Source organism: Solanum dulcamara, chromosome 8, assembly GCF_947179165.1.
Source record: "Solanum dulcamara chromosome 8, daSolDulc1.2, whole genome shotgun sequence".
Taxonomy (NCBI): Eukaryota; Viridiplantae; Streptophyta; class Magnoliopsida; order Solanales; family Solanaceae; genus Solanum; species Solanum dulcamara.
In genome coordinates, this window is record NC_077244.1 from 76,145,621 (window position 1) to 76,417,977 (window position 272,357).

Consider the following 272,357-nt stretch of genomic DNA (forward strand, 5'->3'; position numbering starts at 1 on the left):
AACAAAACATATTTCACTAAAATTCCTTTTTACTCACGATCTTTAAAAGAAGGGTGAAATAGATGTCCAACAAGTTTGTTCAAGTGGCAATTTAACAGATATGTTTACCAAGGCATTGCCGACTTCAACCTTTGAGAAAATGAGATACAAAATTAGAATGCGTTGTTTTTGAGATATTAAGTGATGTTTTCATCGAGATTTTTTCTTAGCCAAAGTTTTTTTAATGAGGCAGCACTCAAGACATATTACCAGATGTGTGTACTCTTTTTTCTTCACTAGAATTTTTCCCACTGAGTTTTTTTTGTAAGGTTTTAACGAGGCACAACATCTATGGGTGTTCAGAATAAATAAATATATATATATATATATATATATTATTTCTTGTAAATTTCTTTTAATGAGGCATGCTACACGTGAACATCCAAGAGGGAGTATTGTGTATTGGATGTAATTTTCTAAGTGGACCCCACTTGGTATTTTCTCTTTTTCTTGATATTTGCTCTTCTTCTTGTGCCTATATATATATATGCAAGATGGTGCAACGAAAATCCTCTTTTACTGTCTCTATTTTCTGCTACTTTCTTTTTCTTCTTAAATTTTCAATTTAATTTATTTTATAACAGGGGCTAAATTATTTGTATTTTAGCACGAACCAACTGGTGAGGGTAAAATCGGACAAGAGATATTATTACGCCAATCAGTCCTACGTGTCCCCATCCCAATGGCTAAGTGGTGAGACTTCGGGGCAAACAGCATTTTTTTTGGGCTTTTAGAGTTTCGGGCCTTTTAATTCACTTTTTCCTGCTTTTCAATCTTTATCCCTCCACTCTCATCAACATCAAAGATCACCTACACAAATCTTTCTCACAGATCTCTGCTTATTTTTCGCTCTTTCTGTACTCTGGTAATAGCTCTCTCTCTTTCTCTTCGTTAACGCCATTTCTTTCTCTTCCAGCTTTATCTGTTTTTTTTCTTCTTCAATTCATATATACAGCTCTCGATTTTGTATGTCGATTTATGGTTTAGAGAAATGTTAGGGTTTGAATTTGGTTGTAACTTCTATCTAATGTATTTACTTGCTTGTATGATTTTCCCTATTTTTTTTTTTGTGGAAGACTGGTAATTCTTGTGTTTCTTTTAGTTTCTTTGATTGCTGTGGATGTGTTTCATGGTTTTAATTTAATTGGAGCAGATAATTAATCTGAAGTTTTTTCTTTTCACCTGTAATAATTTGAATCAAAATTACTATATAAATAAAAGTTCATCTTGTAATAGAACGGATTGAATATGGATTTGAAGTGTGTTTAAAGCGGTCAAGTGCTCACCGGAAACAATTCACATGTTGCACTCGTACTGCTTTGGAGTCCCTGTGTAGTAGAATGTGTTATTGTGCTTTGTTGCACAACATATAAATGTGAATGGTCTGAGAATTTAATTTATATTAATGTGAGCTTTTTTACATTGCTCATAATTCTATTTGTATGCCATTACCAAAATATACTACTTTTCCTCTTATACTTGAGCCAACAGAGAGGGAAATCGTCATACTCAGTGTTTTAAAACTTTATGAGTTGCACCTTTTTAAACGACTTTCCTTTTTGTTTCTCTTTCTCTTTGCTAAAAAAATTAATGAAATTGAGCTCGTGTAATTGTGTTTGATATATCAATTGTTCTAGAGTTTTGTTATAAGGACGAACTATTTTAGGGTAGAGACGGTGCTCCACTGCTCTTATAAAATGACTAACGTGTTCCTCTCTTGTATGAAATGAAAAGATCTTCAAGATGAAATTGAGCTCTTGTAAATTGTGTTTGATATATCAGTTGTTGTAGAGTTCTATTATAAGGATGAACTATTTTAAGGCAGAGATGATACTCCACTGTTCTTTTGTGCCTATGTTTTCTTTCTCTTGTATGGAATGCAAAGATCTAAGATGGCTAAACAAAAATTCTTGAAATTGAAAAGGAGTTTGAGCTAACCAAAGTTCTGATGGAAATCCAGTAGAATGTGTGAGTAAAATAGAATCTAAGTTCCACTTTAGCTATTTATTGTAAATTATGTATAAAACACTAGCATTTCTTCTTACACCTATATAAAATCAGTCAAACCCGTTTTGACCAGAACAATTAATTACAGTTTTTGACCTGCATTAAATATGAGTGGTTAGGAATCGTAACTGCACATTTGTTTCTTAAAAGAATATAGGTGGGTTAGATCGTATACACTCTCAACCTGGCCTAATAAACCCAACCTGTCCAAAAAAACCCAACCTGTCCTTTTGCTACCACTAGTTTGCACCATATGTTCAATAATTTGCATGATTAAGAGTACATATTTATGTGCTTGGTGGATTCTCAGCTTGTCACAAGGTTTTTAGTTTCCCCCCCTTTTAATACGTTACTATGTTCGCTGCTTTTGATAAATTTGATGGTAAAGATTTTAGTATTTTTTGACTGCCTATTCCATTCACATTGCTTTACAGATAATCGATAATTACACGTTGGAAAGGCTTCAAAAATTAGTCTCCCAAAACCTTTCTGAAGAAAAAGGAAAGGAAGCTTCTGTACGACAAGGAAAATATTCTGCATGACCTCTTGACATTTCTACAATGTCAGGGTTACTCAATGTATTCATCTTTCTATACAGAGTTTATTTTATTTTGATACTCGTGTTCCGTTCTTGTATTTGTGCTTTTTCATTTAGGTTCTTTTTATCTCTTTCCTCTTTTTGGAAGAACATATTGCCCATGTCTGTCTACCTTATCTCTTGGGTGTTCAAAACTATTTCTATGTCACTGTTAGGGTGAAGATCTTACATTGGTAGGAGTCAGGTCTGCGTACACTCTACCCTCCCCAGACCCCACGATGTGGGATTTCACTGGGTTGTTGTTGTTGTTGTTGTTGTTGTTGTTAGGGTGAAGATTTTGTTTGTGATATTGTTTGTTTTGTTAAGATTTTATCTGTGATGCAAATTTTATTTTGATTTTTAGTTGGTTAACTTGCACTCTGTGTTCATTACTTTAATGATGCATTGTTAATGGTGCTTGATTGTTCCTTTTTTACAAAACAACTATATTATGCTTCAATCTTACACTAGTTGAGGTTATACTTTAAAAGTTAATCCTCGTAATTTATGTTTGTCAATTGATCAAAATTGTATCTCTTGATCTCACTATCTCATTGGGAATTTTTTTGAATACATTTAACCTTGTCCAAGTTTTTATCCGTTCTCTCTCGGTCGTGTTAACTTATATTCTAAGTTCTTACCTATAGATTCACTAATAACCATATTGGCTACTTTACCTTCTAAAAGAAAACATATTAGTTTTTTTTAAAGTTTTTTTTTATAATTGTAGTGTCCGAACCCGCATGTGCTCACCTCAATTAATTCCACAGGTACCTTTCACCACCCTCTAGCAACAAGTACCACCTCCCCCTAGAAATCGGTAGCAGGTACTTTGTCCACCAAGGCTAGGACACATGAAAATAAATCACCTTGTTGTTTTTGTCTTGGTTGGGATTTGAACCTAAAACCTCATGGTTCTCAACCTATTTCATTTTCCAATAGGCCACATCCTTGGGTGCAACCATATTAGCTTCTTTGTTAACTCTCTTATGTTCTTTATTTAAAGAATTCTTTTGTTGTTGGTAAGTTCCTATAGTCCTGTTGTGCTTTTATAGTTCTTTGGTATCTCCTCATTCTACCACCAAGATTTTTATGGTCATGATGCAGCCTTTACACATCTAGAACTTCACTTGTTACTTTCTCAATTCAAGTTGTCATTTCCTTCCAATGGATCAGCGTTTAGTCACGTATTCGCTCCTTCAATTGCTTGTCCGTAAATGCCAGTTTTTTTGTTTTTTAGTGTCCACTATTGAATTTTCGGTTGCATACAATTCTTTTCCTTTTTGTTTCTCGCTCACTCTTTCTCTTCACATCCAGGTATTCTAGTTCGTGTTGGGTGGCTAGGGCATCTTTTGTTATATCATTGCAGCCCTTACATTTGGCCATGTCATTTCTTCTGATAAGGATGAAATTTATTTATAGTTACCTCACATTTAAATGTTCTCACGTTTACCTTATCACAAAAGAAAATGTTATCACGTGTGAATGTGATTCCCTCTCGTTACACTTGGTGTTAACTAAAACTAAGTTACTAGGTGATACAAACTCTGGATTAGTCTTTCTTTCATTCCTGGCATGATAATCATATTCTAATATGCTCGGTTGGATCTGTCACTATATCTACCCATATGTCCATTTAGGCCTCCCCCAGTAAACATCAGTAAATATAGGTGGTCATTCTGGATCCTTCAAACCAAGTTACTCGTATTTTCTATGAATTTAATTTTAGTTATCGTATTTAATCTTATTTGGCGAGGAGCATAACCTTTTTCATCCAAAATAATTTTTTGAGGAAATCCAACATTTTTGCAAAAATACAAGGTAAGGATGCTTATCCAATATGGTTTGACCCTTTTATCAATTTTGGATGGAAACTCTGATGTAGAACAAAAATATAAGTATCTTTGCGGAGGTAAACTAACATTAACTATTTGTACAGAATAGAGTGTCATGTTATTTTCTTCTAGTTTGCTTTGGAACAAAGTATACATATCTTTCCATAGTCTAGGCTTAGTTACCTCCTTTAGTCATATTCGTGGAGTACAGAAACTAAACATTAAATTCTTTCATCTAAAATGAATTTGTAAGGGAGACTTTGCTATGGAACAAAATGCAGATTGTAAGTATCACTCTGGAGACAACTGACATTGATTGTTTGGTAAAGGAACAGTTTGAAGGGTCATGTTATTTTCCCCGAGGTTCACCAGAATAGGCTGAGGTGCAGAGCTAGTCATTGGAATTTCCAAATTGTGTACCTTTTTTTACCGTGTTACTGTCAAAACATGAGATCTGGTTTTGATGGATCCCCTGGCATTTTTTTTTATGTTAAGTCAATAATGCAGTTCCTCTGGTCCCTTACCATTATTATTATTATGCTAGCATTATCTTATTTCTTCAATTTGATTACTACTATTGTTACTTTTACTTCGGTTATTTTTACTATTTTTGCTGCCAATATATTTCTTTCTTTAACATTTTTACCATAGTTTATTTACTTTTTTTTTGAAATTTGTACTGAAAAAATGATTTTTCTTGAGCTGAGGGTCTAGCGAAATAACCTCTCTACCCCACAAAGGTTGGGGTAAGGTGTACGTACACTCCACCCTCCCAGATTCTACTTGTGGGACCACACTGGGTATGTCGTTGTAAGTAATGTTGTTCCAATGTACACTTTGATTAAAGTAATATATATGACCAAAGGCCAATTTAGACGGCTCTTGTTTTCATAGAATATCTTGCCTACCACTACACGAAACCTATATGTTGCACCAGAGGAGTACTCAAAACTCTACATATTAGACATGGTCAGAGTTTGACATTTTTAAGCATGTGGTTGCATAATGGAACTCTTACTCTATGTATGATTTGTTTCCTTTTGATTGATGATTTAGATATTCTTGTTGCATCAGTTTTATATGTCTCGTTGATGCATGGATGGGCATTGCTCACTACTTTAATATTTAGTGGTCCACACTCAATTTTTTTCCAATTTGGTTGTAGTCATCTCTGAACGGGTCAGCTTCAAATCTTCCTGACAACACCGGACGCTCATTTCCTTCATCTTTCTCTCCTCAATCGGGTGGAGCCTCCCCTCTTTATCATCACTCTGGTGAGTTGTTTTCTGTATTGTCATTACTTTCTGATTTTTGAAGCAGATGTACTAGAATGCTTCTTCCTCACAGGAAATATTCAGGGCCTTCATAACGTTCATGGAAGTTTCAATGTTCCTAACATGCCGGGTACACTTGGTTCAAGAAACACAGCAATAAATAATGTCCCTTCAAGTGGAGTCCAACAATCTGGGAATAGCCTCTCTGGTGGTCGTTTTGCATCAAATAATATTCCGGTAGCCCTTTCACAGGTTTGTGTATTTCTATTTCATTTTGTTTAGTAGCTTACCTAAATAATGGAGAAAAAACAGCAATAAATAACGTCTCTTTTAAGTTGGGTCCAACAATCAGGTAGTAACCTCTCTGGTGGTCATTTTGCATCAAATAGTATTTCGCTATCCCTTTCACGGGGTTGTGTTTGTTTAGTAGATTACCTAAATAATGGAAAAATAACAAATAAGTCCCTCTAAGATGATGATTTTGATAATTTCTTGGTTTGGCTCTCTCCTACACTTGGTGATTGGTGAAAACATAGTTTGAGATGGTGGAGCAAATGCTTTTTTGAAAAATGGGAAAGAAGATTTGATTTTGGAAATGGAGATTTTAGAAAAGCTTCTGAGAGACATGCTACTAACATTTGTTTAAGCCATTTCAAGCATAGATTAGAATTAGTTTCACAACTTTTTCTGCATCTGTTTTTTTTCCTCTCTTATGTTTTATTCACACGCGCATTTATAATCTCTAGAACTCAACCATCATTGCGTTGTCTATCTTTGTTGCAGATATCCCAGGGAAGTTCTCATGGTCATTCTGCCATGACAAGTAGAGGTGGTATGAGTGTTGTCGGTAATCCGGGATATAGTAGTAACAATAATGGGGTTGGGGGTTCTATTCCTGGGATTCTTCCAACCTCTGCAGCAATTGGTAACCGAAGTTCTGTTCAAGGCCTTGGAATGTCCACAATTTTGGGAAATGCAGGTCCAAGGATGTCAAATTCAGTTGGAAATATAGTTGGTGGAGGCAACATTGGGAGAAACATCAGCTCTGGTGCTGGATTGTCTGTGCCTGGTCTTGGTTCTCGACTAAATTTGACTGCAAACACTGGTTCTGGAAATTTAAATGTTCAAGGATCTAATAGACTAATGGGTGGCGTTCTGCAGCAAGGTAAATTAACCTGAAATGTTGGCAGTCTCTCTTCTTCTAGTTCTGCTAGTTCCCTTCATCTTGTGGTCTGTTCGCGGTTTTATTATCCAAAACTTTCTCTGACATTATTTTCATACTTGACAGAGGCTTAACTAGTTTCCTTCTTTCTTGGATGCGGATATAGACACTTATTTAATAATCTTCTTTTGATCTATTTCTTAAAATATATAAACTCAAACTTTTATGTAGCTTTAAGTTGAAAAAAGAAGAGGATATTCTTTGCTGGGTAGTTGGTTATAGATCGATGTTTTTTCAACATGAAAAGTCTGCTATTCCCTTTTTTGAGGGGGGGTCAAATACAAATCATTTCCCTTAGCTTTGAGTTTGTGGTACATAACCTTCTTGGCCTTTCAAAATATATACATAACTACCTCATTATGAACTAAAGTGAAACTGTTTGTACATTATTCCACCTTTCGAGAGTGAGATTGGTTCTAAGCTTACTCTTCATGAAAAATACAACAGCGAAAATGACCCTTCCCAGTTCAAACTATGAAAAAGAAAAGAAAAGTTTTTAAGATTATTAAAAAAGAAGAAAGGTTGAACAAAAATAAAATAAGAGTTATTCTCTCATTTCCCCCTTTTTCACCTTTATTGCTTAGCACTTATTGGGAGGAGGAAGGAAAGAAGTGGGGGATAACGGAAGAGTAGATATGGGTGTATTTTTATGTTCATATGCTAATTATGTACATATGGATTGTAAATCTACACTTTCACTTTATTTCCATAACATTCAGGAGGTTATGTTTATATTTATAGTGGTTGGGTGGTTTATGCACCTCAAGCGAAAAACTGCAGAGGATAATCCCTTCATTTGGATTAAAAAAAGGGTAATTACATCCCAATATCTCCACAACTATTCTAGTTTGCCAATTTTGGCTCAATTATTACTTTATTACCCGGTTTAGGCAAGTTCTGTAAAGCCCTACCCTCCACTTGCTTACAGTTCCTTTTCTCTACCCTTATGCTGCGGTTGAGAATTGTCGTTGCCGCTGCATACCACCACACAAGCACCATCTACCTCCCTATCTCTGCCAGTTGGAAATCGCCTCTGCCTTTTGGCAACCTCTGTTCACCTTCAAGAATCAAACAGTCTCCTTCTCTTCTTCCAAGATCCATAACTCAAAACCTTCAAAACTCACCCCATCCTTATGAATTTCAGAACATCCGAGATCTCTAATTTCATCCTTCTCAAGTTCGTGAGGCTAGACTTATCTTCGGGAACACGGTACGCTGTTCACCTTCCGTGTGACCATTCCCATACGCTTCTTCATTGTTCGCTATACAATTGGTCAGTTAATTTCATTGCGCAACTTCATATCATGTGCTTATTAGAAATGAGCAAACTAATTGAAGAGCAGTGAATGATAGTATATGTACGAGAAGGACCCCCATTTACAGCATCCTCCACTTTGCAATCCATTGTATAATTGTTATGTCATTGCTTGTAACTTGAAGTAACAACCTTCTCTGATATCGATCGATGGCTTCTCCTTCTGACTAGTACTCAAATAAAGAATTTGAGTTGCTTGATTGGCTTACACCACAGCCTGGTCTCCTTACTATTATGTGAATTTCTTCTCCTTGATGTCTTTCCGAGGTTTCGAAGAGTGTGGATTCACATACAAAAAATAGTGTGGTTGGATACATGGGTTATACAATGTTTATACAAAGCAAATACATTTATTTATACTTATATATATATATTCGATATGTAATGTATAATAGTGTTTATATACTTCTATACAACATGTTATACAGATTTTAAAACTGAAAAATAAAAAAAATAAAGAGGGTTCTGTGGTAGCTTGTGGTAGAAGTTAAAAAAATAACATTAAAATAGATTTAGCTTGATGAAATTCAATGTAAACATATGTTGGCTTTTAGATGTAAAAATTTATTGGGCTATACTCATTGCAAACTGTTTGTTTGGGCTGTACATATGGGTAAGTATCCCTTAAAGAGTTGAGGGAGTCCATATTCAATTGTATGTTTACAGAGGTTGGGTGGTGTATGTGCCACTAACTAAATTTTGAGGGAGATGGTCCTATTTAACTTTTTCTTTTTGTCTTTTTTTAATAGCCCTAAAAAGAGTAGTTACAAGTAAATCTGATTTTTGCATTAAGCTAATTTTTAATTCTTATCATTTCTACTTCGTTCTTCATTGACCTCCTTATAAAGCTATTGGCTATTTGAGCTTTTAGTTGGTTTTGTTCTCCTCATTTGATGAGTTCATTATCCTCACCATAGACCTCAAGTTGAAAACATTTCTAGGACTTCATCAGTGCTTATGAGACGTAGTATCATTTGATTCTGTTTAATTTGAGTATGTGAACACACTTTGATGAAACTTACTTTTGTCATTTGGTTCTGTTTAATTTGAGTATGTAAATACTAGCTTCTTTGCCATTAATTGTGTATAAAGTTGGTATTTGTAGATATTAAGGTGATTCAGGCACCTATGTTATGTATTTTGTGGTAAGGTCGATCCGTCTTCTGTGCTAATGGTACCATCTGGATTCAGCCTCTCCGCAGGCGATGTCTATGTTTGGTAATTCATATCCTACTGTTGGTGGTCAGCTATCTCAGAATCATGTTCAAGCGATCGGCAACCTTAATTCCATGGGAATGCTGAATGATGTGAATTCAAATGATGGATCTCCATTTGATACCAATGATTTCCCTCAGCTAAGCAGCCGACCTAGTTCTGCTGGAGGGCCGCAAGGACAATTGGGTAATCAAAGTGCCTTTCCTTCCTGATATTCTGCAGAAATGATTTTATTTAATTATTCATTCAAAATACTGAGGAAGGAATGATCTCAGGTTCACTGCGAAAACAAATTGCTCAACAAAATCAGGAATTCAGCATTCAAAATGAAGATTTTCCGGCCTTGCCAGGATTTAAAGGTGATTATATGCATGCACAATGTTCTTCTCATGCTTGTTTTGGTTAGTTGATAAACCACTTCTCCCGTAAAACTTTGGTCTGGCAATTTGTTCGGCGTGGTTAGAATAAGGAAAGGTGGGTGGAGGGATGTAGAGGAATATGAGTTATTTCCTAATTTTGTTAGGAAACAACCTAGGGGAACTGTATGTACAAGTTTGCATACCTCTCTCTAAGTTTTTTCATCTTCGTTTATTTTTTTCACTGCAAAGGAGTGATTTAATTTTCATCGCAAAGAAATCCTATTTTGTTCCATTGCAAAGGATCTGTTTTTTTTTTAAACATAGTGTTGGTGGATACGCATTCCCAATTCCTAGTATGTTGTTGTGATGTACCCCCACAAGCTAAACTTGCTTCCCAGTCCTGAATTTTATATGGGATATAGCTCTCTTTTTCTCCTGGGAGGGCTAGGAATTATGGTTTGGGCATGCTTATGGGGCTTTATTCTTTAGTTGTTTCCAGGTCTGAGTTTGGTTGTTTGTTTCTTACCTTTCTTTATGTATAGCTAGAGAGGAGACCAGAAAGGGAAAGGGAAGGGACAATGTAAGATGGTTCCTAGTTGCTTTTGCATGTTAGGAGTCTACTAAATGGAATTGCTCTCATGTTTGCTTAGGTGGAAATGCTGATTATGCTATGGATCTACACCAGAAAGAACAACTTCATGATAATACTATTTCTATGATGCAGCAGCAGCACTTCTCTGTAAACACAAATTTCTGAAATACTGGATTCTTAATTTAATGTTGTGATTACTGATTAATAGTGAATGTTTTAGCCTCGTGACTCTGCCCCCTATCTCTCATTATCTAAGGCACAGATGGGCAGATCTGGTGGTTTTAACTTGGGAGGGACATACTCATCACTTCGCTCACAGCAGCAGCAGCAACATGCCTCATCGGTGAGTAATAGTGGTCTCTCTTTTTCAAATGCAAACAACCAGGATCCACTACATTTACATGGTTCAGATGTCTTCCCGTCATCACACTCGAGTTATCACCAACAGGTGCATTACCTTTATAATTTTTTTTCTCGCTATTCTTCATTTTAATTTTTATATGTTTGTCCCTCTTTATATTTGGGCTGGTGGTGGTGTGGAGTGTGGGGGTACAGAGGTGAGATATGGGTCACATTCACTTCGCATAAAGAGTTGATTGATGCCCTCCTTTGCTGGCTACTTCCTAATAAAATTTTGAAGATATGTTTCCCCTTCCTCTGTTTCTATTTGGAGTTGTTTTTCTTTTAACTTGTTCTTGTTTGGGTAGGGTTGGGGGGAGTGTTGAAATTGGTATACATTTGTTGCTGAGTACTTGTGGACACTGGCTGATTCCAAAAACAGTAATTTGATTTTACCAGAAGAGCCATTTGCTTTTGAAGCATGACTGAGTTGAGTTATATCATGGAAAGCTAACGGTTTTTGTTAGTATTATGGTGAAGAAGCCTTTTCCATGCATAATTTGTAGTGGCGAAAAGGTCCGTATTCATACAGCTTTAGGTGACACTTTACTCACTTTTCACTCTATTTGTTTCAGTCTGGTGGACCTCCTGGTATTGGGTTACGGCCTCTTAATTCTCCAAGTACTGTTTCTGGTATTGGCTCATACGATCAGCTTATTCAGCAGTATCAGCAGCAGACTCAATCCCCATACCGCCTGCCGCATATGTCTGCTTTAGGTCAGCCATACAGGGATCAGGGCATGAAATCCATGCAGGCTCAAGCTGCTCCTGACCCTTTTGGTATGCTTGGCTTGCTAAGTGTAATAAGAATGAGCGATCCGGATCTGACTTCTCTTGCACTTGGAATCGATCTAACGACTCTTGGATTGAACTTGAACTCTGCCGAAAATTTACACAAAACATTTGGTTCCCCGTGGTCCGATGAGCCTGCCAAGGGTGATCCAGAATTTACAGTACCACAATGTTATTATGCCAAGCAACCACCTCCTCTAAATGTGAGTGACCTCTATATTCTTGTTTATCTTCATCTGTTTTACGTTTTTTTTTTTAAATCTACTGATACGTTTTGAATTGGCTGCAGCAAGGATACTTTTCCAAGTTTCAGTTAGACACTTTGTTTTACATTTTCTACAGGCAAGTCTCTCTCTAAGCAAGTCTAGTGGTTCTTGGCCATAAAATTTGAATGTAAAAGTAACTCGGATCTGTTGTTCTTTGCAGCATGCCAAAGGATGAAGCACAATTATATGCTGCCAATGAATTGTATGTTCTTTCTTTTGTACGAAAATTGGTTTTATAGGGAGATCATTTGTTCTACTGTAGCTCCTGATAGCAATCTAGCTTTCTATTGCTTCTTGGGATACCACATACTACATAATTAACCTATTTGGCTTGCTTTTGTTCTTTTTTGAATCTATTTGACAACATTTTCGCATCATTTCATCCAGGTATAACCGGGGTTGGTTTTACCACAGAGAACATCGATTGTGGTTTATGAGGGTTGCCAACTTGGAGCCTCTTGTCAAGACCAATGCCTATGAGAGAGGATCTTATATTTGTTTTGATCCAAACACATGGGAGACAATCCGCAAGGTATGGATTTCATTTTACATTTTTTAATTTATGTTAATTGTAGGAACTGAGGTTCTAGTTTTCTGATTTCTCTGCAATTCCAATGCAGGATAATTTCGTACTCCACTATGAAATGTTGGAAAAAAGACCTGTTCTACCTCAGCACTAACGAGATTATGTTCAGTTTACAGTGTACATTCAGAATCCTTCTAGGACCCAGCTAGTTCTCACCTGTAGTTTTCAGCTCTATTGGGCTTTTTGGCAGCCTGCCGTTGTTACTGTAGTGTTTTCTCAGTTAATTTATTTACCCCTTGTATTTTAAGATGCTCCAAGTCGAAAAAAAAGTTCCAGTACAGTTCTCTCATTTTCCCTGTCAGCTAAACTTTTGCTAACGGGAATTACATTTTTGAGATGATTTTATAGAAATATAAGTGACTTGTTGAAAGTTTTATTGTCTCATAGCTTGTTTGGCCAAGCTTCTGGGAAGTTGAAAGTACTTTTTTATTTTTTCAAAGGTACTTATTTTAGAAAGTTGAGGTGTGTGGCAAACTTTTACGAAAATGGTTTTGGAACATTGGCCAAAATATGTGAAAACGTAGCTTATTCTCCATTCTTCAACCATCCAACTTCATCTTGTCCATTCCTGCAGAAGAGAAGTTAATAGGATAACGTACTTTTGTCCCCACTCAGATCCCACACAAGCCCTATAAGCTTTATTGTTAACCAGTTATGAAGGAATAAGGCCATGTTATTCATAATGCCGCTTTAAAGAATTGTAAGTAAATCTTCTTGTAATTTCTCTGCCTCAAACTGAACATTTGCTTCTCCAAGGTAAGACGCGAGGGGCGAGCAAAAATTGGAAATTGAAGTGAGAGTACATATTTCTACCTTTGATTCAAGAGTATGCACATGATGGTAAAGCCAATGATCTATTACAATTTGGGGTAGGATTTACAGAGTTGCTAATTTTTTTATTTTTTTTTTATATAGCATACATCTTCTTGTATTCATTGTTTAGAACATCTGAATCAGAGATAACTGACGCTGACCAGGACAAGGACCTACTGGCCAGAGAGTTCTTTCGAATGTTGGAGGACTCTATCCGATGCATTATGACCCAATAACACATAGTCCCTAGTGTTGTAACTAATATAACTGTTCCTATAATAGTCACTACAATAGCCAGCCACTTCTCATTTTTGCCAACCACAACATAAGACAGTGCCAAGAATGCCACTGAAATTAGCACACATGCTAACCACATAAGCTTGTTTATGATTGCCATCATCTGCTTCTTTGCTTTGCTTTCGATTACCACGATCGATGTCTGAACAACCACAACTGCCAGAGAGATAAAAAGGGCAAAAGAGTCGAAGACGAAGAATATCAGAAATGAGGGACTTGGAGCTATATTTGCTTCTCCAAGGGAATGGCCTTGCGGGACATCTTCTGGATACTCAATGTATTGGCCTGGAACAGAGAAAATTGCTGCAAAGGCAACTGTGGCGATTAGTACAGCTACGACTGTGGTAGAATTGATGGCGTTGTTAAGGCCTTCAGTGTGCATTTTATCTATACGTTTGGCAATGCCATGTATACGTTTTCTTGTCTGTCGCGTATGTTCCATTTGATAGTGTACTTCGTGTTTTATGTCACTAACTGTTTGTTTCAACTCTCTTGCTGGATTTAAAGTCTGAGGCTTGATGGCTCGGACGCTTTGTACACCAGCTTCCTGTAGGATGACTGCAATATTTGCCTGTCCCATTTTCTCTGCAGTGTCAAGAGCTGTTTCCTTTGATCTATTGACAGCTCTGGTATCCGTTTCGTTTTGACCAAGTAGAAACTTAACAATCTACATATGTAGAAGGAAAGAGTTAGTGACAGGTAACTTATTATAGCAGGTTACCTGCCTTATTTTTCGGTTTACTAGTCTCACTTTTTGTGTACGGTACTTGATAGTGTAGAAGAACTTTTCAAAGTCGATAAACAAACTCCAAGACTCTAAACATCAAGAAAACCTACATAAATGTAAGAAAACAGCATACCTGAGCCCTTCCTTTCCGGGATGCAATATGCAATGCTGTATTGCCCTTTGTGTCAACGATATTTGTCAACTTAGCATCTGCTCTAATCAGCTCCTCCACAACTTCAAGGTTTTTTCCTTTGACAGCCATGTGAAGTGCAGTCTGCCCCTTTTTATCCATCCGGCTCGCTATCCTTGGCTCCTTATTCAATAGGGCCTTCACCACTTGCACATGTCCATTTCTTGCAGCAGAATGTAGGGCTGTTTTTCCATTACTTTTAGCAATAGTGGCCAAACTACTCTCTGCATCCAATAAATAATTCACCATCTGAATATGCCCTTGGTTTGCTGCACTATGCACAACTGTTGTATTTGCAACATCAACAGTCATTGAGAGCTCGGGATGTACCATCATTAGTACCTTCACCACATCTGCAACATTAGCAAACGAAAAAGTTCATCGGAAGTCCACTAGAAAACTTGATTCGAAGAATAGAGAATCATAATTGAGATGTTATACTACCATTAACATACCCAAATCTCCTTGTTTAGCAGCAATATGCAACGCATCAAATCCGTTCCTTGCTTTGATTCCAGCAGCAGCAAGATCATAGTACTTGATCATCTCCTTAACTAAATCACAATAACCATATTCTGCTGCAACATATAAAGAGGTCTCTCCAGCTGAATTTTGATTTACCAAAAGCTCTTTCAATTCTTCCTCCCTCGTGTTATCTATAATCCCTCTTATTTCAACAAGATTTCCAGCTCTAGCCAATCTATGCAAGACACTGTCCCCACGTTTCCCCGTTAGTTGTTTCTTCATCCTTTTTTGGGGCATGGATGCCTCCATCCTGTTCAAATTGCTCAATAATCCACCCTTTGGCCTAATGCTAATCCTTAGCCAAAATCCTCTTCTTCTTTCCCTCAAACACCCAAATCAGCAACAACATTTTTCAATACCAAGAAAGATTCAGAAACCAAAAAGAGTAACTTTTTTCTACCTGAAGCATCATATACTGCTGGATTCTTCAAAAAGACATAAACTTGAACTTCATTTCCACCTCCCACTTCAGGTCTTAGTAGAGATCAATGCCCTGCTAACAACAAATGACTTCAATTCCTTATTTCGAATACTACTTGTAGATAGTTTTCCAAGAAAGTCAGGCGAATGGTGCCTACTTGAAAGCATCAATACATTAGGGAAAATCATAAGAAATTCAACATTTTTACAGTAGCGCCGAGAAGGAAAGGAAAAGCATGGATTAGTCCCCCCAAAAAAAAACTTAACTATGTTTTTTCTATACAAAGAACATAATCCATTTGTTTTGCACTATATAGCTAATTGTCTTATCTTTTCTCTTTAATGCATTACAACCAAAAAGATTGCCATTTATATAAAGCAAAAGACAGTAAAATTTACCTGGATATGAATAAACTTGCATGTCTTTGCTCTAACTTGTCATTAAATATCCAGGGAGCCACTAGTATACAGAGCATGTATATGTGATGAAAACAACCTGTTTATTGGTTTTTAGAGATGGAAGAAAAGCTCTCAAGTTTTATTTGAACAACTTGAGAAAAAAGGTAGAAGAAGGTTAAGAGGAGAGGAACACTAAAGGCACATGTATGCAAATGCAACACACAAACTTGTGAGATACACATGTATATGTAAATATAATATATGGACAGAGCTCTTAAACATAAAAAAAGAACCAAAAAGATTCCACTTTTGTAAAGTTGATGATAATGAATGTGATGGTGATGGTTTGGAGTTTGAATATTGACTATTAACAAGAGTCAAAACAAAAAATGTGTTTATTGATGTGAATCCCCTTATTATAAGTTACTGTTTCAAAATAAATGTCACTTTAGTAATGAAAAATTATCCTAAAATAAGTGTCACCTTAAATATTTAAGACAATTTTAGAGTATTTTTTAACTATACTCTTACATATCATGTTCTTAATAGTGTTCAGTTCTCAAGAAAAATTAATTAAATAAAAGTAATTTAATAAACTACACATTGAATTTTACATTTCTTAATGAATTTGACCAAGGGAGTTCAATTTTCTACCTCACGTATTTTTTCCCTTTATTTAATGCTTAAGTATGTTGTATACTGTGCACTGTTAAGGAATATGACCCCTCATTATTGATAGAAGCCTCGAATTTGATATGTGAATGGAGAAAATCATCGTAGAAGATATTTTTTCCTTTAACGGGCCTTATTCAGTGCAAATCTAATTTAATCGAGACTCAATACAAATACGAATACTGGGTAAAATTACAAAAAATGTTGTATAATGTGCAGCCTTGGCGATTCCAAAAAAATAACAGAAACTAGAAAAAAACATGAGTTCTTTTACTTATTATTTTTATGTTGTCTTATTTACAGATATTAATCTTGGCAAAAGGAATCAATTTTTTGATATTTTAATAACGGCTAAAATATTAGAACTTCTTCGTGAGGGACTGAGGGTAATGCAAGGTTATGAGCTTCATTAAAAAAAATTCTCGAATAATTCAGTTATCATTTTTGAATGGTATCCACAAATTAACAATACGATTTTCATCATCCTAATTATGTCCAAAAGCATATGTTTGGATGTTTATTTATTAGTTTATATTAAAATGTCTATTTCTCTATCTAATGGACGTCATGCAGAGAAACATCCTGAATTATGTTTACCAACCTAACATATCCATTTTCAAATCTCATTAATTTGTTTATTATCGACGCACGACTCAACATTTATTTATTTTTTTAAAAAAAAGAAGACAAAAGAAATAAAAGAATTACTTGCTATATATGAAATGTTGAAATCAACACATAATAATTTTGGGGACATGAAAAGGAAGAAAATGTTTTGTTTTGCTTAGTGATGAAGCCTTGCTTGGGTTTAGGCCAAATTATAGTGGGATGCAAAAAATAGGAATACCCCACAGAATCAAACTTTAAAGTTGATGAGCATGTGGGCATTCTGTAATTCCACCCCTTTTCATTTTTCAATTACACAAAAGTGGGGGTCAAGAATTCATATCCCATCAACTAAATATATTATTCATTAAATGAAATAAAAAGATTCTTATATCTATGATTTCAGATTTATTAGTATAAAGACAATTCTCCGAAATCTCCTTAAGTTCATCTAGAAACCTACGCACGGGAACGTGTATTATCAATGATTTAATTAAGCTTAATTTTTGCATAAGTAATACTGTAATAGTATTATTTAAGGGAGCTAAAATTTTCACTAACTTTTTTTTTTTTACTATAAACGTAGTAATTTTTCAGCGAAAGAAATTTATCTAACGAAGGGGATTAAGATGTATACTTGCGCGCCAAGGGGGTAAATATTTATTTAAAATTATTTTTAAAACTGTAGACATAATGGCTAATGCATATATACATTTTTTTAAAAAAAAAAAACGAAGATAAGAAGGATGAGCATCATTTTTCGCAATAAGTAACATGATTAACAGAGGAATTAGAATAAATCACCCGACAATTACTGAAAACCTTAAAATAAAAGAATAGATAATTTTATAAGCGTCCGATTCCTCTTTATCCTAAACAAACATATATAGTACAACAAAGGAATTAATATAAAAGAGGTATGGTTTTATTTCGTTCTGATCAAACCGCTGAAACTAACAAGTAACAACCATGACCCATATTAATAATAATAATAAATCCATTTACCAGACAAATAATTTTAGAATCTTAATAATTTATATGTTTACAAAATTACAATAATATTAACATGTAATATTGTGTGTAGCTGCTGACTCAGATATTAGATGCTTATTGACCTTATGCCTTACATGTATAAACAAGTAAGTCCAACAAAAAAATCTACAACATAAGACATCCAAAAAAACAAACACATAAAAGTATAAAAATAAGCAAGGTTTCTAAATTAAAAGTAGTAGCAAAAATATGAACTTTGGGTTAAATGAATGTGGGCATATTTGGATAGTCCTATAACTTCACGAGGGAAAATCATTTATACTAAACTTTATAAATCAAAATTTATCTCCAACAATTGATATACTAGTTATTCATTATTCATAAATTGACTCATAATCTATATGTTTTACTTATATGAAATTATAGAATGATAATCGAATATTGTACTTGATGTGCTGCTCCCTTCATCTCAAATTATATATAGAACCAAATATTTTAATTTTCAAGTAATGGACGAGTGTGTATTGCGAGTCTTAACAGTGATAGTCCTGGACTGGGTCGAGCCCAATTCAAGATGCCATACCTCTGTCGGTCCGTTAACGCCTTATTTTTTTAAGGAAAATTTACATAAATGTACTACATTAAGAAAATATTTACCATTTATAGCAATAATATTTTTTTTTACTGAACACTTATAATACAATTTTAATACATATTGGCGAGAATAATTTATAAAACTCATATAATACAAGTTTTATTCATGGATAATATATTTACCACATACTTTAATACACTTATAATACATTGTGTCAATTTCTTACCAAACAAGTATAATATATTTTAAAACACTTATAATACATCTATAATGCATGCATAATTCACTTTTAATACATAGTAAATATATCATAATATTCCTATATATTGCTATAAATGGTAATAAATAAAAAGTATCGCTAAAATCAATAATTATTTATTAAAAGGTGTTTTTCCTAATAATTTTTCCTTTTTTTAATTATAAGCTACAGCCTACTTCAACGTTTGCAGTTTCTCATAGAGGAACTAATCCATCTGAATGTCCAACTCCAAGCCCAAGCAAACTATGAGCTCGTGAATCGTGATGATAAACTTGGAATGCAGACCCAGAATTGTCCGGTCCTGGGCTCAGCCCAATTCGAGAAGCCATACCTCTATTCATGAAGTATTGAATTGAAAAGATTGCTGTCATGCACCACCAAAACACTTCATATTCTCATAAAATAGTCGAGTAATTCTATTGGCTTTAATATAAATATTTAGTACTGTAAAAATAAATTTAGTAAACAAATTCATATAACTTATCTTACTTGATTAGCTTGAGATGTCGTTTAATGATGGTAGGTGTATCAAATGGGAGGTTAGACTAATTTTGCATAAGTCAAAATGAGTTCGAATCAATAAATGACTAAGTTATTAAGCCGTTCAAAAATTATTTGAGCTGAAATTGACTAGGTCAATATAGGCTAAATAATGGGTCATACTCCAATTCCTTTAACTCTTCCCAAATTTATGATTAATTTGTTTGGTCTCCTATAATATGTTTAATTACTTAATAAAACATGCGTTGTAAAACAAGTGGATGTCCATGGACCCACTTTCACGGTAAATAAATAGTATTTTCACTATAGCTCACACGTTTTGTTTTAAAGATGATCGTTTTTTTCAATAACTTTTGCCTATAAAACGGCAACGTATCTTCAATATGAAATACACTGAAAAAGGATTACTACTCTACTTTCTCGTTCTATTATTTCTCTCTCTTTCTTTCTCTTTCTTTATTATACTTTCTTTTCTTTGCTATCTATATATTATTATTATTATTATTTCATAATACGTTATAAGCACGAAACTCTAATTTTCTCCGGATAAGTTAACTTCTATCTCAGATATTGAAGAGATTTAATTTTAGTTGTTTTGTTATTTCCAAATTAATTTCTATCTCGGTTTTCATCATGTCAAATTTATCAAAGCTTGAATTTGTGGCACTTGACGTTACTATTTGTCATGGATCCTTGATACTGAAATTCAGCTTGATACTAATGGTCTTGGTGATACTATTAAACAAGGAAATAAAGCATCAAGCCAAGATAAAGCAAAGATCATGATTTTTCTCCGTCATCATCTTTATAAAGGATTAAAAATTGAATATTTAACTGTAAAAGACCCTCTTGAATTATGGACTAATTTGAAGGATCGATATGACCACCAAAAAACTTACGGTGTTACCAAAAGCTCGATATGAATAGTTACACCTTCGATTTCAAGATTTTAAAACTGTATCTGAGTATAATTCTATTATTCACAAAGTAAGTTCCATATTAAAATTATGTGGAGAAACTATCAATGATGATGATTTACTTGAGAATTTTTTCCCCACTTTTCACGCTTCAAATGTGTTGCTACAACAACAATATCATGAAAAATGGTTTAAGAAATATTTTGAATTAATTACATGCCTATTTGTGGCTGAGCAAAATAATACTTTGCTGATAAAAAAATTATGAAGCCCGTCCTATTGAGTCTTCTCCATTCCCTGAGGCGAATGTTGTAGCAGTACATAATCAATCTGAATCAAGATAAAATAATTATCGTGAACGCGGTCATGGCTGTGGTCGTGAACGTGGTAAATGATGAAACAGTTATCCTCATCATGGTGAAAATAAACATGAGAAAAATAAAATTACTCAAAATAATTCTTTTAGAGATAAATTCAAATTGGGCACGTGATTGTCATACGCCCGATCATTTTGTGAGACTCTATCAATCCTTTCTCAAAAGAAAGTATAATAATGTGGAGGTACACTTGAATTTTTGAAATGATAATAATGAAGCAACTTCCTCAAATAAATATGAAGATATTGAGACAAATCTTGCTTATAAAAATGATGATTTTGAAAGCTTTCCAAATATTACTCATTTGGAAGCTGAAGACTTCTATGAAAATATTGACCGAAGAACTGATCAACTAACTGGGATAAAAATTTGTCTTCCAATTACATTTCCTATTATGTTGTTCTTCTTAAATGTTTTTCATAAGGCATTATGTCTTATTAATTTCTACATTTTTAGTGCATTTTCTGAAGATTTCTTATAGCTTTTCAAGTTCTTATAATGTATCTTTTTTTTAATGAAGAATATAAAAAAATTCCAGTCATCAGTTGGATCTAAAATCAATTATGATAATATGTGTCATATCGATAGCGTCACAACACACACTATTTTAAGAGATAAGAAATATTTCTCTTATTTGATTATGAAAGAAGCTAATGTTAATACAATATCTAGTAGTACAAGATTAATTGAAGGATCCGAAAAGACTAAAGTCGTACTTATTGGAGAAACAAATTTGATAATTAATAAAGCATTATATTGTAGTAAGTCTCAAAAAAAATTATTAAGTTTCAAAGACATTCGTGAAAATGGCTATCATATTGAGACTAGAAATGATGAAAAAATAAATATTTTTATATTAATACAATGATGTCGTGCAAGAAATTTATATTTGAAAGTTACCCGCACTTTCATTCAATTTATACTTCACAAGTATTAGCATGGTTGAAACGCGTGTCATATTAAACCAAAGGTTTACTAACTCAAATGATTTTATTATTTGGCATGACCGGTTGGGTCATCCCGATTCTAATATGATGCGCAAAATAATTGAGAGTTCATATGGACACTTTTTGAAGAACCAAAAAAATTTTCAATTTAAAGAATTCTCTTATATTGCATGTTCTAAAGACAAATTGATTACTAAACCATCAGTAATATGGTATTTGCGAGATTACTTGCTCAAATAATTAAGTTAAGAGCACAATTTTCAGATCATGCAATAAAGACAATTCATCTTGATAATGCTGGTGAGTTCACATCTCAGATATTTAATGCTTATTCTTTGTCCATTGGAATAAAAATTGAACATCTGATTGCTCATGTTCATATTCAAAATGGTCTGGCAGAATCATTGATTAAACGTTTTTAATTAATTGCTAGACCAATGTTTATGAGAACAAAACTTTCTATTTTATTATGGGGTCATGCTATTTTGCATGCAACAAATTTTGTGTGGATCAGACCCACAAGTTATCAAAAAGTCTCTTCATTAGAATTGACTTTTGGTCAGGAGCCAAATATTTTTCATCTTAAAATATTTGAATATGCGGTATATATTCCAATTGCTCCACCTCAACGTACAAAGATGGGTCCTTAAAGAAGGTTGGAGATATATGTTCGATATGAGTCTCCTTCTATCATAAAATATTTGGAACCTATTATTGGAGATTTATTTACTGCAAGATTTGTTGATTGTCATTTTGATGAATCAGTATATTCAGCATTAAGTGGAGAAAATAAGCAGCAGAAAGAGGAAATAAAGTGGAATGCATTATCACTATCTCATTTAGATCCTCGTACAAATAAATGTGAACTGAAAGTTCAAAAAATAATTCATTTATAAAATATTGCAAATCAACTGCCAGATGCATTCACTGACCTATCAAGAGTTACTAAATCTTATATTCCAGCTGCTAATGCTCCAATTTGAGTTGATGTCCCAGTAGGGCAATTAATTAATATAAATGAGTCTAAACCACGCTTAAAACGTGGCAGATCGATCAATTCCAAAGATAAAAATCCTCAAAAAAGAAAAGAAACAAACAACAAAGATGGTCATAATATGGAAGAACCTACTTAAGAAGAGCGAGGAGACATAACAATTAAAATCTTAGAAGGGGTTAAGGCGCCTGAGAATAATGAAGAAATTTTAATAAATCATGTCTCATCAGAAAAAATATGAAACTGAAATAATGTAATTGTCGACAATAGTTTTGCTTATAATGTTACTGTTGAAATAATGCAACAAAATGAGGATCTTGAATTAAAATCTGTCGAGAAATGTAGACAGAAGAATGATTGGTCAAAATGAAAAGATATAATTCAAGTTTAATTAGCTTTACTTGAAAAACGCGAAGTTTTTGAACCGATAGTTCGAATACCTGAAGGTATAAATTCAGTGGGATACAAATGAGTCTTTATGTGAAAACAAAATGAGAAAAATGAAGTCGTAAGATATAAAACATGACTTGTGGCACAAGGATTTTCACAAACACCTGGAATTGATTACATGAAAACATATTCTCCTGTGGTGGATGCAATCACTTTTAGGTATATTATAAATCTGGCATACATATGATGGATGTCGTTACAATCTATTTAAATGGCTCTCTAGACAATGATATTGTTATGAAAATCCTGAAGAATTTAAAATGGCTGAAATATATAAAGATTCTCAGGAAATTTGTTCAATAAAACTTCAAAAATTCTTATACGGGTTGAAACAATCATGACAAATGTAGTACAACCGTCTTATCAAATATTTGTTAAAAGAAGAATTTAAAAATGATCCAATTTGCCCTTGTGTCTTTATTAAAAGGTATGGATCTAAATTTGTCATAATAGCTGTATATGTTGATAATTTAAATATTATCGGAACTCCTAAAGAACTTTCAAAGGCAGTAAAATGTCTAGAAAAAAATTTAAAATGAAAGACCTCGAAAAGACAAAATTTTATCTTGGTCTACAAATTGAATATTTTGCAAATGAGATATTTGTCCAACAATCAACATATACTGAAAACATTTTAAAAAGATTTTACATGGATAAAACACATTCACTAAGTACCCCAATAGTTGTGAGATCTCTTGATATTAATAAAGATCCATTCCGACCTCATGAAAATGATGAAGAACTTATTGGTGCTGAAATATCGTATCTTAGTGCAATTGGTGGATTAATATATCTTACCAATAATTCTAGACCAGATATAGCTTTTTCTGTAAACTTGTTAGAAAGATTTAGTTCTTTTCCAACACGAAGACACTAGAATGACATTATCATATATTCAGATACCTCCAAGGGACTATCGATATGGGATTATTTTTACTCAAATGAATCTACGTCACAATTGATTGGTTATGCAGATGAAGGATATTTGTCTGATCCCATAAAGGTCAATCGCAGACAGACTACTTATTTATATGTGGTGGTACAACTATATAATGACATTCAACAAAGCAAACTATGGTTGCAACTTCCTCAAATTATGCAGAGATAATAGTCATTCATGAAGCAAGTCGAGAATGTGTTTAGTTAAAATCAATAACTCAATACATTTAAGATACACGTGGTCTTTCTTTGAAAAGATATGTTCCAATAATATTGTATGAAGACAGTATTGCATGTATAACTCAATTGAAGGGAGGATACATCAAAGGAGACAGAACAAAACATATTTCACCAAAATTCTTCTGTACTAGGGTTTTATCCACTAGATTTTTCTGGTAAATTTTTTAATGAGGAAGCAACCAATGCGTATTACAAATAATTATGTACATATTTTTTCTTTTGTACATGAACATTCGAGGGAGACTGTTGTAAAACAAGTGGATACATAATAATATTTTTACTATAGATAAATAGTATTTTCACTGCAGCTCACACGTTTTGTACTATAGATGATCGTTTTTTTTCCAACAATTTTTGCCTATAAAAAGGCAACGTATCTTCAATATGAAATACACTGAAAAAGGATTACTATTCTACTTTTTCGTTCTATTATTTTTCTTTCTCTCTTTCTCTTCGTTTATTATATTTTCTTTTCTTTGCTATTATTATTATTATTATTATTATTATTATTATTATTATTATTATAGTCCACACGCGTTCCAACCTTATGAATGACTAGTTATTGAGGATGACAACTATTTTCCTAAAGTCTCAATCCGAGGTGAAAAGCCAATTGAAAGTTTACTCATATAGGGACGGATATAAAGCCAAATGTGACTAGTATACTATACTTTCTTATTATTGCTGTAGATTTTGAATGGTTTAACAAACGACATATGTTATTCTTGTCGTAACGTACCAAGTTGCCTACCATTATTGTGGGCACCAAGTTTGTGACTTTTTTCAATCAAATTATGGGTAGACAAAATAATAACCACCAGAGAGCATTCAAATCAAACTTAAGTAGACAATAAAGTACCGTTGGCTCAAAGAATCATAATTTGAATAATAGTTTGACTTTAATTCCTCCTTGGAGGCTTAGATAAAAAAAAAATAGATTAATTATGATGAAATAAGTTATATTAAAATTATTTATTATTGAGTGTTCGATTTGTTGTATTCAAAATAATATGTATTGAATAAATTTTAAGAATATGTTGTTTGTTTATAAAAATAACATTCACTTTATTTAGTTTTTTATATATTTTTTTCAATCTTTAGTTATTCAATATTCATTCTTAAAATAAAACTTTTATTTTCTTTAGCGTAAATATTTTCATGTATGCATTTTCATGATATCTGTATGTATTTAAAAATAAAACTTTCTTCTAATTTAATTTTAAAATATAATTTCCATTTTAACTCTGTTAAAATAAAAAATGATTTATGAGAAATCAAAATATAAATAAACACAAGAATTATTCAAATAAATTTATAAATACAAATTATCTTATATACTGTAATTTTTTAATAGAAAAAATATTAAGAATTATTATAAAAATAAGAAGTGAAGATTTTGAATGTTGTTATATATGATATTAAAAATAATATATTTGTCATTTACCTATTTTATTCTGAGATTAGTATACCACTCAAGAGGAGAGATAACTTGTCCCAGTACTAATTATTAATCTCGGAGTATATTATCCCAAAGTCACCAACTAAACAACAAATTAAATATCACTATAACTTAATCTAAAAATTATTTGGTGTTATTTTTCACGCCAAACTACCCTAAGAGCCTGTTCTAGCAGTTGATTCTGGATTGCAAACACAAATGAACCTTCTAAAATCAGCACTGCTGATAATTTAAACATAGAACTAGCACATATTATTTCTAATTTCAATAAAGCTACTCAAAATAAAGAAATAAAAATATAGAAAAGGCATCATTAACATTTCTGAGTAATAAGCAAAATGAAGAATGTACAACTTTTGTTTCTTTTACACAATTGAAAGAATACTTCATTCAATCTAATACTGTACGGATAAAACATATCATGTAAGCTAAAACGATAAACTGAAACAGAGGAAGTACTATTATTTATCAACGGCCTCGTGGTGGCGATGACCACGTTGAATTCGACAGTGAAGATGACCCGTGCGACGACGACGTACTGGAGTTTTCTGAAGAACCGGTTCCGTAAAAAAAATCGGATAAGTAATTTTGCACATTGTCAGGGGCAAATCTGACAATTGACTCAACTCCGCCACCACTCCCCATCCATGCCACCTTTTCACAGTGCTTCTCGTAAAATGGTCGATAAGCCGAAAGGATCTTCTTCGCCAGTGATATTTTGACTTCATCGCGGAGTTTCGGGTCGGGTATAACCCATGATCTTTGCTTCCAGTATGTCTCTTCGAAACACGAACTGAATTTACAGAAGCATTCCTTGGCTTCCGCCAGAGAAATATCAGCCGTTGGATTCTCCGGCAGTGACATCATCACCTTGCTCCAACCCATTCTCTTGTAATTTGCCATGTATTGTTCTACCTTAGCTTCGTGGTTTGAAATCCAATCGGGTCCTAATAGGAGCTTCAGGCTGGATTCTCGAACTTTCGAAACGACGTAGTTTAGGTTGTTTGCTAAGAACAAGTAGGATAACGGAACGTCCCCGTAAAACCCTGCTTTGCCGTCGAGTTTGCAGAGGAGAACGAGGATAAGCCATGCGAGCCGTACGGAAATGGTACAAGACGGTGAGTTCCCGTCGTCGTCGGTGGCGATTGGACTCAAAAGGTAAGATTCCGGCAGCGGTGACTTTGCCACTGCCGGCCAATCGGCGATAATATCGGTGATGGGTCCACTGTAATCACCGAGGAAAATAAGGTAGTTCATAACATAGCGTGTTAGAGGGTGGATTCCGCCACCAGCCACCACTTTGGATGAATCTTTCTTAATCGCCGATTCGAACTCCGACAGCATGGCTCGAGCAGCATCTCGGAGCTTGGCCATGGAGGTCATCGCCTGAGATTTAACAACCGCCAGAGAATCGAACCCGAAAATCAATTCGATTTCACTCCAGAGTTCAGAAATAGAGTCGTAGAGGTCGAGAATACGGAACATTTTCTCAAGAGATAGCTTCTTGTATTTCGCCACCATCTCCGGGAAAGTGAACAGCCTTAGAGCACTGTCTTTAGCAATCTCTGTGAAACAAGACTCTCTGATGTTATCGGAGATGGAGAATACTTGGTCACAGAGAATCCTCTCGCCGTAAAACAGAGTACTAACAGCAACCTTAACAGCATTCAACCAGATCTTGATTTTCTTCTCCAAATCTTTCCAATCCATTTTCTGAACCGTTGAATAGTAAAAAATTTCAATACCCAAGTAATACAATGTCTCATCGATGACTGATTTTCGATTAAGTTCGTAAATCTTGGCGCATTCTTTTCCATACCCAGCTTCAATCATACAATCAGCAATGGCTTTCAGATCCACAGCTACGGAAACCTTTTCTCCTTCATCAGCAATTGAAATCTCAGCAAAACGAGCTTCAATCTCGGCATTATCATCTTCAGAAGCTTGATCTTCATCAGAACCACTAGACCGGGTGGATTCTCTTGACACAGATTCAGACTCTAGAAAGTACCGATTTCCTGACAAAATGGTGTAGAACTCTTTCTGAAGTCTCTTAACAGCGATTTGCATGAGATTTTGAGCTCGAACAAGCAATTGCGAGCTGGAACTTTCTTTTACAACAAATTGCATAGCATGTTGTAAATCAATTACAGCGTCCAGAAACTGCTTAGCCTCTGCCCTGCTATCTTGGAAGAGATTATTAGAGCTGGACTTATCAAGATCCCATCTTTTAATAATTTCTTCAGAGTTCTTTAATGTATCCTCCATTAAAGTGTCACTGAATTTATGATGTGTGGATGGTGGAGAAGAATGTTGAGGGGATGAATGTTTGGATGAAGAGAAAAACCCAGTCATTTCTTTTCGTGCAGAACTGGAAAAAAAAACTCAGGAAGCAGTGATTCAAGTGAACAAGGAAGTTCTTTTATTTTAGTTTGTTAGGTTGAAAGGAAGATAGAGACTTGGGGAATGAAGAAAATTGAATTTGATGGGGATATACGTGAAAAAGAAGAGTATTTATACAAGTAAGGCTGAGAAGTTTGACCTAAAAGGACGACTGAGATGGAAGATACACGGAAATAGGTATAAACTATGGTCCAGGCTATAGTGATGTCGTTATTTAAATATTTTATTTTATTTATTATTAAATAATTATATTTTATCATTTATCTTATCTTTTTATAATAATTTTATTCCATTCATTAATATTTTTTATACTAATAACCATTCAAACAAAGTGTAAATATTAAAAGGAAATAGAGAGAAGTAGCCCTATAATTTTTTAAAAAGCTTAAATAGCCCGTGTTGAACAAACTTTTAAAATATATATTTTATTACTTTTTGACTTAATTTCTGCACTAATTCGAACCTCAATTAAATTCAGCTGTGCTATATTTATTAGTTATTGAGAGAAAATAAATATTTTAAAAAATACACTTTATTAAATATCTTAACTCTGTAGAATAAATATTTTTCGCTCTTTTAAAAACTCTCAAACAGGCTAAAAAGTTTTGGGCATACAAGGAAAACTAGAAAGCAAGTTGATAAGATCCATTACTCGTTTGATATTTGATGTTTTGACAGAAAGTGATTTATATCTGTAAGAAAAGGAAATTAGGTCGAATTTGTTAAAGAGCAAGTGGAACAAGTGGATGTTGCAATTATTTTTTAATATAAGTGGGCCCCATTGACTATTATTTTTCTTTACTTTTTGGCTATAAATATAACCTTTGCAATGTAAGATAGAGATGTAAAAAAATACATACACGACTTTCTCTTCTGTTCTCCTTTTTATTTTCTTCCTTTTATTTTATCAAATTAATTTATTCTATAACTAAATTTTCCTTTTCAACAAACTAACTTTAAATTGGAGTGGATGAAAAATCACTGCCACCTGTTAATTTCTTGATGGGTTAATATGTACTCAAAAAGTTAAAGACTCATTGAATTGTTTTTAGCAAATTGGTAAGCAGTTCATCGTTTTGATGCCCATCAAAAAAGTGTGTGAAATGACTATTCTATATTTTTTTTGCTGGTAGAAATAATAAATTAGTAGTTTGTAAATTATTATATAAAAAAGGATAAATATTAAGCGTTGTTTAAAAGCATGCAGAGAAAAATCAATAGTACAAGTACACCCTTCGATTCAAAATAGGAAAAAGACATAAATTCTCATCTAAAGTTATATCAAAAAATTAGTTATACATTTAAATTATTATAACGATCTATTGCAGACATAAACTATCTAAAAGTTAAATTATTATCCCCCTACAACTGACATGGCAAAAAAAAAAAGAACAGTACGTCAGAAATTCTATAAAGTAAAAAAAAAACTTAAAAAACAAAATCACCCTATTCCCACATCCTTTCTTCTTCACACCCACCTAACCTCCTCTTCTTCATACCCACCTCCATTTACTCTCATTTTGAATCTTGATTTTTTTTCTTTCAAAATCCATTAAAGTAAAAAAATTAAAAAAAAAAAATCACCTCATCCCCACGTCATTTCTTCTTCACACCCACCTACCCTCTTCTTCTTTATACCCACCTCCATTTACTCTCATTTTGAATCTTGATTTTTCTTCTTTCAAAATTCATTAAAGTAAAAAAATTTAAAAAATAAAATCACCTCACCCCCACGTCCTATCTTCTTCACACCCACCTACCCTCTTCTTCTTCTTCTTTATACCCGCCTCTATTTACTCCCTATTTTAAATCTTGATTTTTTTTCTTTCAAAATTCATTAAGAAGAAGAATAATTCTTCTCCCCATTTTGGTGGAGAAGACGATTGGGGTTTGGGGGTGGATCGAATGGGTGGTTAATAATTAATTAAGAGTTAATTAGTGTAAAATATAGTTAATAAAAGAAAAGTTAATTAAAAAAGAAAAGAAAAGAATGTAAAAAATCAGATGGGTAGTTAATAATTAATTAAGAGTTAATTAATATAAAATGTAGTTAATAAAAGAAAAGTTAATTAATAATAATAAAAAAAAGAAATATAAAAAATCGGATGGTGGTTAATAATTAATTAGAAGCTAATTAGTATAAAATATAGTTAATAAAATAAAATTTAATTAATAAAGAAAAGAAAAGAAATATAAAAATCGGATGGATAATTAATAATTAATTAGGAGTTAATTAATATAAAATATAGTTAATAAAAGAAAAGCTAATTAGTAAAGAAAAGAAAAGAAAAAAATATAAAAATTATAATTTTTGATGTAGCAATGACATGGAGCTAACGTGACACTGACATAGCCCCACGTGACAGCGATTGTAATACACTACATACTATGAGAGTGGTGTTATGCGTTCAGGGGGTAATAAATTCACTTTTAAGTGGTTTAATAGATCGCCGTGATAATTTAACTGTATAACTGACTTTTTGAAATAACTTCAGAGGAGAATTTATGCCTTTTCCAAATACTTTGTTTTAGACTTTTAACCAAACTGATGTATTGGATAATTTCAATATTCTGTCTATGAAAGGATTGACTAAGGTGATCTTAGTCGAAGTCGTGATCAAATATGAAATTTGTTTGATGAACTTAGTTAAAAACTAATTAATAATATAACCACCCCCAAGGAAGAAAAAGATTCTGATAGACCCTGGTGGATACTAGACACAAGTGGAGCTTTTAGTACTAAATCAACTTGGGAGTTTATTAGGCTAAGGGGACCTCAAATGAGCAAATACAATTTCATTTGGATTAAGGGTTTGCCTTTTAAAATTTCATTCTTTTTGTGGAGATGCTGGAAATATAAAATCCCTACTGATGATGTCCTAAAAAAGATGAACTTTAATATAGCATCCAAGTGTTGGTGTTGTATAAATCCTAAGGAGGAGACTATACATCATGTGTTCCTAACATCAGAAACTGCTAAAAGGACTTGGTCCTATTTCTGCAAGGCTGCAGGAATAAACATGGAGGGAGTGCAGCTGCAGCAACTAATTGGGAAATGGTTGAATGCCTCAGTAACTGCTAGATTGAAACAGATATACGCTGCAGTGCCATCAATTATAATTTGGAAATTGTGGAAGAGAAGAAATGGTATCAAACATGGACATAGGGAGATCAGTAGCTCAGTTATATATATAGTACTAAACTCTATCCAAAGACTAGTACTACACAGAAATCCCTCAATTAGAACTATCCCTACCGGTTGGAAAAATCTGGTACATATGATGGAGGAAGGCAAGGCAAGATTGAAAGTAACACAAGTTAAATGGAAATTTCCTCCACTCGGTTGGTGTGCTTGCAACACAGATGGAGCTTCTAGAGGTAACCCAGGGAGGAGTGCTTATGATTTTTGTGTGAGAAATGCACAAGGAAACCTAATATATGCTCAAGCAGATGAAATTGGAGATGCCACTAATATAGAAGCAGAGGTGGTGGCTCTACTGGAAGCCCTAAAATATTGTAAAAAGCAAGGACTTAATAATATCATCTTCGAGACAGACTCTCAAACCATTCAAAAATTTTTAACTGAAGACTGGAAACCCCCATGGAACATAGCAGGCTGGATTGAGGAAGTGGAGGAATACAAAAGAGATATGGATGTCATCTTCAAGCATACCCTAAGAGAAGCAAATAAACTAGCTGATGCTCTAGCAAATTATGCGCTAGATGAAGGGCCAATGCACTGCTACTTGTTTAAGGATTTGACCACAAAAATGAGAAGTATCCTAAATAGTGATAAAAGTCAAATTCCCTATTTAAGAATCAAGAAATTCTGAGAAGATGGAGGAAAAAGGAAAAGAAGCAGGAAGAAAGACGAAACCAGAAGGAGGAAAATGATTCCTCATATAACAGTTTGTTTATTTTGCAGGTACATACAAAAGGACTAAACAAAACAAAGAATAGGACAACAATACACTTAAACAACAACGAATCGACTCCAGAAGACAGGTCAGACACACCAGCAACTACAATGACGGAAAACAAACTGAGAGGAATAGGCACACATACTAGACAACCTTTATCACTAAGACACAACAGATTCATCAAAGAGGAAGGGTGCACATCAGAAAGACCACACTTTTTAGCACTTTCATCATCAGCACACCTCAAACAGAGGACCAGCTTAAACAACAAAAGTGGAAAACAACAAGGGATCAAAGCAACAAACACATACACAGGGCTAAAATACACAAGATTCAGGTAAATCAGACACAAATCAGAAGAGAGTTAGCCCCTTCATCACTTTCATGAAAAACGATTCGGCAAAGAGGAAGGGTGCACATCAGAAAGACCAAAACACAACACCTTTTGGCACCTTCATCATCAACACACCTTATGGAAAGACGACAAGGAGAAGGACCCTCTCCTAATCAAAGCAGCAAACACACATGCAGGGCTACAATACACAAGATCCAGGTAAATCAGACACAAATCAGAAGAGTTTTAACCCTTTCATCACGTTCATGAAAAACGAGTCAACACACCGACATGCAAGGCTAAAAAACACAACAAGCAGCTAGATCAAGAGCATATCAGAAAGGAACCATCATCAATTTGGTCCCTTCATCATCACAAACAGAGGAAACGAAGATGAAGATAGAAGAAGACGAGGAGACACAAGGAAGACAATTGGGAAAGTGGATACAGTGTATTCAAAACATTGACAAGTTTTGATAATAATAAGAAGCCCAAAGGGCGTATTTCATTTAAAAAAAAAAAAGTCATAATTTTCGCATAATGATAAATCCTGACTTAATAATTAATTTTGCTCAAGTCAAAATACACATTTATTTATAGTACAATATAATATTATTTATATTTCTTAAACTTTCTCCAAATGAAATCATTACTCAATCTCATTTATCTTGAACTAGAGAACTTGTCATTGTCTCATTATTCTACTCTCATAGGGGGTGTATATAATATTAGGATATTGTTGAGTAGACCATTTTAATAATGTTAGACTTTGCAGTTACTAGTAATGTTTTTAATATAATATTGTGAGACTTGTACTCCTCAAATCTAGATAGCTCCAAATTTATGGAGTGATTGTATTATTTTAATCATTTTTGGCTTTAAACCATTTCTAGTGGTCAATGTTGTGACCAACCTGTCACTCGAAAAATAATAATTCAAACATCAAATATTTAGGTTAATTTAATAAATAGTAATATAATTAATTAAAAATTCAACAGTTAATTACTTGTTTTTTAAGCAAGCAGAATTAAAGATTTATTGATCTGCTTACTAAATTCCGATGTCCACTGTTAATTTATATCTTGAAATAATTTGTCTTTTGCGCAAGTTATAAACGAGCCCATTATTATATTATGTAAAGAAAATCGGTTGGATAATTTAATATGTGAAAATTGAAACATAAATAATTTCTATTCATTTTAATTAGCGGATATTGAAGAATTTTAAAGTTGGTGTTAATAAATACAGTAAGATCGTCGTTCATGAACATGGCAAAGGCTAGAAAAACATATAATATAATATTTTTGTCTCCAGGTAAATACTTTGTCTTGATTCTACCAAATTACTAAAACAAAGATTTAAAGCCCCAAGGGCTTCACCTTTTCCTAAAAAATTCTTTTTAAATTTAGTAGTACATAGGATTTGAGATTTTTTCCAGAGAAAGTACAATAATTTTTACTTTTTAATGAGACGATTATTGTAATATATAGTTGAGAAATAAAATAATTTTTAGATAGTTATGGTACTTTTTTTTTTCACTATCTATTATTATTTATATGTATCTACCTTTTCATTTTCCATTTTGCTATTCTAATTTTTTATTATTATTAAATATTGTGAATATCTCTAAAATGATCGAATCTTCTGCAAAATCTATTGTTATTTATTTGCTTATAAAAATATTTGTTTTTTTGTGTCTTCTTTAGATTTTTTCATTACAACAAGTAATTATTATATTGAAATATCACAACACGATTTTAATATTATTATATTAATTTATCAAATTCTAAAATCACATTTTATCATTTTAATTTTATATTATATTTTTTTATTAAAAAATTATATATATGACTATTATTTTTTTTAAAAAAGAAAGTGTTAATCTACCCTCTAGCTAGGGATTAAACAATTAATTTACCAACTACCGACGAACAGGATCTAAACTCATGTTAGTTAAAATTGATGTCGAAAACAATTCGATGAATATAAAAATATAAGAATATATAGTACTACTCAATGCGTTTCAAAAAGACCAACTTTTCTTCTTAATCTATTTTTAAGAAATGATCTTTTTTTTTGGTTAGTTTTTTACGGGGCATGTTTAAGGTCACAAGATTAAATAAAATTTTGGTATATTTGACTTTATTTTAATTTAGAATTTTTTTTTCCTTAAAATTCTTGTCAAATCAAATCATTCTTTTTGAAATGGAGTAGTGTTATTTACCTTCTTTCTTATAAACCTCCCAATGAGGAGTAAGTGTCGGAACAAGCAATAATTTTCTTTTTCTTTTCTTTTTTGCAAGGAAATATAGTTTTATTTTATTTTGCTAATCTTGCAGACCCTCTATAACTTGCATATTATGTGGATCTGGTGCCTACTTCTCATTCCACTAAAATGGATTATCAATATTTCAAAATCGCTAATTTTCGACGAAAATTTTAATTTATTTGGTTCTGTTAGTATCATTTTAGATGGGTTTTCTATTAGAAAAAACCTATCAACAGTCAAATTCTGACTTTACATATGTCGAAGATTAGCTATTTTCTAGTTGTGTACCAACGAATGAAATAATATGAAATGCATTGAGGCGCACAAAAGATTTGAACTTTATAGATTTCTATAACAACTTTAAATCAACATATATACATAAAAAGTGAAATTCACAATATATATACATTACTGTGTTCATGTGTACAACATACTGGATCCGCCCATAGAAAGTGGGGATCCCATCTTATTTGAAATTAATAAGTAATAATGTATTGTTATTGTTATAACAAATGAATAGTCCCCACCTCACACCAAATAAAAAAATAGAAAGAAGGAAAAGAAGAAAGAAACACGATAACTCATCAACTTGAGATTGACCAATGTGAAGAAATCTTTGACATTAAGTAACCAAATTAACTTGTGAAATTCCAATTGAGATTCACGTTCCAATTAAATTGACTAATTAAAACCCATAAGAAATAGGAGGCCATCTAGAAAAGGAACAAACACGTGGATTTTGTAATTTTGTATTACGCAAAAGTTGGATAAAGCCACTTAATTAAGCTCATTTACATTTAACAATGCTATATATACTTCCAACTACCTAGTTATCTTATTGCAAGCTGACTCGTTCAACAATTTATGAAAGCACAAAAAAATAAATTAATTAATGACCATTATTTGATCAAGCATCTTCCTTAAATATTGCTAATTTGTTATCTAACTAGGCATTTGATCATAAAATTTGAAAGCATGATTTCAAGATTTGATTTTAAATCAGTGTTAGTCGACATGTTTATAAAATTTCAATTTCAAATTCTTCAAAAAAAGAATAGTATTTGAAATTACAAACTACGACTTCAAGCTTTTTAAAATATAAAACTTGATCTATAAGTTTATATTTTACACAAAAATTATATTCATAATTTTAAATTTTGCAAAAAAGAATCATGCTCGACGTGAGAAAATTGTACATATAAATCATGTGGAAGGATTGTATCAAAGAATAGTTTGTTTTACTATAATTGAATTATTGGACTAGCAAGTTTTTATAAAATTATGTGTATTTGAAAGTTTAATTTGTAATAACATATAATCACAAAACTTATTTATGAAAAATATGTGAAGACATATGATAAATTAATTCAGTGTCTTACAATATTTCGATACTTTATTTTTAAATTATTATTTGCCTATTTATTAAAATTATATAATTTTTTTTGGATAGTATTCATAGATCATTGTAAGGTTTTGGTATGTCTTAATAATTAGTTTTCATTAAACCTGCCCGTCGTATTGGACCTGCAGGCTGCATCATATTCCATCTTTAAATAAACAATGAGTAACAATACTATATATATCTTGGTCAAATTTTAGGACCAAAGAACCTATAACAATACTTTTTCTTATATTAAAGATTGTGATAGCGTCATGATAAGTATCGTTCCATCTTGGTAAAGAAAATTCTGATTCCCCGTTTCCGATCAAAAAGAGCGTGCGAGACTTCGAAGGGACATTCACACTTTGATTCGTGAGCAACTTCACGAAAATATTGACTCTCGTGAATAAAATTATTTTTGATAAAAAATATTTTCTTTCTTAAATAAAATTGCTTTACGTGAATCTATATTATTTAAGTCTCAAAAGGAGGTATTGAACCTCATATGAAAAATAAAATTAGAAAATAATAATATTATTTTCTGCAATTCATTTCATTATTTTATCATCCTTTTTTAAATGCAAAATATTGTTTATTATTCCCTAGCTCTAGCTATAACGTAGAGAGGTTAAGTGATAATTCATTAATTTGCAAAATAGTAGATTAGAATTTTAGTGCATCTCTTTATAATTTCCTTACAACACAAGTGCACACAACAAAAGAACTCTTTTAATTTCCCTCCATCTCTGGCATATTAAGTGGATCTGTGCCTTGGATCCTGTTATATGTGTGTATTATTATTATTATCGAGCAAAATATATGAGCTATTAATAATACAGCGAGACTTAAACATTTTCCTATTTTTTAATTTGATATAATAAAGATAATTCAACCATCCCCATACCCAACAAAAAAAATAATTAAGAAACGGGCAAGAAAAGAAAAACAAAAGAGTGGGATCGACTCATAAATCAATAACATTTCTAATTTAATCTAATAAGTAGAGTCTGAGAGGGTAAAGTGTACACATATCTTACTTTTATTTTTTGGAGACATAGAAATTGTTTTCAAAAGACATCTCAAGTAACTCATATCAAATCAACCAATAAATCATAAACTTCAAATGGACTCACGCGAATAAATCTTTGGTCTTACTCCCTCTGTTCACTTTTACTTGTCTAATAGTTCTAAAATAGATTTTGATTTATTAAAAGGTTAGTTTCTGAGATGGGTCGATATATCTGATAGATTGGATGATAATAATATATATTGATGAAATAATTATTTAGTTGATGAAATCCATGTCTCAATATAGAGATTGACACCTTTTTATGAGAAGCTTCTAAGTTTTCATGTGCAAACCCGGCCGGTAGATTTCTGAATCTGGCACATGAAATAAGTTAAGTATTGCTTTAAAGGAAATTAATCATTAAATTAAATTCATCATTAATTTAATTTATTGATTAGTTTTTGTAATCTTAACATGGGGAATTACATAAGTGTTAAATGAGGAATTTCGATATATAAATAGAGGAGTGCAATTACGAATTTCTAGTGGAATGATTTGTAATTTATTATGGTAAGAGTAATTCAAATTAATTTTTAGAATTATTTTCATAATAAGAAGCCTCAGTAATTAATTTTGTGCTCTCTACAGTGCCCATATTTAACTAGAATTCAAAATTCTATTTTCTAGGAAAAAAGGAAGAGGAAAGTATGTTTTATTCCTTGAAGGAAAAGGAGCGTGGTTTTCCTCTCCTTTTTGGACCGGAAAGAAATCTCTATTTAGAAAGACAATTAGTTTTGTATACAATATTTGCCCACCAAGTATTCTGACTTGCTTCAAGATATTTGTTCACGCTTCAAAAGGTATTTCTTGAGTTAATTTTCAACATACTTTGTATGTAATATGTATTTGTTATTGTTATCTATAATTCATTTAAGCAATAAGATTCTGAAATACTTTTTCGCTGTGTGTTATTTTCCAAACAGATGGGGAAGGGGGTTCGAAATAATATTGTGGAAAGTTTAATTGATTGTATTTTGAAATAGTCGATTAGAACTTCAGAGTTTCACAGAAACATATTTTTTGAATTTTGCACGTGAGAATTGCTAAAAGAGGAAAGAGCTGCGTCAAATTCAGAGGCTTTTAAAATTTTGCACGTGAGAAATGATGAAACAGGAAAGACAGCGTCAAATTATTGAAAGGAATCCTTACCACTAATAAATTAAAGGAGGAAAAATAATATAGGAGTGCCGTACATTGGAAAATACTCCATTGGTTTCTTTTTATTTGTTAAATTTTAACTTGAAATATTTATTAAGGAAAATAATGATTGTTATAGTTAGTTTATCATTTTACTCTTATTAATTGATAGAGTTTTAAATATATTTACTCACTATATTTTTTCAACGACATTAACTCAATGTTAATAAATTGAAAGTATAATAGAAAGAAAAAAATTGTCCTTTCCTGACAAGTGAAAAGGAAAATAAATTAGAAAATATTTGACAATTAAATAGAAACGGAGGAAGTAAGAAAGAAAATCAATATAGAAACTCACACACATTCTCCCTCTCTTTAAATTTGTTCTATCTTACTTTCATTTTTAATTATATGATAATTCTTTAATTCTAACTTTTTCATACGATAGGCCACAAACTTGAAAAACATTTTGATACATTTTACATATATTTAATTTAAAACCACAAAATTTAAAATTCTTTTTTACTTTCTTAAAATTCGGTTCAATTCATTTGGTATGTGATTTTCTATCACAAACAAAATGAGAAAAACATGAAAGCAATTGTTCATTTTTTGACCAATTTTTTTCAACAAGTAATAAAAGCCAATCTTTTCAAAAGTTTAATTAATTACAGCAAATTTTCAGCAATGACTTATCAAAACACAGCAGAAGTAGAAAGAAATCACAAATTAAACACACTAATAAGCAAGATAGACAGTAATATGCAGAAGAGTCTCCACACCATCTGTTTCCTGCAGCTGATTAGTAGCCGGAAAAGTCTTAACAGTAGCAAATCCCTTAGCATTAACATATTTTCCGGTGCCAGCCATAACCGCAAGATGTGATTCCGAAACTCCCATTCTGTGAACACCAAAAAAACTCAAACTATCAGCATAACTTCCACTCTTAAACATCACATTAAACGCCATCGTTTGACTCAATCCGTCTTCCGAACTAGCAACGTAAAATCCCTGAGCTTTCCCGATTAAACCCGAGTTAAGCTCGTGTCCTTCGGTCAATTCATCGTCGAATACGGTCAACGTACCGAACATGAGCTTCTGGAAACTAATTCCTGATCCCAATTGCTGCAAATTGATAGCTGGCAAACCGTTACCGCCTCCGATTATGCTGTTTCCATTAATAAAATTAGACGTTGTTCCGCTAAGGCCAGTAAGGAAAGGGATGTTGTTATTGCTGATGATTCCGCTGTTGGCGTTGTTAGTGGGGACGCCGTTGTCAACTGCTAAAACGGCACCGTTTGGTTTCGCGAATGGGACTTGACCGCTCACTGCGGGGTTTGTTACGATTCCGGTAACGGCTATAGCTGAAGGATTTGATCCTCCAAGGATATCATGCATGAAGAAGGAAAATGTATGATCGTCATAAGCACCAGCACCAGTACCCACTCCACCGGCTACAGCAGCACCAGCTGCAGGTGTTGCACCTGTTATGTAATATAAGGCGTGAGAACTACTTTCCTTAGCCCGTATTGAAGAAATACAAGCAAATGTCGTGATGGCATATCATTGCAAATTTGCTTAGTAACTTCTTAAAGAAAGGCATGAATTTATGTAAGCTAAAATATGGCTCAATAATACTTTAAGTTTTTAGATGAGATGGTTAAGCAATTCAATACCTGCAGCTCCAACAACTGCATCAGCCGTAGTTGCCCCTGAAGTAGGGGTGGCCACTTCCTCGTCAAGGATTCGACCTGCTGTAGCAAATGTTATTGTGAGAGATAAAATGAGTAGGTATGAGAAAATGGCTTTGGGTTGAAAAGAGTTGGAATTTTGAATTGCCATTTTTAGTTGAAGAAATTGATCGAATAATAGAGAGAGAGAGAGTTTGAGAAATGTTTTTCTGGAATGAAGTTGATGGATAATCGAGAACATTGATGATATATATATATATATACGTGATTAAAATGGAGAGAAATTGAATACTTCATTTGGTAAATGAGAGGAGTTGATGAGATGGATTAGGTATAAACCTTTCCACCCTAAAAAGTGTATTAGTTGAACCTGAATGGTTGCAAAATACTACTACTATATATCATGTACAAATAACAACTATAAAACCAAATACCGACCAAAAAGAATGGAAAAAAATTGATAATATGTTGCATCTCTTTGCAGTGTTGAGCACCCAGCTTTGGGTCAACTACTTGATAAGGATATTCATGCTGGGAAAAAAAAGCACCAACTGATTCCCTTTCTTTTCTGACCGCTCCATCAAATTGTTACAACTATATAATAAAATACTATATCATATATTTATTACATCTTGGTATTTGACATTATTTGTGATTACACACAAAAAAAAGCAGCATTCTTCTTTTCTTCACCGATGTGGTACAACACATTTGTTGACCTTTTCTTCTTTACAAAACAAATATCAACAATTCATTCATAAAGTTGGATTGGGGCAAATATTTGGTCCAAATAATCTGTTAATTGGACCAAAAGTTATGCATTTACTTGAATTTTGATTAAGGAGCAGCACGCTTTATGCCTGATTGCTCCCATCAATATTACAGTATTTCATCATCATATATATATATATATATATATATATATATATATATAATAAATGCATGTCACTTTTACCTGTTCAGATAACATATGTAAACTTATTTAAAATTAATATTTTAAACATATCTAACCGTTGACCAAGCATATGTGACAACTAGGTGATTGAACTAGCCAAAGTATGTGTATTTTTACACATATAATGAACGTGATCAATACAAGGATTTAACCAATAAATGATTAAAACAAAAAAATAAAAATAAAGAGTTAAGGTAAGGTAAATTGAAAAAGGAAAAAAAATAAAGAATTTTCTTTCTCCCATCCCTTTTCCTTAATTTTTACATAGAGATATTTATTTTTAAACATAAAGAGATATGGAAAATAACCAAATTTAATTACTAAATGTTGTATTATCCATCACATACGAATAATCTCAAATTCATCTTAATTCAATACAGTAAGCAAACTTGTAGCATTAAAAGAAATTACTTTTATTTCCTTGATGCTGCAACAGATACAACAGCAATTGGTAAGGTTGAAGGGACCGAAAAAAAATAGGCTCTAGTATAATTAACATATATACGTGCGCTAGATTGGAATTCATCTTTGATCTATATACTTATATTTTCGTTATTACTCACATAACTAATGAATCATCATTAAAAGTTTCATCGATGTCTATGTTAAAGTAATGATTCCTAGAAGATCTTCAAATTCTAAGTTCACATCTAATTTATTGAAGTAAGTAATATCAAATTAAAAGTAAAAAAGTTGTAAGAAAAATAACTTCCACCTACAAGTGAGGTAAGTTTATCAAATGTCACATTTAAAAATAAATAAATAATAAAGATAAAAGATAGTTTAGATATGCACCAAATAAAGGGTGCTAACTGCCAAGTTTAGAGGATCCCGAAATATTGTGCTAAACTTTAAAGAGAACAAAATTAGAGGGTTAAAAATGAAAATGAGCCCTCAAATTTCCTCCTAATTTCTACTCAATTGTTGGCGTCTCCTCTTATCAACGGATACCTTATATTTAACGGCTAGTTTGTTCTCAATAGACCGCTTTCTCTCTCTCTCTCTCCGGCGAGAAAAAGTAGCTTTCTTTTTTCCTCTTTTCCCAATTTTAATACCACTTTCTTGGTGATCAAGTTTCAGTAGAAAAAGAATTGATCACTCCATCTGTTTTACTAAAAGAAAGTGTCTTCAAGAATTCACAATCCAATTGTGAAATTCAAATTCATCCTTAATATTGTTATTTTGAATCAGGATTTTACATTTTCTTGCAATTTGCCATAAAGGGTTTATCGTAAGAATCAATGTGGAGGAATAACGAGAGTGTTCATATGTCTTTCTTGACCCCACCGCCGAAATGGAGGTCGCCGGCGTCGGACAAGAACCAGAGGTGGCCAACGAGTGCTAAAGCTGATCTTTTTCATGTCATTCACAAAGTTCCTTCTGGTGATTCTCCTTATGTCAGGGCCAAACATGTTCAAGTTAGTGCCTTTTCTACTTTCTTTTTTTTCTTGACTCTGCATTGGTTTTCAATTCTGTTTTTAATGATAATTTCTTGTTGTGAGTCTTAATTTATCTTCAATTTCGTGTGGTTTTAAATTAGTACTACTATACTACTGTTGGATTGTAGGATCACATTGTGGAAGATTGTTGAATATATATTAATGAAGATTTTATGGGCAATTGCCTGGAATTAAGTGCTTAACAAGAAATGTGATCATTTCTGTTTTTGATTAAATAAGTTGTTACTAATCCATAAATGACAGTTAATTGATAAGGATCCAAGCAAGGCAATTTCTCTGTTCTGGGCAGCAATTAATTCCGGTGATCGAGTTGACAGTGCTCTGAAAGACATGGCAGTGGTGATGAAACAGTTGGATCGTTCAGATGAGGCAATCGAAGCAATAAAGTCATTTCGAAATCTTTGTCCCTCCGAGTCTCAGGAGTCCATTGACAACATCTTGATTGAACTCTACAAGGTAAGAGCTTATCATCTTAAATCTGATATATACCTCTATCGTATAGTTTACATTGTTTTGTGTTTGAATGTTGCTTAATGACATGTATATCTTGCTAATCTCTGCCTACACCTTTTGCTAGATTATATTCGCTAGTATAGTTCTGTCAGGTTATTGTAAAGAATATTAGTTATCTGTCCTCCTGTTTAAGGCCTAATTCTGTCCAATTTCGACCAACACTTTTCCTGACCATTTCCTAGTACCCATTGGCTAACATAGTGTTGTGACTGTTATTGTAAAGAATAGTGGTTATCTGTCCTTCATTGAAGGCTCAATCCATCCGACAATGAACTACACGTTTTTCTTGACCATTTCCTAGTACCCATTGGCTAACATAGTGTTGTGACTGTTATTGTAAAGAATAGTGGTTATCTGTCCTTCGTTGAAGGCTCAATCCATCCAACAATGAACTACACGTTTTTCTTGACCATTTCCTAGTACCCATTGGCTAACATAGTGTTATAAATGTTATTGTAAAGAATAGTGGTTATCTGTCCTTCATTGAAGGCTCAATCCATCCGACAATGAACTACACGTTTTTCTTGACCATTTCCTAGTACCCATTGGCTAACATAGTGTTATGACTGTTATTGTAAAGAATAGTGGTTATCTGTCCTTCATTGAAGGCTCAATCCATCCGACAATGAACTACACGTTTTTCTTGACCATTTCCTAGTACCCATTGGCTAACATAGTGTTGTGACTGTTATTGTAAAGAATAGAGTTATCTGTCCTCCTATTTAAGGCCTAAATCCGTCCAATTTCTACCAACACTTTTCCTGACCATTTCTTAGTAACCATTGGCTAACATAGTGTTGTGACTGTTATTGTAAAGAATAGTAGTTGTCTGTCCTCCGGTTGAAGGCTTAATCCATCCGACAACGAACTACACTTTTTTCTTGACCATTTCCTGGTACCCATTGGCTAACATAGTGTTGTGACTGTTATTGTAAAGAATAGTAGTTATCTGTCCTCCCATTTAAGACTTAATCCATCCGACTTCGAACTACACATTTTTCCTGCTTTATACAAAAGTGAATTAGATGTTAGTCACTGCAAACAGTCATCTATAACAATAGATGTAATGGCATCTGTTTGTACACTAATCAAGAGTCAATATTTGGTATGGACACACTAAAATTTGTGGAAACTGTATCAATAGGAACAGTTTTGTCTTAAAAAATATGAACAGGTAATTCGAAAGAAATGCTGAAAATTACACTACTTATATAGTGGTTTCAAACTTTTTCTAGGTCTTGCTCTCTCCGTCGACTGATCATAAAAAGATTTCTATGAAGTGGAGTTGTTATGAAAGTCTAGCAAACCTATGTTTTCTACAATATGAGGATGCTGCTCTAATGATTGTATGAATCCTAGACTATTCTTGTTTCTTTATTTGCTTATATTTGTATTTCTGCAGAGGTCTGGTAGGCTCCAAGAAGAGATTGAATTACTTGAACTGAAATTGAAGAACGTTGAAGAAGGCATAGCGTTTGGTGGGAAGAGGACTAAGATTGCTAGATCTCAAGGAAAAAAGGTCCAAATCACAATTGAAAAGGAGTACTCGAGGTTGTACCTTGCAATGATTTGTCTTCAACTTCAGCATTATTTCTTGCTTGTCTAACATAATCAAATCCTTGTAATTTTCAAAATAAGTGCAGATTGTTGGGGAACTTGGCATGGTCACACATGCAACTGAATAACTTCAAATTGGCAGAGGAGTACTATAGGTAATAATCACCAACTAATACAAATTGAGCACTTAGCCACTTAGAGGTGTGGCTTTCTTTGGAGAAAAATTGCTCACATGTGGAAATTGTTTTAATGCAGAAAAGCACTCTCTCTCGAATCAGATAAGAACAAGCAAAGCAATCTGGCAATCTGTTTGATGCACATGAACAAGATTGCAGAAGCTGGGTTTCTGCTTCAAAGCATAAAAACCTCAGATAGAAGGCAGATGGATGAGTCATGCACCAAGTCCTTCGAGCGTGCCACTCAAATGCTAGCTGAGTTAGAATCTTATGGCACTCAAAACTCTAAGGGACAGGAGGAAGAGATTCGCGAGGTAAGGATAGGATCGTCCACATCAGATGGACATAATCGCAGGGGACACGAGAGGCCACATCCACCTCCATTTTCTGCTTCTGAACCTCCAAAGCCTTTTTTTACTCAACCAAGAAGATATTCATGTTCACTCAATGATGGCGATTGGTTCACTAAGGACTCTGTTAGTGCCTGCAGTCGAAGATTGTTATTTGAGCAAACATCAAATAATGAGAATGTGCAGTTAGTTGTGAATCATAATTTCAACAAGCTCAGTTCTGCCGATGAGATGAGCAAAGGAGCGTCCCTTGTACAGGGAGAGGTCTTCTCTAGGTCATGGGGAAATGGCGCTAACGTGGAAAGTGAATGTGATTTGCAGCCACTTTACTGCAAATGGAAAAACAACTCTTCCGGAAATGATGGATCAGATAAAACTTCTCTAGAGTTGTCTAAGTCTCCGACAGAATCATTTGCTGATATTACAAATGCAAGAAAATATTCAGAAGATGGGGGTAAAGATTGTTGGAGTTCCACTTTGACTTACAGAGATGTGGTGACATTAGCGGATACCACCGAACACTTGGAGAGCACAAACTTGAAACCTTTAGACTTGGCTGCATGTACAAGCAAGAAAAGTTGGGCTGATATGGTGGAAGAGGACGAGATAGGTTTGCAATTCCATGAAAATCCAAGCAAATATGCAGATGAAAATGAGAATATCGATTCAAATATTATTAATCTTAGCCAAAGCATTGATACATTGTGTCTGAGTGAAGGATATCATACACAACCTGGACGAGAAGTGAGGCGTTCCTTGTGCTTTGATCAGAATGACAGACAAGAAAATTGTTCATCTAAATCAAAGGGGAAGGAGCTCAAGTCTGGAAGCTTGAACTCCTTGCCCCCTATAGGAGACATTGCTTATCAAACTCCAGTCACATTGATGCGGAGGAACAGATTGCAAGTATTCAGAGATATAACTCCTGAAAGTCCTAAACCTTGAACTATTTTCATGTACAGAAATAACTAGTCACACCAAATGGTTTTGCATGATGCCTGTAGTGTACTTATTGGCTGATCTTATGATCATTTAAATACTGCAAGACCTTTCATGCTAGCCTAGCCTTGAGAAACATATGTTTGGTAAGTGTGTAAATTTTTTCTAAACTGACTTCGCTTAAGTGAATGGATTTACTTCTTCAAATTACTGTATTTGGTGCCTTTCTTTCCTCTTACTAAAATTATTTGTCTTTTATCATCGAATGTTTGTGATTTAGAACTCGCACTGCTTAGCTTTCTATGCATATCAGATCCTGCCTCCTGAAGTCCTCTCTCTGTCAAGAAAGACTACAGAGCTGACTCTGTTTCTCTATCAAGTGACAGGAGATCTTTAAGTTGATGCGTAGGAGATTGGTAATATAAAACACGAGATTTTTGTAAGATCATATTCTTCTATTTAAATTGTAACGGAACAGCATTGATCCAGTACTTTCATCTGACTGGTGTTGTTTCATCACAATAGTATCTCATACCTTCACATATTTTCCCCAGAAAAAAAATACTTGTGAAGATGAATTTGTGTTTTTTGGCCAAAAGATAATTAAAAAGGCAGTTTAGAAGTCATCATATAATTTGAAAACATATATGGAGCAACATTACTTACATATAGGGCGACATTTTCTCCAAAAAAAAAATAAGTTTCTCAAAGATGAGAAAAATGATTTTCCTAGTGAAAGTAAGAGAACAAATTCTACAAGTAGTATACATTGATTGTCTTCTGTCCACCCTAACACAGCTCATCTTCACCTCACCCCTGTAGCCTCCATCCCCACCTAGATGGGTGTTTGTTTAGATTATATACAAACACTTTTAGGATAATATATTTTGCTTATCAAACACAAGAAAAAACAAACCCACTTATTTTTCTGAAAACATTTTTCACTCCTACCGAACACACCTATAATCTCTACACAACCTGCTCTTCATTAGCTCGTCTTGTCAAAACTGAAAAAAAATCATAGATTGACATAGAGATTTAATTAAGTTTTTTTTAAAATGTTAATATTTCTTTTAGAATGTCCAAACAAAGGAGGCCAAGCATTTCTTGAACAAATTAAGCAAAGTTGTTAGCATAGCCGCCCAAAATAATTTAATTAGCAGAAGATAACATAGAAATAATAAGAAGGTCCAAAACTTAATTACTTCTATAGTATAATTATCAGAAAATGTGATAATGTTTTAAAAATGGTGCATTTGGTTTATTAAATAAAAGGCTAATTTTTCTTTTATCAAGTGGTAAAGCACCAAGTCCACTATTACGCACCAAACTCAATACTATTATTGCACTTAACAGCTCATTGGCTCTCAGTTTTTAATTAATCCAAATTGAAAAGCATTTTAGACTATTCATACTTTTTTTTTCTTTTTAAAAAAAGATCAGAAATGATCAAGACAACAAAATTACTTTGATTATCACATCATAATTACAACCAACTGCTCTCCTTTTAAACAAAATAAACTTGTGGTAGTCCCTTCTTGGTCGGATTTTTTCCGTTTTAAATTATCTGTCATGTTTATTTTTTACACGCTTTTTAAAGAAACATTAACTAAAAGAATTTTTTTTGACTATTTTATCTTAATTTATATCTTAAGATATAATTTTTTTCACTAAATATTTATTTTATTAAGGTGTTTGTAGTCTTCAAGAATAATTACTAATAAAATAAAATGAGAAAAATAATAATTAGCCTTGTCTTAAACTTCTTATATGACAAATAGTTTGAGATATCTATTTTTAAAAAATCAACACTAATAATTTGAGATGGGAGAAGTAATAATTAATTCAATATATTCTTTTACTTTTATTTTTCAAAATATTCGGTCTGACTTTGAATGTTGGCCATTAATCTCATTTTGCAATTAATGATGAAAAACTGTTTTTTCTTAATTACAAAAAAGAGATGAGTACTAGGACCTTATAGAAGAAAATGTTAGAGTTGCCTCATGTTGATGTCACTCCGTTGATCTGAAGTCATATTTGGTTTAATCAGATCGATTTTAAAAGCTTAGTAATCAAGATTTCACAAACTAATTATCTAGGTTCAACCTACAATCCAGCCATAGTTGGACCCCGGGTTAAAAGCTCTAACACTCGGTTAATTAATAGACACAAGTTGAGTGCATGAGCCTCTAGGGTGACTAGCTGAGTGTCACGCGAATTTATAAGTAAAATATGGAACGAGCCTTATTTAATAAAGCAGAGCGACCAATAAAAAAGATCATATAACATGATAATATCCTTAAATTGACAAATTAATCTCTATTAATCACAAATAATATGTTGATTAAGTGATGGTGCCAACAATTAACAATTAATCCATATAGCTGACTATGGTTGTCTACATCATAGATTCCACCGTCGGCAAAATAGTCGGTTCGACCAACAATCATTTTGATAATGGACCCCCAATTATCACTTTCCTTATTTTTGGTCGGTTGTACATCCTAATTAAATTTACTTTTCCTAATCGTCCTTTAGTATAATTTTGTTGCACTAATTGTAATTTTACCATGTTAAAATGACTTACAATAATAAATAACTTTTCATCTATAATTAACTTTTTTTTTTTACACCCTTAGCATATACTACTCTATAGTATTCCTAAATTTTAACTCCATTTTCTTTAAAAACGGCTAGAATCCAATTATAATGCCACGTGTCAGCACCCAAATAAATTGGAGGCACGCCTACTAGACAATGGCAGGTGGCTTCCAATCCAAAGGGTGTCCTCTTATTAGTCCACTATATATATAAGTAGCACTAACTTGCTAGGAAATAAACAACACAAATAGACTCCCTCTAATTATTAAGGACAAAAAAAATAGGAGTAAGAAACGATAATGCCGATTTCAAGAATTTCCCTGGGAAATTTAGCAGAGGCTACCAAGCCTGATGCTCTCAAGGCTGCAACAGCTGAGTTCATTTCCATGCTCATTTTTGTTTTTGCTGGCTCAGGCTCTGGCATGGCCTTCAGTGAGTATAGTTTATTAAATTTATAACCGCGCTCATAGTATAAAGAATATTTTACATCGAGAATAATATTGATACTTTTTACAGGTAAGCTAACAAATGGTGGAGCAGCGACGCCAGCTGGACTTATTTCGGCATCCATAGCACATGCCTTTGCCCTTTTTGTGGCAGTTTCAGTCGGAGCAAATATTTCTGGAGGTCACGTAAATCCTGCTGTTACATTTGGTGCTTTTGTAGGAGGTCACATTACACTTTTCAGAAGTGTCTTGTACTGGATTGCACAATTGCTTGGATCCGTCGTGGCTTGTGTTCTCCTAAAATTTTCTACTGGAGGATTGGTAAAGCCATTTTCCTCTTCATCGTGGAATTTTTCTAGAATGAAAATATTTTAACTTTTAGTAATTAATCAATTTTTTTTGCAGGAAACATCAGCATTCGCGCTGTCAAGTGGAGTGACACCATGGAACGCAGTAGTTTTCGAGATAGTAATGACATTTGGGCTTGTTTACACTGTTTACGCAACTGCAGTGGATCCCAAGAAGGGAGATTTGGGAGTCATTGCCCCTATTGCAATTGGTTTCATTGTGGGTGCTAATATCTTGGCTGGTGGTGCCTTTGATGGTGCATCAATGAACCCAGCAGTGTCTTTTGGTCCAGCTGTGGTTAGCTGGACCTGGAACAACCACTGGATCTACTGGCTCGGCCCATTTGGAGGTGCGGCTATTGCTGCTCTAGTATATGAAATCATCTTCATTGGCCAGAATACTCATGAGCAACTCCCCTGCACCGATGATTTCTAAGGATCCATGAATTTAATTTCGATAAATCCAAATGCCGCATAATTAATGTTTCAAGGTTGTCGTTGTTTTAATTCCTGTTCATTTTGTTGTCTCTTAAAGCTTGGGAAAGTTTCTTCGCTTTTCCTAATTTTAAAATTGTTGGGAAAAAGAAGAAGAAAGAGATGCAAGTGTGGTGTTGACTTTCTTTAATTTGATGCTTGCGTGGATTAACTATAACTGTTATTTGTTAATTGTGCGCAAACTAACGTTAACAACTTGCTAAATCATCAGGAAGGAGTGCCAATATGCTCTTTGCAATTAACTATAATTTTTACGGATATAAGTTACGTAGAACGCTAGTGATAAATAGGTTGGTAAAACTTAATTAACTTGATTGTATAAATATTTTCACACAAGTTTGTAAGGGTGACAGTAACATTTAATTCATTTTGACATGTTCAATTCAGGTTATTTTGATCTTCTTAAACTTGGCTCAAACCACCAATTTGACAATCTCTCTATGTATATTTAGTGGTTAGATTATATGTTGAGCTAAAGGCTATAACCAAACCTCTGGAGGTATAGTAGAAGTTTGTCAATTATAGTTCGAAAAGCCGGAGTTCTTTATTTGGTATAAAGTCTTCTCCATATTGATTTCTATTTAGAGTCCGTTTGATCAACTTAAAGCCCCTTTTTAGCTTTTAGACGTGTTTGTCTAATGTTAACTTTAAGCCATAAAATTCTTAAAGTCAGTCAAAAATGAAAAGTTAGGATTCGTAACTTTTTTTTTAAGTGCTTAAAGTCATTTTCTTTGACCATAGAAGTTACTTTTATATCCCTTATATTTTAACTAAATTCTCAAACTACCATTTTATGCTTTTAACCCTAAAATTCACATCATTTTCCTCATTTAAGCACTTTTATCCAAACACTCAACTGCTTATTTATAAAAATAACTTTCAGCACTTTAAAGTTCTAAAAGCACTTCATATATAAAAATTACTTTTTTTAAGCTCATCCAAACGGGCTCTTATACATCTCTAGGAGTAGGTAATTAACACTCTTGCTAATATTGACACTCTTCATTAAACCTCCTCTTCAGTCGAGTTTCGCGATAGCAAATTGGGCGGTTTGGTTAGTTTGGACGAGTCAAAATGGATTGAATCAATAAATAGATCATTGTACAAATTATGTTCAAAAGTTAATTAGGGTAGACCAAGATGGACTAAACAATGAATCATATCTCAACCCCAACTCTTGCCAAATTTTATTTTCTTATATTTTGTTTAATACATAGATCTATGTAGTTGCCTCGACCAACCTTATTCTTACTATGACTGAATTGCAGAGATCAAAATAAGTTAAATTAACAAATGAGCAGATCACTTATCTAACTGTTTGGGTTGATCATGTTTTCACTGGCTTGTTTAGCCATCTCTAATATCTCCGCCTCTAATATCAAATATGATACGATAACCTGAAAAATAGAGTAATACTAATATTTTACGAGGGTTAATTTGCAGCCTTGATTATACGTAGCCCTTTTTTTCCAAGTTCATTGTCCAAAGACTCGAGTAAGAGATACCAGTGATAAATTGACCCTGCAGCACCCATTAATATTTAGTTAGGGCCATATTTTCCCACTTGTTAATTGTTTGATGTGGTTCATTTCTTATTGCCTTTTAGCAAATATACATTTATCTGGTCATTCTAACTCTACTTCTTTTTCTCATATGTCAGTCAAAGCAATGATTACAATCGAACTATTTTTGTCTTCCCCTTTAGTGGTGGATAAAAGGTAAGTTTGATGTACGATGAAAATCAACTTCAGTGTTGTTCCAATTGGGCAAGTCTTATAAGGCCCAACATTTGGCTAGAAGGATCCTACTTTAATATTAGGTTAAATTAGATTTTAGGCCTAACTCATACTTAAAAGCTAGCTCAAAGGGAGGAGGATTGTCCAAATCTTATAAGGAGTCCACCATCTCATTAATCACAAACTTTTGTCATTCTTCAACACTTTCCCTTTTAGTAGTAGGTGACTTTTTTTTCTTTTAGATTCATAAATAAATTCATTGATGATTCTAAACCATAAATAATTAAGAAAAAAAAAAGACATAAATAATTAGAGACAAGCAGTCACAGTGTGCATAGTTGTCGTCGGTTTTCACTTTTTTAAATGAACTAAACTAGGCTGAATTTTCATCAGTTAAGTCGATAATTGATTCAATTGAATTAGCCATTTATTTGGTAAAGAAATTTGTAGAACAATACAAAAAATTGTTAGGGAGATTACAAATTAACAAACAAAGAAGTTCATGCAGGCCACATCCTCATTACATTACAATAAAACAAAATCCACTTCATCCCTCCACCATTTTTCTTACATCTAGATTTTTATTTTTTAGTAATCACTTTTAAAAATCGACGAGTGCTAGAAAGTTTTGTCCATCCACTAAATAAAAATATAGTATATATAACTTTACCTTAATTATATGATATAAATATTTGTGTAATAAAGTCATGAAGGAGAGCTTGGTTGCCCTACTTTTGGAACCTGTAAAAATATGTAGCAAGAAAATTTTGGGTACATTTATTTTGCTTAGACTATATGTTCATTATTGGAGATCTAAGGGCTACCCGTTGCATCCTTATGAAATATCCTAAAGCAAAAGAAAATTATAAGAAAATGACTAATTGCTTGATAACTTGATAGAGTACTTGAAACATTTAATATTATTTATATGATAAGAAGGACCTCAAAGGTAATGTTTTACAAAATCTTAAATTTGCAAATGAATTTCCACGCAATTCAAAATGGCCAATCGTCAGATGTGAAGTAATACAGTTCAAATAAACATTAAACTTATCGGTTGAAAAGCCAACAATATGTTTAATCATTTAAGTGATAATGATCTTTGACAAACAAAGAGAGAATTTTACAATTATATCTTCATAAACATACTATTAACCAATAATAGTACAAATATTGATATATCACAAAATAAATACTAAGAGCCCATTTGCATTGATTGATTGAAAATAGTTGATACACATTAGGTGCAAAATAAATTATCTTTTGGTGTTGAAATTGTTTTTCTCATTAGATTTGTGTTTGTATTAAAGTATTGAAACTGATAATGATAAGGTATTGACAATTTTTTTTATAAAGGGAATAACAAAGAACGAAAATGGAATGTAGATTAAGCTAGAAGTCCAATTGGCCCTTTGGGAAGAGTATTTTGAAAATTAGAAAAAATTAGGAATAAAATAGTAAAAATTATTAATTTTGACACATTTTAATTTATATATAAATAGTTTGAGTGTTTATCAAATGCATAAATAAAATAAATAAAAATTATTCATAATCTATTTTGATCAACTTATAAACTGAATCAAACTTGATCGAATCCAAGTTTTACACACCGGTTCTGCCAGGCTGCAACGTAACGTAGCAGCAATTGTCCACAATTATAGGTGTGGGGCATATTAATGTAACGTTGTGATTCGTGCAGATAGGCTCCTGCTTTTTTCTTTTTTTATTTATTCTTTGCTCTGTAAATTGTAATATTCTATACTATATTAAAAGCAGAAAGATTGTTTGAATTTTTTGCCCTTCATTAAAAGATTGCGTTTTAGACAAAATCGTATTTTTCTATTTTTCCTTATTATTATTACTTTTTTTATTAAATTTAATTATATAGCCAAATGCAAGGTAAGACTACGTACAATAGACTCTTGTGGTCGGGCCTTTCCTCGAATCCTGCGCATAACAGGAGCTTTAGTGCACCGAACAACCCTAACCACATAATAAGGAGAACAAATCCTAAAATAATTAGATACTAAAATTGTCTATGTTAAGGAGAAAGAATTCTCAAATAATTAGGATAGAACTGAAAAAAGTTAGCATTCCAAATTATTTGAAAAAGTTAGTTAATAAGGAGGATTAGGCACTAAGGTTGTCTATATTAGGATTAAATTGAAAAAGTTAGCGTCTTTTAAAAAAATTATATATGGACAATATTGCATGTCTAAACCTGCAGATTTATTTTAAATTTATATATGAAAAACATTACATGTCTATAACTAAACTTCATAAAATATTAATGAATATCCTTTTTGATTTATTACTCCTCTACTTGTATAAAATGATATATATATGATTCCAATAACGTATTCATATCCGTTGCTTTTTATCGTTAATTGATATAATTTCAATAACTTATTTATCATTGTAGCTTTTGTCATCAATTGACACCTTCTTCTCAATTTTGTCGCATCATTCAGCTTTCTATCGACGTTTTGTTCTCAATTTTATCACAATTTTGATTCAATTTCAGATTTTCATTATCTTAAAATCTCTCTTTTTCCTTTTTGTTTCATATATATTGTCGCAACTTTGTAAAGTAATCTTCTGATCTCATAAAATTACTTTTGTTATAAAATTATATATTAATATTACTAAAATAATTATGAACGATTTATTTTAGATAATTTTGCAGTGGATTCTGAAAAGGATTTGATCAGCGAAATTGTGCCAATTAACATCTTAAGAAGATCCTACTCTTATTGAATAATGAAAGTCTTAGTTATTGAAAGTACAACAATAGAGGAGCAAATGAAGATACATTAGTTGATCAAGAGGTAATAATTATTTTTTATTCATATTATATTTTATATTTTTATCTATTGCATATATATTTTAACCATTACAATTTAATTTTCTTTCATAGGGCACAAAAGTTAATTCTATACTTTCCAAAAATCATGTTGTAAATTGGAAAAAATCTTTAGAACAAGCCAAGATTTGTTACTTCATAAAGAGACGAATTAATGGTTCTAATCCTAATTTTCTATAGATAAATAAGGAGATTGAAGTTGGATTTCATTTAAATAGATATAATATTTATTTTAACGACAATTGTTATCTTTCAATAATTTTATTTTTCATGTATATAATTTAATTGATTGACGTGATACGTGCAAAACATGTACGCTAAATTAGTTAGTGATAAATATAGTGCGTGACCGGTATGTTTTTTTCTTCAATGGCTTGTATTATTTTTTGTCTGATTCTAAATTTAGGCAACAACTTTACTTCTATCAAACTTCAAATATCCCTAAAGCTAGCTTAGAAAACAAAAAGAAAGACATGTGAATGTAGCAAAAAATAAATATATTAGTGGAAAGACTTTTTCGGAAAGAGTCCTGGTCAGCTTGTACACACATAAAATATTTTATCGAATACCTATTATATTGCATCATGCACCCACACCACACAGATATCAAATAACTTTATCTATGGGTCTTAGTCAAGCACATGAAAAAGAATCAGATAGCACTATTGACATGATCAAAAAGAAAAACAGAAGGTTCAAGTAGTTGTAGTTTACATGGAATTAGGGGAAATTAAAGATCTTCATTAGATATGACATGTTGAGTAGCCACACATGAGATATATATACTCAAGTAATACAACTAATTAAGCCTCGTAAACACTAATAATTATTTAAATAGATCAGAGCAGAGCGCCTTCTGATCATGATTTTCTATATACAAAGAGTGATTGCTAAATATTAGTACTACTTATCTCACAAACCTAATCCAACTCTACAAGAAACAAATATTTTTAATTTCCTCCACGAGATAGTTGCATACACTCTACCTTTCTCAAATCTCTTGTGCATGGAATTACACTGAATATGTTGTTATTGTTCCAAATTAGGCAGTAAAAAATGAGAAATCTTGATGATTGTCAAAGTAATAATGATCATGAGTCATCCATAGTGAATCTGGGCAATAATTCCATGTGTTTGATGGTAAATCATTCCTAGTTTCAATTTCTTCAGATGATTCGACTTCTTTCCAGATTTCATCCATGGAGTATACCATCATGTTCTGATCATCCCCTTCATATATTTTATTTTCTCCAGCAACTTGCAACAACTCGACGCAATCGTTTCTTTCAGTACTGGAATCCACAGCAGGACTGTTGGCAGAAGAAGAGGAGCAATTGGAGAAATTGGATGAAGATGGAGAAATTGAGGCCTTATTAGTATTATTCTTCCTCTGATCTTGAGCTTGCTTTCTCATGTGTGTTCTCCAGTAGTTCTTGATTTCATTGTCAGTTCGTCCTGGTAATTTTCCAGCTATTTTTGACCATCTGCACTTGAAGTAGCCGTGTCAAATCTCAAATGGCTAATACTAATATCATACTAAGTTTTCGTGAGCTACTTTCAATTATATGAAACTTTGAAAGAATATTGTACTAATAAGAATTAATTGTTGATATGAGAAAATTAAAAAGTTGAAAATATATAGACAAACCTATTTCCATATTTGGAGTGGAGTTGAAGAACAAGACGTTCTTCTTGAGGGGTCATCTTGCCCCGTTTGAGAGATGGATTCAAGTAATTAACCCATCGTAATCTGCAACTCTTTCCACTTCTTTTCAAACCTATAAATAAATTAATAACAAGAAATGGAATGCAGAAGAAGGGGTTATTAAACTTGCTCCCTTTATTCACTAAACTATATATATTTGTCCAAATTAAATCTAAGCCTATGTATATACCTATTCTATTTTTCTCTCCCGCCTACCAACCTTCAAACCTGAAACTTTCGCCAGAAAATCCCAGCGACGATCACCAAACATCTTCACATAAAATACTAGCTGAAGATCTTCTTGTTCTGTCCATGGACCTTTTCTCATCTCTTCTTGCACCATTTTTTAAATTTTTTTCTAAAAATATTCTTTCACTAGATAGAATATTGCTTTTTCTTGTTGTTGGTGATTGATACTAGTGAACACGAGTGATATTTATACTGGGAATAATTGGCCTGTTGTTCTAATTTTCATGGTGTTATTATATTTTGGAATGTGTCTACTAACAAGTGGTATAGGAGTGGTCATTTTAATTTAGTGGCAGAAAAAAAAAACCAATGTTGGCATATGATGTAAGCCATTAACAGGGAGGACCCAAATGATGATGATAAATCTAGATAAGAGGTTGATATGTTGATGTGATGTAACTTTATTAATTCTTTCATAAGTTGCTGGCAATTTCAGATTTATTATTAAATTCTTTTGCGATTTTTTCTTATTTTATTATCTCCAATAATAACAAAACAAAAACATCAACAAATTCAATATAATCTTCTTTTCAAGTTAATTCAATATGAACAAGAGGGAGTTGCTCGTGGTAAGTACTCTCCACTTTCAACTCGAAGATTGTGAGTTCAAGTCATTAAAGGAGCAAAAAGGACGGGAGCTCTTAGGAAGGGGTAAAATAAAATAAAAATTAATTCAACACGAAAAGTTACATGATTTTCTAGAAAACATATAAAAAGAGATCAAATAAACTATCACTCTTGATGTGGGAACTCATTGCATACCCATGATTGAATAAATGAAGCGATTGAATAAATGAAGCTTGGAGAATATATAATTAAGATCATCCCAGCATCGGATAAATCAAAAATTAAAATGGACTTTGCTTTGCAGATACCATGATATGTAAAAGAAATGGATACTAAATCTAACTGAACTTGCTACTCCTGTTTTTGTGCCTAGAAGTGTCAAGTCAGTAACTCCCGGACAAGATTTGTCATCTTCATCAATAGATGTTGCTGCAATTTTAAGTAATCATTTGGTGAGTTCTAATATTGATTTGCTAACCTAGATGATGAGGACATCTTTGAGGGAGGTGAGGAAAATTAAAGGATCTTTTGAGTTATTGTTTTGCAAATGCAGCTAGGAATGCAGATATTTCTCATAGGCAACAATGTAACAATGAAAAGAAGCATGGAAGAAAGAATAGTTGGGAGGGTAAGGTAACTAAAGAGTTTGTTCCAAGGCACCTATTGATGCGATTGATAAAGCAAATCATATAACAATTTCAACAATTTCAACAAGATCCAATAAATCCAAGAATTGATGAGCTATCAATATAACAGTTTCAACAATTTCAACAAGATCCAATAAATCCAAGAATTGATGAGCTATCAAGTGTTATTGGACAGATTTGAAGAAGAAGATAAGAGAATCACACTTCAGGTTAATTCCTTTAGAAGGCTAAATCTATCTTTTTTAGTTCATACATTTGTAAAACGAAGTTTGAGGTTGATAATTCAACTTTCTTCTTGGTCTTTATAATTTTGCATTACTTAAGAATCCTCATCTGTAATATCATCATACAGTGTATTATAAATTTTTTGGTGATCATAGAGTACCTAATTCTCTCTAACTCGTATTTTCTTCATAATTGTTAATTAGTAGAGATTCGGATACCTCATTAGGATGTTAAGGTAAGATCTAGCCTCCTTGCTTGTACTTATTCCTATTGAGGATTTTATTTCTATCATTAATAAAAAAACTCGAGACACACTTTCTGATGGTTTAAATTTGCCCCCCAAAAAAACCAAAAAGCTATTCATGATGTATAAATTGCCCAAGATCATAAAAAAAGATCAAATATTCCATCATATCTATTCATGTGTGAAAATTCAAGAAGGATAACAAGTGAATATAATGTTTAAGTTAAATTAGTAGTAATACGCGTGTTTTGTAATTTAAGGAGCAATTAAATTAATATTTTATTAGAGTCTATATATTCATAAAAGCTCTTATCGCGCTACCGGTTAGTAAGAGGAATTGCATGATCTTCAACATTATTACAAAGCCGGCCCTTATAGAAACTCGATACCTCTCATGTGTTTAGTGTCCCTTGACTACAGCAAAGGCCATATATATTTGAATAATAATAATAACAACATGCGTTACACAGTTTACATTGAGCCTCCAGCATTACAAGAGTGAGAGTGAGACACACTGCCAGTTGTTAATTAGCCTTTAGCTCCTGCTACAGTTACTCTCAATAATTAATTAACGACTAATTTGAGTTATAAATAATTATGTGTCGCTTAGAAAGACTCTTTCTTCTGTACCATTCTATATTATTTTTTTTAGAAAATATTGGCATAATTATTTTTTCATGGAAACAATATCTATTAAAAGAAGTCGGCATTGGTTGAGTGACTTTGTATCTAAGAAATGATAATAGTTGACTAACGTAGTGAGATAATTACCATTAGGTAGTGACTTTTGTGTAACAAAAAAAGTTGAGTGAGTTTGGAAGATAAAAATTATTAATTGAGTGATTACACTTTTTGTAGCTTGATTTGTAAAAAAAGGCCTAGTTTGCAATATAACTATAAAAAGAATATTGTGCTCGGGTTCTTGGCGTTTTAGTTTATGATCATGAGAGCCACTCTTCTCTTCATGATTACTTACCACTTCTCCATTGTTTCCTTGTTTTGTAAAAGTGAATTGCAAGGAGGTAATTAACACTAACAAGAAAATTGCTAATTTCTGATGGAAATTGATAATGAAATTCGTTGGGAGACTCTTTAGTAATTTTTTTGAAGTCTTATGAGTGGAAAGTAATACTAACAAAAGAATTGTTAATTTCTAATGGAAATTGACGATGAAATTTGTTGGGAGGCTCTTCGGTAATTTTTCTGACGTCCTATGAGAAGTAATTAACACTAACAAAAAAATTGCAAATTTCTAATGAAAATTGACAATGAAATTCGTTGGAAGGCTCTTCAGTAATTTTTCTGACATCTTATGAGTAAAATTTCGACAGAATGCCCTTCATAAATGTTGTTTGGACATATGTTCCAAAGTATTGGGGAAATTCCTATGAAATGTAGCAACAATTATCTTGTCCTAACAATATTAAGAACATTATTTAATCGAGATAAGTAAATAATGCAAGTCCTTTTCATCTTCTACGCGTCAAAATTTCATTACTTGTGGACTTTTTAGCAGCCTTTACTTATTTAACAAACTGTTATACGGAGACCAAACATGGTTACGTAAGACATATATATTAAACAAGTCCACTAACAACGATATGTAAATACATTAGTATTTAAAATTAGATTTACCATCATTTATGGCTTATGGGTACTTTACAAAAATAACTTTGTAACAGTCGATTTAAACTTTTGATTCCACTTTACTAATACTTCAAATTTAACATCATGCTTCGAAAAGTTCAAAATCATCAATTCAAAGTCATTAAATGTAATTTCTTATTAGGTAGGGTGTTAAATGGGTAGGTCATTAACTCATCCAACGACAATTATTTAAGATAATATATATTGAACTAAACAATGGTCATAGCTCAATCCATCAAATTCATTATCGTATATATATATATTAGTGATGACGTGGATGTCACTATTTTTGTGGTCAGACCACTGAAAATTTTATCCTTTCCATCTTTTGCACAAGCTTATCATAAGGGGCATTATATGTATGCATGTTTTCTGCCAAGGCCCACCTCCATTCTCAATCAATATGAGATACTACTTATTACAATTGCCTCTAAATATGATTATTTTTATTTATTTCTAAAGAGGTTTTATATTTTCAGAGGCAGTTTGATTCAATTTATATTTTGAGATTGAATTTCTCTCACGTTTTGTTAGAGGTGTTAATTAAAATAAGAATTAAAGTCAGGACTTTAGTCTGAATAAGTTATTCTAAGATGAAATAAGTTATAGAAGTTATAATTCTGATTTTAGTCTCAAAAATTATAATTTTGAAATATCCTGATTTTTAATCACACAACCCCTTATTGGTGAAATATCTTGTCAAGGCTACAACAGGAAGTTCCTAATTCCTAGGTTAGTGGGGTGTACTTCAATTAGTTTTTAATGATTGGTGATTAAGGTTAATTATGGGACGTAAGAGAATTTGGTTAATGTGTTTTCTTCTTCTTTTCTTTTTTTCTTTCCTTTTTGCTGGGAAGTAAACTCTAAATAGCGTACTGTACAAGAATTTTTACACATAAAACTTACATAACTTAATATAGCTGTTCATAGTTCAACTAATTATTTAAAAGATAAAGTAATAATACACTACGTTTCCTTCTAACATGCTATTTATTACTTTTTCTATTTCAATTAATGTGATTTATTTAGTTCATTCCAAAAAAAAAATGTCACTTTTCTAATCAGAAAGAATTTAACTTTAAAATTTTTATTTCTTTTTAATAAAATGATTTATAAGCACATAAATATTTAAGCCTTGTTTTAGATCAAAAATTTTAAAGTTTTCTTTTCATTCTTAAACTTTGTGTCAAGTCAAAATATATCATATAAATTGAAATAGTTAAATTGTACTCTCTCCGTTCATTATTACTTGCCTATTATACGAAAATTTGAACTTTTATTTATCTACTTTAGCATATCATCAAGAGACATATTTTTTTAACTTCTCATTCCAAATCATATTTCAAATTTATTAAAAACTATACCAATCAATATGAGTCTCACGATAAATAAACACTTCATTTATGATTCATTAAGGAGTCATTTGATAGAGTGCATTAGAAAAAATAATAAATATATTAACTTGTATATTAAAGATACATACGTCCCTCGAAACTTTTTTCACATACTTTTCATCATATTTGTGGAGAATATTTTTATAAATAATTATTATTATTTTTAAAAAGTATGTAATTTATGTTATTTTTAATATATTTAAAAAAATATAAACATTGCATAAGAAATAATCAATATAAACAATATAAATATTACTAATGTCAATATTATTAAAACATCACATTAAATATTATTTTTATACATCATATCAAATAATCCCTAAAAGATGTGCACATTCACTCTGACAAATTAAAAATGAACGGAGGAGGAATATATAGTTATAAAGCTGCCATAACAGATTAATGAATGTTGGCCACTCTTTGTTTTTTTGGTCGGCATTTTAAATACAGCCTCTCAATATGGACAACATCTCGATATGTAATTTTCACGACGGTAGCTAGTTCCCTTTAATTATTCGTAATTAAAAAAAGGAATAAGATGTGGAGGGTCCAAGCTAAATAAATGATTTCATTTTTTAAATTTGCTAAAAGTAGACTTATCAGATTGTGAAAGCAAAGGCCATTAATTTTACGAATCTAGAAGATATATATATTTAGTGCTAGAATTTAGGAGAAAAAAATCCTTATGACGTCAAACAATTTGGACCATTTTTAAAACTAGCCGAATATGAATTTTGTCATTATTTTTTAAAACTAGAGGTATCTTTTTTCTCTAGTTTTTTTTTTTTTTTTTTTTACCAACTAGAGGTAATAAACTAGCTTGTGGTTGTTACTCCCTCTATCCAACAATAATTATCCACTATTGACTAGGCATAGAGATTAAGAAGTAGTAAATGATAGGAAATTTATCAAATCACCCTTATTAAATACAAGTCATCTAAATATTGAAAAATGAATAGTATTTAATAGTAAGGGTAAAATAGACATATCATGATAGATTATGCATTGATTTTATAAACTGAATAAGTATTGTTAGACATCCCAAAATGAAATAGTGTACAAGTAAAGATGGACGGAGGAAGTAATTGTTACTAAGTAGTTATAGAACTTGAGTCCGGAGCTAAAGAACAATTTTTTCAAAAAATAAATTAAAACAATTGTGAAAATTTCTTGAAATCGAAAGGGGTTTGTATCCAGCCCCCATATGACATGTTAGATTTGGATATTATTATTGGAGATAATGAAGCAGTTAGTTAGTTAGCATAGATGAATAGCTCACAATCAAGTTGCTAGGATTGATGAGCTGTCATCTCAGCATGTGCAAAGTTAGTTAGAAATGTTCACGTGTATAGTGTGTGAGTGAGTATAATCTGTATGTGTTCGAGTGTGTATAAAACCTGTATTAAGGCCACATTTTCAGATTAATCAAATCATCATCTTCCCAAGTTCTCTCTTCTATTCTTACTAGTTTAGTTTCTGAGTATTATACAGAATTCTTCATGGTATCAAAGCAGTGATCTTTACTTTAGATCGTCTTCCGCAGAGCTAAGTCTTCATAGCTCGTCTTAGAGTCCATCAATGGAGGAATTGACAGTTACTACTCTCGAGCACCATCATCCACTATATCTGTAGTCTTCAGACACACCTGGCATAGCTCTACATACGATTAAACTCACAAGACCAGAAAACTATGGCATCTAGAGTCGATCGATGAGGTTAGCATTGCTCATGAAGAATAAGCTTGGTTTCGTAAATGGAACCTGCCAGAAGGTCACATACAAAGAAGAATTAGCTGCTCAATAAGAGAGATGCAATACCGTAGTCCTGTCATGGATAAGCAATACAGTAGCCCCTAATTTGCTAACCTTGATCATGTATGCATCGAATGCTAGACGAGTATGAGAAGATTTCAAAGAGAGAATTGACAAATTTAATCTCGCAAGAGTGTATCAATTATGGACAGAAGTTGCCAATCTGAAGCAAGGTAATGACTCTGTCACTGATTACTTGTGACACCCCGGAAATTTTTTCGCAAAGACTCGAACATTTCTTCACGTGTGGGTAGACTCGGACCGGAGGACTTGTAATTTTACACATGAGTTAGGATTAATTCCTAAGTATTTGAAGTGTGTTAGATGTGTTTAAGAGTCATAAGGGATCTCTAACACCAAGTCGAGTCCAAAGAACTCCAATCGATTAAGTTTTCGGACGAGTTAGTATAAGGGTCAACTTCAAATGACCATATCTCCTAGGATATAAAGAACTGGGTAGCCCACGACCTACCAAATTAAAGGTCTTTGAGTCTTATTTCCAACGCCACCAAGATTGCAATTTTTGGAGTTCGGAGTCAAAAGTTATGACCATTTTACTACAGACTAGTACTGCAGGAATTTAAGGCCTGGGCGAAATTTAGGCTTGGCGCTCCAGTGGCGCCCCACGCCACTATAGCGCCAGAAAACAACCTCAGTAGTTTGGGACTTGGCGCGATGCGCCACTATTAGATGTGCAACATTTTAAGCCTATTTTGGCTTGGTGCTGCAGTGGCGCGACGCGCCACTATAGCGCCAGCAAGGTTTTTGCCCAATTTTTCAGATTTTTGAAGAGGGGTAACTTGGACTTTTTTCTTATTATATATACACCATCCTTGGACGTTTTTGGACCATTTTTCAGTCCTCCATCTCTCTCTAAAAAGCCCTAATATTTTCCCTCTCTCTCTTCTTCTTCTTCTTCAAATCCTTCTCCAACAAAGGGTGCCTTCAAGAGTTTCAAGGATTCAAGTCTCCCATTAAAGGCCCAACATCAAGGTCTCTTCAAAGTCTTCAAACAAGGTATGTAAGGCTAACCTAAAATATGGATTGAGTTCTTCCATATGCCCATAGATGTGTTGGTTAGGAGTTGTGAAAGAGTTGCACCTTCTAGAAAAGTTTCCTTGAAAGTTTTTCCTAAACTATGAAATGTTTTTAGATACTAACGGTTGATTGATGATTTTAATGACTTGAGTTACTAAATAGTTATTTTTCATATTATTGACTACAAATGTATTCTTGGTATATAGGTTTATAGGTATTGACGATATTCTTGAGTTGAGTTTGTTGAGAGTATGGATTCATGTTTTGTTCACATGAACCCGAGATGAGATTTCTTTGGTCATAATTTGTCTTGAGTTGAGATGGATGATTTTGTGTATATGTGTATTGATTGGAATGAAAAGAATGAATTGGATAGTTAAGAATGTCCTTTTGCTTCCATAAATTGAACATAAGAATAAAATAAGGATTTTGGAGTAGATGTTTGACGATTGATGTGATGATTATATTTAACAATGATGTGATGATAATGTTTGATGATGATGATGATGTGATGATGATGTTTGATGACGATGTGAATAATGATATTTGACGATGATGTGAATGGTGAGGTTATGTTGATGAGGATGTTGTGTGATGAAGTGGATTGGAGTCTAATGCGATTTTGTGGTATGTGATGTGCATAATTTGAGTTGATTGGAGTCTTAGGAATATTTTGAAAATAAATGATCTTTTGAGGAGGAGCTTTAAATAAATTATTTGTGAACCTTTTTGCATAAACTATTTACACACTATTTTGAGTCTAAAGAATTATTAGTTTTATCAATGATTTAAAAAGAGTTTAATCATGAGTTGAGTTTGAAAAGTCTTTTAATTATTTTGAACATGAGTATTTTGAGTATAAATGAGTTGAACATTTTTACATAAAAATGTCTATTTTGAGGTAGAGTTGAAGAGTTGGAATTATATTTTAAATGCATATAATATTTTCTACATCCATTGAGTTGAGATGGTATCAATTTAAAGAGAAGAGTTTGATGATTTGAGATGAGCCGATTTGAAAGAAGGTCCAATGAGGCCAGATTTGATTTGAGTTTTGAAAAGAATCCAATGAGACTAAATGAGTTGATTTGAAAGAGTCCAATGAGACTAAATGAGTATTTTGAGTATTTTACTCACTTGATAGATATGAGCATATTGAGTCTTGGGAGGAGTATCGAGCACCGAATTGGGTAAAAGTATAGTCCATACTTGAACCAATAAACTACGTCGTCAAACGTAGGAGGGGATGGAACCGTTAAATTCGGATGCTTCCCATTTTATTATCCTGATATTATAGGACTTGGTTGGATTGGATCCATGATTGGTTGATTCGTTCATACCCTGGCAAGGTATGAATGGACGTGGCAACAACGTCGGCTTGTTGTACTATCACTCGCTCATATGGTGATGGTTGTCGGTTAGAGAAACTCCCAATTGAATGGATTGTGCTTGATATGATTGGTTTGAATATGATTGTAGATAATTGAGTTGAATTGTAAAATATTGCACATTCTAATTTGCATAGCTATTGAGTTGAGTCCTTTGAGTTGATTGTTGAGTTGATTTTATATGATCGGATTAGGTGATGTGTGATGGATTGGATTATATGATATGTGATTGGATAAGTGTACGATGAAAGGGTATATGATTGGATTGGATCGGATCGTATATGACCGAATTGAACCGATTGGGTTGAATCGGATGATATACGATTTGATTGAACTGTATTGTGTATGATTGGATTGGATTGTATGATGTGTGATTGGCCTTTGTCTAAAAATGTATTCTTACTTTAGACTTATGACGCCTTATTGGAGTCTCTCTTATTTTTCTGATTTGAGATATTTGGACCCGATGTTATTCTTTCTTGAGGTATGTTTCATTCTGCCATATTACATACTCGTACATTCCATGTACTGATGTCCATTTGGACCTGCATCATTTCATGATGCAGAGACAGGTTTAAGAGATCGTCAATAGGAGCATCATTGGGGATATATTCGCATTCAGCGTATTGGTGAGTCCTCTCCTACATTCGGAGGACACCGCTTATGTTATTCTTGCGTCGAGTTAGCCCTTTTCATTTGATTTGAGATAGACATGAACATGTCATTGGCACCAATTAGATAGAGGTTTCATAGACTAGATAGTGATGGATCGATTGAGTACTTCTATCCTTGAGTTATTCTTGTCAAACTATTTTTAATGACAAATATTTTAGTTGATCTGTTGGCCCATGGCCTTTATTCTTTGAGTTGGATGGGTGATTTGAGTTGCCCGCTAAATTATTCTTTATTTTTAAACTTTCCGCTGAATGAATGAATGAACGGATGTGTGATCAGGCTATGTGGTTCGCTCGAAAGCCAGAAATGGTTTCTGAGTGCCGGTTACGTCTAGGGTACCCTCCCGGAGCGTGACATTACTATTCTAAGATGAGAGATTTGTAGGATGATTCAATGTACTAGTGTCTTTTCCTGCATGTGAATGTGTTGAGGCTAAATCCTACATAGATCATCTTCACCAACAAAGGTTGTTGATGTTCTTAATAGGATTGAATGAAATATTTAGTCATGTGAGAAGTGACATACTTCTTAAAGCTATAGCACCTAGTGTTAATCAGGCATACTCTACTGTTATGTAAAAGGAAATTCAAAGAGTATTAGGTGTAATTGAATCAAACAGAGAACCACTCACAATGATGGCAGGGAGAGGACAGAGCTACAAAGGGAAGAAACCACTACTAGGCACTCTATGTGAAATTTTTGGCTATAAAAATCATCTTACAGCTGATTGTTATAGACTAGTGGGATATCCACCAGATTTTAAGAGCAAAAGAAAACCTCTAGGCTCTCAGGTTCTTATCAGACTGGAATTGGAAATTCTAGGACATGAACTTCTAATCACACAGGAACTGAAAACTTCAAGCCTTATGCCAATAATATAGCAGTTGATAAATAGGAACAGGATCACACTGAGATAAGTAATTAGAAGTTAGATCAAGTGAGGAATATGTTGCATAACAAAGGGCCAAAGGAATGCAAAGCCAATTTGACAGGTAATGTTTCTTTATCAAACAAGTCCTCTAAATTTGAATGGATCATTGACTCAGGAGCTACTCATCATGTCACATCATGTAAAACCATTTTACATGACCTAAAGCATTTGGAGGGATCAAATACAGTGCAATTACCCATAGGGAAGAAAGCAGGAATAATGAGCATTGGTAGTTCTAATATTCTAGGAGATGACTTTGAAAAATATTTTATATGTGCCTGACTTCAAGTTCAACCTACTCTCAATTGCCAGACTCACTAAGAACCTCCTTATAATGTCAGTTTTTTCCTTAACTTCTGTGTATTGCAGGATCTCTACAGTTGCAGGGTGATTGGGATTGGTAGAGAAGATAGTGGCTTATATTTGTTAAAATATGAAATAAATGGAATAATTGATGCAATAATAATGGATAACAATAAAACTGATTTGTGGCATATCAGACTTAGTCATCCTTCTTTCAAGGTTATTCAGCATATCTCAGGTCTCAAGGATCATATAAATATTAGAAAACAAAGTTGTTGTCACACTTGTCCTATAGCTAAACAAAGTAGACTACCTTTTCCTGATAGCCATATCATATCAGATCATTGTTTTCAGCTTATACATGTAGATGTGTGGGGACCTTATAAGACACCTATCTATGACAAAAAATAATACTTTGTTACTGTTGTTGACGATTACAGCAGATTTACTTGGGTCTGTCTCATTCAATGTAAGCAAGAAGTTTATTTCATTTTAAAGAATTTTCTGATCATTAATACATAATTTGGTGTCAAAGTACAGACTCTTAGATTAGATAATGGTACAAAGTTTTTCAGTCAAAAATGCAACATTTTGTTTTCTTCTCTTGACATTGTGTATTAAAGCTCTTGTGCATATACTCCACAACAGAATGGAGTGGTAGAAAGAAAGCATAGACACATAATGAACACTGCTAGGGCCTTGAGATTTTAAAGTGAAGTACCTATTAGATACTGGGGACATTGTGTTAAAACAGCTGTATATTTGATCAATGAACTACATAGTTATGTGTTACAAAGAAAGTCTTCTCATAAAGTGTTGTATGGGAAGGAACCTTTCTTAACTCACTTAAGAGTATTTGGTTGCCTATGTTTTGCTTCAATCCTACCCAAGTTAGACAAATTTGCTCCCAGGGCCAAGAAAGCAGTCTTAATGGGATACTTAGAAACTTAAAAGGGATATAGGTTGTTGGATTTAGAATATAATCAATTTTTTGATAGTCGAGATGTAACTTTTATGCAACATGTCTTTCCTTTCAATGATAACAAGGTTTTCCCCTTAGACATGATGATCCCAGATCATAATGAAACTGATATATTAATTCATTCATCTGATCCTAAGAACACCTCTAAGAACCAGGTTGATCATGACATAACTAATATACATATTAATGAACCTGTTGTATCCATAGTTGAAGATATTCCCGCTGATGAAGCAATATCAGCTGATATATTTCCTATTGCAACTTTAGATCCTGGAGAAGGTGCTACTATAGCTCATAATTTAGATATTGTCCCTACTGAAGTTATAGAGTCTACCGAAGTTGCTAAGTCTGTAGCACAACCTGAGGACACTAGAAGGCCTAGAAGACATCCTAGATCACTTTTATGGCACAAAGATTATGTGGTGCCTCACAAAGCCAATTCTACTTGCTTATATCCTATAGAGAATTTCTTATCCTATTTTAATTTGAGTGATACTTATCAGTCATATGTAAGTGTTTACTCTGTTGTTGTGGAGCCTTCTTCCTTCAAAGAAGACTCTACTTTACAGCAGTGGATAGATGCTATGCAAGCTGAGGTAGATGCTTTGGAAAAAAGTCAGACTTGGATCATAGTAGACTTACCTGTTGGAAAACAAGTTATTGGATCAAAATGGTTTTATAAGATTAAACACAAAGCTATGCTGAAGTGGAAAGATATAAGGCAAGGTAAGTAGATAAAGGTTACAATCAACAAGAAGGTCTAGATTATTATGAGACTTTCTCCCCAATGGCCAAAATGGCCACTGTAAGGACTGTCATTGAAGTTGCAGCATCCCATAATTGGCCTTTATTTTAGATGGATGTTCATAATGCTTTTTTGCAAGGTGACTTGTCTGGGAAAGTTTATATGGAGTTTCTTAAGGAATTTCAGAGGCAGGAAAAACACTAAGTATGCAAACTTCTTAAATCCTTGTATGGGTTAAAGCAAGCCTCTAGACAATAGAACCTCAAGCTGACTGAGGCTCTAATTGAGGCAGGATATACACAGAGTCCCTATGATAACTCACTATTCACTAAGAAGAATGAGGCTGATATAGTAGTAATCTTGATATATGTGGATGACATTCTAATCACACGCAATTGCAATAAGTTGATTCAAGAATTGAAAGATACATTGTATAGTAACTTCAGCATGAAGGATCTTGGGGGTCTTAAATATTTTTTGAGGATTGAAGTGTTGAGATCTAAGACAGGTATACTGCTTAATCAAAGGAAATATGCTTTGGAATTAATATCAAAATCAGGACTAAGTGATGCTAAACCAGTAGCTACACCCTTAGAACCTAACAAAAAATTCACCACAGTTGAGTATGATGAACTAACTGAAAAAACAGATGATCAATTATTTAAAGACATTACAGCTTATCAAAGACTCATTGGGAGACTATTGTATCTAACTACAACAAGACCTGACATAAGTTTTGCAGTACAAGTGCTTTCACAGTTCATGCAAAAGCCAAAACATTCTCATTGGGAAGCAGGTTTGAGGTTGGTGAGATATATTAAAGGTGTCCAGGACAAGGAATACTATTAAGTAATATTCTAAGTACACAACTGGAGGGATTTTGTGACTCAGACTACGCATCTTGTTCTAACACTAGGAGGTCAATTACTGGTTATGTGGTGAAACTAGGAAGCTCACTCATTTCATGAAAGTCAAAGAAACAACACACTGTGAGCAGGAGCTCAGTAGAAACTGAGTATAGAAGTATGACAGTTGCAGTCTCAAAAATTATCTAGCTAGTAGGTGTCTTAAAGGAGCTAAATGTGACCATTGATACTCCTGTAAAGCTACATTGTGACAGTAAGGCAGCCATCCAGATTAGTGTCAATCCTATATTCCATGAGCGTACTAAACACATAGAAATTGCTTGTCATTTTATAAGAAAACATATCAAGAATGGACTAATTCAGACAGAGTACATCAACATCAAAGAGCAGTTGGAAGATGTACTCACAAAGGGCTTAGGAGCAGCGCAACATCATCTACTATTAAGCAAGCTTGGAGTGTTTGATGTATACACAAGATCCAGCTTGAGGAGGAGTACTGGAGATAATGAGGCAGTTAGCCAATTAGCATAAATGAACAGATCACAGTCAAGTTGTTAAGATTGCTGAGCTGTCATCTCAACATATGCAAAATTAGTTAGAGAAGTTCACGTGTATAGTGTGTGTGTATAATTTGTATGTGTTCAAGTGTGTATTTTTTTTTTTTTTTTTTAAAAATTTTTTATTTGTTTTATTAAAATTGCATTTCTGGAATAGACCCTACACGAGGCTCCCACCTCTCGTGCGCGGCCAGGGGTTAAGCCGCTCACCCCCAAGCTGTATTATACATAAAACAGAAAAAATACAAAGAGGGGGCATAAACCTAACCTCCAATCCTATGGTGGTTCATAAGTCGGCCATCCTACTAAGGTCAGCCAACTCATTCCCGATACATGCACATGAAAAGAAAACCTAGAAACTATGCACCTAAAGGAGAGGACTCCTCTCGACACAAAGAAACTAGGAAAGCATAAATAAGGGGGGAACACTGTAATTGGGTGCTCAATTCAAGAGTGCAAAATGAAATAGTAAATCATGGAGGCTTTTTAATCCGTTTGGTCTTCCTCCGTCTGAAGCTGGGCAGGCCGACTCTATCTAGCATGTAGTATCCTCGAGTACCAGGAGGTAGCTGCTGGAGGGTGGTGTAGTGGCCTGGAGTGGTAAGAATGTGACTGTGCTTGGAAAGAGCATCCGCAGTGAAGTTTGCCTCCCTGTATACATGCCTGCAAGAAAAGAAAGCAAATAATTTGGAAATAACAACAAGGTCATGAGTTACCTGGTGAAGGCTCCACGGAGGTTTCGTTTGATGATTGATCCATTTAGTGAGCAACTCCGAGTCAACTTCTAGGATAACGTGCTGAAAGCCTTTTTGAATGCACCATTTAAGCCCATAAACTGCCGCCTCTAGTTCGGCTTGATTGTTGGTTCCCTCCCCTAACGGTATGGCATAGGCGAAGATGAATTTACCCATGTGATCTCTTAAGATTCCACCCCCCCCCAGTTGGCCCCGGATTACCCAACGCACTGCCGTCAGTGTTCAGCTTGACGAAACCTAGTTGTGGCTTAATCCACGAGACTTGGGTGATCTTAATCTCATGAGTACACTTATCTATACAGGAGATGGTGTGGATCCAGTTCGAGGGCCAATGGATATAGGGGTACGCGACTCTAAGGAGATTTGAGATGTCCTTGAAAATTGCAAATTTCACTCTCGCCAAACTAGAACTCTTCCCCCCGTATTTGCTCGCGCACCTATTCTTCCACAAATTCCAACATATAAATATTGGGGTGGAGTGAAGGATAAGTTTGTGGGCTTCTGTGCGGTAATTGCGAAGCCACCAACTCATAACAAGAGGTTTGAGGGGTGTGGCTTCATGCCTTATGCCTAGGGAATCTGAGAAATAGCGCCAAATATTCCTAGCGAATTGGCCAGTGCTGAAAATGTGCTCTATGGTATCCGGACCTGGAATATGGCAGCAACAACATGGAGTGGAATCATAGCCGAATGCAGTTAGCTTTTCCTCCGTTGGCAGCTTGCCTCTAAAAGCCCTCCACAACAAAAAAGAGCATTTAAAGGGGATGTTTTTGTGCCAAGTGTAATAGTCGGAAAATGTCTTGGTCCGGTGTTCCCTGACAACCTGCCATGCCGAGGAACATGTGAAGTTCCCATTGGTGTTAGGCTTCCAAATGGCCTGATCGGGTGTGTTTCCTTGCATCTGAAATGTGGAAGAAGTAATGAGAGGGACGAGTTGCACTGGTGCCAACTGATTTAGCATATCGATGTTCCATTGCCCATTTATAAGAAAATCAGCCACCCTCGCGTTGCTTGCGTTTCCCAATTCCTGCCTATAGTTGGTTAAGGGGCCAATACCTAGCCAATCGTCCCACCAAAAATAACACGAACCCGAGTGAAGCCTCCATTGAATGTGAGGTTCAGCAATGTGTTTGTTGTGCATCATGTGTTTCCATACAAGCGACTGGCCAGAATGGAATTTTTTTCTGATGGGGTTGGCTCTCTGACAGTATTTGGCTCTAAGGAACTCACCCCACAACGTTGGTTTAGCTCTAAAGATCCACCATTGCTTGAGCTGGAGAGATTTACACACATCTGTAGTTCTCCTCAACCCAATACCTCCTTCGTCATATGGATAACAAAGTTTTTTCCATGAAGCCCAATGGTATTTTTTCTTGTTATCCTTCCACCCCCAAAAAAAATCAGCGGTGACTCTCTCAATCTGTTTGAGAGTAGTACGGGGGGGAGTAATGGCCGAAAGAAGGTGAATGGGGAGCGACTGAAGTACGTATTTCACGAGTGTAGCTCTACCACCGTAGCTGAGGATTTTGGAGTGCCACCCTCTAATTCTGTTGACAACCTTAGAGACCATGTTCGTGTAGTACATGACTCTTTGCCTGCCAATGTACAGAGGACAACCTAAGTAGGTGATGGGACTATGCTTCTGAGTGAAACCCATAACCTGTTTCACCGTTTCCACATTGTCTTGGAGTGCATTGGGATGCATCATGAAGTGGCTCTTATTTTTGTTTATAAGCTGCCCCGATGTCTTTTCATACAGAGTCAAGGTCTTCATGATAATTTGAAGAATTTCCCTCCTTCCGGAGGAAAAGATGATAACATCATCCGCAAAACTCAAATGGTTAATTTGTGGGCCTCTTTTCTTCATATAAAAACCATGATAGAAGTGGTAATTATGAAGACTATTCAGCATTCTGGAAAGCACCTCTGCTCCCAAAATGAATAGAGCGGGAGCAAGAGGATCACCCTGTTTGAGCCCTCTGGTGGAATGGAAAAAACCATGTCTAGATCCATTAATAATAACAGAGTACCAATTGTTAGACATGATTCGCCAAATCATATCAATAAAGGTCTCACCGAAGCCCATCCTTCTCAGTACCAGACAAGTATAAGACCAGGAGACTCTATCATATGCTTTGGCCATGTCTAACTTGATAACCACGTTGTCACCAATAACGGGCTTTCTGATATCGTGGATAATCTCCTGTGCTAGCATGATATTTTCGGAGATGCTTCTTCCTTTTACAAATCCAGATTGATTGGGAGAAATAAGAACGGGGAGAATCGGTGCAAGCCTGAGGCTAATGAGTTTTGATATGATCTTATTGGTGAAGTTACTGAGACTAATGGGTCTATAGTCAGAGAGTGTGTTGGGGTGATCTACCTTAGGGAGCAAGACCAAACAAGCATGAGAAAAGAATTTAGGCATAGCATACCCTCCGAAGAAAGAAGTAATGACTGCTAGTAGGTCCTCCGAAATAATCTCCCAGCAAGTTTGGAAGAATTTTCCATTCATACCATCTGGACCAGCTGCAGAGTTAGGATTCATGGAGAAGACCACATGTTTCAATTCTTCAATGGTAGGCGTGGCTTGAAGGATTTCATTTTGAGCATCTGTGATTATTTTAGGAATGTAATTCAAGATGTTCTCCGGAATCGGAGATTGATCACCTGTGAATATTTGCTGAAAATGATCGCAAGCTGCTCTAGCAATGTGCTCGTCGCCCTGAATCCAATCCCCTTCTTCGTTAGTAACCTTGTGAATGAATAGTCGCCTTCTCCTACCACGGATTAAAGCATGGAAATACTTAGTGTTAGCATCTCCATCCTTGAACCAATGTAGCTGAGTTTTTTGTTTGAGAATGTTTTCTTCAATTTTAAGAAATCTGATGTATTCGGAGTTGAGAGCATGCAATTGCATCCTATTCTCTTCATTATTGGATACTATCAGATTTTCTTCGGCGATTTTCACTAGTTCTTCATATTCCCTAACCTTGGCAAAAATGTCGCCGAATTCCACTCGCGACCATTTGCTAAGTGTGGAGGAAAGCCTTTTCATTTTTTGGTGAAAGGACCACATTGGGTTCCCTGTCATGGGTCTGTCCCAACAGGACTCTACAGTTTTGAGAAAAGTAGGGTTATCCACCCAATAGTTCAAGAATTTAAAATATTTAATAGTGGAATCCTGTCTTTCATTCATTTCTATAAGTAGAGGGTTATGGTCAGAACCAGTAGAGGGGAGATGGGTGACTGAAGTGTGAGGCATAGCGGCTAACCAGTTATCGGACACCATAGCTCTATCGAGTCGCTTCCATATTCTTTTATGCATATCTCGTTGATTACACCAAGTGTAGTCTGAGCCATGATACCCCAAATCTGTTAGGCCACATGCTTCAATAACGCTAATGAATTCAAAGCTTTTGTTCATGTTGTAAGGGATTCCACCTAGTTTCTCATTCGTGGAGGTGATGACATTGAAGTCCCCAACTGTGCACCATGGAAGGTTAGTGGAAGCGTGATGCATAAGCCTATCCCAAAGCGGTCTTCTAAGAGTATCTTTGCATTTTCCATAAACAAATGTCATGAGAAATGCACTTTGATGCTCTACATGTTTCATCTCGCAAGTTATCTGTTGGTCGTCAACGTCGATAACTTTACAATCAACATCCTGTGTCCAGAAGATCCAAATCCTCCATTTCTACTGTAGCAAATACGCCCTCAAAATATAGCCGTTACAAACAACAACAACTCTGTCGGAATGGCATCATCGCCGCCGACAGAACTTCTCAAGCCACCGGATCAGTCCAGAGAACTATCCAATCTTCGACTAAGCAAAACTCTTCAAGAATCGTCTCAATCGGACATCCAAAGCCCCGGGAATATTGAAAAACCAGACGCGATCACTGAACGAGAAATCGATTCTAGCTCCAATTCTGTGAATTGTTTTGATAAACCACCAATTGAGAATGTTAGAACAACATCTCAGCTACAGCATATCCGAAAATCAAGCAATTTCAGCGAGGCAATCGAGAGAAATGAAGCCGCGACTGTCCAGCGAAACTCCGGCGAGTCGCCGGCCAATCGGGATGTCTTTTGTACGCCCGCCGATGGTATTCAAGTTGGCGCACCACCTGGGGTTGGTTTCCCACCTCAGTGCACCCCTCATAGTAAAAGCCCAGCCCCAATAGATGACGGAGTCGCCGGCACTCTACTGTTGAACCTCGACGCCGGAGTTCCGGTGACATTCGAACTTCAAGACCAATGCCAAAGTGTAGAGGAGCTCAACACGAATACAACCATACAAAAATCTCCATCAAATTCATTACCAATCTTGTCAAATATCAGTTCAAAGGATTCAGGCGGCTGCAAGAATTCCGGCGGCGGCGGCGGCACTGCGAATGTCGACGAAAATATAAATTTTCCAATGGGTTTTGACCGCGATGCAACGAAGAACACAGAAATCCCAAAAGACCCATTGAATTCACTCTCTAACGATTCGAATTTGGGAATTAGGGTTACGCTTCCACTGGCCGGAGGCGGCGAAGCGGTGGGGATCCGATTCAGAAATTGGCAATGCCAAATTGTTCAGAATGATGACAGGAATCCAACCATCCAAAAAGCCCCATCTGGTAAGGTCTCGAACCCGTCGAATTTCAATTCTGAGGTTTCCAATTTGACAATACATGCTGACAGTGGTTGCGCCGGAGCTCCGGTGACCGAAAAAAATCCTTTTCAATTCAATGGTACTCCCCAGCATCCAAATACACCTCAGGAACAAAATTCTAAGGAAAACGACCATCCCACCATTTCAAACGTTACTGCTAGTGTTAGAATTCCTCAAAGAATCACCGGAATCACCACTCCGTTGAACGCCCAAAGCAATTCTATAAACCAGAACGATCCTCATACCAATACGAACATTTTAAACCAAAAAACACAATTTTTAGATACCCCGAACTCAAATTCCAAAATTGCAACTCCTACCAATAGACACGAAAACAGTGAATTAAGGTCCGACACTGTATTAGTTAATCATGCCACTAATTCGGACACTCCTTGTACCTCCAATGGTCTCAAAACTACCAAACACCCCACAGTCTCAAACTTTCCTACCATTTCATCCAATTTTGAAAAATTCGACCCTAAAATCACTAAAGTACCTATAGTTTCCCTAACCCCCAGTGCTATACCTCCAACAACTAAACCTCCCAACAATAAACCCACCACTACTAACCACCCCCCTCCGCCCATCATAATGCAATCCTTAGCCACAAGACTTAGGATTAGACAAGTCGGTACCGAAACTAAAATAGACCTATCACCTCCGAAAAGAGCTACAAAACAGGGATGTCCGGCCATCATGTTTAAGAGAGATGATTACATGATTAAGATGGCTGAATCCTGTAAGTATACACTCATAGGCAAGTTTTACAGCCCTATGCCCAAGATGGAGATTATTAGAAAGAAATTTATTACCCAAACTGAACTAAGGGGCAAGGTCAAGATTACCCACTTCAACTCTAGACACATATACATTGACCTTGATAATGAACATGATAGAGCCACCATTTTAGATAGCAAGCGTATGTACATTGACGGTGTCTTTATGCGGTTTCAAGTTTGGACCCCTACTTTCGATCCAAATTATGAAACCCCCATTCTTCCCGTTTGGGTCATACTTCCGGAGCTCCCATGGCATTGCTTCCATAAAGAATTTGTTACGCTCTTGCTTGCGGACGTGGGACAAGTGTTGCACTTGGACATGGCCTTTATGCAAAAGACAAGGGGGAGCGTAGCAAAAGCAAAAGTCCAAATGGACATCACAAAGCCTAGAATCCAAAGTGTTTGGATTGGATTCGATGAAAATGATGATCCAAATGGAGAAGGTAGATGGCAGGACATCGAATATGAAGATGTCCCCCTTTATTGTGCCTATTGCAAACACCAAGGCCATACTCCTCTTGCATGCCCCATCAACAGAAGAGATGCAGAACGCAACAAGACCAAAGACAAGGAAGAAGAGCTAAGCAAAGATGCGTTGACAAAACACACAGGTATGATCTCTACTCCTATTGTCTTAACTAATGCTGTAAGTTTCAGGAAACAGGTACCACCAGAAATATCTACCACCACATCTCAGGAAGAAAGAGGCAAGGCTAAGGAACAATCAACCAATACAAACAAGAATCAAATTTCAAATGAACAATGGGAAACCCAAAAGAAAAGAAACTTCAAAGGTAAGACCCAAACTATGCAGAACACCCAGAAGGTACAAGGAAACACTCATCAGGTATATAAACCCACCCAAACCAAGAATACAGGTACTGATGCAATTCATGGACATCGCGAGCGACAATCAGGTATTGACTCAATGCTCCCAATCCCCCATGGCTCCCCGAACATTACTTTTAATGTATTGGCTGATTCTGAAGTTGATGGAGGAGAGGATGGTATTCAGGAGAAACCAACTAACCTGCAGGATGGGGTGTCCAGTGGGGGGGATTTGTCTCATGTTTTGCATGAGAACCCTATGGTTGACCCTATGAATGACCTTAGAGCCCCTGCTACCACTTCAAATATTCAACACTTTTCTTCCAAGCGAGTGGACAAAATGGACTTTGTCAATGCACAAAAGTTAGGGTTCTCAGTTACTCCTAATCCCCCGCAGGAAAATCACAAGAATGATGCCCCTATTCAGTCCCAAAACCTGCAGTTACTGGGACAGGGTGTTGCTGTCTCTGTAAAAGAAAATTTACAGGTCTTGGGTGCTATTTCACTCTCTAACTTGAAAGAAAAAAAGGTGCAAGCCCTAGCCCCTAATCCCATACCATTCCAGCACCACAGACATGGTGAGAGTCACATTAAAAATGCTCAAAAATACCAACACCATGCCTATAACTTCAGCACATTCTCAAGTGATCCAACCCCTAGTCCTAGTCCCAACCAAGTGCAAGGACCTGCACCTGTAATTGGCCATATTTCCACTCAGGAAATAGGCAGTTCCTCAGGCCATTCTCAGCCTCATAATCAGCAGATCTTGAGCCAGATTGTACCTTCAGATTTGCAAGAAATATGGCATGATTTGGGAGTTTCTGAAGCTGTCATCTCCAATGAAACTAGGCAGGCTGTAGGTGCTAATTCTGCTGTTCCTTGGAAGGAGAATATGCAGCAAAATATGGCCAATCAGGTTTTAGAAGGTGGTCCAGCTCCTAGATTGAAAGAACAAAATTTTCAGCCTATGGCCCTTACACTTACAACTTTTCAGCACCAAAAACATAGGGTTGGTCACATTGAGAGGGCTGAAAATGACCCAATTAATGGCTACAGTTTCAGCACAACCTCAAGTGACCATGTGCCTAGTCCTTGTTCCCACCAAGTGCAAGTTTCTATCACCAAACAACAAGACATTTCCAACACTAATGATATAGAATTCTCAACTAGTCCTAGTAACTTTAAAAATCTAAGGAGAAAGAGAGCTAGAAAGAAGAAATTAGAAAAGCAAAACGAAGTTTCAACCTCTACCACTACAAACACTGCTGCTGATAGAGTTGAAAACGATACCATTGGTAAGGTGGTTTCAAACTTTTGCTCTAAGTATGTCCTCCTAGATCAGAACACCCCAATTAGAAGCCCAGATTTTGGTGGTGAAGATCCTCTTAACCTTACCCCTTTGAATATTCAAGCAGCTCCTCTTATGCAACCTGAAAATGCCATCAACATCCTATGCACTTTTAAGGAGGCTCAGATCTCAGCTCCTGATAGTGATGATGAATATGGTGTTATACACTCGGAGGATGAATACGACAAAGACTTTCAAAGTGAGGTTGGGTTAGAGGATGAAGAAGAGACTGTTGAACTATCAAATAGTACAGCTGCACCTTCTAGGATCACGACTAAAATCACGAACGATGAAATGAACCAACTAGCTAGTGAGCAAGGATTATCACCTACAGGGGTTCACCACAATCCTAAAATTACTACTATTCATGCTCCTAGTAACAGACCAAACACTAGGCTCCGTAACCTTAGATCCCATCAATGATTAGCACAATTATATGGAATGCTAGGGGAATCAATACCAAAGGCGTCATAGATAGACTTAAGTCGCTCACACATGTTCAAGTGTGTATAAAGCCTGTATTAAGGCCACACTTTCAAATTAATCAAATCATCATCTTTCCAAGTTCTCTTTTCTATTCTTACTAGTTTAGTTTTTGAGTATTATACAGAATTCTTCAATTATATACATATCTATAATTTTCATCCACAGTGAGATAAAAATCAAACAAATTAAACTTATGATTTAAAATGTAGTTATTAATTATTTCAATAAAAATATCTTTTTAAAAAAATATATTACGTAAAGTGATACTGAGAAAGTAATGATTAGTTGGCATCCATTAACAACATAGAAGGCATGCTAAAATGATGTTTGAAGTTCACTCATCAATCAGTAAATTCATATATATATATATATATGTATGTATATATATGTATGTATATATATGTATATGCATATGTATATGTATATATATATGTATATGTATATATCTATATGAATAACCAATATATTGGATTATCATCATAAAGTGGCTTGTTCTAATTTAATGCATGTACAGATTTAAAATAAAACTGAAAAATACATATAAATAACTCTAAGAACAAGAAATTAAAGTTTTTCTTGTAAAACTATGCAACTATAGGACTGTTATCAAATTGGTTCTTTTTCTACACTCTGATAATTAGCATTAGTACTAAATATGTGCTAACACACAAATAACACCTTCATGGGATTTCACTTTGTTAAGCCATTCTTGGATTAATTAAAAAATTAAGGGCTGTCACTTCATAACAGCGATATATGGCTGATGAAAGTTTTTGCATGATTTTAACAAATGACACGAGCATGAATATTCGTCATTTCAAATGATTAATTTTGGCCACAAATTAAATCACCTACTTATGGTCTAAGTTGCTTCATATCATATTATGTAATATAATATATCCTATCTTATCTTATCATTTAATTAATCATTTTCTGTGGATATAGACGTGCACTTAAATAACTCAGACGACAAACCTCAATTGCAAATTAGCTAAAACCTTTTGAACATTTCTGATTGCATCTTTTATGGTACTTCAAAATATGGAAAATTACGCAGTATGGCAAATATTTTTACTATATTAGGCGGTATGGATATAGTTTAAAATGATTATGGCTCGCAGTAAATATATCTATTCGGGAATGTAAATTTTGCTGTCAGATATATAATATATATACACGCAGCAAAACATATTTACTCGGGATGGAAAATCTCGTTGTCGGATATATAATATATATCTATATCAGTTACCATTATACAATTTTTCTGATAAATATACACATACAATTCGACAGATATACATATACAATTCGCCACTCTCCTCCCTCTCTCGATCTCGCTCGCCTCTCTCCTCCCTCTATCGATCTCCCTTGCCTCTCTCCTCCTCTCTCTCAATCTCGCTTGCCAGATTTACAAATACATATGTATACCAGTTACATATAGATAATTTTTTGACAAATATACATATACAATTCGACAGATATATATATACAATTCGCCTCTCGCTCGCCTCTCTCCTTCATCTCTCGATATCGCTCACCTCTCTCCTCCTCTCTCTCAATCTCGCTTGCCAGATACACAAATACATATGTATACCAGTGTTTGTATATTTTGGTATACAAATAATTCGTGGGTGTAGTGATTGTATAATTCGCTACAACATTTGTATAATGGCAAAATTTATGTTTGTTATTATAAGTAATTAGGGAAACTATACCATATTGAGTAATTATGCTTAAAAGATTTTTCATATCTGAAAATTTTCCTTCAAAATATTGGGATGGGCCAACATAATATATATATATATAATTTTAAAAGTGTGGGGGAGGGGGGGAGGGGGCAATATCATCGGAAAAAATAATAAATTTGATAGACCTGATTTTGATATCATGATAAAGAAATGAATTTTGAATTTGACTTAATCCTAAAAACTAGCCCATATGAATAAAATTGTCCAAAATTATATAAAGATATCCATGTTCCGATCCCTTAGCTGATTTGGGACAATGACACACTTAAAGCACATAGGCAAAATAAAGAATTGTTTTTTCGGTCAAAAGTACATTCATGATCTTAAGCTAATAAATTCAATAGAAGTATAATCTTATCATATGTATATATTGATCTTTAAAATATGTTATATAAATAAAATTCGAAATTCAGTTAAATTCATAGAATTCGTCTTAGATTTGACTCAGTGTCTAATCATGGTAGACAAGATTCAATTGAAAATGTATGTAAATCTTATCTTAGCAAATGCCATTTCATTTGTCCTTTGTGATTTGAAATTTGGATGGGACAAAGTGTGAAAAAGGAACAGTTTGCAATTCTTTAGCTTTTAACTATTTTTTGTTTCTTTTCCTTTTGATTAGATTTAAGATAAGTCCCTTATCATATTCGTCATCGTTCATCTGCTTGACTATATACAGATGATACCAACGTGTCTTATAAAACTCAATCAGATACATTTTGTCACCTTCTGGTCTTATTCTAATCAATTGCGATCACTATACTTCTTTTTCATTATTATTTTTTTGCGTGAGTAAAAAATAACTATAATCACTAGTTATATATATAAAAAATATACATTAGTTATATATATTATACAAAAAAAAACTATATTTATCGGCTATTATTTTAATGGCTAACTATACACAGTAAAATGCCTACAAACAACATCAAGGCAACAACATTAGCATTATTTGGTTCTTCACTCTTGGACTATACACCGAATAGCAACATAGGCCTGCCATTGTTGAGTAGCGGTCGGCCCAATAAAGTCTGGGATTATTTGCACCATATGACCTCTTTTGGACACCAAATTTAAAAACTTCCAAAGGAATTTCAGGGTGTATTTGAGAATCACATTGTAATCACTAAGAACTATAATAGTAATTACTCTTAATGATAAAATAAGAGTGTACTCTGATCCATAGGAAGAAGTTATTTTCAAAGCAGTACAGATATTTAAAAGGGCACGTTGCCGGTGCTATAAAGATATTAGTAAATGCTTTGATTGAAATTGGGCCTTTTCTACCCCTTTAGGCTTTGTGTCGACCAAAACACGCACACACATGACACGCCCCTCTAAATAATTCTCATGAGAATGTTTGACTAAATTCTGATATAATATATTCGTTCATTATATCAGTACCATTAAAAAACAATTAGTAAGAAATGATTTTATACAAATAACAATATAATATTAAAATAATATCAAAAAGATGAGTATTTGTAACTAGGACAAATTTAGAAAATGTTCAAGCAATAAATAGCGATATGCTAAAGATATGGACACGTCAAATAGTAGATTTTTCTTGTAAGGTTGACCAATCTACTCAAGATCTCATTCGTACAGTCTGTCTAATTGGTTTTATAATTTGTTTCATTTGGATTACATTTATTTCAGAATCCACGAAATAATATTTCCTTCAAATCAATAAATGTATCTCGATGTACCCGTATATAAATATTTATTTATTTAATTATTATAAATTGATTGAAACATCACTAATTATGAATAATAATTTGATGAATATATCAATAATCTTTTTAATTTGATACTCAATAATATATCCTAAGGCTTAGAATCGTTTGATAGAGTGTATATTAGTAATGCTGACATTAATAATGTTTGTTTTAATTATGTTGAGATTATTTTTTATTCAGTGTTTAATTTGGTGTATTAAAAATAACGTACATTGCAAGCATTAATCTATACATTGATTAAACAAAGAGGAAAATTATGTGAATAGGCAAACATATACTAGTTAATTAATTAACATAACTATAGTTTGAATTAATTACGGCTCGCCACTAGCATCTATCTATAATTACAGTTTGAGTTTTGTATATTTCGCACGATTATACAAATGTTGTGCGCGATTATACAAATTATGTGAATTGTATACCGAAATATACAAACATTGTGAATTGTATAGTAAACTATACAAACGTTGTGCATGAATTGTATAGTGAAATATACAAATGCTATATAAAAACTGCGAATTATATAGCGAATTATACAAACACTGCGCAAATTATACAAACGTCGCTAGAATTATAGTTATGAAACATAATTACCCAAATTATAACTATAAGAACATATTAAGATATTTTCAAATGGCTATATATAAAAATTTATTTTATTAATATATCAAACAAGATACTAATAATACATATATTATTTCTTTCAAATGCATTTTATCAAACGATCCCGAGTATGACTTAGAAAAGAAAAAAAAAAGGTGTCATGTATTATTGACTGGCTCCACATTTCTAATTTTGTCGACGGGAAGTCGTATATCGATAAGACGATAATAAAACAATTCCAAGTCAACACCATTTGACGGTCAAGTTGTGTGAAGTGTGAACGTTTGACTTTCCTTCTCTCTCATAAGCCCACCTTTCAAAAACGCCAAATTTCTTAGAGAAAAGATATCTCAAAAAACAAAAGAAAATAAGACTAAACAAAAACAACATTTTTATTTAAATAAATTTGTTATAGTACGATGGTGGAACATACTAATTGATTTCAAAAATGTGAAAGCTGGTAACAATCATTTTAAGCTCCAAGTATAATTGAAGGTGATTCTCCAAGTACCTTTATGATCCTCTACTTAAAAGAACTTTGGATCGTTTGGTTGGATACAAGTTATGATAAGGTTAGTTATGCTAGATATGTTATACTGAAATAAGTTATGATGAGATTAGTTATGATGAGACTAATTTTTATTGCTTGTTTGGTTGTCATATTCAAAATTATATTCTTTGCATAATTTCTAAGAATAAATTGTTTGTTTTCAAAAATACCCTCCACCTTATTTAGTTTATTTTTTACATTTTCTTTGCAAGTTTTAACTATTCATTCTTAAAAATAAAATGGTCATCTTATTTAACTTAAATATTTTTGTGTTTGCATTTGCATGGTTGTGCTGTATGTTTTTAAAATTAAACTTTCATTTTATGTAACTTAAAAATAAAATTTCCATCTTATTTAGCTTTCAATAAAATTTACATCTTATTTAGCTTTCAATAAAATTTACATCTTATTTAGATTAAAAATAAATAATTTTATTAAAGTTAAAAACTTTATTATTAAAATTATCTACATTTTAAAGTTATCTACATTTTAATTGACATATAAAATATAATTTTTAAGTGAGTAATAAACTATTTAAATAAAACTATGTAATTTAGTAGTGGAGTGGACATTTTAAAAAGAAATCAAAATACAAATAAACATAAGAATTAACAAATAAATTCAACTTATAATATATTCATAAATAGAAATTGTATTTATAAATGTATTTTTAATAGAAAAATATATTATCATACAAACAATAATTAATTAAGGTTGTAAATGTTATTATAAATGTTGTTAAAAATTATGTTAATATACATGAAAGTAATAGGTCGAGGGTAGTTTTTTTATTTTACATACTTTATCCCAGGATAAGTTATCCTAAGAGTATTATTCCACCCCAGGGAGGGATAACTTGTCTCAGTAGTAATTATTAATTCTGGAATAAGTTATCTCAACCTTTATAACCAAACAATGGATTAAAGGGCACACGATAATTATCTTGGGATTAATCACTCTTATCAATCACACAAAACGACCTCTTATAATAGTACATAATTGTGTGTAATATAATAGTAATACTCCTTCTATTCCATATTAACTAAATTTGTTAGACAATACACACATATTAAGAAAAACATTAAAGACATAATATCACAAATATAACTTTGCAAGTAGCGTGATTTATCTCTTAGAAAATATAAAACTTCAATAAATGAAAGGGCAACTATGAAAAAAAAAATCAAACATCCATATTGAACTTTGAACAATTCAATTATTTTGAATAATGAAAAAACTCTCAAAAATTCAATTAATATGAAATAGAGGAAGTATTATATTAGAAGAATTACCCTAAATAACAATTCATTCAACCGCTTAAACAGAAGATATCCATAAAATAAATATATGTATAATCCATAATATGTATATAACCATTTATAAACAATGTATATCGGCTAAAAAAATAAATAAACATTAACTTTAGCGGACTATTTGGATAAAGATCCCCAAATATTACCTTGAAAAAAAATTACTATCACTCTTTGAAATTTCTCCATTACTATTTATAGTTGTTATAACATCGTTTCGATCATCTAATTCCTTCAAAGACATTCTACCTTATTTTACGTTATAGAAGGGGCATTTCTAAATCGTCATGATTAATGCGCTCTTTGTTTTTCCTTTGCTTAAGCAAGGGTTACTTATAAGCATTATTTATCACATCGTATCTTCAAGTAAGAAATTATTTCAATATATTGGAATTTATGTAATATCTTTTTTGAAAGTCAAATGGTCAAATATGTAAATTATATTTTTTAAAAATTATGTCTAATTTTATAATTAAAATTTAAAATTTTAGTTTTAAAACAGAAAAAAGTCATATTTGTCTCTGTACTTTCTGAAATAGATTAAATGGAATAAATATATATATCCATGTGGGACATAAACTTAAAAGTTCAAGGCCAAATATGTAATTAAAGTTGCAAATATATTAGAAAAGTATGACAAAGACAAATATAATCATTTTCAGAGAGCAAGGGACAAATAGGACCTTTTCCGATTCTAAAATAAAATGAGTGGCAGAATATAAGTGAAATCAACACGTTGGCGAAGTTTGTCATGGAGCTGAAGACTGGCGCATCCTATTTTTGAAACTCTGGTCCCTCGCTCCTTCCATTCACCGTCCACATTCCTCCATCTAGACTCCCACACCTCACCTTATAAACGTGAACCCCCGCCATTTACTCTTTACAGTTTTCAGTTTCCACAACTTTCACTGAATTCCAAGCTTGCAAATTTCAAATATCGAGGTTCCATTTCTTCTACCTTTCTCAAACTAATAAGCGGTGAACAATGTCGAGAACGACGGAGCTCCAAATGCACAAGAAATGGAAAGGTAGAGAAACAAGCCCTGAACGTACCAAAGTATGGACTGGACCTCCTAACCATAAGCTCAACAAAGTACCTGTCGTATACTATCTCTCCAGAAATGGCCAACTTGAACATCCTCATTTCATGAAGGTTCATCTTTCCTCCCCTGATGGTCTGTATCTCAGAGGTATGCAGAATTTTCATAGCTGAAGAAAATAACAAAAAGGGTGTGTTCAAATGATTTCAAAGGTTTTGATTATTTTTTATTTTTGACGTTTCATTCAGATGTGATCAACCGCTTGAATTGTCTTCGTGGAAAAGGCATGGCCTCTATGTACTCCTGGTCTGCTAAAAGGTGAATTAATTACTTCCCATTTTCTGTTTTAATTTCTGATGTAACAGTGTTTATCCATGTGGAGCTGAAATGAATTTTATTACTTTTTTGGGAAATTCAGAAGCTATAGGAATGGGTTCGTGTGGCACGATTTGACAGAGAACGATTTTATCTACCCAGCACATGGTCAAGAGTATGTTCTGAAAGGATCAGAGCTTCCCGATAGCGCATTGCCTTCGCAACCTGATGATATCGCTTGTTCTAATCCTAGAAATCCGGTGCCGGAAATACAGAAAATGGCCGAGGATCGTGAGTTTCCTCCGGTGGCAAGGCGCCGGAATCAGTCCTGGAGTTCCTCCGATTTCCACGAGTACCTAGTTTACAAGGCAGAGTCACCCGGCGAATTAATCGGAAGATCCGGAGCCGACGCTTCGACTCAAACAGAAGACAGACGACGCCGGCGAAGAGCAATGCGAATCGTCGAAGAAGAAGAAGAGCTGAGAGAAGACCGGACCATTGAACCGGTCTGTAAAGAACAGGACGAGGTTGAACATAGTCCGAATGATTCAACGGAGCTGAACAGAAGTGAAATTTCACCACCACTGTCCAATTCAAGCTCTGAAACGCTAGAAACGTTGATGAAAACGGACGGAAAAGTGATCTTACGGCCAGATACAATCAGCGAAGAACCAACAGCTAATACTCAATCAAACGGAAAGAGCAAAGCACCTTCCGTTCTGATGCAATTACTCTATTGCGGTTCGATGTCGTTCAAGCATTGTGGGCCCGGTTATGGGAAGGAGAATGGATTTTCCTTGATTTCACATTATAAAAGCCGTCTGCCACGTGGTAGGTGTACCAATCAAGCGGTGAAGGATGTAGTGAGTCCAATGGCGGGATATCATGGAAGTGAAGAGAGAATTAAGCTGGAAGATAAGGAATACTTCAGTGGGAGTTTAATCGAGATGAAGAAGAAGGAGAAATTTCCAGTTCTAAAGAGATCTTCTTCATACAGTGTAGAACGGTGAGTACATTTACTGGTGAATTTTTTGTTTCTTTGCGTATACGCCATAGCTTAAACAGTTATGTTTTGTATCTAATTGAACATCATAATCGAAAATGTTGATTGATTAATCTGGTTCATCAACATGTATTTTCACTAACAAGCCTGATAATCTGTTGAAGCTTCATATTAAGCTAACATACCTCTAAACAGTTTAGCGAAACGAGGATATTAGATTTAGATTGTACTTGCTGAGTAATGCCAACAGGCGATTGGCGGGTGATGGATCAAGTTGCAGCCATGATCAAATACAGCATTTATTAGATGTACTTGGTTAAAAATCTTGCCCACCTTGCCAATAGGGGCAGAGCTAGGGTACCACTCGTTGAAAAATTAAATTTTGTGTAAATATATAATAGATATTAACCCATGGCTCTTTCATTTGTTTACTTTTTTATATTTTGAATTTTCTTAGTAAAGATTCTAATTCTAACACTACTTGTCAATATGATGGAAATAAAATTGCTCCTTGTTATAGGATATGAAGAGAGAGACATGAGTAGAAAAACTTGCGTTGGTATGATTATTGCTTTATAAGGAGAGGTAGGTGTATGAAGGTTCCTTGCCGTGATAAATTACTCTGTAATCTTTCGTACAATTGACGTGCGGATCCAGCTATTCAATTGTTTTTCTTACAGAAAATGATAGGACTGAAATAGGTTCAGCAGTACTTTCTGGGACAATTGAGTATTTACTCTCCTCTACGTAAGCAAAACGGAGCTTTTTATCATTTTATTCACCACAACACGTCAATTAATTTACTCAATGGCTGGAAGGAGAACTCATAGTGTGTGACAATATATTTTCACCAATTTATTAGACTTTCCCTTCAAGATTGTACTATAACAGAACTTTAATCCTGTGAATATATATATATATATATATCATGTCCTGCTTTCTTGATTGAAATTTACAAATGCTACAATATCAAGATTTCTCAACTTTATAGTCCTAAATGCATTGCTGTCCTATTATTGTGGGGTTCCTATAATTGATAGTTTTGGATCCGTTATCAATATCTCCCTGACGGAATATTTGCCTTTTTAATTCTCTGTGGATATTTGAGTCTTCTTGATTCATTTTCTTTGTCTGATATTGATCTGCAGGAGTGCAAAATTGGAGCTGACTGAGAAACAAAAAGAAGTGAATACAAAATGTTATCTGAGAAAGCAAAAGAATCAATTGACCAGAGAGGAAGGAAACAGTGACTTGTCTAATGCCTTGCAGTAGCATTTGCTATTATTACTAGCTAGTGGTCAACGTGGTTAAGCGGTAGATTAGAAAATAGCAGAAAAATTCGTGGAGACAATTTCTCCTGATCTCAGTTGTAGTTTTATATATTCAGTCATGAAAACTGGAAGAAAAAAAAAATAAGGCAAGAAAAAATGTTACTGGTGATGTATTTAGAAATTGACTATAAAAATGTTGCTTCATTTCAAGAAAAATCTTACGTATGGTCTTTATGAAATCATTAGCAATTTCATCAAAATTTAGAGTTCTTCCTAAACGAATGGTTAAGTAAAATTCAGAAGAAATTAATTCCTAAATTTGGAGTATCAAAGAAAACATCTGTAGCCCACAGAACCATTTGGTGTGCTTACAAACAAATGAGAATCCTTACATTAGGAATGTAATACTCACGAATGCAACTCGAGTTCTGCATATACGACAATGGATTCAATCATGATCAGGGATTTCATCGTAGTAAAGTATAAAGGGCCTTCCTATTGTTGAATCAAGAACCAATTACCAATAGATATGTTTTACCTGTCACTGAAAAAGTTCACTTCAACAATGGGAAAAGAACCAACTTCGAACCAAGTACAGAGCTTGTAGAAGAATGTTGGCACTTGGATATATATTCAGACTGAAATTGAAATATGCCAAGGATGTTCTCCTATTTCTAACCCTTAAACAACAGGAAAAAACATCAGAAAAACAATAGCCAAAGAGGGGCAACGAATCAGCCCAAGTGATTCCTAAACAACACATTGTTTCGCCAAGCAACGTGTTGTTTCAGGATTTTATGCCCGTAACCGTTTTTTCCTTTTGCTTATTCGTGCTATTTTCTCTTGAAAATTCCAACAGAATCCAAGTTGAGAGCTCTGTTTTTACTCTTGAAATGGCTTCTAGAACCCCACTTGAATGATTTTTCTACTACTTCTTTTACTAGGGATAAATTCTCCATTTTTTTTTTTGTATAACTTATTTCAATGAATTAAAGAATCTCAAATTTGTATAATTAAGTGAATGTAAGAATTTAAAATTTGTGAATGCACAAATATAACTGAATGAGGTGTCGTGGTGTAGTTGATCATCCCGTCAGTCTAACACACTGAAGGACTTCTCCTTGGCTTAACATTCATATGATTGCATGAATTGTATCTAGATTGCAATAGCAATTGCCAAAAGGAAGAAATGGCGAATTCTGGCCAGCATATTACCGAATAACAATATAGTTTTAACCTCATGATGTAGGAATAAACAGATAGGAAAAGCCATTAGAGTTCATATCTGTTAAAATCTAACTAGGCATCCACATTTTTATGAAAAACAAACTAGAGTTCACCGTCAAATACTTGAATACTTAACGAATGACTTGCATCAAGATATTAAAAGATAAACTAAGCAGCATATAGAGAACAAACATGTAAGATGTTCAGTATCAATTGCTTTTCTCCAAAATGAAGTCATAACAATGTGTACTATAGTCCAAAAAAAACAAAAAGAAAGCAGAATATCACACAGTTATGAATTAATACTTGTATAGAATGAACTCTCTATCAATAAACTGGTTCTGCAGCATGAGCAGGCATTTTCATCAATAGTTAATTCAGATGTTTGCATTTAGATCAATATTGCCCATTCCCTCAGCGATATCTACATCTTGACTAGGAACTTGTTCATTAACGCCTCCATCTTGTTCATTAGCACCTCCTTCTTCATCAGCATTTTGCTCATTAGCATCCACTTCTTGTTCATCAGGAACCTGTTCATTAATGTCTCCATTTTCATCCTGATCAGTATTTTGCTCATTAGCGCCTAAATCTTGTTCATTAGCATGTTCATCTTGATCCGCATTTTCCTCATTCTCGCCTAAATCTTGTTCATTAATGTCTCCATCTTGATCAACATTTTGCTCATTAGCGCCTACATTTTGATCATGATCCTGTTCTTCATCTGCACCTCCATCTTGATTATTAGGAGCCTGTACATTATTGCTTCTGAGGAGTGTATCAAGGAACGTTACATTGTTCCAGCAAATAATCTTGTGCCTGCCACAAAATACTCATTTGAATTAACACCTTACAAGTCATACCACATATCTACATGTACAGATGGTCTCAATCTGCAAATTCGTAATTAGAAACTTACAATCTCATATAGAATCCTCCTACTCTATGGCTCCTAGATGGTTGGGAGACTGCAATCTGAGAAATCATAAATTCTGTGATTTAAGAGGGGAAAAGAAACAAAATCGTCTTTAATGAAACTCAAATGATCTTTAATATTACTAGTATCTTACAAGTTCCCACCCGAGCAGGTTTCTACATTCGATACAGTAAGTCTCGACTAGGGTCATGCCATCTATTACTCGATGATACTGCTCACCCTGTGCTACTTCAACATCAAACCTGCATATATGCCTCATTAGGAGATAAATAAAATCACAAGAAGTTGAAATTTCATGAAACTTACACTCTAGTAAAGAACCCTGCAAACACTAAGTCGTTTACCTGCAATGTTTATAACACAAGAATATAAGTTTGGTTCTGAGTTTAGTCAAGAAATATAACAGAGTAGTGCTTAATGAAGGGATTGAATCACACATATTGTCTTTATGAAAGATTTCATCAAAAGATACAACATACTATAGTTTTTTTCTAAACGAATAGAACAATTCAGAAGAAATTAATTGAAGTATCAAAGAAAATGTCTGTAGTCCACAGAACCAGAAATCGATAGCAAGAAATAATGCAGACAGAATGAGAAATCCTTACAGTAGGAATGTAGTCCTGGATAAGTGCAACTCGAGTTCTGCACCAATGACAGCGGAGGTAATTAACAAAAGGGATATGATTGTGTTCAGGTAAATTGTGTCTTGTCACAAATTGTTGGATCAAGAACCAAATCCTAATAGACATGTTTCACCTATTACAAAATAAAGAACAAAGTGTAAGAGAAATATCAAAGATGCACTTCTGGGAAAAAAATACTAACTTCTCACCAGATAACAAATGTAACAGGAGAAAAGAATTGGTGATCAATGAGAATCCAAGAAAGGGAAAAATGTGTGGGAATTATAACAGAGGAGCAATGAAAAAGACTGAAATTGATATAGAAAAATCAGTTCTTGATTCGTGAATACTAGTTGGTATAGAAATGAAAAAGACTGAAATTGATATAGAAAAAAAAATAGCTTCTCACCAGATAACAAATGTAACAGGAGAAAAGAGTTGGTGATCAATGAGAATCCAGGAAAAGGAAAAATGTGTGGGAATTATAACAGAGGAGAAATGAAAAAGACTGAAATTGATATTGAAAAATCAGTTCTTGATTCTTGAATACTAGTTGAGAAGAGCTCTCTTTTGAAATGTTTCTGAAATTGAACAAATTTTCTAACCTTTTACTAGGGATATATTTTATTTTATTTTTATTTTTCCCTTTACGAAATTATTGTTTTTTACACTCCAAAACTATTATCTAGCTTTTCATACATCAAATTTCTTCCTTGTTCTGACAAACAAAATCGGTTCTTTGTGTGATTTCGTTGATGACTTTTGAGTTCGATGAAGTTATCCAAGTTTGAGATGCCACTATTATCCATTTTATCTTGGAAGGAAATCATCAACAAACTATTATCTAGCTTTTCATACATCAAATTTCTTCTTTGTTCTTACAAACAAAATCGGTTCTTTGTGTGATTTCGTTGATAACTTTTGAGTTCGATGAAGTTATCGAAGTTTGAGATGCCACTATTATCCATTTTATCTTGGAAGGAAATCATCAACAAACTCGGGTAAGGACAAGTGAATTCTGTAGTCTTGGATATTGGCTTTATACCTTTAGTATTTTCTGTTTTCCAGTTTTTTTTTTGTTCGTTCTTCTGGTATTTAGGTTGAACACAGTTACCATCAATAAGCCATTTTCCTTATCTATATTTTTTTGAGTTTTCCCTTATGTGCCAAAACTGTACTGGTGCTGCAACTTACTTAAGAAGTCAGGATCCTCTTGTTGAGACATTACTTGAGAAATAGACTTGCAGTGGTGAAGGAAAACTCTACTACAAATTCATGCCAAACAGGACTACAGGATTTGTATTAGCTTTTAGGCGTTTTAGGCAGCGATAAACTTCATGCTCTCAATCAGAAATTGTTGGACATACAGCAACAGCGCTTGGTTGTTGCCAAACAAACCCAGTTCCGGTGGACGGGGGAAGAAGAGGAATCAAAATCAGAATCGGAATCTTGTTCTGAGAAAGGGTATGTTGCAGGGGAATCTGGCCCAGTTAATTAATCGGGTTTTAGAGAACACGGCCCAAGCCGAAGTCGGTTTCAGACTACTATCCGGCCCTAGCTGAATGGTTTTATTTTTCAACGAAAGATGGGTTTGAAAACAGCTACCATAATCAAGGTGTAGTTGGTTATCACGTCAGTCTAACACACAGATCAGTTAAAGTTTGAGGATCATTTCTTAGCCAAACAAGACAGAAACTGCAACTTAACATTAACATGAATCCTCAAATATGATTGCTTCGTCCAGTATATATAAGAACAACAATTATGTTTATCTACATTGCAATAGCCTCTTGACAAAAGGAATTGTACAAATTTCCGAAGGTTACACATTTGCAATATATTAAACGGCAGAAAACAGAAACCCATATTAGTATAATATGAGCACTGGCACTTTAGTTAGATATAGTAGTAGCATTTACTGTCAAGCAAAATTAGTAATCCAGTAGTAACTTTTAACCAATCGTTTATACTCAAATGCTTGACAGATGACTTGTATCAAGAAATTAAAAACAAACTAAGCAGCATATAGAGAACGGTGGTACCCGAGCTCAAACATGTAAAGAGTTCAGTGTCAATTGGTTTATTCCAACCTGAAGTAATAACATGTACTGCAATCTCAAAACAGAAATGGAAAACAGAATATCACACAATTATGGATTATAGCATTTTGTATAAGCAGAATATCAGCATGAGTAGGCTATCAAGGTCTACATCTTCATTCAGTTCATTGGAGCGCCTCCGTCTTGATCATGATTCTGTTCATTAACGCCTCCATCTTGATAAGCATTTTGCTAATTAGCGCTCACAACTTGTTCATCAGGAACCTGTTGATCACTGCCTTCATCTTGATAATCTTGTTCATTAGGAACCTGTTGATCACCGCCTCCATCCTGATCAACATTTTGCTCATTAGCGCCTAAATTAGGAACTTGTTGATCACTGCCTCCATCTTGATAATCTTGTTCATTAGGAACCTGTTGATTACCGCCTCCATCTTGATAATCTTGTTCAGTAGGAACCCGTTGATCACCGCCTCCATCTTGATAATCTTGTTCATTAGGAACCTGTTGATCACCGTCTCCATCTTGATAATCTTGTTCATTAGGAACCTGTTGATCACCGCCTCCATCTTGATAATCTTGTTCATTAGGAACCTGTTGATTACCGCCTCCATCTTGATCAGCATTTTGCTCATTAGCACCTAAATTAGGAACCTGTTGATCACCGTCTCCATCTTGATAATCTTGTTCATTAGGAACCTGTTGATTACCGCCTCCATCTTGATCAGCATTTTGCTCATTAGCGCCTAAATCTTGTTCATTAGGAACCTGCTGATCACCGCCTCCATCTTGATAATCTTGCTCATTAGGAACCTGTTGATCACCGCCTCCATCTTGATAATCTTGTTCGTTAGGAATGTGTTCATTAGCATCTCCATCTTGATCAGCATTTTGCTCATCAGCATTCCAGATATTAAGTCTGTCCCTGCCACAAAATACTCATTTGCATCAACCCTTACATGTCATACCGCTTATGTGTACACTCTCAATTTGCAAATTTATAATTAGAAACTTACAATCTCAAAAGGAATGATCCTTCCATAACATACATGTCCTGTGGGGCGACTGCAATCTGGAGAAATAGAAAATGCAGTATTTTTTTTTTATAAAAAAAGCAACAAATTCTTCTTGTTCATGAAAACAAAATGCTCTTTAATATGAGTATCTTACAAATTTCCACCCGAGCATCGTTCCACATTGGACACAGTAAGCTTCGGCTGCGGTAGTTCCAGTTTCTGATTGATGATAATTCACGTTGTCTACATTAAACCTGCATATATAAAAATATAAAGGTTGCTAACATATGCAATATGCATATCTCAAGTTGATGATACAATATGTAATATGAAATTGCACGAAATCCTGAGACTTACAGCCTAGTAAAGATCCCTCCTGGCCACACCTGCAAAATGTACATAATAAGTTGGTTCTGTGCTTTGTCAAGAAATATAACAGAGTAGAAATTAAACATTGAATCAGTAGATATTGAAATCAGTAGCAAATTCATCAAAAGAATAATTCAAGAAGCATAGAGAGAAAGAGTGAGAATCCATACAAGACTAATGTAATCCTCGACGAATTCAATTGAAGAAGCGTAGATGGAAAAGTAGATGCAGAGAGAGAGAGAGAGTGAGAATCCATACAATAACAAAGACATCCTCGATGAATGCAACTCGAGTTCCGCACACACGGCAATGGATGGAATCACAATCCATTGAGTTGAAGACTAATATTGATATACAAAGGGAATGAGAAGAGAATGTTGATATATATAGAAAGGCAACTTCTTGATTCTTGATTTTACTGTTAATTCACAAAGGAGGGAAATTTGAACCTCAATTGAACAATTTATTTTATTTTTCCCATTAAGAAGATTGTTCATTTTACCCTCCGATTGATACATTTTTAAATTTCTGATACTAGTCTATTCACATTTTACCTTAATCATATATATGCACCGACTTAAATACCATTGCGTTTCCTTTTCTTTTCCTTTACTTACGAGAAACCAGTTGTATTTCAGTTTTGCTTAAAAATAAGAGCAAGTGAATTTCAACAAATGTTATTGTTAAGCGAATTTCAATCTCAAAAATCAGAAACTTTGCTCAAAGAAAGATACGTTATGGATGCAATTAGAGGTAAGATAAACTAAGCAGCATATATAGAACCCGAGCTCAAACATGTAAAACGTTCAGTGTCAATTGCTTTTCTCCAAAATGAAGTAATATTAATCCCAGAACCAAAAAAGAAAGCAGAATATGACACAGTTATGGATTAATACTTGTATAGTATGAACTGTATCGTAATAAGCTGGTTCTGCAACATGAGTAGGCTATTGTAATGAGTAGTTGCTTCAAGTGTTTGCATTTAGATCAATATTGCCCATTCCCTCAGCGATATCTACATCTTGATTAAGAACTTGTTCATTAATGCCTCCATCTTGATCATTAGGAACCTGTTCCTCATCAGCGCCTCCATCTTGTTCATTAGGAACCTGTCCATTAGCGCCTCCATCCTGATCAGCATTTTCCTCATTAGCGCCTAAATCTTGTTCCTCGTTTAAACCAAGCAATGGTATAACATTCCAGTAACTAATATTGTGCCTGCCACAAAATATTCACTTGCATTAATCCTTACAAGTCATACAATATCATACAGAATCTTCCTTCTCTAATAAACATGGACTGTTGGGGGACTGCAATCTGGAGAAATCATTAATTCAGTATTTACAAAATCGTCTTGCTCATGAAAATCAAGTGTTCTTTAATATTAGTATCTTACGAATTTCCACCCGAGCAGCATTCCACATTGGACACAGTATTTATTGGCTAGGGTATTTACATCTTGTTGGTGATGATCATTCACGTCGTCCGATACTTCAACATTAAACCTGCATATATACAAAGGTTTGTATAACGTATGCATAATACATATATGCCTCAGACCGCAGAATTTTTTTTTAGGCAAATAACAAAATCCCAAGCTATTGAAATAATGTGTAATATCCTATTTTCAGAATAGCATTAAATCAAGAGACTTACACTCTATTAAAGATCCCTCCTGGCCCCACCTGTAAAGTGTACAACACAAGAAAATGAGAATAACTTAGTCAAGAAATATAAGTAACATTTATGCTTTATTAATCACAATAGCAGTAGAAATTAAGGGATTGAATCTTACAATCTTTTTAATGAAATCAGCAGCTATTTCATCAAAAGATACAACATAGTTACGGTAAGAACAATTCAGAAGAAATTAATTTGGAGTATCAAAGAAAATATATGTAGCCCACAGAACCTCAGTATTTATTGTTAATTCACAAAGGAGGGAAATTTGAAATTGCTTCACATTGAACAAACTTTCCACCATTTTTTACCCTCCAAAACTATTTTCTTCTTAATTTCTGACACTATTCATATTCACATTTTATTTTAATTTCTGTATCGGGTGTTTACATCAAACAATAGATGTGTGACATACTATTTGACTATAATTAGTTAATTCATATGTTTATTACATTAAATTAAAGGGACAATCTCTTTAGACTGAACATGAGTCTTTTTTTTGTAAAATAAAAATTGAAATGATGGAGCTTTTTAAATATAAAATATACTTATGGGCCAAGTTTTACATTTTAAAAGATTTGAAATCTCAAATCAAACTTTTAGGAGAATTTGGCATTTGAAATTATGATCCCAAATTACATATCCAAACTTTGATTTGAAATCATGACTACAGATCAAATATCCAAACACGAGCTTGATCATTAGATATAGCTAAGTCTAACAAACTGAAGGTCTCCTATTCGAGTCCAGGAGTAGCCATTTCTGATCTTTTTTTTAAAAAAAAATCGTTATGTCCCAAACCTCTACTGGTACTGCAACTTACTTAAGAAGTTAGGATCCTCTTGTTGAGACTTGAGAGGCTGGCATCTTCAGAAATAGACTAGCTATGGTGAAGGAAAACTCTACTACGAATTCACCCCAAACAGGACTATAGGATTTGTATTAGCTTTTAGGCAGCGATAAACTTCAATGCTCTCAGTCAGCAATTGTTGGACATACAGAACCACTACATAAGGCAACTATAACAAAATCTTCTTGTTCATGAAAACAAAATTCTCTCTAATATTATCATCTTACAAGTTTCGAGCCGAAGATCATTCCACATTGGACACAGTTAACATTGGTAACGGTAGTTCCAAATGGTCAAATATTATACACGTTGTCTGATACTTCAACATTAAACCTGCATATATACAAAGGTTTGTAACGTATGCAGAAAAAAGTGTATACATATCTCAAATGGCACGAAATCATGAGACTTACACCCTTTTAAGGATCACTCTGCAAAATGGTCCTGTCTGCACCTGCAAAGTGTACAAGACAAGAAAAATAATTTGGTACTGTGCTTAGTCAAGAATTATAACAGAGTACTCAATTTCATGCTTAATTCATGATACAAATATCTGTAGAAGAATCTATGTTATGGGCAAAAGCGGATCTAGAATTTTGAATGTCTGGTGCCATGCTGCTTTGAATAGTAATTTATGACAAAAACTCCTTCGTGGAGCAAGATGATACTTAATATTTATTAGAAAATTTGCATACAAAATTTAGACTTGATATGTTGGTTTAGTTAAGATTTTACTTACAAGAGGTCTATGGTTCTAATATCTTTATTCACAATTTTTTACGATAAATTCGATGTTGATGTTTGCATGATATAAAAAGTTTTAAGAAAATACACTCTATAGCAGGGTTAGAACTTGCATCCTACGATGGTAAACTTAATCTTTAATTACTGACACCACAAAACTCATTATTTCTAAGGGTGCCACATTTAATATTTATATTTATTTTATAAATACATATACAAATATACATGTATATATAGATTTTCAATCGAGATCAGGGGGTGGCGTGACACCCCTTCCTATAAGTCTAGATCTGCCCTGGTTATGGGCCAAGTTTTATATTTTAAAAAATTTGAAATTCCAAATCATATGTTTTGGAGGATTTGGGATTTGATGATCCCAAATTACATATCCAAACTCTAATTTGAAACCATGACTATTGTATATCCAAACATAAACTTCATCAATTACTTTTAGATATAGCAAAGTAAATTCACATGAGCTTGAGTGAGAGAGATGAATAGGTGAAATTAGATAGGTAAATACTAAAGTAGCACACCTAAATCACGAAGGTTTCGTGGTGTAGTTGGTTATCACGTCAGTCTAACACACTGAAGGTCTCCGGTTCGAGTCCGGGCGAAGCCATTCTTTATTATGTGCCAACTGAAGGAAAACTCTACTACGAAATCATGCCAAACATGACTACATGACAAAAGGAATTGTACAAATTTCAGAGGTTATATAATATGAGCATGGCACTTTAGTTAGATATACTAAGGCATAAGTTCCACAAGTTATGCTATGAGTTTCTTATAACAAAAGAATGTTATATTGATTTATGTACATACTAGTAAAATATGTCAAAATGTACCCAAAATGTCGTGATTTTAAACATTTAATTTGAAACAAATTAAAATGGAAGGAGTAATATATTGTTCTTATTAACCGTGCAGTTTCTTTATTGACATTTGATACGCCTCACAATTATTGACAAGTCAGATGAGTACAAGTTTAGAGTTTGGACCAAAAAATAAGAAATAAAAGGAAACTCTGTAGCTAACTGAATTGTCTGAGTTCAACTTGGGAACCAGGCTTGAAGTAACACAATGACTTGCAACAAGAAATTGAAGACAAACTAAGCAGCATATAGAGAACAAACATGTAAAATGATCAGTCTAGATTGCTTTTCTCCAAAATGAAGAACTAATATTAATCCCAAAATCAAAAAAGCAGAAGTTCTACACAGCTACGAATTACTACTTGTATAGTATGAACTCCAGCCACTGTACCCAGTGGAAGTGTATATCTTCATAAATCGTAGTAAGCGGCTTCTGCAGCATGAGTAGGCTATGGATGTCTGCATTTTCATCAATAGTTGATTCAGTCGATAAACTTCAGTGCTCTCAATCAGCAATTGTTTGACATACAGAACCACTACATAAGACAACTACAACAACCTCCATGTTCATTAGCGCCTAAATCTTGTTCATTACCATCTTCATCTTGATCAGCATTTTGCGCATTACCGCCTAAATCTTGTTGATTAGCGTCTCCATCTTGATCAACATTTTGCTCATTAGCGTCTCCATCTTGATCAGCATTTTCCTCATTAGCGTCTCCATCTTGATCAACATTTTCCTCATTAGCGTCTCCATCTTGATCAACATTTTCCTCATTTGCGTCTCCATCTTGATCAGCATTTTGCTCATTAGCGCCTAAATCTTGTTCATTAGGAATCTGTTCATTAGCATCTCCATGTTGATCAGCATTTTGCTCACTAGCATCTCCATGTTGATCAGCATTTTGCTCGTTATCGCCTCCAAAGAGAAAATCAAACAACGGTACATCGTTCCAGTAAATAAGCTTGTCCCTGCCACAAAATAATCATTTGAATTAACACCTTACGAGGCATACCACATATGTAAGTGTACAAACAGTCTCAATTTGCAACTTTGTAATTAGAAACTTACAATCTCATATAGAATCCTCCTTCTCTGTAATTAATAGATGGCTGGGAGACTGCAATCTGGAGAAATCATAAATTCTGTAATTTAAGAGGGTAAAAAAAGAGCAACAAAATCATCTTGTTATCATGAAACTCAAATAATCTTACAAGTTTCCACCCGAGCAGGTTTCTACATTGGACACAGTAAGTCTCGGCTAGGGTCTTGCCATCTATTACTTTTTTATATGGCTCGTCCTCTGATACTTCAACATTAAACCTGCATATATGCCTCATTAGGCGATAAATAAAATATCAAGATGTTGAAATTGCATGAGACTTACAATCTATTAAAGAACGCTGCTGTCACTAAGTCGTTTCCCTGCAATGTACACAAGACAAGAAGATAAGTTGGTTCAGTGCTTAGTCAAGAAATATAACAGAGTACTGAAATTACATGCTTAATTAATCACAATTCATGATACAAATGTCTGTAGTCCACAGAACCACAAATCGATACTATAATAGATAGAAGGAAATAATGCAGAGACAGTGAGAAATCTTTACAGTCAGAATGTAATCCTGGACCAGTGCAACTCGCGTTTTGCACATATTACAGTGAATGTAATCAGAAGAAGGCCTTCCATTGTATTCAACTAAATTGTGTCTTATAGACATGTTTCACCTATTACAGAATAAAGAACAAAGTGTAAGAGAAATATCAAAGATGCACTGCTGGAAAAATCAATCGCAAAAAAATACCAACTTTTCACCAGATAACAAATGTAATGGGAGAAAAGAGTTGGTGATCAATAAGAATCCAAGAAAAGGAAAAATAAAACAGAGTAGAAATGCACGAGAATGAAATTGATATAGAAAAATCAGTTCTTGATTCTTGAATCCGAGTTGAGAAGAGCTCTGTTTTGAAATGGCTTCACGAACCCCCTTGAACAAATTTTAACCTTTTACTATTGATAAATTATTATTATTTTTCCCTTATGAAGATTTTTACCATTTACCATTTTTTTTTTACCCTCCAAAACAATTTTCGTGTGATTTTCAATTGGATTATATTCAGTCCATAATTCGATTTCCTCCTAAAATCAAGGGGTATGGTCTTCATAGGAATTTATGGGTTTGAACCCTAGAATTATTATCTTGATGGGACAGCATGTGGGGAGTATATTCAGGCATGATTTTCGATTCTAAAGTGTTAAATACTGTTTTTAGTAGAGAACTATGAATCCAGCCATTAATTCTGTCTTTGGGGAACCTAGAAACTCCATAAAAATGGATTCTTTGAATATATGAAGTGCTCAAGAAAGGTTAACGGAGCTGAAGCTCCATGAATGAGATTGGTATAATCATGAAAACCTCCTATTGGATGAAATAACTTTTAGATAAATAGTTAGACCTTCTAAAAAAGTAGAAATAGGTGGATTTAAATATCCAAGACCTCCGTTTGAGGAAATAGATGATTAAAGTATTCAGTACTACCTTCTTTTGTTTGTCTCAGACTTTGAGTGTCATAAGGTGCTAAGGAAAGGGAAGGCACCCACAATTTAGCTTGCTCATTTTCAATTTTTTCAGTTGAGATAGGTTATGATTTACTTGGAATTAGACTTTGCTTAGTTTCCGATATGTTATACGAGTTGTTTTCATGTTGATTGGTCTTCGGACATAATCTGTGTTTACTTATAATTGAGTTAATGATTGCTTGTATGAATAAGCACGTGAATATTGAGCTGACTATCTTACTGATATTATGAATTGTGAATCCATGTTGCTTATTTTGTTATTCTAAGAGGTAACTAGAGAGGCTAGCATATTAAGATATGCTATACATTTACTATTTTGATGATGAGTGACTCGAGTTCGATGTGGGCTTATGGACGAGCGGTTAGTGTGTGGTTGGATTGGGTATCGCGCCGGTATGTACATGGATACCTAGGGTCCTTTGCAAGTCATGACTAGATGGGAAAAAGTAAGACCCTTTAGCATGCGTATACGGTTGAGAGTGAGACTTATAATTATTGAGATAGTGTTAGAGATGACTAGCAAGATGCAGAAATTATACAGCTGCAAGGTCAGGATGAATATGATTTCTATGATTGTATTGACTTGTTTGTAATTTGACAAGTCTATTGATGATTTATATTGATTGGTTATTGTTTGCAAAGTGCATAATGACTTGATATGTTAGTTAAGGCCTAGTATTGATAGTGCAAATGTGCCTGAGAAGAGTACATACTTAGATAATATATTCACTAATGTATCATAAAGTGTTGATTGGTTATTGTGTACTTATCAGTTTAGTGAATGACTCATGATTGTGATATGCAAAAAGGATGATATACATATATTTTATACTAAAAGTGAAATGAGTCAATGACACTAAGTCAAAAGTTAAATTATAGAAATATCCATTAAAAGTTGATTGACTATTTTGCCTTTCACTAAAAAAAAAAGTTCAACCTATCAATTTGTTAGAATATATGATAATATATTCTGATTTTGTATTGTCGTTATATTTGTTAGGTGTATATTTAGCGATATAATTAGCCCTTAATTATAGTTAATCAGTTTGGATCCTTAGCCTAACTTTACGCTTGTAATCTTGTATATAAGCTAATTATGCTTAAGGAATGAGCAGAGGAGAATACTTCTTTCATGGTATCAGAGAATCCTCACTCTTTCGCAACCGCCCTTCTTCTTCTTCCTGTTGCATTTTTTTCTTTCTTTCTTATTTTCTCTTCTCCATGGCTGAGTCCAAATCATCCTTTCACCCTGCTCTTGTTGTTCTAACATCAAGAATCTTGTTTCCATCACCCTTGAGATGGAGAACGTTCAATATACGACGTAGGCGAAACTCTTCAAAATTCACGCACGATCTCACAAAGTCATAAACCATATTATTCCTCCGGCAAAAGGCAAAGAGAAGCCCCCTAAGACAGAGGAGGAGATGGAACTGTGGGTCACCCTCGATGCCACGGTACTCCAATGGATCTATGCCACTATCTCTCAAGATTTGCTACATACAATTCTTGAACCCGACACCATGGCGATGGAGGCTTGGAATAGGCTGCGTGATATATTCCAAGATAACAAACACTCCCGCGCCGTCACACTTGAGTACGATTTCACACACACTGAACTGGAGCAATTTCCCAATGTCTCCGCATATTGCCAACATCTCAAGTCCTTGTCGGATCAACTCAAGAATGTAGGCTTTCCGGTGGAAAATAACCGACTGGTTCTCCAATTGGTGTCCAGCCTCACTGAGCCATATAATGGTTTGGCCACACTCATCCGTCAAAGCGATCCTTTGCCCCAGTTGATGCTTGTTCTTGAAGAGGCTGGTCTCAAGAAGACGACTCAAAACACATATTCTGCTATGGTTGCTCATGATTCGGACAATTCTCATGACTTTGTTGATCAATCGTCCTCACAACGCCATAATTCAGGTGGTAAACGGCCTCAAAGTCATGGAAACTCTAGTAATAATAGAAATTCCGGTGGGGGCAAAGGGAAAGGCAACTCCAGCGGTGGCTCGGGTGGTGGGGGAAAGGGCGGTGGCAACAACAACCGCAATGGTGGCCAGCAACAACCCCCCTCCCTAATCAGTGAACCTATGGGCAGCAGTGGATACCATGGCCATGGATGCAGTAGGTTGTAACCCCATGTCCACTTCCTACTGGAACATGGGCCAGGCCCAACATGAATTTCCGGTAGCAGCGCCAACAGCCATAACCTGGAATTCTTGGGGCCCGTCCTCAACAAGCTTACTCGGCTACAGCTCCTCTTCCAACAGATATCGAGGCTGCAATGCACACCCTCGATATTACTCCTCCGGATGCAAACTGGTACATGGACACCGGCGCCACTTCTCATATGACATTCAGACAAGGTAATCGCACGTCTTATTTTAATTTGAGCAATAATCGTGGTATAACTGTTGGTAATGGTCAATCTATTCCAATTCGTGGGTATGGTCATACTAAATTAGAGTCTCCCTTGTCTCTTAAAAATGTTCTTCATTCCCCCATCTTATCAAAAATCTAGTGTCATTTAGGAAGTTCACAATTGATAATTCTGTTTCAATTGACTTTGATCCATTTGGGTTTTCTGTGAAGGATTTACAGACGGGGATGTGTCTAATGAGGTGTGAGAGTCGGGGCGCACTCTATCCCATCACCAAGCCACATGTCACTTCCCATTCTACATTTGCGGCTTTAGCTCCCTCCTTATGGCATGACCGTTTGGGCCACCCGGGAGCGCATATCTTGAGTTCTCTTAGGAAGAATAAATTTATTGAATGTAATAAATCTGGAAATTCTAGTATTTGTCATTCATGTCCTCTTGGGAAACATATTAAATTGCCATTTGTTACTTCAAATTCTACTATTATTATGCCATTTGATATTGTTCATACTGATCTTTGGACATCACCTGTTCTGAGTTCTACTGGTCATCGGTATTATATATTATTGATGTTTTCTAAATTTTATGGACCTTTCCATTATCTAAAAAATCCGATGCTTATTCCACCATATTAAATTTTTGAACATTCATCCGAACTCAATTTGAACGGGAAATTAAGAACATCCAATGTGATAATGGTCGGGAATTTGATAATGGACCTTTTTGGGATTTTTGTAAAAAGCATGGTCTTTCTTTTCGATTGTCCTGTTCTCATACTTCTCCTCAAAATGGAAAAGCCGAAAGGAAAATTCGTCTGATTAACCATGTTGTTCGTACTTTACTTGCGCATGCTTCTTTACCTCCCTCCTTTTGGCACCATGCATTACAAATGGCAACTTACCTTCTCAATATTCTTCCTCATAAGCAATTGAATTATCAATCTCCACTTTGGCTTCTGTATCAAAAGGACCCGTCTTATTCTCATCTTCGGATTTTTGGGTGTTTATGTTTTCCTCTTTTCCCTTCTACTACCATAAACAAACTTCAACCCCGTTCTACACCATGTGTGTTTTTGGGTTACCCTTCTAATCATCATGGGTACAAGTGTTTTGATCTTTCCTCTCGAAAAATCATCATTAGTCGTCATGTTATCTTTGATGAGACACAATTTCCATTTACAAAATTACACTCCACAAAGAGACTCCTACGGCTTCTTAGATGATGGTCTTACACCTTACTTGGTCCATCATTTCCTTTCATCTTCTAGCCCAACAGTTGCTCCTCTTAGCAAGGGGCCCATTTCTGTTTGCCCAAACACTACTCCTATTGCCCATGATACTACACCCACTACTACTAGCTCAACACAGCCCAACCTTGCTCGCCCAGATAGTCACATATAAGGACCCAACTCGCCTCAAACCACTGGGCCTTGTGCTTCAGGCCCAACGCCTTCTCCATCATCATTTTCTAATCATCCTAGCCTTCTTCCAAGCCCACCTAGTAGACCTGTTACTCGTAGCATGCATGGTATTTTTAAACCAAAGAAACATCACAATCTCCATACGTCAGTGTCAAAATCACCGCTGCCCCGTAACCCCGTGTCTGCTCTTCGTGACCCCAATTGGAAAATGGCTATGACTGATGAATTTGATGCTCTTATTAAAAATAAGACGTGGGAATTGGTACCACGTCCACCCGATGTTAATGTTATTCGGTCTAGTAGTATTTACTCTCAAGCAAAATCTAAGGAAATAAGTAATCCAGTAGTAACTTTTAACCAGTCGATTATAGAGAACGGTAGTACCCGAGCACAAACATGTAAAAAGTTCAGTGTCAATTGGTTTATTCCAACCTGAAGTAATAATATGTACTGCAATCTCAAAACAAAAATGGAAAACAGAATATCACACAATTATGGATTATAGCATTTTGCATTAGCAGAATATCAGCATGAGTAGGCATGCTGCATCTTCATCAACAGAATATCAACAGAATGTCTGCATTTTCATCATTACTTAATGAAAGAATCCAAGAACCTGATTCTTAGATTATAATAGCACAATAAAACAATATCCACAGAAACAGTTGTTTATCGTGTAAAAAGCTCCTTGCTCAAGGTAGCAAAACCTCACACCCTACAGCTCGTAGGCTTTTCAGATTTACTTTATTTATAACAAGAGCAAAGTTTCAGATTACAACTTAGCAATCTAAGAGACTAACTTTAGTACCTCACCTCAATAGTCTTCTCAAACTATTTCGTCTACTCTCCAAGAAGTCAAACTCGCTTCTTGTCACACTCTCACAAACACTCAACTTTGAATCACACCCTAGAAACTATTACAACTTGGTAACAATTTCGGCAATAGCTTTAGATCAAGATAAATTTTCTCCTCTTTGCTGTTTTGATTCGCCAATTCAGTTTTTGCAAAAAGGTGGTTTTGACCCTACCTTTTTTGCTTTATATATATAACACATACTTTCTCCTTGCTTTAGTCGAATAAGGATACCGTCTCCTCTTCATAAATTAATTCCATAAATAATTTCTTTTCCTCTTTTGAATTGGACTCATGTCCCAGTCCTGCTTTTTCCTTTTTCAATGATTTTCTTTCAGCCGTCCAATGCAATAATATATTTCAGCTGTCATATATAATAATGTATTATTTGTACTGTTGCTTCTGTTTCATCATCAGGGACCTGGTTCACGGTTCTATCATCAAAACCATACACTTCACACTTAATCCATCACCCAGTTGGTCTACATCTTAATTCAGTTCATTGGAGCACCTCCATCTTGATTATGATTCTGTTCATTACCGCCTCCATCTTGATAAGCATTTTGACAGATGATATGTATCAAGAAATTTAAAACATTGTACTGATTAGCGTCTCCATCTTGATCAACATTTTGCTCATTAGCGCCTAAATCTTGTTCATTAGGAACCTGTTCATTAGCATCTCCATCTTGATCAGCATTTTGCCCATTAGTGCCTAAATCTTGATCAGCATTTTGCTCATTAGCGCGTAAATCTTGTTCACTAGGAACCTGTTCATCAGCATCTTCATCTTGATCAGCATTTTGTTCATTAGCGCCTAAATCTTGTTCATCAGGAACCTGTTCATTAGTATCTCCATCTTGATCAGTAGTGTCTCCATCTTGATCAGTAGACTCTCCATCTTGATCAGTAGTGTCTCCGTCTTGATCAGTTGTGTCTCCAGCTTGATCAGTAACATTTCCATTTTGTTCCTCGTTTAAACGAATCAACGGTACATCATTCCATAAAGTAAGCTTGTACCTGCCACAAAATACTCATTTGTATTAACCCTTACAAGTCATACAGGTTATGTGTACACTCTCAATTTGCAAATTTGTAATTAGAAACTTACAAATTCATAAAGAATCTTCCTTCTCTAACATACATGTCCGGTTCGTCAACTGTAATCTGGAGATATAATTTTTTTTTTAAAAAAAGCAACAAATCTTCTTGTTCATGAAAACAAAATGCCCTTAAATATTAGTATCTTACGAATTTCCACCCAAGCATCTTTCTACACTCGACACAGTAAACATTGGCTATAGTACTTTCATATATAGTGTTTCATGATTATTCACGTCGTCTGATACTTCAACATTAAACCTGCATACATACAAAGGGTTGTAGCGTATGCAATAATACATATATGCAGAAAAAAATGTAGGCAAATAACAAATCTCAAGTTGCTGAAATCATATGTAATATCGAATTGCATGAAATCACGGTACTTACTTTCTTTTAAAGATCCCTCCAGGCTGAAACTGCAAAGCGTACAAGAGTACAAGAAAATGAGCATAATAAGGAATAACGGAGAAGTGCTTAATTCATGATACAAATCGCTGTAGAAATTAAGGAATTGAATCATACATATTGTCTTTATGAAAGATTTCATCAAAAGATACAACATAGTTTTTTCTAAATGAATAGAACAATTCAGAACAAATTAATTGAAATATCAAAGAAAATGTCTGTAGTCCACAAATCGATAGCAAGAAATAATGCAGAGAGAGTGAGAAATCCTTACATTATGAATGTAATCTGCGACAAGTGCAACTCTATTTATGCACGTACCACAATGGATGTAATCAGAAGGAGGCCTTTCAACTAAATCGTTTCTTAAGAACCAATGTGTAATAGACATGTTTTCACCTATTAAAGAAAAAACAACAAAGTTTAAGACAAATATCAAAGATGCACTGCTGGAAAAATCAATCGAAAAGAAATACTAACTTCTCAGCAGATAACAAATGTTATAGAAATGCAAATTCAGTTCTTGATTCTTGAATACTAGTTGATATAGAAGTGCAGATGACTGAAATTGATATAGAAAAATCAGTTCTTGATTCTTGAATACTAGTTGAGAAGAGTTCTGCTTTGAAATGGCTCTGAAATTGAATAATTTTTTGTGTGAATTTCAATGGTAAAAACTTATCAGCATGTTTACACGGAATGAATAGATGCCTGACATACAATTTAATTATGAGTTGGTCAAAATTCAATAATTCTAATTCATATTTTGTAATTGTCTTAAAAATTCATAAAATCAATACAAATTTGGAATGAAGTGATAAATTTAATGTTTTAATTATGACATACAATTTAATTATGATCAATAAAATTTTAAAATTAAATTATTTCTACATATAAAGAAGCAACATTTTTTTTGGGACAAAAAAGAGAAGTGCATCACTTAAATTCAGAAAATAATAGTTAAAGAAAGATATATTCTTAGAGTAAGTTACATTTGGTTCTTCAAGCTATAAATAACTCGATTGTTCATCCACCAATTCCACAGTCATTTCTACTCCACTAGAAATTGTTTTTTTTTGTCGCAAGAAAAAAATTCAATGTTCTATTTCAACTGTTCTAAAGTGCTTTTTATTTCTTTCTAAATGATGATTTTTTGTTTGTGTAAAATCATACATTAACAAGTACATTTTTTAATTGTATTTTCATCCTACATTTCTTCAAGTGTATTTTCACTGTACTATAACAAATGGCTTACATGAATGATATAAAAGTGAACTTATGTCTTATAAGATATAACATGTGGCTAGCAAATTATTTTTGTCTTGTATTTTTATTTTTAATAGTCTATTGAAAACAAGCTCTCTATATCACTTTTAAGGTAAAGATAAACTGGTCAAATCTGCATTCACACTATCCTCTCATACATGTGTGGCTATACTGAGTATGCTGTTATTATATTTTATTTTTAATATTAAGAGTAAAGGTTTACTTTGCGAAATAAATAATACCGAACTTATATCCAAGACAATATTCTCTAAAAAGATTTAGTGCATTAGTTATGAGTTGGTCAAAATTCAATAATTCTAATTCATATTTTGTAATTGTCTTAAAAATTCATAAAATCAATACAAATTTGGAATGAAGTGATAAATTTAATGTTTTCGAAAATGATCATAGTTAATAACAAGGAAAAATTAGAAACTAAGTGATAAATTATCTCTTAATTTTACCTCTATTTTAGTTCAGTGACAAGTAAAAATGAACGGATGAAGTATATTTTGTTGATATCTACGTGCAGCCTTGAGCTTTGTGAATCCATAATCTAGAAATGTGTTACTACACACCAACTCAAAAAGCTGTAAATAGGCATCCCAAGCATGGCCATATTACAAAATAACAATATGTTTTTAACCTTCTTCTCAGACACGTTGAACCCTCAGATGCAGTGCAGATGCAGGAGGGAACAAAAAGTGGATTGTGGTATCTGCTCATAAATTAACTCAAGGGTGATAGTAAAAGTCATTACACAATTATTATTATTATTATTATTATCATCATCATCATCATCATTAGGATAATACATCAAAAAAAAACTTCCAAATTTGGCAGCATAACTTACTTTAGTACTTTAACTACACGGGTGTTTAAATGTCTCCTTAACAACTTTGAAATGAATTAAATATCACCATGAGATCATAAAATCACTCTCACATGTCACATCATCGCCATGTAAGCACCACGTCATTAATTTTATTTATTTCTTTTTATTTATTCTTTAACACTTCTTTAATTAATTTATCTTAATTAATTAATTAAAAATATATTTTTTTTAAAATCAAAATATAAAAATGACCCATTTTTATTTTTCCTCCAAACCCCGCCCAACCCCCACCAACCCCTCACTTCTTTCGTCTTCCTTCTTCGCCATTTTTGTCCTTCACTATTCTTCTTCCTTCTTCTTTCTCTTCCCCCCCCCCCCCCCCACCCATTTTTCCTTATCCTCTTCCTTTCTCTCTTTTCCCTCAAAATGAGATAAGCAAATAAGAATGAAGGTTTTCTTCCTCTAAAAATAAATCACCATTAATGTATTTTAATTTCTCGCCAAGATGTTCATCAATGGCGAATTTGAGAAATTGAAATTTCAAAGCAAACATGTAATTGATATTTCGATGATGGGTATGCCAAATGGTATGGTAGAGTTAAAGATGAAGATGGAGAAAAAATGATGTTTTTATGGAGAAGAAGCTATATTGGGGAAGAATAAAGAAAGAAAAACATTTAAAAAAATTATGGCCACTAAGAAAATTTACATATTTTAATAAAAGTTAATATATCAAGAAAATAATAATTAAAATATTAATTATATATGACCTATAAAAAATGTCATGGGTATGATTTTATAATTTTTTTTAAAAAAAAAATGTCTTCACTCACGTTAAGGAGAGTGCAGTCACTCTCTCTGCTACGTCACCCTTTAGGGTGATATTTAATTCACTTAAAGTTGATAAGGGAGTATTTAAACGCCCGTGTAGTTAAAGTGATAAAGTAAGTTATGCTGCCAAGTTCGAAGGGGTTTTGATGTATTTTCTCTCATCATCATCATCATCATTATTATTATATAAGCATAATACATAAACGTGAACTTTAATTTGGCCTCAACTAATATTTATGCCTCTAACTTTGAGTGTGCACAAGTAGACACTTATACTTGTATACAGTTGAACAAATAGACACATTTGTCCAATGTGACATCCTACACGGTAATTTTATGTCCTATTTTATTGGGCCTTCCCATTGTTGAATCAAGAATGGTTGCAATCATGATCAAGGATTTCATCCTAGTAAAGTATAAAGGGCCTCCTAATAGATATGTTACTCAAACAAAGTCACTTCAATTCAACATTTTTTCAGGATTTTATGCCTGTAAACATTTTTTCCTCTTGCTTATTCCTATTATTTTGTACGCTCCAGAAGGGTACCCCAGACGTGGCGGCACTCGAAAACCATTTCTGGCCTTCAAGCGAACCACTTGGTCCAATCACATTTTCATTCAGTCACATTCTATCAGCGGAAGACTCAAATCATAAGAATACTATTCATAATAAGGCCAAAGGCCAACCACATCTCCATTCAACAACTAATAAAAATAAAACTAGTCACAACGAAACAATTCAGCATCATCCACACTCTAGTCTATGAAGCCTCTATCAACAATATAAGAGGTGCCAATGACAGGTTCATGGCTACCACAAATTAAAATAAAGGAAAACTAACTTAAAGCTGAAAAGATAACTGCGGTATCCTCTGGAAACAAGGAGGACTCACCAACTAGCTTGAAGTCTATGTCAACTAGAGGTAGTTGGTATAGTGGGCATGTCACGCCCCGGGAGGGTACCCTAGACGTAACCGGCACTAAGAAACCATTTCTGGCTCCCAAGCGAACCACATAGCCTGATCACACATCCGTTCATTCATTCATTCAGCGGAAAATTTAAAAATAAAGAATAATTTAGCGGGCAACTCAAATCACCCATCCAACTCAAAGAATAAAGACCATGGGCCAACAAATCAACTCTAATATCTGTCATTATAAATAATTGACGAGAATAATTTAAGAAAAGAAATACTCAATCGACGCATCACTATCTAGTCTATGAAGCCTCTATCACTACTATCTAATTGGTGCCAATGACATGTTCATGGCTACCTCAAATAAAATAAAAAGGGCTAACTCGAGGTAAGAATACACAAACGGTGTCCTCCGAATGTAGGGGAGGACTCACCAATACGCTGAGTGCCAATAGATCCCCAATGATGCTCCTATTGACGATCTCATAAACCTGTCTCTGCATCATGAAACGATGCAGGCCAAATGGCGTCAGTACGTGGAATGTACTGGTATGTAAAAGAGCAGAATGAAACATACCTCGAGGAAGAATAACGTCGGTCCACATATCTCAAATCAGCAAGATAAGAGGGACTCAAATAAAGCATCGTAAATCTAAAGTAAGGATACAGTTTAGACAGAGACCAATCATATACCATACAATCCAATCCAATTATGTATAATACAGTTCAATCAAATCATTTACAATTCGATCCCTTTCAATCATGTACAATCTGATTATATACACTCAGCTCAACAATCAACTCAATAATCAGATCCAATCTAGTCACATACCATTCTATTCAATCCAATCACAATTCATCTACTCCAATCCGACCACATACAATCTACTCAACATTCAACTCAATAATCAGCTCAAAGGACTCAACTCAGTAAATATGCAAATTAAATTATGCAACGTTTCACAATTCAACTCAAAGGACTCAACTCAATAAATATGTAACAACTCACTCAAGTGTCCTAAGTCTAACAAGAAATAGTTTAGACAGGACTAACTCATAAGCATATAGCAACTCACTCAACTCAACTGACTCAGAGTACTATCAAGACCTAAATGGGAGTTTCTCTTAACCGACAACCATCACTTATGAGCCAGTGAAAGTACAACAAACCGACGTTGTTGCCGCGTCCGTTCATACCTTGCCAGGGTATGAACGAATCAACCAATCATGGATCCAATCCAACCAAGTCCTATAATGTTAGGACAAAACTCTCGGGGAAGCATCTGACTTTAACGGTTCAATCCCCCCTACGTTTGGCAACACAGGTATTGGGTTTGAGTATGGACTATACTCTTGCCCAATTCGGTGCTCGATACTCCTCCCATGACTCCATGCTCATAAAACTCCTCCAATCATCTCAAACAAGCCCTCACAGCTAGTTTCATGTGGTACATTGCCACCTCATCAACTCTGTTCTCATTTCAACTCAATCAAGCCTCATTGGACCTTCTTTCAAATCGACTCATCTCAAATCATCAAACTCTTCTCTTTAAAAATTTATACAATCTCAACTCAATGAATGCAGAAAATATTATGTACATTAAAATATAATTTCAACTCCTCAACTCAAACTCAAAATAGATACTTTAATGTAAAAATACTCAACTCATTTAAAGGCTCCTCATACTCAACTCATACTTAAACTCCTTTCTAAATCAAAGATGAAACTAATAATTCTTTAGACTCAAAATAGTGTATAAGTAGTTTATGCAAAAAGGTTCACAAATAATTTATTTAAAGCTCCTCCTCAAAAGATTATTTATTTTCAAAATATTCCTAAGACTCCAATCAACTCAAATTATGCACATCACATACCACAAAATCACATTAGACTCCAATCCACTTCCTCACATAACATCCTCATCAATATACCTCTTCGTCAACCATTCTACATATATTAAATAAGCACCATTCACATCATCACTCACATCGTCATCAAAACATCATCATCACATCATCATCATATATTATCATTTACATCATCATCAAACATTATCATCACATCATTGTCAAGTATCATCATCACATCAATCATCAAACATCTACTCCAAAAATCTTTATTTTTGTCCTATGTTCATTTTATAGAAGCAAAGGGACATTCTTAACTAATCAATTCATTCTTTTTCATTCCAATCAATACATATATATACACACAACTATCCATCTTAACCTCAAGACATTTATGACAAGAAATCTCATCTTGGGTTCATGTGAATGAAACATGAACCCATACTCTCAACAAAACTCAACTCAAGAATATCGTCAATACCTATAAATCTATATACAAGGATACATTTGTAGTTAATAATATGAAAAATAACTATTTAGAAACTCAAGTCATTAAAATCATCAATCAACCATTTGTATCTAAAAATATTCCATAGTTTAGGAAAAACTTTCAAGAAAACCCTTTCTAGAAGGTGCAACTCTTTCACAACTCCTATTCAACACATCTATGGGCATATGGAAGAACTCAATCCATATTTTAGGTTAGCCTTACATACCTTAGTGAAGACTTGAAGAAAACCTTTTGGTTGGGTCTTCAAATGGAGGACTCAAATCTTGAAGCTCTTGGACTTTTTTTGTTGGAAATGGAGAAGAAGAAGAAGAGAGAGAGAGAGGCTCCTAGGGCTTTTTAGAGAGAGAGAGGCTACAATAATATGATCCCAAAATGGTCTAGGGTGATACATATATAATTTGGGTAAGTTCCCAAATTACCCCTCCTCAAAATTTCTGAAAATAGGCTAAAAATGCACCTGGCGCGATAGTGGCACGTCGCGCCATTGCAGCGCCAGGCCAATTACGCTTAAAACCTGCACACCTCGCAGTGGCGCGCTGCGCCAGAGACCAAACTACTGAGGCATGTTTCTGGCGCGATAGTGGCGCGTCGCGCCCTTACAGCACCAAGGCCAAAATTTCTGGGTTCTGGAAAATTGGCCTGAAAAACCCTGCACAACTTTTAGCGGCGCGTCGCGCCAGGGGCCAAACTACTGAGGCATGTTCCTGGCGCGATAGTGGCGCATCGCGCCACTATAGCGCCAAGCCCAGATTTCCAGTAGTTGAACCCCAGGCCTGAAAATCTCTGTTGTGCTCGTTCATCTTAGGATCGCCATATCTTTCGACTCCGAACTCCAAAATTTACATTCTTGGTGGCGTTGGAAAGAAGACTCGACGACCGTTAATTTGGTAGGTCGTGGGCCACCCAGATTGTCGTCTTTCAAAAGATAGGGTCATTAGAAGTCGACCCTATACACGAACTCATCCTAAAACTTAACCACGATGAATCTTTTGGACTTAGCTTGGTCCTAGGGGTCCTCTGTGACCCCACATCACCTCCAACACTCTTCAATTTCTCAGGGACTCGACTTAACTCAAGCACATACCTCGAAATAAATACGGTTGACCCTACCCGTGTACAAGAAAGGTCCGAATCTTAGGGGAAAATTTTGAGGGGTGTTACAGGGCAATACATTTATTGCTTAGTTTCCGAGTCATGGATAGAGTTAGCTTGATCAGAGTGTTAAAAGTCTACGTCAACTAGAGTTAGTTGGGGTAGTAGGCAATAGTTGTATTGCTTAGGCTCAAAGTCTTGTAATAGAGGTATAGCAAGCCAAGGGGTGGAGAGGGTTAGTGTCTAGTTACAATAGGTTGTAATAGACTATTTTGCTCTTGCATCTTAGTAAAATTGTGTGTGAAATCTTGTTGGACAGATCGTGGTTTTTCCTCCCTTGAGCAAGGAGACTTTCCAAGTAAACATTGTGTGTCATTTTATCTTCTGCACCTAACTTGAGCATTCTGTTAACTGATTGTGTCAAGGGACATGGTCTCTGACTCGTGTGGTGAACGCATATATTTCATCATGAGACGAGCTCTGTTTTGATCCGAACACAAGCTTAACCAATTACTGCTGGATATAGCAAAGTAAATTCACATGAGAGAGATGAACAGGCTCTAACACACTGAAGAGGAGAAAACAGAAACCAAGATACTCAAATGCTTGACAGATGACTTGTATCAAGAAATTAAAATCAAACTAAGCAGCATATACAGAACTTTAGTACCCGAGCTCAAACATGTAAAGAGTTCAGTATCAATTGGTTTATTCCAACCTGAAGTAATAATATGTACTGCAATCTCATTACAGAAATGGAAAACAGAATATTACACAATTATGGATTATAGCATTTTGTATCAGCAGAATATCAGCATGAGTAGGCTATCAAGGTCTACATCTTCATTCAGTTCATTGGAGCGCCTCCGTCTTGATCATGATTCTGCTCATTAACGCCTCCATCTTGATAAGCATTTTGCTGATTAGCGCCGACATCTTGTTCATTAGGAACCTGTTCATTCGATAAACTAAGCTTGTCCCTGCAACAAAATACTCATCTGTATTAACCCTTACAAGTCATACCGCTTATGTGTACACTCTCAATTTGCAAATTTGTAATTAGAAACTTACCATTTCATAAAGAATCTTCCTTCCCTAAAATAAATGTTCTGTTGGGTGACTGCAATCTGGAGAAATAAAAAAACTCAGTATTTAAAAGAAAAAGAGCAACAAAATCTTCTTGTTCATGAAAACAAAATTCTCTTTAATATTAGCATCTTACAAATTTTGAGCCAATGATCGTTCCACATTGGACACAGTTAGTATTGGCTACGGTTGCAGTTCCAAATAATAGAATATAATACACGTTGTCTGATACTTGAACATTAAACCTGCATATATACAAAGGTTTGTAACGTATGCAATATACATATATGCAGAAAAAAGTGTATACACATCTCAAATGTCATGAAATCATGAGACTTACACCCTTTTAAGGATCATTCTGCAAAATGGTCCCGTCCGCACCTGCAAAATTTACAAGACAAGAAAAATAAGTTGGTTTTGTGCTTAGTCAAGAATCTTGACAGAGTAGTCAATTCCATGCTTAATTCATGAAACAAATTATCTGTAGAAGAATATAAAATATTGAAATCAGTAGCAATTTCATCAAAAGAATAATTCAAGAAGCATAGATGCAGAGTGAGATTCTATACAATAGCAGCGGTATCCTCGATGAATGCAACTCGAGTTCTGCACACACGGCAATGGATGCAATGAGTTGGAGGCATTCTTCCACAACAAAATTGAATTGAAGACAAATATTGATATAGAATGAATGAGAAGAGAATGTTGATATATATAGAAAGGTCACTTCTTGATTCTTGAATTTACCGTTAATTCACAAAGGAGGGAAATTTGAACAGTTCAGTTTACCCTCCAAACTATACATTTTTTATTTTTGAAGAAAATTAAATCGGGTGTTAATACGGATTCATATTAATAAATAAATAATATATAATTATTATATATTTAATTTTATATATAGTAAAAGCATAAATACAAATGTTGATTGATCAAAATATTTCTCAAATATTGAACAATTTTATACCATTTATTATTTATATATTTTTTATTTATTACCTAAATATACCATATTTAGAAACTATTTGATCATCTATAGCAATTGTACTATGTATTAAAAGTAAATTATATATGTATTATAAATGTATTGTACTTATTTTGGTAAAAAAAAACTATGTATAAAAATAATTTTACATGCAATATAGATGTATTATAAGTGTCTTAAAATGTATTAGGCTTGTTTTGGTAAAAAAAATATACAATATAATGTATTAAAATGATGAATGTTTTCTATATATGGTGTACTTAGGTAAGTTTCCCTTAATATTCATGGTTAAAAAAATTATGTTCTTTTAAACGTTATCCACGTTTCCCTAATTAATTTTTTAACCTAAATTACCTTTATAATCATAATAGTACTTATATTTAAGTGTACACGTTAAAGCTAAAAAAGAATTAGGGCATATATGATAGATTTATAAGAAAGTTAGTGAAAAATGAATTTGACCATCAAAATAATAAATTAGGACAATGGGTCACTCCCTGTGTACGAACCAAAGGAAAACTCATTTCTACTTTCAGTACTGCTTTGCGCTGTTACTGTTATGTTGAAGGTGTGTTTCTCTCCCAATTTGCTGAAGCGTAAGGTTTTTGGAACAATATCAACAACATATCCAGGAGGTGATCTCAAAGTTAAAACGTAAGTCGAATTGTCTTTTCCAACATTTGTAACAACTCTTGTAACAGTCCTGCTGGACCCTCTCATGTTTGCTATTGCAAGTGATGGATAGTTAAGGTTACTCGCCGTAGATACTTTCTCAGGACAATTGTACGACAAATCTAGGCTTATGTTTTGACTACAGAGAAAGAGAAGATAATCTGTGTACGTAGCATCATAAATGAGACCAGGATCTACTGCTCTTGATGGCCTGAAATGTCCTTCTCCGTGTTCTAAGGGGTTTGCATTATCACCAGTGGCATTTGTTATTGGCCTACCAACCACATTATTGATTGTTGATGTGGTCATTAGAGCTGATCTGATAGCAGCACTACTCCAATCAGGATGAATTGATTTTAAGAGTGCAATTACAGCTGAAACATGTGGGCAAGACATGGTAAGCTGCTTGAATACTTGACAGATGACTTGCATCAAGAAATTAAAGACAAACTAAGCAGCATATAGAGAATGGTGGTACTCGAGCTCTAACATGTAAAATGTTCAGTCTCAATTGCTTTTCTCCCATATGAAGTAATATTAATATGTACTGTAATCCCAAAACCCAAAAAAATAAGGCAAAATTTCACACAATTATGAATTAATACTTGTATAGTATGAACTCTAGGCAACTGTATATCTTCGTAAATTGTAGTAAGCTGCTTCTGCATGGATCTTTGCATTTTCATCAATAATTGATTCAGTACGATAAACTTCAGTGCTCTCAATCAGCAATTGTTGGACATATAGAACCACTACATAAGACAACAACAACAACCTCCATCTTGTTCATCAGGAGCCTGTTCATTAGCACCTCCATCGTGATCAGCATTTTTCTCAAATAAGAACAACATATCTATATTGCAATAGCCTCTTGACAAAAGGAATTGTACAGATTTCAAAAGGTTGCACTTGCATTATATTAAACAGCAGAAAATAGAATCCAGTAGTAACTTTTAACCAGTCGATTATACTCAAATGATTAAAAACAAACTAAGTAGCATATACAGAAAATGGTAGTACCCGAGCTCAAACATGTAAAAAGTTCAGTCTCAATTGGTTTATTCCAACCTGAAGTAATAATATGTACTTCAATCTCAAAACAGAATATCAGACAATTATGAATTATAGCATTTTGTATAAACAGAATATCAGCATGAGTAGGCTATCAATGTCTGTATTTTCATCAATATTATCTATTCCATCAGCCAGTTGATCTATATCTTCATTCGTTTCATTGGCTGGCCTCCATCTTGATCAGCATTTTGCTCATTAGCGCCCACATCTTGTTCATTAGGAACCTGTTCATTCGCGTCTCCATCTTGATGAACATTTTGCTCATTAGCACCTACATCCTGTTCATTAGGAACCTGTTCATTCGCGTCTCCGTGATTAACATCTTGCTCATTAGCGCCCACATTTTCTTCGTCATCATTCTGTTCATTAGCATCTCCACTATCTTGATCAACATTTTGCTCATTAGTGCCTACATCTTGATCAGCATTTTCCTCATTAGCGCCTCCATTTTGATCATGATCCTGTTCATTAGCATCTCCATTTTGATCATGATCCTGTTCATTAGCATCTCCATCTTGATCAGCATTTTCCTCATCAGCGCCTCCATTTTGATCATGATCCTGTTCATCAGAGCCTCCATAATAATTTTGATCCTGCTCATTGGTGCCTCTATAATAATTCTGATCCTGTTCTTCGTCTGTACCTCCATCTTGATCATTAGGAGCCTGCTCATTAGTGCCCCCAAAGAGAAAATCAAACAAAGTTACATTGTTCCAGTAAATAAGCTTGTCCCTGCCACAAAATAACACCTTACAAGTCATACCACATATATACGTGTACAGACAGTCTCAATCTGCAAATTCGTAATTAAAAACTTACAATCTCAGATAGAATCCTCCTACTCTATGATTCCAAGACGGTTGAGAGACTGCAATCTGGAGAAAGAAATCATAAATTCTGTAATTTAAGTGAGAAAAAGAAAGAGCAACAAAAATCGTCTTGTTATCATGACACTCATATGATCTTTAGTATCTTACAAGTTTCCACCCGAGCAGGCTTCTACATTGGACACAGTAAGTATTGGCTAGGGTTCTGCCACCTATTACTTGATGTCGATGATATCGCTCGTCCTCTGATACTTCAACATTAAACCTGCATAAATGCCTCATTAGGCAATAGATAAAATCTCAAGATGTTGGAATTGCATGAGACTTACAATCTATTAATAAACCCTGCAGACACTAAGTCGTTTACCTGCAATGTGTACAACACAAGAAAATAAGTTATTATGTGCTTACTCAAGAAATAATGAAGAGAGTGTTTGAAATCCTTACAGTCAAAACGAAATCCTGGATGAGTGCAACTCGAATTCTGCACGCACCACAGTGGATGGAATCATAAAAAGGCATATGATTGTATTCAAGTAAATTGTGTCTTCTCATAAATTGTTGAATCAAGGACCAAATCCTATTAGACATGTTTCACCTATTGCAGAATAAAGAACAAAGTGTAAGAGAAATATCAAAGATGCATTGCTGGAAAAATCAATGGAAAAAAAATTACTAACTTCTCACCAGATAACAAATGTAATGGGAGAAAAGAGTTGGTGATCAATAAGAATCCAAGAAAAGGAAAAATGTAGCAGAGTTGATGATCAATGAGAATCCAAGAAAAGGAAAAATGGGTTGATATTGAAATAGTGGAGAAATGCACAAGAATGAAATTGATAAAGAAAAATCAGTTCTTGATTCTGGAATACTAGTTGAGAAGAGCTCTGCTTTGAAATGGCTTCGGGATTCTTAATTCTTCAATCTTGTTAAGATATTTTTTTATTTGATATGCTATATATAATCATTATAATAAGAAAAAAAATATTTTATTAGCTACTAAAAAAATTTAAAAAAAATAATAAAGCAATTAAAAATTAGTAAGAATTGAGTGGATTGGGCTGTGACCCGCATTTTATCTCATTTTAACCCAAGTAGCTTCAAATTCAGCCCAATCTGATCATTTGACACCTCTAAGGGGTCGTTTGGTAGGATGTAGTAGGAGAAATAGTTCATGTATTATGTATGATATTATTTAGTACTATATTTGGTAGAAATTTTGGGTCTATGTATAACTAATATATGTATTAGTTATACACCTTATATGATATTACAGGGAGTATAATTAATACTTTTGTTGTATCTTGGGTTTTGATGATTTAACAAACTATCATACAACGAATGAGGCAAAGAGGACATGAGAGACAAGAGGTGCATACTGATAGGGGGAATATGCAAGTAGTAACAATGATCGAAAAGGGGAAACAAACTTAATATAGTTTATCATCATCAAAAAGGGGGAAAATGTTATATTTGTGTTTTGATGATTTAATAAACTATGGGATCTGGTAGAGGGATATGGTCCCATGATTAACGCCTATCAAGGGAAAGAAAGTAGAGTACAGTTATAAAGCTGCAAAAACTACAGATTGGTGGGCACTGCAGCAAAGGTGCATTTTTGCGTTTTGTGTATCAACAAACCATGAGACCTAATAGACGGACCTGGTTGCATCAACACGAAATGTCAACAACATAATGGATACCAGCTGTAAAAGTTGTCACTGCCTGTTGTACAGAAGACAACAGACCTGCTTCGCCAACCAGAATGCGCAAGGCTGTTTTTGTCCATACGTTAATACCCATCCTTGGACAAGAAACAACCAAGTTTTTGCACATCAAGGATGTACAAGCAAAAACCATTATTCTCTCAAGAAAGAACAACTTCACCAAGACAGCAAGGGACCTGATAGAGTCGTTCAAGAAATGTCTTTCTTTGTTGCTTTGTTGTAATGTTGTGTCTTATATTCTCTCATTGTAAGATCAGTTCCTATACTATAAAAGAATTTTGATCAATTTATATTACACTCTTTGTCATCGAGTTCATAGCTAGAGTTAGCTTTGAAAGGTGTGTTTGAGGTCTATGTCAACTAGAGGTAGTTGGTATAGTGGGCAATAGAGTTATTGCTTAATTTTCAAGTCATGGTTAGAGTTAGCTTGATCGTAAAGTCTATGTCAACTAGAGTTAGTTGGGATAGTGGGCAATAGAGGTATTCTAAGGCTCAAAGTCTTGCAATAGAGGTATTGCAAGCCAAGGGGTGGAGAGGATTAGTGTCTAGTTATAATAGGTTGTAATAGACTACTTTGCTCTTGCATCTTAGTGAAGTTGGTTGTGAAACCCTGTGGAAAAGGTCGTGGTTTTTCCTCCCTTGAGCAAGGGGGCTTTCCACATAAATATTGTGTGTCATTTTACCTTCTGGACCTAACTTGAGCATTTTGTTAACTGATTGTGTCAAGGAACCTAGTCCCCTGACTCGTGTGGTGGACGCATATATTTCAACAACCTTTCATTTGGTGGCATTAGTAATAGAATTTAATGTCATCGGATTAAATATGTAAAGATAAAAATACCCCTCAAATTCTTTTAATCATTTTCTTGATTTTATTTTCTACTAGTAAATTTATTTAAATAAATTAGCTTACAAATTTATTTATTTGTGGATTCATATTTAGATAATATAAAGAAAAATATATTGCCATTTCAATTGTTAAATTTTATTTATTTGTGGGTTCATATTTACATAATATTAAAAAAATGTCATCTCAAATTTTTTATCATAATTTAGTTGCGTGATTTTGTTGATATAAAATTGAATGATTTTATTGATACAAAACAAAGTTCAATGACTTTGCTAGATAAATTCTCAAAGTTAAGTGACATTTTAAGATATTAACTCCACATTAAAATTATAATTTGCAATTTTTATGTGTAAACGTAGATAGTTTATTCGATTTTATTATTGTTTATCATCTTTTTGATTTTAAAAGTAGATGGTCTATCTTTATTAAATTGAAAGTTGATGTTTTGTGAGTGATCAATTTATTAAGATGACAATTATTTACTCTCAAATAATTCGAGTGTTGAAAGGAGAACTGGAGAGAAGAAGGATAACTAGAGAAGAAGTAGAACTAGGGTAAAAGGAGAACCGAAGAAGAAGAAGAAGAAGAATTGGGGAAGAAGGAAACTGAGGAATAGAAGAATTTGGGAAGGAATTGTAATTATAGAGGCGATCCTTTTCCAATATTTGTCATTTTGGAATATTAATTGTAAAAAGGTATTTATCTATAATTATTTCGCTTTTATAAAGCATAGACTTAATTTTTTCATTTTAAAATACTTATCGAAAATCAAAAGTGTTCAATTTTGATAAACTTAAAAAGGCCGAATTGTTCAAGAGTATAGTTGTAGGCATACTTTGTTGCATGCCAACAATATAACCGCAATGATGTTTAATCTTTAGGTAAAGTCAAATAACTTTGGCTCAAATCCTATAATTTTTTATTGAAAAATCATTTCACATATATAAATAATTCACTCAAAATCCAGTAAACAAAAAAAAATCATTGTCCAGACTCACAAACAAAAATCCTCCAGAAAAGTAGCGTGTGAGAGAAGTTTCTATGTAAGCTCAGGGATATTATCAAGTGATCTCTTCTTATTGAAATAGTCCCAACACTTTTGGAAATATTCGATAATTTAGAGACTGTGTATAAAGGGAAGTTATTACTTTATACTAATATATTGTTCTTATTACCCGTGAAGTTTCTTTATTGACATTTGACAAGTCAGATCAGCGCAAGTATTTAAAGGAATCTATGTAGCTAACGGAATTGCATGAGAAACAAGGACTTTAACATTGAGCAATTTAAATAGAATTTAATTTATAGTTAAATTATACGTACTAAATATTAGGCGTGTACAAAAATTAAATTGATCGATAAATCGAATCGAAAAAATATTATTAGGTTATTGTTAGTGGGTTATTGGGTTAACAGATTTTTAATGGTTTTATAAGAAAAAACTATCGGGTTAACGGTTCGGTTTCAATTTTTAGTATTGGATTATTGAGTAAACCGATAACCATTAAGACAGTAGTATTTTACTAGTTTACCCTTCATAAATATTAAATATTAAATATCAATAATTAACCTAACTAGACAATGTATGTCTATATCACTAAGGGATCTGAAAACTGTTCAAGCTGTCTTGTTGGACTATTTTGGTTTTGTTTTAGTTTGTAATTGTAGTTTTTACAAGTTTGTAAACATCTGTAATTTGATTAACATCAGAAATTCCATTTTATGTTTTGGATGTAACATGTAATTGATGTAGCCTTCGTACTATATCTGCTATTATTGATGCAATTTCTCATTATCCTTCTTGTTTCACTATATCAAAGTATTTACAATTGATTTGCTTATTTCACTGCATCGTGCCAAATTGTTAAAGAAGTGAAAAGTCATATATTTATTTTATGACCATTTTCTTATTGGGTAAACTGAAAACCGAATCATTAACGATCAAAAATTAATAAATCGAAAACCGATAAAAAATATCTTATTGATTTATTATTGATTTAGCGTATTTAAAAATCAAAAATTGATAAATCGAACCGATAATACGAATGGGCATCCCTACTAAATACCCCTAGAGTATAATTTAGTGACAGGTCATATATAGTGTATTCTAAAATCAAATATTTGTATATCTCCTAACTAAAGAAGGTCAGTGTTACTATATATGCAAATTTAAAATATTTGAAACGAAAAATAAAAGGCAATACATGAGAATTCCTTTATTAGTTAATGTACAAAAAAAATGTTTACACAAACCGTTCACTTTAATGGTAATAAAATTAATTAAGTACTTAATACCTAACAAAAATGATAACTTGCGTGTATAAGAAAAACACCATAAATAATTTCATAAGGAAAAGAAGAAGGGGAAATATTAAGCTATAGTGTCGGTTTTAAAAGATTAGTCTTTAGCCGCAGCATTACCACAACCCTCTCTCTTTTCTTAGGGCTCAAGAAACGAGAAACGTTACTACTCCTACTATATATAAATCTCACACGCCAATGAACAACTGAAAATTCTCTTGCCAAGATGACAATAAAGAGGAGCAGAGAAGAAGAAATAACAGTAGAGACACTAGCCATGGCTAATTGTGTCAATATCTTACAGAAGAATAGTTCACTATCACGTCGATTTTTTGAGTGCAAAACTTGTAAGAAACAGTTTGAATCGTTCCAAGCTTTAGGCGGCCACAGAGCAAGTCACAAAAAACCGAAACTGGTATCACCCTCAGATCCAATTAAATTTAAGACGAAGAAGCATCAATGCTCTTATTGCGGTGAGGAATTTGTTCTGGGACAAGCTTTGGGTGGACACATGAGAAAGCACCGTGATATATTAATTGAGAAACAGAAAGAGAAAAATACTTTTAAATCTGCTGATTTTTTGAAGGCTAAGGAAAAGATTAATACGGGTAGTGGAAGGAAATTGTTCTTGGATTTGAATTTGACACCGTCTGAGAATGAGTTGACGTTGGGGATTTTCCCGTTTACAGTAGTTCATTCTTTGTTATAGAAATTTTAAATTTCTTGTCCCTTCTTGGATTAGAGAAGTATAGATATTACAAGTTCTTTTTTTTTTCTTGGTTTATTCTAGAGTAGTTAAAGTGAGATTTCTGTTGATTTGTGGCTAGTCTGTATATGAAAACAGATACAATTTTTGTCTTAACTTATAAACTAGTTACATGATTAATCGTTTTGTTCCTCAACAAGCTGCGGTTTTGCTAACAAAATCATTAACTTGATATGTTCATGGATTCATAAAAGAGTCTAACTTATACAAGTTGGATCGGCAACTTGGAAAAAAATGCAAATAATATGACACGCCCCTCGATTTTCTGGATGGATTTTTGGTATTTTTTAGGAGTGAATTGAAAAATCTTTAAGCGGTCAGTATATAAAATAAATGAAATTAAATTAAATTTATCATGAAGTAGGAATGAAAAAAAGTTATTGTTGGCTAATAATAAGAAAGAATTGGGGTTGTTTCAAGTGTAAAATGAGCTTTGTGATAGAAAGAGTAGGAAGTTGTTTCACTAGTTTGAATAAAATCGTCCTTTTTCCGGCAGACGAGACGTCTCTAGGTTTTTGCTAATTACGCGTTTAATGAAAATCCTAAGCAATTATTAATGCCTATTGCCTATATATTATTCTCTTATTAAATCTATTTTTGGAATAGTGAACAAGTAAAACTAAACAAATGAAGTAATTCACAATCAAAGGAAGGTTAATTTTTCCTTTTCATTTTCTTTACTCCGTCCACTTTTACGTACTTGTCCACTGTACTAAATATAAATATCCATTTTTATTTGTACAATTTAAAAAATCAAGAGACAATTTATTACTCAGACCCTAATTTACTTTCATTAAATATATATATTAACTATTACTCTCTCTGTTCTCTTTTACTTGTCAAAAATTTCCTAATTTAATTTTCCTTTTTACTTGTCAAATTTGACAAATCAAGAAAGTACAATCTTTTTTTACCTATTATATCCTCAATTTATTGAGAGAGTTAATATCTTTGGTATCAAAATGTTTTGAAATTTGGATTATGACTTTAGTGATTAATAAGGGTAAAATGATAAATTCACCATATCAATAATTGATTTCTTAATAGGTGTGTCAAGTCAAAAATTAACAAGTAAAAGGGAACAGAAAGGAGTATCAATTCTCAATGCGTTTTTCAAAACTTTGAATTTATTATATTCGAAGAATAATATAGTTATCATACTTATTATTTCTTTAAGTTAATATTGAATAAGTAAAACATGGACGGAGAGGGAGTATAAATTAGAGAAAAATATATATGCATAAACTAATTGTATATCTTGTGGCTAAATTAAAGAAATTAATTTGGCCAGCAAAAGATTATGCATAGTGTGAAAGATGAAGCTTACGCCCTATAAGGTGGCTTAGTTTGTATGCACATGCATGTAAGCAGTTGAGTCATTATTTCTTTAAAGAGAAAAAATCTTAAGTATGAAGGAAACTCTATTTAGATCGATAGGCGTGTCACGTATAGATCCATATTTTTAGAGAGGAAAATCTCAATCTTGACTTAAGAGTTTGAGAAGCAACTAATTTGGTGTGAAATTGTAATTTGATTTGATGTGATTATAAAACATTACGAGGAAACATTCACAATCCCAGGCTGAATAATATTAAGTTTTTAAGCGTAAACTTTTTCTACAAATATATTATTTCCTACGGTTCATATTATGTGGCATATTTGATCTTGATATGGTGTTTAAGAAAAAAAAATTGAAATTTGTAATCGATCGAAAATTACTTTAGATGTTTGTATGACGGTAAATTATTTCATTAAAGCAAAAGAAGAATCTTAAAGTGGCGTTGTAAAATTTTTGAGATTCAAATTTCTAAACTTTGATTGTGATTTTGGATATAGAAACTTTAAATTTTTTTAAAGTAAAATTTATATATTTAAAAACTATGAGTAAAAAGTATTATAAATTATAATAATTAACAGTTTAAAATATTTAAAAGATTTTATAACAAATTTCAATAAAAAAATTTGATTGACTAATTTCAAAATTTCAACTATGTAATATAAATTAAAACATAGAAAATACTATTTATGTGATTATTACTTTTAGTGATAATTAATACTAGCATATTCACTTATTCAGCATTATATATTGCGTCATTTCATGATCGTATTTAGTCATTTGTTAGTTGACATGATGTTTTACGAGAGACATGATTTTGTCTTTTGTATAGAAAAGATGTATAATACATAATGCTATTATATATTTATTATATTATATTGTAGAGAGTAGAGACCAACTGCAATGCATAACCGATGTTCGTCTTATGGTCCCAACTCCTAATGAACTTGGGTGCCAAGTTACTACATCCTTCACCTCCTAAGAGAAAAGTCCAATACAGTATTCTCCTTTTTTTAAAAAAAAAAAACAGTATTTTCACTGTTTTAATTTATGTGACATTTTTTATTTTTCGTGACCCAAACAATTTAAATTTAAGTAGAAATTTTTCAATTTTTTAAAAAATGAAATTTATATATTTGTTTGTTACAATAATTGACAATTCAAAATATTTAAATGATATATGAAAAAAATTACAATCAAAAATAAATTTAATTTCAAAATTTGAAAAGTGACACATAAATTGAAACGAAGAGAGTAGTTAATTTTTTTGTAGAAACATATATATCGGAGGGAGAAAGACACTAAAAGATGAATTTGTCCCTATTATAAAAATGTCATCTTACTAATAATTAGAAAAAAATAACTTTAAAAATTTATCTTTTAACTTAATGAAATAAATTTCAGCTTTACAAATATCTTTTGCACATAAATTAATATTTTCCATGTATTTGACCAAATCAAAACAAGAATCATTCTGGAAACTTCGTGGAAACTCACTTGTGGACTCTTCTTTCTGCTTTAAGCTTACATGAAAATTACCTGAAAAATACATTCACATTCAATGATTGTAGAATACGCGGCAAGTTTTCTACCCCATTACTGTATACGAAATTCTTGACTCTACACACTACTAGCATTTGTTGCAGCTAAAACGTCTTTATCCAATTGAACGCGCAAAATTCAACTAGAAGCACTAACTTATTCTCATCTATATAATATTTGAAGCACTTGTAAACCCAAGTATATCATTACTTATTTTATTGAAAAGCTTCAAACTCAGTGCACGAAAGTAGCTATATAATTTGTATCATGACGGCAATTATGAAAAGAAGCAGAGAAGACAACGGTGAAGTGGAAGCACAAGCAATGGCTAATTGCGTAATGCTTTTATCATCCCTAGATCGAGATCGTCGCAATTCATTTGAATGTAAAACCTGCAAAAAACGATTCTCATCTTTTCAAGCGCTTGGCGGCCATCGGACCAGTCATAAATCGCTGAAATCGTCGATTGACGTCGGAAAGTTTCTTCAAGGAAAATTATCCAAAAAACGCAAGGTACATGAATGTTTAATTTGTGGAATGGAGTTTTCTATGGGGCAGGCTTTAGGTGGACATATGAGGCGTCACCGTGCCCCTGTGAATGAAATTGATGGTTCGTCGGCGAGAAGGATACCAGTTTTGAAGAAATCGAATAGTAGCAAGAGAATATTTTGCGTGGATCTTAATTTAACTCCTGATGAGAATGATGATTTTCAGTTTTGGCCTACGGCACCTGCACCTGTTATGCGCTGCTTTATCTGATTCCCTCGAACCACTTTCATTATTAGCCTCTTAGGACTAGCTAGAACTGAAGATGTCTTTCATTTTATTGTGTATATTTATTCGGAGCTGAGCCAATAGGCCAAATGGAGTTCATTTGAAGTTTCTTCACAAATTTATATATAATTAAATTATTTTTTAAATAAATAAATATAATAGCTATTAAATCTTCTTTAATTTCTTTGTTTATTGGCTTTTCATATTTTGTGAATATATATAGAATTTGTGGATATATCCACAAATTCTATTATCTCTTTACCCCATCGGGTGGATTTATTTATTTCATTTTGTTGAGTAGATTTATTTATACAAGGAATATTATTGACAATGACCCTGCTTTATCATTTTACCCCTTTGGATCATGGAAACAATTATGACATAGCAAATTAAGTCTCTCTATATATATCCGAAACAGTGATACTTTAAAAAAAAATAACATAATGCACAGTGATCATAGTGGAGTTCTATAATAGATATACGTGGATAAGCTTACTATTCATGTAGATATAATTATACAGAAATATTGTATACACGTGGAAACACTTATTACACAGACAATGAATACTTTATTATGTACTCGAATATAATAAGCTTTGCTATATGAATATTTATTGAAAAAACGCGGACTAATACAAGAATATATATGATCAAAAAAATAAAATAAAATAGAAAAATAATGATATCAAGAATTTTACGTGAAAATCTTTTTAAATAAGAGAAAAACTACGGGCCAAGAGGAGCAACTGATATCATTATAGTAAGAAATTTTACACCGTGTAGTTGAGAGTACAATACTCAAAATGATTACTACACACTCAAAAGGAATAACACTCTTTTGATTTACCACCTTATTAAAAATATCGTTCACACTGTATTTTTCTTTACAGACTATTTTCTTATATATAATCTATGGAAACCTCACAGCTCTATAAATATTTTTCTTTCTCTCTGTGAATTGGTGCGTAACAAATGAGCTGAGAGCTCTTATTTATAGGGTGAAGGAACTCTTCTTCCGTTCACCAAACCTGTCCACTAGTTTGTAGTTGTATTTTGTTGAAGACAGAAAAATGTGAGCTCCAACTTTTGACAATTCTTCCAGCAATTGTTGACTGAACTTTCAGCTGCATTTTTTACAACAATTGCAGCAGCAATTGTTGATAAAAAAAAGTTCATGAAATGGACCCCACAAATCTTTCTCTCCACTCTCATTCACCAGAAAGAGGTATCCTTATCATTTCAGAGAGAGCTCATGCCAACAAGTTCTTTGCACAATTTGAATTTGTCCCTTGTTACCACTTTGGTCAGCATATCTGCAGGATTCTCATTTATAGAGATCTTTTCAACCTGCATAGATTCATCTTCTATTTTTTCTCGAATCCAGTAATATCTCACGTCTATGTGTTTTGTCCTTGTATGGTACATATAGTTCTTGCTCAAGTCTATTGCACTTTGACTGACACAATAGATGACATACTCATTTTGATGCAAGTCAAGCTCTTGAAGAAATTGTTTGAGCCATATTATCTCCTTGCTCGCTTCAGTAGCCGCAATATACTCAACTTCACTTGTAGACAGTGCAACACAATTCTGCAACTTCAACTGCCATGATATAGCTCTCCTTGAATAAATAAATAAATATCCAGTAATGGATTTTTATTATCAAGGTCACTTGTCATATCAACATCTATATAGCCCTTTAAGATTGGATTTGATCCTCCAAAACACAAATATTTATCTGAGCTTTCTCTTAGATACTTCAGTATCCACTTTACAACTTCTCAATGTTATTTTCTTGGATTGTCGAGTAACCTGCTGACAACACCAACTACGTGAACAATATCAGATCTAGTGCATACCATTGCATACATTAAACTTTTGATGATGGAGGAATATGAAACTTTGGCCATGCTCTCTTTTTCCTCCCTGGTTGTAGGACACATTTTCTTGCTCAACTTCATATGACCAGTAAGAGGTGTGCTAACAGACTTAGCATTCTTCATGTTGAAGCGCTTTAGTATACGTTCAATGTACTTCTCTTGTGACAGATACATCTTCCTTTCATCCTTAAGACGAACAATTCTCATGCCCAAAATTTGCTTGGCATGACCCAAGTCTTTCATAGCAAAAGACTTACACAACTCTTTCTTCAACTCGTCAATCTTAAAAATATTCCTGCCCACAATCAACATATCATCTACATATAGCAAGAGGATGATAAAATTATCGTCAGAATTTTTTGTACAAATACACAATGATCTGAAGAAGTCTTCTTGTAGCCTTGCTCCCCCATAACAGATTCAAACTTCTTGTACCACTATCTAAGAACTTGCTTTAGCCCTTAGAGACTCTTTTTGAGTTTGCACATAAAATTTTCTTTACCATTTACTTTGAATCCCTCAGGATGTTACATATAAATTTTCTCATCTAGATCACCGTGAAGAAAAATTGTCTTCACATCTATCTGCTCAATCTCTAAATTAAGACTAGCAGCCAAACTAAGAACTGTACGAATAGAGGACATTTTCACAACAGGAGAAAATATTTCGTCGAAGTCAATACCCTTACTTTGACTAAATACTTTAACAATCAATCTAACTTTGTATATAGGCTTCAATTTGTGTTCTTCAACTTTAACTTTGAACACCCACTTGTTCTTCAAAGCTCTCATGCTCTGAGGCAATTTCACCAACTCATAAGTATGATTTTCATACAAAGATTTCATCTCATCTTATATGGATTCAATCCATTTATCCTTATGCTCATCTTTCATGGCCTCCTCATAACACCAAGGTTCACCCATGTCAATGAGTAGCACATACTTATTAGGTGAATAACGAGATGAGGGAATACATTTTCTTGTGGACCTCTTAAGAGGAATATTTGATTCGTCCACAATTTTATTAGTAGGAGCATCATCAATATCAACATGTTAATCTAGGACTTGATTCTAAGCATCACCCTAATTATCAAGCCTACCAACTTCATGCACACTTATATGAAGAACTTGATCAAGATGGACTACTCCATCTGAACTTGAAGATTTTAGCTTCTCTACTTTGTCAATATCTTTAATGGCTTAATTTCCCATGAAGACAATAGCATGGCTTTTCACAAGCTTCTTCTCAATTGGATCATATAGCCTATAACCAAATTCATCAAGGCTATATCTAAAAATATGCACTACCTTGTCTTGGCAACTAACTTTGTCCTTTCATCTTTCGGCACATGTACAAAATCTTTGCAACCAAATACTCTCAATTGGTCATAGAAAACATCCTTTTCATATCAAACTTTCTTTAGAACATCACTTTGCAAAGCAATAGTAGGAGATAAGTTAATAACATGTGCAACGGCCAATAAGGCCTCACCCCAAAAGGAGCTCGGCAACTTTGCTTCAGAAAGCAAACATCTAACTCTTTCTATCAAAGTTCTGTTCATCCTCTCTGCCAACCCATTAAGACAAAGAGTCTTTTGGTGTCTAATACCTTGATGCTTGAGTATTCGTCCAATAATTCACAATATTCACCACCATTATCAGTACGAATACATTTCAATTTCTTTTCAGTTTCTCTTTCAACTGAAGCCTAAATTGCTTAAAGACACCTAACACTTGGTCTTTAGTCTTCAAGACATAGACCTAAAGCTTTCTTGAGCAGTCATCAATGAAAGTGATAAAGTAGAGTGCATCACCTAGCCTTGTCTTCATTGTACCACATAAATCAGAGTGCACCAACTCAAGCAACTTTGACTTTCTTGAAGGAGGGTTAGACTTAAAGGAAACTCTAATTTTTTTTCCAACCAAGCAGTGCTCACATTTTTCTAATTTAGCACTTTGAAAATCTGACAATAATTTCTTCTTGGCTAGAACATTAAGCCCTTTCTCACTGATGTGGCTAAGCCTCTTGTGCCATAACGTTGAAGAGTTATCGCTCTCAACATTCACCATATTGGCACAAGTAGAAGCCGTAGTCCAGTATAGACCACGTCATTTGTTACCATGAGCCACAACCAAGGAACCCTTAATAAATTTTTATTTTTCTCCATCATTGGTATTAACATATCCTTCATCATCTAGAACACCAACATAAATAAGATGTAGACGAACATCAGGGGTATGTTTTACATCTTTCAAAACTAGTTTAGTTCCAATACTAATTTTCAAACAAATTGTACTAACACCAACCACCCTAGATACAGTCTCATTATCCACACTCAAGGTTCCAAAGTAGTATACGAAGAGAAAAGAATCATTCCTTGATGTCATATGAGATGCGGCACCAGTGTCTACAACCCAGCTTGACTCATCACAAGCAATATTTATCATATCTGCATCAAGAATTGTAACAAGATCTTCGATGGAGATGGTGGCTAGGCAATTTTCATTATTATCATTTTTATTTTCTTTTTTGTATTTGTTCTTCCTCTTCAATTTCAGGCAGAACCTCTTTATGTGCCCTTTCATGCCACAATAATAGCACTCAATATCCTTAAGTCTGCCTCTGGATTTTCTCCTGCTATGTTCTCTATTCTAAGAACCACGATTTTTATTCTCCTCTAAGAGCCAGTTACCAAGACATTCAATGAAGAAGAAGAACCTTGAGATTTTCTTCTCATTTCTTCGTTCAAGACACTACTCTTGATGGAATCCATATAGATCACACCATCCGGAGCAAAATTTGATAATAAAGTTCTAAATATTTTCCAAGAGTCTGGTAGGGAACCAAGTAGAAGCAAGTCTTGAATTTCCTCGTCAAATTTAATGTCCATAGCAGACAACTGGTTCATGATTCCCTAAAAATTATTTAGGTGATATGTCATCGGAGAACCATCATGATATTTTACACTGAACACCTGCTTTATTAAGAACATTTTATTATTTCCAATCTTCCGAGCATACAAGCTTTTAAGATGCTCCCATAAGGTACGAGCATGTGTCTGTGTCTCTCCAGAAATATGGTTCAACACATTATCGTCAATATATTGTCTAATAAATCTATAAACATGTCAGTGCAGCAGATTCCACTCTTCATCTGTTTTATTATCTGGCTTTACAGTGATAAAGATTAGTCGATAATTTTTTTTGATATAAAGCAGATCTTCCATTTTCCCCTTCCAAATGACAATTAACACCATTCAAAGTAACTATTCTACTAATGTTAGCATCCATCTCGCCCCCCCCCCCCCCCCAAAAAAAAAATATAACTATTGCTAATCAAAGTAAATTTTTTCTAATGTGGAAGTTCAGACTGTATTGCAACCGCAGAGCATGCTCAGATAAAACCTTGTTCTGATACTAGTTTGTTGGAAAAATGCAGACTAACACAAAAATATATATGGTCAAAATAATAAAAAAATGGAAAAATAATAACACCAAGAATTGAGAAATCCTTTTAAATTAGGAAAAAACCACAGACCAAGAGGAGCAACCGATATTACTATAGTGAGGAATTTTACATCATGTAGTCACGAGTACCATACTCAAAATGACTACTAAACATTCAAAAAGAATAACACTCTTTTGAATTACCACATTACTAAATGTATCGCTAACATATTATTTTTTCTTCACAGACTATTTTCTTATATATAATTTATGGAACCCTCATAGCTCTCTAAATATTTTTCTTTCTCTCTGTGAATTGGTGTGTAACAAATAAGTTGAGAGCTCATATTTATAGGAATGAAGGAACTCTACTTCCATTCAACAAATCTGCCTACTAGTTTGCAGTTGTATTTTGTTGAAGACAGAAAAATGTGAGCTTCAACTTTTGACAATTCTTACAGCAATTATTGACTGAACCTTCGGCTGCATTTTTGACAACAATTATTGTTGACAAAAACAAGTTCATAAGATGGACCCCATAATATTATACATGGAACAATATATTTCACTTTTTTCATGTGCCAAATAGTATATTCGGTTACATTTTGAAATCAATATGCTGCTAGATTTTATAATTAAGCATAGTCTCTTCATTTTCACAAATACGACACAAATAACAATTTTTACCTTTGTTATTTATTTCATAATAATAGTTTAATAATATCCTCTGTATCATTATTCATGCATAAATAAATTTGTATTATAACTCTTGCATAACTAGAAGTTGTACTACTCGAACCAAATTATCGTAGTTGTACGAGATAGTAGCAGGCTCCATTCCATGGGATCATCACTCATTGACGTCACCAAGACCCGGAAAGCCCAAAAATCAGGAGTCCAAAATCTATGAACGGTTAAGATTAATCAGATTAAACACACGTGTACGGCGAAAGAAGCAGTAGCTGTATAATCTGATAGTGCAGGTTCATTCGCAATTCTATGGTCTCTGCAGAGAGCCGATCGTCTGCTCCTCACTCACCATAACAACTTCTCTGCCCGTCCAAAAAAAAAATAAAAAATCGCCGCAGATGATCCCGCCGGGAAGTTCACCTGACCGTTCCTATTATCTTCGCCGTCTACAAATGTACGATCCTCTCTTTTATATTTCGCAATTCACAATTTAGGGCTTGTAACTTAGAGTTTTCACTCACTTCAAATAGTTGAACGGTAGAAAATTGTAACTGTTTTTGCTGAATTTGAACTTTAGGTGATTGTTTTATGAGCATGTGTGGCTGTCATATTCGTTGAAGTAAGAGCTGCAAGATGGTGAGTGTTTCAAGTGTTCATTAGGAGCTCCATGCTCGATACTCTGTTTGGTTTTTTTGTTCTGATTTATGCTAATTTACGGGAATTTCTAGTGATATTTAATTACGTGGTACCAGGTAGAAAGAAAAATCTGTTAGTTTCCCATTGCTAGTTGTATTGAATTGGACCTTTCTTTTGTCTTAAAGCTTCCACTTGGCAGCTCGACGCGATATTTAGATAGGAAACTTATAATTTGCAAAATTGCAATTCAGCTTTGAACTCTTTGTGACCAAAATGAAGGGCTGATTTTGTTGGAAAAGGGTTAACATTCCTGTTTTTCAGTATAAATTCATATCATTTTCTTAATTCTTACAAAAAGATTCTATTTACTTTTTGGCAACTTAATTCTAAATTTTCATATTTCGCACGGCACCACAAGATTAAAGGCATCTTGGTACATTCTACATATCTTTAGTACTTTGAGGAAATTGTTTCGACTTTCCAAAGTAAGAGGGTCATCCTTTTCGAGATAGAAGGAGTATTAATTTTCTTAGATATTTCAGATGTCCAATCAGGGGATCGATCCAAATTCTTTCCCAGTGTCTGGGATTAGTTTACCCAATCCAGATTCTGTCTCAATGACTGGGATAGCTTACACTGAAGATAATACATTTTTGGTTTTGTGTTATACTTGTACTCAGTTGTGAAAGGTGTAGTTTTGGCATTTTCTGCACAGCTCTAGTCCATTTCTTAAAAAGCTGAAATGTCAATAGGGATCAGTATTAGTGCCTATCTCAAAGGAAGAAAAAAAATTAGAAGAGAAAAATGTGATCTTGGTGAAATCTTCCATCGGATGTGTCCATTCTTGGTCTTTGCATCAAATTATCAGATATCTGTTCATTGTGTTGGTATTGCTAAGAAATTATTGGCAGATCATCGTACTATTTCCACACACACACACACTCTTCTGCACTTCTTTATTTTCACCTGCTTCATTGCAATTCACAAACTCTGCCCACCATTCCTGTTTCTGGTCAGAGATTTATACTCTGATGAATCGACTGTATCTAGTTCATTCATATCAGATCTTTTCCAGTCTTTCCATGACAAGGACTTTTGGATACCCAAATGTGGTGGACATCCATCTGATGGAGAAGCAGTTTTCGATAGCTCATCGAGAATCGACGTGAAACGTGCTCACCAATTGTTCTCCAGTGCTGCTGAACCAGAGTTATTCCCTAACAAGAAACAAGCTGTCCACACTTCACTCGGCAAATCAACTTCGGAAATTGCAGTGACAAATTCTACCTGTTGGGATACTTCTTCTGATCTTCCATCAGGGGCAAACCAATTCATCGATAGGTTGTTGGGAGTTGATACCACCAGGCTGGTCGACTTAACCGAGAGAAACATATCTCCTGTTAACACAGGTAACTCCACCATAAGGAAAAAGGTAATTGACGACCAAATTGGAGATGATCCATTAGTTGGTTTGTCAATGTCTTACACTATTGAAGAACCACAGATATGCATAAGCGACGGTAGAATCAGAAAAGTTAATGTCAATCAGGTGGAGGATTCAGAAAATGCTTTTCATTCACCAATTGAAAACAACATTAATATGTCTATCAGTCTGATACATAATGGGGCAAGTGAAACATCCTTTTTATCCATGGGTCAGGCATATGAGAAGGAAGGTGAAAGTCAGGCTTACAATCCTGGGGCTATCAGATCCAATGTTGAGAAAAGTCACAGCACTACACCAATTGCTGACTCCTATACCAGAGGGGATTCTGACACAATATTTGGATTTGAATTGGTGTCTGATATTGATGCTCTGGCAAGGCCAATTAGCAGTTATGATTATTTACATTATCAATCATCACTTCACGCATCAGAAACACATTGTGACAAGCAGCTGGAGGGATCAAATACTAACACAGTCGATATCTCCTCTCAGATGTCAAAACCTAGGACTGATTCCCTGCCAAAAAACAAATCGGAGTCTAAACCTGCACATAAAGGTGCTCCTAACAGCTTTCCTTCGAATGTTAGAAGTTTGTTAGCAACAGGAATTCTTGACGGGGTGCCTGTAAAATACGTCTTGTCCCGGCAGGTACAATTCTCTCTGTACAGATTTCATTAATTTTGTTGTCAGCGCCTTACCTGCAATCTTCCTGTGTGTTATAAGGAGCTTCGTGGTATTATAAAAGGTTCTGGCTACCTATGCGGTTGTCAACCATGTAATTATTCAAAGGCAAGTTATTCACTTTGCTTTTTCATTCATGTATAATTATATATTTTCCCTCCGTGGTAATTTTGCAATTATATACGCATTTGAAGGTGCTTAATGCCTATGAGTTTGAGCGTCATGCTGGTTGCAAGACGAAGCACCCTAACAATCACATATACTTTGAGAATGGTAAAACCATCTACCAGATAACCCAGGAGCTAAGGAGCACGCCACAAAGTTTGTTGTTCGAAGCAATTCAAACCGTGACTGGTTCCCCCATCAATCAAAAAGCTTTCCAGATTTGGAAAGGTATTCATAATCCCAGTTAGTCCTAATTAGATCTCTATCTCTATCTCTCGTTCATCGACTATTTGATTCATATTGAACTATTTCTTATGGTCAGAATCATTTCAAGCTGCAACTCGAGAGCTCCAGCGAATATATGGGAAAGAAGAACTGAATCTATAAGTTCAATGTTGGTGGAATGATAAAATAAAGAATATTCTCTGCCCTATTTTAGTCAGCCATGTATCTGTAAAGATTGTGATGTAAAATATGTGCACTTTATGCTTCATCAATTGTAATTTGACAGTGCAAACGTTTATGAACAAAAATATGTGTCATATCGAATAGCGATTGCAATGGCCAATGGCAGCATCGATGTACTATTTTCTCCTTTTGTGATTGCATCTACAAAATTTAAAGTTTTCTCATCTGTCGGAAACAGTCTCTCTAAATTTAAACTTAAACGTTGTTGTTGTGGTGTTGTCTTCAGCCCCATTTTACTTTTCGCTTGCCTTATATGATTTCCTATTTCCATTATATAAGATTTAGGATTGTATTAATTTTGACGTATTCTGCCAAAAGTGAAAACATGATGAGCTTAATTGTCAGAAATTAATTAATTTATCAACCTGTCTGCAACTAGATGAAAGAGTACATCATTGGTGCATTGCTTATTAATACGACAAGAAACCAGAGACAACAAATTGAGGCATCCTCATCCTCCACTACAATATGCATGAGACAATGCGTTGTCCTAATTAACAACAACACATGTCGTCTAAAGTAAGTACTTAGTAAGACATGGGTTTTCACTCTTCATGGAAAACCAACAAGTATTGTTTATCTAAATTGATAAATTGACTACTCGAGTAGACATTATGATCTAACATTTTAACTCCAAATAAATTAAAAGGGTTCTTAAAAAAAAGATTAATGGGAATATTCATGGAGCATAAAGAGTAGAATAGGAGAGGGATTTGACTTAACTAATATTGATTTGTTTTGAATATGAAAAAGAAAAAGTTAAAAGGTGGAAGCATATGCTTAGAAGATCCTCTCTCCACCAAGTAGCAATTCATTTTTCTAAAGTTTTAAAAAATTAGGCTCTGAACTAATCTCCTTCTCTTTTCTTTTATTTAATAAAGACCCCCCCTTCCTCTCACTCTTTCTCCTTCATTTTTTTCTCCTTTCCCAGTTCCCACAACAATGGAAAATCAAATTGATGACGATGACGATGACGATGACGATGACGATGGTGGTTCTTCATGATGATGCATCATCGACTATCTTTTCTTGGGCAACTACTAAACCCTTTGGCAATGCATTATTATGCAATTAAAAGATATATAGGTACCAGTTATATATCAAAGATTCAAGTCTCTTTTCTTTTCTGCTTTACATTTTTGGTGTATCCAAATTTAGCTGGGAATGTTATTCAACACTATTATTCACTAACAAGTTTACAATTGTGTCCTTGGATCTCATGTTTCGATCTTGATGTAGCTTTAAGGATACTTTAATTTCTCAATAATATATCTATCTACATTATTTGATGTATGTATATAATAAGGTGGTATCGCGCGAGTAGCTAGATCTATTTGTATTGTATATGTTTGCTTTCATCACAGAAATTAAATTGCAGGAACCCCATTTTCACGTTATAGTAATTAATTTGTCCAAAATAATAGTGTATTTTAATATCTCATCGGAACCTCTAACCACGGATGTCTAGTACTGCAAATCCTTATGTCAAAGTTGTATTCCCTAAGATCCTGTGACCACAACTTGGAATACTTTCTTTCACATAATTAACTCAAAATACCTATTAATATTGTTATCCTAAATGGTGCACGTTTGAAATAATAGGGGTGTTTTCCCAGTGCGATGCGTTGTGTCAAAAGATTGGTGTCAATGGGGCATTTTGGACTTGGGTGCACTGCGACAATTTTTGCTGAGCGGATTTTGTTAGCAAGTGTATATATACACTATATAATTGTTTGTTATTTAATATAATATGGATATACCATATGTATACATTTACATTACACCTCAATTTCGACACTAGTTATAGTCAAAAGAAGAAGAAAAGTAATGCTGGAAATATAAACATTAAGCTCACTTCATAATATATTCAAAACGCCACTCTTACATTACAAGATCATATATAAAAAGGGTTTATATGAGAGTTTAAATGATTTTCATCTATCTTGTCCTCGCCTTCTCATCTCTTAGATCGTCATCTTTTTAGAAGATGTTCTTTTCTGGTTATTGACTTTGCCAATTTTACTATTCTGCTTTAGAAGGCACATCATTAATTTCATCATAAAATTCCTCTTCATTATTACTCCCCTCTTTTGGAGATTTCTCAATACAATGAAAAGTTCATGTTAATCATTTTATCAATTACCATATTTCTTGGAAAATGTTTTTAGGTTCTATAACAATATATGAGTAGTATTTTAGAATCATATTCATATTCATCTGAGATATTTTCTTCAGAGTTATCACTCACCTTCATCATTTTTTTAATAAAAAGAAACAAGACATTCATTAATCCTTCATAGTCGAGAGTGTGAATTTTCGGTTGGCAACAATATCATCTGCTACTTCTCTATTCAAAATTCATCGTCGTGAAGTAATTCCATAAGCAATTGGTTCGTTAGATTGACTCGCTTATTGGCTCCTTCCACTTTTCCCCTTTTGTATAAATTAATCCACCAAGTTATCTTATTAATTTGAAGAATTACTCAAATAACTGTTCAAGCCGAGGACTTTTTGAAAATAACCTTTCTACCTCCACGAGATAGTTGTAAAATCTACATACGCACTAACTATCCTCTCAGACCTCACTAAGTAAAATTTCACTGAATATATTATAATTGCAATCAAATAATCATTCATTCACCTCTTTAAATTAAAAATAGCGAACAGAAGCATTCATATATAAAATATATATGAATATATTTATGATGGCTAAGAACATAAACAATATATTCAATTGGCTATTTGGGTAAAGATTCCTATTAATTTTGCACAATCCGCCAAAATTTCTTGAATGTGATTGAACCGCCAACGCCAAAGGCACGAGAAGTTGAAATTTCCCAAATTCTCCTTCCTCTCTTTATTCCTTACAGCAAAAAAGGCGCAAAAGTTAAAAGTCATCATCACCGCACATTATCCTCACATGAGAACATATATATCCAACGCTCCAAATCATGCCAGCTCATCTATCCGCACACCTCTCCAAATAACCAATAGTATTTCACCTCTTGCTTCTATATATACACATTGCACCTAGCTCAAATCTAAATATCAATTCACCCTTGAACAGCCGCTTTCAGTTTCCTTTCATATTTTCTCTTTCAATTCCAATGGCACCAAAGGCAGAGAAGAAGCCAGCAGAAAAGAAGCCGGCGGAGGAGAAGAAGACCACTGTCGCTGAGAAAGCTCCGGCGGAGAAGAAGCCAAAGGCCGGGAAGAAGCTACCAAAGGACGCCGCTTCCGGCGACAAGAAGAAGAAGAAGGCCAAGAAGAGCGTTGAGACTTACAAGATCTACATCTTCAAGGTGCTCAAACAGGTCCATCCTGATATTGGTATTTCCAGCAAGGCTATGGGGATCATGAACAGCTTCATCAATGACATTTTTGAGAAGCTGGCTCAGGAATCTTCTAGATTGGCCCGTTACAACAAGAAGCCTACTATTACTTCTCGGGAGATCCAGACTGCTGTGAGACTTGTGCTTCCTGGTGAATTGGCTAAGCATGCTGTATCTGAGGGTACCAAGGCTGTTACCAAGTTTACTAGCTCTTGAAGTTCTGATGGTGTTAGAATAGTTTTTGGGTCCATCCTGATATTTGAATTTCTATGTTTGTTTAGAATTAGGGTTTATTTATATTAGATAGTATTGTTGGAGAACTTTTGGATCATCTCGATCCATTATGTGTAGTTCAGATTTGGAATGGTTCTGTTTCAATTGCTTTGTTGCAAAATGTTTATGCTGAATGTCAAATGTTCACCCAAAAAAATTCTTCTGAGCGCAAAGAAAAGTTGAATTGGTTTGGCAGCTTGTGAATGAGAAGGGGTTCTAATGGCATTTGTCTCGTAACGTTTGAATTGCTGAAAGCCCTCTGCATTTGAAGAAACTAAATGCATTCTTGAATGTGACCCTGTTGAATCTAATTAAAATTACTAACAGCACAAAGTTGTAGCAAATGGTAGTCTGGGCATTGGAGAAACCAAAATCAACACCAATGATGCATGACAGATATAAATATAGTCAAAGTTGAAAAACTCTTTTCCCCTTTTTATCCAGAAACTGCTTTACAGATGCTATAAATAGTTCTCTTCTTTATTCATTGCATGCTTGCAGTGAATATTTTGTTTACCTTTCTTGAACATCAATTCCTCTTTCATTTTCAACAAGAGTCGGTTGATCATAACTCCTTTTTCAATAAGAGTCCATTAATCATAACTCCTTTTCCTACGTTCTATTAAAGCTCTTCATATTTGACATTTGACATAAACATTTTGCAACAAAGTTCCGTGTTTACTGAGTAAAATCTCTCTATATTTACTGAGTAGACTCCATCAGTAACTGGTGCAATGATATGTTATGTAGACAGAAATACCAGTTCCGTGTTTCAATTATCTCACTATGCCGTGTTTTTCAGCCTGTGACGGGTGACTGGAGGTGTATTTGATGAAGTGCAAGTTTTCTTAGTACTAACATCTTCGGATAGTTCAATGGTAGTTGTCTACACAGGTCGAACTAAACTGCACGATGAAATATGCAGGGGTCAATGTTCATGTAAACGAAGCAGAGGCAACTTGGTCCTCACACAGTCGCAGATGTCTACTGTAACAAATGCGAGAATCTACTAGGATGGAAATTTGTATGATACCAAAAATCCTATGCCCCAAATTTGCTAAATTCTATCAATGAGCAAAATTATTTGATATGATCTGTCTTTTTAACCCCTTTCTCAGATTGAAGTATTTGAAGAGGATCCAGTCGCAAGAAAAGACATGGTTATGTTGAAAATGTGAGATTAATATGCTACAAACTCATGCTTTCATATCACATAAAGTAGTTAATCATACCTTTTCTTTTATCCTCCTTTCACAGGGAGAAGCTGCAGGAAAGGAATGGAAATCAAATAGAAGAAGCAGAAGAACCTAGAGCAAATGCAGCAATGGGAGCGCCAGTAGTTAAGAAACTATAAACCTATGATGGAAGATTCTGTCAAGGAGATCTCTTGAATAAATCAATTAACTTCTACAAGAGAAACTTTGAATGCCCTTTACTTTGCTTTTTCCATATTTTTTATAAGCTTTTCACATTTCTTATATTGCTATATGTACCCTGATATGGTACTGCAACATCCCATACCTGAACAAGAAAAAATGATTCATACACTAGTTTCTTTTTGCTAAAAGGGATTTGATACAGTACTGATACACAATTCGGGGGTGTTTTCTATTGTAAACCGTGATAATATTGTCATCATGTTTCATGATTGTAGCCTCTGAATAGGGCTCTTTGCGCTGTTTAGCATCAGTTATTGTGCAGATGTGAAGTTGCAACTCTGATTCTCTGGAATCTGAAGTACACTTATAAATTCCAGAACCAGAATAACCCATTATAGTCTATCTAATTTGACTTTATATCTTTAAATTAATCCCGGTTTTTGATACTGAACCACTATGTTTTATTTTCCTGAACCTGATGAGGCTCCAAAACTGTAACTATACCACTCAGTAATAAAGACCAACCTGGCTCATAAGTATAGTTTCCTGAGTTCTCAGCTTTAGTCAAGTAGATTAACAGGAAGGCGTTGTATTGGGGAGTTTGGGGTTGCCTGTAGTCAGGCAATTCTGCATCTCAACACTAAGAATGAGATCTCTTCATTAGCATCACTCGTGCTAGCAGTTGCTCAACAAAGAGTGGTGAAACTTGCAGAGCTTAAATATCAGTATTTCAGGCAGAGAGGGTTAGACTTCCCATATTTCCTGTACTGTCCCCTCTTTTAAATATAAAGACGGAGATTTTAAACATGTCAACTCTCTCAAACTCATCAGTTAAGACTATAAATCAAGGCTTACCTCCTGGAAATCCCTTAATTGAAGATCGACGTCTTCTTCCAGATAGAGAATTTTGTTTCATTTCTACCTAATAGCACACAAGATTGGAGTTTTATTTCCTCAAAAGAAGTGAAGATATAGCTAGTAGCTTTTCAGTTGCCTAAGTGCTATGTCTACACATAGATTAGTCAACCTACATTGTAAGAGTGCACGGAATAAACTGGGAGTACTGATTACTGGACGATACACTTGAAAAATTCTCAACCGCAACAGAATTAAATGCACAGAAGGAATTCCGTTAAACTTCTAATGCTTACAACAAAGGATTTCAAACAGTTTCATTTCAACAGCAAATAAAAGCCAAATACCCAAGATTCCAGGTTTATGAGCGGTTAGTTTGATTCATGATAACTAGCACCAAAAGATTATTTTAGAAAGCACAATGCGAGGACGAACTCTACAAAGCGCTGAATGCAAAGACATACAATTCTGCAGATCCAATGTCATCAAGATTTAAGGGATGCCCCAACTTTTCCAAGGTCCTCAAGTGCCTTTGAGATTTGCTCCTCCGTCAATCCTTCTAGTCTGATGCCCCTTTCAACTCCCAGGTCTATTAGAATTTTAAAAAGAAAACTCCATGAATAGAAGGTCAAACCACAAGAACAGGGTAAAAATCACTTAAAACAACTTGACTATACCAGATTTGAAAAACATTGCCCTTAAAGAAAACCTAATATAAAACTTCATCAAATTTGTTCAAAGAAGAACGGAGTAAACATTTGCAATGGTGTCAAATACTTTGGAACACCCCAAAGTGGAAAGGACATATTAAATTAGAACGGATTGAGTTTTATTAATGAGAAACCAAGATACTCTATATGCCTAGAAAACCCAACACTGTGAGGCCCATTCACTAAACACAAATCTTAATTGCTTTCACTAAATCCATAAGATTTGACATCATCGAATGTCTTTACAGTCACATATAATTCCTTCGTCCTCATTCTTTTGATGAACTCATTATGCAATTCATCAATCAGATTTCTATCAATCCCTTACCAAAAGTCTACTTATAAGTTTCAATTAAGCTGGGACATAAGGAACTTGATGAAATGTAACAAAAACAATGAAAATGCCATCAGTCAAACGCAAAAGAAGGAATTTCGATATACAACAGAAAAATTCCTAAAACAAACTAACGAGAATAATAAGAAAATGAGAAAAGTGAAATAATTACCATATCTTGCCCAAAGCTGAGGCTCGATGGAACTGGCCTCACGAATCAAAATAGGTAATTTGGGGTTTTGGGTCTTGAGATCTCTGTAGTTCTTCTCAATGAACGCCCTATATAAAAGATCAAGCCAATTACTCGGGATTTGATTATCTATCAATCAAACAACTACATCTCAAACAAATTCGAGCTCATTTCATTAAAGTACTGGGTATATCACTTAGATAAATGAATAAAAAATGCGAAGTAGCGAAAAGAAGGTAAGAACCTAGTGGCAGAACTTTCAGGTGACGATGGAGAGAAGAGGATGCGAAGCTCTTTGAGGTTCCGAGAGAGATTTGATCTCCACGCCATTGTCGCACAATTTCACCCAAAAAATTCTTTTTTTTATATAAATAAACAAAAAACTTCATGAGTTGTGATTTATGCTTTGGGCTGTACTCAAAAGAAGTTATTGACTAATTTAACCATATACCAACTGTGGACCAGTTTTTTCTGAATCTGGACTTCAAGTGACAACCAGTCCATTGGGCTAATTGTGACCCTTTGAACAAGGGAAAACTATACAAAATGGACCCTTTAAATAAATTATTTATTATTTTATATTTTTTTCCTAAATAATTTATTTATATACTTCTTTGAACAAATTAATTATCTTTGTACCTTCTTTAATTATTTTTAAATTCGCGCACTGACGTCAGCGTCCACCCTACATGATACCGATAGGGTATTATATACCGATGAAGCATCAAAGAGGATTAAGTTCAGTCCTATATGATATTGAAATGGTATCAACATATCGACGGAGTATCACAAAAAATATATTTACTAATTAGTTTAATAAATAAGATTGTAATTTTTAATAATTTTTTCTTAATTATTCTTTTTAATTTTTTTAAAAAGAGCTCAATCCTAATTATGATTCATAGCTACATATTAGAAGGAGGAGAGAGGTGAGCGATAAGAGAGGCAAGAGAGTTACAATTGATTTGAATAAAAACTAGCTACTAGAAGAATGATAGATGTGAGCAAGATTGGGAGAGGGGGGAGATAGGCGAGCGAGATATGAGAGAGAGAAGAAAGGAGAGAGAGATGTACAATTGATTTATATATCTGATAGGTAATTGTATATATGACCGATAATTGTATCACGAATACAATTGATATGTATCAATGACTAACATTCAATTCGTTGATGCAAATTAACTGTATCAAGTATATTAAATAATACAAATTGTATCCAACTACAATTGTATCGTTGTTATAATTCATAACAAATTGTATCCGTATTCGTGTACATTTGTATTCATATGTTTGTATCATTGACTGTTACCATTTGTATGAGGCAAGAAAGAGGAAGGGTAAGAGGCGAGAGAGAGAGTGCAGAAAGAGAAGAGAGAGGCGAGTAAGAGTAGAGAGAGAGAGAGGTGAAAGGAGAGGGAGGGAGAGAGAGAGGATGATTGTTCAAGCATTATAAGGAATTCATGAAGTGGATTCTTTCCACTCATCACCCCCCTCGCTCAAACCTAAATATTTTTTATTTGAGGTTCCACTGTCCGTTTGGAGCGTGCACGTTCATAGATCTGGGGTATTTTCACCCCCACAATTGTCTGGGCCACTAGGGATCCACATCGGCTTAGGCATGTCTCTTATACCATGCTAAAATTTAAAGAACGAAAAAACGATGCAAGGACAAGAATTTTGGGAGAATTTTACTTGCCTTTGTATTAACAATAAGACCTCATTATATACAAGTACATAACCGTCTTATGGTAACCTTAAGCGGGTTCGAAAAATAAAAATGTAATGTATCGAGTTTGAACTTGAAACCCTGAACCACATAGTCAACCTTTAGTCTTGTGTTTGCAGATTCAAACTATGTATATACACAGAGGGGGATCCAGAATTTTGAATAGTAACCTATGAAAAAAACTCTAGCGTAGAGCAAGATAATATTTAATATTTATTAGCAAATTTGTATATAAAATTTAGTTTTGTTCTGTTGGTTTAGTTAAGATTTTACTTACAAGAACCCTAGAGTTCTAGTCTCCTTATTCACAATTATTTTTACAATAAATTTGCTACCAATGTCTTGGCTTTCACCACTGACATCACAAGGTTCATTATTTCTAAGGGTGTCATATTTAATATTTATAATTTTTTTATAAATATATATATACAAATATACATATATATATATAGATTTTCAATCGAGTCCAAGCTATGTAAATCTGCTCCTATACATACATATGTATAAAAACTAAAAACATAATCTTATATATACAATATAATATTTTTTCGAGGGGTTCGGTTGAACTCCCTCGAGCCCCCTGGATCTGCCCTTGCTAATACAACTACAAACCTATAATATCACAAATGATCATAATTACGTAATTATCACACTTACGTTTATTAATTATATCAAACAATTATTACGTTTAAATATAAGTTTGATTGTAACCGTCAGACTACACGTGCGAGGCGCACGTAAAACTAGTATTTTAATAATTTGATTTTTATTAGTGAAATCTTTACAAGTCACATAATTAAATTCCAACTCTATTTCTCATAAATGAAGTGAATAAAAGAAGAAAAGGAAATATTAGCTATATTTAAGTCCCTCCAATCTGTATACATATGGTCAAGAACTGATTTTTCAGTATTAATTATTAAAGAACCTCTTCTCAGTCCTCTATGTATTAAAGAACCTCTACTCTCTCTTTCTTCAATCATTTTTATTTGTTTGAAAGGAGAAAAGCGCTGCTTGATGCTCCGATCGAAAACAAATCAGTTTCGCTCTCTTGGATAAGGTACATTGTTTATCAGCTAGTCTTTTCTCATTGATTTTCAGCAGTGAATAATCTTTGATCTTTCTTCCCCATTTTGTTCTTTGTTCTGTAACAGGTTCTTGATTGACAAAGTTGATACAATGGTGGTAATTACTTATACATATGATCAAGTTCGCGAAGAGGATTTAATCCATTGTAATGTCTGCAAAACCCAAGTTGGATTTGTCGAGGATCACCTTGATATCGTACAGATTTTTCTCATCACTCTCTCTGCATCCGTTTGTCTTTCATTTTTGAATGTTTTGAGTTTTTCTTGCACATCTTTTTATCAAATTCATTTCTTTATGGTGTTTATACAATGAGAATGGTGTTTATGATGTTTACTGTTTAACCAAGAATTTTTCTTGCAGATCTTTGAAAACTATGATTTAAGATAATCTTGAATTATTTTAATGATTTTTTACTTTACTACGTTTTCAATTAGTAAAGTAATTGAAAACAACCTCTTTACCTCTACAAGATAGTGGTAAGATCTGCGTATACTTTATCCACCTCAGACTCCACTCGTGGAATTTCACTAGGTATGTTGTTATTGTAAGTTTTCAATAAGGGAAACTATTTTGTATTGTTTTGATGAAATTGTTACTAGTCCATAAAGAGTATATGTGATCAATTCACTTGCTTAATTTCAACAGCTATTTGTAAAATGTAATTAAGCATGGAATTCAGTACTCTTATCTGCTTTTGTTATATTTTTTGACTAAGCACAAAACAGCTTATTTTGTTAACTGTTTTTATCTGGTGCATTTTGCAGGTGCAAAATGGTAGAACAGGGGTCTTTAAGAGTGTGTAAGTCTCAAGATTTCATGCAATTTCGAAAATTGAGTAGTAGGATGTATTATATAGATGAGTATATGTTGTGTATATATATATGCAGGTTATATATACACGTAGATACGCTTTGTATATATGACTATACGTTGTGTGTATGTATGCAGGTTTAATGTGAAGCTGCTAGACAGCGCGAATTATCTTCGCCATGTAAATGGCAATACTGTTGCTGATGTTTACTGTGTCCGATGCGGAATGCTGCTTGGGTTGAAACTTGTAAGATCCCAAATTACCTAATTTCCTTTTCATGTAAATGGCAATACTGTTGATGATTTGCAGTTCTTTCTCTTAACAGAATTTATTCATTTCTCTAGATTACTGTGCCCCGACCATCCCTGGAAATTAGTGAAGGAAGATTCTTGATGAATTTGTAAGTTTCTTACGGATATGCAAAATGCAACTAGATGCACTATGGCTTGTAAGGTGTTAATACAAATCAGTGTTTTAATTTGTTGCAGAGACAAGCTTGTTTATTGGAATGGTTATCCCATGATCTATCAAGAACAGGATGGAAGTGCTACTGATATTGACCAGGCTCTTCATGAACTAGGTGAAGGAGCTGTTGTTCGATTGGTTCCTAGTGAACAAAATGGACGAGCCAATGTTGGACCTGCCCCTATGGATCAAGATGGAGGCGTCGTTGATCAACTTGCTGATGGACTGGGCAATCTTGATCTGAATCTACGGATGTGAAACAACTACATTGACTGCCTACTGAATCATAATGTAGGACTAGATTTTTACAAAATGTAATACTTCTTATATGTTAGCATAGTATTCCTTTTGCAAGTTGATTGTAGTCTAGACATATTTAAGGATTCATGCTAATGTTGAGCAAAAGTTGTTTGTTTTCAATTCAAATGGTTGAGCCAAAAGATTAGAGGTAACAAAAACTTGATTTCTGAACTTGGCAGCCTTTCATCAACAAGAGGGAAACTAATAAAAAACTGTAAAAGAAAAGGCTTCACCCGGACTCAAACCGGAGACCTTCAGTGTATTAGACTGACGTGATAACCAACTACACCACAAAACCTTGGCGCTGAGTATAATCCTGAAATTATATTGACCTTTTTTCACCATCACATATCATCTTAGAACCAGTTTGGATTGACTTATAAGACAAAAGTTATAAGTCAAAAATTTTAACTTAATGCTTTTTGACTTATTTTTATCATTTTAGCTTAAAATAAAGTACTTATAAGCTTTTTTAAATTTACCCAAACATTAAAAAAAGTCTTCATAAGCTATTTTGGCTCAAAATCACTTATAAGTGTTGTTTTGTTTGCTTGTTTATCTTTACTTTATTTTATTTCTGTATTTTTATTTTATACATTATTTTCACTATAGATTTTACTCATGTATTTATCAAATCTGTTTTTGAAAACATATCCTATAGATGGCTAACTAAGAAGACCTAAGGATCAAGACCAAATTTGAAAGATAGCTCAACAAAAACAATGAAATGCTCATATTTATGACTTTTCTCATGTGTGCCTTTCCATCTTCATTGATAGACAATTCGAATTTGAATGAGGTATACCAATCAAATAACAAGGTAATCTATTACTAGAAAACAAACTAAGATTAGCACTAGCAATCTAAATTAAAACATTGGTAACAAAGCTAATGCTTACCCACTAAGTTATTTCAATCAATTAACAACGATGCTGGAGGATAGCCACTGTAATTTCTAGAAACTGAATTTTGTTCGTTGAATATGTAATGAGAAATTACAATATCTGGAGCTTACGAACTAGAACAACGGTTACAGAGATGGCAAAACACAGAAACAGCATAATTTTCCATGAGATCTACATCAACAACCTAACAACTGATCTAAACCACAAACTAGCCGCCGAATCCATAGAGAGTCCTTCCCTGTCTCTTAAGGGCATATACAACATCCATAGCAGTAACAGTCTTTCTCCGGGCATGCTCAGTGTAAGTTACAGAATCACGAATCACATTCTCCAAAAAGATCTTCAGCACTCCACGGGTCTCCTCATAGATCAGACCGGAGATACGCTTCACACCACCCCTACGAGCAAGCCTGCGAATAGCTGGCTTAGTGATTCCCTGGATGTTGTCTCGTAGAACCTTCCTGTGCCTCTTGGCTCCTCCCTTTCCCAATCCCTTGCCTCCCTTTCCACGTCCAGACATTTTCACACAGAAATTTGAAGATGATGAAAATTGTAGGGTTTTGAATTTTGGGTGAAATGTTGTCTTTTCGATGGTGGGTATTTATATTTGGTAGGGGAGTTCGAAATGTGGCGGGCAATAAATCGTAGCCGCTAAATATTTGGGGATTTACTTGGTCGTCGACGGATGGGAGTGTCGATCCATGTGAGAGGCGGAAACTGAATATGAACCGTTGATTGGAAGATCTAGGGATTTTAAATAAAATGAGTAGTGTAGATTTCTACAGCGAACTGTTTCACTAGTCCTTTCCTCGTAATTTATGAGTTATGTTTCAAATTTCAAAATTAAGTCTCTTTTTTGCTTTTGGATGTGTTTGTCTAATACTTAATTTTAAGCCATAAAACTTTTAAAGTCAGTCAAAAATAAAAAGTTAGGATTTCTAACTTTTTTTTTTATAAGTGCTTAAAGTCATTTTGTTTGACCATATAAATTACTTTTATATCCCTTATATTTTAACTAAATTTCCAAACTACCCTTTTTATTCTTTTAATCCTAAAATTCAAACACTTATTTTCAACATAAACACTTTTATCCAAACAGTCAACTGTTTATTTATAAAAATAACTTTCAGCAGTTCAAAGTTCTAAAAATACTTCATACATAAAAGTTACTTTTTTTAAGCCCATCGAAACAGGCTCTAGTTCTTTTATCATGGCGTCTTCTAAATTAAATATTTAAAATTATTAAAACTTATAAAAAAAATCATAATTTTTAAATATGTAACTTTTATTTTAAAATTTTCAATTTTCTATTTCCAAATTCACTGTAAAAACTAAAAAATTGACTCTTAAAATATTTGTTATACCACATAAATTGAGACACGGGGAGTATATGTTTTAGCTCTTGTACTATCGTTCTTTACATGTTGCGTAACTTATCGTTTTTTACATTCGATGAAAGTGTATTATTATATCAAAATATTTCCTCGGATGGTATTATATATTAAAGTTTTTGGTGGGGGATAAATGTGTCCATCGTCGTTACTGAAAGGTCACAATTTTTTAGCATTGTTTTTAATTAAAAAGCGTTTTATCTTCGTAATGAAATTTTTTAGAATATTAATGCGAAACGAAAAAAGTCGCCCATATGGTGAAGGGGGCAAAGTAAAATGTCAATATATATGACCAGTGTCATAAATTCTTACAAAATATAATTTGGAGGGTAAATTATAGAACCTAATTCTTAAAATAAGATTTTTTTTTCTACGGGTTCGTGAAGCAATTTCAACTTTCTCTTCTAAAGGTCAAGAAATAACTTCTTGTACTACTCTGAAAACAGAAATTAGAAATTGTTAAGAAAAATAGTTGAGATCACAAAATTTTGAGTCATTGTATTGATAGTATAAATTACTTTTTTTTATGATAAAATAAATATATTTGTTATTAATTTAGCGGTATATCAAATAGATCGAATACAATGAATAAATGCTTTTGTGGCTTATTAGAAAAATCACACAACTCATCATAAGAGTTACGATTGCAACTAATCAAAAAGATCACAACCCATTCAAGTTAAAAAGGTGCTATTCAAATTGTCTCCTTTCAGAAAACCCACATAACTGGATTTTTTAAAATTCTCATTATCAACCATCTCTGTTACATTTTTTATCTGTTACATTTACAACACTTTGATTCTTTTTCATTTCTTATGTGTTTTTGTCCTGTAACAGTTGAACATATCGTTGATACAATGGAGTGCTGTTTTTAGTTGATCATGATGAATTTCCGAAAGAGGATTCCGTCCTCTGTATTGTATGCAAAACCCGAGTTGGATTAGTCCACGAATTCATTGATGACGTACAGATTCTTACTCTCTCTGCGTCTTTCTTGCGTTTATATTATATCGTTGTTGGATTGAAAGTATACATTTTGATGAAATTGCTTGCGATTTGTGTCATAAAATTGAGTACTCTGGCACAAAAATACAGCTAATTTTTTGCCTTGTAATTTTGCAGATGGATTATGGAACTAAAGTGATCTTTGATAAAATGTAAGTATCGTGATTTCATTCAGCAACTTGGAATTTTGTTATTTGCCTAATTTTTTTTCTGTTTATAAATACAGGTTTAATGTGCAAGTGGACGAAGAGAAATACCATAGACAAGTTAATGGAAATACTGTTTACTGCGTCAAATGTGGAATGCTGTTAGGGATGAAACTTGTAATTAAGATGCTAATTAATATTACGTACGTGCTGAATTTATTCATTTGCAGTTCGTTTTAACGAATAGTTATCTATTATTCAGATTGTAGTCCCTTATAGCAATCGGACCGTGTATATTAGAGAAGGAAGATTCTTGATGAACACGTGAGTTTCTTACCATTAGGCAAAATGCAACTCCTGTATACGTATATGCAATATGATATGTAAGGTATTAATATGATTTTTTTTTTGTGTGTGTGTGTGGCAGGATGGAACTTGTTTTTTGGAATAATGAGCGGATGTTTGTTGACCCAGATGAAGAAGATGATGAAGGTGCTAATGAAGAGGATCATGATCAAGGTGGAGGCATCTGATGAACAGGATCATGCTCACGATGGAGCGTTGATGAACATGATAATGATCAAGATTGAGGCGCCAACGAACTAAATGAAGATGCTGATCAACTGGTTTATCATACAATATAGATAATATTTTATTTAAATCCAGACATATGAACTATCTAGTGATGAAAATGCAAACATTTTTTTCTATAAATTGTTCTAAGTGATATGCTTGATTATCCTATAGTGAAAAGTTGTCTATTATAATACTATAAAGTATAAAATATTCAATGCTAGTTTAAGTCCTAGTTGTTCTCTGTCATACTGATCCTCACTTGCTTTACTATCCAATTTTATATATCTAGCCACTAAGCATTGTGTGCACTGAAAATACAATGAAATATTATCAACCAAGTATTATCAACCAAGTAATATCAACCAAGTAAAATGGTTGTCCACTTAAAATGGTGGATAATCCATTTACTTTTTAAGTGGGTAAAATGCCCATTAATATTTTCCTCCACTTGTAAATATGCCTATAAATATAGCCTTAAACTTCAATGTAAAAACACACAAAACACATAAGAGAAAGAATTGCTATTACTCTCTATATTACTACTCTCTCTATTAATACTTTCTATATACATATTCTCTTGTTCTTCTTCCTTTATAAAATTGTCAAGTTAGTTAATTCATAACACGTTATCAGCACGAAGCTCTAATTTTTCAGAAAATTAACTTCTATATCAGGTATATCTACTAAAGAAATTTAATTTTTAAGTTATCTTTGTTACTTTCAAATTAATTTTCATCATGTCAAACTTGTCAAAATTGGAATTTGTTGCACTTGATATTTCTGGTAAAAATTATTTGTCATGGGTACTTGATGCTGAAATTCACCTTACCGCTAAGGGTCTTGGTGATGCTATAATTGAAGGAAATACAGCATCAAGTCAGGATAAAGCAAAGGCTATGATTTTCCTTCGTCATCATCTAGATGAAAGCCTAAAAATGGAATACTTGACAGTGAAAGATCCACTTGAATTGTGGAAAGACTTAAAAGGGAGGTATGACCACCTCAGGGCAACGGTATTGCCAAGGGCTCGTTATGAGTGGATGCACTTACGGTTTCAAGATTTTAAAACCGTAATTGAGTATAATTCTGCTGTATTTAGAATAACTTCCCAATTAAAATTATGTGGGGAAAATATAAATGATGAGGACATGTTAGAAAAGACACTAACTACTTTTCATGCCTCTAATGTAATATTAGCGCAGCAATACCGTGAAAAGGGTTTTAAAAAATACTCTGAATTGATATCATGCCTTCTGGTGGCTGAACAACATAATGCCCTTTTAATGAAAAATCATGAAGCCCGTTCCACTGGAACTGCTCTGTTACCGGAGGCAAATATGGTAAAAGCACATGGCCAGTCTGAAAGAAGACATAATAAATATCAAGGTCACAATAATGTGCGTGGGCGTGGCAATGGCAGAGGACGATATAATAATCGTCGTGATGGTGGTCAACATAAAAGGGAGAACAATATCAGTTCTCAAAATGGCCCTTCAAAAAGTAACTGTCATCGTTGTGGCATGAAAGACCACTGGAAAAATGAATGTCGGACGCCTGAGCATTTTGTAAGACTTTATCAAAATTCTTTTAAAAGAAAGGCAAATAGATGTGGTGCCTCTTCTTCTAATGCTCGGATAGAGTCACAATTGGCGTTCGAAAATAATGTTGAGGCAAGGCCTTTGAATAATGATAATATTGAAGCAAATATGGCCTTAAGGGATGATGATTTTAATGACCTCAATGATATTACTCATTTGGAGGTTGAAGATTTTTTTAAGGATCTTAATTGATGTTTAATTTCATATTTTTCAATATGTTATCATGTACTTCGAATTATTGTGTTTTTATGTTTATGTATTTGAAGAAAAAAAATAATAATCAAGGTTACATTTTTATGATAATTGTATATTATTTATTACATTGTGCTATTTTACAATGTTGTAATTAATTACTATTAGTGTGCTATTATTTAATCTTAATATCATATTGTTACTAAAAATAATATTCGCCTTATTTAATGTCATTATAATAACTATTTATTCTTGTTAATGTTTTAGACATTAATAATATATAATGATTGTATTATTTTTGTCAATAAACAAATTATCTATACATGATGAATAATATTATATTAATGTTTTATAATATTTTATATTTGTTTTTAATACTTGTGTATAATATTTATTTAAGGTTAATAAGTATACAATTCCATAAACTAAATTATTGTAACATTCATCATAATTGAATCATATAATTTTTTTAATTATAAATTACCATAATTTAACTTAAAAAAAAAAAAGGACTTATGTTTTTCTAGCAAAATTGTTACTTATTTTATTTCTTACAATGCATTTTTATTTTATGAAGATAAATAAATTTATCAGTCTTCAATTGGATTCAAGATGAATAATGGAGATATGTGCATTTTGGATAGTGCCACAACTCATACGATATTAAAAGAAAAGAAATATTTTTGTCATTTGATTATGAAAAAGGACTATGTCAATACAATATCTGGTAGTACAAAATTAATTGAAGGCTCTGGAAAAGCAACCTTATTACTACCTGGAGGAACGATATTGGTAATTGATAATGCATTATATTGTAGTAAGTCTCAAAGAAACTTGCTAAGTTTCAAGGTTATTCGCCAAAATGGCTATCATATTGAGATTGCAAATGAAGGAAAGGTTGAATACCTTTATATTACTACAATAAATATGGAGAAGAAAATTGTGCACGAAAAATTACTTGCACTTTCTTCTGGGTTGTACCATACAAATATTGGTACTGTTGAATCACATGCCATTGTAAACAAAAGGTTTACTGATTCTGATGATTTTATCATTTGGCATGTCCGGTTGGGCCATCCCGGTTATAATATGATGCGCAGAATTATTGAGAATTCACATGGGCACACTTTGAAGAATCAGAAAATTCTTCAATCTAAGGAATTCTCTTGTGTTGCTTGTTCCCAAGGAAAACTGATTATCAAACCATCAGCAACTAAGGTTGGGATTGAATCCCCTGCGTTTCTGGAACGTATACAGGGTGATATATGTGGGCCAATTCACCCTTCATGTGGACCATTTAAATATTATATGGTCTTGATAGATGCATCTACAAGATGGTCACATGTGTGCTTATTATCAACTCGCAACATGGCTTTTGCGAGATTGTTAGCTCAAATTATATGGTTAAGAGCACAATTTCCAGATTATGCAATAAAGACAATTCGTCTTGATAATGCTGGTGAGTTCACATCTCAATCATTTAATGATTATTGTATGTCGATTGGAATAAAAGTTGAGCATCAGGTCGCTCATGTACATACACAAAATGGTCTAGCGGAATCATTGATTAAACGCCTCCAATGGATAGCTAGACCATTGCTAATGAGGACAAAACTTCCTATTTCAGTATGGGGGCATGCTATTTTGCATGCAGCAGCACTTGTGCGCGTAAGGCCAACAAATTATCATGAATTTTCCCCATTACAGTTGGCGTTTGGAAGGGAGCCAAATATATCCCATCTTAGAATATTTGGGTGTGCGGTATATGTCCCAATTGCTCTACCGTATCGCACAAAGATGGGTCCCCAAAGAAGGTTGGGAATATATGTTGGGTATGAATCTCCTTCTATTATAAAATATCTGGAACCTATGACTGGAGATTTATTTACGGCAAGATTTGCTGATTGTCATTTTGATGAATCAGTATACCCAACATTAGGGGGAGAACATAAGCAGATGAAAAATGAGATAGATTGGAATTCATTGTCACTATCTCATTTAGATCCTCGAACAAATCAATGTGAGCAAGAAGTTCAAAAGATGATTTATTTGCAGAATATTGCAAATCAACTGCCGGATGCATTTACTAACCTTCCACGGGTTACTAAATCGCATATTCCAGCTGCTAATGCTCAAGTTCGAGTTGATGTACCGGTAGGACAACTTATTCAGGCAAATGAATCTAGACCACGCTTAAAACGTGGAAGACCATTTGGTTCCAAAGATAAAAATCCTCGAAAAAGGAAAGGAATGAATGATCAAGATGATCATAATTTGGAGGCGAGTGCTCAAGAAGAGCCCAGAGACACAACAAATGGTGATACCACCGAGGAGGTCCAAGTACCTGAAAATAATGAGAATGAAGAAATCTCAATAAGTTATGTCTCGACAGGAAAACGGTGGAACCGAAATAATATTGTGGTCGATAATATTTTTGCTTATAATGTTGCCATTGAAATAATGCAACAAGATAAGGATCTTGAACCAAAATCTGTCGATGAATGCAGACAGAGAAATGATTGGCCAAGATGGAAGGATGCAATTCAAGCAGAGTTAACTTCACTTGAAAAACGTGAAGTTTTCGGATCAATAGTTCGAACACCTGAAGGTGTCAAGCCAGTAGGGCACAAATGGGTTTTTGTGCGTAAACGAAATGAAAAGGGTGAAGTCGTAAGATATAAAGCACGACTTGTAGCCCAAGGTTTTTCGCAAAGACCTGGCATTGACTATATGGAAACATATTCCCCTGTGGTGGATGCAATTACTTTCAGGTATCTAATGAATTTGGCAGTTCATGAAAAGCTTGAAATGCAGTTAATGGACGTGGTCACTGCCTATTTATATGGCTCATTGGACCACGACATTTTTATGAAAATTCCCGAAGGGTTCAAAGTGCCTGAAGCATACAAGGATTCTCGAGAAAATTGCTCAATAAAACTTCAAAAATCCTTGTACGGGTTGAAACAATCAGGGCGAATGTGGTACAATCGTCTTAGCGAATATTTGCTAAAAGAAGGATATAAAAATGATTCAATTTGCCCTTGTGTCTTTATAAGAAGGTCTGGATCTGAATTTGTCATAATAGCAGTATATGTTGATGATTTAAATATTATTGGAACTCCAGAAGAACTTTCAAAGGCAGTAAAATGCCTGAAAAAGGAGTTTGAAATGAAAGATCTTGGAAAGACAAAATTTTGTCTTGGTCTACAAATTGAACATTTTACAAATGGGATATTTGTCCATCAGTCAACATATACTGAAAATATTTTAAAGAGATTTTATATGGATAAAGCACACCCATTGAGTACTCCAATGGTTGTGAGATCTCTTGATATTAATACAGATCCGTTTCGGCCTTATGAAAATGATGAAGAACTTATTGGTGCTGAAATACCATACCTTAGTGCAATTGGTGCATTAATGTATCTTGCCAACAATTCTAGACCAGATATAGCTTTCTCAGTAAACTTGTTAGCAAGATTTAGTTCTTCACCAACACGCAGACACTGGAATGGAATTAAGCATATATTCAGATACCTTCGAGGTACCATTGATATGGGATTGTTTTACTCAAATGATTCCACGTCACAATTGATTGGTTATGCAGATGCGGGATATTTATCTGATCCCCATAAAGGTCGATCGCAAACAGGCTATTTATTTACATATGGGGGTACAGCTATATCATGGCGTTCAACAAAGCAAACTATGGTTGCCACTTCCTCAAATCATGCAGAGATAATAGCCATTCATGAAGCAAGTCGAGAATGTGTTTGGTTAAGATCAATAACTGAACACATTCAAGAAACATGTGGTCTTTCTTTGACAAAAGACGCTCCAACAATATTGTATGAAGACAATGCTGCATGTATAGCTCAACTGAAGGGAGGATACATCAAAGGAGACAGAACAAAACATATTTCACCAAAATTCTTTTTCACTCATGATCTTCAAAAGAAGGGTGAAATAGATGTCCAACAAATTCGTTCAAGTGACAATTTGGCGGATATGTTCACCAAAGCATTGCCAACATCAACCTTTGAGAAAATGAGATACAAAATTGGAATGCGTCGTCTTCGAGATATTAAGTGATATTTTCATCAGGGGGAGCAAAATACGCGCTGTACTCTTTTTCCCTTAGTCAAGGTTTTTTCCCACTGGGTTTTCGTGATAAGGTTTTTAATGAGGCAGCACTCAAGGCGTATTATCAGATATGTGTACTCTTTTTCCTTCATTAGGCTTTTTCCCACTGGGTTTTTCCTAATAAGGTTTTAACGAGGCACATTTCTCGTGGACATCCAAGGGGGAGTATTATCAACCAAGTATTATCAACCAAGTAATATCAACCAAGTAAAATGGTTGTCCACTTAAAATGGTGGATAGTCCATTTACTTTTTAAGTGGGTAAAATGCCCATTAATATTTTCCTCCACTTGTAAATATGCTATAAATATAGCCTTAAACTTCAATGTAAAAACACACAAAACACATAAGAGAAAGAATTGCTATTACTCTCTCTATATTACTACCCTCTCTATTAATACTTTCTATATACATATTCTCTTGTTCTTCTTCCTTTATAAAATTGTCAAGTTAGTTAATTCATAACATGAAAGTAATATTAAAGCTTGAGCACTTGATTTTCATGAACAAGACGATTTCTTCCTTTTTTTTTCTTTTCAAAATACAGAATCTATGATTTCTCCAGATTGCAGTCCGAAACCGTTCAGAAATTATAAAGTAGGATATTTCGTGATGAAGTTATAAGTTCTAATTACAAATTTGCAAATTGAGACTGTAAACATATATATAAATGAGTATATTGTGGCAGGAACAAGTTTATTTACTATAATGATGTAACGTTGCTTCAGCATAACGAGGAACATGTTGGAGGTGCTAATGAACAAGCTCCTAGTGATCAAGATGGAGACACTAATGCTGATCAAGTTGGAGGTGCTAATGATCAAGCCGGGGATTTTAATGAACATAATGATGAAATGTGTGCACTGTCTATATTTCTAAAGGTCATTCAACTTTAAAAATTTATCTAACAAAGTCATTAAACTTTATTTTGTATCAATAAAATCACTTAATAAATTTGACCTAACGAAATAAATCATAATAAAATCATTTTTGGTGGAAAGGATTTTATATTCATAATACACAAATTTAAATTAATCAAGCTCTAAAATAAATATTGCCAAAAAAAAGTCTTCCATATGGTGTAGGGGCAAAGTAAAATATCAATATATATGACTAGTGTCATAAAACTTTCCCTCCTCTCTGAGTTGATGGTCAAGATATAATACTTAATCTATAGAGAAAAATCATCTTTATCTATAGTCAACAACAACAACAACAACGAACCCAGTGTGATCCCACCATGTGGGGTCTGGGGAGGGTAGAGTGTACGCAGACCTAACCCCCACCTTAAAAGGTAGGGCGGCTGTTTCCGAAAGACCCTCGGCTTAAGAGAGAAGAACAAGGGAGGAGAAACAAGGAAAAACAAGGAAAAACAAGACATAGGTCAGTAAAGCCAGACATATAACAGACAATATAAAGATATAAATAATGAGAGCGATAAAGCGATAAAGTCAGGGTAGGAAAGATCGGGGATAAAGGGGCATTAACTACTATAGATAAAATAGGATACCCAAAGTAGACTGGGCCAACTAATATAAGCAGTAATCCCATGCAAAATCCTATGTTAAGACAAATGAGCGCGACTACGACTACTATGGAGAACCGATCGGCCACCTAGCCCACTATCTTAGTCTGAGTCCTCCATAGCCTCCTATCTAAGGTCATGTCCTCGGAGAGCTGCAACTGTGCCATATCATGTCTAATGACCTCTTCCCAATATTTCTTCGGCCTCCCTTTGCCCCTCCTGAAACCGTCCATAGCCAACCTCTCGCACCTCCGCACTGGAGCATCTATGTCTCTCCTCTTGACATGCCCAAACCATCTCAGTCTCGCTTCCCGCATCTTGTCCTCCACCGATGCCACTCCTACCTTGTCTCGGATATCTTCATTCCTAATTCTATCCATCCTAGTGTGCCCACACATCCACCGCAGCATTCGCATTTCCGCGACTCTCATCTTCTGGACATGAAGTTTCTTGATTGGCCAACACTCCACCCCGTACAATAGGGTCGGTCTAACCACCACTTTGTAGAACTTGCCTTTGAGTTTTGGTGGCACTTTCTTGTCACACAGCACTCCGGAGGCGAGCCTCCATTTCATCCACCCTGCACTGATGCGGTGTGAAACATCGTCGTCGATATCCCCATCTTCCTGTATAATAGACCCAAGGTATTTGAAGCTTCTTTTCTTTTGAATGGCCTGGGTACCAAGCCTCACTTCCCCGTCAGCCTCACGCGGCAGGCCACTGAAACTGCACTCCAAGTATTCTGTCTTGGTCCTACTCAATTTAAATCCTTTAGACTCCAACGTCTGTCTCCAGCCCTCCAACTTGTCGTTAACTCCGTTGTGAGTCTCGTCAATCAGGACTATGTCATCTGCGAACAACATACACCAAGGCACCTCACCTTGTATTTGTCTAGTCAATTGATCCATCACCAGGGCGAATAGAAACGGGCTAAGAGTCGATCCCTGGTGCAACCCCATCGTAACAGGAAAGTGCTCCGAGTCCCCCCCTACCGTCCTTACCCTGGTCTTAGCTCCATCATACATGTCTTTAATCGCTCTAATGTATGCCACAGGTAAACATTTCGCCTCCAAGCATCTCCATAGGACCTCCCTTGGAACTTTGTCATAGGCCTTTTCTAGGTCAATAAATATCATGTGTAAGTCCCTTTTCCGCTCCCTATACTGCTCTACCAATCTCCTTAAGATATGAATGGCTTCTGTAGTCGAGCGCCCCGGCATAAATCCAAACTGGTTCTCTGAAATAGACACACTACTCCTCACTCTCATTTCTATCACCCTTTCCCACACTTTCATAGTGTGACTTAGCAGCTTGATACCTCTATAGTTGTTGCAGCTTTGAATGTCTCCCTTGTTCTTGTACACGGGAATGATTGTACTCCACCTCCATTCTTCAGGCATCTTCGATGTCCTGAAAATGATATTAAACAGCGCAGTCAGCCACTCCAATCCTACCCTACCTGCATTCTTCCAAAATTCCCCAGGGATCTCGTCAGGTCCGGTCGCTTTTCCCCTGCTTATCCTACGAACAGCTCCCATAACCTCCTCAACCTTTATTCTCCTACAATACCCAAAATCGCGACGCCTATCCAAGTGCTCCAAGTCTCCCAACACAAAGTCTCTGTCCCCTCCTTCGTTCAAGAGTTCGTGAAAGTATGACTGCCATCTCTGTCTAATGCGGGATTCCTGTACCAGTACTTGACCATCCTCGTCCTTGATGTACTTCACTTGATCCAAGTCGCGTGACTTCCTCTCTCTCGCCTTGGCAAGCTTAAATAGCTTCTTATCTCCGCCTTTTTCCTCTAGTTCTGCATAGAGGCGTTCAAAGGCTGCCGTTTTGGCCGTCGAAACTGCCATCTTCGCCTCCTTATTCGCTAACTTATACTTTTTCCTGTTCGTTTGCTTCTCTTCATCATCCTTGCTATATACCAACTTTACATATGCCTGCTTCTTTGCTTCTACCTTTTCCTGGACTTCTCCATTCCACCACCAATCCCCTCGGTGTCCGCCATGGCGGCCTCGTGAGACCCCCAGCACCTCTCTAGCTGTTTCCCTAATGCAGCTGGCCGTCCTATCCCACATACTGCTCGCCTCCCCCCTACTATCCCACGCCCCCATAGCCATCAGCTTCTCCCCCATCTCTAGGGCACTAGACGGAGTCAAACGACCCCACCTAATCCTCGGTCGGTCATCCACGACCCTCTTCTTCTTCTTCCTTCTTATCTCCAAGTCCATGACCAATAGTTTATGTTGGGTCGTAAGGTACTCACTTGGTATGACCTTGCAGTCCTTACAGAGGCTTTTATCCTCTTTTCTAAGTAGACAGAAGTCTATTTGCGTCGCCGCCCTCGAGCTACGAAAGGTTACCAATTGTTCCTCCTTCTTTGGGAAACTCGAGTTGGCCACCCTTAAACCAAAAGCCTTTGCAAAATCCAAGAGTGAGGCTCCCCCACTATTCCTGCACCCGAAGCCAAATCCTCCATGCACCTCGTCATAGCCCGTCGAAACAGACCCAATGTGCCCATTGAAATCTCCTCCTATGAATAGCTTCTCAGTAGGCGGTATACTGACCACCACTTCGTCCAAGTCCTCCCAAAAGCGCCTTTTTGTCTCCTCGTCCAACCCCACTTGCGGCGCATAGGCACTAATAATGTTCAGGGTGATCCCTTCAACGACTAACTTAATCGTCATCATCCTATCATTTGTCCTCTTAACCTCTACCACCTGATCTCTAAGCTCGCTATCTACTAAGATCCCTACTCCATTCTTAAACCTCGACTTGCCCGAGAACCAAAGTTTGAACCCATCCACCTCCTTAGCTTTAGGTCCTACCCATTTAGTCTCTTGGACGCAAGCTATATTAATCTTCCTCTTCTTAAGAATCTTAACTAACTCTATGGACTTTCCCGATAAGGTCCCAATATTCCAAGACCCTACTCTCAATCTAGAAGCTCCCTCCGCCCCCTTAGCCCTCCCAACCCTGGCCCTTGATCCCAACCGAGGACATGACCCTATTCTACCATCGCACACTAAAGCCAGAAAAGCAGAAATACGCTACTGAAAGGTTACTCTCAGATAAACGGATGATCAATAGTATAGCACAAGTTAGCAATTGTTTAAAAACAGTGAGACAGGTACTTAATTTGGCAGTGCAATAAATATTTATAGGCTAAAATATCGGAAATGGACTATTGGAGGTACCAACTCCAAGTTAGTAAAACCTGGTCACTGTCGAAACACTGTTCACTGCCGGAAAGTACTGTTCACTTCCGGAAAGTACTGTTCACCGCCGGAAAGTACTGTTCACTCGCCGGAAACTGGACACAAATATATGGTCAGCCTCGGAATGCAGAGGCGGCCACCCTGGGAGAAAAAACGGAGCCGAAAAATGGCCGGAAACTGCCACACGCGCCGGAGCGTGTAGCGCGTGGCGGCGCAGATCTGGGGCTGCTGGCGGCGCGTGACGGCGCGTGGCTGAGCAGATCTCAGAGGAGCTACCTGGGGTTTGCTCACCTGAGTGTTCCGCTCCTCGTGGTGTTGTTGGTTTTGGCAGCAGACGCATAAAAACCCGTCCGAAAAGTCACCGCTCACCAAAAAAAGTCACGATCTATCGAAAAAGTCACGATCCACCAGAAAAATCACAATTCATCAAAAAAGTCACTCAAAAAAGTCAAGATTCATCGAATAAAGTCACGCGCCCCATTGAAAAAATCGCCACTCATTGAAATAGTGGGAAAAGTCACCACCCATCAGAAAAGTCACATCGAAAAAATCACAACCCATTCAAGGTAAAAAGATGTCACGCCCCGAGAGGGTACCCTAGACGTGACCGACACTCGAAAACCATTACTGGCCTTCAAGCGAACCACTTGGTCCAATCACACTTCCATTCAGTCACATTCTATTAGCGGAAGACTCAAATCACAAGAATACTATTCATAATTAAGGCCAAAGGCCAACTACATATCTAATCAACAACTAGTAAGAATAAAACTAATCAAAATGAACAATTCAACATCATCCACACTCTAGTCTATGAAGCCTCTATCAACAATCCAAGAGGTGCCAATGACAGGTTCATGGCTACCACAAATCAAAATAAAGGAAAACAAACTCAAAGTTGAAAAGATAACTGCGGTATCCTCCGGAAATAGGGAGGACTCACCAACTAGCTGGAAGTGAATAGATCTTCAACGGTACACCGGTTGATGATCTCTAGTACCTGTTTCTGCATCATAAAATGATGCAGGCAAATGACGTCAATACGTGGAATGTACGAGTATGTAAAATGGCTGAATGAAACAAACATCAAGGTAGAATCAAATCAACTCGAAATCTCAACTCAAAAGAAGGAACAACTCAATCAAGATGTCCTGAGTCTAAACAAGAATATATGATTTAGACAAGATCAATCACATACAATTCAACCTAATCCATCCCAATTTGACTCAGAGTACTATCAAGACCTACATTGTAGTTTCTCTAATCCGACAACTATCACTTATGAGTCAGTGATAGTACAACAAGCCGACGTTATTGCCACGTCCGTTCATACCTTGCCAGGGTATGAACGAATCAACCAATCATGGATCCATAACCAATCAAGTCATATCATGTCAGAACAATAATTTGGGAAACATCCGACTTTAATGGTCCAATCCCCTCCTACGTTTGGCGATGTAGTTATTAGATTCGAGTATTACTTACTCTTACCTAATTCGGTGCTCGATACTCCTCCCAAGACTCAATGACCATAAAACTCTATACAATCAACTCAATCTAATCATATCGACGATTCTCATTTGGACCCTTGTCAATTCATCAATTTTATCGAATCAACATCTCAACCAATCATACTATCCAATCAATCCCAATCACATCTTTCAAGAGTAGTTTAGATGTGCATTTATGATGAAATTTAATCCTATCCAATCATTCCTTCGTTCATTTCACAAATCTTTTGGGGACTCATCAAGACTCCAAGACTCTAAATCAATAATTTAAGATACTCCAAATATTTAAGTTTTTAACAAAAATATGTTTAACAACTCATATCAATTAACTTGTATCAACATGAAACATTTATCGATTTTTTGACTTATCAATATCAACATAACAAAAATCAAGTTAATAGATGAAGAAAAAAGAAAAAAAAAACATTAGGACATCAATCTATCAAGAAACTCCATTCTTATGAACATTCAATCTCAAAGAGGATGTAGGGCACATGGGTGGATTCAACCCATGTTTTGATTAGCCTTACATATCTTAGTGTAGATTTTGAAGAAACCTTGATGTTAGGTCTTCAATGGAAAACTTGAATCCTTGAATTTTTTTGAGGGCAAATCTTGTTGGAGATGAATTGAGATAGAAGAGGGTGAAGGTTAGGGTTCTTTGGAGGTGAAAATATGCAGAAATTGATCCCAAAATGTTCCAAGTTCGTGTATATATGTTTAGGGAAAATGTCCAAGTTGCGCTTTATCAAAATTCTGAAAAAATGGGCAAAAAACCCTGCAAGTACAATAGTGGTGCGTCGCGCCAGGGGCCAAACTACTGAGGCTAGTTTCGGGTGCTATAGTGGCACCGGGCGCCACTGGCCCCAGGCCTGAAATTCCTGCAGAGATAGTCTGTAGTAAAATGGTCATAACTTTTGACTCCTAACTCCAAAAAATGCAATCTTGGTGGAGTTTGAAAGAAGACTCAAAGACCTTTAATTTGATAGGTCATGGGATACCCAAGTCGTTATATTCTAGGAGATATGGTCATTTAAAGTTGACCCTTATACGAACTCATCCGAAAACTTAGCCGAGAGGAATTCTTTGGACTTTGGCTTGGTTTTTGGGATCCCCTTATGACCCTAAATCACATCTAATACACTTTAAATACTTAGGAATTGATCCTAACTCATATATACAATTTGAAGTCTTCGAGTTCAAGCCTATAAGCATACGAAGAATGGTCCGAATCTTAGCGTAGAAATTTTGAGGTGTTACAAAAGATGTTATTCAAATTGCATCCTTTCTCTTGGTGTCTTTTCGGAAAAATACTTTATTTTTTATTAACATCTTTTAATACGAAATAATATTTCATATGATCACTTAACTATGATCTCAATACAACTACAGGCTCTTTTCACAGAGAAGGCATTCAACTATAGGTGTGTTACTTGCCAAGTCACTCAACATATTTAATTAATTTTTTAAATAAAATATGTTGACATGAAATTTTTGTTTAAAGCTGAAATTTTAAGAAATAAAAAAAATATCATTTAAATTATTTAATGACCCATCCCACTTATTCGGACCCCCTGAAAATATATTAGTGACCCTACAAAGGGAAAAAGAAAAATATGATCTGGTTCTAAGTTCTAACGCCTTTAAAATGTTCGACAAAGTGGCGTAAAAGGAAACTGTTCCTACTGCTTCTGTAAAATGAATCAAACTGAATAAAAAAAATAATGACAATAACATCCAGTCTTAACATTATTTTTCCTTGAATTAACTTTTTGTAACACCCCGGATTTTTTTCGCCAAAACTCAAGCCATTCTTCATGTGCGTGTAGGATCGAACTCGGTGACTCCTAGTTGTATATATGAGTTAGGAGCAATTCCTAAGTATTTGAAGTGTATTAGATGTGATTTAGGATCATAAGGTATCCCTAGAACAAAGCCGAGTCCAAAGAATTCGTTTCGCCTAAGTTTTCGAATGAGTTCGTATAAGGGTAAGCTTCAAACGACCATAACTCCTAGAATACAATGAATTGGGTGGACCATGACCTATCAAATTAAATTTCTTTGAGTCTTCTTTCCAACGCCACCAAGACTGCATTTTTTCCGAGTTTGGAGTCAAAAGTTATGATTGGTCGAATAGAGAGGTCCGCGACTCGGACCTGTCGCGGACCTGCAGCGAACTTTGACAATTTTTCCAGATTTCATTTTTTGTCGACCAGAAAGGTGCGCGACATGTCCGCATCGCGGACCTGTCGCGGACTTGTCCCGATTTCCAGATTTTAGAGGGGCATTTTGGGAAAATTACCTAATACCTATATATACAACTTGGACGCATTTTGGATGATAATTTTCAGTCTTTTGCCTCTCCAAAGAACCCTAATTCTCATCCCCTTCTCTCTCAAATCATCTCCAACAAGATTTTCCCTCAAGATTCAAGGATTCAAGCTTTCCATTGAAGACCTAACAACAAAGTTTCTTCAAAATCTACTCTAAGGTATGTAAGGCTAACCTAAAATATGGATTGAGTTCTTCCATATGCCCATTGATGTGTTGTATAGGAGTGGTGAAGAATTTGAACCTTCTAGAAAGATTTTCCTTGAAATTTACCTAAACCCTAGAATATTTTCATATGCTAGAAATTGATGGATGATTTTAATAACTTGAGTTACTAAATAGTTATCTTTCATATTATTGACTAAAAATGGATCTTTGCATACAAATTAATATGCATTGATGGTATTCTTGAGTTGAGTTTTGTTGAGAGTATGGATTCATGTTTTCTTCACATGAACCTAAGATGAGATTTCTTTTTGGTCATAATTTGTCTTGAGTTTGAGAGGGATGGTTTGGGTATATGTGTTGATTGGAATGAGAAGAATGAATTGGAATAGTTATGAATGTGAATGGCATAAAAAGAATTAAAACATTGGTAGAGCTAGAATGTCACTTTTGTTTCTATAAATGGATGTAGAATTAAATAAGGATTTTTAGAGTTGATGTTCGATGATGATGTTTGATGATGATGTGAATGATGATATTTGATGATGATGCGATGATGATGTGAATGATGATACTTGACAATGATGTGAATGAAGATGCTATGTTGATGAGGATGTTGTGTGATGAAGTAGATTGGAGTCTAATGCAATTATGTGATATGTGATTTGCATAATTTGATTGATTGGAGTCTTATGAGCATTTTGAAAATAAATGATCTATTGAGAAAGAGTTTTAAATAAATGATTGTGAGCATTTTTGCATAAACTATTTATACGCTATTTTGAGTTTTAAAGAATGATTATTTCCATCTATGATTTTAAAAAGAGTTTAAGCATGAGTTGAGTTTGAGACGTCTTTTAATTATTTTTGAACATGAGTATTTTGAGTATAAATGAGTTGAGCATTTTTACTTTAAAAATGCCAATTTTTGAGATTGAGTTGAGACTGTATAAATTTTAAAGAGAAGAGTTTGATGATTTGAGATGAGTCGATTTGAAAGAAGGTCCAAGGAGGCCAGATTTGATTGAGTTTTGAAAAGAGTCCAATGAGTTGATTTGAAAAGAGTCCAATGAGACTAAATGAATATTTTGAGTATTTTACTCACTTGATAGATATGAGCATATTGAGTCTTGGGAGGAGTATCGAGCACCAAATTGGGTAAGAGTATAGTCCCTACTCGAACCAATAAACTACGTCGCCAAACGTAGGAGGGAATTGAACCGTTAAAGTCGGATGCTTCCCATGGGATCGAACCGTTAAAGTCGGATGTTTCCCATTTTATTGTCCTGACATAATAGGACTTCATTGGTTATGGATCCATGATTGGTTGATCGTTCATATCCTGGCAAAGTATGGACGAACGTGGCAACAACGTCGGATTGTTGTACTATCACTCGCTCATATGGTGATAGTTGTCGGTTAGAGAAACTCCAAATTGAATGGATTTTGCTTGATATGATTGGTTTGATGGTGATTGTAGATGATTGAGTTTAATTGTAAAACATTGCATAATTTAATTTGCATATTTATGGAATTGAGTCCTTTGAGTTGAGTGTTGAGTTGATGGTATATGATTGCATCGGATTAGACGATATGTGATTGGATTGGATTAGATGAATTGTGATTGGATTGAATAGAATGGTATGTGACTAGATTAAATTTGATTATTGAGTTGAATGTTGAGTTGATTGGATATAATTGGATTGGGTTAGATGAATTGTGAGTAGATTGGATTGGATCGGATTGTACATGATTGAAAGGGATCGAATTGTAAATGATTTGATTGAACTGTATTATACATAATTGGATTGGATTGTATGGTATATGATTGGTATCTGTCTAAACTGTATTCTTACTTTAGACTTATGATGCCTTATTTGAGTCTCTCTTATCTTTCCGATTTGAGATATGTGGACCGATGTTATTCTTCCTTGAGGTATGTTCCATTCTGCCATATTACATACTCGTACATTTCAAGTACTGACGTCTATTTGGACTTGCATCATTTCATGATGCAGAGACAGGTTTAAGAGATCGTCAATAGGAGCATCATTGGGGATCTATTCGCACTCAGCGTATTGGTGAGTCCTCCCCTACATTCGGAGGACACCGCTTATGTATTCTTGCGTTGAGTTAGCCCTTTTCATTTTGATTTGAGGTAGCCATGAACATGTCATTGGCACCAATTAGATAGTAGTGATAGAGGCTTCATAGACTAGATAGTGATGGATCGATTGAGTATTTCTTTCCTTGAATTAGTCAAACTATTTTTAATGATAAATATTGGTGTTGATTTGTTGGCGCTGGCCTTTATTCCTTGAGTTAGATTGATGATTTGAGTTTTCCACCGAATATTCTCTTTATTTTAAGTCTTCCGCTGATTGAATGGATGAACGGATGTCTGATCAGGCTATGTGGTTCGCTTGGGAGCCAGAAATAGTTTCTGAGTGCCGGTTACGTCTAGGGTACCCTCCCGGGGCGTGACACTTTTAGTATTGACTAACAATAGTGAACCTTTAAAATTTTAGTTTTAAATAAAAATTTCATGTCAACAAATTTTATTGAAAAAATTAATTAAATAGATTGAGTGACTTTGTAATTAAAAGTTGTGACTTTTTATGAAAACATTCCATATTTGAATGATTTTTTGAGTTAAAAGTCAAAATTGAGTCGTGTGAAAAGAGCCTATGAGTATTCATCTCCTTTTAGTACCCAACATAACTCTTCTCAACTCGATTCATTCAAGAATCGAGAACTGTTTTTTTATATCAATCAGTTTAGTCTCATCGTTTCAGAAGTAGGCGTCTACTCTATAATAAATCCCACCCATTTTTTTTAATTCTCATTAGCAATCATCTCTGTTACATTCTTTATCTGGTTCGCAGCTAGTCTCTTTTCCATTGATTTTCCAGCAGTTTGATTCTTTTACATTTGTAACAGTTGAACATATCGTTGATACAATGGGAAGGAAGTTTTATGTTGATTATGATGAATTCCCGAAAGAGGATTTTGTCCATTGTAGTGTATGCAAAACCCAAATTGGATTAGTCGACGAATTCATTAATGATGTACACATTCTTACTCTCTCCGCCTCTTTCTTTCGTTGTTGAAATTTATTATCAATATCTTTGTGTACACATCAAATGTTTCTTGATTCTTGAATTACTCTTTTGATCTGTTAAGGGTACATTTTGATGAAATTGCTATTTATGTCTTGTAATTTTGCAGATGGAAAATGGGAGAACAGCAATCTTTAATAAAGTGTAAGTATCATGATTTCATTCTGAAGAAAAAGGGTAGGCAAATGACATTTTTCTGTGGTCATATATGTAGGTTTAATGTACAAGTGGACGCAGAGAAATACCATAGACAAGAAAATGGCAAAATTGTAGCTGATACTTACTGCGTCAAATGTGGAATGCTTCTAGGGATGAAACTTGTAAGATCCTAATTAATATTAGTACTAAATTTATTCCTTCTGATCAAAAATTTATTCATTTGCGGTTCGCTTTAACAAAATTTATGTATTATCTATTATTCAGATTGTAGTCCCTTATAGCCATTGGACCGTGAATTTTAGACAAGGAAGATTCTTGATCAGAGCGTGAGTTTCTTACCATTATGCAAAATGCAACTCCTGTATACGCATATGATTTTATTTTTTTGGCGTGTGTGGCAGGAACAAACTTGTTTTTTGGAATAATGAGAGGTTGTTTGATGGAGAAGATGAACAAGATGAAGGCGCTAATGAACATGATCATAATCAAGGTGGAGGCTCTAATGAACAGAATAATGATCACAATGGAGGCGTTAATGAACATGACAATGATCAAGGTTGAGGCGCCAACGAACTAAATGAATTGATGCAGACCAACAGGTTGATCATACAATATAGATAATATTTGATCTAAATCCAGACATATGAACTATGTGATATGCAGACAGTTTTTTCTTAATAAATTGTCTTCTAAGTGATATGCTTGATTATCCTATAGTGGAAAGTTGCCTATTATAGTACTGTAAGATATTCAATGCTATTTAAGTCCTTGTTGTGCTCTGTCTTAGTATACTGATCCTCACTTGTTTTACTGTCCAACTTTATATATCCAGACACTAGTGTGCACTGAAAATACAATGAAGTCAACTTTAGCAGTTTAAATTTAAAGTGATTTATTTATCACTTTACCATGATCTAGTGATAAATGTGTATGAAAAAAGAATATCTTACATTTATTGATTTGATGTAAACATCTGATCATATAAGTTTTTACCATTAGATTTTAGTAGAGAAGAGTTGAGAGATCAATCTATTATTCATCGAGTTTCAAATCTTACACTACTTGACTCGGAGATTTCTGAATTAAAAAAGATAAAGATACATGAAACTTTGTTTTCTGATGTATGAATCAAACATGACAAAATGAAACGGCTAATTCAGAAAACTGAATTGACATTAGAAGTCCCTTCGGGGACATCCGATTAAAAAGAAATTGACATCAGAAAGTGAAATCCTTCATAAGTTATATATGTGTCATATCCTGTCTAATCACCTTCCCACGACACTTCTTTTGGCCTAATCTCTCCTAAAATTCAGCATAGCCAACCTCTTGCACCTGCTCATTGGAGCATATGTGCATCTCCTCTTCACATGCCCAAACAATCTCATCCTCATCTCCCTCATCTTGTTCACCACTATGGCCACTACCACCTTGTCCCGTATATCCTTGTTTTTTTATCCTATCTCTTTTGATATGCCCACACATCCTTCTCAATATCTTCATCTCCACTATTTGCATCTTCGTACATGCGAGTTCTAGACTAACCAACACTCCACCTCATACAACATAGCTGGTAAAACAAACACTTTATAAAACTTATCTTTAGTTTTGTTGGCACATTTCCTATCACACAAGACAACCAGATTTGAGCCTCCATTTTCATCTTTCCCGCTTCAATATGGTGTGTGACATCATCATTAATATTTTCATTTCCTCGTATAATTGCCCAAGATATAGGCAAACTTTGTTACAGTAGCAACGTTTGACTGCTATAGTGAAGTGTTGTTATATATGTATAGTGACGTTTGGATCTCATATACCCATTATAAATAAAAATACACAAAAATTAATTTAATGATTTTGTTTACAATGAAGAAGGAAAGTATTCATCAACCAATTTGACTTAAAAAATAGAAAGAGTGTGATCATAAAAAAGCAAACACAAGTAGTCTTTCCTCGTGAAGTTATGACCATAACTTACGGGCACAATTTAATATAATTAATTTAATTTAGATATTCATAAAGGGCAGCCCGGTGCACTTAAGCTCCCGCTATGCGTAGGGTCCGGGGAAGGGCCCGACCACAAGGATCTATTGTACGCAGCCTTACCTTACATTAATAATGACTACCATAAATACTTTAATAACTTATTTGTATACATAATATATTTCTTATAAATATTAGTATATAATATTTTAAGTATGACTATTATAGAGGCATAATTTTTAAAAATAACATACCACTGTAATAAATGTCACTGTCTTTATTCTCAATAAGTCGGCGCATATGTTTAAGGGTGCAAGTAAAATGAGGATATGACTAGTTTCAGAAATTAAAAAGGAAATAATTTCAGGAGGGTAAATTGTAATATCTTCTTTAGGGGGAAAATAAAAAAGAAATGTTATCGTTCAACTTGCATTCATGAATCAACAACTGATTTTTCTATATAAATATTCAAGAATCCCACTAAATTCAGTCTTCCGCATTTCTAATTACCTGTTATTTTTCAGTTACTTGGATTCTCCTTACATAAGTTATCTGGTGAAAAGTTACTCTTTTTTTCCATTGATATTTCCCTTCTACTCTGTTCTTTGTTCTGTTAGGAATTGGTTCTTGAATCAAGAAAGTCCCATTAATTAAGTTTCCATTAGGAAAGTTGAATTCTCATTTTCCAGCAGCTCTGTTCTTTTTACATTCATAATCAGTTAGTCTTTTGTTCTTTGTTGAAGAAAATTTGTTCTGCAACAGGTTGATTGATCCACAAAGTTGATACAATGCAACGAGAGTTTGTAGTTGATGGACAAGTTTACAATTATCATCATTTCATCTATTGCGTAAATTGTGAAGCTCGAATTGCTCGTATCGAGGATTACATTCCTAATGTAAGGATTCTCTCAAATATCTTCTTAATCATTTCATAAAGAAGATTCTATTTGTACTCTTGACTAAGAACAGAACAACTTTTCTTGTCCAGGTGCACGACATACTTTATGGAGGGTACTTTAAAACACTGTAAGTCTCATGATTTCGAAAATCTTGTGATTTGCCTAAGCTTTTTTCTGAGTTCTGTGTATTATATGCAGGAAAGATGTTGTTGTAATAGACCAGCCGATATTTCATCTACTTGAAGATGGAAATAACCTAACCACAGCCAATACTTACTGTCTCCAATGTAATTCGCTGATCGGGTGGAAACTTGTAAGATACTATAATATTAAAGAGCATTTTGATAACAGGTTGCTCTATTTTTATTAAAATAAAAATCTATGATTTCTTCAGATTGCAGCCACCCGACAGCCAGACTATTTCATAGAAGGAAGATTCTTTATGAAAATGTAAGTTTCTAATTACAAATTTGCAAATTGAGACTGTCTTTACACATATATATGTGCTGTATGACTTGTAAGGTGTTGATTCAAAAGAGTATTTTGTGGCAGTGGCGTGCTTATGTTCCAGAATCGTGTAACGTTGCGAAGTTATATCTTAGGAAGTGCATATCGATATGGTCTTATTCAACTTAGTGGCGCTAATGCTCAAGTTGGAGGCGCTAATGCTCAAGTAATTGGAGGCGCTAATGCTCAAGTTGGAGGCGTTAATGCTCAAGTTGGAGGCACAAATGCTCAAGTAATTGGAGGCGCTAATGCTCAAGTTGGAGGCGTTAATGCTCAAGTTGGAGGCGCTAATGATCAAGCCTTGCTGTATTTGAATGAGGAAGAAGTTGGAGGCGCTAATGCTGATCAAGATGGAGGCGCTAATGAACAGGGTCCTAATGATCAAGATGGAGCCCCGCCAATGAAATGAATGAAGATGTAGATCATCAGGCTGATAGAAATGCAGACATTGATAGAGTTCATACTTTACGAAGTGCTATTGTGTGATACTCTTTTTTCTCTTTTGATTTTGGGATACAGTACATATTATTACTGAACTTTTTACATATTTTAGCTCTGGTACAACCGTTCTCTATATGCTGCCTGCTTAGTTTATACTTCCTTGCATGTTGCTTGACAGTAAATACTAGAGAACTTTAATTTGTTTTTCCATAAAAATGTGGAATGACTAGTATGATGTTAAAGAAGTTAGATTGTGTATCTAATGGCTTTTTCCCCTACTAGAGAAATCCATTTGGCAAGTTGTTATTCCAAATTTGCAATGTCGATAGATGCGGGACCAAGATTATATATTCTTGTTCAAGTTTTTCCTATTATAAGATATACTATGCAATGGTTAGGTAGTTCCAAGTAGTTGCACTATATATTTTTTACTTTGTCATTTAGAGCTGATATAAACCGTGTTATAAAAGTGGCTTATATATATCCCTTTTCATTTATCGCAAGTGAAAAAATTAATTATTATTTTTTAATTTAAAAAAAATTCATGTAGGGGTATATATGATCCTTCTGGCAAAATCAAAGGGTATATTTGATCTTTTTCACACATGAATTTTATTTTGACTTCTTTATTTCAACTGCTAATTTGGGTTTTAAATATCTTTCACATAGATTCTTTTTGTTTATCATTATTTGGATTTCTTATTCTTATTCATTTTTTTCTTTCATTTTTTCGTGTAAAAATATGAAAAATATATTTTAAAAAAAGTGTGAAAGGAAAAAGAGAAAAAAGTAAGAATGAAATTTTAAAACCTTTTTGCGGCTATATTGCAATTTATGTTTTGTATTTGTTAAAAAAAATGCAGTACTATGATATATTTTACAAGAAAATGATTGTTTAATCAAAGAAGTCAAAAAGATTCACGTGTGAAAAAAGGATCAAAATATACCTCTACATGATATTTATTTAAAATAAAAAATAAAAAAAGATTTAAAATAGTCTTTTTCACTTCCATTAGACCAAAAGGGTAACTTTTACAACAAAAGGCATAGCAACCTTAAATTACATAGTTAAGAGTTAAGAGGTATATCATACCCGTTTCCCTTATACATTTTTTGAATTATAAGAAGCTAGCCGATTGGAGAAGATCAGCCAACACTTTTCTGGTGTATGTTTAAATTTATCTTCCAAATCACGAGAAGCTTTATTGGCCACAAACTTCCACTCAATGTTCTCCCTGTTCCATATGAAGCACGGATCATTGCCTCTAGAGATTGGTTATAGCCCTATCAGCTTAATTTTTATTAAGTTTTAATTGCTCTATATGTTTATTTTATAATTTTTAGTACCTAATATAATTGAGGTTCAAATTTCTCTCCTTTCTGAATTAACGGTAAATTCAAGAATCTAGAAGTGGCCTTTCTCATTCCCATTTTATATCAACTCAGTTTTGTTGTGGAAGCATGCCTTGCATTCGTTGCCGTATCTGCGGAACTCGAGTTGCATTCGTTGAAGATTACGTTGACATTGATGTTGTATGGATTCTCTCTCTCTCTCCCTGCATCTACTTTTCCATCTGCTTGCAATTTGTTCTGTCAACACATCAAATGGTTCTTGAATTATTCTTTTCTGAATTTGTGCACCAAACGTAAGTCTTCTATGAATTATTCTTTTCTGAATCTATGCTTCTTGAATTATGCTTTTGATAAAATTGCTACTGATTTCAATATTTTAGATTCTTCTACGGTTATTTGTATCATGAATTAAGCATGTAATTGGGTACTCTGTTATAATTCTTGACTAAGCACAGAACCAAAAAAACATGGAATTCAGAACACTTTGGAGACGTTGCCAGGAGGGATCTTTAAGAGAGTGTAAGTCTCATGACTTCATGCAATTTAATATGTATACAATTTGTTAGAATATATAGGTAAAATGACACACAATGTTTACGTGGAAAACCTCCTTGCTCAAGGGAGGAAAAACCACGACTTGATCCTCAGGATTTAGCTGTCAATCTTCACTAAGGTGCAAGAGCAAAGTAAGTTATTACAACTTATTGTACCTAGTTACTAACCCTCTTCACCCATTTGCTTGCAACACCACTATTACAAGTCTCAAGCCTAAGCAATGTCAATATTGCCCACTACACCATTGCCTCTCAATGATGTAGACTTTTCAAACACACTCCAAAACTAACTCTAGCAATGAAGTCATAGTAAAACAATACATCTGCAAATAATCAAGATTCCTTTATACATCAGGAACTGATTTTACAATTTTACACATAAGACTCAAACTACAACACATCTACAACGAAGAGTATCTTGAGCAGCTCTATCAGGTCCCGTGCAGCTTTTGTTGAAGTTCTTCTTTTCTTGAGAGAGCACCAACACACGTTTTTTGATTGTCAAATCTTGGAGAGAAAAACTCACTCACTTTGTTGTCCAAGGTTTGAGTATATACCTTGGAGATCCACAACCTAGGATACAATTGATTGGCTTCAGGTCTGCTGTCTTTGCTGGTTCTACCAACCACAGCAGAGGATGGAAGCTTTACAGCTGGCTAGTCTGCAACTTGACTTGCTCATGGGACCAGATCGACCAGGTCCGTGTATCATGTCTTATAATTTGTTGATCATCAAAACTAAATAACACAATTTTTTTATGCGGTGTAAGGTACATTGCATCTGTTACAAACCTTTATATATGCAGGTTTAATGTTCTTTTACTAGACAAAGTAAATTACCGTGGAATTACACAAGTTCAATCACTATTTGGAACTACCGTAGCCAGTACTTACTGTGGCCAATGTAGAACGATGCTCGGATGGAAATTTGTAAGATACTAATATTAAAGTGCATTTTGTTTTCATGAACAAGAAGATTTTGTTGCTTTTTAACAAAAATACTGAATTTTTTATTTCTTCAGATTGCAGTCACCCAACAGAACATGTGTGTTAGGGAAGGAAGATACCTTATGAAATTGTAAGTTTCTAATTACAAATATGCAAATTGAGAGTGTACACATAAGCGGTATGACTTGTAAGGGTTACTAAAAATTAGTATTTTGTGGCAGGAACAAGCTTAGTTTATCGAATGGAAGCACTAATGAGCAAAATGCTGATCAAGATGGAGATGCTAATGAACAAGAAGTGGGCGCTAATATGCAAATTGTTGATCAAGACGAAGACACATATAAAGAAGATGTGGGGGATATTCAGTACAATGTTCGTAATTTCTTGATGCATCTCATCTGTCAAAATGCTTTTCAAGGTGGAGAAGCTAATGAACAGGTTCCTAATGAACAAGAAGTGGGCGCTACTGAGAAAAATGTTGATCAAGAAGAAGACAGATGAAAAAGTTGTGGGGGCTATTCAGCACAAAGTTCGTAATTTCTTGATGCGTCTCATCTGTCAAAATGGTTATCAAGGTGGACGCAGTAATGAACAGGTTCCTAATGAACAAGATGTGGGCTCTAATGAGCAAAATGCTGATCAAGATGGAGATGCTAATGAACAAGATTTAGGCGCTAATAATGAGCAAAATGCTGATCAAGATGAAGATGCTAATGAACGAGATGGAGATTGTTGTAGTTGCCTTATGCAGTGGTTCTGTGTGTCTAACAATTGCTGATTGAGAGCACTGAAGTTTACCAACTGAATCAACTATTGATGAAAATGCAGACATCCAAAGCCTACTCATGCTGCAGAACCAGCTTGCTACGATTTACAAAGATATACACTTCCACTGAGTACAGTCGCTAGAGTTCATACTTTACTAGTATTAATTCATAACTGTGTGAAGTTCTTCTTTCTTTTTTGGTTTGGGATTATAGTACATGTTAATGTCACTTCATTTTGGAGAAAAGCAACTGAGACTGAACATTTTACATGTTAGAGCTCGGGTACTACCATTCTCTATATTCAAGTCATGTGTCAAGTATTCAAGCAGTTGACACACAGTGTAGTTCCTTTTGGCAAGTTGCTATTGCAGTTGGATACAATTCATATGAATGTTAAGCCCAAGGAGAAGACCTTTAGTTTGTTAGACTGACGTGATAGCCACAAAATCTCATTCAATTATATTTGTACATTTACAAACTTCAAATTCTTACAATTCACTTAATTATACAAATTTGAGATTCTTTAGTTCAATGGAAGAAGTTAAACAAAAAGAAAAACGGAAAACTTATCCTCGTAAAAAAGGTAGTAGAAATTTTGTTCAATGGGGAGTTCTTGAAGCCATTTCAATACTCTCTGAATTAACGATCAAAACAGAGCTCATCTCAACTTGGAACTTTCAAGAGAATGTTACATAACAGGAATAAGCAAAAAGATAAAACGTTTACGGTCATAAAATCCTTAAACAACACGTTGCTTTGTGAAATATGTGTCGTTTCAGAATCACTTGGCTGGTTTGTTGCCTCTCTTAGAGAAATCCATTTCGTCTAGCCAAGTATTCCTGTTGGCAAGTTGTTATTGCAATGTAGACAGATATGATTCCTGTTCTTATATGTGCGGGACCAAGATTATATTCTTGTTCAAGTTTTTCCTTATAAGATATACTATGCAATGTGTGCACTATATCTATCTAGGTGATTCCAAGTTGTTGCACACATTTTCTGAATTAAGAAGCTACCCATTTGGACAAGATCAGCCAACACCTTTTAGTGTATGTTTAAATTTAAGAATCTTCCTAATCAAACCAGGACCTTTATTGGCCACAATCTCACTAAGTTTTAATTGCTCTATTTGTTTATTTTATAATTTTTAGTATTTAATAAAATTATTTTTTCTTTAGTCTCAAATATGTCATCGAATTTTGAGAAAAGGTTCATCTATGCCATCCGTTTAAAATTTGGTTCGTCTATATCATTTCTGTTAAAGAAAAGGCTCATCCACGTCATTTTCGTTTGGCAAAAGGCTCATTCCTGCCATTTTCATTTGAGAAAAGGTTCATCATGCATTATTTGTTAACTGAAATGACACAGATGAGCCAAACTTTTTATGGATGGCATAAATGAGTATTTTCTCAAAGTTTGATGGCATATTTGTGTATTTTCCCTTCTAAAAAAATAATTTAATTAATGACGTGGCTGAATTATAATTGACCACGTGTAAAAAGTGGTTTTGCAAAATTAGAATTATTTTCAGTTAACAAATAGTAACATTGATGAGCCTTTTTTCAAACAAAAATGGCATAGATGAGCCAACATTTGTCACGCCCCGGGAGGGTACCCTAGACGTAACCGGCACCCGAAGGCCATTTCTGATCTCCGAGCGAACCACTTGGTACAGTCACTCATTCATTCAAGCACATTCTCTTAAAGGAAACTCAATTAAGGAAATACTTCTCATAACATAAGGGCCGAAGGCCAAACATTTCAATCCAACAAGAGTAGTAAATTAAGACTCATCAAAATAACAGTTCAATCTCCTACACTCCAGTCTATGAAGCCTCTATTCAAGTCAAAAAGGTGCCAATGACAAGCCCATGGCTACCGACAATCTAAATAAAGAAAAGACAATCAAAAGCTATACAAGAAGGCCCAACATCCTCCGGGAACTAGGAGGACTCACCGACTGGCTGGGAGTGTAGTGGATCTTCAACGGAGCGTCGGTTGATGATCTCTTGTACCTGTCTCTGCATCATGAAATGATGCAGGCCAAATGGCATCAGTACATGGAATGTACGAGTATGTAAAACGGCCGAATACAACGAATATCAAGGAAGAATCAATCAACTTGGGAACTCAACTCAAAAGGGATGACAACTCAATCAAATGTTCTAAGTCTAAACAGGGATATGATTTATACGGGACCATTCATATACAAATCGACTCAATCCGACTCAGAGTACTATCAACACCTATTTGGGAGTTTCTCTTAACCGACAACCATCACTTATGAGCCAGTGAAAGTACAACAAACCAACGTTGTTGCCGCGTCCGCTCATACTTTGTCAGGGCATGAACGAGTCAACAAATCATGGATCCAATCCAACCAGGTCCTATAATGTCAGGACAACTCTCTCGGGGAAGCATCCGACTTTAACGGTTCCATCCCCCCTACGTTTGGCGACACAGTTATTGGGTTCGAGTATGGACTATACTCTTGCCCAATTCGGTGCTCGATACTTCTCCCAAGACTCAATGCTCATAAAACTCCATCCAATCAATTCAATCAAATCATATCGACAAGTCTCATTACAACCTTGTCAACTCATCAACTCTATCACAATCAAATCTCAATCTCAATGCTCAATCTCAATCATATCTTCAAGGAAGTGTTAAAATGCATATATGTACATCATCTAGATATAAAATCAATCATTACCTCCATCCATTTGAGAAAAATCTTTATGACTCATCACATCTTCAAGACTTCAAATCGACATTCTTATAATAGGCAACATGTTTAAGAAGATAGTATACTTTATCAAATCTACATAATTAATAAGACCAACAAAACATATTTATCAACTCGTTTCTTCATCATCTCATACTCATATAAGGGCTCATTTTAGGAACCTCTTAGCTCAACAACATTAACACATAAATAATTAAATAAGATGGGAACAATACTCATTCAAACATGTACCATACCAAGAAACTCCATTTTCATGGATATCTAACCTCAAACAAGAATAGGGCACAAGGGTGGACTCAACCCATGTTTTGGATAGCCTTACATACCTTAGTGAAGACTTGGAGAAAACCTTGAGGTTGGGTCTTCAATAGAGGACTCTAATCTTGAAGCTTCTTGGACTCCTTTTTGGTTAGAAGTGGAGAAGAAGAGTAGAGAGAGAAACTAGGGATTTTAGAGAGAGGGAGGGGCTGAAGAAAATGATCCCAAAATACACAAGGATTGTGTATATATAAATTTGGGAAATTTCCCAAATTGCCCTTTCTCCAAATTCTGAAAATTAGGCAAAAACGCCCTTGGCGCGATAGTGGCGCGTCGCGCCCTTACAGCGCCAAGGCCAATTACGCCTAAAACCTGCACAACCTTTAGTGGCGCATCGCGCCAGGGACCAAACTACTGAGGCATGTTTCTGGCGCGATAGTGGCGCGTCGCGCCCTTACAGCGCCAAGCCTATTGTCCTAAATTCTGGGAATTTGGCCTGAAAAACCCTGCACACTTTTAGTGGTGCGTCGCGCCAGGGACCAAACTACTGAGGCATGTTTCTGGCGCGATAGTGGCGCGTCGCGCCCTTACAGCGCCAAGGCCATTTCCCCAGCAGTTGTAACCCAGGCCAAAATGAAATCCCTATCGTGCTAGTTCGTCTTCGGATCGTCATATCTTTTGACTCCAAACTCCAAAATTTACGTTCTTGGTGGCGTTGGAAAGAAGACTCGACGACCTTTAATTTGATAGGTCGTGGGCCACCCAGATTGACGTCTTTCGAAAGATAGGGTCGTTAAAAGTCGACCCTTACATGAACTCGTCCTAAACTTAGCCACGATGGATATTTTGGACTTAGCTCGGTCCTAGAGGCCCTCAATGACCCCACATCACCTCCAACGCTCTTAAATTTACCAGGGACTCATCTCAACTCAAGCACATACTTCGAAATAAATACGATGGGCCCCCACACGTATGCAAAGAAGGCCCGAATCTTAGGAAAATTTTGAGGGGTGTTACAACATTTTAACGAATGACATAAATGATTATTATTTTTTGCAAAGTTTGATGACATATTTGAGCATTTTTTCTATAATATATCAAATAAAAATGTCTGTTTGAAAACCTAATTTTTGATGGATTGAACTAATAAATGGACCGGTCATTTCATGAATTAATTTTGTCACCTCTACTTGCATCCATAACGTATCTTTCTTTGATCAAAGTTTCTGATTTTTGAGATCAAAATTCACACAACAATAACATTTGTTGAAATACACTTGCTCTTCTTTAATTTTTTTTTAAAAAGCAAAACTGAAATACAACTGTATTTCCTAGTGAGTAAAAGAAAGAAAAAGAACCAAGAAGCGCAATGGTATTTTATTCTATACAATTTTAAGTCGGTGAATATATATTATTAAGGGGGGCAAAGGTAAAATGTCAATAGAAAAAGAATTTGTTCAAATTTCCCTCCTCTGGATTGAAGAATCAAGAAGTGTCTTTTCTATATCAACATTCTCTTCTCATTTCCATTCTCAACTTTCTTGGATTTTCAATTTTGATATTTGTCTTCAACTCAATTTGATAGAATGGGAAAGACGTTTTTAGTTGAATACGATGGAAGGCCTTCTTCTGATTACTTCCATTGCAGTAGATGCAGCACTCGAGTTGCATTCATCGCGGATTACATTGAGATTGATGTTGTATGGATTCTCTCTCTCTCTCTCTCTCTCTCTCTCTCTCTCTCTCTCTCTCTCTCTCTCTGCATTTACTTTTCCATCTATTCTATTTCATCTTCTTGCAATTTGTTCTGTGAACACATCATATGGTTCTTGAATTATTCTTTTCTGAACTGTACACCAAACCGTTTTGATGAAATTGCTACTGATTTCAATATGTAAGATTCAATCGCTTAATTTCGACAGCTATTTGTATCAAGAATTAAGCACTACTCTGTTATATATATTTCTTGACTAACCACAGAACAACTTATTTTCATGTTTTGTACACTTTGCAGGAGCTACCCTACGTGCCACAAGGGATCTTTACTAAAATGTAAGTCTCATGATTTCATTCTATTTTTAAAATTGGAATTTCAGCAACTTGAGATTTGCCCCAAAAAACAAAAAAAAAACTGCAGTCTGAGGTGTATATGCGTATATATGCAGGTTTAATGTTGAAGTACCAGAGGGCGAGTCATATCATGAAGTAAAAGATGACATGACCCTAACTGATACTTACTGCATCGAATGCAGAGACCGGCTCGGGTGGAAACTTGTAAGATGTTAATATTAAAGAGCATTTGATCGATTCTCATGAACAAGAGGATTTGCAGCTCCTTTTTTGTTGTTGTTATTGTTGCTTATACAGAATTTTTCCTTTCTCCAGATTGAAGTCCCCCAAGACTGTTGGTATGAAGAAGGACAATTCTTGATGATGTTGTAAGTTTTGGACAAATTTTCAAAATGAGACTATGCATATGCGATACGGTGTGTAAGGTGTTACTAATACAAATGATTATTTTGTGTCAGGGATAAGCTTAGTTACTGTAATGGTCAACTCTTGGCTCATAATCAAGCTGGATGTGCTAATGAGGGAAATGCTGATCAAGAGGGAGGCGCTAATGAGGGAAATGCTGATCAAGTGGGTGGCACTAATGAGGGAAATGCTGATCAAGAGGGAGGCGCTAATGAACTAGTTCCTAATGATCAAGATGGAGGCGGTAATGAGGAAAATGTTGATCAGGATGGAGGCGGTAATGAACAAGATGGAGTCTCTAATGAACAAGTTCCTAATGGGCATTATTGATCTAAATCCAAACATTTGAACTAACGACTGATGAAAATGCAGACATCAATAGCTTCATACTGATGATTTACGCTTTCACTGATGCAGTCACTAGAGTTCATACTACACAAGTACTAATTCATAACTGTGTGATAATCAGCTTCTTTTTTGGTTTTGGGATTACAGCACATAGTATTACTACTTCATATTGAAGAAAAGCAATTGAGACTGAACATTTTATATGTTAGAGCTCGGGTACTACCATTCTGTATAAGCTGCTTAGTTTGCCTTTAATTTCTTGATACAACTCATCTGTCAGTATTCAAGCAATTGACTACAATCTACTAGTTAAAAGTCACTGAATACTGCAATTTCCTTGGCATAAAATAGATTTTAACAGATATATAAATGAACTCTAATGGCTTTTGATCTATGATCAGATAACACAATCCACTCTCTGTTTATTCCTACATCATGTGAATGTTAAGCCAAGGAGAAGACCTTCAGTGTGTTAGACTGACGTGATACGAAAACTCATTCAATTATATTTGTGCATTCACAAACTTTAAATTCTTACATTCACTTAATCATACAAATTTGAGACTCCTTGTGTTAGTTCATTGAAATAAGTTACACAATGTTTTTAAAAAAGACTTATTTTCATTGTGATTGACTTCCGATCCTAATAATTGATAGCCCTGTCGTTCTTGTTCACCTTCCAAAATTGCTTTGTGACGGAAGAGTAGTTTATTTAGGTGCGAGGCTTTTAAGTTTTAAATAATAATACATAAATACACTAGCGAAGTCAGAAATTTTATTAAGGGTGTCCAAGATTTAATATACATGTATGAAAAATAATTTTTGACTGATATATTTCGTACAATTTTCTATATACATAATATTATTTTTCAACGAAGAGTGTCCAATTGACCACCCTATGCTATGTGTGGCTACGCAACTGCATAAATATGTCTCATAACTTGAATTCAGTCGTCATCTATGCCCTCTAACTTTAAGTGTGCACAAGTAGGCACTTAAACTTGTATAAAATTGAACAAGTAGACATATGTGTCCTACGTGACATAATACACGTAAGACTCTATGTAGAACAAATCGTCATGTAGGACGCATGTGTCATTTATTCAATTTCATACAAGTTAAAGTGTTCATTTGTGCTCACCCAAAATTGAAGGACATAAATGTCAGTTGAGACCAAGTTTAAGAGCACGTTTATGCATTATTTCATTTAACTACTATTGGAACTTTCCGGCCAATTTTCACCTGAAATTACAAATATGACTTTTTCTAAAAATAAGTAGAAGTTGAGTGATTTTAAAACATTCCCAAGGGAAAAGAAAAATGGAAAAATACCAACATTGGTTGTGGTGCAGTGGTGAGACTGTTTCACCCTAAAACACAGGTAACTGTTCGAGCCCAGGGTATAAAAAAAATATTGTTGGAAGCGTCACCCTTGGATGGGCCCCGTAGTGTGCGATCTAAATTTAGTCGGGGCTACAATGGGTGCTCCAAACTTCGGGTTTCTTAAAGCAATTTCGCTAGGCAAGGGGTGCCTAGGGCTAATTTTATTACTCCCTCCGTCCCATATTAGTTGATCATTTTCCTTTTTACATACATATTAAGAAATCATAAATAAAAAAATAATTTTACTAATTCACAATTTAAAAAACTTTTTGGATTTTTCAAACAAATGTGAACACTTTCAAAAAGAATTAATAGTAAGGGTAATATAGAAAAAATTTAATTAATGTTTTCTTGATTTAGTAAGGTGGACAAATAATATGAGATAACTATTTTTAGAAAGATGATCGACTAATATGGGAAGGAGGGAGTAATAAAGAAAAAAAAAGGACCTCAAAGAGCCAAGTAAAGCAAGGGGGCTATGCCTTATCTTACTAATCATAATGAGATAACGAACCTCTACTAATTAATAAGCATGAAAAAAAAGAGCTAGAGAAAAATAGATATTCTATATAAACAAGAAAATAATTTTACTAATTCACAATTTAAAAAACTTTTTGGAATTTTATAAACAAATGTGAACACTTTCAAAAAGAATTAATAGCAAGGGTAATATAGGAAAAATTTAATTAATGTTTTCTTGATTTAGTAAGGTAAACAACTAATATGGAACAACTATTTTTAGAAAGATGATCGATTAATATGGGAAGGAGGGAATAATAAAGAAAAAAAAGGACAGAGCCATTTCAAGTAAATGAAAAATATATCCCAAGTAAAAAGGGTAGTAAAAATTTCTTCAATGGGGTTCTAGAAGCCATTTCAAAATTGCCTCTATGAATTAACGATCAACAGAGAGCCCATCTCAACTTGGATTCTGTTGAAATTTTCAAGAGAAAATAGCACGAATAAGTAAAAGGAAAAAACAGTTACGGGCATAAAATCCTGAAACAACACATTGCTTTGCGAACATCAGTCTGAATATATATCTAAGTATCAACATTCTTCTACTTTGTTCTTGGTTTGAAGTTACTTCTTTTCCATTGATAAACTCAAAAGTTTTTCAGGAGTTCATCTTTGTTCTTTCTGTTAGGAGTTGCTTCTTGATTCAACAATGGGAAGGCTCTTTAAACTTGACTATGATGATATCTTTACTTATGATTGCATCCATTGCCGTATCTGCAGAACTCGAGTTGCATTCGTCCACAATTTCTTTCCTAATGTAAGGATTCTTACTTGATCTCTCTGATCATTTCTTGAAATTTATTATTATAGTATCAATTTATTATTAGCAAATGTTTTCTTTGATACTCCAAATTTAGGAATTAATTTCTTCTGAATTGTACTTAACCATTCGTTTAGGAAGAACTTACTACTGATTTTTCATAAAGACGATATGTAAGATTCAATGGCTTACATATATTTCTTGAGTAAGCACAGAACAACTAATTTTCTTGTGTTGTACACATTGCAGCTAAATGACTTAGTGTCAGAAGGGTTCTTTAGTAACGTGTAAGTCTCATGCAATTTCAGCATCTTGTGATTTTATTTCTTGCCTACGCATTTTCCTGAGGCATATATGCAGGTTTAATGTTGAAGTACCAGAGGACAAGCGATATCATCAAGTAGAAGGTGGCAGAACCCGAGCCGATACATACTGTGTAGACTGTAGAAACCTGCTCGGGTGGAAACTTGTAAGATGCTAATATTAAAGATCATTTGATTTTCATGATTACAAGACGATTTTGTTGCTCTTTTTTCCCCCTCTTAAATTACAGAATTTATATTTCTCCAGATTGCAGTCTCTGAACCGTCTAGGTATTGTAGAGAAGGAGGATTCCATATGAGATTGTAAGTTTCTAATTACAAATTTGCAAATTGAGACTGTACACGTATGTGACATGACTTAAGGTGTTAATTCAAATCAGTATTTTGTGGCAGGGACGAGCTTACTTACTGGAACGAAGTAACGTTGCTTGATTTTCTTTCTGGAGGAGATAATGAACAGGCTCCTAATGATCAAGATGGAGGTGCAGATGAACAGGATCATGATCAAGATGTAGGCGCTAATGAACAGGATCATAATCATAATGGAGGCGCTAATGAGCAAAATGCTGATCAAGATGTAGGCACTAATGGACAGGATCATGATCAAAATGGAGGCACTAATGAGGAAAATGCTGATCAAGATGGAGATGCTAATGAACAGGATCATGATCAAAATGGAGATGCTAATGAGGAAAATGCTGATCAAGATGTAGGCGCTAATGAGCAAAATGTTGATCAAGATGGTGGAGATGCTGATGAACAGAATGATGATGAAGAAGATGGAGATGCTAATGAACAGGATCATAATCATAATGGAGGCGCTAATGAGGAAAATACTGATCAAGATGTAGGCACTAATGAGCAAAATGTTGATCAAGATGGTGGAGATGCTAATGAACAGAATGATGATGAAGAAGATGGAGATGCTAATGAACAGGATCATGATCATAATGTAGGCGCTAATGAAGAAAATGCTGATCAAGATGTAGGCGCTAATGAGGAAAATGCTTAGTTTATCTTCTAATTTCTTGAAGCAAGTCAACTGTCAGAGATGCATTTCCTTAACTGCAATTGCAGTCGCTATATAATCTTCTTTTTTCTAGAAGCTGGAGTTGCTTGACAGTGAATGCTAGTGCACTTTAGTAAAATCATGACCTTGCTGTGGACTAAACTATCAAGATTGAGGCTCCAATAAAGATGTAAATCAATTGGCTGATGAAAATGCAGCCATTTTTCTTAATTATGATGTGAGTCCTAGTTATATGATGTGATTTTTGGATGCTTGACTGGTAGAAGTAAGAAGAAAACAGTCATCTCTGTCTTTTTTATTTATTTTCACAAAATTACTGCCTTACAATATTTGATTTTTATGTAAATCCAAGTTGAACCTAGAGTCTATCGGAAATAGTCTCACCGGCTACACTACCCTCACAAGACACACATATGAGATTATACTGCCTATATTGTTGTTGTTGTTGTATACTGACCAAAGATAGTAATAGGTTCATGTAGAACAACCACACAGGAGCCGACTCTACAATAGTTTTTAAATAATTATAGTATTATTTTCTTTATGTTTCTGGATAATCACAGAGATGGTGATAGAAAGCAAAACAGTCTTACAGGACAAACAACATACACTCCAGCACATTCTCAGGGAAGAAAATCAACTAGCAGACTACTTGGCAAATATTACAATCGATAAAGGAGGGTGAAACTACCAAGATTTCAGCAGTTTAGAAGTAGCAGGAAGAAAGATCATTAACAGTGGTAAACTAAAATGTTCCTATTTGAGAGTAACTCCAGCCAAGGGATAGAGGGGATAGGGAGGTTCAAAGTGTTAGGTGTTTTGTTTTTGGTTGTTTGTTTATTTCTTTCCTAGTCGATTGAGCCATGTAGGAAATGGATTTTGCCTGAGGTGGTGTTTATACTCATTACTTCATCAATAAAATACTAAAATTTAACCAAAAAATATATATATCTTTTTTATTATTCAATTATTAAATTTACTGAAGTCTAGCCAAACCTTCTCTAAAATTAATCTTGTCTGCTTACAAGGGGCAGCGTGGTGCACTAAAGCTCCCGCTATACGCAAGGTTCGAGGAAGGGCCCGACCACAAGGGTTTATTGTACGCAGCTTTACCTTGGATTTCTACTAAAGGCTGTTTCCAAGGCTTGAACCTGTGACCTACTGGTGACATGGCAGCAACTTTACCAACTTGTCTGCTTACAAAAAAATCAAAATTTATTTTTTGATGTCCTCTTTAAAACTTCAGGTATTGCAACTGTCAATTATTATATTGAAGCAACACAATACTGTTCTGATATCAATAAATCAGCTTACCGAATTCTTGAGTCAAAATACATTATTTTAATTTTATATTATATTTTTTAATTTAAAATTAGTCATTATTGATATTCTAGATATGTTAACAAGAAAATATGACTTTGCATCTAAAGAAAGCTAAAAAAACCTCATAGTTTAAAAAAATTAAGGGTCTCTTTATAAATTTGAAATCGGTTGCAAAATAAAATGTTTGGTATGAGAAATTCAAAAGAAAATAGTTTTGGAGGGTAAATGGATTCAGAATTAACGGTAATTTCAAGAATCAAGAAGTGACTTTTCCATATATATATTGACATTGTCTCCTCTCATTTCCATCAAATTCATTCTTCTGCATTTTTCATTTTGACATAATCTTCTTCATTCAACAATGTCGAGAGTCTATTCACTTGAATTCAACAGTGATGAGATCCCTCCTAATGATAGCATCCACTGTCATAGGTGCAGTATGCAAGTTGCATCCTTCGACGATTATATTGAGAGGGTAAGAATTTCTTCGTCTAGGAAAAACTATTTCATCATTTCAATAAGCACTACTCTGTTATATTTCTTGACTAAGCATCATTTTGTTGTCTTGTACATTTTGCAGTCTCAATCAGGAGTAGCAGGGATCTTTAATTGGGTGTAAGTATCAGCAACTTGAGATATGTATACACTTTTTTCTGCGGTCTTAGGCTCATTTATATTTGCAGGTTTAATGTTGATCTAGCAGAAAACGTGAGTTATCCTCATGGAATTACCGTAACCAACACTTACTGTCGCCGATGTCGAAACATGATCGGGTGGAAAATTGTAAGATACTAATACTAAACATCATCAACTACCGTAGCCAATACTGAATTTTTTATTTATCCAGATTTCAGCCCCGGGCCGAGAGGAAACGTCTATTAGAGCAGGAAGATTTTGTATGAGATTGTAAGTTTCTAATTACAAAATTGCAAATTCAGAGTGTACAAATAAGCGGTATGACCTATAAGGGTTAATACAAATGGTATTTTATGGCAGGGACAAGCTTAAATTTTCGAATGCTATACCATTGGTTCGTTCAATCGAGGAACAAAATTTCCAAGAGAATGAGGAAAATACAGATCAAGATGGAGACACAACTGATGGAAATGGAGACTCTACTGATCAAGATGGAAACTCTACTGATCAAAATTTAGGCACTAGTGATCAAGATGGAGACGCTGCTGATCAAGATGGAAACGCTACTGATCACGATTTAGGCCCTAATGGGCAAAATGCTGATCAAGATGGAGATGCTAATGAACAACAAGTGGGCACAAATTTCGATCAAGATGGAGACTCAGAAAAAGAATGTGACGTGGCTATTCATAATTACTTGACGCTTTTCATCAGTCAAGGTGGAAGCGATAATGAACAGAATCATGATGAAGATAGAAGCTCTACTGAGGAAACTGCTGATCAAGATGGAGACAGTAATGAGCAGAATCATGATCAAGATGGAAGCTCTACTGAGCAAACTGCTGATCAAGATGGAGGCAGTAATGAGCAGGACCATGATCAAGAAGGAGGCGTTAATGAGCAAAATGCTGATCAAGATGGAGGCGGTGATCAACAGGTTCCTAATGAACAAGATTTAGGCGCTAATGAGCAAAATGCTGATCAAGATGGAGGCGGTAATCAGCAGGTTCCTAATGAACAAGAAGTGGGCGCTAATGAGCAAAATGCTGAACAAGATGGACCTGGTAATGAACAGAATCATGATCAAAATGGAGGCCGGCCAACGAAACAAATGAAGATATAGATCTCCTGGCTGATGCAATAGATAATATTGATAGCCTAGTCATGCTGATATTCTGCTTATACAAAATGCTATAATTCATGATTGTGTGATTTTCTGTTTTCCTTTTCTGTTTTGAGATTGCAGTACATAAGGTTGGAATAAACCGATTTGACACTACCTTTCTCTATAAGCTGCTTAGTTTGTTTGTAATTTCTTGATACAAGTCATCTGTCAAGCATTTGAGTATAATTGACTGGTTAAAAGTTACTACTTTGATTACTGATATTTCCTTAGATTTTTCTTCTGAACTTTAGTTTGTGGATGACTAATATGGGAAACGAATTTTCCAAAGCCACACAGGTGTGTGAATACTAGTAGTCATCTTGGTTTCTGTTTTCTCCCCTTTTTCTAAGGAATGGGGCTTTCAGGAAACTGTTATAGTAATGACTACTAGTATATGCTAACTTAAGTGCCAGTGCTCATACTATACTAATTTGGATTTCTGCCTTCTGCTGTGTTCAATTGTTTAATATAATTGCAATTTGCAAATATGTAACCTTCTGAAATCTGTTACGATTCCTTTTGTCAGGAGGGATGATTATACGTGTGTTGTTTGCCTTATGTAGTGGCTCTGTATGTCCAACAATTGCTGAGAGCATTGAAGTTTATCGCTGCCTAAAACGCCTAAAAGCTAATACAAATCCTGTAGTCCTGTTTGGCATGAATATGTAGTACAGTTTTCCTTCGCCACAGCAAGTTTATTTCTCAAGTAATGTATCAACAAGAGGATCCTGACTTCTTAAGTAAGTTGCAGCACCAGTACAGTTTTGGCACATAAGGGAAAACTTTCATCTTTAAAAAAAAAGGATAAGATATGGCTTCGCCCGGACTCAAACCAGAGACCTTCAGTGTGTTAGACTGACGTGATAACCAACTACACCACAAAACCTCAGTGATAGGTTAGTCTTTAGATTTTACATCTACTATATTTTTTTGCCTTTCATCTCTTTATTCCTTAATCTCATGTGAATTTACTTTTGCTATAATCTAACAGTAATTGATTAAGCTTGCGTTTACCAAATTCATCATTTCAACTCAAAATTTAAATATGTAATTAGGGATCATAGTTTCAAATCTCAAATTCTTCGAAAAGCATTATTTGAGATTTCAAATTTCTAATGGCTACATCATGTCATTTTTCCATATAATAATATAGGAGGGACTTTAGTATTTGGAGACCTAAGGTACTGGTTTTATTCATTTTATTATCATCAGGTGTTTACGCTAAATCAACTCAATATTTTTTGATTAAGTGATTTTATATAATTAAAAAAAAAAGTCTAGACACAAAGCATTCTATATTTAGCAGGGTCAGTGGAAGGACCGCCACTTCATGGAATGTGATTTAGATATTCTACCCTAATACAAGGGTTAGTAGTCACTTCCATGGTTCAGACTCATTGCTCCAAGACTTCCTCTTGATTTAGTGCAACAAACATATGCATTAATTAGTCATGATTAAATAATATGCCGCACATCTATTTTTTGATGCAAACACTCGATACAGATAAATTATTATTATTATTTACCGTCGAAATTCACACAATAATAATATTATTAAGATACAAATGAGAGGAAAAAAAAAAAAGAAACATAATTGCTTTTTTATTGTCTATACAATTTTAAGTCGGTGCATATGTGTGTAAGGATGCAAAATAAAAATGTGAATATGTCTATTGTCAGAAATTAAAAAGAAAATAGTTTTGGAGGGTAAATAGAGAGGTTGGATTCAGAATTAACGGTAAATTCAAGAATCAAGAAGTGAGTTCTGTATATTTATCAACATTCTCTCTTCTCATTTCCATTAAATTCATTCTACTGCATTTTTTTCATTTTGATATAATCTCCTCTCTGAGTTGCTGCTTCTTCATTCGACAATGATTAGATGCTATTCAGTTGAATTCCAGGATGTTATCCCTCGTCATGATAGCATCCACTGTCATAGGTGCAGAAATCAAGTTGCACGCATCCACGATTATATTCGGTTGGTAAGGATTCGAATATTACTTCTTCCGAATTGTTCTATTTGATGAACTTGCATGTGATTTCAATATTTTAGATTCAATGCTTAATTAATTCTTGTGTATTATTATGCTCATTTTCTTGAACATTTTGCAGTGGCCAAGAGGGCTCTTTAATAGGGTGTAAGTCTCATGATTTCATGCAATCTGATATTCAGCAACTTGAGATCTGTATACACTTTTTTTTGCGGTCTAAGGCTCATTTATATATGCAGGTTTAATGTTGTTGTACCAGACAACGTGAATTATCATCGACAACTATTAGGAACTACCGTAGCCAATGCTAACTGTGGCCGATGTGGGGCGATGCTTGGGTGGAAAATTGTAAGATACTAATATCAAAGAGCATTATGTTTTCATGAACAAGAAAATTTTGTTGCTAGTTTAAAAAATACTGAATTTTTTGTTACTCCAGATTGCAGTCGCCCAACAGAGCATTCTTATTAGGGAAGGAAGATTCCTTATGAAATTGTAAGTTTCTAATTACAAACATGCAAATTGAGAGTGTACACATAAGCGGTATGGCTTGTAAGGGTTAATACAAATGAGTATTTTGTGGCAGGAACAAGCTTAGTTTATGGAATGATGTACCGTTGCTTCGTCTAAATGAGGCACAAGATTTAGGCGCTAATGAGGAAAATGCAGATCAAGATGGAGACCCTAATGAGCAAAATGTTGACCAAGATGGAGATGCTACTGATCAAGATGGAGACACTACTGATCAAGATGGAGACACGACTGATCAAGATGGAGACACTACTGATCAAGATGGAGACACGACTGATCAAGATGGAGACACTACTGATCAAGATGGAAACACAACTGATCAAGATGGAGGCGCTAATGAACAGGTTCCAAATGAACAAGATTTAAGTGCTAATGAGCAAAATGCTGATCAAGATGGAGATGCTAATGAACAGGTTCCTAATGAACAATATTTTGGTGCTAATGAGCAAAATGCTGATCAAGATGGAGATGCTAATGAACAGGTTCCTAATGAACAAGATTTTGGTGCTAATGAGCAAAATGCTGATCAAGATGGAGATGCTAATGAACAAGATGTGGGCGCTAATGAACAAAATGACTATCAAGATGGAGACGCTACTGATCAAGATGGAGACACAACTGATCAAGATGGAGGCGCTAATGAACAGGTTCCAAATGAACAAGATTTAGGCGCTAATGAGCAAACTACTGAACAAGATGGAGATGATAATGAACAGGTTCCTAATGAACAAGATTCAGGAACGCTCCTGATCCAGATGGAGACAGAACTGATCAAGATGAAGACAGAACTGATCAAGTTGAAGACAGAACTGATCAAGATGGAGATGCTACTGATCAAGATGGAGACAACTGATCAAGATGGAGATGCTACTGATCAAGATGGAGACACAACTGATCAAGATGGAGGTGCTAATGAACAGGTTCCAAATGAACAAGATTTAGGTGCTAATGAGCAAAATGCTGATCAAGATGGAGATGCTAATGAACAGGTTCCTAATGAACAATATTTTGGTGCTAATGAGCAAAATGCTGATCAAGATGGAGATGCTAATGAACAGGTTCCTAATGAACAAGATTTTGGTGCTAATGAGCAAAATGCTGATCAGGATGGAGATGCTAATGAACAGGTTCCTAATGAACAAGATGTGGGCGCTAATGAACAAAATGACTATCAAGATGGAGACGCTACTGATCAAGATGGAGACACAACTGATCAAGATGGAGGCGCTAATGAACAGGTTCCAAATGAACAAGATTTAGGCGCTAATGAGCAAAATACTGAACAAGATGGAGATGATAATGAACAGGTTCCTAATGAACAAGATTTAGGAACGCTCCTGATCCAGATGGAGACAGAACTGATCAAGATGAAGACAGAACTGATCAAGTTGAAGACAGAACTGATCAAGATGGAGAGACAACTAATCAAGATGGAGATGCTACTGATCAAGATGGAGACAACTGATCAAGATGGAGACGCTACTGATCAAGATGGAGACACTAGTGATCAAGATGGAGATGCGAATGAGCAAAATGCTGATCAAGATGGAGACGCTACTGATCAAGATGGAGGCGCTCCAATGAACTGAATGAAGATGTAGACCACCTGGGCGATGGACCAACTAATGAAGAAAATGAAGACATTGATATTCTTCTTATACAAAATGCTATAATTCATAATTGTGTGATATTCTGTTTTCCATTTTTGTTTTGAGATTGCAGTATATATTATTACTTCAGGTTGGAATAAGCCAATCTAGACTGAACTTTTTACGTCTTTGAGCTCGGATACTACCGTTCTGTATATGCTGCTTAGTTTGTTTTTAATTTCTTGATACAAAGTCATCTGTCAAGCATTTGGGTATAATCGACTGGTTAAAAGTTACTACTTTATTACTGATTTTTCCTTAGATTTTGCTACTGAACTTTAGTTTGTGGATGACTATGGGGAACGAATTTTTCAAAGCCACACAGGAGTATGAATGCTTGTGGTCATCTTGGTTTCTGTTTTCTCCCCTTTTTCTAAGGAGTGGGAGTCGGGCTTTAAGGACTAACTTAAATTGTACTAATTTGGATTTCTTCCTTCTGTAACCTGTACAATTCCTTTAGTCAAGAGGGATGATTATACGTGTGTTTTTGCCTTATCGCTGCCTAATACAAGTCCTGTTTGGCGTGAATTTGTAGTAGAGTTTTCCTTCACCACAGCAAGTCTATTTCTCAAGTAATGACTCTTAAGTCAGTACAGTTTGGCACATAGAAAACTTTCTTTTAGAAAGAAAAAAGAAAAGATATGGATGGCTTCGCCCGGACTCGAACCGGAGACCTTCAGTGTGTTAGACTGACGTGATAACCAACTACACCACGAAACCTTGGTTATAGATGGAACTTTAGAATTTAATATTATTTATCCCTTCATCTCTCTTCCTCAATCACATCTGAATTTACTTTTGCTATACTCTAACAGTAATTGATTAAGCTTGCAACATTCAACATAAAGTAATCATTTCAACTCAACGTTTGAAAATGTGATTTGGAATCATTATTTTAAATCTCAAATTCTCTAAAAATAGGAGAGGCTTTAGTATTTGGAGGCCTAAGGTACTGGTTTTATTTGTTTTAATCGCATCGGGTGTTTACACCAAATCAACTCAACATATTTTGATTAAGTAATTTAATGTAATATAAAAAAAAAAACAATATGGAGCACAAACCATTCTACATTAGCAAGTTCAATGGAAAGACTACACTTCAAGAAATATGATTTAGACATTTAACTTAATACAAGGGTTAGTGATTGCTTTCATAACTCGAACTTATTGCTCTATGACTTCCTCTTAATTTAATGCAACAAACATGTGCATTAATTAATCATGGCTAAATAATATGTCGCGATGCAAACACTCAATATAGATATATTGTCGAAAGTCACACAACAATAACATTATTCAGATACAAAGGAAAAAAAATAAGGAAACATAATCGATTTTTTATTCTCTATACAATTTTAAGTGGGTGATATGTGTGTTAAAGATGCAATATAAAATGTGAATATGACTAGTGTCAGAAATTAAAAAGAAAATAGCCTTGGAGGGTGAAATTGTAAAATCCTCTTAAGGGGCAAAACAAAAAAGAATTTTTATTGTTCCCTAATAAAGGTGAAAATTTTGTTCAATGTGAAGCAATTTCAAATTTCCCTCCTTCGTGAATTAACTGTATTCAAGAATCAAGAAGTGACTTTCTACTCTGTTATCTCAACATTCTCTTCTCAGTCCCACCAACTGTGTTACATTTGAAGTTAGACAGTCTTGTTCTTTGTTGAAGCGAATTTGTTCTATAACATATCTATTAGGATTTGGTTGATACAATGACAGACGTTTTTTTTTAATACCATCATATCCCTTATTATGACTGCATACACTGTTATACTTGCAGAACTCAAGTTGCAGTCGTCCAGGATTATATTCTCATGGTAAGGATCTCTCTGCATCATTTCTTGCAATTTAGTATTGTTGGTGTAATCGATATCTCGCCCTCTTTAAGGAGATTCAAGCCTACTGCGGCATAATCTACACCGATCCAGCAGTAATACTCTTGACTTATACCCTTCAAGATACAACAGCCCAGCAACATGTATGACTCAAACAACTCCGGATTAGTTGAAGAGTCCAAAGCTCCACAAAAAAACATCTTCCTTCAACATATAAATACTCTCTTTTTCATAGTGAATATAGTTGAAGACTTAGAATATTTTCTTGTCTCAACTCTCTCTTTCACTACTTCACACTACAATATTTTTCCACACTTAAACATATTTCATCTCATCTAATTTTACATCCATTTCACAAAGGAAGAAACACCACAATTTACGGGTGAAGAATTCTTCCTTGTCTTGAATAGAAATAAAGTGGATAATAATGTAGGTAAATGAATGGAGGAATTATGTCTTGGAAGTTACAAATGTTACCGGGCATAAAAAAGGCTACAGAACAAGATGCAAAAAAGGCTACAGACCAGCCATAAACGCAATTGTAAGCTAAAACCTACAGCTAATACCATTACACCAACCAAAACCCCAATCTAACCGCCAAATCCATAGAGAGTCCTACCCTGTCTCTTAAGGGCATAAACAACATCCATAGCAGTAACAGTCTTTCTCCTGGCGTGCTCAGTGTAGGTGACGGAATCACGGATCACATTCTCCAAAAATACCTTCAGCACTCCACGGGTCTCTTCATAGATCAGACCGGAGATACGCTTCACACCACCCCTACGAGCAAGCCTGCGAATAGCTGGCTTAGTGATTCCCTGGATGTTATCTCTTAGAACCTTCCTGTGCCTCTTGGCTCCTCCCTTTCCCAATCCCTTGCCTCCCTTTCCACGTCCAGACATTTTCACACTGAAATTTGAAGATGATGAAAATTCTAGGGTTTTCAATTTGGGTGAACTGAAGTCTCTTCGGTGGTGGGTATTTATATTCGATGGACGAGTTCGAAATGTGGCGGGGCATAAATCGTAGCCGCTAAATATTTGGGGATTTACTTGATCATCGACGGATAATAATGGCGATCCATGTGAATAATGGAAACTGAATATTAACCGTTGATTGGAAGGGGATCTGATCCGTGTGAGAGAAGATCTAGGGATGTTAATGCATCTTTCCCGCAACTAATACTAATGGTAATTCAATTTTTTATGGGCAAAAAAAGACTTTACTTTCCTAGTTCATTATTAATTATGTAAAAGATAATTGGTTGATCTTTATTTTTTATTTTTTTAGTATAATCGAATTTATGCTTACGTTGCATAAGTAGTCTATCAAAATATGTATCTTTTTGTATTACAGTTGCTCGTGAAATATTATGATGCGAAAATAGAAAAAAAAAATTGATGTAAAATTGTCCATTTTGATCCAAGTCTGTGGTTATGTTTGGTATGAAGGAAAACATTGTCCGGAAAATGTTTTTCAATTTTCTCATTTTGATTGGATTAAATGTTTTGAAAGTTGTTTTTCAAATCAACTTATTTTCCTCAAATTTAAGAAAAATAAATTCACTCCAAAATCTAAAGAAAACATTTTCCAAAATTTTCCTCTAACCTCAAAGTATAATGTTTTTTTCTTACCCACCCCTAACCAACTCCCTCCCCATCCCCCTCCCAACAAAAAAAAAACTATATTTTACAAAATATTTCAAATTTGAAAAAATTTATCTTTTTTTTCCCAACCCCCCTACCAGCCCCCTCCCCCCGTACACACACAAAAAAAAATATGTTTGAAAATAATTTCAAATTTTCATTTTTTTTACACCCTTACCCCGCCCCCCCATCAGCCCCCACCCTCACAAAAAAAATTAAAATTATTTTTGAAAAATATTTCAAATTTTGATAATTTTATTTTTTTTAACCCTGACCGCCTCCCCTCCCCCCAACCAGCCCACCCGCCCTCTCCCAAAAAAATTATTTAAAAAAAAAATCAAATTTCGATTTGAAAGTTCGATTTGGAGTCGGGTGTAGTCGAATTTCAATTCAAAAGTTGGGGTTTAGTCTAGATTTGAAAGTCGAATCTTGGATCAACAGTTGAGTTAGGTCCCGATTTGAAAGTTGGGTCACGCATCGGGTGTCGAGATTAGGTCTTGGTTTGAAAGTCGGGTACTGATGTAAGGGTTGGATCCTAAATTGGTCGATCATGTCCTGGTTTTGATGTTGGGGTCAGGTCTCGGGGTTGAATTTTGAAACGATTATTGATGTTGGATCCCGATTCGAGTGTTGGAATCGGGTCCTGAATCGATTACTAGATTAATTTTTCATGTCAGAAACTATTTTGCTAAAGTATATTTTCTACTATCTTGTCAAAAATAAAAGATAATATTTTCTGAAAAATATTTTCATTCACCAACTAAAAAATATAAAATATTTTTTCCGAAAAATATCTTCCACTCACCAACCAAAATGAGAAAATAAGTTAGAAACCAACTTGTTTTCCAAGAAAACATTTTCTAAAAAATATTTTCCTTAGAAAACATTTTCCTTCTTACCAAACACACCATGTATATTATTTTTTTTCAAAAAGACACACACCATTAAACGTAACTTGTTTTTACGTCTAGCTACCAATGTGGGACTTAATTCACACACTATAATATCCCCTTAAATTAATTTCCACATGATACATTACTATTCAAGGTCTAATTTGGAGATTAACTAACCTCAGAGAACTAAACTACCTTAATCTGAATCTCTAGAACTTAGAGAAGACCAAGGCAAGTCCACTCTTAATTCAAGCATTTCCCTTGAAGCCTGGAGCTGGACTTCTTTTTCCTGACTTGATTCACAGTTTAATAACACTAAGCTAGAGCGCAACCAGGGTGAGCAAGATAGGAGAGTAGAGATGGGGAACCAATATCAACTTAACTAGCAGTCTCGGATCTTGAATAGACAGAGAGAGATGCTCTTCCTGCGGCCCAAGAACGTATTCGTTTAAAGAGCTAGCAATGACTTTCTTCTCACCCTAAAATCATAGTAAGCCGGGAGAAAGACATTCATGTATTCCTCAGGCACGGGATAAAGGGAAAGAGAGAGTTGGGAACGCAATAAAAAAGAATTTCTCTCCCTGTAAGTCGAGCTGAATTACATGCACCCTTTCACTTTGTTCGAGCTTCCTTTTCGGCCCTCCAAATATCACTCATAGAAACTGAGTATTTGTGGCTGCCATATCCCACTAGTGTTCTTTGAGTGTGTGCATGTGTATTGAAGCTATGGGTAAAGATAGCAAATCAACAAGTAGATGTGCAAAGGTGCTAAGTTGGAACCTATGTAATCACTCGGACACTATCTTCTTACTTGTCTCAAGGAACCATAGCCCTGCTATCGGTTGTTGGGCTAGAACAATTTAAAAATACTCTTAATATGGTGTGATATTGTCTATTTTGGACCAAACTCGCATGGATGCAAACAAGCTTCAATTCCAAAGGTAGGTTCAACCCAGCTTCGTATTCCTTTAAAAATAATGGTTCTTAAAAATCTAATACCAACAATTAACGAATAAATTCGGATGAATCGAGTTATTTATGGATTGGATCCATATATGTCATTTCATCATCATGTTAGAAGAAAGGACATTTTTAACCATAAAGAGCAATTGGGATCCAATAAATAGGAGTGATATTTTTAACCTGATAATTAACGTTAAGGACAATTGCAGTCTAGTAGATGGAAGAAGGAAAAATTTAACCTTGCCTTTTTCAATGAACTTCTAATCAGAGAGAGTCCGAATTTCAAGCTTAGATATTCGAAATTCTAGTCCTTTCACATTATTGTGTTCTAATTTAATAATAATTTTTATATATTCAAGGGATTTCTCAAAGTGAATACCAAAATAAAAAAAAATAGAACTTAGTTGAATTTCCCTCCTTTCTTAATTAACAGTGAATTTGGATTCAAGAATCAAGAAGTGGTTTTTCTATATTAACAGTTCATTTTTCTGCTTTCTTGAATTCTCATTTTCCAGCAGCTCAAAGTTACATTCACAATCAGTTCATTTTTCATATTTCTCTTCCACTTTGTTCTGTAACAGGAGTTACAACAATGCTCCGATTTGGAGTTTCCAGTCATCTAATGAACTTACGTGATTGCATCCTTTGCTGTTTATGCGAAACTCGAGTTGCATACATCGAGGATTTCGTTCCTAATGTAAGGATTCTCTCCGCATCAATCATTCGTTTAGGACATGTAAGAAAGATTATCACTAGATTTTGATGAAATTGTTACTCATTTCATAAAGAGGATTCAATCCCTTAGTTCTTTTATATTTCTTGACTAAGCACAGAAAACCTTATTATGTTCTTGTCTTGTAAACTTTGCAGGCGGATGACTTAGTGTATGGAGGGTACTTTAATAGAATGTAAGTCTCAGGATTTCGAAAATTGGGTATTTCAGCATCTTGTGATTTGCCTAAGCTTCTTTCTACGGTCTGTATATTATATGCAGGTTTCATTTTTTTGTACCATTTAACCGACGAGGTCAGCTAGAACGACTAGATGGAAATACCCTACTCAATATTTACTGTATCAATTGTCGAATGCGGCTCGGCTGGAACCTTGTAAGATGCTAATATTAAAAAGCATTTGATTTTCACGACAAGACGATTTGGTTACTTAAAATACAGAATTTATGATTTCTTCAGGTTGCGACTACCCAAGAGTCCGACTATTTTGTAGTAGGAAGATTCTTTATGAAATTGTAAGTTTCTAAATACAAATTTGCAAATTGAGACTGTCTGTACACGTATATATGCAGTATGACTTGTAAGGTGTTAATTCAAATGAGTATTTTGTTGCAGGGAGCTGCTTATATACCAGAATGGTCAAACGTTGAGTGATGCTGTCTTTGGAGTCGCTATTGAACAAGCTCCTAATGATCAAGATTGGGGCATTAATGAACAGGTTCCAAATGAAAAAGATTTAGGGGCTAATGATCAAAATGCTGATCAAGATGGAGATGCTAATGAGAAAAATGCTGAGCAAGATGGAGGCGTTAATGAACAGGTTTCTAATGAACAGGATTTAGGCGCTAATGATCAAAATGCAGGTGCTAATGAAAAAAAAGCTGATCAAGATGGAGGCACTAATGATCAAAATGTTGATCAAGATGGAGACACTAATGAACAGGATCATAATCAAAATGGAGGCGCTAATGATGAAAATGCTAATCGAGATGTAGGTGTTAATGAGGCTGATGAAGATGGAGCCGCTAATGAGAAAAATGCTGATCAAGATGGAGGCACTAATGAGAAATATGCTGATCAAGATGGAGACACTAATGAACAGGATCATAATCAAAATGGAGGCGCTAATGATGAAAATGTTAATCGAGATGTAGGTGTTAATGAGGCTGATGAAGATGGAGCCGCTAATGAGAAAAATGCTGATCAAGATGGAGGCACTAATGAGAAATATGCTGATCAAGATGGAGACACTAATGAACAGGATCATGATCAAAATGGAGGCGCTAATGAGCTAAATGCTGATCAAGACAGAGACGCTAATGAACAGAATCCCAATGAACAAGATTTACGTGCTAATGATCAAAATGCTGATCAAGATGGAGAAGCTCAGAAACAGGTCCCTAATGAACAAGATTTAGGCACTAATGATCAAAATGGTGAGCAAGATGGAGGTGCTAATGAGCAGAATCATGAACAAGATGGAGGCCAGCCAACAAAACGAAAGAAGATGTAGATCAACTGGCTGATGGAATAGATAATATTGACGAATATGCAGACATTGATAGCCTACTCATGCTGATCAAAATGCAGAAAGATTCAAACTTTCTTATAGAGTTCATACGTTACAAAATGCTAATGTATAATTGTGTGATATTCCTTTTTCTCTTTTTGATTTTTAGATTATAGTACATATTATTACTTCAGATTGGAACAAAGCAATTGACTCTGAATTTTTTTTACCTGTTTGAGCTCTAATACTACTGTTCTCTATAAGCTGCTTATGTGGGTAAGTGGTGAAGTTAAATATAACAGGTATGCTGAGAATTGTGGATCCAATGGTTTTTACTTTCATCCTGAAGTTATGAGAAGATAACACAGTCCACTTTTTGTTCATTTCAATTGCTTTCTGCATGCAAGTGTTCAGCATGTGGCAAATGTTTGAGAAAGGGTAAAAACATTATTGTCATTTTGTAGTATGTGAGGCTTGGTATCCGTTTCATTTGACATTTCTAGATCTGCAATATTTGGAGCATATTTACTGTTTTGAGTTCTGTCAGTGTGATTGAGGACCTGTTTTAATAATGACTTACCAGACAAGCTAACTCTAGTTCCAGTGCGCTCATGTCATACTTATTTGAGTTTCTGCTTTCTGATGTTCAATTACCTAATGTATTGCAAATGTGTAACCTTCTGAAATCTTTAAAGTAAAACAGATGTTTGATAGTAAATCAATTTAACTTTTGTCTGTTTCTGGTTGTGACTTATTGCTAAAAACTCTTGCTGCCTAACGGCTTTAAGAGCTAATGCAAATCCTGCTCTTGGTCTGGAATAAACGCTTCATTTTGTAGATCCAATTGAAATAAATTAATGTTAAGCCAAGGAGAAGAGGAAGTAGAAACTTGATTCTCAATAAGTGAATCCTCAACACCACTTCAAATACGTTAACGGCATATTTGATCCAAAAGTTGAAAGGTCGGGTAAACTTGATCTGATAGGTAGAAAGAGCATACTTTAAAGTCATTTCTAACATATTAAGAGCATTTTTTACCCTATTCCGAAAATTGTATACAGTGGAAAGAAAAAAAAAACAGAATGAATTGAGCAAAAACCAAAAAAGGCAAAAGAAATATTAAGGAATATAAAATTAAAATATTATAACAAGAACATGAGTGTTAATACTCTTATGAGCAAAACACTCCTTGTTGTACATTTTAGCTTGATTATTGACTAAGATCAAGTGCAACATTCCAGTCCAACAAATAATATGTTCCCTTATCTTTTTCGTTCAATAAGATACACATGACTTTTTAAAACTGAAAATAAAGTTTTAACGAGTAAATTAAGGGTTAATATAACTATAAACTAATAAAGTATGACTATTGGGTATATTTTGTTCATTAAGTATGACGGTGGACAAACATAACTTATTTTTTTATAATAGAGGGGCAAATATAAGTCTTTTCCGTTGCTGAAATTAGACCAATAGAGTCACATATATCAGGTTATCAGTAACATAATTGAAGATCTGTATTCCTCATAAGTAAAAGAAAATAGGAGAAAAAGGAAACATAACTGGAAAACAAATTTCCCTCTTATCTGAGTTGAACGGTCATCAAGATATATAACTCTTCTCAACTTGATTCATTCAAGAATCAAGAATTTATTCTTTTATATCAAAAGCTAGTCTCATCATTTCAGAAGTATTAATCACCAGCCATTTTTTGACTTTCTTGAATTCTCATTTTCCACCACCTCTGTTCTTTTTACATTCATAATCAGTTGTCTTTTTTTCCATTCATAATTCGGCAATTCATCTGTGATATTGTTTCTGTAACATATCTATTAGGAGTTTGTTCTCGATTCAACAAAGTTGATACAATGGGAAGGCCCTTTATTCTTTACTACGATGAAATCCCTGATCAAGATTGCATCCATTGTCGTATCTGCAGAACTCGAATTGCATTCGTCAGGGATCACTTTGCTAATGTATGGATTCTCACTCGCACTGCATCATTTCTAGCAATTTGTTATAACAAACCAAATGGTTCTGTCATTTGTGGGCTACATACATTTTCTTTGATACTCCAAAGTAAATGTTTTGAATTTCTTCTTAATTGTTCTTAACTGTAACGAATTGTCTCTTTTGATAAAATTGCCCTTCATTTCATAAAGAGAACATGTAAGATTCAATCTTTGACAGCTATTTGTATCGTGAACTGTGATTAATTCAGCACTCTGTTATATTCTTGACCAAGCTCATTTTCTTGTCTTGTACATTTTGCAGATATCCAATCATGCATGGGTCTTTCATAATATGTAGGTCTCATGTTTGGAAATTGGGTTTTACAGACCAGCTTAAATTATTTTTTTGCAGTCTGAGGCATATATGCATATGTTACAAACCTCTATATATGCAGGTTTAATGTTGAAGTACCAGAGGATGAGGGATATCATCTAGTAGTAGATGGCAAAACCCTAGCCTATACTTACTGTATCAAATGTAGAAACCTGCTTGGGTGGAAACTTGTAAGTACCAGAGGACGATTTTGTTCTTTGTTAAAATAAAAAAAATCTGACAGAATTTATGATTTCTCCAGATTGCAATCGCTCAATATTCCAGGTATCTTAGAGAAGGAATATTCATTATGACATTGTAAGTTTATAATTACAAATTTGTAAATTGAGACTCTACACATATATGGTATAACTTGTAAGATGTTCTAACAAATGAGTAATTTGTGGCAGACGCAACCATGGCCCAATTGAACAAGGTCCTAATAATCAAGATGGAGATGCTAATGAGCAGAATGCTGATCAAGATGGAGATGCTAATGAACAGGTTCCTAATGAACAAGGAGGGGATGTTAACGCACAACATGTAGGCGCTAATGAGCAAAACACTGATCAAGATGAATGGGCTAATGAACAGATTCCTAATGATCAACAAGGAGGAGCTAAATGAGCAAAATGATGATCAAGATGGAGGTGCTAATGAAGATACAACTCTGCGGGCTGAGGGAATAGATAATCATGATCCAAATCCAGAACTATGATCAAACTATTGATGAAAATGCAAACATTGACAACTCATTTACCATGTTGATCAAAATGTAGAAGCAACGAACTAAAATTTAAGCATTTGGCATACTTGTCAAATTGATAAAAATGGACTCTGTTGTAAAGAGTAATAAAATTTCTAGTATGTGATGTATCCTCTCTCTGGTAAACAATCAAATAATTTTTAAATCTCATATTGGTATGCCTGTTTCATCTCTCTTGCTTAAAATCTCATAAAAATTGCCAGGTGTAATGGTTAAACTTCTGAAGGATTGCACATATAATAATCAGTTTAGATGAATCAATTAGCAAAAATAAATCAGCAGCCGGAAGACGACCAATGTAATTACTAAAAACTGAACTCTGTTCATTGATAATGTAATGAGAAATTACAACATCTAGAGCATAAGATCAACACTTCACAGAACGAAAACAGCCATAAACGCAATTGTAAACTAAAACCTACCTTTACTACCAGTATTCCAACATAAAAACAACAACTCTAACCACCAAATCCATAGAGAGTCCTTCCCTGTCTCTTAAGGGCATAAACAACATCCATAGCAGTAACAGTCTTTCTCCTGGCGTGCTCAGTGTAGGTGACAGAATCACGAATCACATTCTCCAAAAAGATCTTTAGAACTCCACGGGTCTCCTCATAGATGAGACCAGAGATACGCTTCACACCACCCCTACGAGCAAGCCTGCGAATAGCTGGCTTAGTGATGCCCTGGATGTTATCTCTTAGAACCTTCCTGTGCCTCTTGGCTCCTCCCTTGCCCAATCCCTTGCCTCCCTTTCCATGACCAGACATTTTCACACAGAGAATTGAAGAAGAAAAAGTTTCTAGGGTTTTGAATTTGGATGTAATTACTGATGAGAAATGAGGGGATGGTAGGGGTATTTATAGTTGATGAATTTGGGCGTCGTGGATTTGGAGGACGGTTTGAAATGAGGCGGGCTTAAAATCGTGGCCGCTAAATTTTGGGGAATTTATTTGTTAATCCGACGGATAGCAATGTCGATCCGTGTGAGAAGCAGAAAATGGAAATTAGCCGTTGATTGGACATGAGATCTACGGTGTGAAGTGCTTCTTCATGTTTGGTCGCGGATTGTGCTTTTTCAATGAGAGAAAAGTGGGGTTTACGAGAATCTAATCTTGTGACTCAAATATTTGAATAACTATTTACTGGGCCCGAATGAAGGTGGAAAATGAAGAAGAGAACAGATAGTCTCTGATGACATTTTAATTTTTTTAGAAAAATAATAAATAAGCGGAAAAAATTCAAAAAATATTTTCAATATATTAGAAATGATTGAAAAATGTGTTTGGTGTCTTTTCTATTTATTGGATCAAATTTTGTCCCTTGGGATAAAAATGTCCTTAATATATTAAAAATGATTCAAATTTATCTACTATTAGATCAAAAATCCACTTAACATATTATAAATAACTCAAAAATAATTTTAATTCTAATTATATATGTCCGTAAAAAAATTATTATACTATGGCAATTATTTAGTTTGCTTTTGATTTGTAATTTTCAATTTTTTAGAAAGTTCTGATCTTGGTTGTTTGTCTCAATATTTGGCTTACCTAATAAAAGTATTTGTTTTAAGTAAGCAAAATATAGTGTTACCTTCCAATGATGGTGATTATAAATAGTAGCTAGTGATGATGGTGGATGGAATGATCAATAATAGTGATTTGTGGTGGTAGTTGATTGTGCAATGTATGATAGTAATATCTAATGATAATGGTGTTTGATAGCAGTGATTGGTCATATATATTGATGACTGGTGGTGTCGTGGTGTTGATTATTGATAATGATTGATAGATAATTAGTGTGATGAGGTAGCTTATGATGATAATCGTAAATGATGGCTAAATATGGTGATCGATATGGCAATGAAAGTTGATAATGATGGACAGTAACTATGCAAGTGGATGAATAATGATATAATGTCATGTTTGCAAAAATCCTCGGACTAATAACAACTTAACGATAGTATGACTTTATTATAGATTTTAATAATTTAAATTTATTCATACTCAATAAGTGATTGTAATAGATGAATAATGGTGGGTGATTGTAATATATACATACATATGCGCTTCAAAAGAAAATCATTGTTATTATTTAGAGTAGAATACTTTTTTACTTCAATTTTTTCTGCATTCAAATATGACAAAAATAAGATGGATTATTGATTTTTGAGTCGGGAAACAGAATTTAACTATCGTTTTAAATGTAATTCATGAAACGTAACCAAATTTCAGTATAAAACGAATTTACAGAAAGTACTTTTAATTGAAACACAAAACAACTTCAACACATGATGCGTAAGTTTAATTTTTTGACAATTAAAACTTCAACACAACTTATTGGAATATCAAACTTCATGAATCAAACTTTTATAAGTTCAAATATTCATAATTTAAGTGAGAAAAGTTGTTTCAAACTCCATAAATTATTTATGGAGTTCAAATTCCAAAAATAATTGGTGAAGTTCAAACTAATAATTATAGAAACTTTAATGAATATTTCTTGGAACATTTTTGTGTTTAAATTAGTTAAGAGTGTTTTTATCAATATTTCATTTATATATTAGAAAGTTGTTTAATAGTAAATAGTTTTTGAAATAATAACAACAAGTGGTTGTTCTCATACGATTTATAGTACTTCAAAAGAATATTATCCTGATATACTTGACGTCTATAAATTTCGATTATTTTCAATAAAATGAGAGAAAAAATAGATAAAATGTTCATTTTGTCTGTTACACTTGATGTCTATAAGCCTACATTATTTTTTGGTACAAGGAAGGGAAGTCAGATAAAATGTCTATTCAATCAAAAAATTTATTCAAAATTACGTAAGTATCACTAATTACATAAAATGACCATTGAATCACTTTCAATTTCAAGCACATTGCATTTTTCGTTACGCTTTCCTTTTGTTCTCTGGTCTTATGCTTTCAGCCATTAATGATCTTTTCTTCTTCCTCCTTCTTCCTTATTCTTTTGCTGCTTTCGTCCTCCTCCCCCTCCTCCTTCTTTGTCACGATCCAAAAATAGGCCGTGAGTGGCACCCACACTTAACCTCCTAGGTGGGAGAACCAACGATACAAACCCCAACTAATAAATATAACAATAATAACGCGGAAGCTCAAACTTATACGATTTCCCAAAACCTGAAAGTCATCACACGAAGGACATCTAAATTCTAAAACTAAGTCTCGAATTATCAAACACCAAATAAATAACATAACGTGTCCGAAAACTAAGGACGTCATGCCATGACAAGAGATTCCATCGCCAGCTAGAAGGATAGCTCACCTTGCAATCCGATGAACTGGACACTGACTAGAATTGAGGTCGAGTCGAAACCAATGGAAGACTCGCTGCACTCCACAAATAAAACAAAGAAAGATACAAGTAGGGGTCAGTACAGGACAACATGTACTAAGTAGGTATCATCGGCCGACTCAAAATAGGAATCAATATGCAATAAGTAATAACGGGAAATCAACTGTAGCACTTAACAGGTAGCAACCAACAAGATCAAGATCAAGTGACAACACAATGAACAATTTCATAACCAATCAACAACATTAAGATCACATATGAGGACTCAAGCCTCCACATCACACTCTTTTGGAAAATGAGTTATTGGAGATTGGGTAGTATTAAGTTATTTTAATCTGTTTTTCTTTAATATTACCATGTCGGAACATGACACCTGATCCAAATATACCGTGTCGGAACGTGACACCCGATCCAAACATACCGTGTCGGAACGTGACACCCGATCCAATTATAATGTGTCGGAACGTGACACCCGATCCAAATATACCATGTCGGAACGTGACACCCGATCCAATTATAATGTGTCGGAACGTGACACCCGATCCAAATATAATTAATTTATCATTCTTCATGATTACATTCCACTTCATTAACAATATTTCATCAAGCCTTCTTTATTCAAGGCACCATTTTTGATAGGGCAAGTTCAAGATTATGGATTTCATGGCCTTAGGATTTCAGACCAATCACAACAACATATCAACCATCCAAACCACAACAATTAAATGCGTAGTAAACTTCACACATTACCCAATGAATATCAATCACTATTAAGAGTCTATCTATGATATAGAATAAAAACCATAACCTACCTCAATCGAAAAACCAAAATCAAGCAATGTAATGACCCTCAAGGTCATTTTTGGAATTTTTGTAAAATGACCATTTTACCTCTCCCTTTAGATACCCCGAGTCATTTCTAATTGTTACCGGGTGTTGATTTTTAGAAAATCCTATGAAAAGTTAAGTCTTTGGAAATTTTGAGTTTCATAAGCTTTAAGTGTTAAAAAGTGGTATTTGGGGTCAATTGGAGCTACGGGTCTCAAAATGGAATTCCGTCGATTCCAGCAGCTCCGAAATGTCGAAATAGGCTTAGGAGACTTTACGGAATCAGTTTTGGAGATGTAACGAAGATTTGAGGCCTTGAGTTGAGAATTTGAGGAACTTTAATCTAAGGTTTGACTTTGGTCAACTTTTGGAGTTCCGATGCTCGGGATAGAATTCCGACAACTCCGTTGGATTCAGGAGATGGTTTTTGGTCTAGAAGAAGTGTTGTTTGATTTTTTAGAGGTCTCGAGTCCATTTTGGTATTTTAAAGGCCTAAGTTAGTTTAGTTGCGACTTTTCGAGTTTTGGGTCAACGAGATCTCGGATTCAAATTATGATGGTTCCATCAGCTTCGGAATGACCAAATTAGGCTAGTAACACTTTTGGAATGACTATCGAGGCAATTGATACGAGTTTGGGGCCATTTGGCGCATTTGACTTTGAAATTTAGCCTATAGTTGACTTTGGTCAATATTCTTGGAAAACGCGCTCGAATAAAAATTCTGACATCGCAGTTAGTTCTGAAATGTCAATTTTGGTCAGGAACGACCTTTCGTTCGCTTCCCGAGGCTCCCGAGCTAATATCGAGACCCGTTGTGGAAAATGACTCTTGGATGTGGGACCCACTTTTTATTAAAATGATCTCGTATGGGAATTCTGAATGAGCCATTGAGTCCGCAACGTCAAATTTAGTGGGGTAGCATATTTTGTTTATTTTTATCTGATTCCGAACGAATTCCGAAAGTTCGTTCGGAGATTTTAAATTGTGGCAAAAACCAGAAAATCTGCAGCAGTGCAGAATATTTTCAGATTTTTCTCCTCAACTTTGAACCCTCATTTCTTGAGTTCTAGAGCTCCAAATTGGGTGATTCAAAAGGCAAAATTGTGAGGTTTTTCGTGGAGAATGCATTGGAGAAACTGAAAACTGATTTGGAGTATTCGATTCTGGTAAAAATCGTGATTTTATTTGCAGCAGTATCCATTTTCGGAATGGATTTTTGAAGAACTTTGACAAGTTATATCTTGACCAATATAAATCCGATTTGGGTGATTCCAGAGGCTATCTTGCGTGGAAATTTAAGGAGAACATCGTGGAAGTTTCAGAATCTATTTTTGGCACGTCGTTCGAGGTAATAAATTGATTTTAAGCAGCAGATTTAGTCATTTTCGGAATGAAATTTTGTTGAAAATTGAAAGAGTGTATCTTGGTCAATATAACTCCGTTTTGAGTGATTCTTGAGGCTAGATTGTGGGGTTTTTCGCAAGGAACGTCATGGTATAATTTGTTTTGATTGACAGTATTTCGTTTTTGAGAAATCGACGTGTAAGGAGGCTGCCTTATATCGTTTTCTTAGTTTAAAAATGTGGGAATTGATTTTTGATCGTCTTACGTAATTTCCCACCCCGAATTATGTTATAAATCTGATTTGTGTGCTTGGGGTGACGTGTAGAACCTGTTTTGGGGGTCAAATCTGGAATTTCGTATGTGGGCCCCACAATTCCCGTTTTCGACCCCAAAATTGGTCCATTTCCAAAAATTATGAAATTAGTGTCTAAACGACCGTATCGACGTTGTGGTTCTATTTTTGACAGCTTGGCAGCGTTCCGAGGCCGTTCGAAAGGGAAAAGCTCCAGCACAGTGATTTGGAGCCCGCGTGTTTGGCCTACAGGTAGGCTACGGTTTACCTTTCTTTAGATTGAGTTGGAATGTGTGAAAGCATGTTGAAATAGTTGGGATTTTGGTTGGGTAGTTTAATTGTATATCTCAGGTGTTAGAAATCATGTTTTAGGCTTGTTATCGGGTTTTTCGGGTATTTAGAAGCAGATGTATCTTGTCGTTATTTGTTAGTATTATAAGGAGAGTTGAATGAGCATGCTGTTGATACTGTGGAGTATGTTGGCCTTAGTATAGGTGTTAGAAATCATGATTTAGGCTTGTTATCAGGTTTTTCAGGTATTTAGAAGCATGTGTATCTTATCGTTATTTGTTAGTATTATAAGGAGAGTTGAATGAGCATGTTGTTGATACTGTGGAGTATGTTGGCCTTAGTATAGGATGTAAACTTTCTTTATATGCCCGGCGTCGCTCCGGTGGACTTAGATCCCTGTAGAATGGTGTAGCGGGCTAGTGCCTAGTAGTTGGCCTTAGCTAGGCGATACCCTTACTCTTAATAACACTCCCACCCATAACTCGGTATAGTCATAACTTTTGAGATGCGTTGGCAATACTAGAATTCGTGATCGTTTGGCTTCGGCTCCGGTTCAAGTTTTGGCGGCTTATCAGTTAACACATTGGGGAGGAAATTCTCGGTACTGTTGTTGATTAGTTGGAAAGGATATATTCGAAACCATTGGATAAATTATCTATGTGCATCTGGGTACCCAGTCCCGGCCTCCGTTCTGAATTATCGGGGAGCATCCGGGTACTCAGTCCCGGCCTCTGCCGACTTGCTAGTATGACGAGCATCCGGGTATCCAGTCCTGGCCTCGATCATACCGATGTATTACAGCGAGCATCCGGGTACACAGTCCCGGCCTCGACCGCACCGATGTATTACGGCGAGCATCCGGGTATCCAGTCCCGCACTTATGTATTATGGCAAGCATCGGGGTACCCAGTCCCGGCCTTGGCCACTTTGAATATTCGGGCGAGCATCTGGGTCCCAGTCCTGGCCTCGACCCCTAAGTCACCCCTAGATCGATTGACTCTTGGAGATTCTGGGTTTTGGAAATGATACAGTACTTCGGTTCCTGACATCGCATATTATTGGTTCCTAGCCTTGGTAGTTGTAGCTATTCTGTGTACTCGGCGAACTTATGGGGGTTCGTTCGGGTTTTTATTTAACTTGTGTACGAGTGTCCCGGCTGGGCTTATGGGGTTCCAGTTGGGTATAGTTAGCTGTAGCTCTCGTAGATAGTACTCTTTTCACTTTAGATGCTTATGTTGATTCCTATTTAGGCTTATTCCTCTTTTTCATATTGTTTTCACCTTTTCTGCTCAGTCGGCCTATGATGCCTACTGGGTACCTGTTGTTTTGGTACTCATACTACACTCTGCATCTACTTTCGTGATGCAGGACCGAGTACCAGCTACTGTCACGAATAGATCGAGCTTGTTGCAGTCAGATTCGGAGACTAGGGTGATAACTTGGCGTTTTTGGATCACTTCTGTCTCCTTCAGAATGGATGGCCCGTCTTTTGCCTTTTGAGACTAGCCAGTTGTTGTATATATATGTCTGGTCCACTTTTGGGACTTGTACTCGTCTTTTATTTTATAGCAGCTCTGTACTTGTGATTTCCAGGTTCTGGGAGGGATCTTTAGTTATTTAAAACATGTTTTGGTTTACTTCCGCTTATTCATTCTGTTTACTTTTATAATTCAATGCTCTTATATAGTTTTAGCCTTCAAACACATTACTTGAAGTTCCGGGTTGACGGGTTGGCTTACCTACTAGAGGGTTATAGTAGGTGCCATCATGACTTACAAAATTGGGTCGTGACAAGTTGGTATCAGAGCCCTAGGTTCGTTGGTCTCACTTGTACAGAGCTAACGTCTAGTAGAGTCTCGCGGATAGGTGCGGAGACGTCCGTAACTTATCTTCGGGAGGCTACAGGATGTCATTAGGAACATTCTCTATGTTGTATCATTTCGTACAGTGTTGTGTCTTATTGATTCTGTGAAATCTCATTTGTCCCACTCACTCTTTCACAGGAATGGTTCGTACGCACGGTACCACCGGTAATGATAACGCACCAAGGCCCGACATGCCTAGAGGTCGTCCTCGTGGGATAGGTAGGAGAGCAGCACCAGCTCCCAACCCAGAGATAGAGCCAGAGCTGGTAGAGGATCATCAGGACGCTCCTATTCCTACTCAGCCAGAGGGACCACCACCACCAGCACAGCCTCCAGCTGCACCAGTTATGACCCCTGCACTACAGGCAGCGATTGTGCAGCTCCTCACGGCTATTGGAGTTGTACCACAGGCCCCGACCCCAGTATCAGGCATACTAGCACCGCGGGATCCGCTTGTTCAGCCAGTACCTGAGGTTCAACTGCCTCCACCAGTTGTTGCACCCCCGCCAGCAATCCAGAGGGTATGATGTCATTACAGGATCAGAAGATGTTAGGGATATTTTAGAGGCTATCGCCCCCGATATTTTCTGGAGCCACTGGCGAGGATGCCATGGAGTTCTTGACTACCTGTCAAGAGCAGCTCCATTCCTTGGGTCTTGTGGAGTCCAGAGGCGCCGACTTCACTGCTCACCAGTTTAGAGGGGCAGCCAGACAGTGGTGGCGCTCTTATTTGCAGTCCAGACCAGCTGGGTCACCACCATTGACATGGGCCCAGTTCTCAGAGGCTTACTTAGCTCGATACATCCCTAGGAGTGTTCGGGACCGACTTCAGGATCAGTTTACTCGGTTGGAGCAGGGCCACATGACGATTGCAGAGTACGAGGCTAGATTTCATCAGCTTTCCCGACATGCCACTATGATTCTACCTACTGAGGAGGAGCGGGTACGATGTTTTGTGCGTGGATTAAGACCTTACCTGAGATTGGGGACCGAGCACCTTGTTTCTGCGGGCCGCTCTTTTCTGGATGTGGTGGATCATGCCCGCACGATCGAAATTATTCATCGCCAGGCCCAAGGGGGAAGCGATAAGAGACCCAGGCATCAGGGTAGCTTCAGTGGGTCACATTCTAGAGGCCATGATAGTTATGACAGGCCCCGCCAGCGGTTTCAGCAGGATAGGTACCAGCAGGGTCAGTCCAGCCGGCCGATTCAGGCCGCCCTGCCAGCAGTTGAGGGTAGTCAGCCCCATTCGGGGGGTTCCACTACAGGGCAAAGCTCGAGGGAATCAGGTCTGCTTTCTTCCTACTGCGGATGAGTTATCAAGGGTCGCTCAGCTTCAGGATGCTTCGATTGTGGCTCACTAGAGTACTGGGCTAGGGAATGTCCCGGCCGGGCTAGACTGTTGGTAGTAGCACCACTTCCACCAGGAGGTATAGATCAAGGCCACGGCTGCGGCGATGGTCAATAGGGTGTTCGAGAAGGTTCCCGGGGAGGTAGGTCAGGTGGTAGGGCGAATATTCGTGGGGGAGGCCGACAGGGCCACTTCTATGCTGCTCCGGCGAGGGCAGAGGCTGAGGCATCAGATGATGTTATCACAGGTACTATCCTTATTTGTCAGCAGACTGCTTCAGCTTTATTTGATCCAGGTTCCACGTATTCCTATGTGTCTATATATTTTGCTCCACGTTTGGGTATTCCTTATGAGTCACTTGAGCTCCCGTTATATGTTTCGACCCCGGTAGGGGATTCTTTAGTAGTGGATCAGGTTTGTAGATCCTGTGTGGTGACTATTTAGGGGCATGAGACTCGGGCAGATCTTATTTTACTTGATATGCTGGACTTCGATGTTATTCTGGGCATGGATTGGCTATCCCCTCATCATGCGGTTTTGGACTATTATGCCAAGACCGTTACATTAGCAATGCCTGGTATTCCCCCGGTCTTGTGGCAGGGTGTTTATAGTCGCTCACCGACTGGGATCATATCCTTTATGCGGGCCCGACGGCTAGTTGCATCCAGGTGCTTAGCATACTTAGCTTGTGTCCGTGATGTGTCCAGTAAGGCCCCTACTATTGATTCAGTTCCTGTGGTTAGGGAGTATACTGATGTCTTCCCTACTGACCTACCTGGTCTACCCCCAGAGAGAGATATTGGCTTTTCCATAGATTTGGAAGCCGGGCACTAAGCCTATTTCTATACCACCTTACCGTATGGTCCCCGCAGAGCTCAAGAAGCTCAGTGTGCAGCTTGAGGATCTTTTAGGTAAGAGATTTATTCGCCCGAGTGTGTCGCCGTAGGGTGCACCCGTCCTATTTGTTAAGAAGAAGGATGGGACTATGCAGATGTGTGTTGATTATAGGCAGCTGAACAAGGTGACGGTGAAAAACCGTTACCCCATGCCTCGTTTCGATGATCTATTCGACTAGTTTCAGGGTGCGACTGTGTTTTCTAATATTGACTTGAGGTCTAGCTACCACCAGTTGCGGATTAGAGAAGCCGACATTCCTAATACTGCGTTTCGGACTCGCTATGGCCACTACGATTTCCTTGTGATGTCTTTTGGACTTACTAATGCCCTAACAACTTTTATAGACCTTATGACTCGAGTATTCAGTCCTTATATTGACTCTTTTGTGATTGTACTCATCGATGATATACTAGTATACTCACGGAGTAGAGAGGAGCACGTGCAACATTTGAGGGTTGTGCTCCAGACCTTGAGAGACCAGCAACTTTATGCTAAATTCTCAAAGTGCGAGTTTTGGTTGGAGTCTGTGGCATTTGCTAGGACACGTGGTATCCAGAGAGGGTATCAGGGTGGATCCGACGAGGATTAAGGTTATTCGTGGTTGGGCTAGGCCCACATCTGTTACAGAGATTCAGAGCTTTGTTGGATTGGCTGGGTATTATCGATGATTCATCGAGGGTTTCTCCACCATTGCATCACTATTGATCCATTTGACTCGCCAGAATGATCCCTTTGTGTGGTCCGAGGAGTGTGAGTCAAGCTTTCGGAAGCTTAAGAAGTGTTCAGTTCCAGAACATCAGTTTCATTTTGAGTTCTGGTTTTTCAAGTTGAGGTTGGGATTTGGGGCTTTGCGCGGGGTGTCTTTGTTTTGATTGTTTTCATCCTCATATGTTCAGGTAGAGTATGTAACTCCTTAGAGGTTGGTGTTGTATGGTTCGATAGGCAATTTTCGAATTGCGTTGAAGGTTTTCGAGATAGGTAAGGATTGGTAGAACGCCCTTAGTGGCTTGGAGAAAAGAATTTGAAAACAAAAGACAAATACTTGAAATTTTGAGTGAGTTGTATCTGCCATGGTCGTGTATTACTCAATTCGGTGGTTTTGGTTTATTTTGGTTGTCCTCAATTGAAATCCAGTGTTTTGAGTCAAGTTCGGGCTAAACGAGTGAGAGTTGGAGCCCAAGAAAGGACTGAAGGAGTTTTTGGAGTTGGAAGTGAAATTGAGGATTTTCTTCTCAGCCTAAGTTCTGTGATGGCGTTGTTCAACTCGAGAGGGTGTCTAAAATTTATGCAAAGCATGCAGGTCCAAAACCCTCGTCCTTTCGTGCCTCTAGAGAGTGATTGTACTTTTACTTTCGCGGACGAAAGTTCTTTTAGTAGTGGATATTGTAATGACCCTCAAGGTCATTTTTGGAATTTTTGTAAAATGACCATTTTACCTCTCCCTTTAGATACCCCGAGTCATTTCTAATTGTTACCGGGTGTTGATTTTTAGAAAATCCTATGAAAAGTTAAGTCTTTGGAAATTTTGAGTTTCATAAGCTTTAAGTGTTAAAAAGTGGTATTTGGGGTCAATTGGAGCTACGGGTCTCAAAATGGAATTCCGTCGATTCCAGCAGCTCCGAAATGTCGAAATAGGCTTAGGAGACTTTACGGAATCAGTTTTGGAGATGTAACGAAGATTTGAGGCCTTGAGTTGAGAATTTGAGGAACTTTAATCTAAGGTTTGACTTTGGTCAACTTTTGGAGTTCCGATGCTCGGGATAGAATTCCGACAACTCCGTTGGATTCAGGAGATGGTTTTTGGTCTAGAAGAAGTGTTGTTTGATTTTTTAGAGGTCTCGAGTCCATTTTGGTATTTTAAAGGCCTAAGTTAGTTTAGTTGCGACTTTTCGAGTTTTGGGTCAACGAGATCTCGGATTCAAATTATGATGGTTCCATCAGCTTCGGAATGACCAAATTAGGCTAGTAACACTTTTGGAATGACTATCGAGGCAATTGATACGAGTTTGGGGCCATTTGGCGCATTTGACTTTGAAATTTAGCCTATAGTTGACTTTGGTCAATATTCTTGGAAAACGCGCTCGAATAAAAATTCTGACATCGCAGTTAGTTCTGAAATGTCAATTTTGGTCAGGAACGACCTTTCGTTCGCTTCCCGAGGCTCCCGAGCTAATATCGAGACCCGTTGTGGAAAATGACTCTTGGATGTGGGACCCACTTTTTATTAAAATGATCTCGTATGGGAATTCTGAATGAGCCATTGAGTCCGCAACGTCAAATTTAGTGGGGTAGCATATTTTGTTTATTTTTATCTGATTCCGAACGAATTCCGAAAGTTCGTTCGGAGATTTTAAATTGTGGCAAAAACCAGAAAATCTGCAGCAGTGCAGAATATTTTCAGATTTTTCTCCTCAACTTTGAACCCTCATTTCTTGAGTTCTAGAGCTCCAAATTGGGTGATTCAAAAGGCAAAATTGTGAGGTTTTTCGTGGAGAATGCATTGGAGAAACTGAAAACTGATTTGGAGTATTCGATTCTGGTAAAAATCGTGATTTTATTTGCAGCAGTATCCATTTTCGGAATGGATTTTTGAAGAACTTTGACAAGTTATATCTTGACCAATATAAATCCGATTTGGGTGATTCCAGAGGCTATCTTGCGTGGAAATTTAAGGAGAACATCGTGGAAGTTTCAGAATCTATTTTTGGCACGTCGTTCGAGGTAATAAATTGATTTTAAGCAGCAGATTTAGTCATTTTCGGAATGAAATTTTGTTGAAAATTGAAAGAGTGTATCTTGGTCAATATAACTCCGTTTTGAGTGATTCTTGAGGCTAGATTGTGGGGTTTTTCGCAAGGAACGTCATGGTATAATTTGTTTTGATTGACAGTATTTCGTTTTTGAGAAATCGACGTGTAAGGAGGCTGCCTTATATCGTTTTCTTAGTTTAAAAATGTGGGAATTGATTTTTGATCGTCTTACGTAATTTCCCACCCCGAATTATGTTATAAATCTGATTTGTGTGCTTGGGGTGACGTGTAGAACCTGTTTTGGGGGTCAAATCTGGAATTTCGTATGTGGGCCCCACAATTCCCGTTTTCGACCCCAAAATTGGTCCATTTCCAAAAATTATGAAATTAGTGTCTAAACGACCGTATCGACGTTGTGGTTCTATTTTTGACAGCTTGGCAGCGTTCCGAGGCCGTTCGAAAGGGAAAAGCTCCAGCACAGTGATTTGGAGCCCGCGTGTTTGGCCTACAGGTAGGCTACGGTTTACCTTTCTTTAGATTGAGTTGGAATGTGTGAAAGCATGTTGAAATAGTTGGGATTTTGGTTGGGTAGTTTAATTGTATATCTCAGGTGTTAGAAATCATGTTTTAGGCTTGTTATCGGGTTTTTCGGGTATTTAGAAGCAGATGTATCTTGTCGTTATTTGTTAGTATTATAAGGAGAGTTGAATGAGCATGCTGTTGATACTGTGGAGTATGTTGGCCTTAGTATAGGTGTTAGAAATCATGATTTAGGCTTGTTATCAGGTTTTTCAGGTATTTAGAAGCATGTGTATCTTATCGTTATTTGTTAGTATTATAAGGAGAGTTGAATGAGCATGTTGTTGATACTGTGGAGTATGTTGGCCTTAGTATAGGATGTAAACTTTCTTTATATGCCCGGCGTCGCTCCGGTGGACTTAGATCCCTGTAGAATGGTGTAGCGGGCTAGTGCCTAGTAGTTGGCCTTAGCTAGGCGATACCCTTACTCTTAATAACACTCCCACCCATAACTCGGTATAGTCATAACTTTTGAGATGCGTTGGCAATACTAGAATTCGTGATCGTTTGGCTTCGGCTCCGGTTCAAGTTTTGGCGGCTTATCAGTTAACACATTGGGGAGGAAATTCTCGGTACTGTTGTTGATTAGTTGGAAAGGATATATTCGAAACCATTGGATAAATTATCTATGTGCATCTGGGTACCCAGTCCCGGCCTCCGTTCTGAATTATCGGGGAGCATCCGGGTACTCAGTCCCGGCCTCTGCCGACTTGCTAGTATGACGAGCATCCGGGTATCCAGTCCTGGCCTCGATCATACCGATGTATTACAGCGAGCATCCGGGTACACAGTCCCGGCCTCGACCGCACCGATGTATTACGGCGAGCATCCGGGTATCCAGTCCCGCACTTATGTATTATGGCAAGCATCGGGGTACCCAGTCCCGGCCTTGGCCACTTTGAATATTCGGGCGAGCATCTGGGTCCCAGTCCTGGCCTCGACCCCTAAGTCACCCCTAGATCGATTGACTCTTGGAGATTCTGGGTTTTGGAAATGATACAGTACTTCGGTTCCTGACATCGCATATTATTGGTTCCTAGCCTTGGTAGTTGTAGCTATTCTGTGTACTCGGCGAACTTATGGGGGTTCGTTCGGGTTTTTATTTAACTTGTGTACGAGTGTCCCGGCTGGGCTTATGGGGTTCCAGTTGGGTATAGTTAGCTGTAGCTCTCGTAGATAGTACTCTTTTCACTTTAGATGCTTATGTTGATTCCTATTTAGGCTTATTCCTCTTTTTCATATTGTTTTCACCTTTTCTGCTCAGTCGGCCTATGATGCCTACTGGGTACCTGTTGTTTTGGTACTCATACTACACTCTGCATCTACTTTCGTGATGCAGGACCGAGTACCAGCTACTGTCACGAATAGATCGAGCTTGTTGCAGTCAGATTCGGAGACTAGGGTGATAACTTGGCGTTTTTGGATCACTTCTGTCTCCTTCAGAATGGATGGCCCGTCTTTTGCCTTTTGAGACTAGCCAGTTGTTGTATATATATGTCTGGTCCACTTTTGGGACTTGTACTCGTCTTTTATTTTATAGCAGCTCTGTACTTGTGATTTCCAGGTTCTGGGAGGGATCTTTAGTTATTTAAAACATGTTTTGATTTACTTCCGCTTATTCATTCTGTTTACTTTTATAATTCAATGCTCTTATATAGTTTTAGCCTTCAAACACATTACTTGAAGTTCCGGGTTGACGGGTTGGCTTACCTACTAGAGGGTTATAGTAGGTGCCATCATGACTTACAAAATTGGGTCGTGACAAGCAAGCTAATTGACCAAAGTCCTTCCTTTCTTCAGTGTCCCAGACCGTTTTCAATCTATCAAACATATAATATTTGTAAGCAAGCGAATCCGTAGACACCCAGATACTATAACCCATTTTCTAAATCTCAAGTCTAGGGCTAAGTCTCAATTCTTTCAAATAATATAACTCTAATGATATTTATATAATACAATATACCTAATATTTAATTACATTGTGATAATTATAAAAAAAAACAAATTTTAAATCAAAACTAGTACCTAAAACACAAAGCCAGTTACATTTACCCGTGAATATGTTAGGCATAATGCTATCTGTATATCTATCCTATAATATAAATTGATAACATTCCTCCCAAAAATGAGATAATCATTATGGTCAAAATTACATTCTAATTACTCAATAGTTATTGTCCACAGTAACAAACAAATATGCCAATATTGTAATTTAATGACCAATTCTTTAGACTAACTGTAGAACCTATATGCCCATATTCATATAACCATTATGCAATCCTTATCTCACCACTATTTCCTCCAATCACTGATCCAATCTAAACAATATTTTCTTAATCCAACTCCAGCCGTCTTTTCCAATTCATTACTCTTTTCCCAACACTAATTGGACATTAAGTAATATACTATATATCCTATCCTAGCAAGTAATTCACAAAACAAGTATGTTACCTGAAATAATTTTTCTTAAGGAGACCTTTCGTCCGCCGCCGCAGGTGAGTTCTTGCTCACACCCTTCTCTTCTCTTTTCTTTTCTAATTAAAATAATTATGTACTACAATTCATAAATCCTATCTTTTTATTTTAATAATTGGTATAGAGTGTTAAATAAATTATTAACTTAGCCCACTAATTAAATTAGTTATTTAAATATACCCCTTAACTAAATAATTATAGTTATGGAAAAGTCCAAAATACCCAATTAAAAATTTACGGAATGAGTCTTTTATGAAATAAAAAGTCCTAATACTCAAAACGACCTAACGGGTCGTTACAATCCTTCTTCTTCCATGTTCAAAACTTCTTCAAAGCTCGATCTTTAAATTTGACATGCCACAAACATAAATTATTTTAAGTGAATTATGTATTAAAGGAGTTGAAACATCGAGAGCAACTCGTATCTTATTTTTAGAATGCTTAAAGATAATTTTGAGTTGATCAGGATTCAAAGATTTCATTAGCTATTGAAGTTTCTTCAAATATTGATACACACTATTGATACATAGCATACATAGTATACATTAGATATACAAAATATAGCCTATTTATACAAAATGGATACACTACGTATGTATTACATATACATGCATACGGCTATTTTGTTGATTTTTTTGTTGCTTGTACATATTGGTAAGTAGGAATGGACATCGGCCTTAGGGATAGGAGAGACTGACCCTTATCTCATTGGATAGAAAAGTTATTTTCTATATATCATCCATTCAAAAGAAACTAAGCAAAATAAGATAGAATGGATGCTTTGTAACTAAAAACAAAATGTATGTTCATTACACTAATTGCATAAATCAAATATCATGTGTTTGTTGTTAGATAATTACCTACTACATCAGTATTTTCTTTAGTCAGAGAGCTTCGCCTTAACTATGTCTTTGAATGTAATTAGAAGTTATATTTCACATGAACAGCAAGTGGCTGTAGTTTAGTGGTGAGAATTCCACGTTGTGGCCGTGGAGACCTGGGCTCGTATCCCAGCAGCCACAATAATTAATATTTTCTATTGCGCCACTCATTTTTCATTTGGGTTCCATTCTGAACGTCAATTAGGGCTAGTTGTTCTGGGTCCTTACCAATATTTTATTTCTTTTTGGGAATTTGTATACCTTTTTTTTTTTGAATTTACACTACAAGTCAAGCAGTCCATAACAAGAAGAAAGGTATATCATCAAAACCCTAGCCGCCACCTATCTTTTTCTCTCTGTGGGAGCTCTCCATTTTCAGGCAGATACTGGCCGGAATGGCCGAAGTAACCGGGGGAAGACCTCCTCTGGTAATGCAGAACACACTCAACACTTTAATCACCCAACCTACTATACCTCATACTGAAATCCCAAAAAACAATAACCAAAATCAATCCTATGCCAATCTCTTCAAACCCACAAACTCAGAAACAGCCTTTACCAAAATACCACCAAAGCAGATTTCATACATCAACGGAGAACCTTTTATTGCCTGGAAATCCAATGAGATCCAGCAGATGATTGAGAAGGAGAAACTGCAGTATGCAATAATAGGTAAGTTTTCATATGACAGCATTGATATTAAAGAACTAAGGAAGGTAATTCCAATACAGTGTGGAATTAAAGGGGTACCAATAATAGGACTGCTGGATGAAAGACATATTCTGATTCGACTAAATTTTCTAGAAGACTATGTTAAAATGATGTCGACACCTATATACTACCTCAAGATACATGATAGATATTGCCAAATGAGATCTTTTATATGGAACCCATGGTTCAACCCAAAGGAGGAGACATCAAAGGCAGTGGCTTGGATAAGCTTCCCTGAACTACCCCCAAATTTTTTTGTTAAAGAGGCAGTCTTCTCCATAGCAACTGCAGTAGGAAAACCACTAACGGTGGACCTGGCTACAGCAAACAAGACAAGACCAAGCTGCGCAAAAATCAAAGTCGAGGTAGATTTATTAGCAACTTTACCACAAAGGATTAATATTGCAGAAGAGGATGCTTCAGGAATACTTAAATCAAAATGGGTAAGGATAAACTATGACTACCTACCAAAATATTGCAAACACTGTAGACTTCAAGGTCATGAAGAAAAAGAATGTAGAAGTCTTAATCCTGAGTTGGCTAGACAGTTTAAAGAAGATCTACGAAAAGAAAAGACACAAGGAATTAACACGGACACACAAAATAAAGAAGACAATCATGGAAGAAAGGAAGGGTACACTACTGGTAAACAAGAATGGATGCAAAGAAGGAGCAAATACAAGAAGGATAAATCAGGGATTATAATCGGGGAAGCGAGTCCAATACAAAAGAAAAAGGATATAACCATGGCAAACACAAACCCTTTTGCAACACTGGAAGAGGTCCCAGAAAACCAAGATAATATGAATAATACACAACCACCACAAGAAGATACTAGAACATGGATTGAGAAGAGTTTCTATGCCCACAAAAATCAAACAAAGGAAACAGTCAATGTTACCAATGGTACAGAACAAACACAAGGAGATAGCAACAAAAAGGGACAGAAAAACTGCAACAATCAGCTGGAATCATTTACTGAACACATAGTAAATGACATTGAGGAAGATATCTTACCTGAGAATCCACAAATACAAACACCAAAACGAATCCTCCAAACAGAAACTGCAGCATCAAACTTCCAAGAGGAAGAGAATGAACGAATCAACAACAACAACACACAGTCCAGTGGGAACAGCAGCAAGACTACAGCCACAAGTAGAAAGGAACAAACATCTGAGGAACAAGAAAATATGGTAAAATTTCAGACCCCTGATCTAAATCAAATAGAACAAGAAAAGGAAAACAATAGTCAAAACAAAGATTTGCCTCCCAAAATCCACAGCTGGAGGGAAGGAGAGAGACAAAAACAGAATCAACAAGAAAGAAAAAATAATACAAACAACATGGAAAGTGAGGAAATCAACCCAAGAAATATAGAAGGAGCATACCAGGGGAAAGAAGTTCAAGAGATGAACAAGGAGCAGCAAAAACAAGGAATATCAACAAAACCAAAACTAAATATGGAAAGGAGTAGCAGAGATTTAGATGAACATACCTTAGAGCAAAACTTGGAAGCAGCTTTAAGAGCAGGAGATATATCACCTAAACACCTTCAAAAAGGAGGAAAAGAAAGGAAAAAATTATTCTCAAGAGAGACAAGTGTACCACCTGGGAATGGAGTACACACAAGAAGGCAGATTAATAAACTCAATCAACCATGATAAATGCTCTTATATGGAATATTAGGTCAGTCAATACCATGGAAGCCTTTACAAGGTTGATAAAGCTTAATCAAAAACACCATTTTGGATTCATAGGTTTAATGGAACCTTTTCAAGACACAGACAAGATAGAAGATTATAAAAGAAGACTAGGCATGGAGCATGCAATGGCCAATATATCTGGTAAGATCTGGGCTTTTGTGGAAGATCTTTTTGAATATCACATAATAATGAATCATCAGCAACAGTTAACCATAAAATTAAAAATTAGAGGAAGTCAAGAGGAGATACTAGTAACACTGGTATATGCAAAATGTACACAGATTGAAAGAAGGGAGTTATGGGACTCTATGGAGAATCTAGCTACCTCAGTCAATATCCCATGGATGATAGGGGGTGATTTTAATACAATAACATCAGAAGAGGAGAAACTTGGAGGCCTACCAGTAACCATTAATGAGATTATGGATTTCAGGGGATGTATCCAAAATTGTGGAGTGTCAGATTTGGGATTTAGTGGCAACAAATTCACATGGTGGAATGGTCAACATGGGGATGACTGTATCTTCAAGAGACTGGATAGATGTTTGGGTAACCAACTACTACAAACAAAATACTCTAGTATTGATATCAAACATTTGATTAGAAATGGTTCAGATCATGCCCCTATGTTAATCACCTACACAGGAGACAATAGAAACATAAAAAAACCTTTCAAGTTTTTAAACTTTTGGATAAAACATGAAGGATTTATGGAGATAATCAAACAAAATTGGACAGCTGAGTTTATGGCAAACCCTTTCATACTTTTTCAACATAAATTGAAAAAGGTGAAAGCAGCTTTGTCACAATGGAGTAAATCAGCCTTTGGAAATATATTTCATGAAATTGAAACCCTGGAAGAGATCATCAAGGTAAAGGAAACCCAATTTCAGAACTATCCAACACCAACCAATAGACAGGAATTACACAAAGTGCAGGCTGATTTAAACAAATTCTTACATCTAGAAGAAGAATTCTGGAAACAGAAAGCTGGGATGCAGTGGTTTCAAGATGGAGATAGAAACACAAAATTCTTTCATGCACATGTACAAGGGAGAAGGAAAAGAATGCAGATAAGAAGAATGCAAGGAGAAGATGGGAACTGGATAGAGGAGGAAGGAGAAATAATCACAGAAGCCATCAACTATTACAAAAATCAGTTCACAAAGGGAGAAGAACCAAAGGAATATGAAATTCTAAACCACCTTCCCAAAATGATCTCAAAGGAAGACAACATGAGTTTTGAAGCAGAACCTACCAAAGAAGAAGTTAAGGCAGTGGTCTTTCAATTAAATAGGAATAGTGCAGGAGGACCTGATGGCTTTACAGGTGTTTTCTACCAAGACTGCTGGGAAATCATTGGAGAGGATATCACCAATATGATGAAAGCCTTTTTTTGTGGTGCAGAATTGCCCAGGTTTGTTACTCACACTAATTTAATACTAATCCCAAAGAAAGATTTGGTTAACACTTTTTCGGATATGAGACCAATTAGTTTGAGCAATTTTGTGAACAAAATCTTTTCTAGATTGATCCATGAGAGACTAATTTCCAAGATAACTAATAATATATCAATCAACCAAGCTGGTTTTATTAAAAACAGAAGCATAGTGGAGAATATTCTACTGACTCAAGAAATTGTATCTGACATAAGACTAAGAACAAAAGATGCTAATGTTATAATGAAACTGGATATGGCAAAAGCCTATGACAGGGTATCCTGGCTGTTTTTAACTAAAGTTCTTAGACAAACAGGATTTTCAGAAAAGAGTATAGACATGATCTATAGAATTGTCAGCAATAATTGGTACTCAGTCTTGATAAATGGACAACAACAAGGCTTTTTTAAATCAACCAGAGGAGTAAAACAAGGGGACCCTCTATCCCCTACCCTATTTATCCTAGGAGCAGAAGTCCTATCAAGGAACCTAAATGCATTACACCATGACTATCAGTTTAAGAACTTTGGCATGCCTAAATGGAGTCCAAAAATCAATCATCTTGCATATGCAGATGACATGATTATCTTTACCTCAGCAGATATAGTATCTTTGCAAAAGCTTATAGTATATATTTAGTGGCCATCGTAGCTAATTTATTTTTAACTATGCGGCGCCTAGCAAAAGCAATACTATATTTTTTTATTCTTATGGGAAACAAGGAAAAAGTTGGGATTTCTTAAGGTGCGCAATCTTGACTTTGTAAAAGCTTACAAAGGGCACTCCGTTATATTTTGTCGGAAAGAATTTTAAGTGAAGTTTCCTAGTAGGTAAGACAAGAAGCAAAGTTTTGTTATTTTATTTATGAAAAATTTAGATTGGTCTGTTTTTTAGTTGTCTCGTTGTTAATTAAGAAAAATTAGTTTTAAATAAAGTGTTAATTCAATACAGCTGTGATAAGTAAACGGGACGTAATATTACATGAATCAGTTTTGACCCACTTTTGAAGTTTCGATATATGTGCTTAATCCACTAAAACATTGTCGTGCTTTAATTTTAGCCTTTGACAGTTTGGCGAGCCGGGATGAACAAAAGGGATGGAAACAACAAACTCTCTATACATTACTTGGTGCATGCGCATGATCGATGTTCTTCATTGTGTATGATCTTATTTGATTTTGAAGGAGTCTTTGAACAATGATAAAATTATTTTTGTACTTTAGATATATATATATAAGTTACATGCGTGTTGAGTCATGGAATCATACTTGCCTCATGGTAAAGCGATTTTTAAAGACCTTTTCCAAGACTTTTTTTGTGTTTGTCTGATCAATCGTATATAATCAGTCACCAAAATGAACTGTGGACAGTAAGGCGGTTTTAATACCCTTTAATTTTGTTTAGTACTATATGATATATATATATGTCATTGCTTTTCACTTTTCATGATCCACAAGAAAATTAGTTACAATTTAGGGCGTGGAAAATGTTTTATTGAAAATTATTTTTTCAAAAAATTGAGTGGATTTTTTATTTTTTTAATTTGATACGTAAAAAAAATATTATCTTAAAAGTACGTAATTATATATAATTTAGATAAATATTATGAGAGATAAACATATGAATAAAGAAGGTGGGATGAAGATAAAGTGGCTCGAAGGATGTAAATGACTCGATCGATATAAAATGTCACTTACAAATCTTATTCACTAGTTCGCTTCAATTATTTTTAAAGAATTTATTTTCATAGAGATTCCAAAAAAAATTGGCCCTCAAAGTGTGAAAATTTGTTTTTAAATTAACTCATACGTAAGCTGTAATAGAATGATAGAGTAATATGCACGCCAAAACGTACAACTTAATGTACTTTGAACTTTGAGCCTTCGATTGAAAAGGTTAATTTATGTGTCATGGTTGCATGCCTAGAGGACCCATATGCAGCCACTTCATCAATATTTTCAAATTTTGCTGCTCAGGGACAACTCAGTGCTTTTTCTAGACATGCATAAACATATCTATATATCTTCCCCAACCACATCCCAAAGGCCAAATCCCCCCCCCCCCCTCCAAAGCAAAGATTTACGTCATTAATACATGTTAATAATATTCAAGCAGGTTTTGATAATGATAAATGAAAATCAAGTTCATTTACTAGATGATGCAGTAGACAAACGTGGAAAATTAGACAAATTCTTATACGAGTCAAAAATGCAGAAATAAGAAAAGACGGCACAGGACAAATTCTTATACGAGTCAAAAATGCAAAAATAAGGAAATACGCCACAATTGGACTCCTATAAGGAAAAGCAATAAAATTAAAGTTGTACTTTCCTTGAAGGACTCAACTAGGTCTTCAAAAATCAATGCTATAAAAGGAGACATGCATACAAAGGATTTCAGTAGCTTTGCAAATCTGAAATCGAATTTCTCATTCAAAAAGCAAGGCATCGTTCCAAGAGCAAAATATTAAAGGAAGAAGAACTAGAGTTAGGTTTTTCTTTCTGAATGTTAATTCTTATTTTTGAACTCCACTTAGAAATATTATTGAGTTATAATTTTCTAAGGTAGAAATTGAGGCTTGTAACAAGAAGTGGTTTGACTTCTTTGAGAGTTTGAGTTACGATTATAGTTAATCGTTAGAGTTTAGGTACTTGAGTTAGTTCCTTGATTATTGAGTTGTAATCTAAAACTGCTCTTTGAAAGTTAGTGAAGTTTGGTGAAAATCTTACGAGGTGTAGGTTGTGGTTTTTCTTCCCTTGAGCAAGAAAGTTTTCCACAATAAATTTTGTGTCTTGTCTTTACCGTTCACTTTCGTCGTACTAGTTCAAGAACCCTGTTCTTGAATTTGTTAGGTGGTATAGATTTCTTCATTTAATTACCTTTTAATTTTGTTATATAGTTTGTAATATTAGAGCAATTATTTAAACAATTACTTTTGAATAGTTTGGGTACATGGACGAAATAGTTTGGATATTCTTGTTGAAATAATTTGGGTACCAAAAAGTAATTACTATTGTAATGCTATAAGTTTTTTTTTATTATATATATAAATAATATCCTGTTTTCTACCAAAAAAAGTTTGGGTATATGGATGAAATAGTTTGGATATTCTTGTTGAAATAATTTGGGTATATCGTTAAAATAATTAGTGAAAAGTATTACGAGAGAACATATTTGTTCCATAATTTTAACTATTGTATTTATATTCTCTATATCAATAGAGACGTCAATTACTTCATATCAGTTGTGTTAATTTTGATTCAATTGATAATAGACTTGTTTTATTCCAAAAGAGCTAACCCCAGACAAACAATCACTCTTTTGAGATAATGATAATATCACGATCAAGATAAATTGTGGTGCAGTGATGGAACTGTTTCATCCTTAACTAGAAGTTTTGGGTTCGAGTCCTAAGTATAAAGAAAATTTTGTTGGGAGCGTTTAGTCGGGACTCCAATGCAGACTCCAAACACCGAATTGGAGAAACAAAAAAAAAGAAGATAATATCATGTCTCAACCCTTCTTATTCCATCTGTTACACGTAAGATGGAACATAGATATGAATCCATATATAAATAGTACAGTAAATTATTTTCTCAGTTGATAATTACAAAATATGATATCTTCAAGTATCATTAATGTAGTATTCTTTTACACTAATTTGCTACAATATTAGCTAAAGCCCTTACTTTACAAGAAATATCATGCAAATTAACATGACTTGAAGGATTCTCCCACTGTACAAGTTCTTTTATTGCCTTCTCAATTTCTTTAGTTTCCTTCACAAGTCCATCCATGCAGAAACCCAATGCACTCAAACTCAATACAACTTGACCCTTGAACTCCTCACCATTGTCAATTTGGTCCACAGACTCTTTTGAATGTTCAAAATAAGACCTGAAGTTTTCATCAATCTCCTCTTCATTTGCAGACCTTATTATATTATCATAACTACTTTGTGATGTTCCTAATTCAACATCAACTGAAAGTTTCTTCTTCTCGAATTCCTTGTCAAGTATTGCTAGTGATTTGACCAAACTAACCTCCTCAAAACATTTCATTGAAGAGCCAACAAAATCTTTGAAAAGCTTGATATCACCATCTAGCTTATTTACAAAATTGTCAATTGATCCTCCAGATTCTTGTTCAAGTAATATAAAAGCTTGTGACCCAAAATGCAAATACTCCAACATTTTTGATAATGACCCCATTAATTTACGATAGCAAACACCATTAAATGGTACAAACCAAAAATTTGGCTCTGCCTCTGCTTCCACAATAAATTTCCCCATCTCAATTATGTGCAATTTCAATTTATTTTGACTTTCCACTAAATTTCCAATTGATCCAAAGCTTATTGAGGAAATAGATTCATTCAAGATTTCAAAACTCTTGGAAAGTTGCAATTTTGCTAATGTTGTAGCTCTTGTAGGCTGTAACAATATTTCCACTATGATGGAACAGGACAATCCAATAAATGTCTCTGTTATTCTTGCTATGGCAAATTCACTTGGTGGACCAAAACCTTTTCTACCAAGAATTAGTACAGCCCCAATTATAGCTGAAAGCCCACCAGCTTGGCCATACATGATACTCTGTCTCAAAAAACTGCTGACAATGAACCATGGGAGAAGAGACAAGAATCTAATTTGGACGTATTTTTCGAAGACAAAACATCCTAAAATACCATATATTGTACCTAATACTGTCCCCTGTGCCTTAACATTTGCGACTTTGAACGTTGCTTCTCTTGATCCTGCAAGGCTAATGGCAACTGGAAGCCCTGCCCAAAATCCATTTTCCTTACTATAGATTGATCCAAAATATATAGCAAGGCCTAATGAAAGTGAACATTTGGAAGCTGCCATGAACCTTTTGTTATTTTTGATAATTGACAAGTAATTGAGGAAGAAACCTTCTTGATTTTGTTGCTTGGGATTAGTGGAAGATGGGGAATTGGCATTTGGTTTGTTTAATAATAGGTTCAAGCAAAATAAAAAGAATAAAGAGGGAAGATCTTGTTTTGTTGGTTGAAGTGCTTGGAAGAACTTTTGGGTATTTTCTTGATTCGACTCTGGCACAGTTGCTGATGATTCAAGGGACATGTTGTTGACTTGCTTTGATATGTGCTCACCCAGCATATGTAGAACAGATTTTTGCTCTGAGTTAAGAATCCCAATAGGAAATGGAGGAGAATTATCCAAGGCAATTTCCATTCCTCTTAAAGGTGTTTGAAGATCTTGAAATCTGTTCCCGGGATTCTCTCCATATGGTCTTAAAAACTTGAATGGAAATCTTTCCCACTTCATGCTTTCCTGTATAATATAATTTGTACCAGCAAAATGGATATCAGGAAACTATATATTCACCAAATATAAGAGAATGTTTATCAGTGTGTTTAACATGTCGTAGCAGGTTACTTACCTTATTTTTCTAGGTTATTAATTTCACTTATTACGGATGGTTATATGTAGTTATTTTTAGGTGACTTGATAGTGTAAATTCTTTTATATGTTAGTGTATAGAAGTTAAAAGTTTTACGTGGTAATTGGTAAATAACATGTCAATATTTCATGGGACGTACTTGCTTGGTTTTTATGCCCTGGAGAAGTTTGGATCCTGTTTTGACTAAGGACTTGGCTTGAGAAATGAAAGCAAGTGCACAAGTGTTGTCTTCAGCAGAAAATGCCTTCAAAAACAAGTTAAACCTCTCGGAAGCATTTTCAGCAAAGAGCTTGCAATTCTGTTTCACCTGAAAACAATATAGTAACAATCGGGTTAATTCTTCAAATTATTACTAGTGGAAATATTTTCCATCCTCTCTAGTTGTCGTTAAAAATTGGTAATCGTGTGAGGATCCGAGTTACATGCATTATGTTAAACTTATTCACGATGTGAAAACCTTATATACCATATAAGAGGTCGAGGTTTAAATTGAGACAAAAAAATGCATGCTACTAGGTGATTTTTTTCTATCTGTCAAAGCTTTAATAAATAAAATTACTCGGTATGTGTCTGGTGAGAGATAGCAAGTTTCTAGTGAAACAGTCAACGTCCAGAACTTTAAATAAAATTATACATATACAGACATGCACCAGTTTAGTAGGAAAGGTGCATGCTTAATGTTTGAAAATGTGAGGAGTACTATAATGCGTTACACCATGAAATGCATGTTATAACAAAAAGGTGGTACTTAATTAAAGTGTACCAACTTGATGTAGCACTACAATTTTATTTTCAAAAAAAGCATGCACGAGAAATGAAAAATTCTCACCTCGCTACAAGCCAGGCATGGATAGGGAAAAATCAAGGCCAAAACACAAGCCACAACTCCAAGCCCTGTGCTAGCCGCAACATGAAGCGGATGCATAATAGTTTTCGTTAGGCCACCATTAATATAAGCTATGACATAAACAATAACAATTTGGCCTAGCGCGATGCGCTTCGCTATCAAGTGAGTGTTTTCGGGTAAAACCACCACGAACGCGCTCAGAGCTACCGCGACAGCGGTGGTGCCGGCCGTGAGTCGGGCCGGCCCGATTAACCAAAGGCTGAGGATAGCGGGACAAACACCCTGAATGGTGGCGTAAAGTGCATGCCAACAACCACGAAATGTGTCACCTAAGGTTGCATCAGTCACAACAAGGATAACCGTAACGTAGGAAAAAGCTGGGAATGCGACTTGCTTCTTGATGTATTGTGGGCCGAAAAGGGTTGCAACACCAACTATGGTGCAAGCCAAGGCAGTTCGAAGGGCGGACACTAGGCAAGTCCGCCACACGGCTCGAGCTCGACTCGATTCAAAGGTTGGTGTTGCCATTGTGAATAACGTTTTTTCGTTTTGGCCCGTCTTAGCTAAAAGCTTTTAGCTAAGAGTAGCGTTGCGTCCCTCAAGTCTCAATGAGAATGAGAAAAAATAGGATGTGCATTTTAGAGGTAAGAGGGGGGTGTTTTATAGAGGAGCACCTGAGACTTCAGAAGGACCCACATATGAGAATGGGGCCAGTGGGTGGACACTACACCATCCGTGGGTGGGTGGGTTAATATATTAATGAGGATAATTAAGTAGGTTTTTAAACGATCGAATTAACAGTGATCCTCCATTAGTATTGATTACTTTTGCTGACGAACGAAGCATCTCGCTTAAAAGGAGTGAAATAAAATTTCGTATTTGTTTTTCTTTAAACTCCTAATCCGCTTTCACTCGCCGCTATTAATAGTGTCTCGATTGATTTTCTTTTCTTTAGAAAGCTATTAAGATGTTTCAATTTAATTAATAAGTTTGAAAAGTCCAAAAAGCATAGACTAACCACAAAACTTGAATACAGTTTCACGATTGGAGATCCATCCATGAATCACAGACAATATCTCCCCATTATCTTTCGCCTCTGAAAGTATCCTTCCTTTTCAATTTTCGGGCATCCATCCAATGTGAAGAGAGCTATACCTTCAACTACCTTAGGAATGAAGTTCTTAATTTGACGTTTGTAAGACAAGAACAAAATTAAAAACACAAAGATCCTTTAGTGGAAAACCTCCTCACTAAAGGAGTAACAACCACACCTTTAATTACCTTCATAACTCAAAGTTTTATGATTACAACTACGAATCAAAGGAACTAACTATATTACCTAACAAACAAAAAATTCACTAGAATTGTTTCTACTCACTCTCACTCTTGCAATAAAAACACTCAAAACAAAACAAAACAAAACAAATTAACTTCTATCTTTCCTCACGAATAGCTCTTTGATGAATGCATATCGCTTTGCCTCAATTTCTCCCTATGTGCGTGTATGTATCTCTGTATAATCTTCTGTGGTATATATAGACTCAAGGATCTCGAATCCTACTTTGAACTCGAATTCTGAAGTTGACTCCTATTTGGACATAATTGCTGCAGGAAAGAAGCTCTTTCCTAGTTGGTTTGCAAATACAAATACACTTTCCTGATGTGAATAATTTACCAAAAATAGATTCGTTGGTTTGCAAATACAAATACACTTTTCTGATGTGAATAATTTACCAAAAATAAATTCCTTCTAAGAATAGATGTTTGCATCATCAAAACATGGTTGACTCACATGTATTACTCTTCAGAATGCATTTTTTTTTCCATCTTGTACCCTATGTCAAACTTTCTAGCCTTTTAAAAAAGTTTCCCTTTTTACGATAAGTGATTGAGCGCCCCTATCCTTACGGTATAATTATCCGAATACATTAAGCTAAAATGGTTAATGGAGTTTATGAATTTCGATTTACTAATGATTAAAACAAGAGATCACATTGGTTGTGAAATGGTGATCAAATATAAATTACTTTAAAATCAAACAACGAAACAATTTATTTTTTCTTAGTTTGAACTTGAAATTTTATTTTAAAAATCTACACATGGTCCTTCAAATGTGAATAAGAAAGAGGAATCTACGATATATACTCCAACATCCTAAAAGAATTGTGTTTTTACTTTACTTTTTCTAGATCAACCATATAAAACTTTGATTAAAATTTGTGTTAGATATGTGCAAATTTTAAATTTACTCAACACGCAGTATTTTGAAATCACTAATATATATCTTTTTTAAAATAAAAAATAATTTATGTTGGATCTCATTAACACGTAGAAAATAGTTAAAATATACTTCCTTGAATATTACTTATGCAATGGGGTATTGACCGATAACACTTTTGATCTCTCCATTATTAATAAACTTTGATATTAGTCTTTTTGATATATGATTAGGCATATTTAACTTTCAATTAATTGAGATATGCACTTTTGATTCATTTATTTGTGAATATTCACAAATTTATTGTGATTATTAGTAATTATTAATTATTTCATCACTTAATTATCTGTGTGTTATGTTAAGTTTGTACTACTATTCTCTCTATATTTCATGGTTATATATATATTTATTATATTAATTAATTAATTAAGAATTAAATATGTTGAGTTATAAGGACTAAAAATCAAAATATACTAATAACGGTAGGACCAAATGTGTTATATCCCCTTTTATTAATTTATGCAAATAGGAAGCACAAAAAAAGAACCACAAATTAAACACAATTGGAGTAGTTCCTACTTTTCATTTTAATTCAAGCTAGAAAGACGCAGAAAATCATAATTTAAATAAGACATTACAATGTAAATAATCACAGTTCATGGATTTAATTAGATCATTTAGTATTTTATATGGCCCCTACCAGTAGTCCCGTCTCTAATTACCGTACAGGTGACATGGTACTTGCAATTGTGAATATTTGCAATTGAAAGCTTCATATTGATGTTACAGAAATCTCCATTAACAACAGTTTCCATCACTAGCAACTTCATCCATTTTCCATTAATAGCCTGCTGATAAATTGGTATCCTAAACAAAAATAAAAAGAGATAATAATCGATAACACATCTGAATTATTTTTTTTTTTGTGAGTTTCACGTCTTAATTATCACTTGTTTTATTTTTCTACCTAAACTATCACCATGCATGTATTAAAACATATTTACTTGAGTAGATAATGATAGTTCATATAAGAAAAGAGAACAACTGATAGTTAGCTTAGTCAGCTTCGATATGTTATAATACATGAATAGTAATAGTTTAAATAAAAAAATAATAATTGATAATTAAAATATGAAACTAGCTAAAAATAATAGTAATTCAAATGCATTTTCGATCATGAACTCAAATATAAATCATGATATGACGACAAAGCAATTCTACAAATTTTACCTCCATTGAACACTACTAGTACATTCATTTTGTACTTTTTTGTTTGTCTTGCTCTGAGCTATTTTTCGAGGGACAGAACTTTAATTAAAAATTTCCTTTTTTTTGTACAGTTTTTAATATCTTTCTTTTGTGCATATCTTGATTTTATTAATAACTTTATGATTTTCATTTTTCATCATACCAACTACTGTAGAGAGAATTCATTAGCATCTCGTAGAAAAGATACTTGTATAATATCTTTGCTAATTCTAAGCTAGTTTAAATATAAATTAACTTGTTTATTCGTAATTATCAATGCATAATTATTAAATCGAACCAAAAATCGAATCAAATCGTAAATTAAGTCAAATTGGAACTTGGTTGGGTATTGAAAGAAAAATCTGACTATACTTGGGTTGATTTGGTTTAAACTAAAAAAGCCAGCCCGAGACCAAACCAACAGACATTATATATATATAATTTTTAAAATTTATTTTATACATAAAAGTGTTGACTTTGATATAATTGATAAATATTTCTTATATTTTTCATAGTTTTTATCTTCTAACATATTGTTTCAAGTTTAAAACTTACAATTTTGAGTGATCCAATTAAGGTTATAGTACATAGATATTACTAACTCTAATAAAGTTCAAATCAATAGAACTAATGCTGACACAATAAAATTATTCAACACTAAGAATGACAATAATGTTGAATATTTATTCTTTAGTTTACATTGGTTTTGAATATTAAAACATATAACCTAATTTATTTATTTTAATATTTAGTCGTGTAATTAATATGTATTAGATTTATTTTAGCATGATTTAGTACTTTTAAATTATGGTCATTTTTGTTATGACATATTAATTTGCAATATTTATTTTATGCAATTTTATTATTATTTTTTGTTGAATATTTTAGTGTCATCATTCATCTCATATTTTGTGTTGTATTCTTAAGAAACACCTGAGATGGTTGAACTTTAGTACGACTAAAGAAATATTTGAAGTACAAATTAACTATATATTGATATGAATATTTTATCGAAAAAATCCAAAAAATCCAAAGTTGAAAATCCAAATTTAATTTATTTGATTTGATTTATAAATTTAAAAATCCAACATAAATAATTTAATTTGATATTTGAAAAATCTAAACTAACACGATCAATGTACACCCCTAATTATTACATATTAGAGCACCAGCAAAAGAAGGTTCGTTCTTTTTGAACAATACAAATAGAGAGATTTTAAAGCTATACTTTAATGACGACAGTATGATTTAGAATCTTTTACTAATATTCTACCGTGATCTCAATTATCTCCAACATCTTTCAACTAATTAGTGGTTTCCGTTAATTAATTGGTTGTTAGCATTAATCACATGAGCTAGCTTAATTATTCTAATTGCACAACGTCCTAGTACGAACAAACAAAGATATATTAGCTAGATACAATCTAATTAACATACTATATTTATTACGCACTCAGTAAAACAAAGATTAAAATCATTCTGCACTTTAATTACTGATAATGATTAGAATAAATATTATCCACTAAAGAAGATATGGCAAACATGAAACAATTTTACCATTGGACTTAAAAGGGGTCATATTAATGTGCTAATCACCCAATTAATTGCTAATTATAAGGAAGATAATTAAACTAATTAAGCTTGTCATATTCAATATTTTAATAAAAGCAATTTGTATATATGTGTAAAATAAGAGTGGTTTACCCTATAAGATTTCCACTATATTGATAAGTTAGGTTATGCTGCTTAATCGAGTCTATGAAATGATCTTTGAAGATGGGAAAGGGTCAAATCGGATTAGGCAAATTAATTAATTAAAACTCCCAGAATATAGTATTATTAGCTTTTTAAAACATCACACCAAGTTAGTTAAAGCAAAAGTTATACATCGTATTCTTCCTATATATTTTTTATTTTATTTTTCCGTGGATAGAATATTATAACTATTATATATAATATTGATAGAAAACTCAAAGAAATTCCAACAATTAATTATGTGTATGTGCCAAGTAACGACGAATTCATTCTGTAAAGCAAAGAGTTTGTCTAATCTTCTGCTACGTCATGAAAGTTTTTTGTAAAAGAAAATTAAAGGTATATAAAGTTTTATTTAGCGTTAGAACTTAGAATACACACGAGTTTAAAATATTATAGGGATAATTCATAGACCTTCCACTTCCATTATATTAGCGTTATTGCTCATATGTAAAATAAGCTTTATTTGGTTGGTGAAGAATTGCGTTATATATTGCAAATAGAACAAATTAAGAACAAAAAAATTAAAAATTAAAGGCATATATTAATTCTTTCTATAAACAGCCCTTAAAATTCAAAGCAATTACTTATGCTGTGCTCGAGAATATATATATATATATATGTTTCCCTTTGAAATTGGTAACTGCCAGCTTAATAGTAATTATTTTATGATTTTAATGGTAGGTTCCCATGCAACTCCATTAATAAACTATAGCTAAAATTAATTTCCTTTTTTCCTTTCAAATTCTTTTGTCTACATAAGAAAATTGCACAACTCTTTTTCCATCGCATTGATCTCTGTGTCTAAATATATGATTACAGTGCTGTATTAGATGCAGAATTTACTAGGTTTTGTTTTGTGGTTTCTTGGCAATATAATATAATGTATTTAATGAAAGCCCTATACTTCTCTCATGTTTCCCCCAATAATGACAAAGCCGATTACATTCAGCAGGACAATGTAACATGGATAAATAATGAAGTCATATTAATTGATTTTCGTTGTCCTGTAAAGGTTATAACCTCAAAGATTTCGAAAACTAGGAAGAACACTACGTATTGAATTGTATCACTGTGGCATTTTTTTTAATATATATTTAATTTTTCACTTAGTTTGGTACTTGTATTGAGATACGACTAAATATAATTTTTTTTCTGTTCCTTGACAAGCAACATGTTATAACCAGTAAAATTATAAAAAATCTGATATACTTGAAAAGATGAATGAGGCCACACTACTATTCACTATGTTTCTTCTGATATGATGTATACCAAATTGTTCATGACTTCATTCCATTTTATACAGCAGTGAAATTAAAATAAAGAACCATCGACCGGAAAAGGAAATTAAGAGAGTGAAGATAAAGATAATGGACAAACCATTTTTGCACTACAAAACAAAACATAAAAAAAAAGGTCAAACCGAAAAAAAACTAAAAGAAATATCACTTTTCATATAATGCGTTTGTCATGAATATACTACAAACAGTTCTACCATAAAAACAAAAAAAACATTCCCTGCAAGTAGCTAGCACATGAGAAAAATATTTTCCTTTTAAATATATGTCAAGGCCTCTATTCTGTAATATATATACGTACTATTTGATTTTGCAAATAGAAAAGTAGAAATTTGTGATAAACTGACCCTTCTTAATCAGCAGATAACATACATTACATTATACAGTCCAATAGAATTAATGACTTAGTTATTTTGTGGCACTAAATAATAGGACTATTGCTTGATCAAAATCCTTAAAAAAAGGATTATGCTAGAGACGTAATCAACCATGGATATAAATTTTAATTGAGATCCTTTTGAATGAGCTGAGTCAATTGTATCTCTTTAATTTTCTTTCGTTTCCTTAAATAAGGAAACAACTAAAAAATATTAAAAGAGTGGTACTATATCTACTTATGATCTGAGTGATGAATGGAAAGAATATATCACACATTGGTGAGAGATGAGATTTTTGGACTTCTTATAAGTCTCGACAATAAGTCAGATTTTGAGGCTAAGTTAGGCTCGGTCAAGTTCTTTATCAATGAGAGAATCATAATTTATTTTGTTGTGATTTTTGACGTCGTCAATAAATTATGTTTCTTTGGAGAAGTGCAGGATATTGATTCTGTTTTTTTTCCTTTTTATGACGACTGACTAGAATTAACATTAATTAACTTTCTAATCATTTGTTAACATGAGAGAATTGAAAAAAAAAACACAAAAGGCTTAATTAGATTATCATATTTATAATGTAAGAAAAATAATACGTAAAAATATGCATTTTTGAAACAGCAAAAGTTTTCTATTTATTTATTTTCATGTGAGCAGGATGGTGACATATGCAGTTAGGACATGACAAAAGGCAAATATTGCTCGTCGCACTTCTAGTGCAATATTTTCCGATTAGTGGCCGGAACTTGATTAGGATGCAACTACACACCAATAAATAAAAATTTCGTTTTCTTTTTCATTTTTCGAAACAATAAGCTATTTTATTATACAAGAAGTAAAACTTAATAAATTGAAAAGTTAGGTTTTGTATGATGGAAGGAAGATTATAGCCTATCAATACAGTGAAAGGTCACCAAGTTAATTCATTACTACTTCTTGACTTTTGTTAATTATCTTGATGAATGAGGAAATCTTAGTGCATGGTTGGTAAGCACCAATATTTGAATATTCTTTGACATTAGCCACCTTATAACTTTTTATCTTTTCTTTTGCTTTTTAGTACTACACGAACATTCTTAATTAGCTATTATTCAAAGTTATTAGTGTAATTAAAGTGTCTTTCCTTGAAATGAAATGTATGTAAATGGAAGTGCCACCTTCAACCCTCATAGGCCAAAACATGATAAAGCAAATTGGAGAAATTTTGATTCAAAATTCTTCAAAAGTGTAATTGGATACGTACGGGAGTCAATCAAAGTGGATGACCAACTTGCGCAAAATATGCACAAAAATTCTGCGTCAAAATATATGATATTATATTTGAAGTTTTAACTTAAATATTGATTTAAGACTATGGATTATCGAAAATAGTTTTTCTGCTCCACAAAGGTAGAAATAAAATCTGCATATATTTTATTATTTAAAAATCCCACTTATGAAATTACATTAGAATGTTGTTGAACTTAAACACGGAAGGAATTGCAGTCTAGTAATTACGATTTAATTTCAATCTCGCAGAAAGTTTCTGATCAAGCTTTCTTTTTTCCATTAATCACAAAAATGAATTAAGTCTTAAACATAAATATACGTTCAATGATACTTCAATTTTCATAATTTTGTATCTTAAATTCAGTCTCTATTACGTGGATTTATCATTTTACGTCGACGATTAACCTACTGCAATTCTTCTTCTTTATTCAGATTTGGAACTAGCAACATGAGCAAGCTCACAGACAGCTTCAAATGAATTCCTATTTGTGGTCGTGGCACTAGTATCATGTCACCACCTAATGCTAGAAATAGGAGGGAACATGGACATGATATTATTCCAAATTTCCACCGAGTTGTGTTCCAAGTTGCACCCCGACTATGGAAACAAAAAGAAATCGTTGAATTACTTACGTCCAATTTTGAATACTTCCACATTTAAATGGAAAATTTTCTCACCTCATTTTACTAGACATGACTGGTTGTGCAATGTTTCTTGAGAAAATTACAGCCCAATATTTTGGGTCATCTAATTTACAAAATAGGTAAATGTAATATAGCTTTTATACTAATATATATATATATATATATATATATATATATTATACATACATATACATGCTTAAACATTTAATAGACATACTTTTTTACACACACCATATAGTGTATATGTAGTATATATTTCGACCATTTTTAATAAACTAGATGATCGAATGGTATATATTGATAACTATCACATACTTCTTTCGATCCTTTTGGTCTGGAGTGTGGACTGTGGAAAGATTTTTTTCCATTTGTGGATTCTGAGGGTTCGTCGTTAGTAAGACCTACTTTTAAATGATGTAAGATGAATTAAGGCAACTCCGGTTATTTAGTATAATAAGTAAACCTCTGAACCCAAACAAATTTGAAATCGACTATATAAATTCTTAAGTTTGAAATAGGATATATAAATTCTTATATCTTCATTTAAGCTCATTTCATATCCTTATCATACTAAACAAAATAAAAAAGTATATTTGTAAGAAAAAAAACGGACGCCTACAAACAGACCCTAATCAACAAATGATGATTTATCGTGGGGAGATGATGAGACAAGACACTATAAATTGTGTGAACTAACATAAAGGACACAAAAAATTCATGCCCTTCAGTTCCACTGTCACACACACAAGAGACTCGCATTTCAGCTTTCAACATCTTCCTCCACGCGCACCTAAATACAAACAAAATGATGGAACCCGAATTGATAACCAGCCAAATGAATCATTATTCGGCGCACTTGACAATGCATAAATCAGATGAAGATGGTCTTTTCACTACTTTGTTATATATCGCATAATTTACACTTAAAACTGTTTAAATTTCCAGTTTCAAATGAGAACAATTAGATGCATAAGAAAATTTTACAAAACAAGCACCAAAACGTCCCATTCCAGTAAACAAATATTTGACGTGAATAGATAATTGCCATTACACTGTGGCCAATACTAGCTACCACATGATATTTTCGACAAGAGTAGATGTGCAATGAGAAGTTCAAGAATTTACTATCCTGAGCTCAAGGAGGTAAAATGGGACGACTTTCTGGATCAAATACTCCAGCAATTAAAACAGCAATAACCCAGAACAAAAGGATACCTACCACAGCCTTTCTTAGGACCCGGTCAAAGTTATAATTCGCCGGAATTTCAGTATGTTCACCTGAATGGAGTGGTGCTAGATCCAGTGGATTGTTAATAATTTCAGTTACTGCTGCCTCTTGATGGTCATTCATGCGAGTGTTATGCATCTTGCCAATGTCAAAGCTTGCACATCTTGAGCATGTGCACAGCCCACCAAGATAAGACGGGAGTGTTTGCAAACACTCAGAAAGAAGCTTTTGGTACATTTCCCCTTCAAATCTCATTTTTTGCCGAGTGACAGGTTTGAAAACCTGTATGTTTGTGCAAGAGTAGTTACATTTGAGTTTCCAGAAATGGAGTTCTATGCAGATCAAGTTGGCCTGACTTCCAATCATTAGAATGAAGCAGGAAAGTGAACAAAATAATAATTAGAGTAAAAAGCTTACTTGCACAAAGGTTTGTGCGACAACTCGAACAATAGGTGGAAGGCGTATAATGAATAAACAGCCTAGACGGTTGGGGAAGTGATCTTGCAAAAGAGTAGAACAGGATCTCAGCATTTGCATGGGAAGTCTCAGTGGAGATAATCCTTCACAGTCTACCAAAACAGTAATTTGAGAATTTCGAGGGTCCACCAAATGAAGAACCCCATGCTCCACCTGAGATACTTCATAAAGAAAATATCCATTGTTTAATAATTTGTCTAACTATGAACTAGCAGCATAGAGAAGCCAACATTATTTAAATGTCTAAACTATTATCCAACTTGATAGGTGTAACTCCCTCTTTTCCTTATCATTTTCTCTCATCGTTTACTTCTAGGAGAAGCTTCCTGTCATGATCTTCTTGGCTCAAGTTCTTACAACGGAGTTATTACTTTTATAAACACGTGCCAAGTATTGCTGCCTCCAATATTGAGGAGTAAGGATAAAACAGTACCTCCGGTGTTGTTATATTTCCAACAGAAGCAAGTATGCAAAGGAAATGCATATATTCAACATAAACAGCTCACACAAGAGCTTTAAAATTATTCAGCTGCTGAAAACGAAGTGACATTTAGCTATGCTTAACTTCAGAAGAGATACAACTAACACTAAAGTAAAGGCGAGAATCATATAAAAAAATTAGCCAGGTACTAAATGTACAAGCGAAGCATACCAACTGCTTGAGCAAAGCAAGGTCTGTCACGAGATGGCAAGCTGATGCACGCTAAGCCAAGACGGACAATGAGGCAGGGACGATTCTGCACATCAAATCCATGCCAAAAGACCATATTTGACCACACTTCAAGTTCTTGGCTGGAAAGAATTCTGTATGTTTCCCTCCAGCGAATTGTCTTCTTCACTGAAGAAAGTAAGCGAATAAAATCTCCATCTGCAGCTGTAAAAAATTGATGGAGTTCCTCTTCATCAACTCTGCATAAATACCATTGTGTCATGTTCACTGCAAGAAGAAATACCAATAAATTCTACATATATCTTTGTGCAACAAATTTCTAGCGGCATCTATATGCACCGATTGAGAAGTTTCCTAATAGAACAAAAGCATTCAAGAGCTTTCAGATCAACCTGACAATTGAAGGGAATGAGAAATGAAAGCTTATATGCTATGAGGACAAAGAAGACAAAAGGTAAAACTGCAGACAGAAACAAAATAATGACAGAAGAACAGTCAATAACTATTCTCGGCAACAATTCAAGCTCCTTGAGAGACTAAAAATGAAGTTAAAATGCCATCGGGATTCATTATCTACTCAACTACATCAAATCTCTACATTTATTTGATTTTAATTAGAGGAAGATCGAAGCTTAAACTCTATGTCACGTTGGTTGGCCCTAAGATCAAGATGAATGGAACTAAGCAATCATCCCAATGCATTATGGCATTATAAATTTTCAAAAGAATATGTACACTATAGCTGAAGAAGAAAACATGTTAGGGTGAAATAGGCTGACACTAATATTCCAAAGCAGTGAAGTTACGTCCTGCGCAGACCCAACTTGTTTTTTCTTGGACTTACTGGAGGCAGTAAAAGCTATGATCCAGAGTATGTACAACTCAGAATCGGTGGCAGCAGAATTATTTACTTCGGCACAGTTTGGAACACTTTCAGGGCCATTTATTCCAGTAAACTATTAGTAGCAAGATCTCAGTGGTTAGTGGTAATAAGCGAGGTTAAAGAAGAGATTCTCAAGTGCGCTTCATTTCTTAACTTCTTTGTCACTTATTTAACATAAAAGTGCCCATCTGTGATGACAATAATGAGATAGCTGGATCCCTGTTTAATTAGTGATCAACCGGCTGTTAGCAAACAGGTTAACCAATGAAATGATGTCAAACATGAAAGTTGATATTAATTGAGGTGGCAATCATCTCAATGTCTATGCATTTGGCAACAAATAGAAAATGTGTTCACAGGTTCAAATAGGCTTAGTATATCTCGGAAAAAGATATGTGTCCAGTAAGAGAAAGCTATTTCGAAAAGTATACTGTAGACTGCAGAAAGATCTATGCACTGGAGAGAGACTTGTTCGAGAAGAGTAAACCTGAAGTATACAGAAGGATCTATGCACTAGTGAGAGAAAGCTGTTCAATCATTTGTATGAAAGTTGATCTGAGGCAAACCTAACATGCATAATAATAGTTTGATCACCCAAATGATAAATGTGATTTAGGCAGTCAAATGCCTTAAAAATCAACTTCGAGTTTTCCCTACTTTCTTTTCAGCCATTATTGCCCAAGTATAATATAATAATGAGTTTTGAGAAAATATCTCCAACTGGGCCTGGGCCCAACCTTGGTGCTTTTTACCATTTCATAAGATAAAGCTTTATTATTTACCTGCAAGGAATACCTTAGCCGCTAACATATACTTATTACAGGAAGTGAAAAAAAACAAGGAGACTACCAGAATAGTATGTAGAAATATATGAAACATTATGTTAAACTGGGAAGTCATGTAGAAAGAGATCTTCCTACTGCATTTTCTGAGGAGGAATCTGTCATTTCTCCATAGTAGTCATGAACGTTCAATGCATGTGCCTTTATACATACTTTATAATTATTCACTTTAAGGAGCCACCATGACATTGGTTTAGTGATAAGAGTACAGTGCATGATGTGTGGGTTAGGCATACATCACTGGTTCGAACCTTGGCGCTGACAAAATGCTGAAATTTAAGAAGAAAGGGGTAGGAAGCCACATTATCTGCCAAGTTTCGAACCTTGCATCATTGGCCCTCAGTAATTTCTTGGTTATCAATGAAAAATTATTCATTTTAAGTACATATTACGAAAAAATCAAATTGGATATCAAAACAAAAGCGAATTTGAATTTTACAGATTTTTTCATAATACATAAAACTAGGTAAGAATTGGAGATAGTTGGCTAAAAATGAAGGGGAAAGTGGAGTATTGTTAGAAACAGGGCTCTAGAAATTCTAAGTAGGTCATAGGTACAGATATAGGTTGGACATCAAGTGAGACCAAGTAGTCACTCTAGAGTATTGATGGTTTATTATTGGTATACACAATCATGCTCAACGGGTATCTAGAGAAACTTGAGCACAAACTCTCTCCATTTTCTGTTAGGTCTTCAGACATCCTTACAGTTGAACTGGTTAGCCTTGACATTAGTTTAAAACTAGTTATGGAGTGGCAGAATTCTTGTACTTGAACACCCAACTCATGATATTAATTAAAGTAATGTTCTGTTATAGTTTGTTTTCATAAAAAATATACCTCTCAGGCAAGAAAATTCCTTGCTTTTCCAGATCTTTGTAAAGCAGATGCAACCAACTTGCGGTACTAGTGGAAGACAGACTTTGAGAAACTTCATTGCCAACCCTGCAAAGGCATGAAAGTCGTACAACTCATCAACCACCAATTCAATAACCTTGCTCTGAATTGGGTTGGTTGCTTATATGTCTAGGGTTAAATCCAACAATGATTTATAGAAGTAAATCCAGAAGCAATTGAAAAGGAAGCATGTAATTTGGGATGTCACACATCCCCTGTATTAGCCTAAAAATTTGGACAGAAGTTCTAGCATATTATATGAATACACCTGAGTATATCAGTAACATATGAGAGCTATATTCTATTTCCAACATAAGGAAGCAAGAGGAAAAAATGGCCTGTCTATATGTATTAGTTATCCACTTAATAATTTCTATGGTGTTACAAGTACAGTGTCAGACGTTTGTTTATTGGACTGGGACCTGCTTCAGGTTGAATTATAACTTTTGCACATATAGATTCAGGCAGAACTGGTAATTGTTCGTTACACATTGAGCAACATATCAAGTTTGTACCTTTCACTTGGGATAGACTGCTCAGAAGAGACTTCTAGCTGGGAGTCTGAATCAGCATGCGAATCATTGGATACCGGGGAACCTTGAATGCTATCTGAGGTATCATTATTGAATCCTGAATGATCAGAAAATGCTGTAGCAATAGATAGCACTAGCAGTGGCCGCGATAGCATCTAACCATAAAGACATGCTGTAAGTCTGTAATTGTACAACATCCAAGTATGATAGCTATACAATAGAACAATATATATTTATAAAATAAACCCATTCAAAAGAGCAATAGTCTTTGATTTTAATTATAAATTAAGTGGATTAGTATGTTTTACAAGCATAAATCTTTATACACGTATAACTCTATTTTGTCTTATGTTGTTTCTCTCGAATTGATGTATAAACCTACAAATGAAAAGCAGCATTAGATATGCCCCATATATCAAATGATATAGGATCATATACATTTCTTTCATAATTATGCAAAATTGATGCACCCATTGACACAGGCAAGACAACATTTTCCAGAATGACTGTATGCACCTAGAGGAGTTCACGAGACTTAACACTAGTTCTTCTGAATTTGATAACTGCATACTAACCTGCATGCCTTCAACCAGAACCCTGAAAGGATTCCACCTTTGCATCCACTTCAGTGGTGGGTAGCACACAACTTGCAGAGCTTGCAGGCCAGACCATACGAATGGACATTTGGACCGTGAGATCCTCCGCACAGTCTCCAAGGCAGCAACTTTAATCAGAAAGAAAACTAACTGATTACAACTTCCCCTTCTCTGCTTCCCATATTTTATCAGATCAATCTGTCTTACATTTGCAAAAGAGTTCGATCCAGAAGAAATGATGTGCTGTTTAGATTCATTTTTGGCAGTGATAGCAGTTGTGACCATAGACTTTGTCCCAGGGGTGGGATTAAACGAGTCTCCCATAAGAACTTGATGAGAGATTGGCACAATAGTTGGAGAAACAAATACTACATATCAGACAGAAGTTTTAGCCAAAGATATGTAATGGTAAAACCACATCTAGTGGACCTTTAAGGAAAGGGAAAAGACAATGTCCTGGACAAATCCTGGGAGACAACATTGCCTAATCTTTTGAAGTAGAGCCCATCTATCCAGCATACCCCTGAAATAAAACACAAAATGGATGACAACTTTGAAAGGAGATATATCACAGTGATGAGAATTCTAAATCCATACCAAGACCACCAACACAACAGCTAAAGTCCTACAAGTTAAATTCCCTTTTGCTAACCATCAAAAGTACATAAAATAGAAAGACCACTTCAGTTCTCAGCTCATAGAACTTTTCTGGGAATAGACCATCCTGTTAATAAAAAGGAAAACATTATGCTAGTGCTGCATGTCAAAACAATCAATCAACTAAGCCTCAATCCATACTAGTATGAGTTTCTAGTGACATGAATCCTCTCTATATTCCGCTCTAATCGAGCTCATTTCATACTAGTTCTTAGCTGTTATAATCCCAAATTCACAACAATACTGCAATCCACTTTGCTCAAAAATCACGGCTAAAAAGCCCTGAAAGAAGCAATCTAATTATAACAAAATCAAGTGAATGTGAAGATTATGATCGATACTGCTGAACGCGCGTCGAATATCTATAAGTCGATCTTTTTATGCCAATAATCACGTCGAAAAGTATGAAAGTATACAATGTACAAACATCAAATTCACGTCACATGCTAATTCGGGAACTAAGAAATCAAAATCACATGGGATCAGGAGCAGAACACACTTATCATTGAGCATAAATTGATTCGATCGTACTACAAGAACCATTACCTTGAGAAAATAGGCAGAGAATTCCGATTTCTGGATCTCAATTTAGAAGAAACTGGATTTTCGCTTCTGCCTTTTTTCAGTTTCCCCTAAGTTCATAAAATAGGGAGAGAGAAAAGGAGCTACTTTTATGTGTTGTTTTTGACTATTTTGATGTGTGCACTCCGTATATTCGACTCGCCTTTACGGTCGTTTTTTTTTAGGAATGGGACTAATAAAAAGACGACAGAAAATTTAATTTAAAAAGAAGTATTCAAAGTATGTTGCGGAGTCTATGTGCCCTTGACCACGTGAAGTTCATTCAAATTTGATTTGCGATTTGGTATATGTCAATTTTTGTTTATGAAACATTAAATTTTTATTAAAATAAGCTCTAGTATATTTTTGCTTTCAATTTTGTAAAGTATTTTATTTATTTTTCTCCTATTGATCATATATTTATTATCTCGTCTCAAATGAAATTTTACATTTTATGGTTTAAGACAATAATAATTAATTTTTTTAAAATTCTAGATTAAAATACTCTTTAGCTTAGAGGCAGAGATGGTAACAACAAGTGAAATCATAATCAGTGCCAATATCATTATGACTCCTACAAATCACTCTATATCATAACTACTAAACTAGTTCTCTATTGACTTAAATCATAGCTTGTTTTGAAAGTATACAAATACAATATATAGACCTATATTGCTTGCAAGGTCTCATATATTATTTATTTCGATGATAAATCTGAACATGCTTATTTTTATAGTAAAATATAAAAAAATAAAACAAAAAAAAGCAAATTAGATGAAATGTTCATTAGGTTAAACTTACACACAAAAAATTACTTTTAGATTAAAAAATTACTTTTAGATTAAAATACTCTTTAGCTTAGAGGCAGAGATGGTAACAACAAGTGAAATCATAATCAGTGCCAATATCATTATGACTCCTACAAATCACTCTATATCATAACTACTAAACTAGTTCTCTATTGACTTAAGTCATAGCTTGTTTTGAAAGTATACAAATACAATATATAGACTTATATTTCTTGCAAGGTCTCATATATTATTTATTTCGATGATAAATCTGAACATGCTTATTTTTATAGTAAAATATAAAAAAATAAAACAGAAAAAGCAAATTAGATGAAATGTTCATTAGGTTAAACTTACACACAAAAAATTACTTTTAAAAAAAGCTACCTATTACGTAATATAGTCATTCAACACTTTTTAGTTACAAAACTTGACCTGTCGGCCACATTATTTACCATGACAACTTCCTCTTTTATTGTAGCACTATCGTCGACATCTTCCCCTTTTACTACTTCGACCCTCCTCCTCCTTCTCCTTCTTCCTCTTGTTCCCTTCTCCTTTTGATACATAAGAACGATGCAGATACATCGCGATTTAATACATGAGTCATTTTCATAATAAATCGCTAGTTGATACAAACAAAACATTGTAATATCAATAAAACTTGTGAATCGACTTATAACACCTAATATATCATGAACACAACAAAAATAACAGTAAAACTTATATTTTAGTGATACATTTTGTGTTTGATTTGTATCAACTAGCGATGTATCGTGAAAAGAATTTATGTATCAAATCGCGATGTATCAACATTATTCCTATGTATTAGAAGAGAAATTTTTGAATTTTTTTTACAAATGATAGGGAATAATTGAAAATATAGGAATATAAAGTATGTAATTTGATAATTTTTCCAAAAAATTAAAAGAAATTGAAGGGCTTGGGTCGTTGTCAGGCCCAATCTCAAATAAGCAGCCCAAACTGGTCCAGCCGTCTCAACCCACATCTGTTGCCAGATTGAGATTAACAGTACAAATATTTTTACGCAATTGACGTGGTTTACTATGAGATGGAAAAAAAGGAAAATTACGGGGATAAGTAAATATATACTAGTTAATTAGCTAATATAGCTATAATTTAAATTAATTATGGCTCGCGAAAAATATCTATCTGTAATTACAATTTGAGTTTTGTATAATTCGCGCGATTTATACAAACGTTGTGTGCGAATCGAATTGTATAGAGAAATATACAAACAATACAAATTATATAGTAAATTATACAAACATTGTGCATGAATTTTATAGCGAAATATACAAACATTATACAAAAACTATGAATTGTATAACAAATTATACAAATATATACAAATAATGTACGAATTATACAAATGTTGATATAACTATAACTACGAATTGTAATTAGCAAACTATAGCTACAAAACATAATTAAGATATTTTTGAGTCAATATATTCGAAAATTTCCCTTTTAAAATATAGTCAACAATTTAAGTTATATATCTTACAATGTAAAAATTCTTATACTATCAGTGAAGTTTAATTATAATATACATATATCTTGATAAGTTATCATCGTAATACCTATTAATTACTTATAGTGTTTTATCATAAGAATTTATTATTCTCTTTAAAAAAGAATAACTTAGTTTACTTGGCATCTAGTTTAAGAAAATAAAAAAGTTTTTTTCATTTTGTGGTCCTAAATTAAAGTTATGTGAAATGTATTAAAATACTCTTTAATTTTGTGGCTTTAAATATTCACGTGAAAAGTTAAAATTAAAATTTTACCAAAAAAAGAAAGGAATCATTCTTTTTTGAAACAGATTAAAAGAGAAATGAGATCATTCCTTTTAAAACGGAGGGAGTACTATTTTAAGTCACGTCATCAATGTAACACCCCAATTTATTTTTAAGAATTATTTATTTATTTGTTTTAAGTTATGTTTTTGGATGATCTGACTTCAGGAGGACATAACCCTATCAAAATTTGAAAATTTGGAAAAACCCATAAAATGAAAGTTGTAGATAATTAAAAACAACCTTTCCGACCATAGGTCATGGCTTATATATGATATCGGAATAAAAAGTTATGGACATTGTAAGGCAGAAGGGTCAAGATGGACAGAAAATTTGGCCCAACCCGATTCCAAATCGGGTCAGCCCATATTTCTTACCATGTAAGAGATAAGTTCAGCCTTATCTCTTTCCTTTCATTCAATATACTTTCAGAACACCATAGAAATATAGAGAGATAGAGAGAGAGAGAGAGAGAGAGAATTAAAAGCCATTTTGACCCAAATTCGAGTCACGATTTTCGAAGCTCGTGAAGAGAAAAACGTTGCACGTTGTGTTGTCTTCATTTTGAGCTAAAAATCAGAGAAGAAGGAGTGTATTAAGGTGGTTGACTTATACTTCAAGGTAAGATTTAGTTGTTGTTTTTCCTTATTATCAAGCTTGTTTAGAGATTTAACGGATTAGAACGGAGAAAATAGTGTTATAAACTTATTTGTTGCTTTGTTGGAATTTATGGATTAGGGGATGTTTTGGTTGGATTAAATGGGTGGAATTAGTTAAGTTATGAAGTAGAATGATTGGTTATATTGTTGTTGATGTTCTTGATAAGTTGTTGTTGTCGAAATTGGGGGAATAAACTTTTGTTGCAAACCCGTTTTTGGTTGGGACTGCTGTTAGTAATTGCAGTATAACTCCTTGTGTAAAACTTAGTTTTTAGTGATTCAAGATATTTTGAAAAGCTATTTAATAGGGCTATAATTTTTATTTAGGATCCAAAATCCAGTTTTGCTTTTATTGACTCGAAATATGGTGATGAAGTACAGGGGAGGTGCTACCCAGATTTTGGTCTAAAAATCCTACATGGACTGTTGTGGGTATTTTGAGCATATCTTGTTGTACATAATTGTTGTAGGGGTGATTCAAAGTTGTATATGACCCTAAGACATATAGCTATAACTTTATTTGAGGACACAAATGTCACGACCCAACTCCGTAGGCCGTGACTAGTGCCCTAGTTGGGCACCCATACGTACCCTTAGCCCCACTTACTACATTAATCAAATAAACATAGGTAATGATTAGAAGGGATCTCTAAACAGATCACAAAAATAGATATAACGCACGAGGGCCTATAGGCCATAACAAAACACACAAAACCCAAAACATATATGCAAAACCCACATCTCATGTCTACAGACCTCTACAGAATGATATCCTAGTCATATGACGGGACAGGGCCCCGCCGTACCCTGAACAACATATATATATATATACAACAGAAGGTGTCAGTACCAAAATAGGACTCCGAACAAAGGAGCACTGTCGACCAACATGGTGGATGTCCTAAGCGAGCGGATCAGCAAACCAATCATCTGTACCTGCGGGCATGTAACGCAGCCCCCGAAGAAAGGGGGTCAGTACGAAAAATGTACTGAGTATGTAAAGCATGGACTGAAATCAGTAAAGTCATTACCAGAGCAAAATGTACAAAAATAAGTAAAATATCCAAAAATATCAAATGTTTATCAAACCACATATAATGGATTGTAATAAGTAAAGTCATTACCGCGATAGAATGTACAAACTGAGCAAAATGTCCTGAGATATCAAATGCTGATCAAAACCTCTGATAATGTATACAGAAAAACATATGCCATATCCGGCCCCATTATGGGACTCGGTGAACAAAGTGTGGTCGCCCTCCCATCATCGGCGCCACGGCACAGCATAACACCAGAGTAGGGAATATCTCCGTAATAAATCATATCATATCAGATGGCCATATCAAATCATATCATATCATATCATATCACAAACATATATGTACATGGCACAGCATAACTCCGTGGCATAATATTTACCACCCCATGTACATGTCATACCTGCCCCCTCACGTCGGGACACGGCGAATAATACAGAGAAATACGCACGAAAACATATCCTGGCCCAGGCTCAGTGAAAGAAGCATTGAGGCATCCACGAGTGGAGTAGTGAGAAACTATATGCAATTTAAATCATATTTAAGACTCAATGGAATAATCAGAATGAGCTATCATTTAAAATCAAGACGAGACTCCTGTCAAGTACCTTTCAAAAGTTACCCCGGATTATATCAAAATAAATCTTCTGGAATCATATAGACATATCGAAGCATAATAAAATACCTTTTGGAAATCAAGGAATTGTCCATCCTAATGGCTCTAGGAATAGGAACCTCTTTGAAATTATATAAAAGTCATATTTTTGTTTCATAAATACCATACCAAAACAAAGATTAGCTTTACATACTTATGTCAAAACATTAAAATCAAAAGAATATGCTTTACATACTTATGTCAAAAACATGCCAAAAGAAAGAAAGGTTCGCTTTACATACTTATAACAAATACATGCCAAAAGAAAGAAAGGTTCGCTTTACATACCTCTTACGGATTACTCTTAACTATGCTCGTCTCGTCGTCTTTTGAACCTATTTAACATGAAATTAATACTAAGGTTAATAAACTTTCACTTTCCAATTTCCCACTCTACACCCAAGTAACCATAGGAATCATTTCCTTATCTATGTCTCTCGACTAGTTTATTACTAGCTCCGAATCTACCGAAAATCGGGCAGCATCTCCCCTGTAACTTGAACATCCCCGAGTTTTCAACTCGGCCACCATGTCAACAACCATACCAACAACAACAGCCAGCAGCATGTATACAAGTAAATCACTTCAAATTTATACAATACAAGCTCTATACAACTCATTCCAAACTACGGTACCAAAATAGAGTTTTTAACCTTTATTTCGTAAAATATGTAGTCATACCAAACGGAGGGTTGTGTGGCTGCAACCAGCAGCAACCACATCCATTTTTGAGTACTTTACAGCCCTGCAACACGCAATTAAACCACCACCAAACTGCAGCACCACAACAACAACACACTACGCGACTTCGATTTAACTACTACGACTTCCATTTAGTTTGTTTCCAACGTCAAACATCCTTATACATTTTTTTCCACTTCCAGCATATTTTAAGACAAGTAATATACTTCATAACATCATCATAAAGTCCAGTTCAAAACAGAAAACTTTACCTTTCCCGAAATTCACCAAAACTCGCCAAAACTTGCCTCGGAATTTCCTTTAGCGCAACTGAAACTTAGGGACTGTTTGGTAACGTTTTGGGCTGCCTAAAACCATAAACTTTCATTACTAACATCTTCATAACATCATGGTATATCTCATATAATTAATTCTTGGAACGGAATCGGAGAACTTACCTTTTTGTCCTCCCAAAATCGTATCTCTTTCCTTGTTTCTAGCCTAAGTTTCTCTTCTCTTCTCTTCTTTCTTCCTCTTTCTATTTCGTTTTGTTTCTCTTGAAATCTCTAGATGATTATGGAAATTAATGAGTCATAAGACTCATATATATATATATATATACAACTTTAGGGGTGACACATGTCATCCCCTAAGTGGTGACACGTGTCAAGCCCTAAGTGGTGACAAATGTCAAGATCTAAGTGGTGACACATGTCAAGGTTTCATTGGTCCAACACACCCCTTTTCTCCAATCATGGGCTGCCATGTGGCATGTGGGTCCCACATGAGTCTTCTTGAAGACTTTGTGAAATTCCCATTTTACCCCTAGCCTTCCACAAAATTACCATAGGCCACTTTGCGAATTTTCCGTTTTGCCCTTTGACTTTTCCAATATTTCCACACTATTAATGATCATAAATAATATTCATATCCAACTTGTATATTAAATAAATTTTGGAAGATGTTCATTCTCTTAACTTTACCACGGCTACCTTAAAACATTCAACCGTATAAAATATGGGATATAACATTCTCTATGAGAAATTCCAATTTTTGCCCCTTACTTTTTCTAATATTTCCAAGTTGAAATTTCAATTTAGTCATAAGAATTTTGTATCCAACAAGATCAAACATAGCCTTGTCCTTGACTTGTTACCGTTATCCCGAAATGCCCTAATGTGCAAAATACAGGTTATAACATTCTTCCCCCCTTTTGAACATTCGTCCTCGAATGTTGAACTAACATCATACGGTGTCTTCATACTTCAGGAGGGTTCCTCTTATTGTTGTCCTTTTAAGTATGCCCATTACCTATCCCTTCTTTCATATTATTTTAAGGTGCCGGGAGCGTACGCTATAACTTGGTCGTGCTGCATCAAGACACAACCTATTCCCACACCCAAAGCATCACAATAAATAACATACCCATATGGTACCTCTGGAAGAGTTAGAACTGGATTTGTAGTCAAATTCTCTTTCAATAACTTAAAGGTTTGTTGACAGGCACGAGTCCACTGGAATTTGACTCCCTTCTGAGTTAATCTTGACAGTAGTGGTGAAATTGAAGCAAATTTCTCTACAAATATCCTATAATAACTTGTTAATCCCAAGAAGCTCCGTACCTCTGTAGGTGTCGTCGGCCTAGGCCAGTTCTTTACGGCCTAGATCTTCAGTGTATCTACCAGAATACCATCAGCCCCAACAATATATCCCAGAAGTGCCATAGAAGTCAACCAAAATTCATATTTGGAAAATTTAGCATACAGTTTCTGGTGTCAGAGTACTACAAGTACCACTCTTAGATGATTTGCATGCTCTGATTCTGACCGAGAATAAATCAGAATATTATCAGTAAATATAATCCTGAACATATCCAAAAATGGTCTAAATACCCGATTTATCAGGTCCATGAATACCGTTGGAGCATTTGTCAGGACAAAAGCCATCACTCTGAACTCATAATGGCCATATTGGGTCCAGAATGTTGTCTTTGGTTTATCTGATCCTCTTACCCGCACCTGATGATAATCCGATCACAAGTCTATTTTTGAAAACCACTTAGCACCCTCCAACTGATCAAATAAATCATCAATCTTGGGAAGGGGGTGTTTATTCTTAATGGTTACCTTATTCAGCTGCCTGTAATCAATACACATCTGCAGCGACCCATCTTTCTTTTACACAAATAATATCGGGGCTCCCCAAGGTGAAGTACTCGGTCTGATGAAGCCTTTTTCCAGTAAGTCTTTTAATTGCTCCTTCAGCTCTTTTAATTCTGCAGATGCCATTCTGTATGGAGGAATATATATCATATGGGTATCTAGCAGCACATCTACAGTAAAGTCTATCTCTCGTTTGGGAGGAAGGCCTAGAAGCTCGTCTGGATATATATATAAGAATTCATTAACTACGGGAACTGACTGAAGGGTTGGCGCTTCTGCTTCCAAATACTGTATGCGAACCAGGTGATAAACACAACCTTTTCTGATCATTTTTCTCGCCTTAAGGTAGGAAATAAACTTCTCTCTCGGCGATGCTGTATTAACTGCCCATTCCATCACTGGTTCTCCTGAGAATTGAAAATATACTCGAACTACTAGGTCTTACACGAGTCCTCATTCCCCGTTATGGGTTTCCTTTTTTTTTTGGTACTTGAGAATATTGTGATCCCTCTTTGGCCTAATATAATATGGTATTGCGCCTTGCCGGTGATTTCTCTCGGGAGTTTCACTTACCGGGGTTTCCTTACTTTTCACCTCCTTCTAATACTTTGATTTGTTTTTTTTCTATCTACTTACTCTCTTTATTTTCCAAAAATCATTCTATTAGAATCTCCAATTTAACCTACAGTCAAATAATAGTAGAGTACGTTGCAACACTTGTACCTTTTATTCTTATTGTCTCTCGATCTTTGGTACCTTAGCGTGATTAATGCCTTCCTTACCGTGACACTAGTTGCTGGAACTCACATGTCCACCGATACAATCGTACGTCGGACATTCTACACATTCATATCTGTATGGATATATTCACAATCAACTAGACTACAAAATAGCTCCAAACGTTGTTCAAGCATATCGTTATTCCATAGCTGTGGCACACTTGTTGTCTCTTCACCAGCGTAGTCTACCTCATCTTACGCGGCCTCTTAAGGTTTCCAGCCATTCCATAAACTCTAATTTCCCTTAGGTTACTCTAACTTATCATTTGTCTCTTACGTCTAATTATATAAAATTCTGGCATACTTCCCAGGGAGGTCACCCATCCTAAAATTGCTCCCACCTGAGCACGCTTAACCTCATAACTTTGATGGAATTGGGTACGTTAATGTTGATATAATCGCGTCCATTTCCTCATCTTACCTTTATTACATTATTGGGAGCGAGTCGAGATCTTACAGATTCTGAGACACTTTCGTAACATATCCATCTTTTACAATTACTGTTTTACCCTTTTTGATCCTCAATCTTTACTTTTTGCTTTCGTGCGTGACTTTCTTTCGTCCTGGACTACCAGATTCCCGAGGGTAGTGCTCGCACCATCCATCAAGGTCTCTACCAATGATTCTTCACACGGTCTCAGATACCGCAGCTTATATCTATTTATTATTAGCCTCGAGATCTATCCATCTGTTATAGGATCTCATTTGGAGTGTAAGCGTTCCCATATACATATGATAACATCAGTTGATTTTCTCGTACGCTTATATTTCTCTTATCCACTTCCCCCCTTTAGGGTGTACCCATGTCATCCTCTGTTCATTTTCAACTATTCATGCGCAAATGATTCTGTTTTAACATATTTAACATACCGCACCATGTCTACACCTTCTATTAGAACATCTATACTTTAGGTTGCCTCTATAAGAAACCTTAGTACAATCATGGGTTGCTTAGTATTCTCGATGAATATTACATAATCTATTCCAAGTACTGGTACTCGAGTCATATAACTAATGTAGTAGTTTAGCCGAAGCTACATTCAATTCATCCTAATCAGTACGTCACTAGTGCTTATGGCCGTGTCCGATTCTCCATTCGAGGCACTTATACTCTGATGACACATGTTTCACATTTTGTTATCACAGTTTTTCCCAATGGATACTACTTGTTCCCTTAATAATTTCATAATGCCTCGGTCGTTTTGTAATTTCTGTTCTTTCTCCTCTAGGTATCCTACTATTTTCCAGTATGGAGGTACATATACATAATACCCTTTTCTGCCTCATGAGCTTTCATCCTTATCGTGTACCCGATACTAACTCCTAATCTTACTCACGACCATATCTTGTAGTTGCTTTCTTACTAAGCTTTACTTATTTCCATAACGATTCTCGTATAATCACAGTATACCCTACTCGTATAACACTTCTTCACCTTCCTCACAATTCTTGCTACAGGTTAATTCTAGTTGGTGAGGCAAACGTATTCAACCTTTGTCTAAATCATCCCTCCGTATCGCAGGCCCTAATGAATCACCCCAGCATTTTTCCACCACATGAAACACGTGACCTTGAATCGCCTACAAATTTATGTTTTTCCATTCACAGGTTACACCTCCAATTAGTCGACTAGGAACTGATAAGATATCCCCATACAACATTTTCCCAACCTCCACCAGAGAGGAACTAATATCCACTAAGCATCAGAGTACTTCCTAGTACTTTACTCACATGGTCTTGAGTCGTGAACAATTTTTTCCTAGTCCTCAAATAACAGCTGAGGGTTTTGTACTTTCCAGAAAGAATGAAACTCAATCGCTGGACACTTTTCCTTCCAACCGAAATTCTTTTTCGAATTATGACTCTCCAAGTAAAAATGGTACTCCTTTTAGCGAAAACATAGAGGGAACCTCTTTCAATTTTAGTCCAACGTTATAAATTTTTACCCTATCGGTATCAACTTCCAAGACATCTTCTAAACGTATGTCTCAATCTCTTCCTTGCTTTTGTTCCATTCTCAAAAAAATAATTGGGAATAGTTTCCTCTGTATTTTGTACTATCTCAAAACCTGCACACAGAAGATAGCAGCAATGCCTCACAGGGCCAACATATACATTTTTTTTATATCACCTTATATCACAGTCACACAGAGCTTTCAATATCAATAACCGTGTGAAAATAATGGACTTACCTCATGAGTCTACCTCAAACTGCATTTATTGCACTTTCCTATCTACTTTCCTTTAAATTTTCAACTTTACATTTCAAGCTCAACACCTTACTCAACATATCGCTTTCATACCTTTACTTACCCGTATACTATGTAGCTCCCAATATCATCCATCGCATTCCTCTATCAATATCGTTCCTTAGCTGAAATCAAATGTTAAAAAAAAGAATTTCATGTCCTATGGATGGGCTCTATCGCACGATCTTAGATATGAAAGAAAGGTAACATCCTAAATGCCCTGTAGCCTCCTGTTTATAGATGTGGCGCGCAACACACCGATAAACAAGACTCTACTAGACACGGTCTGTAGACATTCCGAGGAAGGACCGCTCTGATACCACTTATGTCACGACCCAACTCCGTAGGCCGTGACTAGTGCCCTAGTTGGGCACCCATACGTACCCTTAGCCCCACTTACTACATTAATCAAATAAACATAGGTAATGATTAGAAGGGATCTCTAAACAGATCACAAAAATAGATATAACGCACGAGGGCCTATAGGCCATAACAAAACACACAAAACCCAAAACATATATGCAAAACCCACATCTCATGTCTACAGACCTCTACAGAATGATATCCTAGTCATATGACGGGACAGGGCCCCGCCGTACCCTGAACAACATATATATATATATACAACAGAAGGTGTCAGTACCAAAATAGGACTCCGAACAAAGGAGCACTGTCGACCAACATGGTGGATGTCCTAAGCGAGCGGATCAGCAAACCAATCATCTGTACCTGCGGGCATGTAACGCAGCCCCCGAAGAAAGGGGGTCAGTACGAAAAATGTACTGAGTATGTAAAGCATGGACTGAAATCAGTAAAGTCATTACCAGAGCAAAATGTACAAAAATAAGTAAAATATCCAAAAATATCAAATGTTTATCAAACCACATATAATGGATTGTAATAAGTAAAGTCATTACCGCGATAGAATGTACAAACTGAGCAAAATGTCCTGAGATATCAAATGCTGATCAAAACCTCTGATAATGTATACAGAAAAACATATGCCATATCCGGCCCCATTATGGGACTCGGTGAACAAAGTGTGGTCGCCCTCCCATCATCGGCGCCACGGCACAGCATAACACCAGAGTAGGGAATATCTCCGTAATAAATCATATCATATCAGATGGCCATATCAAATCATATCATATCATATCATATCACAAACATATATGTACATGGCACAGCATAACTCCGTGGCATAATATTTACCACCCCATGTACATGTCATACCTGCCCCCTCACGTCGGGACACGGCGAATAATACAGAGAAATACGCACGAAAACATATCCTGGCCCAGGCTCAGTGAAAGAAGCATTGAGGCATCCACGAGTGGAGTAGTGAGAAACTATATGCAATTTAAATCATATTTAAGACTCAATGGAATAATCAGAATGAGCTATCATTTAAAATCAAGACGAGACTCCTGTCAAGTACCTTTCAAAAGTTACCCCGGATTATATCAAAATAAATCTTCTGGAATCATATAGACATATCGAATCATAATAAAATACCTTTTGGAAATCAAGGAATTGTCCATCCTAATGGCTCTAGGAATAGGAACCTCTTTGAAATTATATAAAAGTCATATTTTTGTTTCATAAATACCATACCAAAACAAAGATTAGCTTTACATACTTATGTCAAAACATTAAAATCAAAAGAATATGCTTTACATACTTATGTCAAAAACATGCCAAAAGAAAGAAAGGTTCGCTTTACATACTTATAACAAATACATGCCAAAAGAAAGAAAGGTTCGCTTTACATACCTCTTACGGATTACTCTTAACTATGGTCGTCTCGTCGTCTTTTGAACCTATTTAACATGAAATTAATACTAAGGTTAATAAACTTTCACTTTCCAATTTCCCACTCTACACCCAAGTAACCATAGGAATCATTTCCTTATCTATGTCTCTCGACTAGTTTATTACTAGCTCCGAATCTACCGAAAATCGGGCAGCATCTCCCCTGTAACTTGAACATCCCCGAGTTTTCAACTCGGCCACCATGTCAACAACCATACCAACAACAACAGCCAGCAGCATGTATACAAGTAAATCACTTCAAATTTATACAATACAAGCTCTATACAACTCATTCCAAACTACGGTACCAAAATAGAGTTTTTAACCTTTATTTCGTAAAATATGTAGTCATACCAAACGGAGGGTTGTGTGGCTGCAACCAGCAGCAACCACATCCATTTTTGAGTACTTTACAGCCCTGCAACACGCAATTAAACCACCACCAAACTGCAGCACCACAACAACAACACACTACGCGACTTCGATTTAACTACTACGACTTCCATTTAGTTTGTTTCCAACGTCAAACATCCTTATACATTTTTTTCCACTTCCAGCATATTTTAAGACAAGTAATATACTTCATAACATCATCATAAAGTCCAGTTCAAAACAGAAAACTTTACCTTTCCCGAAATTCACCAAAACTCGCCAAAACTTGCCTCGGAATTTCCTTTAGCGCAACTGAAACTTAGGGACTGTTTGGTAACGTTTTGGGCTGCCTAAAACCATAAACTTTCATTACTAACATCTTCATAACATCATGGTATATCTCATATAATTAATTCTTGGAACGGAATCGGAGAACTTACCTTTTTGTCCTCCCAAAATCGTATCTCTTTCCTTGTTTCTAGCCTAAGTTTCTCTTCTCTTCTCTTCTTTCTTCCTCTTTCTATTTCGTTTTGTTTCTCTTGAAATCTCTAGATGATTATGGAAATTAATGAGTCATAAGACTCATATATATATATATATATACAACTTTAGGGGTGACACATGTCATCCCCTAAGTGGTGACACGTGTCAAGCCCTAAGTGGTGACAAATGTCAAGATCTAAGTGGTGACACATGTCAAGGTTTTATTGGTCCAACACACCCCTTTTCTCCAATCATGGGCTGCCATGTGGCATGTGGGTCCCACATGAGTCTTCTTGAAGACTTTGTGAAATTCCCATTTTACCCCTAGCCTTCCACAAAATTACCATAGGCCACTTTGCGAATTTTCCGTTTTGCCCTTTGACTTTTCCAATATTTCCACACTATTAATGATCATAAATAATATTCATATCCAACTTGTATATTAAATAAATTTTGGAAGATGTTCATTCTCTTAACTTTACCACGGCTACCTTAAAACATTCAACCGTATAAAATATGGGATATAACATTCTCTATGAGAAATTCCAATTTTTGCCCCTTACTTTTTCTAATATTTCCAAGTTGAAATTTCAATTTAGTCATAAGAATTTTGTATCCAACAAGATCAAACATAGCCTTGTCCTTGACTTGTTACCGTTATCCCGAAATGCCCTAATGTGCAAAATACAGGTTATAACAACAAAGCCTAATTATCCCATTTACCCCTTCGAAACTGAGCAGCAATACAAGACAATAGTGCTGCCCAGAATTTCCGTTTTGATACTTTGGGTTGATTTTCAGTGATTTTATGTTTAGTTTCGATATGCTGGAACTTTTAAAATTAAGTAGATATTTGATTGTGTATTTAAGGTGTATATTCTCTTATACAAGGTAAGAGGAACTGTTTGACGAAGTGGATTTTGGTTGATCTATGACATAGAGAAATTGAACTCCTCGAGTGGTAGTAGAACTTGTTGTGTGCTAAAACGCCAAGGTTCGTGTATAAACTTGAACTTGAAATATTTTATTTTTCTGAAATTTGAAGTATTTTGTTGGGTTGTTTCCTTACTCCTTGTTTTGTATTTTGGTATGACTATTATCTCAAGTATTGCAAAACTTTCGTTGAATCGCCCACTTGTACGGATTGCTTGATCATTTTGCATTCTTGTTGGGAATTTGTCCTTCTTGTTACAGTGACTTGTCATCGATATTGGCATGCCTCTCGATTCAGATCTTGCCCATCTTGACTTTGGATTTACATTTCATCTTGAGGATGAATTTTCGTCCATTTTTGAGTACGAGTGAAAAGTCACTTTCAACATGGTCTTTGATCTTCTTGATATTGGGTGACAACCCTTCTTGATATGGACACTTCTTGATTTCGGGGCTTCGGTCCATCTTGATATTGATTGTGCTTAGTGTGAAGGCATGACGTACATATGGGGTGAAATTGATTATTTGACTACTCTTTTGAATTGAATTATAAGCATTCTTGGTACTTAAGCCTTTGAATATTAGTATTGGTATTTTGAAACTCTCTAAGATTTGTATTTGATACTTGATATACTTGTTCACTTGGACTTAATGCTACCTTATTGAACCGCTTATGATGAAAAAGAAAATTGAAAATTTTTAATGGCTCTAAGTCCAAAGGTTATACACCACTAAGCTTTATGCTTAGCGATAGTTGTTTCTTATCGTAGGTGATATGCAAGGCGGGATATGAAGATGGCCATGTGGAGTAGACTTTTTGGGAGCTCTTTTGAAGATCACATATGCATATACATCTAGTTTTTGTATATTATTTTGGGGACTTGTACATGATACATGTGTGGCACTTATTTACGAAATTTTGAAGGCTTGTAACTTAAACCAAGTGACTAATTTTGTTATTTTAGAGTGTGCTTTTAACTCAAGTAATGCAATGTACTAGGTTATATTTTGACTTGTCATTATGCACGAAGGAAAATAATATTTTTGTGATAATTACTTATTTGAAGTTTTGTGTATTTTATGGACCTGCAGTATTGTTGAATTGGAAATCATTTCTTTAAAATAAAATTCATATATCTTAATTCAATAAGTTTTTTTTTTAGGGTAAAATAATAGAAATAATTAGTTTTTGTTTCGTAAGTGATATTCTCTTAAAAGGGGATGCTACAATCAAAATACTCATTAATGTCTATTTAACCGGGTCGTTTGGTTAAAAATAAGTTATTTCAGAATTAATTATTCCGAGATTAATTATCTTTGGATAAAGTGGGATAACTTATCTCATTACTGTGGTATAAATGATGGGATAAGTTATTCAAAATTAACAACCAAACAAGACATAAAAAATTTATCCTTAAATTATTTTTTTATCCCAAAACTATTTATGTTTATCCCTTACACCAAACCAACCATTAGACTCTAAAAAGAGACAGCTTCGTGACGAGATGACAAACGAATAACGTGGCAAGAACGTAACTTGTTCAAGTGAAGCACAATGTACACGTGTTCTAAATCTTTCACCTCCAACTGCCACGTGTGTTGTATCATATTTCGTTTGGAAACATGATGTAATTTAAGGCAACAAATAACGAGTATTATGGATCTGATTGGGAAAAAATAAGAAAGAAAGCCTAAAAGAAAGAGTTATAGAAGAGAGGAAAATTAAATTGAAGAAGAAAGGATGGCATCAAATTTGGGGCCAACATTTGCTTATACAGTGGTGTATTGTAAAGATGTTGCTAAATCTGTCGCTTTTTATGCTAAAGCTTTTGGCTACAACGTTCGCCGCTTAGACGAAAGTCACAAGTAAGAAATATATATATATATAGTTTTTATTTTGTCAGTTTATATTTGGGGTTAACTTATTTGGTTATGGGTGGTAATTGGTTGTAGATGGGGAGAATTGGAAAGTGGAGCTACCACAATAGCATTCACACCTATGCACCAGCACGAGACGGATGACATAACGGGTCACGTCCAGACCTCTCAATCCCGGGGCGATAGACAACCCGTTGAGCTTTGCTTCGATTATGTGGACATTGATTCTGCCTACAAGGTATTATTTGAATATGCTTCATTAATCATTTCAACTTCAATTTCTAATTTTGAGACTGCCGATTATTTAATTTAACCTTCTTTTTTTTTTGTGTGTGTGAATATTATTAGAGGGCAATTGAAAACGGGGCAGTCGCGGTGAGCGAGCCGGAGGAGAAGAAATGGGGACAGAAAGTTGGATACGTGAGAGATCCCGATGGTAACATCGTTAGAGTGGGAAGCCATGTCAGATCCTAAATACTCGTTCTACACATCAAAGCTCATCAACGATACTTCAATAACCAGTTTGTTTATTTAGTTGTGTAATAAAATAATTGTATAAGCATACTAGTAAAAGGTGGACCTTGTAATCTTATTGATAAAACATTATTTATCTTATTTTATCAACCAGAACTCGTATGTTATTCCATACTCTTTTTTCTTTTGCATTAAAAAGGGTACCCCATCTATCTGGATAATGCAATTTGTCCATCCTAACATTTCCTATTTGGTTCACGTAGCGTTTCTTCAAAATTCTAGTACGTACCATTTTTTTTCCCAATATCACTCTGCCGCCTTGTTCGCTTTTTTGTAGTACTTCCGCGCACCTCTTCTAGTGTTGTATTATAGTCCGCTTGACTTAACTTAGTCCAACTTATTTTTTTTTATCTTATAAGCTATTTTAAATAAGCTAATTCAATGGACTTAATTATTTTTTGGATTTATTTTAGTCACAAAATGACTTTAAATTGACCATTCAAAATATCAAAAAAAAAAATTGAAAACAATTTATAAGCGGGCTTTTAATCAATCCCCTCCTAATTCCAGTTCCTCAATTAATTCGAGGAAATAATTCGAGTTCATCAATTGCAAAATCTCCGTGGGCTGCTTGGGTAAACTTGAGATGGAAGGTTGAATACCTAGGGCTTTAGGCCCAGGTATTAAGGAGAGGTTTTTTTTGGGCCTCTGGTTACCAGGGTCACATCCTCTTGTATTTAGAGGTGTTAAAACTGATAGATTGAGCTAAATTTGAGCGGATTAAAAATGGAGCTAAATTTGAGCAGATTAAATTAACAAGAAAGTATTCATTACTTTTTGGAGTAACTCATGATATGATCTGCCATTAATTAATTACTCACTTCGGCTTAACTTTTATAACCATGGGGCATCCATGCTCTGCCTTTGTAATTTATCTAGGAAAAGTTCTTACACTTGTAAATAGTGTGTTTTCTCGTTATGTTGTGATCTGAGAAATGTGAAACAATACTGTAACATTAACAAGTTGAGGTTGATATTGTTAGGGGAGGAAGCATCACAACTAAAGTTTGATATGATAATAAATAATGAAAATAAATTTGACACGAGAATTTTACGTGGAAACTCTTCAAATAGATAGAGGGAAAAATCATGGGGTAGAAAGATTTTACTATGATAATATGGGAGTACACTGCTCTCAAATATAAGGAGAAAACAACAATAAACACTTCTCTCTTGTAAAAGGAATAACTCACTAAAAGGACACTCAAGACTACAATAGTTATCTTGGTGTATAACTCTCTTTGTGTTCTTACTCTTTTGGATTGAATTTTTGTGTGATAATTTAAATGAGGGCAAGAGACTCTCTATTTACAGGAAACTGAAAAAGCGCAAAATACGCGTTTTTGTGTAAAATACGCGTTTTCTTGTCAAAAGTTATTAAAGGAGGCAACAACTTTTGAAACGCGTAAAATATGCGTTTTCTTCTTAAACGGTGCATGTGCATCTTCCTTTTTGACTTTCTTGCAGATATGGTGAAATGGACAATTATTGATGGAGTTTTTGACTCAATAATTTATTCAGAATTGTTTGAGTTATATGATATTGTCAGATTATTATATTTCAAAGGAAACAAATCAAGAATATTAGTGCTAAATTAATGAAAATTGTATTATAATAGACTTGAATATTCCTAAAAAGAGCAAGATATATATAACCCACCTCAATCTAGAAAATATTTATTTGTCTTCTTTTTAATTTAATTTTCAACAGTAATAGTTATATTTTGAGCAACATGTACAATTGCGTCATACTCCGTCCATCCAACTCTTATCAGTATTTATTTTCTTTATTTATCTTCTTAAAAATTATTTAATCACAGTAATAATAATTTATTTATCTATTATGAGTACTATATATAAAAGATATCAAATAAAACATAAGTTCTTTTAAAAAATATTTTAACAAGAAAAAAATTATGGATTAATCTAGACTATATAATTAAATCAAAACATGATAATTTAAAATAAGTTGAATTAATAAATGAGTGAATTATTAATGGTAGACCTTCATGGTCAGATTTTAATTTAGTTGTGAACAACTTTTATGTATTTGGAATCAATTTAACCCCTATGGTTCGCATTGCGGTATCAAAAGTATTCATTACTTAGAAAAATAATTACATATAATTTTATGTTAACCTATAACTTAGAACAAATGACAAGTTTATTATTAATTACCTTGATACTGTAATTTTTTTTACTATGAGTATAATATTATTTATGTATATAACATAAAAAATACTATTTGCAATCAAAATCTTAACCGACAATGTGTAAACTTTACCCAATCAAATTACATAAACGTGTGTAATTACTACTTAGAATGAGTATTTTGATTTAGTAACTTGAATTATAACATATCAAACTACACTATAAATTTTATATGATATAATATACTTCTTCCATTTATGTGTTTGTGTAATCGGGTACAAAACTTAATTAAGAAATAAAATAGTAGTAATAGTTTTGAATCATATAAACTTAAAATAAAAATATTTCTAACATGTCAAAACGTCATGTAGTCTTAAGCATGCATGTCAGGTAAGATGTTGAAATTAAAAATATGTCAAATTAAAAAAGAAATATTAATTTTAAACAAATAAAAAAAATAACAGTAAAATAAACAAATTAAACAGTAGAGAATATCAAATTATATTGAATTTAAGTAATATACACTTTCAATATATATAATCTTATATTAAGGACGACTCAAATATAATAATAACCTGAAGCCAAATTCAAATGAAGGCCTTTTGTTCTTTTGAGAGGTATGAGACAACCGCCTTGCAGAGTCGGCCATCCTATACCTGTTATAGGATATAACAACTCTTATTTTTAAAATTTCAAATCTCAGCAGATTATAACCTGTTAATTATATATGAGGTAAAATAAAGGTATAAAGAGTAAGGAGGTATATTATATATATACAATGACAAGAGAGCAGAAGAGTTAGATTGGTTAATTAGGTTGAATGAAATTTCCAACAGAGTGGAGGAGAAGGTAGTCAAAATTGGAATGCAAAGCCAAAAAAGGGAGCGGAGCAGGAAGTTTGTCGCTAGTCTGTAGATCAGGTGAATCTCTCAAACTGAGAATGTGAAGAGAGAGACATATCGAATTTGGTGCCAAAAAGACCCTGAGCAGAGTTAGAGTTGAATTTGGTGCCGAAACAAAAATTAACCCTGAGCCAGAGTTAGAGTTGAATTTGGTCTTCACCATACGGCGCTTGATAGGTACCCCCGCCCTAGTCCGGTCGGCGTTACTCTCTTGTACTTACTCTATTTCATGCATTCCCCTTCACTCCTCTGTCTTACATTAGCCACTTTGTTTTTTATGCATCAATTCTGATCCCATCCTATTTTTAGTTTTTAATATACTACAATCAGACTTCCATAAGTAATAGTAATAACTATCTCATCATGAAATTAAACTACTCTTCAATCATGTAATTATGTAGCAGCTTCCTTGCCGCAATCATATATCCTTATCCAATGTATCAGATTAACTTTAAAAACATTTGTTAGCCATTTTAGAAAAATAACTTATATATGCTGCTATTCAAAAATACTTACTATTTTTTTTTATTAGAAAAGAATGCACCTTTAACTTCCTAAAAATTTAGCCAAACAAATTATAAAACCTACTGCTACTCTCCTAGTTGCCAAAAGGGATTTCTTTTTGTAAATTAAAAATAATAGTACTAAGAGAATTGAAAAATAAATAAGGGAGAGAACACATATGCAACATTCAGATTTAAGTGACTCTACTATAAAATGATTCTAAATTTCTAATCTACTTGTCTTGAAAATACGCTCAAATCTGGGAAAACCAATGGTTTAAGCAAGGGAGTTGATCAGCATTCATAAATATGAGGATTAATTATAGGGTGGCGGTGATAATTACATTTTAGGGAAGTCACGAAAGACGAATATATAGGGATTTACACCCATTCAATTTTCTTAATTTATTAAAATTAACAAATAAAAGAGAAACTAAATAAATTTTCAATATAAAAAAGAAAACGGATGTAGTAGTAAATAAATTGGTTGATCCTTTGAGTTTTAAATCAGGTAGATATAAATAAAAATAAGTCTAATTAATTTCAGCAAAGTATATCTTCAAACGGGATAATAATAATACAAGCACTCAGCCTACAGTGTTGAGGATGCGAAAACAATTCTTCCTTTTTGATCTAACGGTCCAATCTTTGTTGCTTCACACATCATTAACGTTGCTATTGATCTTATTTAATACTAAACATTATTCTCTTCGTTCCAATTTTTAAATTTAAAATAAAAATAAAATATTTTTAAAATTTGTAATCGAAAACAAATTTTATATTATTGTGTGACTATAATCTATTTCATTAAAAAGAAAAAATTAATTTTATAATTAGTAAATTATTTTTAATTATAAAAAAGTAACATTCATTTTGGTATAAGATTCGAAAAGAAAAGTGCCGGAGTACTAAAACTAATAAAACCTAGGTAAATGCGGGTATATGTATAAGAACAAACCATTTATTACAAGACAAAAGAGGAAGTGATCATTAAGTTGGACACGAGATCATATAAGGAGATGCAATCCCACGATTATTATTTCTTAGATTACCAAGGATATATCCTCATTTATGTATTCACAAACCGTGATTGCCTCATTCCTCAATACGCCACTTACCATGATTCAAAGAGCCTCCTTTATTGGATTTCACACTCAATTCAAATTATATATATATATAGATTTTTCTTTTCTTTGTTTTGCTTTATTGATACTAGGGGTGTGTTGGAAAGGCATTAGAAGATCACAATCATAATCAATGTGAAATGATACTCATAAAATTATTATTTTTTATTTTTATTAGACGTTTAATTTTTCTCATAAGAAATTTGTTTAATTTCTTAAAGAAAACATATTTTTAAATATTTTGATCAAATGAACATCAAATTATTTAAGAGGGGTTTGTCCGAATGACATCCCTTCACTTCATCA

The 272,357-nt window shown here is 34.6% G+C and overlaps 31 protein-coding genes, 4 long non-coding RNA genes and 6 other non-coding genes across 54 annotated transcripts; 23 read left to right on the forward strand and 18 right to left on the reverse strand.

Moving 5' to 3' along the window:
- Positions 1 to 793: 793 nt before the first annotated feature.
- On the forward strand, positions 794 to 12,848 carry LOC129898615 (probable NOT transcription complex subunit VIP2). 3 transcript variants are annotated; one of them, XM_055973218.1, is made up of 14 exons: positions 794 to 904; positions 2,481 to 2,624; positions 5,624 to 5,732; positions 5,806 to 5,984; positions 6,516 to 6,897; positions 9,461 to 9,670; positions 9,760 to 9,843; positions 10,494 to 10,582; positions 10,656 to 10,883; positions 11,410 to 11,829; positions 11,916 to 11,968; positions 12,053 to 12,094; positions 12,280 to 12,424; positions 12,513 to 12,848. In XM_055973218.1, exons 2-14 carry the CDS (start codon positions 2,607 to 2,609, stop codon positions 12,570 to 12,572), a joined length of 2,019 nt encoding a protein of 672 aa, XP_055829193.1. In that variant the 5' UTR covers positions 794 to 904; positions 2,481 to 2,606; the 3' UTR covers positions 12,573 to 12,848. The 3 variants fall into 3 exon arrangements, with proteins under 3 accessions (XP_055829193.1, XP_055829194.1, XP_055829195.1); XM_055973219.1 differs by having other exon boundaries at positions 10,692 to 10,883; XM_055973220.1 differs by having other exon boundaries at positions 10,698 to 10,883.
- On the reverse strand, positions 5,652 to 5,732 carry LOC129901782 (small nucleolar RNA snoR35). Its single transcript, XR_008769954.1, has one exon. It is a non-coding gene; the product is annotated as a small nucleolar RNA snoR35 (small nucleolar RNA).
- Positions 12,849 to 13,292: 444 nt separating the features above from the next.
- LOC129898616 (ankyrin repeat-containing protein At5g02620) lies at positions 13,293 to 16,070 on the reverse strand. 2 transcript variants are annotated; one of them, XM_055973221.1, is made up of 4 exons: positions 15,850 to 16,070; positions 14,961 to 15,523; positions 14,449 to 14,858; positions 13,293 to 14,255 (listed from the first exon to the last, which is right to left on the reverse strand). In XM_055973221.1, exons 2-4 carry the CDS (start codon positions 15,277 to 15,279, stop codon positions 13,386 to 13,388), a joined length of 1,599 nt encoding a protein of 532 aa, XP_055829196.1. In that variant the 5' UTR covers positions 15,280 to 15,523; positions 15,850 to 16,070; the 3' UTR covers positions 13,293 to 13,385. The 2 variants fall into 2 exon arrangements, with proteins under 2 accessions (XP_055829196.1, XP_055829197.1); XM_055973222.1 differs by having other exon boundaries at positions 14,961 to 15,604.
- A 10,024-nt stretch (positions 16,071 to 26,094) lies between these two features.
- Positions 26,095 to 28,293, reverse strand: LOC129900577 (exocyst complex component EXO70H1-like). The gene has a single exon (XM_055975579.1). It carries the CDS (start codon positions 28,151 to 28,153, stop codon positions 26,267 to 26,269), a length of 1,887 nt encoding a protein of 628 aa, XP_055831554.1. The 5' UTR covers positions 28,154 to 28,293; the 3' UTR covers positions 26,095 to 26,266.
- Positions 28,294 to 38,993: 10,700 nt separating this feature from the next.
- Positions 38,994 to 40,212, reverse strand: LOC129900637 (dirigent protein 25-like). The gene is made up of 2 exons (XM_055975652.1): positions 39,988 to 40,212; positions 38,994 to 39,795 (listed from the first exon to the last, which is right to left on the reverse strand). Exons 1-2 carry the CDS (start codon positions 40,151 to 40,153, stop codon positions 39,050 to 39,052), a joined length of 912 nt encoding a protein of 303 aa, XP_055831627.1. The 5' UTR covers positions 40,154 to 40,212; the 3' UTR covers positions 38,994 to 39,049.
- A 1,644-nt stretch (positions 40,213 to 41,856) lies between these two features.
- Positions 41,857 to 46,178, forward strand: LOC129899625 (protein POLLENLESS 3-like). Its single transcript, XM_055974634.1, has 5 exons — positions 41,857 to 42,375; positions 42,661 to 42,873; positions 44,333 to 44,481; positions 44,574 to 44,642; positions 44,743 to 46,178. The coding sequence occupies exons 1-5, from the start codon at positions 42,199 to 42,201 to the stop codon at positions 45,956 to 45,958; spliced, it is 1,824 nt and encodes a 607-aa protein (XP_055830609.1). The 5' UTR covers positions 41,857 to 42,198; the 3' UTR covers positions 45,959 to 46,178.
- A 2,626-nt stretch (positions 46,179 to 48,804) lies between these two features.
- LOC129899369 (aquaporin TIP1-2-like) lies at positions 48,805 to 49,969 on the forward strand. The gene is made up of 3 exons (XM_055974317.1): positions 48,805 to 48,988; positions 49,073 to 49,323; positions 49,408 to 49,969. Exons 1-3 carry the CDS (start codon positions 48,856 to 48,858, stop codon positions 49,783 to 49,785), a joined length of 762 nt encoding a protein of 253 aa, XP_055830292.1. The 5' UTR covers positions 48,805 to 48,855; the 3' UTR covers positions 49,786 to 49,969.
- Positions 49,970 to 55,163: 5,194 nt separating this feature from the next.
- Positions 55,164 to 56,622, reverse strand: LOC129899321 (transcription factor MYB48-like). The gene is made up of 3 exons (XM_055974249.1): positions 56,377 to 56,622; positions 56,092 to 56,221; positions 55,164 to 55,927 (listed from the first exon to the last, which is right to left on the reverse strand). The coding sequence occupies exons 1-3, from the start codon at positions 56,489 to 56,491 to the stop codon at positions 55,486 to 55,488; spliced, it is 687 nt and encodes a 228-aa protein (XP_055830224.1). The 5' UTR covers positions 56,492 to 56,622; the 3' UTR covers positions 55,164 to 55,485.
- A 29,328-nt stretch (positions 56,623 to 85,950) lies between these two features.
- LOC129901706 (protein SOSEKI 5-like) lies at positions 85,951 to 89,067 on the forward strand. Of its 2 annotated transcripts, none has more exons than XM_055976960.1 (4): positions 85,951 to 86,416; positions 86,515 to 86,584; positions 86,685 to 87,587; positions 88,105 to 88,726. In XM_055976960.1, exons 1-4 carry the CDS (start codon positions 86,212 to 86,214, stop codon positions 88,109 to 88,111), a joined length of 1,185 nt encoding a protein of 394 aa, XP_055832935.1. In that variant the 5' UTR covers positions 85,951 to 86,211; the 3' UTR covers positions 88,112 to 88,726. The 2 variants fall into 2 exon arrangements, with proteins under 2 accessions (XP_055832935.1, XP_055832933.1); XM_055976958.1 differs by lacking the exon at positions 88,105 to 88,726 and adding an exon at positions 88,733 to 89,067 and having other exon boundaries at positions 85,953 to 86,416.
- A 1,208-nt stretch (positions 89,068 to 90,275) lies between these two features.
- Positions 90,276 to 101,066, reverse strand: LOC129898571 (uncharacterized). Of its 3 annotated transcripts, none has more exons than XM_055973157.1 (6): positions 101,057 to 101,066; positions 91,628 to 91,778; positions 91,326 to 91,363; positions 91,153 to 91,261; positions 91,002 to 91,057; positions 90,276 to 90,901 (listed from the first exon to the last, which is right to left on the reverse strand). In XM_055973157.1, exons 2-6 carry the CDS (start codon positions 91,769 to 91,771, stop codon positions 90,460 to 90,462), a joined length of 789 nt encoding a protein of 262 aa, XP_055829132.1. In that variant the 5' UTR covers positions 91,772 to 91,778; positions 101,057 to 101,066; the 3' UTR covers positions 90,276 to 90,459. The 3 variants fall into 3 exon arrangements, with proteins under 3 accessions (XP_055829132.1, XP_055829130.1, XP_055829131.1); XM_055973155.1 differs by lacking the exon at positions 101,057 to 101,066 and adding an exon at positions 92,055 to 92,305; XM_055973156.1 differs by lacking the exon at positions 101,057 to 101,066 and adding an exon at positions 91,855 to 92,011.
- Positions 93,694 to 95,436, reverse strand: LOC129898570 (uncharacterized). Of its 3 annotated transcripts, XM_055973154.1 has the most exons (6): positions 95,261 to 95,426; positions 95,079 to 95,107; positions 94,876 to 94,975; positions 94,722 to 94,777; positions 94,519 to 94,630; positions 93,694 to 94,473 (listed from the first exon to the last, which is right to left on the reverse strand). In XM_055973154.1, the coding sequence occupies exons 1-6, from the start codon at positions 95,360 to 95,362 to the stop codon at positions 93,937 to 93,939; spliced, it is 936 nt and encodes a 311-aa protein (XP_055829129.1). In that variant the 5' UTR covers positions 95,363 to 95,426; the 3' UTR covers positions 93,694 to 93,936. The 3 variants fall into 3 exon arrangements, with proteins under 3 accessions (XP_055829129.1, XP_055829128.1, XP_055829127.1); XM_055973153.1 differs by having other exon boundaries at positions 93,694 to 94,630; positions 95,349 to 95,436; XM_055973152.1 differs by having other exon boundaries at positions 93,694 to 94,630.
- Positions 98,913 to 98,986, forward strand: TRNAV-AAC (transfer RNA valine (anticodon AAC)). The gene has a single exon. It is a non-coding gene; the product is annotated as a tRNA-Val (tRNA).
- Positions 99,489 to 101,366, reverse strand: LOC129898572 (uncharacterized). 2 transcript variants are annotated; one of them, XM_055973158.1, is made up of 6 exons: positions 101,050 to 101,366; positions 100,851 to 100,968; positions 100,628 to 100,665; positions 100,446 to 100,563; positions 100,312 to 100,367; positions 99,489 to 100,211 (listed from the first exon to the last, which is right to left on the reverse strand). In XM_055973158.1, the coding sequence occupies exons 2-6, from the start codon at positions 100,959 to 100,961 to the stop codon at positions 99,776 to 99,778; spliced, it is 759 nt and encodes a 252-aa protein (XP_055829133.1). In that variant the 5' UTR covers positions 100,962 to 100,968; positions 101,050 to 101,366; the 3' UTR covers positions 99,489 to 99,775. The 2 variants fall into 2 exon arrangements, with proteins under 2 accessions (XP_055829133.1, XP_055829134.1); XM_055973159.1 differs by having other exon boundaries at positions 100,455 to 100,563; positions 101,050 to 101,358.
- A 14,605-nt stretch (positions 101,367 to 115,971) lies between these two features.
- LOC129900197 (uncharacterized) lies at positions 115,972 to 120,874 on the reverse strand. Its single transcript, XM_055975123.1, has 13 exons — positions 120,615 to 120,874; positions 120,375 to 120,525; positions 120,257 to 120,294; positions 120,078 to 120,192; positions 119,920 to 119,975; positions 119,244 to 119,832; positions 118,802 to 118,934; positions 117,864 to 118,451; positions 116,942 to 117,108; positions 116,713 to 116,753; positions 116,509 to 116,617; positions 116,358 to 116,413; positions 115,972 to 116,266 (listed from the first exon to the last, which is right to left on the reverse strand). Exons 2-13 carry the CDS (start codon positions 120,516 to 120,518, stop codon positions 116,134 to 116,136), a joined length of 2,169 nt encoding a protein of 722 aa, XP_055831098.1. The 5' UTR covers positions 120,519 to 120,525; positions 120,615 to 120,874; the 3' UTR covers positions 115,972 to 116,133.
- A 3,963-nt stretch (positions 120,875 to 124,837) lies between these two features.
- Positions 124,838 to 129,489, forward strand: LOC129900198 (zinc finger protein ZAT1-like). The gene is made up of 2 exons (XM_055975124.1): positions 124,838 to 125,512; positions 128,676 to 129,489. The coding sequence occupies exons 1-2, from the start codon at positions 125,032 to 125,034 to the stop codon at positions 129,206 to 129,208; spliced, it is 1,014 nt and encodes a 337-aa protein (XP_055831099.1). The 5' UTR covers positions 124,838 to 125,031; the 3' UTR covers positions 129,209 to 129,489.
- Positions 129,490 to 135,533: 6,044 nt separating this feature from the next.
- LOC129900702 (uncharacterized) lies at positions 135,534 to 138,800 on the forward strand. The gene is made up of 6 exons (XM_055975722.1): positions 135,534 to 135,693; positions 135,817 to 135,875; positions 136,951 to 137,970; positions 138,046 to 138,111; positions 138,198 to 138,396; positions 138,491 to 138,800. Exons 2-6 carry the CDS (start codon positions 135,873 to 135,875, stop codon positions 138,553 to 138,555), a joined length of 1,353 nt encoding a protein of 450 aa, XP_055831697.1. The 5' UTR covers positions 135,534 to 135,693; positions 135,817 to 135,872; the 3' UTR covers positions 138,556 to 138,800.
- A 2,887-nt stretch (positions 138,801 to 141,687) lies between these two features.
- LOC129898920 (histone H2B.3-like) lies at positions 141,688 to 142,486 on the forward strand. The gene has a single exon (XM_055973631.1). The coding sequence runs from the start codon at positions 141,744 to 141,746 to the stop codon at positions 142,182 to 142,184; it is 441 nt and encodes a 146-aa protein (XP_055829606.1). The 5' UTR covers positions 141,688 to 141,743; the 3' UTR covers positions 142,185 to 142,486.
- A 202-nt stretch (positions 142,487 to 142,688) lies between these two features.
- Positions 142,689 to 143,991, forward strand: LOC129898922 (uncharacterized). Its single transcript, XR_008769449.1, has 3 exons — positions 142,689 to 143,265; positions 143,360 to 143,415; positions 143,499 to 143,991. It is a non-coding gene; the product is annotated as an uncharacterized LOC129898922 (long non-coding RNA).
- A 738-nt stretch (positions 143,992 to 144,729) lies between these two features.
- On the reverse strand, positions 144,730 to 146,107 carry LOC129898921 (NADH dehydrogenase [ubiquinone] 1 alpha subcomplex subunit 2-like). Its single transcript, XM_055973632.1, has 3 exons — positions 145,954 to 146,107; positions 145,692 to 145,798; positions 144,730 to 145,064 (listed from the first exon to the last, which is right to left on the reverse strand). The coding sequence occupies exons 1-3, from the start codon at positions 146,037 to 146,039 to the stop codon at positions 144,961 to 144,963; spliced, it is 297 nt and encodes a 98-aa protein (XP_055829607.1). The 5' UTR covers positions 146,040 to 146,107; the 3' UTR covers positions 144,730 to 144,960.
- A 2,181-nt stretch (positions 146,108 to 148,288) lies between these two features.
- Positions 148,289 to 150,220, forward strand: LOC129901078 (protein yippee-like At3g08990). The gene is made up of 6 exons (XM_055976196.1): positions 148,289 to 148,495; positions 148,590 to 148,719; positions 149,289 to 149,323; positions 149,473 to 149,581; positions 149,680 to 149,735; positions 149,824 to 150,220. Exons 2-6 carry the CDS (start codon positions 148,615 to 148,617, stop codon positions 150,056 to 150,058), a joined length of 540 nt encoding a protein of 179 aa, XP_055832171.1. The 5' UTR covers positions 148,289 to 148,495; positions 148,590 to 148,614; the 3' UTR covers positions 150,059 to 150,220.
- Positions 150,221 to 150,324: 104 nt separating this feature from the next.
- Positions 150,325 to 150,398, reverse strand: TRNAI-AAU (transfer RNA isoleucine (anticodon AAU)). Its single transcript has one exon. It is a non-coding gene; the product is annotated as a tRNA-Ile (tRNA).
- Positions 150,399 to 151,032: 634 nt separating this feature from the next.
- On the reverse strand, positions 151,033 to 151,595 carry LOC129898784 (histone H4). The gene has a single exon (XM_055973462.1). The coding sequence runs from the start codon at positions 151,523 to 151,525 to the stop codon at positions 151,214 to 151,216; it is 312 nt and encodes a 103-aa protein (XP_055829437.1). The 5' UTR covers positions 151,526 to 151,595; the 3' UTR covers positions 151,033 to 151,213.
- Positions 151,596 to 171,480: 19,885 nt separating this feature from the next.
- LOC129898782 (uncharacterized) lies at positions 171,481 to 172,844 on the forward strand. 2 transcript variants are annotated; one of them, XM_055973458.1, is made up of 6 exons: positions 171,481 to 171,605; positions 171,749 to 171,876; positions 172,037 to 172,071; positions 172,142 to 172,247; positions 172,351 to 172,412; positions 172,488 to 172,843. In XM_055973458.1, the coding sequence occupies exons 2-6, from the start codon at positions 171,769 to 171,771 to the stop codon at positions 172,645 to 172,647; spliced, it is 471 nt and encodes a 156-aa protein (XP_055829433.1). In that variant the 5' UTR covers positions 171,481 to 171,605; positions 171,749 to 171,768; the 3' UTR covers positions 172,648 to 172,843. The 2 variants fall into 2 exon arrangements, with proteins under 2 accessions (XP_055829433.1, XP_055829434.1); XM_055973459.1 differs by lacking the exon at positions 171,481 to 171,605 and having other exon boundaries at positions 171,645 to 171,876; positions 172,488 to 172,844.
- A 1,509-nt stretch (positions 172,845 to 174,353) lies between these two features.
- LOC129898779 (uncharacterized) lies at positions 174,354 to 176,052 on the forward strand. 4 transcript variants are annotated; one of them, XM_055973456.1, is made up of 6 exons: positions 174,354 to 174,443; positions 174,835 to 174,968; positions 175,061 to 175,098; positions 175,170 to 175,284; positions 175,366 to 175,421; positions 175,524 to 176,052. In XM_055973456.1, exons 2-6 carry the CDS (start codon positions 174,861 to 174,863, stop codon positions 175,885 to 175,887), a joined length of 681 nt encoding a protein of 226 aa, XP_055829431.1. In that variant the 5' UTR covers positions 174,354 to 174,443; positions 174,835 to 174,860; the 3' UTR covers positions 175,888 to 176,052. The 4 variants fall into 4 exon arrangements, with proteins under 4 accessions (XP_055829431.1, XP_055829429.1, XP_055829428.1 ...); XM_055973454.1 differs by lacking the exon at positions 174,354 to 174,443 and adding an exon at positions 174,450 to 174,634; XM_055973453.1 differs by lacking the exon at positions 174,354 to 174,443 and adding an exon at positions 174,450 to 174,627.
- Positions 176,053 to 177,380: 1,328 nt separating this feature from the next.
- On the forward strand, positions 177,381 to 189,623 carry LOC129900200 (uncharacterized). Its single transcript, XM_055975125.1, has 16 exons — positions 177,381 to 177,565; positions 177,723 to 177,791; positions 178,632 to 178,755; positions 178,848 to 178,903; positions 178,995 to 179,266; positions 179,349 to 179,526; positions 184,710 to 184,818; positions 184,930 to 184,982; positions 185,073 to 185,296; positions 185,392 to 185,459; positions 185,515 to 185,583; positions 187,898 to 188,026; positions 188,279 to 188,316; positions 188,390 to 188,498; positions 188,600 to 188,655; positions 188,746 to 189,623. The coding sequence occupies exons 1-16, from the start codon at positions 177,381 to 177,383 to the stop codon at positions 189,362 to 189,364; spliced, it is 2,358 nt and encodes a 785-aa protein (XP_055831100.1). The 3' UTR covers positions 189,365 to 189,623.
- LOC129898781 (protein yippee-like At3g55890) lies at positions 183,978 to 185,415 on the forward strand. The gene is made up of 5 exons (XM_055973457.1): positions 183,978 to 184,244; positions 184,559 to 184,596; positions 184,710 to 184,818; positions 184,930 to 184,982; positions 185,073 to 185,415. The coding sequence occupies exons 1-5, from the start codon at positions 184,131 to 184,133 to the stop codon at positions 185,347 to 185,349; spliced, it is 591 nt and encodes a 196-aa protein (XP_055829432.1). The 5' UTR covers positions 183,978 to 184,130; the 3' UTR covers positions 185,350 to 185,415.
- Positions 189,624 to 191,022: 1,399 nt separating the features above from the next.
- Positions 191,023 to 192,633, forward strand: LOC129898778 (uncharacterized). The gene is made up of 5 exons (XM_055973452.1): positions 191,023 to 191,180; positions 191,286 to 191,320; positions 191,389 to 191,488; positions 191,553 to 191,611; positions 191,702 to 192,633. Exons 1-5 carry the CDS (start codon positions 191,067 to 191,069, stop codon positions 192,462 to 192,464), a joined length of 1,071 nt encoding a protein of 356 aa, XP_055829427.1. The 5' UTR covers positions 191,023 to 191,066; the 3' UTR covers positions 192,465 to 192,633.
- A 685-nt stretch (positions 192,634 to 193,318) lies between these two features.
- Positions 193,319 to 193,392, reverse strand: TRNAV-AAC (transfer RNA valine (anticodon AAC)). Its single transcript has one exon. It is a non-coding gene; the product is annotated as a tRNA-Val (tRNA).
- A 918-nt stretch (positions 193,393 to 194,310) lies between these two features.
- LOC129898776 (uncharacterized) lies at positions 194,311 to 196,874 on the forward strand. The gene is made up of 5 exons (XM_055973450.1): positions 194,311 to 194,491; positions 194,622 to 194,647; positions 194,740 to 194,848; positions 194,940 to 194,995; positions 195,087 to 196,874. The coding sequence occupies exons 1-5, from the start codon at positions 194,381 to 194,383 to the stop codon at positions 196,618 to 196,620; spliced, it is 1,836 nt and encodes a 611-aa protein (XP_055829425.1). The 5' UTR covers positions 194,311 to 194,380; the 3' UTR covers positions 196,621 to 196,874.
- Positions 196,875 to 197,326: 452 nt separating this feature from the next.
- TRNAV-AAC (transfer RNA valine (anticodon AAC)) lies at positions 197,327 to 197,400 on the reverse strand. The gene has a single exon. It is a non-coding gene; the product is annotated as a tRNA-Val (tRNA).
- A 760-nt stretch (positions 197,401 to 198,160) lies between these two features.
- LOC129898785 (histone H4-like) lies at positions 198,161 to 199,490 on the reverse strand. The gene has a single exon (XM_055973463.1). The coding sequence runs from the start codon at positions 199,418 to 199,420 to the stop codon at positions 199,109 to 199,111; it is 312 nt and encodes a 103-aa protein (XP_055829438.1). The 5' UTR covers positions 199,421 to 199,490; the 3' UTR covers positions 198,161 to 199,108.
- A 3,017-nt stretch (positions 199,491 to 202,507) lies between these two features.
- LOC129898777 (uncharacterized) lies at positions 202,508 to 204,560 on the forward strand. Its single transcript, XM_055973451.1, has 5 exons — positions 202,508 to 202,717; positions 202,891 to 202,928; positions 203,015 to 203,126; positions 203,211 to 203,266; positions 203,367 to 204,560. Exons 1-5 carry the CDS (start codon positions 202,613 to 202,615, stop codon positions 204,262 to 204,264), a joined length of 1,209 nt encoding a protein of 402 aa, XP_055829426.1. The 5' UTR covers positions 202,508 to 202,612; the 3' UTR covers positions 204,265 to 204,560.
- A 1,416-nt stretch (positions 204,561 to 205,976) lies between these two features.
- Positions 205,977 to 207,213, forward strand: LOC129900201 (protein yippee-like At3g08990). The gene is made up of 5 exons (XM_055975126.1): positions 205,977 to 206,237; positions 206,536 to 206,567; positions 206,669 to 206,777; positions 206,849 to 206,904; positions 206,997 to 207,213. The coding sequence occupies exons 1-5, from the start codon at positions 206,130 to 206,132 to the stop codon at positions 207,211 to 207,213; spliced, it is 522 nt and encodes a 173-aa protein (XP_055831101.1). The 5' UTR covers positions 205,977 to 206,129.
- A 441-nt stretch (positions 207,214 to 207,654) lies between these two features.
- Positions 207,655 to 208,224, reverse strand: LOC129898783 (histone H4-like). Its single transcript, XM_055973461.1, has one exon. The coding sequence runs from the start codon at positions 208,120 to 208,122 to the stop codon at positions 207,811 to 207,813; it is 312 nt and encodes a 103-aa protein (XP_055829436.1). The 5' UTR covers positions 208,123 to 208,224; the 3' UTR covers positions 207,655 to 207,810.
- A 4,323-nt stretch (positions 208,225 to 212,547) lies between these two features.
- Positions 212,548 to 214,978, forward strand: LOC129901249 (uncharacterized). Its single transcript, XR_008769796.1, has 3 exons — positions 212,548 to 212,854; positions 213,318 to 213,394; positions 214,802 to 214,978. It is a non-coding gene; the product is annotated as an uncharacterized LOC129901249 (long non-coding RNA).
- A 4,982-nt stretch (positions 214,979 to 219,960) lies between these two features.
- On the forward strand, positions 219,961 to 222,391 carry LOC129901071 (uncharacterized). Its single transcript, XR_008769750.1, has 3 exons — positions 219,961 to 220,267; positions 220,731 to 220,807; positions 222,215 to 222,391. It is a non-coding gene; the product is annotated as an uncharacterized LOC129901071 (long non-coding RNA).
- Positions 222,392 to 224,300: 1,909 nt separating this feature from the next.
- On the forward strand, positions 224,301 to 224,372 carry TRNAH-GUG (transfer RNA histidin (anticodon GUG)). The gene has a single exon. It is a non-coding gene; the product is annotated as a tRNA-His (tRNA).
- A 7,287-nt stretch (positions 224,373 to 231,659) lies between these two features.
- Positions 231,660 to 235,316, reverse strand: LOC129900710 (uncharacterized). The gene is made up of 3 exons (XM_055975729.1): positions 234,362 to 235,316; positions 233,672 to 233,839; positions 231,660 to 233,402 (listed from the first exon to the last, which is right to left on the reverse strand). The coding sequence occupies exons 1-3, from the start codon at positions 234,905 to 234,907 to the stop codon at positions 231,744 to 231,746; spliced, it is 2,373 nt and encodes a 790-aa protein (XP_055831704.1). The 5' UTR covers positions 234,908 to 235,316; the 3' UTR covers positions 231,660 to 231,743.
- An 8,856-nt stretch (positions 235,317 to 244,172) lies between these two features.
- On the reverse strand, positions 244,173 to 250,668 carry LOC129900555 (uncharacterized). Its single transcript, XM_055975552.1, has 7 exons — positions 250,516 to 250,668; positions 249,292 to 249,835; positions 248,699 to 248,871; positions 248,127 to 248,231; positions 245,544 to 245,800; positions 244,832 to 245,052; positions 244,173 to 244,696 (listed from the first exon to the last, which is right to left on the reverse strand). Exons 2-7 carry the CDS (start codon positions 249,634 to 249,636, stop codon positions 244,322 to 244,324), a joined length of 1,476 nt encoding a protein of 491 aa, XP_055831527.1. The 5' UTR covers positions 249,637 to 249,835; positions 250,516 to 250,668; the 3' UTR covers positions 244,173 to 244,321.
- A 2,951-nt stretch (positions 250,669 to 253,619) lies between these two features.
- LOC129898599 (uncharacterized) lies at positions 253,620 to 265,979 on the forward strand. The gene is made up of 2 exons (XR_008769406.1): positions 253,620 to 253,759; positions 265,731 to 265,979. It is a non-coding gene; the product is annotated as an uncharacterized LOC129898599 (long non-coding RNA).
- Positions 265,980 to 266,634: 655 nt separating this feature from the next.
- On the forward strand, positions 266,635 to 267,486 carry LOC129900739 (uncharacterized). The gene is made up of 3 exons (XM_055975761.1): positions 266,635 to 266,826; positions 266,914 to 267,076; positions 267,187 to 267,486. The coding sequence occupies exons 1-3, from the start codon at positions 266,702 to 266,704 to the stop codon at positions 267,310 to 267,312; spliced, it is 414 nt and encodes a 137-aa protein (XP_055831736.1). The 5' UTR covers positions 266,635 to 266,701; the 3' UTR covers positions 267,313 to 267,486.
- Positions 267,487 to 272,357: the final 4,871 nt, after the last annotated feature.

Coding starts and splice junctions, on each gene's coding strand:
- LOC129898615 (XM_055973218.1), top strand. Junction 10,884..11,409: donor ACTCGAGTTATCACCAACAG/GTGCATTACCTT, acceptor TATTTGTTTCAG/TCTGGTGGACCTCCTGGTAT. Junction 12,095..12,279: donor TTATATGCTGCCAATGAATT/GTATGTTCTTTC, acceptor CATTTCATCCAG/GTATAACCGGGGTTGGTTTT.
- LOC129898616 (XM_055973221.1), bottom strand. CDS start 15,279: ATGGAGGCATCCATGCCCCAAAAAAGGATGAAGAAACAACTAACGGGG. Junction 14,859..14,960: donor TGCTAAACAAGGAGATTTGG/GTATGTTAATGG, acceptor CTAATGTTGCAG/ATGTGGTGAAGGTACTAATG. Junction 14,256..14,448: donor CCCGGAAAGGAAGGGCTCAG/GTATGCTGTTTT, acceptor CTACATATGTAG/ATTGTTAAGTTTCTACTTGG.
- LOC129900577 (XM_055975579.1), bottom strand. CDS start 28,153: ATGACTGGGTTTTTCTCTTCATCCAAACATTCATCCCCTCAACATTCT.
- LOC129900637 (XM_055975652.1), bottom strand. CDS start 40,153: ATGGCAATTCAAAATTCCAACTCTTTTCAACCCAAAGCCATTTTCTCA. Junction 39,796..39,987: donor TGCAGTTGTTGGAGCTGCAG/GTATTGAATTGC, acceptor ATTACATAACAG/GTGCAACACCTGCAGCTGGT.
- LOC129899625 (XM_055974634.1), top strand. CDS start 42,199: ATGTGGAGGAATAACGAGAGTGTTCATATGTCTTTCTTGACCCCACCG. Junction 42,874..44,332: donor TCTTGATTGAACTCTACAAG/GTAAGAGCTTAT, acceptor GTATTTCTGCAG/AGGTCTGGTAGGCTCCAAGA. Junction 44,482..44,573: donor ATTGAAAAGGAGTACTCGAG/GTTGTACCTTGC, acceptor AAATAAGTGCAG/ATTGTTGGGGAACTTGGCAT.
- LOC129899369 (XM_055974317.1), top strand. CDS start 48,856: ATGCCGATTTCAAGAATTTCCCTGGGAAATTTAGCAGAGGCTACCAAG. Junction 48,989..49,072: donor AGGCTCTGGCATGGCCTTCA/GTGAGTATAGTT, acceptor TACTTTTTACAG/GTAAGCTAACAAATGGTGGA. Junction 49,324..49,407: donor AATTTTCTACTGGAGGATTG/GTAAAGCCATTT, acceptor TTTTTTTTGCAG/GAAACATCAGCATTCGCGCT.
- LOC129899321 (XM_055974249.1), bottom strand. CDS start 56,491: ATGGTGCAAGAAGAGATGAGAAAAGGTCCATGGACAGAACAAGAAGAT. Junction 56,222..56,376: donor TTTTCTGGCGAAAGTTTCAG/GTTTGAAGGTTG, acceptor ATTTATTTATAG/GTTTGAAAAGAAGTGGAAAG. Junction 55,928..56,091: donor CACTCCAAATATGGAAATAG/GTTTGTCTATAT, acceptor CTTCAAGTGCAG/ATGGTCAAAAATAGCTGGAA.
- LOC129901706 (XM_055976958.1), top strand. CDS start 86,212: ATGTCGAGAACGACGGAGCTCCAAATGCACAAGAAATGGAAAGGTAGA. Junction 86,417..86,514: donor TGATGGTCTGTATCTCAGAG/GTATGCAGAATT, acceptor CGTTTCATTCAG/ATGTGATCAACCGCTTGAAT. Junction 87,588..88,732: donor TCTTCATACAGTGTAGAACG/GTGAGTACATTT, acceptor ATTGATCTGCAG/GAGTGCAAAATTGGAGCTGA.
- LOC129898571 (XM_055973157.1), bottom strand. CDS start 91,771: ATGTCTATTAGGATTTGGTTCTTGATCCAACAATTTGTGACAAGACAC. Junction 91,262..91,325: donor GCAGGGTTCTTTACTAGAGT/GTAAGTTTCATG, acceptor GCATATATGCAG/GTTTGATGTTGAAGTAGCAC. Junction 91,058..91,152: donor ACCTGCTCGGGTGGGAACTT/GTAAGATACTAG, acceptor ATGATTTCTCAG/ATTGCAGTCTCCCAACCATC.
- LOC129898570 (XM_055973152.1), bottom strand. CDS start 95,362: ATGTCTTTGTTATTGTATGGATTCTCACTCTCTCTCTCTCTCTGCATC. Junction 95,108..95,260: donor TCGAGGATTACATTAGTCTT/GTATGGATTCTC, acceptor TACATTTTGCAG/GTGTGGCCAGGAGGGATCTT. Junction 94,631..94,721: donor GGATCATTCCTTTTGAGATT/GTAAGTTTCTAA, acceptor ATTTTGTGGCAG/GGACAGACTTAATATCTGGA.
- LOC129898572 (XM_055973158.1), bottom strand. CDS start 100,961: ATGTCTATAAGACACAATTTAGTTGAATACAATGGAAGGCCTTCTTCT. Junction 100,666..100,850: donor TCCAGGATTACATTCTGACT/GTAAAGATTTCT, acceptor TGTACATTGCAG/GGAAACGACTTAGTGACAGC. Junction 100,564..100,627: donor GCAGCGTTCTTTAATAGATT/GTAAGTCTCATG, acceptor GCATATATGCAG/GTTTAATGTTGAAGTATCAG.
- LOC129900197 (XM_055975123.1), bottom strand. CDS start 120,518: ATGTCTAATAGGATTTGGTCCTTGATTCAACAATTTATGAGAAGACAC. Junction 119,833..119,919: donor GGAGGATTCTATCTGAGATT/GTAAGTTTTTAA, acceptor ATTTTGTGGCAG/GGACAAGCTTATTTACTGGA. Junction 117,109..117,863: donor TAGAAATGAGTTTTCCTTTG/GTTCGTACACAG, acceptor GGTAAATTCAAG/AATCAAGAAGTGACCTTTCT.
- LOC129900198 (XM_055975124.1), top strand. CDS start 125,032: ATGACAATAAAGAGGAGCAGAGAAGAAGAAATAACAGTAGAGACACTA. Junction 125,513..128,675: donor AGTAGTTCATTCTTTGTTAT/AGAAATTTTAAA, acceptor TTTATTGAAAAG/CTTCAAACTCAGTGCACGAA.
- LOC129900702 (XM_055975722.1), top strand. Junction 137,971..138,045: donor AATACGTCTTGTCCCGGCAG/GTACAATTCTCT, acceptor GTGTGTTATAAG/GAGCTTCGTGGTATTATAAA. Junction 138,112..138,197: donor AACCATGTAATTATTCAAAG/GCAAGTTATTCA, acceptor ACGCATTTGAAG/GTGCTTAATGCCTATGAGTT.
- LOC129898920 (XM_055973631.1), top strand. CDS start 141,744: ATGGCACCAAAGGCAGAGAAGAAGCCAGCAGAAAAGAAGCCGGCGGAG.
- LOC129898921 (XM_055973632.1), bottom strand. CDS start 146,039: ATGGCGTGGAGATCAAATCTCTCTCGGAACCTCAAAGAGCTTCGCATC. Junction 145,799..145,953: donor CCTGAAAGTTCTGCCACTAG/GTTCTTACCTTC, acceptor TCTTTTATATAG/GGCGTTCATTGAGAAGAACT. Junction 145,065..145,691: donor TCAGCTTTGGGCAAGATATG/GTAATTATTTCA, acceptor AAATTCTAATAG/ACCTGGGAGTTGAAAGGGGC.
- LOC129901078 (XM_055976196.1), top strand. CDS start 148,615: ATGGTGGTAATTACTTATACATATGATCAAGTTCGCGAAGAGGATTTA. Junction 149,324..149,472: donor ACAGGGGTCTTTAAGAGTGT/GTAAGTCTCAAG, acceptor GTATGTATGCAG/GTTTAATGTGAAGCTGCTAG. Junction 149,582..149,679: donor TGCTGCTTGGGTTGAAACTT/GTAAGATCCCAA, acceptor TCATTTCTCTAG/ATTACTGTGCCCCGACCATC.
- LOC129898784 (XM_055973462.1), bottom strand. CDS start 151,525: ATGTCTGGACGTGGAAAGGGAGGCAAGGGATTGGGAAAGGGAGGAGCC.
- LOC129898782 (XM_055973458.1), top strand. CDS start 171,769: ATGGGAAGGAAGTTTTATGTTGATTATGATGAATTCCCGAAAGAGGAT. Junction 171,877..172,036: donor TCGACGAATTCATTAATGAT/GTACACATTCTT, acceptor GTAATTTTGCAG/ATGGAAAATGGGAGAACAGC. Junction 172,248..172,350: donor TGCTTCTAGGGATGAAACTT/GTAAGATCCTAA, acceptor TCTATTATTCAG/ATTGTAGTCCCTTATAGCCA.
- LOC129898779 (XM_055973456.1), top strand. CDS start 174,861: ATGCAACGAGAGTTTGTAGTTGATGGACAAGTTTACAATTATCATCAT. Junction 174,969..175,060: donor TCGAGGATTACATTCCTAAT/GTAAGGATTCTC, acceptor TTTCTTGTCCAG/GTGCACGACATACTTTATGG. Junction 175,422..175,523: donor GGAAGATTCTTTATGAAAAT/GTAAGTTTCTAA, acceptor ATTTTGTGGCAG/TGGCGTGCTTATGTTCCAGA.
- LOC129900200 (XM_055975125.1), top strand. CDS start 177,381: ATGCCTTGCATTCGTTGCCGTATCTGCGGAACTCGAGTTGCATTCGTT. Junction 177,566..177,722: donor TCTGAATTTGTGCACCAAAC/GTAAGTCTTCTA, acceptor TTCTTGACTAAG/CACAGAACCAAAAAAACATG. Junction 188,027..188,278: donor TCCACAATTTCTTTCCTAAT/GTAAGGATTCTT, acceptor TACACATTGCAG/CTAAATGACTTAGTGTCAGA.
- LOC129898781 (XM_055973457.1), top strand. CDS start 184,131: ATGGGAAAGACGTTTTTAGTTGAATACGATGGAAGGCCTTCTTCTGAT. Junction 184,597..184,709: donor CAAGGGATCTTTACTAAAAT/GTAAGTCTCATG, acceptor GTATATATGCAG/GTTTAATGTTGAAGTACCAG. Junction 184,819..184,929: donor ACCGGCTCGGGTGGAAACTT/GTAAGATGTTAA, acceptor TCCTTTCTCCAG/ATTGAAGTCCCCCAAGACTG.
- LOC129898778 (XM_055973452.1), top strand. CDS start 191,067: ATGTCGAGAGTCTATTCACTTGAATTCAACAGTGATGAGATCCCTCCT. Junction 191,321..191,388: donor GCAGGGATCTTTAATTGGGT/GTAAGTATCAGC, acceptor TTATATTTGCAG/GTTTAATGTTGATCTAGCAG. Junction 191,612..191,701: donor GGAAGATTTTGTATGAGATT/GTAAGTTTCTAA, acceptor ATTTTATGGCAG/GGACAAGCTTAAATTTTCGA.
- LOC129898776 (XM_055973450.1), top strand. CDS start 194,381: ATGATTAGATGCTATTCAGTTGAATTCCAGGATGTTATCCCTCGTCAT. Junction 194,492..194,621: donor TCCACGATTATATTCGGTTG/GTAAGGATTCGA, acceptor AACATTTTGCAG/TGGCCAAGAGGGCTCTTTAA. Junction 194,996..195,086: donor GGAAGATTCCTTATGAAATT/GTAAGTTTCTAA, acceptor ATTTTGTGGCAG/GAACAAGCTTAGTTTATGGA.
- LOC129898785 (XM_055973463.1), bottom strand. CDS start 199,420: ATGTCTGGACGTGGAAAGGGAGGCAAGGGATTGGGAAAGGGAGGAGCC.
- LOC129898777 (XM_055973451.1), top strand. CDS start 202,613: ATGCTCCGATTTGGAGTTTCCAGTCATCTAATGAACTTACGTGATTGC. Junction 202,929..203,014: donor GGAGGGTACTTTAATAGAAT/GTAAGTCTCAGG, acceptor TATTATATGCAG/GTTTCATTTTTTTGTACCAT. Junction 203,127..203,210: donor TGCGGCTCGGCTGGAACCTT/GTAAGATGCTAA, acceptor TGATTTCTTCAG/GTTGCGACTACCCAAGAGTC.
- LOC129900201 (XM_055975126.1), top strand. CDS start 206,130: ATGGGAAGGCCCTTTATTCTTTACTACGATGAAATCCCTGATCAAGAT. Junction 206,238..206,535: donor TCAGGGATCACTTTGCTAAT/GTATGGATTCTC, acceptor TACATTTTGCAG/ATATCCAATCATGCATGGGT. Junction 206,905..206,996: donor GGAATATTCATTATGACATT/GTAAGTTTATAA, acceptor AATTTGTGGCAG/ACGCAACCATGGCCCAATTG.
- LOC129898783 (XM_055973461.1), bottom strand. CDS start 208,122: ATGTCTGGTCATGGAAAGGGAGGCAAGGGATTGGGCAAGGGAGGAGCC.
- LOC129900710 (XM_055975729.1), bottom strand. CDS start 234,907: ATGGCAACACCAACCTTTGAATCGAGTCGAGCTCGAGCCGTGTGGCGG. Junction 233,840..234,361: donor CATGCCTGGCTTGTAGCGAG/GTGAGAATTTTT, acceptor TATTGTTTTCAG/GTGAAACAGAATTGCAAGCT. Junction 233,403..233,671: donor AGGGCATAAAAACCAAGCAA/GTACGTCCCATG, acceptor TATATTATACAG/GAAAGCATGAAGTGGGAAAG.
- LOC129900555 (XM_055975552.1), bottom strand. CDS start 249,636: ATGGGAGACTCGTTTAATCCCACCCCTGGGACAAAGTCTATGGTCACA. Junction 245,053..245,543: donor TTGCTTTGCTCAAGCAGTTG/GTATGCTTCGCT, acceptor TTCTTTATGAAG/TATCTCAGGTGGAGCATGGG. Junction 244,697..244,831: donor TCGCACAAACCTTTGTGCAA/GTAAGCTTTTTA, acceptor ACAAACATACAG/GTTTTCAAACCTGTCACTCG.
- LOC129900739 (XM_055975761.1), top strand. CDS start 266,702: ATGGCATCAAATTTGGGGCCAACATTTGCTTATACAGTGGTGTATTGT. Junction 266,827..266,913: donor CGCTTAGACGAAAGTCACAA/GTAAGAAATATA, acceptor AATTGGTTGTAG/ATGGGGAGAATTGGAAAGTG. Junction 267,077..267,186: donor ACATTGATTCTGCCTACAAG/GTATTATTTGAA, acceptor GAATATTATTAG/AGGGCAATTGAAAACGGGGC.